The 244,920-nt window shown below is 53.4% G+C and overlaps 10 protein-coding genes across 17 annotated transcripts in view; 5 read left to right on the plus strand and 5 right to left on the minus strand.

Moving 5' to 3' along the window:
• Positions 1–33,925, plus strand: part of ASIC4 (acid sensing ion channel subunit family member 4) — a 60,597-nt gene extending 26,672 nt beyond the window's left edge. Inside the window, exons 1-10 of one of the 3 annotated variants that reach the window (XM_086751424.1) lie at positions 5,401–6,594; positions 29,082–29,226; positions 29,395–29,522; positions 29,614–29,773; positions 30,178–30,234; positions 30,333–30,486; positions 30,860–30,951; positions 31,081–31,160; positions 31,502–31,606; positions 31,882–33,925. In XM_086751424.1, the coding sequence (XP_086607550.1) occupies positions 6,019–6,594; positions 29,082–29,226; positions 29,395–29,522; positions 29,614–29,773; positions 30,178–30,234; positions 30,333–30,486; positions 30,860–30,951; positions 31,081–31,160; positions 31,502–31,606; positions 31,882–32,001 (1,617 nt within the window). In that variant the 5' untranslated portion in view covers positions 5,401–6,018 and the 3' untranslated portion in view covers positions 32,002–33,925. Of the gene's footprint in view, positions 1–5,400; positions 6,595–28,226; positions 28,824–29,081; positions 29,227–29,394; positions 29,523–29,613; positions 29,774–30,177; positions 30,235–30,332; positions 30,487–30,859; positions 30,952–31,080; positions 31,161–31,501; positions 31,607–31,881 lie in introns of those variants that run through there. The other 2 variants (XM_086751423.1, XM_086751422.1) reach the window with 2 other exon arrangements.
• Positions 33,926–38,826: 4,901 nt separating this feature from the next.
• On the minus strand, positions 38,827–43,726 carry CHPF (chondroitin polymerizing factor). The gene is made up of 4 exons (XM_086751448.1): positions 43,390–43,726; positions 41,884–42,448; positions 41,505–41,687; positions 38,827–41,021 (listed from the first exon to the last, which is right to left on the minus strand). The coding sequence occupies exons 1-4, from the start codon at positions 43,698–43,700 to the stop codon at positions 39,759–39,761; spliced, it is 2,322 nt and encodes a 773-aa protein (XP_086607574.1). The 5' UTR covers positions 43,701–43,726; the 3' UTR covers positions 38,827–39,758.
• Positions 43,727–46,364: 2,638 nt separating this feature from the next.
• On the plus strand, positions 46,365–51,566 carry TMEM198 (transmembrane protein 198). 6 transcript variants are annotated; one of them, XM_086750707.1, is made up of 5 exons: positions 46,365–46,442; positions 48,360–48,598; positions 48,701–49,276; positions 49,505–49,713; positions 50,160–51,566. In XM_086750707.1, exons 2-5 carry the CDS (start codon positions 48,409–48,411, stop codon positions 50,304–50,306), a joined length of 1,122 nt encoding a protein of 373 aa, XP_086606833.1. In that variant the 5' UTR covers positions 46,365–46,442; positions 48,360–48,408; the 3' UTR covers positions 50,307–51,566. The 6 variants fall into 6 exon arrangements, with proteins under 6 accessions (XP_086606833.1, XP_086606834.1, XP_086606829.1 ...); XM_086750708.1 differs by having other exon boundaries at positions 49,505–49,695; XM_086750703.1 differs by having other exon boundaries at positions 48,360–49,276.
• On the minus strand, positions 51,295–66,884 carry OBSL1 (obscurin like cytoskeletal adaptor 1). The gene is made up of 26 exons (XM_086750702.1): positions 65,840–66,884; positions 64,824–65,093; positions 64,365–64,625; positions 63,728–64,033; positions 63,332–63,613; positions 62,976–63,251; positions 62,567–62,839; positions 59,867–60,139; positions 59,207–59,482; positions 58,853–59,125; positions 58,241–58,516; positions 57,737–58,012; positions 57,372–57,647; positions 56,835–57,116; positions 55,924–56,199; positions 55,512–55,787; positions 55,153–55,419; positions 54,725–54,994; positions 54,376–54,642; positions 53,788–54,054; positions 53,332–53,444; positions 53,030–53,183; positions 52,764–52,925; positions 52,508–52,612; positions 52,112–52,378; positions 51,295–51,868 (listed from the first exon to the last, which is right to left on the minus strand). Exons 1-26 carry the CDS (start codon positions 66,882–66,884, stop codon positions 51,861–51,863), a joined length of 7,077 nt encoding a protein of 2,358 aa, XP_086606828.1. The 3' UTR covers positions 51,295–51,860.
• A 2,596-nt stretch (positions 66,885–69,480) lies between these two features.
• On the plus strand, positions 69,481–71,708 carry INHA (inhibin subunit alpha). Its single transcript, XM_086750711.1, has 2 exons — positions 69,481–69,847; positions 70,540–71,708. Exons 1-2 carry the CDS (start codon positions 69,481–69,483, stop codon positions 71,271–71,273), a joined length of 1,101 nt encoding a protein of 366 aa, XP_086606837.1. The 3' UTR covers positions 71,274–71,708.
• A 570-nt stretch (positions 71,709–72,278) lies between these two features.
• LOC104481026 (gap junction gamma-1 protein-like) lies at positions 72,279–76,870 on the minus strand. The gene is made up of 3 exons (XM_086750710.1): positions 76,726–76,870; positions 73,342–74,546; positions 72,279–73,213 (listed from the first exon to the last, which is right to left on the minus strand). The coding sequence occupies exons 2-3, from the start codon at positions 74,519–74,521 to the stop codon at positions 73,206–73,208; spliced, it is 1,188 nt and encodes a 395-aa protein (XP_086606836.1). The 5' UTR covers positions 74,522–74,546; positions 76,726–76,870; the 3' UTR covers positions 72,279–73,205.
• A 6,284-nt stretch (positions 76,871–83,154) lies between these two features.
• STK11IP (serine/threonine kinase 11 interacting protein) lies at positions 83,155–102,058 on the minus strand. The gene is made up of 24 exons (XM_086751169.1): positions 101,945–102,058; positions 101,645–101,847; positions 99,480–99,554; positions 99,081–99,176; positions 98,017–98,124; positions 97,749–97,820; positions 97,343–97,472; positions 97,054–97,157; positions 96,342–96,431; positions 95,286–95,327; positions 94,623–94,790; positions 94,242–94,323; positions 93,765–94,133; positions 93,393–93,583; positions 92,326–92,436; positions 91,331–91,526; positions 89,396–89,890; positions 87,787–87,902; positions 87,502–87,599; positions 87,132–87,310; positions 86,797–86,881; positions 86,225–86,307; positions 84,470–84,696; positions 83,155–84,145 (listed from the first exon to the last, which is right to left on the minus strand). The coding sequence occupies exons 1-24, from the start codon at positions 101,997–101,999 to the stop codon at positions 84,005–84,007; spliced, it is 3,516 nt and encodes a 1,171-aa protein (XP_086607295.1). The 5' UTR covers positions 102,000–102,058; the 3' UTR covers positions 83,155–84,004.
• A 392-nt stretch (positions 102,059–102,450) lies between these two features.
• SLC4A3 (solute carrier family 4 member 3) lies at positions 102,451–136,728 on the plus strand. Its single transcript, XM_086750449.1, has 23 exons — positions 102,451–102,488; positions 107,658–107,798; positions 109,006–109,162; positions 112,611–112,945; positions 113,400–113,542; positions 114,104–114,315; positions 120,236–120,387; positions 121,033–121,213; positions 121,746–121,881; positions 121,985–122,159; positions 122,566–122,662; positions 124,415–124,599; positions 126,916–127,129; positions 127,458–127,679; positions 128,002–128,150; positions 129,216–129,410; positions 129,858–130,064; positions 130,636–130,725; positions 132,318–132,484; positions 132,862–133,115; positions 133,439–133,608; positions 134,046–134,219; positions 134,976–136,728. Exons 2-23 carry the CDS (start codon positions 107,745–107,747, stop codon positions 135,051–135,053), a joined length of 3,747 nt encoding a protein of 1,248 aa, XP_086606575.1. The 5' UTR covers positions 102,451–102,488; positions 107,658–107,744; the 3' UTR covers positions 135,054–136,728.
• Positions 136,729–136,990: 262 nt separating this feature from the next.
• LOC147600197 (uncharacterized) lies at positions 136,991–138,749 on the minus strand. The gene is made up of 2 exons (XM_086750588.1): positions 137,634–138,749; positions 136,991–137,287 (listed from the first exon to the last, which is right to left on the minus strand). The coding sequence occupies exons 1-2, from the start codon at positions 138,747–138,749 to the stop codon at positions 136,991–136,993; spliced, it is 1,413 nt and encodes a 470-aa protein (XP_086606714.1).
• Positions 138,750–146,642: 7,893 nt separating this feature from the next.
• LOC104477136 (unconventional myosin-X) lies at positions 146,643–239,571 on the plus strand. Its single transcript, XM_086751165.1, has 41 exons — positions 146,643–146,732; positions 161,324–161,422; positions 166,856–167,014; positions 171,283–171,470; positions 171,716–171,850; positions 176,602–176,726; positions 177,896–177,909; positions 178,542–178,626; positions 180,352–180,455; positions 182,049–182,178; positions 183,050–183,168; positions 186,832–186,978; positions 187,693–187,793; positions 189,603–189,669; positions 190,129–190,221; positions 192,622–192,690; positions 193,533–193,615; positions 195,122–195,230; positions 195,932–196,012; positions 197,012–197,136; positions 197,940–198,054; positions 204,140–204,246; positions 208,560–208,865; positions 212,991–213,030; positions 214,507–215,295; positions 217,341–217,464; positions 217,961–218,204; positions 219,051–219,146; positions 220,804–220,897; positions 221,517–221,572; positions 223,243–223,385; positions 225,185–225,379; positions 226,599–226,756; positions 227,990–228,113; positions 230,035–230,332; positions 231,556–231,763; positions 232,547–232,683; positions 233,552–233,675; positions 235,229–235,678; positions 236,467–236,658; positions 237,244–239,571. The coding sequence occupies exons 1-41, from the start codon at positions 146,712–146,714 to the stop codon at positions 237,355–237,357; spliced, it is 6,168 nt and encodes a 2,055-aa protein (XP_086607291.1). The 5' UTR covers positions 146,643–146,711; the 3' UTR covers positions 237,358–239,571.
• The last annotated feature ends 5,349 nt before the right edge of the window (positions 239,572–244,920 follow it).

Below are 244,920 nucleotides of genomic sequence, written 5' to 3' on the forward strand. Positions count from 1 at the left end.
ACCAACGGGGTCAGAGCAGACCATGGATGGGGGAGGCCAGTCACTGCTGCTCCTCTTGCTTCCACCCTGGCAAAGCCTGGGAAATGTGAGTCCATGACATGTCAGATCTCGGAGACCAGGGGCGTGGGTGGGCAGCCCACAGCAGCCGCTGCCTGCTGCCTCTGCCCGGGCACAGGGGCAGGAGAGGGCTGGGATGGGGGCCACAGCTGAGTATCTCTGGGTGGAGGAAGTCAGGAGGGAGACCAGAAAGGTCCCAACTGCTCCCCAGGGTTAAACACCATGGAATTAGCCTGGGATCAGCACAGACCCTTTTCATGGAACAGGCTGGGATTTGACCTGTTATCCCATTGAGAGTTCGTGGGATGTAACCTGGCTCTGATGCAGGTAGACATTGTCTTCTCAACTGTGGAGGATGCTCCTATACCCAGATTCTACTGAAACCCCTACTCCTTAAATTCCTGCAAGTAGGACCCCAAAAACCATGTAAACCCAGCGCTGGTTTTCTGGTAACATCAAAAGGTGTCCAGGGCACCTTGTGTGAGCTCGTGCAGATAGCTAACGAAAGAGCCTTTGTAATTGAGGTTTTGCGCTTAATGAAGGAATAAATTGAATGGGAGTGTTGTCCTTAATTGGGGTGTCACTGTAATTAAGGTATTGCATTTAACTGGGGTAAAGCATTTAATAAGGTATTGTGTTTAATGGGGGTAGTTTACGTAAATGGGGTCAGTGCTTTAATGGGGTTCTGCATCGCCGATGCATCTGCCGGCCCTGGCAGACATGTCACCTGCGGCTGTGGGCTAAACCAGGGAGCCCAGCTCAGCCCAGCAACCACCTGCCCTGAGGATGAGGGCCACCAGCGAGGCTGGTCCGGGGTGTCAGAGGTGCCGTCCTTGCCACCCCAGCACCGCGTGGCTGGTAACGGCATTTACAGCTATGGCTGCGCTCCCTGGCCTGGCACGTGTGGCTCCCTCCCGCCATTCCCAGCCCCATCACTCCTTGTGGGTGCAGGGGGACTATGTGAAGGTTTCAGTGAGTGGGGTGCAGGCAGCATTACGGCTCCACGGCCAGCTCCATGGCAGGCGGTGATGCCCGGCATGCTCATCGCACCATCGCCAGCCCCACTCTCCCATAATTGGAGTGGACATCTTGTCATCCCACATCTCCCCACAGCTGAGGTGCTCATCGCCCTCGCTGTAGAGTCCGACCTGCCAGGCAGGCACTGGGGAAGGAGGCTGGGCTTGTTAAGCCAACATGTTTGCAAAGGTCTCAGAGGATCCAACTGGCGCGAGGCAGAGCCAAGCGCTGCGGCCAGCTGGGCTCTGCAGTCACGTTTCCTTCAATTAGATCAAAATTAATGATTGCCCCAGATCCACTTCCCTCTGGGCGCGGGGCCACGGCCAGCATCGGCTCCGGAGCGTGTGGAGCTGGCGGGGGAGACGCAGCAGCCGGCTCATGGGCTTGGGCTGGCGGCAGCAGCGCTCGGCAAGCAGGGTGCAGGTCCGGCCAGCTCGGACTAGCAGGGCATCGGGTGGGGGCTGCCTGCCAGGGGTCACCCCTCGGGCAGGTCCCCCTACCCACCCGGCGCTATAACCATCCTGTCACCTGTAGCCCTCATGCGCCGGGGCTGCCACTGCCACACGGCACCCTTCGGTACCCCAGGCTGATCCCCTGCGCCCGTGCTGAGGAGCTGCAGCCCTGCAGGGTGGGCAGGAGGGTGGGCTCAGCACAGCGGCACTGTGCCAGCGCCGAAGCGTGGCGGGAGGTCGGGTGCCAGTACAGCAAATGGTCAATCCATTGCTCAGTGCCAAGATAGGGAAATCTCAACCAAACCCTCCACCCAAATCGGCCTGAGAACAGAAACAGAGAGTGTCTGTGTCTGGCAGGGATGAATTATCACAAGGGTACCGGAGGGCCCCACAGCAGGATCAGTCCCATGAAGCACCCCTCCAGGCTGTGAGCCAGCTTCTTCTGCATGGAGGCTCCATGTAACCCCTGCTGACTTTTACGGTCTGTCAGGGCCCTGATGCTCTAGAAAGCCCCCTCCTTCTGTGCTCACAGCAGTGATTTTGTCGGCGGCTGCAGCCTCTCAGCCTCCTCTGCTCTCGCCCCAACCCCCAGTGCCTCCAGCCGCTCTCCAGCACTGCTCTCTGTTATTGCCATCCTCTCTACTCTTCCCAGTTAGTCTGGATTTTTCTTGACGTTTGGTCCTGGACCAGGCACAGGGCTCCCGCCGAGGCCTCGCCGCCAGCAAGTATTTCAGATGCCTTGCGAATGATGCTCCGTACGCAGCCCTGAGCAACATCCTCCTTTCCATCAAGCTCCGTGCAGTTGCAGGGCAGCCAGACATCCTGTATTCCATGGACAGATCCCATATCCCAAATGAACAAGGCTTCTCCTGTTTTTTCTTAGCTCCCAGCTGCTTTTCCAAGCAGCTGCCTGGCTGCTGGGCATCAGGAAGCGCAGCTTCTGCGCACACAGATAACTGCACCTGCACAGCATGTCCTGCCTGGAGGGGTCTGACCCTCTGCACACCTCATTTATCCTCCTGGGACTGTCCTGAGTGTCGGCGTTAAAGTGGGACAAGCTGCTGCTGCTGCCTGCTGCCCAGCCAGGGCTCTGCCCTGTCCTCCTGCCCGCTCGGCAGCCTTGCCCTCCAGCCGCTCGTCCTCCGCTCGCTGGGCACATTCGCTTCCCTCCCCAGCCCAGCTCTTGGCGCTTGTCCTTTTGAATTGGATCTGATTGTTTTCAGGCCATTTCTCCGATTTGTCAACATCATTTCGAATTCCAGTCCTGTCTTCCCCAGTGCTCACAGCCTCCCCCCGCCCCGTCATCCGAGCGTAGTGCGTGGGCCCCATGCCAAGCCCCCACTGCTCAGCATCCCTCCGGGCTGGGGGGCACAGGGGGTGAGCAGGGGGAACCCCGCTTTCCTGATCTGCTGGTGACCCCTCAGCTGGCTCTCCCGTCCTGTTGGCTCGCATGCGCAGTGGCTAGTGAAGTCGGCACTCTGGAGCCCAGGGCATCAGGCTTCTCCCGGCTGTTAGCATCAAACACAAGGACTGGATGTGGGAGCATCAGCAGGCGCACAGGCTCTGCAGCTGCTCGTGGCCGGGCGGAGGGGCAGACGAGCCCCACTGCATGCCACACAGTCCCTCCTCGTGGCCTCACATCCCCTGTGCATCGGCATGCCATGCTCAGCCACAGGTGGGAAGCTCCATCACAGAACCGTGAGCTGCAGACAGCGGCTCCCAGCTGGTGCTGTTCTCACTGCCTTGTCTGCTCCCAGGAGAAAGCAGTCCCCGAGCCCTGCTGCCTCCCCTCCCAGCCGTGCTGCTTCCCCGCTCCCTGCCCCTCCAGCCCAGCATCTCCCCCGCGTGCCCTCTTCCTGGGTGCTGGTGGCTGCAAAGCCACAACCCTGCCAACCCCGTGGCTTGCGGGAGGTCTGCCAGCCCCAGTTGGGGATGAGGCTTGAGCCCTGGGTACCACTCACTTGGGTACAGCTTGATCCCAGTCCTGGCCTGGCTGCACTTCAGCCCCATGCCCTGGGTCATCAGGATGAGTCCCCAGCACCCATCTGCACTTGACGGGTGGCCAGACAGGAGCAGGGCACAGCAGGGGAGGGAGGCAGGAGAGGACACATCTCTTTGGTGTGCACAGGAGGGGACCAGGCTGCGGGGAGGGTGCCAAGAGGTGTTCCTAGCCCAGGTGGCAAAAGATGCCCAGAGACATCATGTGGTCCCCAGGGTGTGGTGGCCAGGGCTTCACAGGGAGCCCAGAGGCGGTCTTGCTGCCGTGCCAGGACTGTCTGGCACAGAGGACACCAGGCTTCTGCCGATCTCACACTCGCACAGCTCTGTTTGCCCTGTACCTCAGGATCCACGCTTACAAGGTGGACTTGCCTGAAAGATCCTTTGTGGCCTCGCACATCTCACCACCGCGGCACTGCGAGACACAGGCAGCCACACTGTGCCAGGCTCTGCAGACCAAAGACAAAACACCGGCCGTTGCCTTGCCCTGCAGAACCTCCTTGCCACAGGATCAGGCCCTTGCTGCCCACAGTCTTTGCGGGGCCAAGCATCACTGCAGCCCGGTGTGCCCGCTCCCCTCCGTGCCTTTCCGAGCTCGGGATGTGAGGCTGGCACGTGCACACTGCATCCCCTGGGCAGGGTGACGCGGGCAGCTGGGGCTGTGCGTGCTCCCCGCCGGAGGCAGCCTATCATGCTGTATTGACCTGCATGGAGGCAGGAACATGTGTGCCATGCACAGATCGATGGGAAGATTGAAGATGCGTGTGCGCTTGCCGGACGACTGGGGAAAGCTTTGCCGTTGGCATCGGCAGCGCAGTGAAGGTCACGTTGACCTGCGGCGCAGTCCCCAGGGAGAGGCGAGGCCTCTTGTCAAGCTCATGGGCGGCTCTCTCGTCACTTGTCCTCCCGGGATCCATGTTTCCTGGCCAGGCACGCACCTCCCCAGCAGAGCCACCTTGGTGCTTGGTGCTGGGCTTGTTCCGGAGGCAGGGAGCTGCCCCACTGCTGTGCCACCGGGCAGGGTCACAGTGGGTTGCTTGACTTGTGGGTGAGGGGTCCAGCTCAGTCTTTCTAAAAGAGCTAACCCTCCACTGACAGCTGGGGAAACTGAGGCAGCGAGCCGAGGGGAGCCGTGGTTTGCTGGCAGAAGGTGCTGCGCACGGGGAGCAGCCAGATCCAGACGTGGCTTTGTGGCTGGTGCCACAGGGTGAACCGGTAACCTCACCTCTGGGTGATGAAGGCAGAGCCCGACAGCTGTGGGGAGGGTGGGGCAGGGGGGTGCACCCCTGCTTCCTCCCCCGCGACGGGAGCTGCATCCCGCGTGGGGCTGTGCACAGGGGCAGACACGAGTGTGACACCGAGGGAGCAGGGGCTCAGCAGGAAGGGAGACGGACACGACGGGTGGGTGGCGGTGCTGCCGCCCTCCTTGTTCCGGGGCACCGGCGGGGTGCGGGGGGGGTGCGCGGGGAGGTGCGCCCCCGCCGCCCCGTCTTCGGCCCCGCTCCAGCGGCGGCTTGCCGGTCGGGGCTCGGCTGGAGTGGGGCTGGTACCGGTAACCGGCGGGGCTCGGCGGCCGCCGACTCGGGGCACGGCGGGGCCGTGGCAGGGAGGCAGTTAACGGCCAGGGAGCCGCCGAGGCAGGAGGAGTCCGCAGGCGGGCGAGCAGGAGGGGACCGCCGGGCGAGCTGCCCGCAGGCTGCCCGCCCCCGCCCCCGCCGAGCCCGGCCCAGCCCAGCCCGGCCCAGCCCAGCTGCGCTCTGCCCCGGGGCGCACGGGCCGGCGGGGCACGGCGGGGCGAGGCGGCGAGCGCGGCGGCGGCGGCGGCGGCGGCGGCGGCGGCGGCGGGGGGGAGGCTCCGTGCCCCGCCCGCCTCGGCACGGCACGGCTCAGCACGGCTCGGCACGGCATCACTCGGCACGGCTCGGCATCACTCGGCACGGCTCCGGCAGCTCCCAAGCCATTCAAACAAGTGGCTCCGGCAGCACTTTGGAACCGGGGCTGGGAGAGGGCACAGCACGGCTCCCTGCCCCGGAGACGCCGGGCCCTTCATGCTGCCTCTTTTCTCCGGCGCTCGCTCTTTATTTGACGATGAAATAATGTTGACATGTCTTGAATTATTAAGTATTCCCTGGATTTTATTAGCACATGATGCCTAAATGCTGCCTGTATCTGCCGGGGTCTTAACCAGAGAGAAGCGAAGGAGAGAGGCAGCGCGACAGAGCGAGGGAGAGGAGAGAGAGGGGTTTTTGACAGCTGTATTTGTGCTGATAAGCGAAGGCACAAGGAGACGATCGACTTGTGAGACAAGAGGAAAGCGACGGCTCGGAGCTGCTGAGAGGGGCTGCGCTTCCCTCCCGATACGGCTCGGCCCTCCCGGCACCGTGCTGGGGCTTGGGGGGGACCTGAGCCCCCTCCCAGCGCCTGGCCGGGCTCTTGGCGAGTGCCCGTGCCGGGGGGCAGCTCGCTGGCTGGGCACGCCGGCCGCGCAGGGCAGATGCCGATTGAGATTGTGTGTAAAATCAAATTTGCCGAGGAGGATGAGAAGCAGAAGGAGAAAGAAGAAGGGGATAAGGAGAGCCTGATCGAGGAGCCCGCCCGACCCCGCTCCCGGGACCTGGCCGCCTTCGCCAGTGCCAGCACACTGCACGGCCTGGGACACATCTGCCGGTCAGGGCAACTGGGCGTGCGCCAGACCCTCTGGGCATTCGCCTTCCTGGCCTCGCTCGCTTTCTTCCTCTACCAGGCGGCCAAATCGGCACTGCTCTACCTGGAGCACCCCCACGTCATGGCCCTGGACGAGGAGGCCATCCGCGAGATGGTCTTCCCCGCCATCACCATCTGCAACATCAACCGCTACCGCCACTCAGCGCTCACTGACGCCGACATCTTCCACTTGGCCAACATGACCGGGCTGCCTCCCAAGGACCGGGATGGCCACAAAGCCACAGACCTGCTCTACCCCGACCCTGACATGGCTGACATCGTCAACCGCACTGGCCACCAGCTCGACGACATGCTCAAGAGCTGCAACTTCAGCGGCGAGAACTGCTCCTCCCGTGACTTCACTGTGGTGAGTGCACGCCTGGCTTGGCTTCCCCGGGGGCTCCCACCAGCACAGGGGGCACCCACCCTGCTGCACCTCACTGGAGCGGGGCTCCCTGGCTCGCTCCAGCTGCCGAAGTTTGCATCTCTCTCTGTTTGAGTTTCCCTCCAAGTTTCACACGGAGGGAGAGAGAGGATCCTCCGTGGGAGCTTTGGGTAGGGCTCTGCGCCGCAGGACGGGGCTGCCGGCAGGTCGGTGCCGGAGAGGCTGGCAGGCGGGAGCTGGGGCAGGAGGAGAGCAGGGCTCGACGATCCCCGGGGTGGGTGTGCAGCGGGCAGGGGGAAAGCTGCGGTGTACAGCCCCGCTCCAGCCTGCGCTTCCTCCGGGTTGAAGTGCTCTGTCGCAGGGGGCTTTGCACAGCAAGGGTGGCTGGGGAGGGGGACAGAGACCCCTTTGCGCATAGGGGAGCCCTCCTGTATTTGGGGAGGGGGCTGATGCTGGGATGTGTGTGAATCTGGAGGCTGCCAGCATTGCGCACATGTGTGTGTGAACACACACATGGGCCAAGTGGCTCTGCTCCGGAGGCACGGCTATGGCCGGGCGAGTGGAGGGCTACCCGGGGGCTACCCACTGGCTGCCCTGGGCTTGCTGGCAAGGCCTCCTCCCAGCAGCACCCTGCCTGCCCAGGCAACCAGCTCCTGGACAGGCACCACCAGCGTGCAGCCTTTGCTAATATTGAGCCTGGAATCACAAATCCCTGCTGTGGTTTGGGAAAATAAATGTGCTGAACGGGCAGAATACCTGATGGGACCCTTTTCAGACCGTAATGACTCTGGAAATGAGCCGCCTCTCTCCTACGGCTGCCAGGGGCTACTGCTCGGCTGGCTTGCTGCGCTCGCAGGAGCAGTGCTGCCAGCCGGAGCCTGCTCCACGCCGGGAGAGAGGGATGCAATGCCACGGGCTGTGTGGGACGCTGGGGAGGGGGAGAGGAGGCTCCGTGGGGCTGGAAATGGCTGATGCAGCATGTCCTGCTTCACTTCGCGCCCGTCGGTACGCCTGCTCGCTGCGCAGGGTGATGCTGTCCCAGGGAAAGCTGCCCGGTTTGGGGGGACTGCCCTGTGCGGGTGGGTGGTATGGGGCACTGCGGTAGAGTGGGAACGAGTGGGGAGCAGCAGGGGGGAAACCCCGCTCCTCTCGGGGTTTTGCTGGGCTCTGTGCCTGCTCTACTCCAGCTGCCCGAGTTTGCTGGGGAGAAGAGCAGGGAGGTCCGACCGGACAGTCCTGCACGTGGCTCGGCCACGCTGGCTCCAGCCCCGGGGTCCTCCAGCTTTGGCTTGTGAGGGGGGCAGCGAGCCTAGCCAGTGGCGGCACGGCACAGCAATGGGATTTGGCATGTGCTCGAGCCACGCTGAGAGGCTGGCAGGGCAGAGCTCAGGCGGACAGGGCTGGGTACAAGCTTCACACAGTGTGGACACGGTGCGTGGTGTGCGTCGTGCTGCATGGCAGCGGAGGGTGACCGCCAGGACGGTCACCAGGACCCGTTTCCTCAGAAGGTGGTCATGCAGGACCGGCTGGCCGGCTCACCTCAGCTGCTTACGGGTCAGCCCTGGGGATGCCTGGGCAGCTGGGCTCTGGTGTGCCGGTTCTGGAGCAGGCTTCAGGCATGAGGATGGTCAGCACTGGCTGACGCTGGCTCCTGTACCAAGGAAGGGGAGCCCAGGGCTCCCGCAGCCTGCACTGCCCTGTCCCCAGCTCAGCCCTCCAGCCCAGCCTTTGAGGCATTGAGCTGTCAGCAGGAAGGGGTGTCCCAGTCACCTCTTGCTTGGAGCAAAGGGGTGAACTTGGGGCAGCAGAGGCTGCAGGGCATGGGCATGGGGAGGGATGGGGGAAGATGTGACCTCTCTCTGCTGCCCACCATGTCCCAAAGCTTTGCCAGGCAGCAGTGGGACCTGTCGAGGCATCGCATCATTGGCGGCTGGAGCCTTCTACTCCTGTTCCCTGAGCCAAATCAGTCCCTCATGCCTCCTCCTGGGAACAACTAAACCACAGCACGAGCTGCTTGGCAGGCAGGGTGAGTCCCAGCTGTGATGTGTGGGCTCGGGCACTCCCGTGCCTCCCAGCTGTGGCTCTGATGCAGGGGCACCCGAACTGCCCTGCACCCGGCCGTCACGCGGCAGCGAGCTCCCGGCTTCATGGCTCCCAGCCCTGGGTCCCCATGTGTGCCTTTGTGTTTGGAAAGCTCTTGTACCCCCGCTGCAGGGGGCAGATACGTGAGTCACGGCGTGTCCTGGCAGTGATGGAGGGCTCCCAGACTGCAGCACAACCCAGTGGGGCAAATGGGCTGGGGTCCCAGGGCGAGCACCCCATAGCGAGCAGCCCCTGGAGCAGAGGTCACGTCCCAGGGGATGCGGGAGAAGGGAAGGAGCTTTTCCTGGAGAGCTGGAGTCCTTCCTTCTCTCTGGGCACGAGGTCAACTTCATCCCAGGGCTGGAAGTTTTACAACAGTGGTGGCCAAGCCGTGAGGCTGCTGCCGGACGGCTGCCTGCTCGGGAGCGGGAGCGGCGCCGAGGCTGGAGCGTGTCCCCTCGCGCTGCCGCTTGCAGCCTTTGCTTACACAATAAATAACCCATGCGGATCCTTTAAGTAAGAGCTGCGAGTGGTAAATGATCTTCCCCTATTTAACGTCACAAATCCACATTCTTTATGGGATAGCAAATTAAGAAACTGTGGGGGGAAAAAAAAAAATCCCCAGCGTAAGCATCTTCCGTGTAATAAAGCCCGGCTGGGCTGTAAATCTCCCCCGGCGGCGGGGACAGCCCTGAGCCGCAGCAAGGCTTCCCTGCAGCCCCGCTGACAAACGTACCCCTCGTGTCAGCTGCCTGAGGGCCGTGCGAGAGCCCCAGCGAAGCCTCTTCTGACCTCCCTGAGCCATGCCGTTCTCCACAGCCCCCTGATCCCCTCTCTGCCCCAGGGACGTGGGGCTGGGCTGCCCCTGCCCGCTGCGCGCTGCTCCCGACATGCTGCCCGGCCCCTTGGGGAGGGCGGTGGGTGCGGAGCCACGCCAGCTGGGTGAGCGCAGCTGTGGTGCTGAGGGTGCGAAGCGTGCGGCACCGGTGTGGGAAATCAATAGCGTTCTTTACGTGCCATTAAGCGGGAGGTTGTGAGCGTCCCTATGGGGCTGGGGCTCAGCTGCGGCAGGTGGCTCGCACCCGCCCTCACCCCTGTGCCTGGCACCCCAGGACGGCTACAGCCCGAGGCCAGTGCTGGCCAAATCATGGGGCGCTGTGGGAAGGGAGAGCCCTCACAGCGGTGCTTTGGGGACAAGGGGGACAGGCACCTGGGGTGGGCGAGGGTCTGGGGGCTGCGGGAGGAGGTGTGTGGAGGTGGTTCCCCTCGGTTGGCAGCAGCATCCTGCCTGCTCACCGGCTGCGGCTGCGGCTGGAGGCTCCGCTCGTGGCCGGGCGGGAGCCGGGTGCCTTTCTCAAAACTGTCTCTCCCCTGTCAAAAGCCTTTTGTTCCTGATCTGTGGCTGCCGAAGCCGGTTCTGCCAGGGCTGGAGGCTGGGGGGGGCGAGGAGGTTGCTGAGTGCTGGCAGCGCCTCTCGGAGCTGGCACCGGCCCCAGCTCTCCAGGCAGGGCCTCCCACCTGCCCGGGACGGTGTGGGGGGCCTCCCCAGCATCCCCGTGCAGACCCCGGGCGGGCGGCGGAAGCTGCTGTGCCAAGACTGGGGAGCATCCTCAGTGGCACCCTAGGTGCACCCTGAGCCATCCCAGCTGGGGCCGTGGGGCGGGTGGTGGGCAGCAGGCTGTTGCCCCTGCCTCCCCCAAGCAAGGCTCTGCCTCCATCCTCCCTGCAACCTGCACTGCTCCCGACGCGGGGACTCTCTCTGACCTTTCCGCCAGAACCGTGCTTAATGTCACATTTTTCAGCCTATTTTTACGCCGGGTAAAAGAGCTGGACTCATTGCTCCTCACCTGCCCTGCCCCGCCTGGTGCCTGCTCAGCGCCTGGTGTTCGCCCACCCCATTTTCCCTCTCCCCCAGTGCAGGGCTGGGCGTGCCCCGGGGTGTGGGGGGCTCTCTGGGGGTCCCTCAGCCACTTGCTGGACTCCAGGCACTGCAGGACCTGCCCTGGCCAGGGCACGGAGGGGCTCTGGGGCCAGGCAGTGCCGTACGGGTCTCAGTGCAGCATCATCCCCACCGGAGGGTGGCATGGCCGTGGCTGTGGTGGGTGTCCATGCCCAGGCTGGGGCTGGCAGTGTCAACGCCCAGGACAGCCTGGAGCATCCCTTGCTGATCCCATGCCCATGAGCTGCTCGGCCGAGCCTGGCCATGCCCATCTGGGTCACCATGCTCCGCTCACCAGATCCGCATCCTGCAGCCCCAGCTTAGTGCCTGAGCCACCTCCCCAGAGCCTTGCAGCCCGTCCAGAGCTCCCCGTCCTCCCAGCCCGGCCGCCGTGCTTGTGCATCCCCAGGTCTGTGTCCCTGATGGTGCAGACGCGCAGTGGGCTGGTTGCACTCCTGTATGGAGCATCGGCAGTGGCAGCTCCGGTGTTGTTACACATGAGCCGCCCGGGCACGGCTCGAGGCACTGCTTGTGCCAGAAAACAGGGGACTTTAATGCAATTCGTTGCCATTTAATTTTACACAATTCCTGCTGCTTAATCCACTGAGAAATGCTAATTTATACAATTCACGTCTAAAAATAAATGTCAGTCCAGCAGCTCCCAGCAGCGGGTAGCTGCTCCCACCAGCCCCCGCCAGAGCCTTGTGCAGAGACCCCACCCCGGAGCCCACCGTGCTCCCAGCCAGCTGGGCTGCTGCTCCTTGCCCCACGGTGCCTGGACCACAGCAGCACGTGGGTGGATATGGGAGTGATGAGGATTTGGGGTATGGAGGTGGGACAGCGAGGGACTGGCTGAACCTAGGGGTGTCACCGCGAAGGCCCTCAGCATGGTGGATCTCGGGGCAGTGTGGCAAGGGGACAGTGGGTGTCCCAGTGATCTGGCTGTCTTTTGGATGGCTCGGGAGGTGTGAGGGGCACGAGGCTCCCGAAGTGTCTTTGGGACCCCCACTACCCCATTTTCCCAGTAAAGATGATGCTCAGCCCTGTGTGCCGCTGCACCCCGGGCTGTGGCTGGGGGTGCATGGGGCGAGAGGGGGGCCCCGGTTCAAACGGCTGGTGTGGGGCCACGTGGGCTGTGCATCAGGGGTCCGGCTGCAGGTTAAGGCAGCCTCTGCCTGGCAGATGGGTGTTAGTTGATTGCCAAGCGCTGTTAATGAATGTGGGAGTGGAGGGAAGCGTACACCCCGCCTGCCTGGGGAGTGGGGGTGCATCATTAGGTCCCTAAGGAGGCTGCTCCGCAGGGGACAGGGAGGGGGTCGGGTCCTGCACGGAAGTGGACTCGTGACTGAGAAGAACCTGTGCTCAGCTCCCCAGACCCCTGGCTCTTGCCCCCAAGCATCTCCATACCCCACTGCCCTCCTCCCCAACCCTCGCCCGTCGCCTCCCCTCTCCCATCCCTTTGCTGGGCAGACCCCCATGCCACCCCCATCCAAGTGGGCTGGCATCAGCACCAGCAGCGACACTGGGGAGGGGGTGCTGTGGCAGCGGGGACCGTGGCTGTGGGTGCCGGCTCCCCGCAGGAGGAGGCCGGGGCAGGGGAGCAGGGGGGTGCGGAGGCGACGCGGCGGGGGAGCGGAGATGCTGGAGGAGCCGGCGGCTTTCCCACCGTCTCCCTGATTGAGATCGGATCACTGTGAGCATAAAAAAGCTCTCTTCATAATTATATTTAATGAATTGACTTTAAAAGCTCTTACGCTCTTATCTGGGTAATTTAATATCACACACTTAATAAGCCTGTCTCCGATACGGGGGGAGCCAGCGGCCAGGACGCCCGCGCCTACTGTGGCTCCCCAGGGATGTGGGACGTGCCACGACGCTGGTCCCACACACCAGGCTGGGCGGATCAGGGGACACTGCCGTCCCCCGGGGCCAGGGCACCCATAGGGATCTGTGGGGCAGTGCCCCCCCCGGCACTACTGGCTGCAGAATGGGGTGGGCACCTCGGACATCTGCAGGAGGGATAGGGCCAGGGCACCCATAGGGGCTTGGCCCCAAAAGCAGGTGCTTGCTGGTGCTGTGGGACCATAGGGTGGTGGGGATGCAGGGCTGTGGGGCTGGTGGGGTGCAGAGTGATTGGCTGGGGTGTTGGGGGCATTCATGGGGTGCAGTTGCGCTTGACTGGGTATGGGGGCTCTGGGCACGGGGCAGGGCTGGCTGGGGTGAAGGTGTCCTGTGCCAGCAGCATGGTTGGATACCACATGGCACCATGGCTGGCAGGGCATCGCTGCAACCCCGTCCTTGGTGCCAGTGTCACTCGTGGCAGGAGTCCCATGACCAGGCGGCACTGGGGCCAGCCATGGGGCAGAGCGCGCCGTGGATCCCAGTGGCACGATGCTGTCGGCTCCCTGTGTCCTTCCGGCTCCGGCCACCTGCACACCTGGGGCTGGGGTGACGGGGGAGTAAACAAAAGCTTGTCACCGTGGTCTTTGCTGCTCTGCCTCACCAGCTCCTGTGCTGCCAGCCAGCCAGGCACTGCTGCAGCCCCGTCAGAAGTCCCCGGCCTCGCCGTGACCCACTGGTGCGTGCATGCGGGTGCCTGCAGCAAGCTGGAGGGGCAGACTCTGCCATATGGAGCCGAGGGCTGCAGGGACCGCGGGAGCCTGTATGTGGGCTGAGGCTGGGATCTGCACCCCTCGGCCACTGGGGCAGCCCCCGGCATCCCCTGCACCAGGCGCTCGTTGGGCAGCAAGGTGGAAAGCCACCGGTCGGGCTCGTGTCCCTTGCACTTCAGAGCCAGAGTGGCTGGAAGCCGGCCAGTCCCCCCAGTCCGACACCGTGTCCCCAGTCACGCTGTGCCCTGTGCTCCCTGGTTCCCAAGTGACAGAGGACGGAGCAACACATCCCAGCACCCCTCCCTGTGCTGTCCCAGGACCCAAGGAGGGTGACGAGGGCAGGGTGTGCAGCGCTGGCCCGCATCCGGCCATCCCCCAGGCGCCGGAGTGCCTGGCAGTGCCGGCTGCTGCGCCAGTGCTCACTGCCAAAGCCGGGCGGGCTGGAGGGAGGCGCGAGCCAAGGCGGCAGGGTCGGGGGACGAGGACGCAGCTGCCACCTGGCCCTGCGAGCGTAGGGAGACAGCCCTAGGCGGAGCGGGGACCCCGGGCTTCTTTCATCCCCCTCTCCTTCCCGGGGTCTCCCTCCGCGGGGGAGCGGCTGGAGCAGGAGGTTTACGGAGCTGCACTAAGTGACGCAAATGGTTTGAAGCCCATAAAGAGAGACGGTTTTATGTAAGACGACTATATAAAGCTCTGCTGTTCTGCCATTGATGAGATATAGGCCTTTATTTATAGAAGGCAATGTTTGCGGTGCGAGCACTGAAAGCCAGCCAGGGACCCGCAGATAGGGCGTCGAGTCATTTCACATGCAGCTGCCGTCGACACTGTTCACACATTAAAGAAAAAAAATTAACAAGTTTGCAGCCAGTCAGGTGGAAAAAACAGTAATTGTCGAAAACCGTATTTCCCCCTTATTCCAATAACAAATAGCTGGAACGCTGCTGGGGAGGCTTGGGCTTGCTCTGGGAAAGATGGGCTGAGGCTCCGGCCGGGCTGGGGGATGGAGCGGGTGGTGGGAAGCAGGCAGGGGTGGGAGGGGGGCCCGGGCAGGGGGTGCTGGGGCTGCTGCAGGCATGCAGGCAGCTGGTGGGGGCCGGGGGGGGATGCCCAGGACCGAAATAGGAGGGCCTGCAGGCAGGGACAATGGCGCTGGCAGAGCGGCACAACCCTGCGTGTGCTGGGGGCTGGGGGGGGGCAAGCATCAGGAGCGTATGGCTGAGGGTGCTGGCTGCACGGGGGGCTGCGGATCAAGCCCCGCTGGGTTCCCCTGCCTCACACAGCATTGCCTCTCCCCGCCTGCCTGCAGAGGGGTGCTCTGAGGTTATTCCTTTGCCAGATGTGGCTGGGTTTTTACTGGAGAGCAAGCAGCGAGTCCCTGTGGTCAGAGCGCCCTGCCAAATTTTGTTTCATGCACGAAAGGAGGAAAAACTTCTCATGATTAATTGTGCAACAGGGGAGAAGGTGCATCTCTCCAACCTGCTCCTTGCCGGTGGCTGGCCTTTTCTCCCAGGTGCTGCACCAACATGCAGCCGGGGAGGAGCCGTCGAGCTCGTCCCCAGGCTGCGGGGCCAGGGTGCAAGGGCCAGAGGGTGCTGACACCTCTGCCACATCCTAACTCTACAAGGGCCATGAGGATCAGGAAAGCCAGCCAGGGCTTCGCAGTGAGGGAGAAGACTCAGGCTTGTGCTTAAGCAGCTTCCCTGCGGCTCCCTGCGCTCTTCCGCGGGTGGCCGTCCCCTGCTTACGTGGCAAAACCTTCCCTCCGTGCTGTGAGCCGTGCCCCGGTGTGCTGCTGCGCCAGCAGCGGTCACAGGCTGGGTGCCACCAGCCCCGGATTGCCTCTCTGGCAGCAAGCGGGAGGTGACGATGGCCCTGCCGCTGAGCCAGGGCACATGGCACTGCACTGCTGGTCTTGGGTGGGGGGGATCTGGGGCTCCCACATGTGCCTGCCCTGTCCGCGGGAGACATCGCCACCTGCATGGCTGGTCCTCCCCAGCCACCCTCGCATGAGTAGGGAGAGCCCTGCTGCAGAAGCATCCCCAGCTCATCATGCCCCTCTCCAGAAAGGCAGAGGCTGGGAGGGCCTGTGGGTGCTGTGTCCCAGCAGCACGGGGGTCTGGGACCCCTCTCTGTGTCGGGGAGCTCAGCCAGCCCCTGCCTGCGGTAGCTGGGCTGGCAGGGAGCAGGGGCTGGGGGGACCCCGTGGCCCACTGCCGGCCACCAGGCGCTGGGATGTGCGGGGTGGGAGGGGAGAGGAGGCACACACCTCATCAGAGCAGAGTCGCTGATTAATCACTAACTGCCAGCCCTCCAGCCGGCAGCTCATTAGCCCTTTAATTCCCAGTGGCCGGCACTACTGGAGGGCCACACGGCTCTGATTGAGCTGGCCACACTCATCTGGGCAGCTGCAATCAGGCCGTGGTCCCCAACTTGTCCTGGTCACCGGCACAATTAGTGGCCATGTCTGCCGTGGCCCCAGGGTGGGCTGGACAGCAGGTGCTGCAGCTGCTGCGGGTGACGCAGGTGCTGCGGGTGCTGCAGGTGATGCAGATGCTGTGGGTGATGCAGATGCTGTAGGTGCTGTGAGTGATGCAGGTGCTGTGGGTGCTGTGGGTGATGCAGGTGCTGTGGGGGCTGCAGCCAGGCACGGGTGAAGCACATCTGTGACAGTGGCTGCGGAGCGCCAGCGAGCATCCCCGAGGGGCAGGAGGCATGCTTGTGTCTCCTCCTGTATCTGGCTGTACCCTGGCTGTGCCTGGAGTATCGTGGTCCCTGCAGCATCACAGGGCCGGGAGCGGCTGTCAGCGGTGTCAGAGGCTGTGGCGAGGTGCTGCGCTCAGCTGCACTTGGATATTTTGCCGGTCTGTCGTCCCCGGGGGGCAGTGGCACCCCTCAAACCCCCGTGATGTCCCATCCCCTGCACCCACAGGACAGCAAAAGGAGGGCTGTGTGTGGTACCTATGTCCCTGCCCACACCCTGGTGTCCCTGCCACCACCCCAGATTCTTTCCTGCCCCAGCTTTTCTTCATCCTGGGCCGGGGCTTAGCCTGGGGGACCCCTCCAGAGGTGGGCTGGGATTGCTCACCTGGGCTAGGGAAGCAGGGCGAGGGCGAGAGGGAGCTGGGTGCCCCAGGAAAGCAGGCACTGGTGGGGGATGGTGCCTGTGGACCTCATACCCTATTTTGGGCATGCAGAGGTGAGCAGCGCTGTGCCTCTCGGCTGCGGGGGTGTGTTTGCAGCTCGGCTGCCCCCCTTTACCCTCCAAACCCTGCTGTGCCCTTCACTCCTGGGCTGCCATCCCCGCAATTTCTTCGCAGCCCAAGGAGGGAGGGAGGGACGGCGCAGCAGAGGGAAGCGTCTCCATCTGTCTTCAACACTCCAGTGACTGAGCAGGGCAGAGCGGGGGCCTTAAAGTGTCCCCACTGCAGGGGTCGGTGGGGCAAGGAGGGATGGGATGCAGGTGGGGGCAAGCCGGGGACCACGCTGGGGCTGTGACCCCTGTGGAGGAGGTAGGGCTGGCATGGCATCTGCTGCCACTGCCCCCGGGAAGGGCACAGAGCATCCCGCCTTCCCGGGCAGCATGGGACCGAGGGCACTATGCAAATCCAGCCAAGATTGATGCAAGTATTAATTATGTCCTGGCGGCTCAGCTCCCTCCCGGCCAGGCAGGGCACCGGGTGCCGCGGCTGCTCGCACAGGAGAGATGGGTTTGCACTGGTAATGTATCCCCTACATCTGGCCCCCTGTCCCCAGCCTGCTGCCTCCTCCCCGCAGGGCACTGTGCTGTGCCAGGCCAGCCCTGCTCTCCCAGCCCCCTGACACTGCCCAGCCCACAGGTCAAAGCCATCACCGAGCCGAGAGGCAAACGGTCCAAGGCAGGAGCAGCGCAAGAGCCGTCAAGCAGCCTGGCATGCCCAGCTCTGAGGTCCTGCTGATCAGAGAGTGTCTGCAATTACATGTGCTAATTACGGGCAGAGGTTCACAGCGGTTCCTACCCTGCTAGCACGATGCTGGTCGCACCAGGGCTCATTGCTCCTGCATGAGGACAGGAGTGGATAATCAGGGCTGCTCAGCTGGCTCTCCCTCCCCAGGCACAGCGTATCCCAGCCGAGTCCCCTGCCCAGCCCCATCCCATCCATCTCGTCCTGTCCTGTCCCATCCCATCCCATCTCATCCCATCCCATCCCATCCTGTCCCGTCCTGTCCCATCCCATCCCATCCCATCCCATCCCATCCCATCCCATCCCATCCCATCCCATCCCATCCCATCCTCTCCCGTCCCATCCTGTCCCATTCCATCCCGTCCCAATCCCATCCTGTACTGGACATGGGTCCAGCACGTGCGATGCCATCCTCAGAGCCCCTGTGCATGCGGCTGTGACAGCTGCTCTGTCCCCGAGCACCTGGCTGATCACGTCTATGTGGAGTTGCTTTTCAGAGGGAGTTTTTTCAGCTCTGACCCCCCCTGTGCTGCTGCTGCTCTGACATCCTGTTTCCTTATCGCCTGACATGACCTTAATTAACTCCCTGGGCTGATAACGCTCTGGGCTTCTCCTCCAGGAGCTGTATCTCGGCATCGTGTCCTGCCTCACCCGCTCAGGGACCGCTGCAGACGGCACGGGCAGCCCGGAGCAAGGGAGAGAGGATGGCAGCGTGGTGCGGGCAGGGCAGGGTGGTGATAGCCGGGGATAATGCCCATGGTAGGAGCATCCATCCTGGGAGGGCAGAAGTGCTGCACAGGGGTCCTGGCCAGGGCCAGGAGCCAGGGCAGGGGACTCGGGGTGGGGCTGCACCATCAGGGCCTCACTGCCTCGAGGGGCTGCCAGCCCGCCCTGGCCACCCCTCTGCCACCAGCCCAGATGGATTAAAATGCCGACACCAATAACTTTTGTAGCCACTTTATCTCCCGCACTCAGCAAATATTGGCGGAGGGGAGATGATTCAATAGCAAAGTTTGCAGATGGGAATCTCGGCGTGCGATCCCACCGGCTCCGTGCCACGCGGCAACCCAGCTGCCTCTGCAGCTTGCCAGGGCTGGGCCTGGCATGGGCGCAGCCCAGGGCCAGCGGGGCTGCTCCCAGCACATTCTCCCCACGGACTGGTTTCCAGCAAGGCACTGGTCTGAGCTTCACTGTGTGGCAGCTCATGTCTCATCCTCGGGCACAGGTAGCTCGGGCCGAGAGCAGGATCCCTGCTCGGTGGTCCTGTCACTCAAATGCCACCAGACCTGCAGGCAGCTCTGCCCTAGCACCGTCTGGGGCGATGCTGTGAGCCCTGCAAAAATCAAAGGGTGCAAAACGCTCTCAGCTGGTCTCCTTCCAGCTTGCAGCCACATGACCCTCTTCCCCACAGCTCCTAGTCCCCAAAACCTTAGTCCTGCCCGTCTCTGGTGCTCAGCTCCCGGCCCCAGACCCCCAGCCCAGGCGGCGGGTGGGATGGGGGGCCAGTTGTTCCTGGTGCAGTTTGTCCCCTCTGCTGACGCTGCCTGCGCATGCAGTGGGAATTGCATTTTCCTGAGGTGAGGTGGAGACTATGGGCATTATGGAAAGCGTGTACAGATACTGCTGTTCCCAGCACGTGATGTACGGGCTGCTGCAGGCAGCACGCGATCCTGGGAACACGGCTTTGGCTCCGAGCATGGTGAAGGGGAGGCTGGTCTGAAGGACAGAGGAGGTGGGAGCTGCTGGTGCTGCTCCCCAGTGTATGGGAGGCAAAGGGGGCACGAGGAGAGGGAAGGAGTCCCCCAGTTGCAGGGGCAGGTTGTCCCATCTCATCCCTACTAGGACATGTCCCTGCTCCCATAGCAAGCCCTGGGAGGAGCTGGGGGAGGACTGGAGAGTTCCTGCAGATGCTGAGGACCCGCACAAGGGCAGCGTGGCCCAAGCATCCAGGAGGGGCAGGCACCCCAGTAGTCCTGAAACCCCCCCAGCCCATGACCGCCTGCATGGCGAGCGGAGGACGGGGATACAGGGATACGGGGATATGGGCCACAGGGTTGTCTCTGCCCACCGGTGCCTGCACCTCCTCCCCTGCCCAGCAGCCCCAAGGAGGGAGCCTCTGCCAGCACCGGGGTGCGGGGGCTCTGTCGATCGGCCCCTCCGCCCAGGAGCACGCAGGCTGGGGAAAGCCAACCCCTATCATGTTTGTTCCATTGATTTAGCGCCACGGAGAGGGTTTAATCAGCCTTTAGCCTGCACGCTCCAGCATTAAGAACAAATCCATTAGCCACGAGATAACCACAAAGGGTTGCACTGAGGCTGGATGAGGTCCCAGCGCCTTCAAGATGCAAATTGGCAATCAAAGATCAAAGCCGCGCAGCTCCCTAATCTCTACTAAAAGGGCTCAGCTATTACCGAGCCCTTTCCTGCTGGGCTGTGATCACCCCACTTCACTCGGGTTCCAATGTGCTGGTGGGTTACACCATCACCCCAACTGGCCCCCGGGTCCCCAATAGCCCCCCGAGCTGGCCCTGGGGAGCAGGGTGCAGCCGGGGCTGTTTGGCTGCGTGTTTTTTCCTTCAGTTCTGATATGCGGGGGTCAAATTCGTGTTGGCAGAGAGAGCGGAGCCCCCAGCATTGTCAGGGGGTCAGCAGCTAGAGGGGAGGTGAAGGGGGAGAGGCAGGGGTCGGGATGGAGCAGGGCATCAGGGGAAGCTGTGCAGGGCTTATGCGGTGACTTTGGGGACGGGGGGGGATGCCGGCAGGTGGCTCCCCCTTCCGCTGCTCAGGGTTTTATCCTGGTTCAGGCCCTGCCTGGCCATACCAGGTGGCTCAGGGCAATCCCTGCCGGCCCCAGGGAAATCAGTGCTGGAGAGCGTGGCAGGGGGGCAAGGCATGGGTGAGGGATCAGGACAGAGCAGGGTGCCTTGGGACCAAATTCCCCTTTTTGGGGTATTCCCGCCCACCGCATGTCACCCTGCGGAGGGGGTGCATGAAGTCCCGACTCCCAGAGCCGCCTTGCCGGCTCCCATGCAGTGCTGGGGTTGGGAGGCTTCCCCCCCGCTCCCTGCCCGGGCCATCCTGCCTGTGCTGGCTCCACACGCGGCCGCCCCGGCAGCCCCGTGAGTCCCGCACCACACAGGACAGCTGTGAAGCCACCAAGCTGTGACAGGAGCTGCACTGCCAGCACTGTCAGCAAGTTTCGGGCAGTGCAGATGCGTGCTCTGCTCGACCGGATCTGGCTCGGGGAGAAGCATCCCCCCGCATCTCCCTGTGATGGGGAGAGGCTGAGTGAGGCGCTCTGGGATGGGCGAGCAGGCGACACATCGGCCCTGGCAGCAGGGAGCAGAGGGCTGTGCCCGGCCCTCCTCCCGTCCAGGGACCCGTTCTGCCGGCTGCCGCTCGGTGAGGGGCCGCTCGCCGCTCTCAGGGCATCCCCGGGCAGGCAGTGAAGCCCTGCAAGAGAAGCAGGCGGTGAGGCGCTGGCAGCACCTCAGCCAGGGTGACAGTAAATCTTACCAGTGTAAACCCATCCGTAGGCAGCAGGATAACCCCCGTGACAACCCGGCTAGCGCTGAGGCTTCATCTGCACCGTGTCAGTGCTGTGGATTTACAGATAAACGCCAAGGCTGGAGGGACCATGTCTGTGCCGGCACCTGCCAGCTCCGGGGAGGCGACCCCCTGCTCCTGCTCACCCCTGCTCTGTGGCTGCCAGAGCTGCCAGGGCCAGGCTGAGGGTGGCCCAATGGCATCGGTCATGGCGTTCGCAGTGGGACGAGCAGATGGAACAAAGCTGATCTGGCACCCGGCAGGGGAGCACCGGGATAGGTGAAGATCGAGGGAGGGGTACATGCAGGGCGAGGTGGCACTGCCCTGCCTGCCATCCTGGCCCTGCTGTGTCCTACATGCACCGTCCCACGGAGCCCTGCGTCCTCCATCCCATCCGTAGGGGCATGGGCATCGTTGAGGCTGGACCAGCAGAGCACGTGTGCCGGGGCAAAGACCGGGAAATGTGTGTGTGACATGGGCAGTGGTGTGTCCCCGAGGCTGTGTGACAGCGCCAGGCGTGAGATGTGGGTGGGTGCAGCCTGCGTGTACATCCCTGTGCGTGTGTACGCGTGTCCATCCCCATGCAGCCACCCCTGCTCCGGCTGAGCAGCCGTGGGGGGGAGGAGGAGGGGGTACTTGTGTGCCAGGCGTGGGGTGCTGGCGTGTGCCCGCCAAGCGCAGCGGTCCTGGCGGAGGCTGGCGAGCGAGGCGGGCTGGCTGGCAGCAGCCGCTGCCCCAGGCCTGCGCTCCGCGGCTCAGCTCCTGCATCTGCTGGCGGCGAAGCCCGCGCAGCCGTGGGAGCAGTAATGAGATGGAGCAGCAGAAGGACGGCGAGATAAGGCTGCCTGCGCTGCCCCGGCAGATTAAACGCTGGGATTAAGCAGGCGGTGCCAGCTCTGCTGCCTTTTTATCTCGCTGCTTCTCCCCTCTTATTCTCCCGCAGTCGATAGTGAACGGTCTCTGAGCTGTCAGCAAAAGAAATTGCTTGTTAACCCTTTGGGGACGGGCAGCGCAGCGCAGTTGCTTTCCAAGGGGAGCGATCCCCGGGGACGGGGCTGCAGCGGAGTCCCAGGACCTGCTGCCACCTCAACCAAAAGCCTCCAGCATCCAACAGGCACCATGCAGAGGCACTGGTGGGACACCCTGCAGCCCTGGGGTCCCTGTGAGTGACAGCGGCTGGAGAGCAGCAGCTGTCTGACCTCCACAAAGGAGCCCCAGGGACCGTGCGCACCCCACTTTCGGGTACCCTTGATGTTCCCCGCTTTCTCCAGCCTGCAGGATGGATGGGCTCAGTGCTACATCTCTGAGTAACCACCAGGTTGGGGATCCTTCCCTGGTCCTGGGGCCAAGCGGCACGGACTGGCTGTGCCTGCACAGCACCACACATGGTGCTGGGTCTCCTCCGGCTGCCGAGAGGAGCCTGCTACCCAAACCCACAATTGCTGGTCTCTGTATACGTGCGTGCTTTGTTGGGTTTGCAGCAGCGAGGCCGAGCTGCAGCCCATCCCAACGCTCATCCCTAGCGCGCTGTGCTGTGTGCCCAGGGGCAGCGTGCCCGGCGCAGGGGTGTCTGGGCATGGGAAGCCGACCGGAGAGCGCCGGAGGGTGCACAGGGTGATGGCAGGATTGCTGCTCAGCACAAACCCAGGCCAGGGAGCGTGTTAGCAGCTTGCTCTGGCATGGTTGGGGGGTGCAGCTTTGGTGCACCTTTCCCTTGGGGACCCTGAGCTCCTCCTGGCTCTGCCCCATAGCTTTCCCCATCTCCCTCCCAGAGGGAGCAGGAGGCAGAAACATGGGGCAGAAACCTCCTGGTTAGTCGTCCCGACCTGGGTGGGATGTTGCCCCACGGCCGCTGTGGGGTGGAGAGGGCAGAGTCATGCATCTGCGTGGGCCGAGGACCCCGCTGGAGGGGTGTGCAAGCCCTGGGCAGCTGGGGCTGGGGAGTCTGCTGGGGAGCTGGAGCAGATGCTGTGCCAGGCAGGCGAGCGGAGCCTGGATCGGGAGAGGAAACCAGGAGCGACTGGCACGTGCGGGCTGGCAGGCTGGAGGCTGCAAGGGGATGGGATTGCTGTTTATAAATACATCAAGGGAGTAAACACAAGGGAGGGAAGAGAGCTATTTGAGCTAAGGGACAATGCTGGCAAGAGAACAAATGGTACAAACTGGCCATGAATAAATTTATATTGGAAATGAGGAGCTGAGGGAGATTCTGGGATGAATTCCCCTCAGGAGCAGCGGGAGAGGAAAGCGCAACTGTGATGGCACTTGCTCTGCTACCAGAGGCAGCTGTGTGCTGCCATGCCTGTGCAGCGGGGCTGAAAGGTGACAACCTGGGGTCCCCAGCCCCTCAGCTCCGTGTCACAGCCACCCTGGCTCCATGTGGCTCTCTCCAACTCCTGCCTTGGCCAGTGCAGGACTCCTGTGGTGACGGCTTGCAGGGAGCGCTCCTTCCCTGGCACACGAGTTTGGGAGTGCTGTCACAGATGCTGCTCCTGAAAGCAGGGTGGTGCCAGTGTCCCACTGCTTTACTGATGTCACTGGCAGCGCTGGGGCAGACGCACTGGGAAGGTATCCTTGCCCACGTGGACAGTGAATCCCTCTGCCATGCATTGCATCCCGGTGCTCCTGACCCACCTGGTCTGGATCCTGCGCGCCCCCGGAGGGCACGGGGCTGCATGCTGGCCCCCGTGCAGCAGCCTGGCAGTGACCTGCTCGCCATGCCTTGTGCCAGGGCTCGAGTGCCTCCCACCACACTGCCTGGCTGGTGATGCAGCCCGTGGCATGGCTGAGTGCTTGGTATTCCAGCAGTGAGCCTACTTGGCATGAGAGGGCATTTGCCTGCCCCACATGCCCACATCTCCACTGCTGGCTCAGGCCTGGCCAAGGGGGCTCAGCTGGCATGGGCTGGCCTGTGGCACAGAAAGAGGCACATCTGTGGTGCCAGGAGGGGTCCCAGCCCCTCCCGAATGTGCTCACAGCATCCCCTGGCCCCCCTGCCACCCAGCTGCTCGCCCTCCTCCTGAGGAAGCAGGTCGGGGTGCTGTGGAGGATGCTTCAGAGCTTGGCCCTTCATAGGATGGGGGAAGCAAGGAGCCCAGCACAGCGCTGGTGTGCCGTGCTCAGGGACGAGGGTGCCCTGCTCTGCCGGGGCTGAGGCTGCAGAGCCCCATGGAGGCAGGAGCCCTGGCCCCTGCGAGCGGGTCTGCATCCCATAGGAGCCATCTCTGCAGCTCTGTGTGGGGCAGGGGGCTGCGTCATGGGGCTACCGGTCTGGGGGATGGTTGTGCTGCTGCCGGAGCTGGGGTTGAGCCAAACTGGCACTGTTCCCCAACCCCTCCTGGGACCAGGGAAGGGAAATGGTGCGACCGTGCGTGAGAGGGGACATTTGCAGAGCCGAAAACATCCCACTGGCTCAGAAAATTGCTGCAGAATCGGGCTTGAAATGAGTTGAAATTGCTGAATCCAAGCGGATCTCATATCCCGGGCAGTTGCAATGCTGGCGTCAGCGCTGCGGCTTCCCTCCCGGGGCACCCAGGCGGGGCCTGGCCGCACCATGCAGAGGGAACAGGCTGCTGGGGACGCAGTGAGGGGCTGCCATAGGAAGGCTGGGGGCATGGTGAGGGGCTCTGCCACAGCTGGGCTGCGGGATCAGGATGGCTGTGGCGGGGGCGGGAGCAGAGCGGCATGTGTGGGTGTACCATTGCCCCAGCTCTGCCAGTGTTGTCCCAATTTGGCCCCAGCTCCTGTGGTGCGTCTCCTGGCCAGGGGCATCCTTGTGCCTCCAGCTGCCTGCGCTCGCTCAGGAAGCAGCATTTCCAATTTTGGAGGCTGCTTTCCTTTATACCAGAGCCCTGTTCATGCTCACTTGCACTCGGCTGGGGTTCCTGGAGATCACCCTCAAGGTTACCCCTGCACTGGCATCCCCACCAAGCCCATGGTGAGCAGCACTCCTGTGTCTTCCCATCCCTGTCCCCATCATGCCCCGCAGATGACTGTTCTCAGGGGTGTATCTGTGCTGAGGTGCTCGCTCCCACACCATGGGGTGTACCCATGCCCAGGGCCTGCCTGCCAGCTGCTTGTCCCAGTGGGGACATGGGAGCAGGGCTGCTTGTCCCAGTGGGAATGTGGGAGCAGGGCTGTATGTCCCAGCAGGAATGTGGGAGGAGGGATGGGTACCCTGGGTGTGCAGGGGTAGGACTCGCCGATGCCGCGCATGCCGCAGCTCGTTTCCCTTGCATGCAGAGGTTTGGCTGGAAGCTTAGCACGGCCTCTTGTCTCCTTGGAGCAATCAGGATTTGTCGCTGCTTGCAATGTTTAATGTTGTCTTCCAGAGGCTAAATACCATGGGGAGCCGTGTAAGCCGCGGAAATACCTGCGTGAGCTGGGATCAACCAGAGGCTGGCATAATGGGCTGGCAGCAGTGGGGATGGGAGGCTGGGAGTGTGTGTGGCTTCCAGTGCTCGTGGGTGGGCTGGCATGAGTCGGGGGCAGGATCCTGGGGACCAGCACCTTGCATCCATGGGCCTCCCCACAGCGGGGGTGCAGGACTGTGAGCCCCAGGGAGGTGGAAGGGACTTGAGGGGCCCCAGAGCTGTGTGGGGTAGGGAGGAGGATGCCAGGGCCCCCAGCGATCCCTGGCTGGGATCTGCCTGCCGAGGCACAAGCCGCTATTTCTGCCAAGGTCAGCGTGTCTCCACGGCAGAGAGCAGGGAAATGAGGAATCGTGTCGAGAAATTACCTCCCTAATGGGGTCTCCCCTGCACGTGAGCGTGGCGCGGGGATGCCGGCATGCAGCAGCGGAGCAGGAAGACCAGCGCATGGTGTGGAAATCCTGCTGCCCTGGCCCTGAAGCTGTGGCACCCATGGGTACCCAGCGAGCGCAGCTGGGTGCCTGGGGGCCCATGCCCCAGGCACCATCCATGGCTGGACACGTGTGCTCCAGCCCTGCAAGGCACATTTCTGGGTCAGCTGTGGGGAGGAAATCATGTTCCTGGTGCAGGCAGGCTCTCCTCTGCCCTTCCTCCTCCTCCTCCTCATGCGCTCCCTGTTATCTAATTGGGTTTGTCATGCTGGAAAGGCAAAGCCCTTCAGGACTGTGCTGTGCTCTCGCCAGCACGATTTCACAGCTGGCCTCGGCACCTTGGCAGCCGACAAGTGAGTAACTCAGCTGGGCGCCACGAGCACCACTGCCCTCCCCACGTGCCCCTGCAGCCATGCCTGTCTGCCTGGGGCCGCAGGCGACAGAGGACAGGACCTTCTCCTCCAGTCCTGCCCAGCACTGGTGTCTGTCCCCACGTGCCCCAGCCTCTGCATCCCATCCCCATCCCTTGCCTCGCTCCAGGGTGATTGCGATGCTGCCCGGAGATGTCTGAACTGACATGAGATGGAAGCGTTCAAAGAAATGACATTTCCTTCAGCCTGGGAAGCTCATCCTCCGTTTAAAGAAAACTAATATAAAAGCTGCCCTGGTGTGCAAGGGGCTGATGGTATCAGGCTGGCAGCCTCCAGCTCTCTCAGCCACGATAAATCTCAGCAAGGAGATGAGCCAGCTCTAGCAGCCACGCCAGCATGGTGAAGGGACCCGAGCTGTGTCCCGGGGATGGTGCAGGGACACATGGGCTGGAGCTCAGCATGGGGTGGGAGGGGGTGATCCACTGGGCTGGTGCTGGGGGTGCAGGGAGCAGGGAGCCCGTGGCAGTTGTGGCGTGGAGGGGATGGTGCGGGCACAAGTGGGGCGTGGGGCCATGTGGGTGGCGAGGGCTGCACTGCAGCCTTGGCTTCGTGTCCCCAGGGGTCACAAGCTCTGCCCCGGGGTGGCACTGCAGCCCCCCAACAGCATTTGCTCCTCCAGCAAAACGAGCGGCAGCGTTGGCATCCCGTGGCAGGTGGGATGGAGACCGTCCCTCCCCAGGGCACGCCGTGGGGTTCCGGTAGGAGCCGAAGAGGGCAGATGGGGGGGCATTCCTGCCTAGGGATGGCGGGCCTGAGGTCGGGATGCTGGGGCGTCGGGGTGGGGGGGTCCGGGGGGGAGGCGGTGCCGGGGCCGGCAGCCCAAACGCGGGGCCCTGCTGCCCCCTGCCGGAGCCCGGCCTGCGGCTGCGGGACCCGGGGTACCGGGGTACCGGGAGTGCTGGGGCCAGGTCAGAGCCAGCAAAGGGCCCGAGCTGGCGCCCTGGGTGCCTTCGGGCCAGGACTGGCCCCGCTGGCGGTGGGGTGGGAGGCAGGTGCCCTGCAGCTGCCCCTGGGCACCGGGGATGCTGCCTGCTGCCTCCCTCGGCGTCCGTCCCGTTCCCCACCGCCAGAACCCGTTCCTGACCTGCCTGGCGTCCTCCTGTGCCTGTCACCAAACTGCCAGCTTGCATCCTGGCTGGGTCGCAGGATGGCGACAAAGTCACGTTGATGGGGCGAGCAGGAGCCCCTCACTTGGCAGTGTCCCGCCCCCTCCCCATTTCACCACTGCCTTCCTCCTGCCCCAGCTGTGATGGAGCAGCAGAGATGCTGCCCTTCGCTGGGGCCATGAGGGCCCCGGCTGGTCCCGGGGCTGCAGGACCCCCAGAGCCAGCCCATGCCTTGGCAGGGCTGGTGCCGAAAGTGGGTGGGTGCCCAAGAATGGCGGCAGCGGGAGATGAGAGGCTGCCACGGAGCGCGGCGCCGAGCTTTGAAGGCACCCTGACAGGCTGTCGGGGCCCTGCCAGCCACGCTGACAGCCTGGTGCAGAGACACCTCCTCCCCCCTGCTGCCACCGCACTCTGATCACAGCCTCACCGTCACTTCAAAGCGCCCGCCGGGCTCAGGTGGGCTCCCACGCAGCCTCCCACCCCATGGATCTACTCTTTCTGCCCCACAGCCCTGCTTTTCCCACCCCACAGGGCCCAGATCCACTGGGGTCCCCAGCTCCAGGACAGGGGATATGAGGGTACAGCACTGGGGACCTGGATACAGGCATGGTCCCGAGCAGCACTGGCAGGAGACAATGGCCCCCCAGGCCTCGCACCATCCCGCCTGTGTGGGGCAGGGCCCCCAGCCCCAGAGCTGGAGACCCTGGGGATCTAGACACAAATCCAGGAGGGGCTGCAGTGCCAGGGCAGGGGACACCGTGGCACAGCATCCCTATGCGCAGGGCTCACACAGCATGGCTGGGACAGGGCATAACCATCCAAACCTGAGTGCCCGCCATGCTGGGGCACTGGGTGCTGCCAGTTTATTCTGCCTAGGGTAACGCAACACCCCCCACCATCCCAGCCCGGCTCAGGGAGGAATTTTCCATTTCCGAATGGAGGTTAGGGGAAGGCGTGTGTTTGCAGCAGCCCCCTCCTCTCCCTCCCCTCGCCCGTCACCAGAGCAGCTCGGGAAGGCGCCTGCCACATTCGTCTCCGGGGAGGTGCGGAGCAAAAGCCTCCCAGGAGGGAGAGTTCCCGAGCGGACCACGGACCCCGGGCAGCCTCGGGGGCAGCCTGCACCCCGCTTCTCAGAGGAGCCACCCTGCCTGCAGTGATGCCGCTGCCCCTTGCCTGCTGCCGGGACGAGGAAGCCCTGGCACCAGCTCGGGATGGCGGCACTGCCCAGCTCGCCATCGGCATCCTGCGCGCCACCAGGATCCCCGGGCTGCACTACATGTGCACCCGCCCGCAGTCCCGCCTGCGCCGCCTGCTCTGGAGCCTGGCCTTCCTGGCCTCCGCTGGGCTGCTGGCCACCGGGGCCACCGACCGCCTGCACCACCTGCTCTCGCACCCCGTGCACACGCGGGCGCGCCTCGCCTGGGCCCCGCAGCTCCGCTTCCCAGCCATCACCCTCTGCAATCCCAACCGGGCGCGCTTCCTGCACCTCACCAAACCCGACCTCTACTCGGTAGGGCAGTGGCTAGGACTGGCCCGGGAGAACCGCTCACTGGTGCCTGAGATGCTGGCTGTGCTGGGAGAGGACCGGCGCACGTGGCTGACACGTCTGGCCAACTACTCACGCTTCTTGCCGCCCCGCCGCTCCGAGCGCACCATGCAGAGCTTCTTCCACCGCCTGGGCCACCAGATCGAGGACATGCTGGTGGAGTGCCGCTTTCAGGGAGAGCGCTGCGGCCCCCAGCACTTTGTCCCTGTGAGTCTGCTCCTGGTAGGGGTGGGACAGCTGGGCTGCCCCGTGGGTGCTGGCAGCAATGCTTCACCTCCTCTCAGCAAGAGCAGAGGGGTGGCAGCATGTTGGGAGGCTGAGATGACACCTGCCAAGGGCTGTGCAAGACATTTTCCAGCACTACTGTGGGACTGGAATGGGTCCCTGGACCTCATCCTGCTTGCAGAAAACCCTGCCAGACCCCTGCCTGCTCCCTCACCTCCCCTTTCTTTTCTTCCTCCCCAGGTCTACACACGCTATGGTAAGTGCTACACCTTCAACGGGGACCGGAGGAACCCACGGGTGACCCGCCAAGGTGGCATGGGCAACGGGCTGGAGATCATGCTGGACATCCAGCAGGAAGAGTACCTGCCCATCTGGAGAGAGACCAGTGAGTAGGGCAGGGCATGGGCAAGGGGTGCTGGGAGGGAGGGCTGCTGGGCAAGCAGGGCACCCCAGGGGGGCTGTGTGGCAAGTGGGGCACCGGAGCGGTGCTGGGCCCTGGGGTGCAGGTGCTGGGTGCATGCAGGCGCACAGCCCCTCTATCCTTCTCCTGCAGACGAGACATCATTTGAAGCTGGCATCCGGGTCCAGATCCACAGCCAGGACGAGCCGCCCTACATCCATCAGCTGGGCTTCGGCGTCTCGCCCGGCTTCCAGACCTTTGTGTCCTGCCAGGAGCAGCGGGTAAGGCAGGGTGCCCCGGAGCCCCCGGGAAGGCACCCACGGGCCCCCAGCCCGGTGCAGCCCTGCAGCCATGCCCCTCTCATCCCGGCAGCTCACCTACCTGCCGCAGCCGTGGGGGAACTGCCGGGCCAGCGTGCAGGGGGAGCAGACGCTGCCCGGCTACGACACCTACAGCATCGCTGCCTGCCGCCTGCAGTGCGAGAAGGAGGCCGTGGTGCAGAGCTGCCACTGCCGCATGGTCCACATGCCAGGTGAGGGGCGCACGTGATGGTGTGGGGCACCCTGCTGCCCCAGTGCTCTTGCTCAGGGCTGCCCTGGCCCCCTTCGGCCTGCACCCAAGGACCACCCCTTCCCTATCCCTCTGCACCCAAGGGTCCTCCCCCACCCCATCCCTCTGCACCCAGGGACCACCCCATCCTCTCTGCACGCTGGCTCAGCCCCTGTCCTACCCTCCTTCCACCCCAGGTCAGCCCCTTCCCTGCCTGCCTTGTACTCAGGGGCCACCCCCACCCCAGCCAACCTGTGGCCAAGGGCCACCCGTCCCCATCCCCTCCGCACCCAAGGGCCCGACTGCCTTTAGGGGAGCGAGTCAAGGCCAGGGGACAGAAGCGGGCCAGACTCCCACCCCCCCCCCCAACCAGTTGCTTCTCTGCAGGCAATGAGTCCATCTGCTCCCCCAATGTGTACATCGAGTGTGCTGACCACACGCTGGGTAGGTGCAGCGGCGGGAGGGTGGCTGGGGGCCATCCAGGACCCCCTGGGCAGGGGTCCGGGGGGTGTGTGGCCATGCCAACTGCTGCGTGCCCCCAGACGCAGCAGTGGAGGACAGCCAGGAGCGCTGCAGCTGCCCCACGCCGTGCAACCTGACACGCTACGGCAAGGAGATCTCCATGGTGCGCATCCCCAACAAGGGCTCAGCACGCTACCTCGCCCGCAAGTACAACAAGAATGAGACCTACATCCGGTGAGCTGCCAGCGCCGGGGTGGACAGGGGGCTGGGGACACTGGGGAACTGGGACACCCATATCCCACTCCTGGCAGAGTGCAGGGAGCAGGTCCTGGCACCTGTGGTCCCCGCAGCATCCTCTGCCCAGGGGTGGCTGCCATTAGAATATCTCCTCGACCCATCTGTGTCCTCCCAGCCCTCCTGCCAGCATCTCCCCACCCTATGGTCCCTCCCAGGCTGGGACATCCCCCTTCTGTATCCCCACCACACCAGCCTGAACAACTCAGCACCTGGGAGCCGGAGGGCTGGGGGACAGGGGAGATTTGGGGACAGTGGGGGTGAAAGGGTCAGTGACCAGCCCTCCTTGCTGAGCACTGTGGTGTCAACACAGGGAGAATTTTCTGGTGCTGGACATCTTCTTTGAGGCACTCAACTACGAGGCCATTGAGCAGAAGAAAGCCTACGACCTTGCTGGACTTCTTGGTGACTCCCCCCACCTTCTCATGGAACCCCAAAGCGTGGAGCTCTGGGTCCCAGCCCCGAGAGGGTATAGGGCTCCATGCGGGCTGCGCAGCATCACTTGGTGACCGTGTCCCCCTCCTCCTCTCCCAGGGGACATCGGGGGACAGATGGGCCTGTTCATCGGTGCCAGCATCCTCACCATCCTGGAGATCCTCGACTACGTCTACGAGGTGCGCTGAGCCCTCGGGGCTGCATCTTGGCGGTGGGAGTGAGGCTGTTGCATGCAGGCGAGGTGTGGAGTGGGTGTGCCATGCGTGGCCACCCCAGAGGGCTACCACAGCCCCCAAATTGGGGAACTGCCAGCAGGAGGATGTGGGAGGAAGTCCCCCAACATCCCTCGGTGAACTGAGGACAGGGAGGGTGGCAGGCAGAGGTGCTGTCCCCGCTGCAGACCCACGTCCCCCGGGCAGGCAGGGGAGCTGGCGGCAGGCAGATCTGTGCAGAACGAGGTGCCCATACACGGGATGCTCCCTGTGTGTGGGTCTGGGGCTGACCCCACCTCTGCACCCAGGTGATCCGGGACAGGGTGAGCCGGGTCCTGCGCCGCTCCAAACCACCCCTGAAGAAGCCCTCAGGCAGCATCGCCACGCTGGGACTGGAGGAGTTCAAGGACCAGGTACCCCCGTGGGGGTGGGCTGCCCGGGGGGCTGCCAGGACAGGGCTAGGGCAGCGTCTGCCCCCACCCCAGGGGGAAGGGACATTGTCCCAAGAGCGAGGGACAGCGCAGCTCTGCGTTTGGTCACCCCAGGCTGCAGAGGTGAGGCAGCCCCGGGGTGGCAGGGAGCTGGGTGCCCCTGGGGGGACTCCTGGGGACAGGCTGTGCTGGGTGGGGGAGCAGGGGGACAGGGTGTGTGGGGTCTGTGCCTACCCCACTGACTGCCATCCCCACAGAGCCCCTGCGAGACACTGGGCCGGCATGTGGAGGGCGCCTACAACGCGGGCATCCTGCCCAACCACCACCACCGCCACCACTACCCTCACCAGAGCGTCTTCGAGGACTTCGCCTGCTAGGCCAGCTAGGAACTGGGCGGGGGCAGCCCCACGCCACCCCCGCCCCACAGCCGGGACCGGCCACGCCGCTTACACCCGGCGATGTCGCCGGAGCTGCCTTGGCACCAGCACCAGAGCGGCCCCCCAGCCCTTTCACCTGTCCCCTCCGCTTGCCCCCAGCACGTGGGCTTGGCCCCATCTGAAGCACACGGCGTGGAGGGGCACAGGCACGTCAGGGGGATTTGGGGGAGCAGCAGGGTACCGGGCAGTGGGGCCCTGGCAATGCAGAGCATGCAGGGGATAAGCTGGGGTTCCTGTGAGCCCCTCCGAGCCCTCCCCTGCTGACCCCTCTTGCAGGGGGGTGTCACTGCCCTGCACAGCCCACCCAAGAGGCAGAGGTGCCTGGAGCGGATTCCTCCCGCTGGGGATGGCCCCCCCATACCTTCCTGCTGCGGGGCAGGGCAGCGTTGCAGGGTGCCCCTCTGAGCCGCACGGCCCCCCCGGCCAGCCCAGGGACACCCCACCTGCATGGCACCACCCTGACCCCTGGCACCACCACCACTGTGACACCCCCCCGAGACATCTCCCCCCCCTTCCACAACTTCATGCAGCCTGCCAGAGCTGCAGCCCCCCGACCTCCATTGCTGTTCCCAGCCAGACCCCTGCACTGTGACCCCCCCCTCCCAAATCCAGTGTTGGCCCCCAGTAGCCCCCAGTCATTGCGGCACTGCAAACCTACTGCCTCCTCCCTTTCCTGCCCCCAAAGTCACTGTGTACCCCGGCCTCCCCATCCTCTCCTTGCCCAGGCACTGCCCACAGCGGCTCGTCCCCTGGTGCAGCCACCCGGCACAGCCCAGGCGTCGTGGCGGGGCCCTGCCCTCGCTCCCCTGCCCGTCGCCGCTCTTTCGCACCATGCACGTACCCCTTGCCACGCTCCCACCCCCAGGTGCCGAGCACCCACTGTGCCTCCCCAAGACTGTACATGGCTAGGAGTGTGCTCCATGCCCAGCACCGCCTGGACAGCCACAGCCCGACCCAACGGCCAGAGCCTCGGGCATGGCCGGCACCCACAGCCCTCCTGCCTGCCCCAAGATGGCAGGATCCACAGCAGGACCCACGGTGCACCCACCCCCTGTCCTGTCAGACATCGCCTCCTCCCCCTCCACTGTAGCAGACACCAGCGCAGGGCAATCCGCCCCAAAATATCTCAGGAGGGTGGGGTGGGCTGGCAAAGCCCCCCTCGACACAACACATGCAGCAGAGAGGGGGACTCCAGGGGAGGAATTTGGGATCTCTAGGGGAGGCCTCTGGCCCTGCTGGTTTGGCCCCAATCCCTGGTGCCCACAGATGGAGCATGGCCATGCCCCGTGGTGGCCAAAGCCATAGATGCCGGAGGAGCTATCGTCCTCGCAGCCCCCAAGGCCCCGCGCACAGGAGACGCAGGGCAGGGACCGGAGCAACAGCCTGGTGATGTGCCCTGGCTCTGGGTACGTGCGGCCCAGTGGCACCCCAAAGTATGTGCCCACGTTGAAATGTGTTCCACCTGGCTGCGGGGTGTCCCGCATCAATCTGCATGGGGGGACACAGCAAGTGTCCCTGCCCCGGCATGGCAGGCACAGCCCCTCCAGAGCAGCCTGTGTCAGCTCCCCAGTGGGGTCTCCCCCACACCCACCTGCAAGCGGGAGTGTCCTCAGAGGGGTACCAGACATTAGCCCGGGGACATGCTGTGGCCATGCCAGCCAGCCCTACACCAAGGTCTCCTGCGGTGGGTGGGATGGTGCAGGATGCGACCCCTCCCTGTCAGCGGGAGCAGCAAGCCCTGAGTGGGATGGGCACGGGGGTCACGGCAGGAGGGCTGGTGCGAACGCCCTTGTGCTGCTGAACATGAGATCTGCGTCACTGTTTTATAAATGTACAAATGCTCCCTAATAAAGAGGCACAAGTAGGTCTGGAGCCACCTCTGCAGGGTTGGGGGCGGGCAGAGGTGGGGGGAGCCCATCCCACCCCTGGGGGAGGTGGTGGTGAGACCTGGGGAGTACTTTGGAGTCTGGCACCCATATGCTGGCCACCACGAGCGCCAGCACGCTGGGTTGCCCGCAGGCGAGCATCTCTGCATAGCTGCCCGCAGAAAGCCATGCCCACTGCCCAGCTCTCTGAGCCTCGACTTGCAGCGGAGGAGCAGTGGTTGCCAGCTGGGCATCAGCAGTGGGAACTGCCAGAGCCGTACCCCGGCCCCCAAATCGCCCTGAGGCAGAGTGGGCACCCCACCAGCACCCCACCAGGCTGCACCAGCCCCAGGCAGGCAGTGCGGTGGGGAGGATGGATCCTGCCCCCCCAGGGGCTGATGCAGGGTGGGGGGCAGATGGGAGGGCAGAAACATGGGCTGAGGATGCTTTGGAGGGTGCTCCACAGATGCCCCATGCCAGAGCAGCATCCCACACCCCTGCCAACACCCAGGACCCCATGCAGGACCCGCTTGCCTGTGTGGTGCCCCCCATGGTACCCACCACCCCTCCACTCCCATGCCTGGTACCAGTGCCAGGCACAGCCCCTACCAGTTAAAGGCCGATGCTTACGCTGGCACTGCCCTCACCCGGCATCACCAGCACCATGCCAGACTGCTCTGCAAGGGCAGCACTGGGGTTGGGTCCTAAAGGAAAAAGCAGGGACATAGCTACATCCTCCACATCTTCTCATCACCTGGTAAGAGGATTAGGTCCCTTTGAGGTCCTTTGGGACAAGGCTGTCGCTGCCAGGGGGTCCTGACCCATCTGCTCCCATCCTGGAGGATGCCCTGCCACACAGCCGCCTTCCTCCACACCAAGGCCGTGAAGACGTGTCAGAGTGGCCAAGTGAGGTGGAGAGCGGGATCATGCGGTGAGCCCAGCGTGTGCTGCTGGAGATGCTGGAGGACATGCTGAGGAAGGACTGGATGCTGACACAAAACCTGAAGGCTGTAGTGGTGCTGGCTGGGGAGGGCAAGGGCTGGCTGCAGCACTTCATCATGCTCACCGAGACGCAGCTCTGGCACCTCATCTCCTAGCTCTGGCAAGTGGCTGGCAGGAAAATCCCCTCAAAGCCTGATCTTATGCCTACGAGAAAATAAATGTCATTTTGGAGGAGCAGGAGTGAAGCGTGGCCGAAGGAAAGCCTGAGCCTTGTGCGTGGCCCATCCCGGCTCTCTGAGGCTGCTGGCAAAGCGGCCTCAGCACAGGTCCCAGGAGCCCTGCAGTGGTCACCTCACAAAGATTTGATTTAAAGTTGTTTTTATCTGTTGCTCTCAGTGACTGTCTTCTTTAATTTGGCAGCTCCCCAGTAGCATCTGGGGATGACACCTGTAGGGTCTCCCACCACCTCCAAATAAGACGGGCAGGTGAGGTGACCCCAGCATCCCCCCGTGCCTGTGCCGTGCCTGATGTCCCGGTGCAGATGCCACTGGGCTGAGGGGGAATAGCAGGATAACCCAGATTTAGCACCCCATGGCCAGCCTCAAACCTCAGTGCTGTGGCCCCCGGGTGCCCCCTCCCACCGCTGCACTTGTCCAAGGGCCACCATGGACCCGGTCCTCCCCAGGGATGGGGCCACTGCCACCTGGGGCTCGCTGGGCTGCAAAGCAGCATCAGCCCAGCTCAGCGCTGCTTGAATCACCTGTAATGAGCCCCATGAAATAGCTGGGACATAATTAGAAGGAGATCCACTGCAGTGAAACAGGCCCTTAATTTTAATGAGTGCAGCCCTCTGGACAAACGCCAGGCACCCAAACGCAGCAGGACTGGCTGCACTGGCGTCGGCTCCTGTCACTGTGGAGGTGACAACCCTGGCAGACTCAGCTCCCACAGGATGCGATGCTGGCCCCAGAGAGGGGGTACGGGATGGAGCAGCCGGCGAGGATCCATTCTGCCCACGGGAAGCGCATCTTCTCAGGTGCTTCCTACCATGCCTCCGCTGCTAGGCACCACAATTAAAGCTGTTTTGGTGGAAAAGCTGTGTTTAAAGGAAAACAAACCATCTGGTTTGGGAGCAGAGGGGCTGGAAGTGAGCCCCAGAGCGCAATGGGACACATGGCCTCACTGCTGTCACCTCCTCCCCATTGCCTCCTGCCCGGAGGTGCTGGTGGTGGCAGGCAACGCCTGGAGAAAGAAGTGACACTCAGCATCTCCTACTGACCTGCACGTGCCAAGCTCACTGCCTTGCTCCTGGCCATCAGCGGGGCCAGGAAGGGGACACGTGGCCACCAGTTTCCTGCCGCAGTACGGCTTTCCAGTGCTCGGCCCCGACAGCAGGCACACAGGCTGGAAAAAACAAGGAGGCAATTAAAATCAAAATCCAACCCAGGTGTCTGTCTCTCCCCCTGGTCTCAGAGCTTTGGGCCCCTGCAGTCTGCCCGTGCTGGGGCTGTGTGTCCCCAGAGGGAACATCCCCAGGGACAGCTGGGTGCGCTGACATCCCCTTGCAGGGAAAACCCCACGGAGAGGCACACGCCAGCAGCAGCCCTCCCTGCGCTTGCAGCTAACGGCTGCTTCCCTCTTCATCAGAAGTCTCTGATTTCCCCGAGTAAAGCCCCTGGCCAAAGCCCTCCGCTCCCTGCACCCACTGGAGGGGCTGGGCAGCACGTCGGTCAGGCTGTGACCCGGGGCATCGGGTGCAGGCAAAGACCAGCATCTCCCTGCCTGCTCCTCCTTGAGCAGCGCAGCTTCTCCCGCCTTCGCTTGCAGCCAGGAGGAAACATTTATGCCAGGCTCAGGTCCCGCTCTGCAGCTGGTGGAACCGCTCCGGCGGGATGGGCAGTGAGGCATCACTGGCCCCTTCCCAAGGAAAGCAGAGACACGAAAGGGCACAGCGCTTCCCCTCACCCTCCAGCCCTCTCCTGGCACAGCCTCGCTTCCCACATCCTCCCAAAGGTCAGCTACCGAGCCAGCCAACACTGACGGGGCTGGAGCAACGCTGCCGAGGGGTCTGGTGCAGCCAGAAGCGAGCCCAGCCGGGCCGGAGAAGCAGGTTTTGCCTTCCCCGCTCGCCGGCTCACTGCTGCGTTTGCAGAGAGGCACCTGCGTGACTGCACTGGGGGAACAAACCCGGGCGGGGGGCAGATGACCCGAGTGGCAGTTTGGGTTTTCCTCGGTGTGGGTGCCTCTCCTTGCCATGGCACAGGATGCAGAGGGGAGGCAGATGCCCACCCAGCCACGGTTCACCCAGCCAGTTCCTCTCATTTTTCAGAGTGCTTTGCTCTGAACCAGCCCTTCATGCCCTCTTCCAAAAATCTCCCCAAGAGGAATTTGCGTTGCTCTTCTCGAAGGCTGTGGTGAGCCAGTGCCGCTTTTAGAAAATTCTCTCGAGGGAAGCAGAAGTCTACAGGCAGCAGACACATGTTTTCTCCTGCCCCACTGGGAAAATTGCCCTTTCATCGCTCTGCCTCTGCAAACCGCATCCGTGCAAAAATCCGCATGTCATATGGAAGTACCGGTCAAACCTGAACGGGGATTGCAGAAAGTCCCCATCTGCTCAGCCGCTCACACCAGCACCTGGGGCCGCTCCTCCCTGCCTCTTTCAAGGCTGTCGTTGTCCCCAGCCCTGCGCAGGCAGGAGTGGGGTTTCAGCATGTTTCTGTGCTGAAAATACCTTGGCAAACACCAAAGCGGCTTCAAACCCTGCCAGCTCCCTTTTAAAAGGGAGCAATAACCGTGCTGGGAGCGCCCTGGGAGCTGTCATTCCCTCACAGATACGCTGTCGCGGGGGGAGCTTCCCGGGTGTTGACAGAGCAGAGCGTTAGGTATGCAAACAGCTCTACCTCTGTCTGGTTGAACATCAACGAAGAGACAAGAGCAACTCCATCTAGAGCATCTTATCTCAGTTAAATGACAATTCAGGATTTCTTTTTGCAGCCAACTTGATCTGAAACTGGTTTCCTTTATTACCATTTGGATACTCCTCCAACGCCTCATCACATCCGACTCCTTAGGTCTCCTTTGCAGAAGAGAAAAGTATCTGTGACACACCTGCATCCGCCTCGCTCCCCCTGTCCCAGATTCACATTTAAAGGGAATTAAGGATGCGCTTGGGGAAGATCAAAAACAGAAATACTCAAAGCAAGCTAACGGTTATCATCTGAAATATAATAAAATCATATTTAAACATATACGCTCCTACATTGTGGATGTGGAGACTGGACCAGGAGCATGTGCGTGAGGTATCTTTGGGAAAGGCATGCCACACAGCCCAGGGGCTTTCCATGAGTTTTGCTGAGCGCTAACAGCCTGGTTAACTAACAGTGAGTCGCCTCAGTTAATTTTCTTGGGGATGTCTCTTTGATACGGGTGTTTTGTGAACAAGTAAAATGTGATGACCAAAGGACCGGCAGGAAGAGCAGGCAGAGCCATAAAAATCATGCCTGGAGCAGGCAGCGCGGGCAGGGGACGCTGCAGGTGGTGAGAGTCCAGGGCAGGACCATGGTGCTCTGCCCAACTCAACAAGGAAGTGGAAACCACAAGAACTGAGAAGCTCTGAGATGTAAAACAGCCTGAGCAAGGGTGAAACCAACCCGGGGGGTAATGATTCACCAGTAGTCCGGCAGTAATTATTCAACACAGTGCTCGGATACGGTTGCTGGCCCGGGAGCTTCCTTTGGAGCTGATCCCAGGTGCTGGAGGGCAGAACTCACCCCACTTGGGTGCCTGACCTCTGCTCCGACACGGGCCGGGGGTTCCCCGTTATGTACAGCCCACAAAGGCTGTTACAAGCAGCATCCCTGCTGCAGTCGGGTTTTGTACAAGCATCCAGCACCTACCCACATGCAGACCACCGGGGAAGAATCAGCAAGAGTCACCAGTTCATCTCTGTTTTATTTAGCGTAAACATACCCCCCCACCACTATTAAATACAAACCAGGAGCAGAGAGTGGCTCCTCAGTCGCTTTCTCCTTAGGAGACGCACAGCCAAACCCTCTGCCATGCCCACCAAGCTGGGCACCACGGCCTCCGCCCCCGAGCGCAGCCCCGGGGCAGGGAGGGCTCCCACCTCTGTCAGGAGGCTCTCGTCTGAGGGCTGCGACCTCCGACGTCCTATCGATACTGCGAAGGCCAAAGCGGCCTGGGTCACGGTTCCCATGGGGAGCAGTTCACAGTACGTGAATACAGCAGGATCCACTCCAGCACCCCCTGTGCCCACTGGCCCCAGGGGCCAGGACCCCTCACCTCAACTCGCCAGGAGTGCTCCAGCTTGTTGCCAAGTGGCAAAACCCCCAAATCTTATTTGCTCTTATTGCTCTTTTGGGGTGGGACGTGCCCCATCCCATTGTCACTGCATGACTGGGCCAATGCACCAAAGGAGCAAGGGGCACAGCCCTGTCCTGGGGATCGTGAGAGATTGCCCCTAGCCCCATGGCAGTCACAGCCCTGCAGCAGGAGGACCTTGGGCTCTGTCCCTTGGTTGAGGGGAGACAGCAAGGGACAGGGCAGCCCATCACCTCCCCACGGGGCAGCAGGGCCAGGATGGAGAAGATGGGGCCCATGGCCAGCAGGGTGAGGAGCCGGGCATCCTGGCTCGCAGCTCAGCAACTCCGATCTCCCCTCACCCCGGGGTCTGCACAGCCGCAGCCGCTCCGGAAGGACCTGGGCACCCTGGGCTGGCAGACCCCGGCCCAGGAAGCCCCAGAGGAGCGAGTCACGAGCTCGGTCGCTGGTGATCCCTGCAGCTGCTGGGAGGAGGAAGACTGATTTGGGCACAGCAGAAGAGGTGAGATAAGCAGGCAGGGCAGGGCCTATCCCTCTGTGTCCCAGGCTTCAGGTGCTGTTCCCCTGCTCCTGCTCAAAAAGCACCATGGCCAGCTGGGAGCGAGAGCCTATGCCCTCTAGGCTGCTCTGCACGCAGCGGTGGTAGATCTCCTCACTGAGCCGGGGGTTGCAGGCCTGGTGCCGGTAGTGCTGCAGCAGGGCGGGCTCCACAGCCCGGAAGACGTGGAGGTTGGAGTACTTGATGAACATGTCATAGATGTCCAGGGTCTCCAGAATATCCTCGTTCTCCTGCACGTCGCCTGCCATGCGGGTGCGTGCTGCCATGTAGTCAGCGTTGTAGAAGCAGGCTTCCTGGAAGACGTCACGGTCGAAGCGCCCTGCGTCCCGCAGCAGGTCCAGTGTGGCGGGCGGCACCTGGTTGTGGTAAGCAATGGCGGGGTTGTAGCCCTGGAAGTGGATGGGGAAGAAGACCTGCCAGTTGTTGATGGTGTTCATCCGGCAGCGGTTCAGGAAGTCGACGGTGACCTCTGTTCCCACACCAGCCACAAAGAAAAGCGTGTCTACAGGATGCTTCTTGGAGATGATGTCCATGACCTTGATTTGGGAGGGTGCGTCTGTCTTGACACTGATCCATGGGATCTTCACCTCTGCATACTTGCGCTCATACTCAGTGATCTGGGCCTTCACAGGGGCAAAGATGTCATTCTGGGTGACCTGCTGGGCCTCAAAGGGGTCATAGATGAAGAGGAAGGTGAGCACCGCATTCTCACTGCTCTCAAAGGCGGTTGCCGCATAAGCCTCCAAAAAGCGGGCAGCGTGGTCCCGGTCGTGGGCCGTCAGTGGCAGGATGACGTTGATGCGGCTGGCCTCTGTCACATAGGGCATGGGAATGATCTCCACCTCGCTGAGGGGCCGCACCAGGTGCACACGCTTTGTAACAGAGCGGCTGTGCCCCTTCTGAGTGACCACCTCCACCTGGAGGTCCAGCGTGTACTCCATGCCGCGCGTGGGGTCGAAGCGCCGGTACCCATTCACCAGCTGCTGCTTGCGGACATGAAGCACTGGCTGGTACTTGCGGTTCAGCTCCTCCACGGCCGTAGCCACCACGTCAGCCACATCTGCCAGGTCCACGCCACGCAGCTCACACTTAGGGGAGCCATCCACACAGGCATAAACCTGCTCCTCTGTGAAGTAGTCCCAGCGCAGCACCTCGAAGCGGGTTTTGGGCTGGAAGGGGGGTGGGATGCCAATGGGCCACGTGGCGCCGTGGTCCCCGTCAGCGGACAGGCTGCTGGCGTTCTGGATCTCCAGCTGCAAAAGGAAAGACGGAGGAGTGAGAGCCAACGCGGGCAGTTCTGGCTGCAGGCAAGCTGACTGCCATTACTCAGACCAACAACTCCTGGTCCAAAGAGCAGCATCAGAACAACTCTGCCTTCAGCCCAACTCCTGTTCAGCACCTCAGGTTTCCTCTAAACAGCACCCCAAATACAACATACCACCCTCTATCAGCAGGATCTGCACCCTCTCCCACTGTGCCTTTGCCAGCAGACCTCAGCACCCTGCTGGCTCCAACCCCCTGAGCCACCACCACAGCTGCAGGATCCATTAGAGTCCAAAACTGCTCTCCAGCCAGCACCACTGCCCCTGCAGCCACACAGGCTCTGCTGATCCCGTCCCACAGCAGGTTCAGGTGAGAAACCCTCGTATTAGAATGGAGAGAGGATACAGAGTGACCAGAAGGCCCACACGGATGACAGATTGAGCCCAGACCCTCCCAGCCAAGCCAGGTCTCACCTGGAGCTGCTGGATCTCCTGGTAGGTTCTCTCAAGCTCCACCTGCGCAAAGTACTTGTGCAGCCGGTACATCTGGAGGGGATCCAGCACAGGGTGGACAGTAAAGGCGCTCTGGAAACGGAGGTCAGTCTCCCTCTCGGGGTCCACATTCTTCCCCAGCTCAAAATAGTGGTAACGCAGGCCCTGCGCCAGTCAGGAGAGATGGGTCACAGCCAGCCCCAACCTGCGCTCCCACCCCACCGGCTGCAGACACAGCAAACTCCAAGGACAATAGGGTGCAAGGGCTGGTCCCCTCAGGACCTGGGAGTCTCCAGGGAGGCAAGCAAACGCAACAGGCTGGGATCTGGCTCTTAGAAGCCGTCTCTGCTGCAGGACCTACCTCGTGCTCCTCCGCACAGTTGACGGCTGTGTAGTCGATGATGCAGCGGCCCAGCCACTCATCGGGCCGGGCACTGAGGATGTCGTTGCGGCAGCTCTCCAGGTGCTGCTGCAGGAGCAGGAGAAGGCTGCGGGACAGCAGGTAGCCAAACCCCCCATAGCAGTAGCGTCCCTCAGTGTCCCCACCAATGAATTCCTCTGGACGGCCCAGGTAGAGATGGGTGTCGATGCTGAGGTGGGCAACCAGGCGGTTGATGCGGTTTGCCTCTGTGTAGGTATCATCCTGCACTAGGAAAAACCAGTCAAAGTCATTCACGTAGTGGTCCAGCAGGTACCTGATGGTCTGGTACATGTTCCAAATGGGTCGCTCGTCACTGTGCGTCACCACCGTCATGCCGTGGGGCACCTTGCGGCCTCGTGTGCCCGTGAAGTACACCAGGCGCTCCAGGCGATGGGCCAGCGTGCGGTTGACAGCCACCCCCAGCGTGTTCAGCGTGTTCTTGGAGGTCAGCACACCCACAAAGAGCCGCTGCCGCATCCCCAGCTCAGTGCTGATGTACCGGGTCCTGCAGGAGGGAAGAGCATGTCTGGCCCCCGGGCACTGCACCCCACCTCAGTCTGCACCCTCCCCGCCCGCTCCAATAGCGCCAACCTCGGTTCCTCTGCAGGAACTGCTCCCAGGCTTCAGCCACACGCACAAGACCATGACCTACCAGGCACCCCACCACACTGCCAGCCCCAGCCAGGACAGCTGCGCTGGGAAGCACCTCGAGCAGGCAGGCAGGAGAGCCCGTGCTGCCCTCCCTGGGGAAGCCAGGCCACACTGGGGTGACTGAGGCCGGCATACGGCCGACCGTGTCCCCCTCCCTGCCATGGCCCCCAGCTGCACCACTCGCAGTGACACCCAGGTTCAATCCTCCCAGCCCGGCAGCAGCGGCAGGAAACGACCCCCCCTCCCCCGGCCCCCAGCCGCCGCCTGGCACACACTGGCCCCATTCAGCCCCCTCCGTCCGCCCACCGCCTCGCTGGGACAAGGAGGCCCTTTCACTGCCTGTTCCCCCCTCCCCTCATCCCGGGGCCGCAGGGATGGGCCACAGCCGGCCTCGGAGCAGGCCGGAGGGCTGTGCCACCGGGGGAGGGCCCCTGCTAGGGCAGGGTGCCCACAGCACCTGCTGCAGCACCCGGCAGCGTGGCCATGAGGCACTTTTGGGTGCGCCCGAGGCGGGCAGGGGGGTAAGGAGAAGAGGGGGGGCAGAGGGGAGCAGCAGGGAAAAGCGCTTGCAGTGAGAAAAATTAAAATCCCTTCACAGCCCTGGTGGCTGCGGGGCGGGGGGGGGGAAAGCACGACATTGGGCCACCTGCAGAGCCCCCCGGCACCAGCCCGTGAGCAGGGAGCCCCCCAGCACCGGCCTGGGGGTCAGACGCCCACACCCAGGGCTCGGCCGCAGCTTCTCCCATCTGCGGCCCGGTCAGCACCGGCAGCCCGGCTCCTCCCGCCCCCCCGCACCTGACGGCCTTCTTGGCGGCCCTGCCGGGGCTGGGCGGGCGGTAGGGAACGACGCGGGGCTCCCAGCTGTCGGCGCCCAGCCCGGCGGGGACGGCGTTGGGCCTTCGCGCCGCGTTGCCGTTGGTGTTGCCGGGGCCGGCGGGCGGCGCGGGGCCGCCGACGGTGCGCGGGCGGGCGGCGGGGCGCGGCGGCGGCCCGCAAGGCTCCTCCACCCAGGTGACGCTGAGCAGGCTGAGGGTGAAACCCAGCGAGACGCCGATGGCCACCGGCCCGGCGGGCCGCAGCACCGACAGCACCAGCGACAGCCGCATGGCCGGGACGGAACCGGGGCCGCCTCCGGCTGCCGCTGGCGGCGCCGCCGTCCGACGTGTCACCCCCTGGCCCCGCCCCTCCGCGCGTCACCGCCGGCGGCCCACCCCGGCCAATGGACTGCGCTCTCTCCGTCGCGTCACGGCGAGGAGTGGGGGGAAACAGGGGGAGGCGTGGGGGCGGGGCTCGGTTGCTAGGAGACCGCGCAGGCGCCCGCCGCCCCTCCCCGGCGGGGCAGGGCCGTGGGGCCGGGCGGGGAGGCCGGGCTTACCGCGCCGCTCCCCTGCGAGGCCCGAGGGGGCAGCGCTGGGGGGCTGCCCCATACCGGCCGCCCCCCGGCGCTGTGGGGCGGCAGGGCGGCGGCCCTGGCTGCCCACTCAGAGAGCGCCTTCCCCCGGGCCGCGGCGGGGCTGGCGCCGGGACATGGCGCCTGAGCTGGCTTAAGGGCGGATTTCCCCGGGCGGGCGGCGCGGGGCCGGGGCACAGCCGGCCCCTTTGTTCCCGGGGCTGAGGGGACCCCGCGTGGTCTGGGGAGCGCCCTGTTCCCCCTCTCACGTGGCAGCCCCGGGGTCCCCCAGAGAGGGTGGGCAGCTCCTCCTGGGCGTCCCCGGGAGGTGACCGGTGGCCACTGGTGGGCGAGTGTGAGGCCAGAGGCAGAAAACACGGCCCACGGGCTGCGGAAGGCGCCCGGGGAGCAGGCGTGCATGAGGGCAAGTGGCGGGCGGAAATTTCGGATGCACAGCAGCAAACCGTCCCCGGGCAGGGCAGCAGGAGATCGCAGCGGCAGGGACCAGTGGAACTGGAACCAAACAGCAGGGGCCGGACCACCCTCCCGCTACAAGCTGTCCGTGGCACAGAGCCACCGTCCCGCCAGCCGCCCGAGAGAGCCCCTGCGCAGGCAGAGCTGGAGGAACCGGCTCGGGGTAGAGTTTGCCGCGTACATGGAGCCTCCCGCATGGGATTGATCCAATCCAGAAGCTGCGAGGCCAGCAGCCCAACATGGCCACTTGGTGCCAGGTGTTACTGAACGAAGAGGAGGAGGAGGACCCGGCCTTTCCACCCATTGCCAGCCCGTGGCTCTGCTTCCGGCAGCCTTGCAGCTGTCGGGGCTCTCAAGTGCCCCTGGAGTTACTCTGGCTGGTGGGGAGCCCAGCCCACCCTCCACACAAAACACATCCTGCGTGCCCCGGGGAGCACTGGCAGCCGCAGAGCACAGCAAGACACCAAGGGCGGGCGGGAGCCTGCTCAACTCCGGGGACTCTTTCATTTTCTGGGACAAAGCAGCCTGTTTTCATCAGGAAGCGGTTGGCAGGATGCCACCCCCCAGAGATACGGGACCATCATCCAAGCTCGGCTCGTTTTCATAAGGCATTTTTCTCCTGAATAAGCCAAGACAAGCAACAGGCAAAGGCGGTCACATGGACGGCAGTTTAATGAAGAACATATAAAAACTGGAAACAGAGGGAAGGCGATGGGGTGAGGAGGTGCCAGAAGGGAAAAGATGCAGAAGTAAGAAATGAGCAGAGATTTTCCATGGACAACGGCCAAAAAGCAGGCGTGATCATAAACAACCAAATTCGCCTGTTTTCTGTACGCAGAGAAATGCATTAGAAATGGATGTATTCGATTTCCTTTACAGGCTGGAATATTTAATATTGGTCACCTTATACAAACTGAGATGATTTTACAGGAGTGCTAAGAGAGGTTTCATTCTGAAATGACTCTGTTGGTCTGAGCTTGTATTTAGATAGAGGTGCAGTGGGAGCAAGTACTGAAGTTTTCAGAAATAAGACTCTCAGCTCAGGAAAACTGCACGGAGATGAAGCTGTGGGCAGAGCAAACATCTCCCCAGGGCTCTCTGGGGTGGTAGCCAAGCCCAAGGCCCCTGTGCCCAGCCTCAGGAGATCCCGCGAGGGAAGCAGCCGGTGGGTACTGCGCCGTTCCTCCGGCAGCCCCTTCGCAGCCCCCCACCAGCTGCAGCTCCCGCCTTTTGTTTCCCCAGCGCTGGCGTGGAGCTGGGAAGGGGCTGCCAGGGGAGCGGCGGCTGCTGCCAAGAGACTGTTCCCTGCCAGGATTTCCCGGGGGGTCTCTGGCGCCACAGCCAGGAGGTGCCAGCCCCGGGGAGCTCCGCAGAGCGCCGTTTCCTACCACCTACCTGCCACGCCCGCGTCTCCCGGCCACTTGTGGGGTGACGGGTGGGCAGTCCCTGTAGGTGTCCCCTCCAAATGCGGCACTGCAGGCCCCGTGGCCCTGGCACAAGCCCCTTGTGAGGTCCGTGGCCCTCTGCACGCTCTGTCTGGCGCGCACCCGACACGAGGCTCTCCCACGGTTTTTGTACCCGCGCCCCTGTGCCCCCCTCCTGCTCCCTTCCCTTCGCGCTGCGCCCAGGGGCCTGCAGCCCTCCCCAGCCCGGTGCACGCTGCGCCACGCCGCACGTGCCGCCGTGGTCCGGCTCCCGGGGGCGCGCCTCAGGGCACGTGCCAGCGCACGCCCCGGCGCACACCCCACCAGGTGCAGGCTCCGCCCCCTCGGTGAAGCCCCGCCCAATCTGCCGGCGAGGCTCCGCCCCCCCTCTGCAGGCCCCGCCCCCCTCGGGCTGCGCGGTGACGCAGCGCGGTGACGTCAGGCGGAGCTGTCCGCTCAGCACCGCGCGGCGGGCCGCCCCGCCAGCATGCGCCGGGGCCGGGGCCGGGAGCGTCGGGCGCCGCGGGGCCGCCGCCGCCGCTGCGGGGCCGGGAGCGCAGGTGGGACTTTGCGGGGCGGGGCCGCAGGGCGTGGGGGCAGCACGTGGGGATTCAGCAGGCGGAGGTGGGGGGGGAAGGCGGGCCGAGGCCCCTCGGGAGAAGGGCTCGGGCACCGGGCTGCCGGCGCCTCCCCCAGCCGGCGGGGAGCGGAGCGCAGCGCTCGGAATGGGCGTGCGAGGCCCCGGCGGGGCGCCCCCGGGACCCCCGCCCCGAACAAAGAGAGGGGCGGAGCGGCCCCGCGCCCCGGCGGCCCTTGCGGCCGTTGCTTAGCAACGCCGCGCCCGCCCCGCCGGCCCGGGGCCCCTCATCCCGGCGGGGGGCAGCGGGGCCGGCGCGGGGGGGGGGGAGTTGTGGCGGGGCCGGGCCGGGCCCCGAGCGCTGCCCCCCGCAGGGGTGCGGGGCAGGCGGCGGCGGCTGCGGGGAGGGCGGCAGCAGGTGGGTGAAGTCCCGGCGCCAATGAGCAGGCGCGGGGCTCCCCTAGCAACAGTACCCGCGCCAATGGGCGCCGGGAGCGGCCCGCAGCCCGGCCTGCGGACACCGGTTTGCCCGGGCGACCCTGCCCCGCTGCCCTGGCCCCGGCCTGCCCTGGGTTGAGGGGCAGAGAGCGGCCCCTCACCGCCCCCCCAGCCGTGCCGTGCCCACCCCATCCCCCTGGCTGGCAGAGGCCCGCTTTCCCCCGACCCGGCATCCCCTGTCCCCACCGGGGCAGCCGGGGCCGGCCCGTCGCTCCCAGGCGCCGTGGTTAAAGTCTAATCCCGCCTGGCATCCCCGCTGGGGGCTCAGGCAGGGCGGGCAGGGGCCCAGCGCTTGCCTGCCCGCTCCCTGCCCGCCTGCTTCCCCGGGATTAGGCACCGTGCTCACGGGGATTTGCCCTGGCTGGTGTTTTTCCCCCAGCCCGAGGGAGGGAGGAGGCCCGTGGCAGGGGACGAGGCGCTGGGCAATGGAGAGGCGTGCCTGCAGCCTCTGCCCGCTTCCCTGCCCTTTCCTGCTGCTCTGGTTTTGTCAGCCGTCCTGAGCCGGCTGCTTTAATATGGCACTCCGAAGGACCGGCACTGGCATGGGGACAACCGGTGACAATAAACCCATCCTAAACCAACCGAGCCCGGAGAGGCGTCGGAGGAGCAAAGGGATGCTGGAACTGGCTCCAGGTGGGAGCAGGCAGACGGACACTGTAATTAGGTTTAAGCTGGAGCTGGATCAGTCTTTGCGGGGGATTATGACCCCTCTGTCTGCGTAGGCGCTGCGGGGGGCCCAGCGACCGCCTGCTTGGCGTCCGAGTGCAGCCGCAGCCTTATGGGTGAGCCCTCTGGTAAGGGCAGCGCCAGACAGGGCTGGTCCCCCTCCGGTCCCCTGGGTTGGCCTGGGAGGACTGGACCCAACACTGGGGCCTGCTTTATTTTCACAAGGACACTAGGAGCTGGAGCAGGGATGAAAAATAGCCAGAAATATGATTAGAGGATTGGAGAAAATGCCTTGGAGTACAAGCTTTAAGAGCTCAATCTGTTTAGCCTATAAAAATAGAAGACTGAGGGGTGACTTAATTACCAAGCATAATTACTTCACAGGCAGAAAATATCAGGTAGTGGAAGTCTCCCTTTAATGGAGCAGGGAAAGGGCGCTGGAGAGCCAGGGGCAGGAAATCGAAACAAATTACAAAGCGCCACGTCCTGGCAGCAAGGGTCCCTGGGAGCGTGGACGGGTTCCCCGGGGACAGTGCATCCCTGCAGCCGCCCCCTGGGTGCCAGTCTGTGCCCCTACAGCCTGCATGGATCAGGCTGTTCCCCCATTCTCTTCCTTCCCACCTGGGTAGCGAGGGGCCGGAGTGGTTTTTTTGGGCAGCTGGGTGCTGAGTGCGTGGGCACCGCCACTGGGCACGTGCCGCCCGTACCTCCACCCCCCTTCTCTCTCTCTCACCAGCTGGGGCGCAGCTTTGCTGGCGAGCCATGGGGCAGGAGCGGAGATTTTGATGCCTTTTCCGGGAGTCCTCAGAGCCATGACTGCAACTGTGCAGACGTTGCGGTTCAAGCTGCTGCCGCACGAGCCGGGCCAGGAGTGGGGGCACAGCTGCCAGCAGGAAATCGAGCGTCGCTACCAGGTGGTGCCCTCGGTGGTGTGTGCCATGTGCTGCCTCTTCGGCATCATCTACTGCTTCTTCGGTGAGCCAGGCCAGCCGGCGGCTGGTGGGGCAAGCGGGGAGAAGGGCAGCCAGGTGGGGTATGCTGGCCAACCACCCACTGACTGCGGTGGTCTCTCCGCAGGCTACCGCTGCTTCAAGGCCGTCATGTTCCTGACGGGGCTGATGTTTGGCTCCATCATCATCTTCATGCTGTGCTACAAGGAGCGGGTGCTGGACACACAGCTGAGCGTGGAGGCCTCAGTGGGCATTGGGCTGGGCATCGGGGTCCTGTGCGGGTTGGTCACCATGCTGGTGCGCAGCGTCGGCCTCTTCATGGTGGGGCTGCTTCTAGGGCTGCTGCTGGCGGTGGCCACGCTGGTGGTGATGGAGCAGTTCTACCACCCACCGACGGTGTGGATCCCCATCGCGCTGCTCCTGGGTGTGGGAATGCTCTTCGCTGTCCTCACCCTGCAGTGGCAGCGGTTCTTCACCACCCTCTCCACCGCCGTTTTCGGCAGCGCCATCATGACCGTCACCGTTGACTACTTCATCGAGCTCTTCCTCCTGGTGCAGTACATTTACGAGCGCATCAAGGTGGCCCCTGCTCGCCCCGTATGCTGGTACAGCTGGGTCATCCTGGGCGTCTGGCCACTCCTCACCACACTGGGTGTCCTGGTCCAGTGGAAGGTCACGGCTGAGGGCTACTCCCACACTGAAGGTGCGTGGGGGCTGGAGGAGATAGACATGGCCTGGGGTGGGTGCAGGAGCTGGGGCACTGGGTTGGGGGTTCCCAGCGCCTGGTTTGCATGAGTGGATAAGAGATTTGGGACACTGCAGGGATGTGGTACAGCAAGCGGAGGCCTGAGTATGCAAAGCCAGGGCAGGTTTGGGTGTGGGGAGGATTTTGGGGCGCTCCCCGGTGCTCACAGGCCCCTCTATCCCGCAGTGATCATCAGCCGGCAGCAGCGCCGTGTGCAGCTGATGCGCATCAAGCAGCGGGAGGACCGAAAGGAGAAGAAGAAGAAGCGGAGACCCCATCACCCACCGCCTCACCAGCACAAAGCCCACCCACCTGAGCCCGCCTACCGCCGCAAGCCCAACCCCGTGCGCCGCTTCGATGGGGACGTGCTCTCCCCCGTGAGTCCCGCGCCCAGGGTAGAGATCCACCCCGGCCTCCGTGGCCCTTCCTTCTCTGTGCGGGTGGGCTGGGGAGGGGAGAGGGGAGAGGTGCCCAGGTGCAGCCGGCATCCGAGCTCCTTGAGGGACGAGGCTGGGGCATCCTGGGGACCAGACAGCTCAGGAGGGGCTGAACTGGGACTTGCCCACCGCAGAGCACTTTGGCCTTTGCGAGTGATGTAAACCAGTGGCTGCAAGTGCTGCAGCTGCGATAAAAACAGGCCATGGGTGAGGTGTGAAGCCTGTGTCTGGAGAAGGGATGGGGCTGTGCACCCTGCTGTGGCCAGTCCCCAGAGGGCTCGAGTACTGGGGTGGGTGAGACTGCACAGGGCAGGTTCTGGGGGGGTGCTGCAGAGCTTAGGGTGGGGTGGAGTGGGCCAGGAGCAGAGCCCTGCTCACTTTCTGTCCCCCATCCTCTCAAGCAGAGCTACATCCAGAGTTTCCGAGAGCGGCAGACGGGACCGTCCCTGAACAGCCTCATCGCCAGCTCCCACGCTGTGGTGGACCTGGACTATGACTGCAGCTCCACCGTGCCCCTCACCACGGGCTCCGGCCCCGCCGTGCGGGTATAAGGCAACCCAGTGACCTCGAGCAACACCAGCACCCCAGCCTGCTCCAACAGACCCCCTGGGACAGGCGGGGCTGTGCCCTCGGCCCTGGGCGGCTACACGCACCTCGGGGCTGTGGACAGAGACCCTTTCCGAGGATGCGTGGGACTTGACTGGGGGAGCCCCGGCTGCCCGCGGCGTCCAGAGGTGCTGGGGGACCCCTCCGGCAAGGACTCAGCCCAAGGACTGGGGACACCAACACCTATGGACGTGTGGTGTGAGTGGCTCTTGCTGGGGCAAGGGGTGTGTCCCTCGGTCCCCTGGTGCTGTGTGTTTCCCCACAGCTTGGGCACGCTCATCCTGCATCCAGACATCTCCCTCCCCGTGTTTGAGCCTCCCCTTCCCCAAGAGCAGCTCCCTGCGTCTGCCCCCACCCCGTTGCACCCCACAGCAACTCCCCAAGTGCCTGGGCCCCACATCCCTTCCTCAAAGAGCAGGTCCTTCAGCCCTTGCCCCCACCCCTCGCCAGGGACTCCCCTGAGCATGTGCTCCTCGTCTCACCCTGGCCCTGAGAGCAGCTCCCAGACAGCGCTTCCCAAAACCTGCCTCCTCAGAAGGTCCCCCTGCCCTAGACACCCTCCCTGCCCCCCAGAGTGGCTCGCCTCCCCCCCTCTTCCCCGAGCTGGACCAGGGTGGTCCTGGGGCAGAGGCTGCCAGGGCCAGGCAGTTGCTAGGAGGACGCTGTCCTGGAGTGATGCTGTGTGCACACCCCCCCGCCAAAATGTTTTGACGGGAGACAGGACACTGCATCCAGCCTTCAGGCAGAGGCTGGGCTGCCTCAGGGACGCGGGAACCCCCGTGGCGTCAGAGGCCGTCGCTGTTTTGCTGGCGACTGGATTTTATAGTGGCCGGGGGAACCCTGGGGTTGGGCCAAGCCTCCAGCCGGCGCAGGACAGGAGCCCCGGAGCACCACTGCGAGCAGAGGCTCCCACCTTGTATATAATTCTCTTGCTGTGATTTGTATTAATTTATTACGGAGTGAGCCAGGACTTCCCCACGGCCAGGCAGGCAGGATGGTGGCAAGACTGGACCAGGGTGCCCCCCTGCTTTGGGAGCCCCCCCACCAGCCCAGTCCAGCCGGCCCTGCTGCCCCGGGAACTGCATGTGTCTGCCAGGTGCCCCCATCCCTGCAGCGCCGCGCCACCGTCCCCACCTTTTCGGTCTCTTTTGTAAATGTGCCAAACGCTGCTGAGGCCGTGGCCACACAGTAAAGAGCCTTTTGGAGCCTGGCGTGCAGGGCCAGGGGCTGTGCTGGGGACCAGGGTTGAGGGGGAGCCCCATGAGCCGGGGCTGCTGGGGGCGGGGGGGGGAGCAGAACGGTGCCGCTACTCCTTCTCCTAATGGGACGCTGGCTCACTGGGGTGGCAGAAGCCATATCAGAAAAAAAAAAAAAAGCTGTTTAATGCAGCCCTGAGGCTGGAGGAGGCTGGGGATGGTGTCCGTGTGTCCGTGCATCCTGGGGGAAGCATGACCCCATCTCCCAGCAGCGGCGTCTGTGTCTGTGTGCAGCCCCAGCTCCTAGCTCCCTGCGGGGACAATGGGAGTCAGGGAGAGGTGCAGCATTTCTGGAGCTGGCCAGGCCCCCAGAACGGGTGTCCCAGCCAAGGCGGGCACAGATCCCTGGTCCTGTGTCCAGCCTGCTCCCCCCACCCCAGTGCTCAGACCCTTGCAAGCAGTGAGGCGTGGGGACAGGGCCCTCAGTGTCCCTCCACTGCAAGGCAAGGGGGCAACACCAGCCCCCAGTGATGCCCCCTCGTTTGCCTCCTCACCCTCCACGAGGAGCCGGGCGGTGGAGCGGTCGTCGAAGGCGTCACAGGTGTACGAGTCCTCGTCCTCAGGGCCCACGCGGTGGATGATGAGTGTGCGGTAGCAGTCCAGGTTGCAGATCTCGTACTTGTCACCAGCAAAGATCTCGGTGTCCCCTCGGAGCCAGCGCACCCGGCCCCGCGCGTGGGACACGGTGCACTCCAGTGTCGCCTTGTGCCACGCCAGCACTGTCTTGTCCCGCAGGGGCTTCACGATCCGGATGGGCAGCGCTGGCAGGCGAGGGGGAGCCGTTGGCATCGTGGGGCGAGCAGGCTCCCATGGGGACCCCATGAGACGGCCCTGCTGTGCCCCAGCCCTGATGCTGGAGCAAAACCAGCCCTCGCACCCCGCGCCAGTACCTTCCACCTGCAGGCTGGCCTCCGACACCACCGTCCCGGCTGCGAAGCGGATGAGTCCTGCGTCCTCGGGGCGCACGCCGCAGAGCAGCAGGAAATGCCGGGTCCCTGGGGAAGGAGAGGCTGGCTCAAGGGGATAGCGATGGGCACCCATGGCAGGCGAGAGGCACAGATTCCCCCTTTGTCCACACAAACTCCCCTTGCTTGAATTCGCCCCCTCCCAGACTCAAACTGGGCGTGGGGCCGCCTGCACCCCCACCTTCTTGCCGTATCTTCACCGTGCTGGAGACCTTGATTTTCTCCCCGTTCCAGAACCACTCGCCCTTCACATCGCCGTGTGATGCCTCACAGGTGAAGATGGCGTTGTCACCCTCTCGCACCTGGGTGTCCTGTAGGTCCTGCATGATGCGGATCTGGCGCTCTGCGGGTAAGGGACAGGGTGCCAGTGCGACCAAGGGTGGGGGGGTGCAGTTGGTGCAGGATTTGGGGTTCCACATGCCCCTGGGATCGGGGGGGTGGCCGTACCCTGGACGTGCAGTGTGGCAGAGGCCCTGCAGTCGCCCGCGTCGCAGGTGTAGACGCCAGCATCGGTCAGCTCGCAGCGGCTCAGCTGCAGGACACGGCACCGACCAGCCGAGTATATGCGGCATTTGGGCCCCGGCCGCAGCTCCTGCCCGTCCTGCCCAGGGAGCGTGCGTTCAGAGGGGCAAGCAAGCAGCACCCCACTGCTCCACACTTCCCTTCCCTGCCAGCAGCCCTGGCAGGGAGGGCAGCGGCCAGGGGACAAAGCAGGGAGTAGGACACGGCTGGGCATTGCTGGACCTCACCTTGAACCACTTCACCTCCGCGCTGGGGCGAGACAGCTCACACTCAAAGCTGGCGACCCCCGTCTCTGGGACCCCCAGGTCCCGTGGGACCCTCACCATGGTGACCGGAGGCTCTGAGGAAAGAGGACACAGGGCAGGAAGGTTTGGTAGGGGAAAGACATAGGCTTGGGGCTGCGGGGATGGGGAGTTGTGCCTGGGGCATCTCAGCATGGGGCAATGGTGGCACTTCCTAGGGCACCACCATGGACAAGCACTCATTGCTGGTGGTCCAGCTGGCTCTGGCCCAGGGGTCCCCACCGCTGAGCTCACTTCTTCTCCGTGGGGACAGGGGCGCATCTGCCAGTGTGTGCCTGGAGTGGCCCAGCTCAGCCCTGGCACCTTCCCTGGGACCGAACGGCTGCAGAATGGGCAGCGCTGGTGCTGCATGCCCCACCGAGCCTGCCCCGGTGACCGTACCCCGCACAAGCAGGCGGGCGCTGCAGCGCACAGTGTCAGCAGTGAAGGTGACGGTGCCCGAGTCCTCCAGCGCCAGCCTCTCCAGCGTCAGGCTGTGCCTGCAGCCCATGGCGCTGATCTGGCATGTTCCACTGGGCTTCACCCGAATGCCATCCCGCGTCCAGACCCCAGGCACGCCAGGGTGAGACAGCTCCAGGTGGAAGGTGGCTGTCTCCTTCTCAAAGGTCTCCATGTCTGCCAGTGGCGTCCGGATCGACACCTTCCGGGCTGCAAGGGACCCATGTCCATGAGCGGGTGCCTGCTCCCCCTCAGAGCCCCCGGCTCCCCAGTCTGTTCTTGCTGGAGTGATCCCCTAAATCCAGCCATTTTTACCAGGCTCCCACCCATCGACTGCCCCTTCCAGCCAAGTACCAGCTCTGCCCACACTCCCTTCTCCAGCCTGCAGTGTAGTTGCAGCTGGTGGATGCCCTCCCCGTCCCTGTCCCCATCCCCATCCCCATCCCCATCCCCATCCCCATCCCCATCCCCATCCCCATCCCCATCCCCATCCCCATCCCTCCCTGTCCCTGTCCCCAGCATAGTACTCACGCTCCACGCAGAGCTTGGCCTGCGTGCGGTCGTGCAGCGTCTCGCAGCGGTAGGTGCCGCGGTCGGCAGGGCCGAGGCAGCGGATGGTGAGAGTGCGCCGGCACCCCGACTCCTGCAGCTGGTACTTGCTGCCCGGCTGGAGGAGGATGCCCTGCTTCAGCCACTGCACCTCGGCGGCCTCGTGGCTCACCTCCACTTCCAGGCACGCGTCCTCCTCCTCCTCCACCACCATGTCCCGCAGCTTCCGCACAAACAGCACCTGCGCCTCTGCGCAGCCCGTGCACCGGGTCAGCATCCAGCCCCGGAGCTGTGCCCCATGCTGCGCCCCAGCCAGCTCCGTCCCCCTCACCTTGCACACTCAGCCGGGCCGTGCTCACCAGCCCCTCAGCGTTGGCCGTCACAGTGCTCGCGTCACCCAGCTGGCACTGCTGGAGGGTGAGGCTGTGGCACAGCCCACTCCTCGTCACCAGCAGCCGCTCGTCGGGGACCACGGGCTGGCCATTCAGCTGCCAGGTCACGGCCACATCCTCAGGGGACACCAAGCACTTGAAGGTGGCATCCTCCCCCTCCAGCACCGTCAGGCTCTGCAGCTCCGTGATGATCTCTACCACCCTGGGGACTGGAGCCAGGGCGTCGAGGGACGGCACTGAGGACCCCCCCATCCTACAGAGCCATGGAGCATCCCCACACCTCCCTACTACTGCCATGCCCAGCTTCCTCCCAGCCCCCGTGGCACAGGGTCCCTGCGCTGGTGGCCAAGCCTTGGGCACAGCTCACCCTGCACTGTCAGCATCGCCAGCGTCCGGTCATCGTTGGACTCGCAGCAGTACTCGCCGGCATCCTTGGGCTCCACGCGGCTCAGCACCAGTGAGCGCTCTCGTCCCTCCGCCATCATCTGCCAGCGGGGGCTGGGTGCCAGCGCCCGCCCATCCTTCCGCCACACCACGTCGCCTCGTGCCTTGCAGAGCTCGCACCACAACACCACCCGCTCGCCCTGCCGTGCATGCACGTCCGACAGCCCACGCAGGAATTTCACCTGCAGCTCTGCGCAGCCGAATCCCCCATGTCAGCACCCACCGTTGATGCAGGGGGAGGTCCCTGGGCACCCCCACTGCCCCACCGCCACCACCACCCACCTCGAACGCTCACATCAAACTGCATCTGGTCGTGGGGGGAGAGGCAGGTGTAGATGCCAGCGTCTTCCTTGGCCATGTTGTGGAGGACAAGGCTGTGCACACGGCCGTCCTGTCGCAGCTCGCAGCGCTCACTGGCCACCGCCACCTGCCCTGGGCCCTGCCAGGTGATGTCCGCTCGCTCCGTGGAGACGACTGCGGAGAGCACGGCGCTGCCGCCCTCCAGCACCAGCAGCTTCTCCCGCTCCTCCCGTTTGTTCACGAACAGCACAGGTGCCTCTGTGCCAGGGGAGCGCCGGGCTTAGCGGTGCCCCTGCCAGCTGCACCAGCATGGCATGGGGCACAAAGCATCCTGGTGTGGGGCAGGGGGTTGCTCCTGCCCCCCGGCACAGGTGAGGGACACCTCCAGGCTCACCTTTCACGTGCAGCATGAAGAGCATCTCGTCGTCACCGGCATCGCAGAGAAAGATGCCGCTATCTCCCAGCTCAGCTTGCTTGATGGTGAGGCTGCGTGTGGGGCCCTCACTGCACACCAGCAGCCGCCCACCCGAGTGCAGTGTCTGTCCGTCCTTCTGCCACTGCGCCGCTGCTGTCTCGGGGGACAGCCGGGCCACCAGTGTCACGCTGTCCCCCTCCAGCACCTCCAGTGGGCTCTGCGCCTCCTCCTTGTTGACAATGCGCACGGGCCGGGCTGGAGGGCACAGGGGATGAGGCAGGTCTGAGGGGTGTCCCCGCAGCACGGGGCAGCCGCTGTGAGCAGAGAGGTGGCAGTGCCCAGAGCGAGTCACCCTGGGAGCTGTGGGGCAGGCATGCAGGCTGTTGGGGTCTGGCAGCTCAGGGTCCCCTCGGGGAAGGGGCCTCAGGCAAGGACAGCAGCAGAGCCCATCGCTTCTGCATCCCTCCCTGCACAGGCAGATCAGCTGCCGGGTTAGGGCCATTAATTTTGGTGTCCCCCCATCCCAAGTGCCTTGCTGGGGAGCTGGGACTCCTGCCTGCCCAGCTCTCCATCCCCAGCTGATAAGGGTCCGGGCTGAGCTCAGCTCTTGGCAGCCGAAGCAGGAGGAGCGGCGCCTGTGAGCCGGCCAAGGCTAAATTTAACCAGCCCCTGGCTGGGGTAGGCGGGAGGGACGCGTCTCGCCACGACCCTGACATGTCCCTTCCTGGCCGACAGCTCCTGCGGGGTTGGGGACAGGGTTCCCGCCCTCCCCTGCCATGCTGCTCTGATAGTCCCTGCCATCAGCGGGGTCACAGCAGCGTCCCCTCCCCTCACCCAGGGGATCCCACCGTGGTGGGGGTCCCCGGGGCAGTGGACTCCTGCCAGCTCACCCAACACCTCCACATTTGTCACTGCGCGGTCACTGGCGGCGTCGCAGACGTAGCACCCCGAGTCACCAGGCTGTGCCCCGTGGATGGTGAGCTGCCGCAGCACCCCGCGGGCCTCGACCTGCACCCGCTCGCCCGGCTGCACCTCCTGGCCATCCCGGAGCCAGCACACAGCAGCGTCAGGTCGGGAGAGCTCACAAGCCAGCACCAAGTCCTCCCCGGCCACCAGACAGTGATGCTCCGTGGCGCCTGTGTTGCCCACAATGGTCACTGGTGGCTCTGGAGCTGGAGAGACAGGCTGTCACCGCTGGAGCAGCAGCCTGTGCCGGGTGCTGCAATGGCCGGATCCCGTTTGGATCTTCTCTGGCTGCAGCTGGGCAGCGCAGGGCTTTCCACAGAGTCCCTGCATTGGTATAGCCTGCTCCGTGTGTCGACCCCAACCAGCCTCCCCATTCTCAGCCCCACACCAGCCTGGCAGTAGCCAGGGACCCACCTGGGTCTTTGCCCCACTGGCCATCCTCCCTGGGACCTCCCACTCACCTTCCACAGTGACGCAGAAGATGATGCTGTCATCACCAGTGTCACAGAGATACTCTCCCGCATCCCTGCCCGTGGCACCCAGGATGACGAGTGAGCGGCGCACCCCATCCTCTTCCAGCCGCACACGCCCTGTGTCCTGCAACTTCTCCCCATCCTTGTACCACTTCACCTCCCCATGGGCGTGTGAGAGGTGCACCTCCAGCACCAGGTCCTCCATGGCCTGGCAGTGCCGGCGGGTCGGCAGGACGTCCCTCTCCAGGATCCTGACCTGCGGGTCTGCAGCACCCAACACCAACACAGCTGGGGTCTCCATGGTCCGTGCACCCAGCACCCCCCACCAGGCTCTCCCTCCACCTCTTGCTCACCCAACACTTGGACAGTGAAGGTCACTGCGTCATTGGTGGCGTCGCAGATGTATTTTCCAGAGTGCTCAGCTCGGGCCGCGGGGATGAGCAGGCGGCGGTGGGCACCCTCCTCCTCCAGTACCAGGCTGCCCCCAGCCTCCAGCCTGACACCTTCCTTGGCCCAGCACACGGGAGCATCTGCGCGGGACAGCTCGCAGCCCAGCATCACCGTCTCCCCCAGGGACACCGTCACCACGGGGGGAGGTCTGAGAGGCTGCAGAATCCTCACCGGCAGCTCTGCGAGGACGGCATGGCTGTGATAGAGCAGCGTGGGGACAACGCGGCCACAGGGATGCCTCTGCTGCCAGCCCCAGGCGAGCACCCACCCTGAGTGGCCCAGTGCCTGACGGGTGGGCACCCACTGGCTCTGTCACTACGTAGGAGCAGGTACCCCTCACCCAGGCTGGGAAAGACCCTCAGGCTGGAGCCCCATCAGTGCCTCCCTGCTCCCAGGTCCCCGCTGACCTGACACCTTGACATCAAAGGAGACGGCCTCGTCCTTGCTCTCGCAGATGTACTCGCCCGTGTCCTCTGCGCTGCTCCTGGGGATGAGGAGGCAGCGCCAGGCCCCCTCTGCCAGCAGCAGCAGGTTGTCGGTCTCGTCCACCTCCAGCCCATCCTTGAACCAGCGCACAGGAGCGTCCGGCACAGAGAGCTCACACCGCAGCTCTACGCACCCCGGTGCCTGCACCGGCAGCTCCAGCGAGCGCTGCAGAGGGTGCAGGATCCTCACTGGTGGCTCTGCCGGGGATGTGGAGGAAGGGTGTGAGACCTGCTCTCTGCACCATTCCCGGCTCTGCTGTCCCTACTTACTGTCACCTGCATCTCTGTCCCCATGGCACTGCACAGATGCTACAGGCTCTCACCCCAGGGCAAAGGGGCAGGGGCTGCTGGAGGGCAGCAGTAGTGGGCATACGATGCTGGCCCAGCACAGCTGGAATGGGGCGCCCAGCAGCCCCTGGGTGATGCTGCCACATCCCCTCCTCTGCTCAGGGGCAGGGAGCAGTGCTGGAGACCCCATGGCACAGAGCTGGGGCAGCGCTGCTCTTCCCAGGACATCCCTGCTGTGCCACCAACCTGCCACCAAGACGTCGTAGGAGACAGACACATCCCCAGCATCACAGACGAACTCCCCCGTGTCCTGCGGCCGGGCACAGGGAAGCACCAGCCGGTGCCGCAGCCCCTCCTGCTCCAGCACCAGGCTCTCGCCAGCCTCCACCTCCTCCCCGTCCTTGTACCAGCGCACTGGGGCTGCTGGGCGGGACAGCTGGCACCACAGCTCCACGCGCTGCCCGGTGACATAGGCATGGGGGGCCTTCATGTTGGAGCTGACGATCCTCACCGGTGCCTCTGCCAGGAGACATGTCAGGGGGCTCAGCCGTGGTGGTGGGTGAGCCCCGCAGGATGATGGGCACCCCCCAGGCAGCTCACCGCTCACGGTCACCCTGAAGCTGACAGCATCGTCCCCGGCATCACAGGTGTACGTCCCTGAGTCGGATGGTGCAGCTGTCGGGATGTGCAGCCACCGCGAGCATCCCTCTGAGTGGATGACCAGGACCTCAGTGGGGACCACAGCCTCACCATCCTTCAGCCAGCAGACGGGGGCATCCGGGGGGGACACCTGGCACTCCAGCAGCACGGGCAGCCCCGCTGCCACCTCCTGGAGCTGCTGTGCCTCAGGCACCGGGACGATGCAGACCTGTGGGGCTGAGAGGACCAAGACCCTGTGTCACTTGGCCTCCATCCTACCCGCCCTGGGGCCAGCGGCCAGCATTGCCCCAGCCCTGCAGGGCTGGCGGCCAAAAGCCAAGGGAGCATCAGGGCTGGGGTATGAGGTGGCATAACCCATGGCCAGGCAGCCTGGCTGTGCCCGGGGGTGCAGATGGGCAGCACAGCACAGGGCTCTGGGAGGAGATGGAGCAGCCAACCTGCCCCTGCGCCATCCCCATCCAGCCCAGGGTCATGGGCAAGGAGCCGCTCATGAAGAGGTGAGGGGCCAAGATGTGGCATTCGCCAGTGGGATGGCAGCATGAGCAGGGAGCCGGGGCAGAAGGACAAGGGGAGAGGGCTGTAGCTGTGTGTCATACGGACCTGCCACAGTGATGGTGTAGAAGACAGAGTCCCCGCCAACGTCGCAGACGAACTCCCCCGTGTCCTGTGGCCGGGCGCAGGGCAGCACCAGCCGGTGCCGCAGCCCCTCCTGCTCCAGCACCAGGCTCTCGCCAGCCTCCACCTCCTCCCCGTCCTTGTACCAGCGCACTGGGGCTGCTGGGCGGGACAGCTGGCACCACAGCTCCACGCGCTGCCCAGCCATGTAGGTGTGAGGGGCCTCCTCATTCGAGTCGACGATCCTCACGGGTGCCTCTGCCAGGGAGAGACACGGGGCTCAGCCAGGATGTAGAGACCAAGGAGGGTGATGATGGCAGCCAGAGCCCTGTGTGGAGCGATGGCTTCACGCGCTGGCTGGATTTAATGCTGGAAGGGGCCACCTCATCCGCATCCTGCATAGCGCAAAGTGGCTGGGCTGCCCTGCCCGGGGCTCCCGCTGCTCCTCACCCATCGCACCCAGCAGGAGCACCCAGCTTCCAGCCCGGCTGTAAACCACTGCTGTGCCTCCACTCCCACAGCACCTGCCCTGCTCCGCCCTGGGATGGAGCTGAGGGGTGCGGAGGAGGGATGCGGGTAGGCAAGCACCTCATTAGCAAGCTGCAGCACTGCGGATTGCCATGTGTGGTGCCAGCACTGGCCCCTGTGGCTGTCATACTGGGGGGTGCCCGCCCGCCGCCTGTCTCCCTGTTTTGGAGACCGCCTGGTCCCGGCTGGTGTTTCTGTCTTGGCTCAGCCTTGGCATTTGCTTGCAGTGCGGCACAGGCGCGTGGCTCACTTGCGGCCAACATCCCCGTCCCTCTGGCTCACTGGGACCTGGGCCACCATGCCAGATCACAGTGCTCTCTGAACACCACCATTAATGGCTTACACATGAAATGTGTGCCACTGAATCGGACCGCTAAAGCCAGAGGGGCTCCCAGTGCAGGCACGAGGTGAACAGCCCTCCTCTCTCCTGGAAGAAGGTCAGGATGCGGCCCCCACCTGCAGCAGCCAACTCCACCTACTTGGCTAAGTGTGTTGCAGCGGGCGGTAGCTGGTCTGGACCGTGCCGTGGTGCTCAGCCAGCCTGTGACTCAGGTGGGCACAGGGCACAGCCAACACCAGCAACCAGCCCTTCTCACAGCCCGCAGCTGCCCCGTGCTGGGCGGCCGGGCTGCAAACTTCCCAGACAGTTTCCAGCTGTGATGCCCAGGCTCAGCAGTGCAGCCCCACAGCGCACAAGAGTGGCGCAGCGCCAGTTTGCAGCATTCAACCTGCCCCACGCTGAGCCTGCCTCCGCCCGGCTCCCTGATCAAACGCTCGGCCGCTGCCTCTCTCCCCGGGCCTGCTAGAAGCAATCACATCACTGAACTGCGGCCGGAGACATTGAGCGGCACTGAAGGGAGGAGGGGGCGATGTGCCAGCCGCCGGTGGGCAACACTGCTGGGCCCCAGCCCCGCCGCCGGAGCCCCAGCACTCAGCAGCTGCCGGAAAACCCAGAGGCGTGCGAGGGCGGCCAGGCTTGAGGCAGATGGGCTGCGTGCCGCGGCAGCCCCCGGGGGATAGCTGGGATGCCTCGGGGAAACCCAAGCGTGCCGTGGCAGTACTGCTTGCAGCAGCCAGCACGGCACTCATGCCGGAAGGGTGCCAGCCTGAGCCTCCCGGCACCCTCGCTGAGCCCCGACAATGACACCGATGGCTGAGTCCTGGCTGAACTGAGCCAGGCTCTCTAAGACCCTTCCGAGTTATGCAAAGCTGCTCAGCCAAAAGGCTGAGCTTCGACAGATGGTGTTTCCCCCTCCCACCCTAGGGAAGCCGAGCTCTCTGTGCACCACACCCCCGCAGGGCGGACAATGCCTTCTGCCTCTGCCCAGAGCACGTGCTGCCGGTCCTTCCCACTGGCGATATTGCCTTTATCACACTAAAAAACCCTCCTTTCTTCATCACCCTCCCATCAGTCATCACTTCACTGACTTTTCCAGCGACTCTTATCACTTATCCCATCTTCACTCGTACGTCCTCTGCCATCCACTTCCGCCCTTTGCCACGTATTAACACTGTGAAGAGGTTTTCCCACTGCGGTCACAGAGCCTTTTAAAGGGGCTTTAGCTCTGCCCCTGGTCACCTCTCTGTGGTTGCAGGATTGCGGGTTTCGGGGCCAGCAAGGGGAAGTCTTTCACTCACTTTCAGCTTTCATTATCCTCTGCCAGCCAGTGACGCCAGCAGCCACTCCGTGGCCGGGGCAGCCGCCGCAGGATGCCGTCCCCACCTTTCAGCCAGCAAACACCACCCAATCATTGGCATCTGGGCAGCCTCTAATTTTCAGGTCAGCAATTAACACCGCCTGTCAGAGCGATGTCTGACCAGGAGTCACCCCATGCCAGGTGCCCACTTTTTAGCACCCCGGAGGAGGGCTTTGTTACTGGCCCCGGGCAAGGTCTGGCAAACACCCCAGCGTGGGAGTGCTGGGCGCTAGCCCTTGAGCACCTGCATGTTTTGACCGGTCAGAGCAAGCTGTCCCCTTTGGCAGTCAGTCTTAGCAGTTTTACACACAAAAGCTGCTGCAAAACCCCCTGGCCCAACCGACCTGCTGGTGAGGACCTGGCAAGAGCATCTCTGATGAGCATCCACAGAGCAGCAAGTGACATGGGCAGCAACAGCAGCACCCTGCAGCCCCCTGCACGGTGCCTGCATCACACCCACCTGCCACGGTGATGGTGTAGAAGATGGAGTCCCTGCCAACGTCGCAGACGAACTCCCCCGTGTCCTGCGGCCGGGCGCAGGGCAGCACCAGCCGGTGCCGCAGCCCCTCCTGCTCCAGCACCAGGCTCTCGCCAGCCTCCACCTCCTCCCCGTCCTTGTACCAGCGCACTGGAGCTGCTGGGCGGGACAGCTGGCACCACAGCTCCACGCGCTGCCCAGCTACGTAGGCGTGGGGAGCCTCCTCGTTGGAGCCGATGATCCTCACTGGTGCCTCTGCGGGGAATAACGTGGGGCTCAGCACAGGCACCCAGCTGACAGCAGCTTTCAGCCCCATCTTTGGGGCAAGAAGAGGGGCAAGAGCACTGTCAGGAGGTGGGATCCAGGCTCCCACACATGGACCCCAGCTCACCAGTCACGGTCACCACAAAGCTCACAGCATCGTCCCCAGCATCACAGGTGTACACGCCGGTGTCCAAGGGACCCGCGGAGCGGAGAAGTAACCTCCGCACGCTGCCCTCCACCTGCACTGCAATAACGTCGTCCAAGGGCACAGCCTCGCCATCCTTCAGCCAGCGGACGGGAGCAGCTGGGGGGGACACCCGGCACTCCAGCAGCACCGGCAGCCCTGCCGGCACCTCCCGAACCTGCTCAGCCTCGGGCACTGGGGCGATGCAGACCTGCGGGGCTGAGACATCGTGGAGGGATGAGAAGCATCCTCCAGCATGAGAGCCCCAACTGCTCTTCTCCTGGCATGATGCCACTCACCCTGCACATGCAGAGTAGCTGAGTCCTGCACACTGCCAGACACGAAGGTGACCTGGGCCCCGCTGTCGGCCAGCTGCACTCCCCGGATCAGCAGTAAGTGCTCCGTCCCGCGGCGCTGCACACAGTACCGGCTGCTCGCAGCCTCCTCTTCCTCGCCCAGCCTGGCACCGTTGAGGAACCAGGCACCGTGCACCGCGGCCGATAGCTCCAGGGAGAACCGCGCGTCCTCACCGTCCCACACCCGCACATCCTGCAGACCCCTCTCCAGACGAGCTGCTGGGGCTGGAATGTGGCTGGACTCAGCCCCAGCAGCACCGGCTGGCAGCACCACAGCATCCCAGCTGGCTCCTGGGGACAGCCGGATCCTGGGGGGGGGTCCTCACTCGGCACACTCACCGAGATGTACGGAGCCGGGGAATTCCACAGGGCTGCTCCTGCCGTGCTCGTTGGCAGCACAGACACGGAAGCAGTAGTCGGCCTCGCAGGGCACGCTGTCGCCCAGCACCCGCACATGACCAGGCAGGTCTGTGGCCAGGCACTGCACCCACTCGCCCCCCGCCACCTCCCGCCGCTCCAGCAGGTAGCGGCTGGGAGGGCGGTGGTGGGCGTCAGGTGCGGGGCACCATGTCAGCAGGGCTGCATTGTTCTCCACCGCGCTCATCTCAACCGCCACCGGCGCGCTCGGGGGGTCACGCTTCACACCTGCGAGTCACAGCCCATGTTGCCTACTTGGGTACAGCAGTGGGGCTCCCGGTGCTGAGGCTGAGTGGGGCTACACAGCCTGTTTCTCTGGGGACCCTCTCTCTGATGGAGAGGATGGCCTTGCTCCCCTGTAGCACGGTGCTGGTTACAGGAGTTTGCAAGTGCCAGCGAGGCTGGGGCTCTGGAGCCCGGCTAAAGGTCCTCTTCCCCAAAAAGCCATCGCAGCACCACATCCCCAGGGTAGTGGGTGCCCACCCCGTCTCTCCCCCATGTCACCTGCTGTGAATGGACAGGATGGAGGATGCGAGGCGCCTCCAAGCCCAGAGCTTACACTTCACCCGGAGCTGGGAGGATGTCTGCGACTCCCCAACAGCGAAGGAGATGATGCCGGCGTCCTGGCGGGTGACGTGCACCAGCACCAGGAGGTGCGTCCTGCCAAAGCTCTTCAGCACGGTGCAGGGTGACTCCCGCAGCTGCAGCCCATCCCGGCTCCAGCAGATCCCCTCCAATGCCTCCCGTGTCTCCACGCAGAAAACGGCATTCTCCCCCTCCATCACATCCAGCTTCCGAGGCAGCCGCTTCGTGATCACCCCTATGGGAATAGATGCCTGAGGGCTGGGGATGGGTGCTGGGGAGTGGGCTGGGCTCCCCAGGGTGGGACAAAGGAAGAGGAGGGGCAGCAACAGGCACCACAGCCAAATGGTGGGCAGGGAGATGCAGTGAGCAGTGGGGAGCCTGGCAAGGAGGGGGAGAAAAAGGCAAAGCCATGCTGCTGGAGACCTGCCCCCACCTCGGACGGAGACCTCGGCAATACTGCGCCCCTTGTCCTTCATTTGGCAGAGATAGATGCCGTCGTCATCGGTGCGGGCGTCGCGGATTGTCAGGCGCCGCATCACGCCTCGCTCCTCCATCATGTACTTGTGGCTGGGCTGCAGCTCCCTGTCCTCCAGGTACCAGGCAGTGGGGATGGTCTCCAGCGGCACCTGGCACTCCAGCACAGCGTCCTCCCGCTCCACCACCTCCACGTCTGCCAGCTGCACCTGGAACCGCAGCTGGTGCTCTGCCACGGGGAGAGACAGGTGCTGAGGGCGTGTGTGGCACGGCACCCATCAGCAGCCCTTCATTCAGGCTGTTCCCAGCTTGCAGAGCGCCGAGCCCTTGGCCCTCCTCTTCAGCCCATGCAGGATGGTGCTGCCCCAGGAAGCACATCCCCCAGTGCAAGGGGGACCAGGGCTTGGGACACCCAGTGATGCCCCTAGCATCTCAGCAGGGAGTTTTGGGGGACAGAGGACCATGCACGACAGCACACTGCAGCAGGCATCTCAGCAATGAGGAGGTGAGGGAGCAGCGGGGTACAGGCAGGGGATACACCAGGTGTTGGGTCACCCTGGTCACGGGCTGTCCCCAGCTGGCAGGGTGGCCCTGGGGGTCGGGGCTTCCACCAGCGCGGACACTTGGAACTGTGCCCTACAGGGCTGTCCGCCAAAACCACTCAGCACTTCCAGAAGAATTTGTCACTAGGGCACTGTCCCCATCCCCACTCATGGCTGGACGCCCACAGCCCTCCAGAGACACCACCCCTCTGCTTGTGAGGAGAGAGGGGCACAGCGGGGATACAGCTCCTCAGGGGAGCCCAGCATCCCCAGCTTCCAGCCCACAGCTCCATCCGGAGCAGCGTGGGGTAAGCCCTGGCTGCGCAGGGCGGGAGGGAGCCCAGGGGTGCTGGGCTCACACACAGTCTCATCCCTGCCAGACAAGAAGCCCTGGATCCCCTTGGTGCCTGGCCACCCCTGGCCACACTCCTACCTTTCACCTGAAGCTGCACCGCACTGAGGGTCTGGCCGGCGGTGTTGGACGCGGTGCAGACGTACAGCCCCTGGTCTTGGGGCTTGCAGTACAGCACCTTGAGGATGAAGTAGCCCTCCCGGTCCTCATAGATGAGGTGCCTGCGGCCAGGGGCGAGGGGTTCGCCGTCCTTCTGCCAGATGATCTCCGGCTTGGGCTTGCCGGTAACGTAGCAGCGAAACTTGGCGTGCTTCCCCACGCTCACGGCGAACGCCTTGGCCCCTGGCACCCCAGCTGGCACCGTGCCATGGGACACCCGAGTCTCCGCTCCCACGCACCGTCCCGCCACATGCTGCTGTCGCTGCTGCCGCTGCCTCTCCGCCAGTGGCTTGGGACCATCAGCAGCAGAGCCGTTGGGGAGCCTGTTCGATGGTGCGCGGGGTTCGACTAGGAGCACGGCTGCGGCGAGGGCCTCCCGGGAGCCGCTGCGTGCCCGGCACACGTACACCCCGCCGTCCGGGGGCCGGGTGCCGAACAGCTTCAGGAAGTGCCAGTCCTCCGGCTCCTTCCCCACGGCGAAGTGGCTGCTCTCAAAGAGGTCAGAGAGCTTGCGCCCATCCTTCTCCCACTCCAGCACTGGGCAGGGCTGCCCAGACACCCTGCAGGTGAACATCACGTCCTCCCCTCGGCACACCCGCGTGGATGAAGGGGTGACAAGGAAGGTGGGTGCCTTGCCGCCTGAGCATCCATCCTCCTCCCGGCCTTCCGCCACCTCCACCTTGAGCGTGGCGGCAGCGTAGGTCTCGCCAACACTGTTCTTGGCCTTGCAGACATAGAGCCCGCTGTCCTGGGGCGTGGCACGGGACACCAGCAGGCTGTACAGATCTCCCTTGGCCTCCACGCGGAAGCGGTCTGAGGGCTCGATTGGGGTCTTGTCCTTCTCCCAGAGGATGCTTGGCCGGGGATCGCCTGTGATCTGGCAGCTCAGGACCGCATCGGCACCGCTTTGCACTGTGAATGCGCGTGGGTAGCCCAGGAATCTGGGGGCTCCCCCAAATCCCTCCATCACTCCCTTCCTGGGGTCACGGCAGGCAGCCATCTGAGACAGTGGTGGGGATCATCAGCCTAGGGGGATTCACAGACCGACCAGGGTGGGGGCTCAGACTTCTGCAAGGGACCAGCACAGAGCACCCAACCGGAGCCCGTGCTGCAAGAGCATCATCCTCACTCTGAGCACCCCAGCCCCGTTGGGTATGCTCCTGTCTCTGACCGAATCACCCATTTCCCAGCCCCACAGCAGCAGAAGAGTTGATGAAAGGGGCTCTGCATCCTGAGAGGCTGGGGCGCCCACAGCCCAGGCTGCCTGCCCCGGGGTCGCGGAGGTGACCCCAGCTCTGGGGGCAGGGGGACCTCTGTCTAGACGGGGAGTGCAGACAGCTGCTCGCTGGGCGCTGGGGACTGGGACAGCAGCGGCAGGCCAGCCCCAGCCCCAGCCCACCCCTTCCCCACCCGCGGGGCATTCCTGCAGTATCGGGTGGTGGCAGAGCCGCATTCCTGCAGCATCTGGGCTGGCTCAGCAGGCAGGTGCTGATACGGGGCTGTCGGGGCTGGAGGCACTTGGTCGGATCTGGGCGCTTCCTCCCTCTTGGGACCCCCTGTGCCCGGCAGTCACTCCCATGTGCCCCATTCTGGGACAAAGCGGGGCTCCCTTGGGAGCAGGTCCCCCTCCAGAGCATGGTTCCAGGGTCAGGATCCCCCACTCCAGCCTTTCGACACTCAAAGCCCTGGCTGGAAATAATAAGTCCCAGAGGACAGAGGGAAGGCTGGGGAGAGGGGTCCCGCTTTTGGAGGGCGGTGCCTCCATTTCGAGCGCTGTCCAACCCTCACGGGCAGGAGCAGGGCAGGGTGCTCCGTGCCTCCCCGCACCATGGCCGGGGCTGGGGCGGAGGCGTCTCTGCCTCCTTTGGGCGGGGGGAAGAGGAACCAAAATACCCCCTGAATGAGCCAGAGGGGACAGAGGGAGAGGGCGGGTCCCCAGGGAGCGGCACGGAGTAGGGCCAGCTTCTCCTCCCAGACCTCTGTCCCTGGGACCGTGCACCCATCCAGAGCCACCTCACTGGCCACACGCTCCCCAGACCCACGGGCCACCCCACAGCAGCTCCTGCAGCCACACACAGCCCCGATGGCTCAGCCGCCCCGCTGCCCCCTTCAAGCACCCCCTTCCCCAATCACCCTGCCTCATACAGCCCCACAGCTCGGTCCCCTGCCCCACATACGCACCTCGCTTTTGCCGCCTCTCCGCCGTGCCTCCCAGTGCGGGCACCAGCTCCTGCCGCTTCCCCCAGCTCCGCTCCTGGGTGTCAGTGCGCAGGGACCAAATGTTACAAATGCCTGCAGCTGCTGTCCCCAAAAATACCCTCTGATGACACGCTGGGTCGATAAGGCCGAGTCTGCTCCATTCAGCGCCTCGCCAGGGCAGGGCTGGCCTATGTATAGCAGCCCGGCGGGAGCCACCCGGCCCGGAGCGGGCAGGCAGCGCTGCACGTCCAGAGATCTGGGGTGCCACAAACCCGGCCGTGCCCCAGCGCCGGGGCAGCCTGTGGCGGAGGGCAATGTATGGCACGAGGTGTGCGGCATGGGCTGTGTGGCCTGGGACACCAGGCTGCAGCAGGATGGGACATGCCACGCAGGACGCGCCGCGCAGGGTGGGACGTGCCGCACTGGGTGCTGTGTGAGGTGCCAGGCTGCAGGGATGAGATGTGCCGTACTGGCCATGCAGTGCGGGGCACTGGGCTGCAGGAGCATCCCCCCAGGTTGGGGGACGCCTGCCACTGTCCTCCACAGGCAGGGGCAAGATGAAGGGCAGGGTCCCCTCACAGCTTGCCCCACTCCTGCCCCAGGAGCCAGCCTTCTGCCAGCCAGCCCAAACAGCACCACAGCATCCTTCTCCCAGTGCAGCTGCAGGGACTCTGGACTCCAGCTGGCCTGGTTCTGCCTCACCTCTTCCTCCTCCTCCTCCTCCTCCCCTGAAGCTGGTCCAGCATTCCCCAGCCCCAGGCAGCACAGGGACCTCTTGTCATCCCTCCTGATTCAACTCCCCAGGACCTCACCAGGCTCTAGCCTGCCCTGGAGATGCCACAGCCCACTCTCTCCCCAGCCTGCCCTCCCCAGCACCCCCTCCTCATGTCCCAGTGGCCCTGTGACCCTGGTGTGTCCCAGTCATCCCAGGCAGGAGTGTGCCCAGCCTGCTACCCTTGACATGCCCCCTCACACTGGGGCCTTGCAGGGCTCAGGACCCCGTCAGGTCCCTGCCCAGTTGTCCCTGCTGTGCACAGCCACTGCTACCTCCCATTGTTCCCCCCAGCAGCCCCAAATCTGCAGCTCTTCCAGCATGGGGGGCACCCAGCACCAGCATCTGCAAAGCTCGCCAAGGATGCCCCCTCCATCCCAAGGAGCACCCTGCCTGCAGCCGGCCTCCCCAGCCCCATGCACCCACCGCCCTGGCAGCATCTACCCCACTGCACCCCCCTGCCCAGGCGCCATCCCCCCCCGGACCACACTGTCCTTGCAGTCCTCGCATTCCAGACGTCTCAGCGCTTTCGCTGCCCGGAGATAATATTCACAGCAAGCAGACGTTTTGCGTCAGTGTCAGATAGGTCTCAATGCCACCCTGCCCCAGGGGGAGCGCGGCGGGCAGACGGGCCGGGCAGGCAGGCAGGAGCCTGCGGCAGAGGCTCCCGAGCCACCGGCCCATCTCGCAGCCCATGGTCATGCTGCTCCTCTTGCACCTGCTGCCTGCCATGCTGCCCACCGCCGCCCTGGCCGGCTGCACTGGGGCTGGTGCCGATCGGCAGCTCGTCCTGGCCAAGGTGCGGGCTAGAGTGCTGGAGCATCTGAGCCCCCCGCTTCTCCAGGAAGAGCCCCAGAAGGAAGCAAGGAGGGTGCACCGAAGAGATGTCCTTGAAAACAATGAAGTTGAGCCCAAGGAGGTGGAGGACACCTCCCAGGTGATCCTCTTCCCTTCCACAGGTGAGAACGCCCTGGTGGGATGGAGAGGGCGGAGGGGTGAAGGAAGGTGGGGGCTTGGGCAGTGGGGATGGGGTGGGATGAAGGGGCTGCTGTGGGGGTCTGCAGGAGGAGAGAGAGGGAGGGTGTCCAGGCTGGGGTGCGGGTGTGGGTAAGGTGCGGCGGAAAGCTGGGAGGGGGAAAGGGATGGCAGGCGGGCACAGGCAGAGCAGCCAGGACACAGGCAGGGAGAGGAGCAGGCGGCGCAGGAGGGTGCGAAGTGCTGGGGCACTGCTGGGCTGGGTGGGGTGCGGAGAGATGGGGGAGGCTGAGGATGAGGCAGGGTGGGATAGGGTGGGATGCTAGGGAATAGGACAGGATGCTGGGAAATGGGATGGGTGCGAGACAGGATAGGATACTAAGGGATGCTGTGGGACAGGGCAGGATGAACAGCTATGGGGCAGGACGCTGGGGGACGGGGGCAGCAGTAACGGACCAGCCTAGCGCACAGCAGGGCTCAGCTGCGGGGCACAGCGCAGTGCCTGCTGCACAGCACTAGATATTGGCTCCCCCGCACCCTGCCGCAGTGCACGCCAGTGGCCAGGGGCCCTGCCAGCACCCTGGGGACCCTCTGCAACATCCCACCTCCTGCCCGACGTTGAGGACCCTCCTTGGGTTTGCGCAAGCACCCTGAGCGTCTTTCTCCCACCCCACAGATGTTCCCTGCGAGCCCACACAGCCAGACAAGCTGCTGGAGGAAGAAGGGATTTTCACCTACCTCTTCCAGCCCTCGGCGCACACCCTGCGGCGCACAGTGACCTCTGCCCAGCTCTGGTTTTACACTGGCCTCTCGGCTGCCCCGAACCAGTCGGCCCCCGACGTGCTGACCCTGTCGCCGCAGGGCCGCGTGCCGGTGGCAGCCACAGCGGTGCGGACGCCCGAGCACTGGACGGTGTTTCACTTCGCTCCAGCGCTGCTGGACCAGCTCTCGCAGCCGCTCTTTGTGCTCCTGGTGCGCTGCCCCAGCTGCCCCTGCCTGGCCGAGGGGGACAAGATGCCCTTCTTAGTGGCCACCACCCGAGCCAAGGGCGCTGAGAGGGCTCGCCGCTCTGCCATGCCCTGGTCCCCCGCTGCCCTCAGTCTGCTGCAGCGCCCGTCTGAGGACCTGGCTGCCCACACCAACTGCCGCCGGGCTTCCCTCAACATCTCCTTCGAGGAGCTGGGCTGGGACAAGTGGATCGTGCATCCCAGCAGCTTCGTTTTCCACTACTGCCACGGGAGCTGTGCCGAGGGCCACGGGCTGAGCCACCGCCTGGGAGTGCAGCTCTGCTGCGCCGCCCTGCCCGGCACCATGCGCTCCCTGCGCGTCCGCACCACCTCCGATGGTGGGTACTCCTTCAAGTACGAGACGGTGCCCAACATCCTGGCCCAAGACTGCACCTGCGTCTAGGGCATCCCCCAGCCCAGCCCCGGACCGTGATCCTGCCGAGGAGGAGTAGCTTGCCCGGGGGACCAGCCCGGTGCTGCAGGGACCAGAGGGACCTGGTGGGGAGGTTTGGGCTGTGCCACCCTCCCCAGCACAAGCTGGAGTTTTGGGCTGCCCTGGGAGCAAGCATGCTGCCAAATCTGCCCCGCTGCTGTCCGCAGCCTACAGTAAGCCAGGGCAGGGACCCCCTCCCCAAACCAGGCTGCTCTCTGCAATCAGCTCAGCCCCCATTTCTCCTCACCAGCTCCCCCCCAGCAATTTCCCTTCCCACTCCAAATAGACTGGGCTCCTCCTGGATGTGCCCATGCCACGACCTCACGCGGCCATAGGGCTGGCGGCATGCGTGGCGCTGGAAGCGAGCCCTCTCCTGGCGGCACAGCCTGTGGGAAAGTTTAACGAGATGAGTGAAATAAACCTGTTCCCTTTTCCAAAACAGCCTGGAAACACCAGCTTCCATCAGAGGCTGCCACGGAGGCAGCATGCAGCTGTGCAGGGGAGTGTGAGCTCCCCGGGGAGGTTTTTGGCTGGAGGAGGCAGGGGATGGGTAAGCGTCACAAGAGGGGTCCGGGTCGGGGTCTGGCTCCGACTCAAGGTCTCGGAGAGTGGATTGGAGTGTGCTGGCCAAAAATGGGGCACAGCGTGGCTGGGTTTAATCCGGCCATGGGGCAGGGGAGTGTTGGGCAGGCCAGCATCCCTTCTGCTCCCGGCGGCAGCGGGATGCGGAAGCACTGGAAGCCCCTCGCAGGGCCCCTCGCCGGCGGCGGGACCAGGCAGGAATGCGGCCAGAGCGATCCCATTCCACCAGGCCGACGAAGGACAATGGAGGCTGCCCTGGCCGCAGCCGCCTCCGCAGCAGGAACGACTGAGTCACCCCAGGGCCGAGCGGGGACGTCCCAGTGCAGGGGGGGGCACTGCCTGCGTAGGATTCCCTTCCCACCCCCTTCCTCCCAAAAGACCGGACGCAGCAACTCAGTACAAAACGTCTCCAGGCTTTACTAATATAGATATTAAAAAAAAAAAAAGAAGAAAAAACAGAGTGACAATCATTTCTGAGTAAAAAACAATGCTACAAAAATCCCTGTGTGACCCAGGCTGAGATGATGAGAAATGCCCCGCTGGCTCCCAGCCCAGCCCAGCTCAGGGCACTGCGTCCCCCCACCACAGGACTCGAGTTCGCCCCCGCGCAGGGGGGTCCCGGCCCCACGGCCAAAGCAGGAGGGGACGGGCTGTGGTCCAAGGGCGGCCGGCAGCCAGGCGGAGGCGGCGGGAAGGACAACCCCTGCCCTCTGCACAGACATTTCCGAGCAGGCCAGCCCCACGGCTCGCATCCCTGTGCCGGGACACGGCGCAGCACGGCTCCCCCCGGCCACGCCGGCGCTTCCCAGCAGCGGCACTGCCAGGACCCCTTCCGTCCCCTCTGCTTCAACCCCCATGCCAGCCCAGTGCCCCGTCCTGTGCTTCGGCCCGGCCAGCCGGACCCCCCAGGCTCGGCTCCCCTAAACTCCCATGCCGCAGGGGCAATACGCGGGGCAGTGGTGGGTGGCAGCAGGCATGAGGAGGTGTGAGGAGAAGATGCTGTGGGAAATGGGTGCCGGAGGAGGAAAAGGGGGTGAAACAGGAGACAGGGGGGGCACAGGCCCAGAGCAGAGATGGGGAGCAGAGTATAAATATGCCAGGGTGCACACACTGACGAGTTTATAAAAATGTACAAAATAAGATATTCCCTTTTTGAAAACTAAGTAGGAATGTCCCCCAAGGCCCCCGTCCCCACCGCTGCCCACCAGGACAGGGCTGTCTGGCCAGGCAGATGTCACCCTCTGCCCCGTGCTCCTGGTCGGCTGCCCGTCCCGTGGCGGCGGCCGCTCCGGCAGACACCGTTGTCATCCCTGGTGGCACTCACAGCCCTGCGGGGAGCAAGAGGCAGGTCAGCACCCACCCCGGGGGCAATGGCACCCCCTCCCCAGGTCCTCCTGGGGGCAGCCCCCCATACCCCCACCCCAGGCGGCTGGATCCATCCCCTTCCCCAGCTCACCCGTGGTCCTCTCGCAGGCAGTGGTCCCCTTCTCATGGGCAAGGTTGAGGCGGTTCTGCTCGGCGGCGATGCCGTTGGCCTCGGGGCTGCTGCTGCGGGCAGGGCTGGGGGGTCGTGGGGGGGGCTGGAGGTGGAAGGCCACCTCCAGGTGCTCCTGGGCCAGGCGCAGGTGCTCGCGCAGCCGGTCCAGCTCGTGCATGGGTAGAGCCCCGGCCAGGGCGAAGCGCCCCGCTGCTGCCTGGGCCAGGCTCTCTCGGTAGTCCAGCCTGCCATCGGGCAGCGGGGCTTGCGGAGGCTCCTTCTTCAGAGAGTGGTAGGTGGGGGGTGCACCAGGAGCTTTCTTGGGGTACTGTGGCGCAGGGCTGCCGCCAGCCGGGAGCGGGGGGCCATCGGGCCGGCTCAGGGCATCGCGGATGCGCCCCACGCCAAGGTGCAGGAGCTCGCAGAGGTTGAGGAAGAGGCAGAGCCCGCTGACAGCATACATGACGAGGAGGAAGATGGTCTTCTCGGTGGGGCGAGAGACAAAGCAGTCGACGGTGTGCGGGCAGGGGCTGCGGCTGCAGACGTAGGAGGGGCTCACCTCGAAGCGGTACAGGAGGTACTGCCCGAAGAGGAAAGCCATCTCCAGCAGCGAGCGGCACAGCAAGTGCAGGACATAGGCGCGCATCAGCCCATCCTGCTTGATGCGGCGCCGGCCATCATGCTTCTCTCCACCCTCTGGGGTCTTCTCCTTCTCTACCTCGATCTCCTCAAAGATCATGGGGTCTTCTTCGTTATCATCCTCCGCCTCCTCATAGTCCCGCCCGGCTCCCCGGCGCACCACTGGCATGCGTGCCCGCCGTGCTGCCGGTGCTCGGCGCCGTGAGGACTCAGGCATGCGGGCGATGCGGTGCATGGCGAAGCCCAGGTACAGCACCGATGGTGTGGCCACCATGATGATCTGGAAGATCCAGAAGCGGACGTGGGAGAGCGGGGCGAAGGCATCGTAGCAGACATTCTCACAGCCCGGCTGCTGCGTGTTGCAGACGAACTTGCTCTGCTCATCGTAGTAGATGGACTCGCCCCCCACAGCCGTCAGCACGATGCGGAAGACGATGAGGACGGTCAGCCAGATCTTGCCCACAAAGGTTGAGTGGTTGTTGATCTCCTCCAGGAGCCGCGTCAGGAAACTCCAGCTCATTCTGGCCAGGCAGGTGGCTCAGACCCTGCGAGGAAGGGGCAGGCAAACAGGCACTGAGCAAATCCGCGTGCACCTCACCAGGCCCCCTCAAACCACCAGCCGCCACCCCAGCTCTGCCCCTCTTGTTCTCCCAGCACCGACGTCCCTTCCTGTACCCACAGGTCCACAAACACAGCCCTGCACAGGCAGCTGTCTCCCCAAAACCATGTCCTCTGCCCAGCGCCGCTTCCCCGTGCTCCCATCTGCATCCTGCTCCCGCCCTGTCACCAGCCAGGTGGGCAGAGGGGACCTGGGGAAAGGACACATCTAGAGGAAGAGATAGCACAGCCACAGCCAGGGTAAACACGGCGCACGGGGCAGCGCCAGCTGGGTAGGGTGAGGGGACAGAACCACCCGTCTGCCACCTGGTCCTGGGCAGGTCCCCACCAGTGCCGCACCCAGCGCCAGCACCCACACCCTCCTGCGGGGGGTCCATGGGCCCCTGGAGGAAGGCAACATGCAGGTACCCGCAGCCCCTCTGGCCTGCTGCAGCTGCCAGCCCCAAGCCCCGGCCGAGGGGGGCTCCCCCAGCAGCATCTCCCACCACATGCCCACAAGCCAGGTCCTCGGTGCCCCGCAGTGCTCTCCCTCAAGGGCCGGTGGAGACAGAGCATCACTCTGCCCCACCAAACCTCCACGCTGTGCCCACCCTCCTGCAGGACCCCCACCCCATGCTCAGAGCACCCCACAACCTGACTGGTGGGGAGACGGAGCAGGAAGAAGGAGAGCAGTGGTGAGGGGCAGCGTGCGGTGGCCAAGGAATTGCTCAAAGTCCCAGTGAAGCAGCTGACACCAGAGGTCAGAGAGGAAATTACGAGGACCGTGCTGCAGCTTCCAGCCAAAGGAGAAGACACGAGAGGAGAAATCCCACCACCGCCCCCGGTTTCGTCAGCTTGCGCAGGAGCTGATGCAAGAGCGGCAAGTGGCAGGGCTGCCCAAGGCGAGCAGAGGGGACATCCCCACAGAGCCCCCAGCCTCCCTCTCGCCTCGCCTGTCCTCCGGCCAGCCCTGTCCCATCACCTCCAGCCAGGGCTCATCCCTGTGGACGATGGTTTCCACTGCGCTCCCGCCACTATTGTCCAAAACAAGAGGATCTTTTTGGCTTAGCTCAGCCTGCCTTCCAAGCAACCTCGCCTAAACAGAAAAGCCCCTCCAGCTCAAGCACCCATGTGTGGGACTTGCTCCCGCTGACGGCCTGGTGCTCGCTGAGCTGTGGGAGGTGGTGCGGGCTGGCACCAGGAACCCAAACCCAGCCCATTGGGGTCACCATCCTCCTGTGTTCAAGTACCCTGCAAGATCTGGCTGCTGCCCCGGCTCCCCAGTGCAAGGTCCCCTGCCCCCAGGACCCCAGGGGAAGGAGAAAGATGCTTTGTGCCTGGCAGCAGCACAGCGCCCTGGCCCCAGGGAAAGGGGCTGGGGACAAGACGAGGGGACCGGGCAGAAGGGCAGCCTCAGGAGCTGGCAAGACCCGGTAAAACGAAAGCACACGCACACGTGGGCACTGCCGTGGTGGCCAAGGAGAGGTGACACGGGGACGGTCCACTGTGTGGGTCAGGAGCTGCAGTGGGCATGGCTGGGGCAGCACAGAGCTCCCCCACCCAGGGCAGCCCCCACCCAACAGCAGGTAGCCAGAGCCCAGCTCTCTGCGCAGGGGGCCAAGCCACTCGCCAGCGCTGGGCCATGCCCTAGGTCAGGATCAGCACCACGTGCCTTGGCCGGCTCCTACCCCTACCCCCCCAGCCCTACCGATCCCAGTCCCCCCTGCCTGGGGCCCCCGGTCCCCTCCACCCCAGCCTGCCCTGGGACCCTGACCCAGGGACCCCCCAGGGACCCTGACCCACATCAGATCCCAGCACCTGCCAGCCACCCTGGAACCCGCCGGCCCCTGCCCGCCCGGGGACCCCTGGCCCACTGCCCCCAGCCAGCCCACCCTGGACCCCTCTGACCTCTGCCAGCCCGGGGACCCAGCCCCCCAACACCAGCCTTCCTGGGGTCCCCAGCCCCACTGACTCCCTCCAGTCCTGCTGATCCCAGCCTGCCCGAGACCCCCAGCCCCCCGATCCTCGCTGCCTGCGGCCCCCAGCCTCCCCGTCCGCCCCCCCCCGCCCCTCCCGGGTACCGACGCCTGCCCCACCTGCCCGCCCCAGCCCCCCAGCCCCACTCACGGCGCTCCGGGACGAGCAGCTGCCGCCGGCAGCGGCGGACAAACCGCCGCCTCCCGCCGAACAAAGGGGCCCGGGGCCGCCCCGCCCCGCGCCCGCCCGCCGGTGCGCACCGACCGCCCCGCACCGACCGATGGGGGTTGCCGCCCCGCTCCGCGCCCACCGGGTGATTCAGCCGCCGGGCGGTGCCCCGCCGCCCCCGGCCCCGGCCCGGGGAGGCTGCCCAGGGCTGCGGGCAGGGGCCGGACCCGGCCGAAACGCGCCCGGAGGCTGCTCCCATCCGGCCCCCAGTGGGCCGGCCCTCGCCCCCCAGGAGCTTGTTGGCTCCGGGGGTGCCGCCCCCACCGAGGTGCGAAGCCGGGGCTTCCTGCTCGCTGCAGGGAAAACGCTGCGAAACCCTGGTGCAGCAGCAGCCTCGGTGGCCCCGGCTGAGCCCGGGTGCTCAGGGATAAGCCTGGCCGCAGGGGGAGAGCAGAGGGCCCGTGCTCTGGCCATGAGAGTCACCTGCGCGATAACATCCTCTCTAACACCCAGTCCTTCCTCTCTCAGTGAAAAGAGAGGGTGGAAGGAAGGAGGGACCGGGTGACACCGCAGGACAGGTGATCGCAGACACGTTGGGAACGTGGAGCAAAACACACCTGTGGGGTGGGAACATGTTTCAAATCTTTGGAAGCCTGTGCTGCTTCCCATGGCCCAGGCCGGGACCAGGGCTGAGGGCGGATGTGCCCTTAGTGGGTCACCACTGCTCTTCCCAGGCAGGAGCACCACTCTCCCAAGGCCAGAGCGGTGGCGGGGTGGCTTAGAGTCACCGCCTTGGAGCCATGGGCTATCCCCCCATCACCTTAGCCACTCACTTTCTGCACTGCTAAAATTGGCTCTGGTTTTCATCAGGGCCGAGTTATTGTGCCAAGCCAACCGTGCCCGTGACATCCTGGGCAGAGCACCCTGTCCTTGCACCCTTGCATGAGGATGGGGCTGCCTTGTGCAACCGAAATAGCCAGGAGGAAGCTGGTGTCTGCGTAAGCTCGTGAAATGCTGCTTCTCCCCACTGAGACACGTGCTCCTGCCTGCAATAAGGTTTCCAGGAGTGGTCACTGTTGGGTACAGCACCCCCACCCACCTCCCACGGGACAGGCTGCAGGAACACTGAGGTCAGGCGGCTGAGGCGTGGAGCAGGGTGGAAACGTGGCCAGAGCATCCGGTGTGGGTTTTTGCTTATTCTGGGCCCACTGAGTAACGGCAGCCCGGACGCTTCCCCTGATGCTTCCTTAACTCAGCAAGAGTCACCATGGTGCTGCCCCAGCGCCTGCATGGCCCAGGTACAGGCTCCATGCTCCCGTGAAGGAGGGCAACTAGAGCACCCCAGAGCGGCATGTGTGCACTAGAGGAAGGGGGAAAGGGCCCCACTTTGGGCTCTTTTGCTCAGTCTTTCTTTCACCCCCTGCTCCCAGATGGGTCCTCCCCAGGCGACAGAGAGGGAGAGCTACAGAAGAGGGAAGAGGATTTGGTCTGGCTGTGAAGAAACATTTTCCACCACGCATGCAACTGCAGAATGAACATTTCTGGAAGGGGAAATGCATGTTGCAGATCCAGCAACAGATGCTCTAGGAGCAACCTCTGGGCACAGTCAGTCTCCATCCCAGGCCAGGAGCCACAGGCAGAGGCAGGTGCGGGGAGACGGCAAGCTGAACACAGGAACTCAGGCTTTTGGAAGGATGCAGGGAAGCATTCAGGGCCAGAGAGGGAGCCTAGGGCTGCAGCCTGGTGACACCCACGTCGTGGCACGAAGAGGTGGGAGCAGAGCAGGGAGCTGCCAGCACGAGGTCTGCATCCCAGTGGGCTGGGGAGGGCAAGTAGCACACAGCCTGTGTTGAACCTCCTGCTCTTGCCAGATGGTTAAACCGGTGTGGGGTTTTCTTTCCCTGCAGTCACCACTAGTTTTCAAGTGCTCCCAGGTCTCCAGCCTGGCTTCACCCCCAGGCAGCTGAGCAGTTTGCCAGCGTAAGGGACCTAAGTGACCCTTTGACTTGGGTGCTCAGCACATTAAGATGAACCCCCCTTAGCAGCCTCACGTTAAACTGGGGAGCGTGAGCCACTGAGGGCCTGCAAGCCAAGGCCATTGCACCCAGAATGAAGCTGCTTGTTGGGCCGGGGCCAGGTAAAGCCGCTGCCGCAGCAGCGTTTTTGTGCTCAGCCCACGCCTGGGCTGCGGAGCAGAGCTTTCCTTGGGAGGCCAGGCCGAGAGGCCTGTGTCAGACATGCTCCATGGACAGGCGGTACTGTGCTTGCCAGCATCTGGCCATCAGCGTCAGAGCCCTCCTGTTTCCCCCGCAACGGCTCCCGGCATGTCCCCGGGCTCTAACCCTCATCTTCAGCTTGCAACACCCAAGCGCCTGCAGAGGCATTGCCCTTTCAGCCTGGGGCAGAGGGCAAACCCACAACAGCCGGGAAAGGAAGGCAGTGGGTGAAGGGTGTTGCCCACCCTCATCCCTCTCCACATCAGCTGAGGCTGACAGAGCCCAGGCCCACTGCAGGCAGGAAGGATGTGCAAGACCAGCACCATCACCAACCACAAAAAACAGGACCAGCCCCAAACCACCAGGACTGTAGGACAGAGCCCAGAGCTGGAGTGACTGTGCTGAATATGGCAAGGTGGCTACACGGCACGGCAAAAGCAAGGGGAGCTGGTAATCAAGAAGACAGGCACTGGGGGTAAGTGTAAGCTCAGGGATGAAGAGAACACCCACTTCTGGGGCAAGAGCTCTCACAAGCAGCCCCTGCTCGCTGCTCAGTCACAGCGCCATGATGGAGGTCTCCACCACCGGACCTTGCTGTGGCTGCCGGACACAGGGTGCCAGGGAGGGCGTGGGGCCCTGTCTGGCTCTTGATAGCAGCCTCAGTTCCTGCTCTAATCAACAGGGCAGGATGGGCTGGGCCCTGGTACGACTGTCTCTGCTTCCGGGGACGGTGGCAGCATGGCAGATGGTGGGGCTGGACACCCCAGGTGTGTTTACTGCAGGGCGATGTGGACCCTGCTCTCGGCTGGAGTTCAGCAGCAGGGTGAGAAAGGGGCAAGCCAGCTCCACCCTCCCCGAGCAGGGCAGCAGGCAGGCAGGGCTGCAGGTGGGCAGCGCGAGTCCTCAGCCGCAAACACGCTCTTCCCAGATTAAATGACTTGTCTGGCACTGGGACAGGGAGCAGACGGCTCCATTAGGGACTGTTTGTCTTGATACAGGATAGTTCCACAACAGGCTTAGTAACCGCCTGATAACAGGCAGAGGCACGCTTTGTCGCAGGAGTGCAAAGGGCAATGACCATCCCTATAACATAGATCGGGGGAAGGCTGTGATGGCTTCAAAATAAAGCCCCTATCCCCTTCCCCCCTGCTTGATTATGAAGCACAGCACGGGCTACATGGCACAGCCCCTGCTCCCCTCCCTCCTGCTAGGGTCGCCTTCCCAGTTCCTGGGTGATGATTTCTGCCAGTACTGAGTGGCACTCAAGCCCAGCCTGTGCTCGCTGCTCTTCCCCTGACAGCCAAGCTGGATGACAGCCCAAAAGGAAGGGGGTTTGCAGGGTAAGGAGCGTTGGCACCCCCAGGAGGGATGAAGCTGGCCAGGCAGGTCCATGAGCCACAGGGAACGTGTGCCCTTTGCTGCTACATCTCCAGCTCCCCGGAGATGAGGCCAGCAGGGATATTCTGCAAAAAGTAAATGACCAGTCCCTCCAGCCACCCTGTTTGATTAGAAACAAGGCTTCGTTAGTTAGACATAGTGCAAGGGGGCTGATAGCTAACCCACAGGCTATGTATGCTCAAGGCTGTACTGCTTCAGAGGGCAGAGACACAGAGTAGAAAGCACTGAAATGGCCAAACCCGTGACCGAGGCATCATCTTCGTCAATGCGTTGAACAGCAAAGTAAGGCAGGGTGGGTATGTGCCTGTGGAAAAGCAGTGGTAGCTTCAGGCTCGTGGCAATGGCCAGCCTGCAGTCTGAGCCCACAGCTGCCTGGAGCCTGTCTCCAGAATCCTGTGGTCCCTCCAGCTACACGCACCTTGAGAAGAGACTGCTCCCGGCAGATACAGACAGGGAAATGCTGCAATTCAGACCACCCACAACTGAGCACTGGAGCCAAGTGCATCCAGAAAAGGAGAGGGGAAAGAAGGGGAAAAATCAAGAGTGTCTAAGAGCACAGCTGGGGGACTGCACATTCAAGATTATGCCAGGCAGAAGAGACTAGGGCTGGTTCAACAGATGTCACACTTTTGCACAAACCCTGGCTCTCCTACGTAACCCCTGTTCCTGCACAGCTGTCAGTTGGGGGTGCCTCCAGTGCTGGAGCAGAGCAGCACGTCAGGGAAACCCTTGCACACACCCAGGTGATGCAGTGCGACCAGTTAATCCTAGTGTGAGGAGCCCCCCAGCAAAGTGTTCATGATTACGAATTAACCACAAAGGGGTTAATCTGGTAACAACCATGACAAAACCCTAAGGGAAAACAAAGCAAGTGTTTCATGAAGAAGCAGGAGACAGGTTGTGGGATTGCGTGTGAGCTTCCCTGTCAGTGGCCAGAGGAATGCAGAAGAGCAGGGAGCTGTTAACAGGACCGAGAGTAGTGCTATGCTGAGGGCACAGACCCACAGAGACAAGGCAAGGAGCAGAAGCAAAGGAATAGTCACTTCTGCAGTAAAAACCAGGAAGAGCATGAGAAGAGCTATGGCCAGGCACAGAGCTGAAACCTTTGGTTCTGGCAGTCCACACTTTTAAGGCCCCTGAACACATGCCCAGACACAGGCAGGGCAGAGCAGAGGTGCAGCTTGGCTAAGATGGAAAAAGCAAGCTCCAGGGATGGGCTTTCTCAGGGGATCAGCTTACACAGAAGAGACATCAGTGAGCTGGTCCAGTAACTCCAATTTTGACTCTTACCCGTTGTGAAAAACCCAGCTATAGAAGATGAAGACAGAACTTACACAAGCTCCTTAAATGGCAAGATGAGGACAGAAAACCCTTACTGGTCTTTACTGGCTCAGCTCTTGCAGACTCCTTCCCCCGGACAGTGTTAGGTGCTGGCAGCGCTTCCACTGAGCTCGCTCCGCTTGCTGTCTGAGATTGCTCCAAATGAACAGAGAGCAGCAGCCATATGCCCATTTAGGAAGAGGGGAGAAAGTGGAATGTGTTGTGACATCTGCCTCAAGACAGTATAGATCTTGTCAATCAAGTCTATAGAAGGCTAGATAAAAATAACGGCCACTGCGGGCCTTCAGCAACTCAGCTACTTCTGGAAGTGACAGAAGAAAGCCTAATCATATAGCAATTCCAAGAAAGAGTCTAACAGAGCGCTGCGAGGTGGCCTTCAGACCACTACAAATATGGAAACAGAACTTCCCCCTCTCCTAAGGCTATGAGGATGGCATAGCTGGGTTCAAGCAGGCAGGGAAACTTTATCTCATCTGCCCAGGTGAGACTAGAACAGTGGAAAGCTGTGAGATCCAGTCACTGCTGTGTTCTAGATGACAGAAACTGAAGCCACAGACACAAACTTTGGGTATGTGGCAAGTTTGGATGTCATAGAGGCTGTTGCAAAGACCTGTCATGCTCAGTATCCAAAGAAAATAGGCAACAAGTCACTGAATAACAAATACATGTTTTTAAAGAAATCAAGATCACCTTGACATAAAATAGAGGTTTTGTCACTAAGGATTCAGCCATAGGAAAACTTGCCCTAAAACTGTGTGTTAACACTCATGGTAAGAGAGAGACATTGCTCTGGGAAAAGCAGACATCAGTAAAGATCCCTGTTTGGGGTATCAGATCCCACCTGGCAGCACCTTAATGTAATAGGTCTGCTTCTGCTCACCCCCATAGGGAGCTTCAGCTGCACTGGAACACCACACACAGCATCTTCACTTGCTCTTCGCTGGGAAGGGTGCAGAGTCAGCGTGACACAGCAAGCCCAGGCCAGGCAACAACATTTTTTCAGCTGCATTTAACTGTTCAGGACAGTTTGAGACAAAGTAAAGCCTGGTACAGGGAAGAACCTGGGGCAAGTACTCTTACCTCCACAGCCACAGCCGCAACAGCTTCTGTGAGAGGCATGCCTCTGAGGGCCTGTACAGCCAGTAAGCAACTTGCTGGGGCTGGAAGCCCACAGGATGCTCATCTGAGGCCAATTGTCACAGGAGAACACCACAAACAGCACCTGCTGTAAGTCTAATCCTGTTTGGGCCTTGTTCCTTGGTGGCTGCTTGGGAGCCAGGCAGGTGGAGAAGACTAGTCCAGCAGCCCATCAGCACCCACCCTGAACAGGATGGGGAGAATGGCCCAAACCCTGTGAGGCACTGGGGAACTCTTGAGGCTGCTGCAAAGCTAGTGTGCAAGATCTTACAAAGACATTACAACAGTGCAAGAGGATGAAACAAGGAAAACATGACAATTCAATAAATATAAGCCTTTATTACAGTAGAAAATAATAAAACTCATGTTAAAATAGACTCTTGCTTTTGGACTGCTCAGAAAAGCCTAAGCCTCGCTTTTACCTGCCAGTGCCCACCAGGGTCCTGACCCCTAAGCAGTGAGCAACACATTTCTGTGCCAAGAGCCTCACAGCTCCTCCCTCCCCAGTGACAGTGAAAGACTACAGCAGGCTGAGCCGCGCCCCACCAGGCAGGCAGGTAAGGGCTCTCTGTGGGATTATTAGTACAGCGTGCCTCATCCCCTTGTGCAATCGGGCTCCTGTTTTAAGCAGGCAGCTTTGGGGAAGCCAGGGACAAGAGGAAGGATGAGGAGGAAAAAACAGAGGAAAAAAAAAAAATCAGCAGCAGATAATAGCAGCTGTTCTGAGACAGCTAGGAAGGCAGCAAATACACCTGCTAGGAAGACCACAGCACCCAGCTGCTGCTGGTCTGCTGTTTGCCTAGTACCACTGCATGTCCCCCACTGAACACGCTCTGGCCTGGCTCCCCTCTTCCTTCAGTGGTGCTCCATATGACCCTGAAGGAGACTAGCAGACACTGCCAAGTTAAAACTCTGTAGCTTATGCAGTATTACAAGGAACACCCTCCACCTCCTCCTTCCATGGCCAGCCCAGTGCAAGTGAGTGACTGTGCAGTCTGGACCATGATGTGCTCCCCTCCTCCCCACCAAAAAGGGCCAGCGACAAGAGTAGGGTAGAAAGTAGAGGCCACAGGACAGCAAGGTCAGATGGGAGTGGGAGGCACTTCTGCACCATTGCCAGCACAGCAGCACTCTTGACTCCAAGTCCCGTCTGCCTACAGCCAGCAAGCTCACTCCAGTCCCTCGTACACAGCCTTCCGTAGGTCGATCGAGAACATCTCCTCCCAGGGCCCACGGATCCACTCCACCAGCTCTGCCAGGAGCTTAGGGCACTCTGTGCGGATGTGCCAAGTGCTCTCCACCTTCAGCACCTGGGAGGGAGGAAAGAGAGGGAGGGGATGAGCAGGGCCTAGCCTCGAAGGCACTGATCACCTCTGAGCTGCTATTCCCCAGCGCAGAAACCAGTTCCACCCAGTTCCTAAGTTACATCCTCCTCCCTCTATGCTGCCAGCTATGGAAGTGTCCCCGCACGACTTTTGTACAGCGGCAATTTGCTGCGCTCCCCTGCATCTGTGGTGCAAGACCCTGGGTTAGGATGGGAGATGACAGCCCCAGGACGCTCTTGACAGGAACAGGATTCTGAGCACAATCCAGCCCCCAGCATCTTGTGTGCCCTATGACCACCTCCTGGTTACCTCATCGTAAAGCATCAGCTTGATGTCACAAGGACAGAGGCGATAGGTTATGACATTGCTAATACTGCTGATCGGCTGCTTCTCCTTCAACTGGATGTTGCTCCTAGGAGGCATTTCTGCCTCATGGTCTGCATCCAAGGAGGGTTGCACCTGCCACTGGTGATTCTCCTCTAGCAGAAACAGCATGCTTCGGGTGCTCAGCAGGGTCACAGGGAAAGCAGATGCCCCTAAAAGGATACAAGGGAACAGGAGAGGCTTTGCTGAGAGCCTGAGTCACCACAGAACCAGCTTTGCTCTCCATTCCTCCCCTAGGGAAATCCTTTCCAGCAACAGTAACTGGGTGAATAGCCTTACCCAGCTTCCTGACTGAAGAGGGGGAGCAGGGTAGCAAAATGTGGCTGGGCTTGACCAGCTTTATCAAAGCTCATTGCAAGAGCATGCATATGAAAGACCACCACCCAGCTAGCCTTGTCCAGCCTATATCTTCATGTGAGGCGGGGAAAGACACTTGGAGTCCTTTAACCTCTTAAACAACACTTTACTACTCCTTAGTTAAAAGTAAGCAGCTCCAGCTAAAAGGCCACCTTTTTTGGCCTGAATTTGTCTGGCTGCAGATATCTGATGGTTGGAACACAGAGCACACACTTAAAGTTTAATACCAAGCTGTGATGCGTCATGAGTATGGCAGAAAGCAAAGTAGTTTTGATAAACTGTGGGGAGTATAAATATCATGCAGCTGATTTCAGTGGATGCAAATGAAAAGCACTAGAACTTGGGAACAAGTCAGATGCACAGAAATAGGGAACCACTAGCAGAATTGGCTGAGGTCACAGGGGACCACAAGCTACTACAGCAACATGTTGCTTTTCTTGTCACATCTCACTTCTGGGAATTAGTGGAAATATCAGAAATGGGACGTTGAATTAGTCCTGTCTACTTGGCAGTGAGGCCTCAGCTGGAACTGTGTCCAGTTTTGGGCACCATACTCTAAAAAAGGAGAAAAACTGTACAGTAAAAACAACGCACTTTAAGTTCTCCCTCCCACAGGCTATTTGTTCAGCTTGAGGAGACCAATAAACATACTTTCCACAGAGTCCTCCTCATTCTCCTTCTCTCATACCTCCACAATAGCCAGTGGTGAACAGGGGTGCGAGAGCAGTAACAAAGTCAGAACATGATTAACAGCCAGGTTGTTTTTAAAAGTGTCCCAAGCTAAGATAACACTGGAATTGTTCACTGAAGACTCAAATCCCAGGTTTAGCACATTTGGCCCTCAGCAAGCCACAAGTCCTGGAACACAACTTGATGGCTGCTCCTTTCCTACCGTCTCAGGTTCCGGACACCTGCTTCTGTTTTCCTAAACTGAGCAGCCTTTCAGCTCCTCACACAAACCAGCTGTGTGTATGACCCCTCAGCTTTCTCTCAGCCTAGGGCAACGATCCAGCCCTTAGAAAATCTCCAGCTTCTCAGAAACCATTACAAGTTGTCGCCAAACCTGGTGTGCAAGACCAACTGCTCCCTAGAGCCTGGACTTCCATGCAGAAAAGGGCTGGGAGACTCACTGGATATACACAAAGAAGCATGCTGCTATCCTACACATCTCAACAATAAAAGAGCCCCTCAACCATACCCCCACCCCACCTCGCTGCTGGACCAATGGCTCAGCTCTTTTCCCACAGACTGTACCCTAAAACCAGAAGCATGTAAGCAGACAGCACAAGATGTGAGACACCTGGCCACCGAGATCTTCTGTACCTTGGATCAGGTAGGCCAGCAGGTAGAAGAAACAAGTGTCATCTGCAGCGGCAAAATCTGTGGTCTTGGAGTCCAGCAGATGCCTGCAGGAGACACAACAGCGGGTCGATCAGGGAAGCACCCTGTTTCCAGTCTAGGTTTGCTGTGAACTCAGAGAGCTGTTCACTGTCCTCTTTGGGAAGGACCCATCTCTCCCAGATGTTGCAAAATTCCTCTCTCTTCTGTTACTCTGCCCCCAGCCTTGCCAGCTAGGAACCAAATGCTTCTTGCAAGGGAGGAGGCTGCCCTATGCCTCCCCGTTCTCCTCCCTCCATTATACTCTGCTCAGGCTCCTCTAGGAGAGCTGGAGTTACCCTGCCTGGCTCAGTCCATGACACACCTTTGCCTGCTCATCCCCTGTGCAGAAGGCACCTGAGCCAGCTGCCTTAAGCCCATAACACAGGACTGGCTGTCACTCCAGCAGTGCCTCCTCCTGTGCTGCCTTGTTTTGAGTACTATGTTTCCCAGGCACTGCTGAACAATCAGACATCCTCTTCTATCCAAAACCTCAGCCTCACAGATGTCGTTCTTACCATAGCCAATGTTGTGGATTCATTTCCACAGTGGGGATTTCCTTCACCTTACTCCTGTGCTTAGCAGGTAGCTCATGCATGAGATCTAAAGAGAGGGAGAAGGTAGATGTCTTTTATTGTGAGCCCAAGGGCAGTACATAACAGCTCAGGACAGTCCTCTGGTCTACAGAGAGGCACTGGAAGTTACGATGCCCGTGGGGTTCTCCCTCAACTCTTCTCTGAGCTGGCAAGTGAATTTCCAACATATATCCAACTACAGCTCTCCTGGAAGCTCTCCAAGAGCAAAACTTCCAAATCCTCTCCCCTCCCCATCCCTGCTACAGCTCTACTCTTACATGTCAGAGTCTGCAGGAACTGGTCACAGCAGCTTTGGTTCCGGATCAGCAGATTGTAGGAGGCTTTCGGGTTCTCAAACTCCATTCGCAAGCTCTGGTGGCAGAGTCCCACTTCCAGATGGGAAATATCAGATAGGCAGTGGGAGTCGCTCTTCTTCAGCCAGTCTGCAGGTTGTCCCCTAATCACAGAGCACAGCCCTCAGCTGCAGCAGGCTGCCCCATCTCCTCCCGCACATCACACTGCAGCAGGGGGGTTTGCCAGAAGAGCCTTTGCATGTCACCACGCCTCCAGGGTAAGGCTAGCACAGGCTGGCACTACCCAGCACTCACAGCCTTGCTGCAGGGTCTCACTAACCACCATTCTTCTCACCTGATAGCCCCAGTGACTTCCAGCACATAAATCTTGAGATCAGAGGCAACCAGGATTGAGAGGAACTCTCCTTGACGGCCAAACTTCACCATGACCACCTAGAGCACAGAGAGAGTGGGTCATAGCACTGGCCTGCCCCTTGCCAGCCCACCCATGGAAAGGACCAACTCAAACACACTTCAGCTCCCTTCACACCCCACAGTCTCTGGGATGCCACCCTAGAGCAGAACTTGCAGGGTAGGAAGGACAGCCAAGGAGTGTAGGAGTGGTGGTGTGGGAGCTCACCTTGAGGAAGCACTGGAACTCCTCAGCATTCTCCTCAAAAACCTCCATATCCAGGTACAGCTTCAGGCGATGATCCACAGAACGGAAGTCCCTCGTGTGCAGGATGCCGTTTACAGCTGAGGAGAGCAAAGGGTGGGATCAGCACTCTGCTGAGTGACTGGATGCCGCCCAAGCACGCAGACTGGCAGCAGTATCACCCCCTCTGCACGCTTGCTTCCATTAAGTCTCTCCTTAAGACCACGGGCCAAAGCCAGGGCTTTCCAGGCCACAGGTCTCAATCTAGAGACATGAGGAGACTACATCACTCCAACACTTGCTTCTTCAGATACACAAAGCCTAGGTTTAACCCATCTTCAACCTGTGCTCAGCTGTTTAGTCACAAGAGGACATTGCTTTGCTGCCAGATTTGGAAGGAGGGCAATTCTTTATCACAAAGCCAAAGACATTTCTCATTTCATCTGGTGTCAGCTCAGGTCAGCTTTCTAAATTCTGACTTCAGCTGTGGTAAGGCTAAAGAGGACTGAATAAAACACCAATAAAACTGCTTAAGAACATAATTAGGTTTATCATGCAATTGTATAACCAAATAGTTTATACAATAGCCACGATACTGCCCGAGAGTATACACTTCCCTGTGGAACCTGTTCCCCACCAGAAACACTACACTAATCAACTTCTCCTCAGCAGGAGCTTTTTCATGGGCTGAGTTTTAAATGAGACCTTGTGATTTGACCCAGAATAAGAGACTGCTTTATTTCTCAAACTCCAAGTGTACAAGACTGAACATGGTAATCCTAAACACTGGTCCTATACCAACTCCTCTTCAGAGGTACAGCAGTCTTGAAAGGCTGGGGGATATCTCTATAGATCAGGAAACTGATGGGTTTGTAGATCAGGACTAGACTGCGGTTATAGTGGAGTCACTTTGTGGGTTGGACCAGATAACCTCCAAAGCTCCTTTCCAACTTCAGTTATTCTGTAAATCACAAACTGATCCCCAAGAAAAGGCAGTTTGCTACATGAGAAATCCAAGACTTTTTACAAAAAGCATTTGTGGGCCTCCTAGTAACTGCTATCTTGCATGACATCCCTTCCACAGACAGAACACAGTCTCTTCTTTTGGACAGGCTTTGTCATCTGAAGCTCATAATGACCACCAAGGAAAGCACAAGCAACTGCAGATCCACTAACCAGAGCCTCCTACAAACACACCAGCCTCACACTGCACTTAAGCCAGAGAATAAAGACAGAAATTCTGCATACTATTCTCCAAAGGTAATGCTCCAGCTGGCAGCTTGCTGGTGCCACAGGAACATAGCGTGTCTGTAACGGAACAGTGCAGCTCCCAGAATGAGACCCTGTTACTCAAAGTCTGAGCAATACTAGGGATTAGGAGCTGACTCAGTTTTTCCCTGCCTTCAGGCATAGGGATTGAACAGGGAAGGGAATTAAAAACTCTGCTCACAAGAACCACGGTCACTGCTGCTCATACCTGACGACCCCCCTTCCCCATTAAACAGGAGGCAGCGCACCCTGCAAAGCACCAGTGATTAAGCCCAACACCAAGCTGCGCACACCCCTAGACCCTGCATGGCTCCTACGTACTCACAGGGATTGAGATTCCATGTTTCCTCTGACTCAGAGTTCAAAGAGGGCTGGGAAGAAGTGGGCCCACGAGAAGCACTGTAACGGTAGCTCCCCATCAAACTGCCCCCATTGGTGTCTGTGTGGCTGAGGGACAAATACTGACTCTTCATGCCCAGCTCCTTCTTCCCACAGCCCCCATCTGAACTACGGGAGCTGGAACGGAGAGTGCCGTCATGCTCGCCATTCAGCTCTGGGGTCCTGTTGCTGTTGCTGGTATCCATCTCCGAGCTGTCCTCCCCACCAATGTAGAACTTCCCACTCTCGCCAGCCAGGGCAGGTGCTTCTTCTGGGCCCTCCTGCTGGCTGCTTCCCTCCAGGATGGAGTCTGACAGGTCCTCACTTGTGCTATCGGGGCCGAGTGGCAAAGGAGTGCTGGAGCACACCTCTGAAGGCAGGATGACCACATGGTCACTGGAACAACTGGGACAGGCTATGGGCTCACCAGCTGCTGCAGCATCTGTAGAAGATTTAGTGAGGGATAAAGAGAAACTAAAACAGCTCTCCCACAAGATTTTTTTTTTCCTCCCCTCTGCAAACCACAAACCATCCCTTTCAAAGTAGACAATATTTATAGTAGCCCTTGAGCAGCTTGTTGAGCAGCTCTGTTCAGAATCATATGCTACACACCTCCCCTCACAAATCAATGAGAAGTTCTGGATCAGTGCCAACATCCACCTGAAATAGCTCTGCTCTGATTTAGGGTGACCACTGTGTGCTGTAGTGGCCACCAAAACTCATGAGCTGACGTACTTTCCCCCACTTTGTGTCCACAAACACTCACATAGCCTTTGAAGCCCAAGCTCATGACCAGTCAATTCAACCCTCCTTAGCCACCTCCATCCCCAGGTTGGTTTATTCTCCTGCCAGCCAAACCACAAGCATGCCGTGTGCCTTCTCCAGCTGTCCTCATGCCTCCTGACCCCAATACCTGATGCTTCACCCACACCACAGCAGACTCCCAGCTGGATCTTGGGACTCCCACTACCCTGGCAGGGGGCAGAAAGTGTCCTGGGGTGGAAAAAAGTGCTGCAGCCAGGACAGCATCTCTGCCCTCACTGCAGTACATCGATCCCAGAAATCTTTGTCAAACGAGCAGCATCTTCCGAGCTAAGGCTGGTCACTCCCTACTTCAAATATAAACTGAGCTTTGAAAAACTCAGCAATCAGAAGATGCCTATTCAGCACTGGCCATATCTCAGCCAAAATACCACATCTAGTTTCAGACACCTAAAGAAAAATGTGGACAAATGGGAAAATGTACAAAGGAGACCAGCAAGAATAACAGCATTGTATGAGGTATGACTGACAAGCAAATTATCTAGGGAGCTGAGCTTATTTAGTCTAGAGGACAGAAGACTAGGGACTAGTCACGTGGGGAGAACAATGGCCCTCATGTACAAAGAAAGGAATAAATCATTCCCCATAAGCAAAGTGAGAGTGGGCTTAAGATCACAGCCAGGGAGACTTGAATTAGGGTTCTGGTTGTTTTTCTGGTGTCTAACAGCCAAAGTTTTACCTGAAATACTGGAGAAGATTGCCTAGAAGCCCCTGTTAGCAAAAGCCCTTTAGAACAAATAAGTCTCTGTGGCAGAACTGACTACAGTTTCCAACAGGATGAGAGACTACATGACCTTTAATGCCTCTCCCAGACTTCAGATTTCTGTGGACCATCTGCAGTTTCTAGCACCCCTATGTTCTCCCAGACCCCACACCACCAACAACAGGGGTGCTGTTTACTTAACAGTGGGCCAAGTGAGAGTACATCCCACAAGTTTTAATTCCAGTACAGCCAAGGTATCATCCTCTCCTATACATTCCATCCTCTGCACCACAGCTGCCATTCTGGCAGTCTGCTTGGGCATTAGCAAGCATCCTTTTTCTGGGTACTACATCCTACCTGGATTTGAGACAACTAGGTTCTCCAGGATTTTGGCATCTCCAGCCTCTGAAGCATAGGGATCTTGATGCAAGGGAGCCAAGGACTGCAAAAACTCCTGCTTGCATTTCAGGCACTGGAGCTTTGTGGATCCCTTTTCCTGGTCCTGATTTCGCCGATTCTCCTCAACAGCTGGGGACAACACTTCAAGGACACACTAGAAGTAGCAGCACAGGGAAAAGAGTGCTAGCAGACAGCTATAACCGTCCTAATAAAAGCAAGCCCCTGACATCAGCAAGTCTCCTCACATGCCTCATTACAGCACTTCAGAGTGCAAGGGGTACAGAGCTACTTCCCAGCTAACGCAGTACCACAGACAGTCTGTGCAAGACTTGCCAAGGGCGCAGAGGTTCACTGCAGAAGACCAAGAGAATCTGGTTTTGCAGATCTGTGCCTTGTGTCTACATAATGACAGGCTCTCCTTGGAACTCCAGTCTCAAGGGTCCCATTTATTTGTGCCTTTTCTGTAACAACTTGTTTAAATGTACTTAAACAACAGTACCTGAAGAAAAACACTCAGATTTGAGACCAGAGTCACTGCAGCAGCTGTGCAGACCAGAGCTGCCATAGCACTGACACTCTCACTGACCAGAGGGTTAAGTACAGGCTAGTGCATAGCTCAGAATCCAGGAAACATTATGTTGCACATGCACAACAAGTAAGGATCACTAGAGTACTAACTTTTCTCCCTAAGAGAGAGAAAACTGCAAGGCTTTCTCCTTGAAAGCATCCTTTATGCTCCAGGACCTCCACTGCCCACAGCCATGCTCACAGGGCCCTCAACAGGTCATCTGTGCAGCAGGATAAATCCTGAGCTTACAAACCAGACATGGGCTGCCACAGAGCAGCAGACGCGCATGTGCTCTAACAACAGGGGCCCTGTGCTGGCTGGAAGAATTCAGTTTCTTCCAGTAACACTGTCCCTCTCCACAGGCTCCAGCTCTAGCCTCCCCTACCTGTAGACACTGCTCCGGGCAGTCATCAAGCACCACGTATTTGCGCTTCTGCCGGTCCTTGCGAATGTAGCTGAAGTGCAATTTGAGGACAGGGAAAACTCGCTCCAGGTCCTGCAGGAGACAGAAACCACCAGTTCTAGAAAGAGGACACAGCATGCAGCATACAGACTACATTTGTTTGCAACTGGCTGAAACATGGCCGTACAAGCATTTAATGTAGTAAGCCCTGAGTAGCCCTCCATGGCTGATAGCATTTGGGAGCCTGGTAAAATGGGCACAAATAATTAATTAAATAAATAGAGCTCTGAGGACTTAAAAATAAGTGCTGAGGACAACAGCAAGTTTCAAGGCCCAGAACAAAGCATTTCAAACAAAATATCTTTTCACAAAGGTACTTCAGAGGAACATCAAACTACAAACATTCAAGAGGTACAAGAGCAGGAAGAAAAAAAAAAAGCTTTTGAGGAAAATAGTATTAGAGAAACCTGTGAACATGTCCACGCACAATACTAATGTTAAAATCCTACCATGAGGAAACAGATTTCCAAACTCCCTTTCTAAAAAACCACAAAAGTGAAACAGGGCTGATAGTGTTAAAGCACGCACCTAGAGTGGATGGAAAACCGCCCACTGAACTACCAGGAGCTCTCTAAACATCACCCTAGGCTCTGTGCTGCACTGTCTAAGAAAAAGTACAATCCACAAACAGTCCTCCAAGGCAAGGGAGATACCCCAGCGAGGAACGGATAGGAAGGAGGTTTCCATTTCACTTAGGCTCCTCTTGAGAAATCTCTCACTCCTGTGAACTGGAACAAGTCCAGCCATTATCTTTTTAACTTCAGCTTTGCAAGAGAATTGGTGCTGGCTCTTGATGCATTTTCACAGGTACTCTAAGCAATACAGACACTGTTAGATATGTATGCATTGTGGGGAAGAGATGCTCGATCAATCAGGCTTTGCAGGAGCTAGGAAAACACCTGCAGGGTACTCTGACAGAGGCCCAAATCCAGAATGCTGGCCCACACAGGGAGTAATATGTCAAAGGGTCACACAGAGGCATAACTCACCATCCTCTTCCAGTTCATCTCTGAGGTCTCCACCTTCTGCAGGCATTTCAGCTCCAGCTTGTGGAGGACTCTGGCAGCCTTCAGTTCCACCTCAATTACATGCTTAGCTGTGACTCGCAGGAAGATCCAGTCTGGCTCTGGGTCCCCTTCACCTTCTATTTGGCTCACCAGCACTGGTTGGCAAAGGTCCACTGGCAAACAAGATGTAGGACAAGTCAGTACACACAGCAGGCCTTCAGGCCTGCTTGGCCCAAGTCCTTAGAAGTCCCACAATACTGGGCATCATGATAAAGCTTCAGGGATATCACATTTGTTCCATCTATTCTGTCGTCACCAAAGCTCTCAAACACAGCAGTGAAAAGACCTGTTTACCTTCTGGCTTCTCCTCCTCTTCTTCCTCCCCCAACATTAGCTCATCTGCCTCCTCTTCTCCTCTTTGTTCTCCTTCCACAGGCTCATCCAGCTGTACTTCGGGCTCTTCCTCCTTCTCAGTATCATCCAAAGGAGCTGCGGATTCTTTCTGGGATACTTGAGGTTTTCCTTGCTCTGCGTCAGAGCTCTCACTCTGCAAGTCCATCGCAGTAGGTCTTCCTGCGATCTCACCTGCAGAACGGCTACGGCAGATGACGGGTACTTGGTCATGCTCCTCCAGATGTCTCTTATACTGCAGCCAGTCAACACCAAAGCGATCTCTGAAGCTGTCCAAGCGCTTTATCTCCTTCTGATGCTGTAGGACCAGGCCTGCAGAGAAAAAACTTGGAAAGCATTAAAATAATCACCACGCCAGAGCACTCCTCTGACTATGAGCAGTTCAGTTGCTGTGTTACAGATGAAGAAACCAAGTCTCACCAGCAGAGAGAGGTAAAGCCTGGGGCTCATGTTCTGTGTCACTGGGCTCCGAAATGCTTGCTCTGCGCACTTTGACTTTTCCCTGGAACAAACAGGGTAAGAATAGTTGGGACGCACAAGAGAAAACAAAACAGCATCTGATGAGGGGCTCTGCCAAGATGAAGGGTTCATAGCTGTTACAGCGCAGAACCACAACATGAAACATTTGTCACAGTATATCAAGACTGACTTTAAGCCCGGCCCCTTCCTAACATGCAGTAGAGGCTCAGTACTACACAGTCAGTACAAGACCACATCCCACAGCACAAGGCTTTCACATCGAGAGAGCTCCTTCACCCAACCTGCCAGCTGCACAGTTAGGAAGCTGTCTCAGTCCCAGACCTTGGTTTTCTTCCGAGGGAGCCTGACAGCCACATTCTCTGCTGGGGACTGACTGTCGCTGAAGTCTGCAGCACAGGAACTGTCCAGAGCACTGCGGTCCAGCACAGTCTTCTCTGAGGTAGAAGTGTGGATGGACTGTGACACACTTTGCACAAGTCTTGGAAGGTGCTAAAGTCACAAGAAGAGAAAGCTGCCTGCTAAGTGCAAAGGGGAGACAAGGTAACCAAGCCACAACTCAGGCTAACAACTTCCCTGTCCCTCACCATCTCAGAGTGGTGACAACAGATCCTGCCTTGTCGACTGGATTGTTTATCACGAACACTCCAATTTAACTCAATCTCTGCATTTCTTAAAAACAGCAGATGGGAAACGGACAACTGTTTGTTTTGCTGACATGTAATTCAAGTGTCAAGTACCAGAGAGTACCTGAAAAGGAAACAGGCAAGGCTCCGAGCTCTGCAAGGCTACATAGGACAGAATAAGTTACACCGCTCTGGCCAGTCCCAACAATTACTAGGGATCAGCACAGACTGAGCCAAAACAAACTGCGTCAAAGAGTCAAGGCAGCCTCTACAGTTTTAATGGGACACATGATGATGCAAAAACCTGTCAGAGTTCCCACTCCCAAAGCCAGTAAGATCAGTTTACAGCAACTGTACTTACCATTAGGTCCAAGGAAGAGAGTGGCTGCCCATCCAAGAGGAACTGTAATTAGAGACCCATTTGCAGTCAGATTCCACTTGGCTGGCACACACTCAGGACAACATCTGCTGCCTCCTATTCCCCTTCAGGCCACCCAAGGGTTGGGATCCCTGGCACAAACTGCCAAGACTACCAGAAACAACCCTCTTCCTGCCTATCCATCACTCCTTTAGTTGTAGCTACTTGACCTAATAGCATATAAGGCCAGAAGGACCATTGTGGTTTTCCTGTTTACAGACTTTACGACTCCCAGAAACGTATCCAAGACAGTCTGTGGAATAAATAAAACAGATTACCTCAAAGCTTGTACCCTACTTCTAGCCTGAGTCTACCTAGTTTCCAGTAGCTTGAGCTCAGTGAAAGCTAGTTCCAAGATGCAGTTTGAAGATGATCAATCCAGCCATTTGCCACTAATGTGAAGGGCAGCCCAGCTCTGGAACACCTCTGACCCTTAGCAAGCAAGTTTACTTTGCTAAATTGCCAGAATGCTGCCTTGCTGGGTTCTTTATTTAAAATCTGATCACCAAGAACTGACCTAAGCACCAGAGTGCAAAGAAAACAGTGATGACAACTAGCTGAGAGCAGAGCGATGGGCAGAAAGAAAGAAGCGGCCACAGTAGCCAAAAGGAGTATGTAGTTTGGCAAGGTGGGCCAAGATGGTGAGTTCCTTCTTTGCAAAGTCCAGCTACATAGTCACTATCTAGGAGGAACAGACTAAAGCTTTGGGACCATCGGTGAGCAAAACTGATGAAGCTGACAGTGAAGAAGTATTAAGATCTGAGGTCTGGCAAACCTGAGATCAGTATTCAACTCTGTCTGCCCTGGCCAGCACACCACATAAAAATTTAAGGATAAACTACTCTACCTGAAAAAAAAAAAAACCCACAAAACAATCACCACTGTTACACCACTGGAATGAATTTTCAGGTTTATTAAATTCTTTCCCTCATTTGCCCCTGGGTATAAGAACATCCTACACCTTCAACAGCAGGGACAGAAGGCACATAACATACTCACATTGGAGGAGGCTGCCCTGGGAGACAGATGTACAACAGTTGCAGACCGATGGTTGTGATGAAACCATAATGGGTTTCCCTCTAAATGCAGCTGGGTGGGGGAAACAGAGAAATTGTTATTAGAGGTAATATTCTATACCCTGACCTAATCTGCCTGCAGCTCCAGGCTTTCTCTCTGCCTCAGGAAATATCCTTGTAGTGGAATGCTGATCAATCCAGGAGAGGATTAAGCTTTTACAACGCTTCCTCAAATTTGTTCAGCAAATAGAGAATGAAATTAAAGTACTTCCTACTCATGTCTCAAAACCATCAGGAGCTTTTTCAGTACTGACTCTGAGAACTGTTGAGAGAACAGTCCTTTGCAGGCTATCTTCCTTCACAGGCACTACAATGCCTGCAGTTATCCTCCTTCAGACTTCTCTGAAGGCACAAATCCACAACAGGATTAGGGGGGATCTTTACTGAACTTGACAGTGTCAAAAACGAGGTGAGGATGAGCATATGGAAAAAGGTTAGCTTGAGCAGGGGTTGCAGAAAATGAAGACTGAAATACAGGTGTGTCTCCAAGGCTCCCCAATCACCTGTCCTCATTAAAATTAAATGCTCAAGAGTTGAACTGATCTTTCAAACTCTCTTCTTACCATACAGTCTCCACCTTGCACCTCCTGACCATGACATCTCTCATCTACCAAACCACCAGGCTTCGTGCTTACTTTTTTTACATAGTGCAGAGTAGACAACGGTGCCAACTGGGCATGTTCCAGCAGCAGGTTATAGGCCACATCTAGGTGCTGCAGATTCACCAGCTGTTCAACCCCTGCAAACAAAGTAAGAAAGCCATCAGCATGCTAGAAGATATAATTTAGGAACTTCCCACCTACCCGTCTCCCTGCAAATCGAACCCTGGTAAAAACAGCTGTGCCCAAAATTTCAAGTTCTGTTCCTCCTCGAGGAAGAGAGAAAGGCCTCAGACTCAGAAATGCTCCTCCCTTGCGGGCTCACCATTAATGCTGTCAAGCTCATTGTTGCGTAGAATCAGAGTCACCAGCTTGGATCGGCTGAAGATGCCAAGGTTTGGCACCTTGGACAGGAAGTTATAAGCCAGATTGAGGTACTCTAGTTCGGAGAGGGTCTGTTCAGAGAGAAGAGCAGCACTGGATCAATTGAGACCTTAGTTCAAAGCCTGACCTCGAACTCAAGACAAGGCACTAGCCCCTATCATTTTCTTCACATACATGACAACAGCTTCAAGGCTGCAAGCACTGGCTCTAAATCACATGCCTGCTAGGTCATGTCTTCAGTTTCTTTTGTTATACATCATTGACCATGTGCTTGCTAGCTGATTACAGCACTTTAGCAGTGTCCTCTCCATACGAGGAAACCCTGGTGCTCAGCCCAGGATACTCACCGTTAAATAGTGCTCACAGTCCTGGATCTTGTTATGACTCAAATCCAAGACTCTCAGAGCATTCAGTAATTGCTGAAGGACAAAGAGATACTAGATCAGATCCTACAAACAACATGGAAACCCTGTCCTGCTGGGAGAGGCCAGCAAAATTAATACTGCTCACTCCCTCCCACGCAAACCTAGCAGCATGAGTAAAGGAGTGCCCAGTTCTTGGCTGTGATCATCTCCTCTCTTCCCCTCAGTCATGCAGGAAGGATGCCCCACTCACCAGTGAGTCATCCAAGGCAGTGATCGAGTTATAGCTGAAGTTCACAGTGTGCAGTTCCAACCACGGGAGCGCACAGCTCAGATCGCCACCACATGCTGAAATGATTTCCTAGGAAGAAGCGAGGAGCCATTCCTTGGTGAGTACTAGCTGTTACAGCAAAAGCAGATGAACACAGGAGAACAGCTAGTCTACAACAAGGCTGGCATATTGTGCCTTACAGATCCTGCCTTGCCTAGCGTGGCAATGACTTTTACATCACTCACTTAAGTATTTGGAGATGGTGAGAATTCCATGGCTAGATATTTAGAAAGAAGGGGAGAGGCTTTTGCTTCCTACACTGAAGTGGCAATAGTTAATCTAACATGCTACAGTTCATAGGCTCTGAACACCAACCACAAAGATTCATGCTAACGAAACCTTTTTCAGACCTCCATCAAAGCACAGACACAGAAGTAAGATACACACGCCCTGGCCAAACAACTTGTGCTCTGGCAGACAAAAGAAACTCTATGCACTCCCTACCAGCAGCCCCTGTTCCCCAGCAGGCAGCTGCTTCTGTGCCACAGACAAAAGCCCAGAGCCCCATGGCTAGCACAGCCCACACTTCTCAGTTCTCCACAGCTGGAGCTTGCCTTCATGTCTCAGAAACCTGCTGGGCACCAGTGCAGATAAGACACTGGGGCACAGCATTCCCTCTGACAATAAACTCTAATTTAAGACTGCTGAGGTACAATGAAATAAACCTTGATCAGCTGCAGGCCTTTGAATGTGAAAACAGCCAAAGACACAGAATGGTCTGACCTAGCTGATACAAATATTGGCTGCAGACAGAAATTCTCAAGCAGCTAAAAAGGAGACTACAGAGCACACATGTATCCAACCAGGGAATACTTCAACATTGAGTCAGGAGTAGGGCCCAGAACGGGGAAAGGAGAAAAAGCCATATGCAACATGGATCAGTAAGATGGTTAACATTGTTCCCACATCTTCCCTGCGTGAAGGGTTGCAGGATCAAGACAGCCTTTCTCCTGCCATTTCCCCATGAGCTGTGTAGAGACACTCACCTCCAGTGTACTGATACATTTGCAACAGGTTAGAGATTCCAGCTGAGAATAGACAAATCGCAGTCCCCGGAGGCAGTGTGGAGGGACAGACCTCAGCTGATAAGAAAGTAAGGATAACATACATCAAAATACTACAGTGTAAGAGCAGCTGCCATCCCAGGCCCATCTCTGCAAGCCATGTCTTGTTTCCCTGCTAGAGCCTCCATCCCTAACATTCCAGACTTTGCTCATATCCAAGCTTCACCCCAAGCAAGCATTGCAAGAGATTAGACTTAGCCATCTAGGAAAGCCACCAAAGCCTACTCAGTTTTCAGGAGTGGAGGCATTCTGCAACCACAAAACTAAGTCAAGAAAAGCCAAACAGCAAGACTCAAAGCCAGTTTTGCCTTCTATACTTACTTCCAGATGCCGCAGGGACTTGAAAGGAAAGATCTTCACAGCAGATTGCACAACACAGTTTGGAACATGAACGAGCTAGAGAAACCAGAAAAGAAGTCTCATGTCAAGCCCGATTTGTGCTGCAATACCGCCCTCGCGATGTACCGACTGCAGTACCTTGAACAGGCCCGCCCCCAACCCGAACTCCAGCTTGGGTGTTCACTCACAGGCTCTCCCCCCATGCTGGTATTGGCACTGTCTCCTGGCCTCATAGTTCAGTGGAGGTGAAAGAAAAAAAGCTAGCTAGCACAAGAACACTGTCTGCAAGACCACAGAGCTCCTTTTCTTCTCCCTTGCCCATGTGGCTTCGTTACTTTCAGAAACACAGGTCTGACAGCTGGATTCCTCATCAGCCACCACTAACAAATCTACTAAATAAAGACAAATCTAACTGCTACAGCTATGTTTATCAAGCAACTGAACTGAACTAGCACACTGGTGGGAGGCGTGCATGTGCATTTCACTAGAACAGGCCAAATAAGGCAAATCACAAGCAGATACAATGGAAAACACAGTTGGTCTCCACGACACTGATAGCATTAGACTGAGGTACCTGCTAACCTGCTCTTTGCACTCTGCAGTGCAGCCACAGGCTCTTTCACCACAGGACAGTTCGGCCATGTTCACGTACCGCAAAGGATAAGGTACCAATTTCTTATGCTTTCTATGGCCACTGCACAAGTAGTATTTCAGACAAAGTGAGTAATGAAGTAGTTAACGCTCCCACTGCAGACACCAAAGTACAACAGGAGACACCATCTCTGCAAGCTACATCCACCTTCACACAGAAGTCACTCATCAGGTGCAGAACAGACATCCCAAGGCCTCATCAGCACTGCCGCTGCCACAGCGGCAGCCCTGGTGGCGATGAATCACTGCCCTGCTGCCTGCCAGCACTAATGCAGCATGTCGAACAGGACCATTCGCAGGGGAAGCTTGCACTCGGAAGCTTTGACAATGAGTTTTAGCAAAGCTTATTTCAGATGGCATCCTTGCTCTACGTCCTGACCATCTCCCCTCCCTCCACTGTCTTAAGAATATGATTGGGCTGACATAAATTATCGGTTTCTCCAAGCAAATCAACTACCGCACCACAAGGGGTAGCTTTCTCTTCTTTAAGGGCTTGTTACAGAAAGAGCTCATTTTTTGGTTAACACAAGCACTCACCACAACTTGCATCCTAACTGCAGCGTCTCTCCCCGCCTCGTCCCTGCCAGGGATCTGTGTTTCTCCACAAGCCTCACTCCAACCTCCACCCTCAGCACACCGCTACGAAACCCTCCCAACCACATTCAGACAATGTCTCCAACCTGTCTCATATGGAAAACACTTTTAAGAACATCGCAGGCCGTAGTGCTCGGCTACAACCCCTCCGGAGCGTTGCTGTGGGACCTAAGAACAGCTGCTAATTCCTCTTCCTCTTTCAGGCCCATTTCACCTCTGCTACCCTCCCAGTAGTGCCTCAGTGCCAAGTATAATCACGTGCAGCCTCGTAACACATGCCACCTTTCAAGAAGCCCTCTGAAGAACCTCTATCTCTGTACTTCTATCTTTATTACAGCCTCCTTAAAATTAATGAGGACACATTATTAGCAATGTCCCACGCCGTGAAACAGATCAACCAGAACCACTGCCCAGGCAGGAGCATGTAAAACTCAGAAAGAAGCAGCGCAAGGTCTCAGAGCAGTAAGCGTATACGATGTCTACCCGCTCTGTTCAAACACCCTGGCTCCGCTGCCTCCTGCAGATCAGTCACCACCCAGGGAGCACTCAGCTGCCAGACACTGCCCAAATTGCTCAAGCATTTCAAGAAATAATCATTTTCCCAGGAATGTCAACACCTTAGCAAGGTCAGAACGTAATTAACCCCTGCTGCCCTTGTTTTTAACCCTGAAAAACTTTCCGCTGAGTTGCATGGCTGATCCTAGATGAAGTAACTACACGCTTGACTACGATGCCACGCAGCAGCCCTGCGAGAGCTGTTTGAGCTGTGCAGCATGCACATCGGAGGGGGTCAATGGGCGCTGAGGGAGGCCACTCTGGAGCAGGCGGCTGTGCTGCCACCCCACTGGCCGGCCCTGTGGTGCCCCCGGCCCCTCACACCCCTGGCCACAGCAAGCACAGACCTTCAGGGAGTGAGTCTTCTGCAGGACGTCGAAGAGGAACTGCGCCTGGAGAATGGCGGCAGTCTCGGCGGGGTGCGAGGGCAGGGCCACGAAGCCCCGGTTCTGGTTGCGGGAGCCCAGGTGCTGCTCGAAAACCTGCGTCAGGTGCTGCAGGGTGGGGGTGAGCAGCGTCAGCGTGCTGGAGCCGTCCAGGACGAGGTCCCCTGCGCAGAAGGGAAAGGGAAGGACGGGACGGGCCGTGAGCGCTGCTGCTGCCGCCCCCCACACCGGGCCTTCACCCCAGCCCGGCCCCCCACTCACCCGCGTCCTGCAGCAGCCGCGCCAGGCCGTGCACCAGCGTCTCCGCCGCCGCCATCTGCAGGGGGGGGAGGCCGAGGCGGCGGAGGCCGAGGTGACCGCGGCCCAGCCCGGCCCGGCGCGGCTCGTCCCTCGCCGCCGCCGCCGGCCCCTCGCACTTCCGCGTTACCACAGAGACGCGCCCTTCCGCCGCACCAGCGAGGCGGCCGCCGCGCCTAGAGCGCCGCCGCTTACATCCGGTTGCCATGGAGCCCGCCCCAGCGTCCCCCTCCCGCCCGGCGGGGCCCGCGCCCCCCGGCCCCCGCCCCACCGCCGCCGCTGCCGCCGCCGCCCCGCGCCGCCGGGGGGGCGCCCCGCGCCGCCGCCCCGCAGCCACGCCGGTAAGCGGGGGGGAGGGGGCCCGGGAGGGGCGCAGGGCCGGCGGGAGGCCGGGGCCGCAGCGCCGCCCGCCGCCGCCGGCGCGGCGCGGCACGTGTCGGGCGGAGCGCGGTGGCGGGGCCGGGGCGCGGCGCGGCGGCGCGCGGCTGTCCTTCTCCGGCGGTGCGAGGTACGGGCTTTTGGGGGGGGCGGGTCCCTGCTCTTGGCCCTCCGCTGCCCCGGCTGCAGCAGCCCACGGGCCCCGCGGACACGCGTGGCGGGCACCAATGTCCCGCAGAGCACGGTGCGTGGCGCGGTGCAGGGCGGTGCGTGGTGCATGGCATGGCACGGTGCAGAGCGGTGCATGGCATGGCATGGCATGGCATGGCACGGCACGATGCAGAGCGGTGCGTGGTGCATGGCATGGCACGGTGCAGAGCGGTGCATGGCATGGCACGGCACGGCACGATGCAGAGCGGTGCGTGGCACGGGCACGGTGCGTGGCACAGCACGCAGCACAGTCGCGGGCACGGCGCAGCGCCCGGTGCTGGATGCTGCACGACGCGGTGTGCAGCGTGGCGTGGTCCCGCGCGCCGCACCGCACCGTACGGGTTTCACGGAACGACAAGGCACGGTACGTGGTGCAGTGCATCCCCACGTCCCTTCCCTCCCCGGGCTGTCCGTGTGTCTGTCAGAGCCATCTGTCTGTACGTCCAGTGGAAGGGTGTCTTCTTGTCGCTGTCTGGTGCTGGAGCTTCGTCCTGGAGTGGGTTTTGTTCCCGTGTGTGTCTGCGTGTGAGCTCCGTCCCGTCCGGTACCTCTGTGGCGGGAGAGTCAGGGAAGGGAGCAGGTGCTTCAGGAGTGAATGGCTGTGGTGGTTTATCCAGGTTAGTTCAGCAGGGTGTAGGATTCATTGGAATATTTAAGCCTTATAAATACTTCTGTGTTCTTAATTTCAGCATAGCTACGTGGCAGGGAAATCCACAGGTTAAACCCTTCGTGCCTGAAAACTTTGTGTGTTTACTGTCTTATGCGTCGCCTTTTTGTTCTGGTGTGTGTGTCCTTGTTCCTCCTTCGTGGCGGGGGACCAGAAGGGGCTGCACAGCCCACTCCCGTTTCATTCGGCTTGGAGGCTGTGACTGTCACAGCAGCATCCGAATGTTTCGGTGCATGCAGCAGCACCCCTCCTGCTCCTCTCCTGTACGGACAGGCTCATCAGTATGTCTTCCCAGGAAAATCTTCCCAGGCCTCTAATCCTTCTCCTTTTTGAGCTCTTCCTCTCTGCGTCTACCAGCCAGAGTCTCTTCTCCTCTATCCCCAACCAGCTTTGCCTCTGTGGCTTTATCCCTATCTTAACGTCCACTCCTTGTCTAGACGCTCCAGAGCTAAATTATTCTCGGCCAGGGGATTAGGGGAGAGCTGAGGAGATAGATATGGGGCCTCTGTGCAGCCCCTTGTCTGCTGTAGCCCTCCCAGCTCATCTTTGCTGCAAAGGAGCAGCGTGATCGGCTCGCTTCTGCCCCTCGAAGATACGCCAGAGGCATTTTTCTCAGCAAAATGGGAAAGCTCCTGCGCTGGCACTGTGAAGCAGCCTTTGGGGGTTGGGGGAAGCCCTGCTCAAGTCCTTATAGCAACATGTGGGAGATGCTGTGGCTGCCTGTGTCACGGGGGCATGCCTGCTCACTTTCCTTCAGCGTTCATTTTGCCTAGACCGTTGGTACGAGGTACAGTGATTTAGGTGAGCCTGTTCTGTTTACTGATGCGCTTGCGGAGAGAGCAGGGAGGTGTGAGTGAGCACGGGTCTGCAGGCTGTGGGTTTTTCTGGCCTCCCTTCGAATCTGGCCTGCTGGCATGACGCTTCTATTACTGAAAATTACTTCTAGCGGGAATGCTGAATCACGTACTCCCGACAACCAGGAGATACAGTAGGATGAAGGTATCATTCATTCAGTTTTCTTTACTGTTGTTTTTTTTTTTTTTTCTTTCCCCTTTCATGTTCTTCTTCTGGCAGCCCAGGCAGTGATGCCAGCAGGCTGGGTGCTTCAGCATGATGCTCATTAGCAGAATTCTTTCTGATATTCGTTTTAAATTTCTCTTTTAAATTTGAACCCATTTCTAAGCCTCTTTGTGCAGGGCCACCTGAAAAAAAAATATATTTAGTCATTTTTTAAACCCTTGAGATCTTTCCAGACTGCTGGCTTGTCCCCTCCCCATCTTAGTCATCCCATATTGCGCTAGACAAATTTAGCTCCTAACCTTTCCTTATAAATCAATCCCTCTGGCCTACTGGCAATTTTTTTGTTGCTCTTCTCTGAACTCTGTCTGTTGTGGGTAATAGAAAAGCCAGGCCAGATCCGAGTAGGCGTCCATCCAGCCATTCTCCGAGAGGTTGCACCAGGTTGCACAGAGTAAGGGGCAGGTGGCCTCTAGTGGCCAGCCATCAATTAATGCACCGAAAGGGAGCACCAGTGCTGCCAGGCCATGGGCTCTCCCTTCTCCAGAAGGTAGGAAAGTGGGTTAGGATCAGAAAACGCATCTCCCATCCTCGCTCCTCTCTCACTCCCACAAAGTGGCAGACCCCTCTGGCAGCCCAGACCTCAAGCCTGCTGGCTCCACGCGCCCACGCATCCGCATAGCGTCCTGCTTTCACAGAGTGATGAGCAGGGGATTGATGGAAACCCCTGTGAGCACCTCGTAATCCCTCCGAAATTTCAAAGCAAGTCCCAAGGGCTCCCTTGCTTTACTCTAGTACAACTGTCTTGTCTTGCTTTTAGCTGTTCAGCAGCGTCATTAGAGTGACACATTTTCAGCGGGTGAAGAAGGACCAACTGCTGGATTTTCCCTCCCTTTTAACTTTGTTTAGGCAGTCAGGCTGTAGTTTTGGACTCAGTGTAACATCTTGCAAAGCTGGAGCTGGCAGAGTTTGTTGCACCCAACAGTTTTCCCGGCCGTGGGTTTCCCCCTGCCCGGAGCACAGATGCCCCTGCCAGGCTCTGCCTAGCTCCAGACAAACCTGGGCTTGGCCTGAAACAAAGCACATTGTTTCCCAACACTGCTGACAGTTTGCAGTTTCCTTTGGAGGCCTCACAAGGCAGATTAATGGCACAGAGGTGGAGCTGAGCATTAGCTTTTTGTTGTTGTTGTTGTTAAATTACCTTTACTATTTTGCTAGTTTTTAGGGATTCTGCCACTACAGGAGCTGCCATCCAAAGCCCTGTCATCATTCTGCTCCCTGAAGTCCTAGTGTTTACCACATGTTTTTGCCCACAGTCTGTAGCTGTGGATGTTACGTTCCTTACAAATACCCAGTCCTCTCTTTAACAGTCGTCATGCCGTGGCTCTGCACGACTGCAGAGTCAGGTTCCCCCGCCAGCTCTTCCCACTGGAATAAAGCGTTCCCTGCCTTCGGTTTCAAATGTGCTGCTGTTTGCTTTCATAGAATGATACCCTATTCTTGAGTTAAATGCGAAAGGAGATAAAAGCCGTGTATTACCCTTTTGTCTATCATGTCTCCTACTAAAAAGCAGCTTGGTCTGTGCTTACAGATGATTTCCAGACCTTTCGCCTTTTTTTCTGCTCTCTCTCTCAGTGCCCCTTTGCTCTGTCTTTCTTGGAAGGCAGGGTATGGAGTTGAAGATTACAGCTTAAGATCTACAGAGTGGATTGGGTATTTTCATTCTTTTCTGTCCTGTTCCTGATGGCCTGGACTCTGCATTTGCTTTTCAGATGTCTGTCTTGGCAGGATATTTCTCTCAAGCCGTTCAGGTCTCATCGAGGGATTCAGTTACTTAAGAGTCAATGAGAGGTGTTTGAGGGGTTTCTTCCATTAAGTTTTGCCTTGTTACTGATAATTAGGAGGGTGGACCAAGGGAGCATGCTTCATCAGTGGTCAGATTAGCTCCTCAAAAATTTCCCTTACAGATTATCCTGGGAATTTTGGTTTGAATAAGCTAAATGTGTGCCTTCAGGTAGGCAGAATAAGCAGAGACTCTAGCAGCACCGTCCGGATGTCTTAAAAAATAGAAGGAGGGATGATGAAGTGGCCTTACTGGTGTCACGTTTAGACCATCTGTTTTGGTGTTCTAGTAACCTATCTCAGTGGCCCATACTAAGTACTAAGTACTTCAGATGAGAAAGCTCTCAGTAGATCACCAGGATATCACCTATAATACTTATTCCAAAGCTTTCATAGCTAGAGAATAGCTTGTTCTGAAAGATGAGTTTAACTTCTCTTATTGTCATAAATATGACAACTTTTTACCCAGAGAGATGGCCAAGCTATCCTCTGACTTTGCAGTTTTTTCCTCCTCAGTGACATCACTGAAAAAAAATGTTTTCTTTTGCCAGTTTTGAAATCATTTGTATTCTACCCTTGTAGTTTTAACAAATGTTCCTTTACTTATGCTATGAGACGAGAACACTTGGCTTATTCCTGTGTCCAAAGCACTGTGCATGTGCTTACATCTTCTCTCCTTCTCCGTAAGAGTTCAGATGAGTTTTTGGAGGTCGGTGTTTTCCCACTGCCAGTCTCTGTGCCATTTCCAACTCTTCCTTGGGTGCAGCCCATGCTGAGCTCAGCCTGCACTGTTGCTGTAGATGACATGACCACAGCTGTTTCTGTGTTAGTCTCCATCCCACTCCTTGTCAACCCTGGCACCCTGCAGCTTTGTGTTGAGCAGAGAGCTCCCTCAGGCTGCCCACGAGTCTTCTGTGTCCCTCAGCCACGCCAGCACAGACAGGGCCCATATCTGCAGTCTGAAGGTTGGCCTCTTCCCTTGTAACATTTATTGCTTTGTGTTTGGTGTTTGAATGCTGAACTGTTTGTCCTTGTGCCGTCTTTCTGGCCTGTACAGGTCTCTCTGAGATTCTTCCTGGCCGTTTTGGGATCTGCTCCATTAAAGCTAGGTGGCACAGGACCGCTACACTGCCTGCTCCCGGCATGCTCTCCCAGCACCCAATCTCTCCAATTTTATCCTTCCCCAGCCGTCAGTCATGCCCCGGCTTTGCACAGATGTGCTGGTGGAGAGGTGGCTGAGCAGGAAGCCTTTCTTCTGCAAAGCCCATGCAGGAGCCATGCGTAGCCACTGTCTCTGTCAGCCCCTGCACCTTCTGAGCAGCAGGTCATTTGGAGGACAGAGTCCCACCTGCCCTTGAACTGTTGGAGATGGTGCACAAAGCAGTGTGGGCTGGGCCATTCTCACCCCCTCGCTGCAGCGTGCTGGGGGACATCCCCGTCCTAGTGATGCTGGAGAGGTTCCCTGAGGCCAGTGAGGACCTCTCTGGGTTAGGAGCCAGGGGGGTTGAGGGCAGTGGCTAGCAGTCTCCCATGAAATTCCCTTGTCGTGCCCTCTCTCCACAGGTTATGCCACTCTCCAGGTTTGCTGGGTGCCTGACGGTGAAAGAGAAGGGTTGATATTTTGCCCAGGCCCTTAGGTCCTGAACCAAAATGGCAGCTGGAGAGTCCCCTCCCATAGGAGATGTCTTCATCGACCTGCAGCAGGTGAGGTGGGAATCCAGAAGTAGCGGGGCTGTCTCTTCCCCGGGGACCGCACTCGTGCCAGGCCGTATGCGGGACCCATGTCCTGGCAGCCTGCTGCAGTAGGAGACACAGCCTCCAAGGATGAGTCTGCATGAAGGGTGCCCCAAGGCTGCCCATGAGCCCGCATTCACTCTCCGTGCAGACAGCAAACTGTGGTCCAGAAATGGCCAGGGGTTGCTCTGTGGGGTCCTTGTGCCTTCACATGCTGTTGGGTGGGGTAGGCAAGCGGCAGGAGGAGCTGGGCAGCTTGCAATTAGACTCTCCCCACTTAGGCTGGGCTTGGGACACCCATGCTAAGGTGAGAGGAGAAGCAGTCTCACCCACAGATACAAAGCCGCTCCCAGGGCACAGCTGGGAACAGCTGGGGGATGCGAGGAGAGGCACAACTCGGCTAAAGCCGCCTTGCTCCTTCTTTCCGCCCAGCACAGGCAGATTTGTCACAGTTGGGCCTCCTGTTTCCATGGAAACACGGGAGTCCACAACAGCTCTGCACTGGCATTTCAGCTGTATTGATGAAGAATTTTACCAGCTGCAGCTCCTTGGGAGGCAGAAAGGACAGGAGTCACCTGGTGATGCTCTTCTTGGAGAGTCTCCCACCAGCAAAAGGCAGAGAAGTGCCGGTAGCCCAAAACAGGAGGAAAACAGGCAGAAAAGCCTGAAGAAGGCTTGCCAAAGAGGAACAGGGTCCCCTAGGAGTGTGGCGGGGAAGTGGGAAGGCTCAGGATGGTCACTGATCCAAGGGCAGCTCACCGGAGCAGAGATGCAGTTTCCCAGGAGGGAGTACGGAGGAGGTCTGGGAAAGGGAGGGATGGCAGACTGGGCAAAAGGAAGGCCAGAAGGCAGCAGTTAGATATGAGGAGAGAGAATTCCGGCTAAACAAAAGTGACACATCTCCTCTAGTAGGAAAGACAGGCACTGACATAGCCCCTTGATACCTGCCACTCAAGGGAGGTGTGGAGGACCGCTAAGAGATCTCTTCAGAGCGTGGCTTGGAGGCTTGCTGATCTGTTCTGGCTCTTGGTTTTGAGCGGAGCTGTGTTTCTCAGTGAGAAACTATGCCCCAGCCCTGTCGTGTGGAGCCTGCTGCTCCTCAACAAGCACCATTTGCAGGGCGGGTGGATCCAGAGGGTCTGCAGTGTTTGATTCTTGTCTGGCGATTTCTGTGCAGGGCAGAGATCGCGCAGAGACAGTCTCTCCTGGTGCCGAGGACGATGAGGACTTGGATAAAACTTTGTCAATCGAGAGATTTGGGGACCTAATAAGCAAATCAGCATCAAGCAATCTGGAGAAGCAAAGACGCAGCTACAGTGAGAGAGATTTTGAATGTACGTAGGTTTGAACCATTGTACCCATTTCCACCCTTGTCCCCAACCCTCACTCAGCCCCACGTGCTCTGTCCTTGTGCCAGGACCCTGCAGATTGTGTTAGCCTGCCATTCACTTCCTCCCTTCAGAGTGTACCCAAGGTACTATGTACACCCAGTTTAGCACCAGTGCCTATGACCTCTTCCCAGTCTGTTCCTTATTTTCCCCATCCTCGGTGGTGTAGCTACTGCTCAGCCCATGTAACAGCGTGACTCAGCCTGGGGTGTTTGCTCACCTCCTCACCCAGTGTTGAGGACCTCTGCAGCCACTTCTCCCCCATTGAAATTTCCAGTTTGACATTATTTTTCTTCCATATGGCTGCAAAGAAACATCCAAATATGGCCAGAAGCCAGGCTGTCCTCCCCAGTCTAAAAGCAGATGGCTCCAGTCAGACATGCCTGTGTATTTCTAAATAGCAACCATGAAACCATCAGGCTTATCTGCTCATAGAAAAGATTGCAAAATAAAAATGGGGTGTGAATTTAAAGTGCTGTAGCTATCTCACCTGAATTCCTCCGATCTGCGTATTTATTCCTCTAACTGCCCCTCCGTGATGAGGGCAGCCAGTCTGCCCAGACTCACTTTGTAAAGTGAGAGTGTGCCCCCAAGAGTGGCCATAAACTATTGCCTGGTGTAGATGGGTCACATTAGCTTGTAGTAACAGCAGTGAAGGGCAGGAAGAAGAGTCCCCCAGCCAGTAGCCTGCTTATGTGTTGGCAAGTAGCAACGGTTGGGAAAGTTTCCCACTCTTTGGCTCTCCACAGTCAGATACTCCTTATTTTCCAGCTTAGCTTTGACGGGGTACAATCTCAGGAACATTATATTCCAAGTACATCACCAGGCTGTTTTCTGCTTGGCCACTCATTTCCAATAGCTGTTGTAAAAGTTTGCTGGTAATAGTCTATTACTGTAGTGCACCCCAGCTGCTACTTTCTGCTTGTGTCGTTTCTCTGCAGAGGCTCCATCCAAATAATACTGTCCACTTGAGTACTCGCACACATGGCTGCAAGGTGCTAGTAGCTTTGCTGTGGGTCAAATACCTGTCCTATGCTGGTAGGACTTAGCTGCTCAGAAGCCCTGCCTGTGTGCAGAAGTGTGTGGGTTGGCTTGGAGGACACGGACAATCTGCTTGAGCATGCATGGCAGAAGCTTCTTTGAAAGTTTGACTAGAGATTGCACTGTTTGGGGTTGGTTTTCTTCTTAATAGGAGAGTCCTCCTTTCTTTTTCAGAATGAAGCTTGTTTTCCTTTGATGTATCCCTGTTATCTAGGACTACGTCAACCCTTGTTGACAACCCTGGTTATCAGAAGTTTTATACAGTTGATACTCATAAAGCTGGAAGCTCTGCTTAGGTCATTAGACTTTGAAAGATAACATACCAGCCCGTGGAGGTGAATGCTCTCTGGGTTTAGAAATATTTCCTTCCCTATTCAAAGCCAGGAATTCCTAATATGTAGGCTCTTCCTTCTGGGTTCCCTATCCAAATTACTTTTTCGTATTTCTGGTGTCAAGTTCACTGAGAAGTGTAATCACACATCTAGGACACTGGTTTGGCAGTTACTTTCCATACAGGCAGGCAGAGCAAGGAAGGGAGCAGGGAAGGAGGGCAGCGGCTGAGCTGCAGGAGGACAGGGAGGAAGAAGAGGGAGGCGTGAAGCCCGTTGGATTTGGGAGAGGTATGCTTTTCCCACCTGCGGGCCGCCTCTGCAGACACGTGATCAGTTGGCACGAGGAGTGCTGGGTGCAGGGGTGAAGAATGGTGCTCCCCTCTTCTGTGCCAGGTCAGCCACTTACCATCGCTGCCTTTCCCTGCAGCCAAGGCTTTGGTTTCCTTCTGATCCCAAATGCAAACGTTTCTATCTTGGGCTGATGTGAACAAGCCAGAAGGGAAAGATGGGCTGTGTCCTCCCCAGCAGCTTTGTGGTGTAGAAGGAGCAACGTGGGTACAGCTGGGGCCTGTGTTGCTTCTTCTGACGTTAGAAATTCCTGCCTGCTCTATCTGTGGCATGCAGAGCAGTGCTACGGGAGCACAGCAGCCGGGCAGGAGGGCCTTTCTGCCAAAACTTGTGAGTGAGATAGGGTCCAGCTAGTTAAGTCAAAGAACTAGAGTATGCTTTGGAGGAAAAAGCTTATAAAGAGCCCAAACTCTCTCCAATTTGCAGATGTCTGACCATTCCCAGTCTCCTCTAATCTTGCCACAGGCCTCTCCTGCTGAACCAGGGGGATGTGTGAAACATCCCTGCTGTTCCCAAGGGGGGAAACAAGGGAGAAAAGACTTGAGAAACCAAAGGAAAGGAAACATGACAGCAGAACAATGAACCTGCCTGGCTCTCCCAGGGAGAAGGTTACAGCTTCCATTGAAAACGTCCTTTGAAGGTAGTTTTCACTATAAACAGATTTTGCTGCCATGTCACAGGAAAGCTGGGAAGGAACCAAATCAAAACAGACTGGAAACAATTCCTCAGGAAGAGCTGCTGAGCAAAGCCCCCTTGCAAAGTGGCTGGTGCCCCCGTTATTTCAGCTGCTCCGGGTGCAGCCCCGGGATCTGTGCATCCTGCAGACTGTCTATGGGAGGCCTTATGCCTGCAGATCGACCTGGCAGAAATGGCTTTCCTCTCTCACAGGGAGATGCTGAGCTTACCCCTTTCCCTGCATGGTGCATTATCGTTGTTTTGGAGTGAAGGCTCAGAAATGCCATTAATTTCTTCTCACTCTACAATTCCCACGACACCTAGGTCAAGCCTGTATGAATTTCTCTTTGTAGATTAGTTTAAAGAGAAGTCCTCCTGCCCTGTTTTTTACCCTGGTTTTTAAAAGACAGCCTCCTAATTGAACCTGCATTTCAGAGGCTGGTAGGCACAAGCCCTCACACTACCTGGGATGTGGACTTAGGTTGCATCTGCACTAAAAGGCTTGGTCTGTGGTTCCTGTGGGTGTGCAGGAGGGACTTTATGTCAAAGCCAGGGGGGATAAATAAGACACATCTATTTAAGTCAAAGAACACTATGCAGGAAATAAATGTTTGTAATGGGCCCAAATCATGCTTGCTTGAGAATGCGAGAAACGTTTCCCAGTGTTTAGGAAGGGGATGGTGCCTCTGGCAGGTCACTGCAGCTCTGCGTAGCCGTGCGAATGGCTTTTGGCAGCACTGGGAGAGGAGTCCTGCCTTTCCCAGGGCAGTGGAGCTGTCTTGGGGCAGTTTGGCACCGCATGGGGTCTGCCTCCCCAGCCACCCCAGGCTGGACGCAGCCTGCCGCATCACTGAAAGAGCTTTGCTATGTCCCTGCGGGCTGGTGGCTCTCCTTACCCTTCCTGGCCCTTGATCTCCAGACCATGCTGTTTCCTGGAGGGGCGCCTGGCAGGTTCCTCCCAGCCTCTTCCTGCCCTTGACTCTCTTTTTCTCTCTCAGTCCACCGCCAAACCTCGCACCACATCCATCATCCCCTTTCCACTCACCTCCCTTCTGCCCTCAAGTTCCAAAAGAGGCCCCCCCGTGCCAGCAGGAGGAAAAAAAGGAGGAGGAAAAAGAAGAAAACTTCAGTACCCCCCTCAGAGGTGACCCCCACCATCCAGGAAGAGGACGAGGAGGGGGAAGAAGAGGAGGAAGAAGAGGAAGAAGAAGAAGAGGAAGAAGGAGAGTCTGAGGCAGAGGAGGCCCAGGAGAAAGAGATCTCTGCAGAGTCTGAGGGTGAAGCTCGTGGGAAGGACACATCCCCTAAGCTGGAGCCCCCAAGCAAACCAAAGGCAAGGCTGGGGCATCCCTACCTGGAGGGGTCTCGGAGACTCGGGGGAGGTGGAGGGAGGGTTGATATCGGGAGGGTGCCAGCATGTGTGGTTATGGGAGTGTGCCACGCAGGGAGAAGAGGTTGTATCTGCAATATTGTGGGAAAAAGTGATTTTGTCCCTGCCTAGCAGAGATGGGCACTGGGGCACAGTAACAGATAAGCCATTGCTTGGAGTGGAGTGTGCATGAGCATTTTGGGGGTGTAAGAGCCATGAGGGAAGATCAATGTAGCTGTTCTTAAGGTGTATAGGATATGGAGGGGCTCAGTACGACCAGTCCCAGGGTACGGGGCACATGAGGGAAGTCAGTGTGGCCCTTTCTAGGCTGTGGGGATCCGGGGAGGATCTGCATGTCCGGGACTGGGGTGAAGGCTGCCTGCCCCAGCTCTTGCTGTCAGGACTGTCGTCTCTGCAGTTCACCATCGGCAGCGATGAGGAGGAGTCTGGCAGCGCCCTGTCCCCCGCGCAGTTCCACGTGGAGGAGGAATGTGGCATCCCATCCCCAGCGCCACGCTTTGCGGACCTGCTGCAGGACAAGGGCTCTGCCTCCCTCCGCAGGTAGGCGAGCATGTGCCGAGCCACTTGCCACTCTCTGTGGCTCAGCGTCTCTGCACAGAGCCTGTCTCTGGGTGTAGCGGCTGTGCCCAGCCTGAATTCGCTTGCTGAGCCAGAGGGGATGTGGGGCCCAGAGGGAGACGGGCTGTGAGCAACACAGCTGCTCCCTGGTGGGACAGTCACTCTCTGGGACTCCTGTGACCTCCTTGGGTATGTGAGATCCCCTGAGTGCAGGTTTGGGGGCACTGGGGCACGCACGTGGAGTACCCTTCCTCCCAGCTAACTTGTGCTGTCGTGCTGACCTGCAGGCTTGTCCGAGTCAGGGGGCCATGAGGCCACTGACTCAGAGGTGGGTCCCCAACATGGGCCACAAGCTGATCCCACTCTGTGGTGGAGGAGAGGAGGAGCAGAAGGGGCAGTCTTTAGGTGTTGGGACACCTGGCTCTGCTCCTTCTCGGGGACTTGTTGGTCAGGGCTGGGCTGAGGGACCTCAGCCCCTGGGAGGGGCCAGTGCCCATCCTCATTCAGCCTGTTTGCTGCCATCAGTCTCTTTGGTTCCTACAGCCTCCCTGGGCCTCGGGAACGCCTGTCTCGCGGGTGGGAGAAGCGCAAGCCCTGGGGCCAGGTGCCAAGCGGACAACGGGTTACCTATGACTTGAAGGAGCGGATGTGCATCGGCAGCATGACCACGCTGGAGAGCGCAGCGTACCAACGTGTCCCCACAGACGAGGCTGAGGCTCAGATGCTGGCATCTGCTGACTTGGATGGCATGAAAAGTGAGGCTTTGCAACACTACTTACCTCTCTAGTGCATGTATCCCTTGCTTCTCCCTGCTTTGCCCTCTTCCCTGGCAGCTCCAGGCATGGTCTTCAGCCTGCCACAGGACCTGGTCCTCACCTCCCTGTCCCCCAGCCCCTGCTGTTCCAGCCCTGGCTCCTCTCCATGAGCTTTGCAATGTCCACAGTGCTGGTCCTTGTGTTTCCAGCACCTCTGCTCACACCCACCCCACAGATGCTTGCTCCTCCATCCGCCCCACTGCCCTCTCCAATTCAGGTCTCCCTACATTTCCCTGAGACCCAGCTCTCTCCTCTCCTGACACACTTTCCCAGCCATCAGCGGTCTCTGTGACACGCCAGCTCTGGCATTGCAGAAAACCTGAGGTGAGGAGCCTCCCCTCTCCTCTGCTCTCCTCCCGGAGAGGCAGCTGCCCCCTCCAGAGCGCCTCGGAGGGAGACTGCCCCTGTGCGCGGTGTGAGGGCAGACAGAAGAGACGTCATGGAAATGCACGCTCCGGGCCTCAGGACATGGAGAATTCAATAGGTTGCTCTGCAGGCTGGAGAGGGAGGGAGACACCAGAAGGGAGTGAGGGAGAGAAGCAGTGCTGCACGCACTGCCTGGCTGTCCCCGGGCCACGGGCACCACGTCCCTGGGCAGCCAGCACCAGACCCCGTGGCAGAGCGAAGATCCTGCACCTGCGGAGCTGGTGGGGCAGCCCCCCACGGAAGCATCCCCGGGTGGAGCCAGCCCTGCCAAGACCACGTCAGTCCCCAGGGGCTGCTGCAGCTGGCACCGTCATGCCCCGTAAAGAGGGAAGCGAGGCACCGGGGCTGGCCCCAGGGCTGCGGTGAAGGCCCGCCGGGACAGCTTGCTTTCCGCATCAGCCTGGCTAGCCCAGCCCCTCCTCTAAAGATGAGTGGCTCATGGCGCCTGACCCCTGACCTTCGCAAGGACAAAATGACAGCCCTTCGAGAGAGACAGGAGGCAGCGAAGGAATCGGAAGGGGGCAGCAGCCCAGAGGTAGCGATAAGCACCTGCATTCGCAACTCACTCGGCTATGAGGACTTTGATGAATTTGCCTTCAATTTTGAAGACTATGATTTATGGGAGGCCATCAGAAACCATCTGGGCTACCCAGGCGAGGAGCCCACCTGTAAGTACCGGAGCAGTGACCCCACGGTTGCAGCTGTAGATCAGAGCCCCCAGCTAACGTGCGTATTCCCCACTCGGTGTTTGCTGTCCGTGCCCCCTCCGTGTCAGGTTGGTCTCCTGTTTTAGAGGAGGTATGGTCCACCCCACTGTGTGCCTGGGGATGCTTGAGGAGCTGTCTGGTGTCTGTGTGTCTGTCTCAGGTCTTTGTACAGATCTGTGTTGTAGTGCTGAGGTGCTTGCTTGTGTATGTCCTGCTTGAGCCGCTCCAGAGGCAGCTGCATCTTGCTGTTTGTGCTTATCAGGATGTGGCCCGTGCCGTGGCCAGAGGAAAAGCAGCTACTCTGAGGTGTGTATAAGGACAGAGACATTTCCCCTTCCATCTGTGGCACAAGGTGACAGTGTGCTGCTGCTCTCTCTTTGCTGGAATTCGAGCTGGGCTGCGGATCTGAAGCAGTGGTGGGTATCGGGTTCTCGGCTCTGCACCAGAGCATAATGCCTGGAGGGAAAAATAGCCTAGTCCCTGTGTCTGCAGGCTTGAGTGTGGCTGTGAAACTAGCTAATGGCAGGCTGGCTGGGGTGCCTGGAAGGGGGAAAAGAGGAAGGAAGCAAGAGTGGGAGAAGCAGGGAGGGAGAGAATAGGAATCCCGAGAGCGGAGAATGTCTTTCTGTTCTCTGCATCTGTTTCCGTACCCGCACATCCCTTGTGGAGAGCTGGATCTCTGAGCCATCCCGGGGACTGCGTGGAAACCGCAGACTCGTGCCCACCTCGCACAGGCAGTCCTTCCTCAGCAGATGGTGGTAACTCACACTTAAAAGGTGGCTTTGTCTGTCACCTTGGGAGTGACACTGTTCATATCCGTAGCTCTGTGGTGGCTGCCCAAATGTCCTTGTCCAGATCATGTCTTAATTTTTCAAGGGATTTTAGAAGTGCACACAGGAGGGTGGCGTGGCTCCAGAACTCTCCCACTTACCGGCTTTGCATGGAGGAGTGGGGAGGCAGAGTGCTTGCAACAGGGACTCGGGGCGCCTTGGTTCAGTTTCTGACTCTGCCACAGCCTTTCTGTGTGATCTCAGGCAAAACACTTAACGAACCTGCCTCTCCGTCTCAGCCGGCCCGTCCTTACAAGCCTTTGGGGAAGAAATGTCTGCCTGTGTGCTTCTGCAGGGACCAGCAAGTGGGGATTTGTTTCTGTCTGGGTCTGCTACTTGTTACTGTAAATTGTTAGACAGTGTAATAGCAACAGAGTTCAAAATAGAAACCTGGAGCAAATTGGCTCCATCAGCTGTCCTGAGCTGAGCAAACGTACATTAAAAGTGTGAGAAATTGCCCATGTTCACCCAGGAAAGGGTGGCTATTCTTGGGAAGGTAGAAGGGGCAGATCACTTCTGCAAGGTGTGATATGCATCACTTATAAAGCAGGGAAATTTGGCTTGCCAGCAGTTAACACAGTCATTGATTGCTACAGCTAATACTGCAGGTGCTTGAAATAGGATGTGCTGTACAGTTAACTATAATTATTTCTGCACAATGAATCCACGCTGTGGATTAATCCTGCAGAGAGATATGGCAGAGACACCAGAGTCGTTCAGCCAGTGCCACTTGCCCAGCTATTTCCTCCATGGCAGTACCTCTTCCAGGACCAGCTCAGATCCAGGAAGAAATTAATAGTTTTTGAGCAGAGTAGAGTCCTTGTTGGACCTGCACTGGTCTCCTTGCACTCCTTGTAGTGTTCAGAGCATGAGGAGTGCTGCGCAGGGAAACTTGGGTGGCAGCAGGGAGGAGCTGGGGTCCAGCTGTCCCTGTTGCATTGAACTCGGCATCAGCCAGGAGAGACTTGGGCTCCGTGCAGGGCAGGGCAGAAGCTTTTTCTGGAAGCCAGCACAGGGTGTGACTTACTGTATATTAGTTAGCGTTTTGTTTAGTCTAATTTTAAATATTCTGAGATATGGGGTTTCCATCTCTTTTTTTTTCTGGCTGTAAATTAACCATTGGGGTACCTAGGAAGCATGCACTGTTCCTGTGATAGTGGGCTAGTATGTTGCTCTCTAGTACTGATACAAATACTCTGACACCTCTTTCTGGGCTTCCTGCTTGTGGATAGAGGGTAATGAAAGGAGGAAAGCAAGAGGTAACACAGAAATTGAAGGCAACTGCCCACTGAGTTGGACTGATTAGCACAGGCACTCTGAGGGAAGACTTTAACCAGTGCAAAGTCGTATTTGTTATCTTCAGATTTAAGCTGGTGGAAAAGGAATTTGGTTTTCCCAAGAAATCTGACTGATGGAAGCCAACATGGCAAGAAGATCTTCTGGAGGAGACTGTAGGAGATGCTATGTGGGAGGATGACATACCAGTTTGTTGTAGTGGAGCCACCATAGGAATCATGCTCTGTCCTCAGACATTGTCACTATCTCATGCTCTGCTCCTAGGGAACGCTGGAGAGAAGGTACAGCGAGAGATGTCCTTGGCTGCTTCATCTCACCCTCGGGAGTTTGGCTTCAATCAAGGAGGGCAGAGCTATACCCTGGGCACATCACCCTTTGGTCTTGGTGCAGGATCCCATCCTGAGTAAGGACGCTGGGCTTCAAGGTGCTCACTTTGAGCTTGACTTTCATTTGGGGGAAGCACCAATCTTACGGGACACAGAAAGGGTCTCTGTAGAGCAGCATGGAGCACCTCATCTGGGCTCTGCGTAAGCCTCCCAAAGCCAGTGGCCTCTTCCAAAATTAAGCCCATGTGTTGACTCTGCTCCTATGACTTGCCTTCCCCAGCTGCCATCTCAGTGGCTACAAGCACTTTGCCAAGTGAAAGCAGCAAGTGGATCGCTCTTTTCTTCTGTAGTGCTCTGGAGGTGTCCCTTCACTGGCTCACTCTGAGCCTGCAGCACTCCAGCTCTTATCCCTGCCAGCAAGTGTGGAAGTCACTGGAGATGCTGGCAGGAAACATGGCTCCTTTTGTTTTGTCTGTCCTCCAGTCATTTGGTGGCTGAGGCTGAACATCTGTGTGTGCTCTCTAGGGCTGTTGCTGAAGAGCGCTGCGTGGCAGGTTGGCATTGCCATGGAGGAGGCTTGCCATGCTCTGGGTGGGCGCTCTGTCTTGCTGGGCAGAGCATCCTCAGGCCCTGTTCTTCTAGGGACACAGTGAGGATCAGTCCCAGGATGCATGGGAGAACCAGAAGCTACAGAGTTTGGAGCAAAGATGCCAGATACCAAGATCATCTGCTTAGTGACCTGTTTGTTTATGCACAAGTCCACACCAAGTGCAATGTAGTGGCTGCCGTGCAGGCAGGAATTGAGAAATTCATGCAAAACTCTGAGGAAGCTCCACACCTGCATGGCTCCCAGAAAGGTTCACACCAGTGGGCAGTTATTGGCTCCTGTCAACATTGCAGTGCAGTAAATGGAGCAGGGAGGAGTCCAGCCGTCCACGGGACGTGCATCAGCAGGGCAGCCAATGGGGAAAAATGCCCTGAGGCTCAGTATTGATTCATTTTGTATGGAATTTAGCGACCCAGATTTCCAAGGAGGAAGGCTGTGGTATGCCTGGCCTGATGCTAGGCTGTGTCTTTCCATACCAGAGATGCACAGATATTTTCCTGCAACATCAAAGAGACCACTTGGCCTTCAAGCCTAGTGCTTTTCGCTACTTCTCATGCCCTGAGAACTGCAAGTCTTGAAGCCAAGTGCAGAATGGTACACGGAGCCTGAATATTCATCCCAGCCAATGGAGAGCTGCCCTTCATCCCTCAGGGAGAAGACCTTGGCTTTGCCTTACAAGCAGGGCCAGCAAGCCTCCATGCACCGAAGCTGAGCAAAACCCCTGCCTCTGTGATCTACCTGAGGGAGCCTGCCCATCCTGGAGTTGGGCTCTGCAGCGTTCCCCATCCCCTTGGGCTGTCTGTGCTGAGGAAGATACACTTGCTGTCTCTGAGTGGTGTCCAGGGAAACTACTCTCCGTGGCAGGCTGTTGCCCAGGTGCTGCTTCTCTGGCACTGCAAAAGGGGCTGGCATGGTTGTGGCCAGGTTTTGGTGGGCACTGGCTAGGTAGGTCTGGCTAGGTAGGTGATAGGTCTGTAATGCAGCCTCAACAGCCTCTCTGGAGGCTTCTGGAGGCTGTGATTTGGCCAGTCAAACTCCGTAACACAGACCTTTTGGAGGGCATTACAGTGGCACGGCGGATCACCTAGAAACAGTGATAGCTGGAGCTAACAGCCCACTCTCCATGCCAGCCCCAGTCTGCACCGTTGTCCTACATAAAGCAGTCATGGATATTTCCACATGTCTCCCAGATCAGCAGCTAAATGTCCTTGCCATTCATCGCCCTTAGTGCTTGCTGAGCACCAGGCCTTCCTCCAGTGGGAGAAACGAGCCCCGGCCAGGTGCCTGCCTGCGCTGCCTGGGTGCAGAGCTGTGCAGACAACGCTTCAGGTTGCTTCTTGTTGAGGGAGTGTGGGGAGGGTTCATGCATCACTTATTTGGGCACTGTGAATAAAAGCTTTTGCAATGATGCTCCAGTGTATGCACAGCCTGGGAGGAAGCCTTCTTCTTGAAGGAATTGGCTCACAGATGTCTGGAAGAGCTGAAAGTAGACAGATGAGGCAGGAAGGATCTTCAGAGGTCTGGGGGATGATGGTGAGTGCTCCAGCTGCCAGGGCTTTGCTAGTGTAAGCTAATGAGAGAGAAGTGAGCTTGGATGTTTTTCCCTGCCAGACAGCATGTTATCACTAGACAAACTGGTGGTCTTTTTTCCTTTTCCCGTGTCTTCAGGCCACCGTTTTGAAGATAATCCTGGTGTGAGGAGGCATCTGATGAAAAAACCATCTCGGAGCCAGATCACCAGGACAAGCAAAAAATTAACATCAACTCCATCTGTCAAGAAAAAGAAGAAGAAGAAGAAGTTGGATAGGAAGCCCCATGAGGTATCCATGTGCTGTCCTCCCACACTTGTTCGGAAGCCATAAATCAGGACTAGAAACAGGCACTTTATAAAGTGATAAATGTGGTTTTGATATAATTAATTATTTACATAACCTTGGGGGTGACATTTCAAGCTCTTATCTTTTACCAGGAGGGCTGTAAATACTTTTTTTTTTTTCAATAAAAGCAGAGATTTCTCTGAAATAACAAATTGAATCGCTGAAATCAACCTTAGGAAACGTGTTAAAAAGTCACAGAAATGGTAGTACTGTTGTGGCAGTTGGCAGCACAGTAACATCACCATCTCTGGTAAGTATGGGAAATTATGGGGGAAACCAAGAAGCAGGCAGAGGACAAAATTGTCACAGTTTGGTGAAGGGGATGCAGCACTGCATCATCCTCTCTCCTCTGCCCACGCGATCTGACTTGGAGCCTTCTGGTGCTTCATGTGCTGATGGAAGCTCCTGCCACGCTGCCAGTGATACTTGTCCTGGTGCTTCTGTTCACTGAACCTCTGGTTAGCTAAGGCAGGCTTGCTCAGGCAGTGCTTTAGACCAAGCAGTGAACAAACCTGAGGCTTTCTGCGATTGCTGATAGAGCTGTATGCATTGGGGTAAGTCTCATGTCCTCGCTGTGATTCGTGCTAGGTGTTTGTGGAGCTGAATGAGCTGGTGGTGGATAAGAACCAGGAGATGCACTGGAGGGAGACAGCCCGCTGGATCAAGTTTGAGGAGGATGTGGAGGAGGATACAGCGAGGTGGGGGAAACCCCACGTGGCTTCACTGTCCTTCCGCAGTCTGTTGGAGCTCAGGAAGACGATTGCCCATGGTAAGTCAGGAACCACAGGCCAGGCTTTGTGTCTTGCTCTGGGACAGGTTTTGCTGGATAGCTTCTGGCACTGTTTGGCCCCTCACTGGAGCCACTCCAACAGCATTTGTGTCTGGGCTTCATGTAGGGAGCAGCTCGTTTGCCAGGGTTTGCATTAGCTCAAGAGTGCCTGTGTTGGTTCTTTGCTCTGCTCTGCTGCTCTCAGGCACGTAGCAGCTGCAACACCTGGCTATGCCTGGGCCAGCAGGTCTTGGGCCCATCTTTGGTGTGAAAGGCAGGTTTGGTCAGAGTGGGGGCCCAAAACAAGAGGGAGATACCAGAGCTACCAGTGCATCTTGGAGCTTTTGAGTTCTCTTGGGACAAGAGTTTACATGGAGGACATGGGACACCTGAGCTTGGGGCATTTCTCAGCTGAGAGAATCTGTACCCCAGCCAAAGCCGGTGTCCCGGTCAGACAGCTGTGTCCCCGGCATGTGTGTGTGGCGAGGAGCGCTGCACACTAGGAGCAGGGCTCTTCCCTTTCCACTGGTAGGTGCCGTCCTCCTTGACCTGGAGCAGACCACACTGCCTGGCATCGCTCATCTCATGGTGGAGACCATGATCATCTCTGACCAGATCAGAGCAGAAGACCGAGCCAATGTGCTGCGTGCCCTGCTGCTGAAGCATAGGTGGGTGGCATGTGGCTGAGGGCTGCCAGGGCTCAGGGATTATCTAAGAGCCCCAGGTGGCAAGGGAGGCGAGTCCCTTCATGGCCACTACTCTCCCCCTCAGCCATCCCAATGATGAGAAAGAGGGCTTCTTCCCAAGGAACCACTCCAGCTCCAGCATGAACTCCATCGTGGGGAACCACCACCACAACCACACCACCGACACCTGCGTGCCCCTCATGGGGGAAGAGCGCATCGAGATGGCCGACCCCAAAGCCAATGAGACCGAGTGCAAGGAGGTGAGGCTGACATGGGGGGTTACTGCTTCTTTATCCACACCCTGGGGCCAGCTGTTGGCCAGCGGCAGCCCTTGGTCCCCACCTCTGGGCCCTTTCATGGGGGACCTTGTACTTGCAAGGGCTGAGCTCCACTGGACTGCTGGAAATTAGGTCATTGCATTATGATTTTGGGACCTAATTTTAGCCTCACACTGTATGCAAATGACAGTTTGTGCATGCAATGGCAGCAACAGCCCTGGCACTTGCCGGGTGGCCTTTCGCTGTGAGGGCACCTTGCTTGTGAATCAGGGTGTTGAGCACAGCCAAGGCACACCTGGCTGCAGATCTGGCAGTGGGGTGCAAGGTTGTGTAGGGAGACCAAGACATGAGGACTCCGCCCTTACTTTTTTGTGTTCTTCCCTGGCAGAAGAATCCACATCTCCATAACTCTGAGGGCCACCGTAAATACCTGAAGTTGATGGAGAAAATTCCTGAAGATGCAGAGGCCACAGTGGTCCTTGTGGGTAAGAGGCAGCGTGTAGAGTCCCCTGGCGCCAAAGGAGACCAGTTCAGGTCCTGTTCTGGCTCCAGTTATCTGTGTTCTACCTCCTGAGGGATATTTGGACATCTTGTACATGTTCCCAAAGCTCAAATGGGAGGGAGCCTTGTACGTCTCTGCTTTGGTGACAGCACACATTTTGTTTGTCTGTGATAAATGTAAGGGGTACCAGGGTAGTTCCTTTCCTAAATTAAGAGGTTGATAGACACTGCTGCTGGGAGCTGGGGCCCAGCTTAGAAGAGAAAGTCCCACAAGGCTCACCAGAACATCCCATTTTGCCTCTCAGAAGTGGGTAAGTGGTGCCCAAGGGACTGATGGCCAGGCACTGACTGCTAAAAGGCCTTGTGCTGTCCTCTGACCATCGCTGCCCTCCCTCTGGCCTCTTCACACTTCACCAGTGGCTGGGCCCTGCCCTGGCCAGTGTTGGTTGCTGTGTGTGCCAGGGAGCTTTGAGTTTCTGGAAGCAGGGCCTGGCAGGTGGCAAGGTCTCAGGTATCAGCCGTAGCGCTGCTAGGAGATATTTCTCTGTACAAGAGGGCTGTGGGCGGGCAGGCTTAAGCATCAGTGGGCTTGATGCCTTCAGACCACAAGAGCAGTCGTTCTCAGCACTTTGCTGGCGTTAACATCTCAGCAAACACAGCTACACTACAAGCAGAGTAAATGTTATTGCCTATCCAGTAGATGAAAAGCTCAGGCACAGAGGCTTGGCAGCTCAACCAAGCTGATGCTTAACCACAATGAGGCCAAATCAGCTTCATAAACACACTGAATACTCAGAGAACACTGGTCATTTCTGATGTAAGGCTGTGTCTTGGGCTTCGCTTGGCCACTCAGATGGCCCCAATTTACCAGTCTAGCACAGAACACAGCTCTTTGCTGGACACAGATGGCAGAAAGGTCAGTAATAATGCCAGAGAAATACAAGTATTCCATAAACATTTGTGTTCGGTATGGGAAGGAAGCAGCTGGTATGCTGGAGGATGCAGGAGTACTTCCCAATCTGTTAGGAACCAAGGAGGCTGCCAAGCATTGATGAGATGCGGACATTGTAAAACCGTGTGGTTTGCACCTATGAGTCTTTAGAGAACTGGCTCATTTTCATCTGAAATAAAAAAAGTCTAGGAATACAGGGAACATACAAGAAAAACAGAAGAAAGCTCATAGCATCAGTGCTCAAGAAGGGAAGGACAGTGCTCCAGTACCTATAGGTTGTTTAACCTGACATCCTTCCCAGCCAAAATAATGGCAGTGCTAATATGGGATTCAATTAATAAGGAGCTAAAGCATGAGAATGTAATTATTGCCAAGCAGTGAGGTTTGTGGGAAATAGGTCATGTCAAGCAAACCTGATTTCATTCTTTGATGAGATTAAAAGTTTGTTTGATGAAGGTAATATGTAAGAGACTTCCTTCCATAAGGCAGTGGCTTAGTGGAAAGCAACCATCTGATTTAAAATTAGTCCTTGATAGTGTAAGTAGAGCCCATCCATAGACTAAGAACGGGCTAACTGGGAAGCTAAAGAAAGTAGCACTGCTTGAGAGTGGTCAGTGAACGGGGCACTTGAAGCAGTCCTCAGTCTGAAGCTCGATGCGGTGTCAGTGGTCTGGAGACAAGTACAGGACTGCAGGAGCCTCCCAGAGCACTGTTTCCACTGTTGAAGGCAGCCCAGCACAGTCACCTCAATGATTAACTCTGCTCAAACATTGCCTCCTGGTAGGTTGTGTGCAGTTCCTGGAGCAGCCAACTATGGCCTTTGTCCGACTAAATGAGGCCATCTTCCTGGAATCTGTCTTGGAGGTCCCGATTCCTGTCAGATTCATCTTTGTGCTGCTGGGACCAAGCCAGGCCAACATGGACTACCATGAAATTGGCCGCTCAATCTCCACCCTCATGTCTGACAAGGTGAGGAGCTGACGGGCGGTGATGCTGGCACAGGTGAGGCAGCTTCCATAGCTCCTCAGAAGTCAGCCGTGGGACAAGAGGGCTGAGAGGTGCTGTGCTAAGGTCCAGTGAGGCAGGCAGGCGTGAGCACCTGGGACTTTCAAGAGCAGCCTGGTTGAACCAAGGTAGGATTCTTCAGCATGGAGGGAAGAGTAGGACAGACACTTGGCTGGGACAGAGTGCTAGACTGGGTGAAGAAGAGGGCTGTATGTAAAAGCAGGAGCAAAGGACTGCCTAAGGTTAGAGGATTTGTGTTCAGTTCATGTTTCACAAACAGAGGAGGGGAGGCTGAGTGGTGCCTGTGACCATGATGCCTGGCCCAGGCCACACTGACGAGAAGACCCAGCAATGCCTGGGGACAGTTTGTCAAGACTTTGAATAAAGCTTTCTAGCTGAGTCCCATGGATGGGGCATCCATGAAGAGGAGCACATCAGTGCAGGAGGAGAAATAATGAGGCAGAAAGGTTTTTCTGCCAAGTGTGTGCACTGTTAGAAGTCCACATCTGGCTAGATGGCAGGAAAGTGAAATTCATTATCCTGGTAAGGAGTTAAAGGCAGAGAAAAAACAATCTGAGCATCTACTGCATGTCTCCAGGACAGGAGAACCAGAGGTTCACAGAGTCCTCCTGGCTGGTGCCATGTAACTATAATGAAGTAACAAACCTGCCTGTCCTGCCATCAGTGCGCAATTCTCCCTCAACTGAGGACTAAAAGCTCCACTCAGAGCAGGTGGGTTGTGGGCCACAGGGGCTCCCAGCTGAAAGAGCCCTTCCCAGGAGTGGCAGAGGGCTCAGCTGACACCGTGTTTTGAGCCAGCAGAGGTGAAGTGCCATATTCCAGCTTCAGCGCTGCGTTTGTGGGCTCATCTCCCTCATCTGAGCCTCTGTTCCCCTTGCTGGAAGAAGGGAGCCGGCTGCCGGAGCCGGAGCTGGCCGTAGCAAGGTTACACAGTGGCTGGCGCCGTGAAGAGAGTACAGTATCATTTACAGTTTGAACCTGTGGCTCCAGGGAGTCTGTGTGCCGCAGGAACCTTAGCTGTTCCCTACTTGCTTTACAGGCTGTTCACTTATAGAATCATAGAATGGTTTGGTTTGGAAGGGACCTTTAAAGGGCATCTAATCCAAGCCCCCTGCAAGGAGCAGGGACATCTCCAACCAGATGAGGTTGCTCAGAGCCCCATCCAACCTGGCCTTGAATGTTTCCAGGGATGGGGCATCCCCTTTCTGGGGCAACCTTTCTGGGCAACCTGTTGTCCGTGTTCCTCCAGCCCTTTCTCTGCAGGCACATTCCAGAGGCCATGCAGCACTTCTGCCCATTTGCCAGCACCTCCCCTACTATCTGCAGTAGTACTGCCTCCTCATGGTCTCCTTAGAGTCCTTCCTTGTCATCTTGCCCTTGCTGTCAGAAGTATCTCTCCTTTTCTGCCTGGTTTCCCTTGCATGACTTCCGTCATTCTGTAGACTCTTGTTTTCCTTCCCTCTCTCACGTTTTACGTTTTTATGTCCAAGTGTCTCAAGAGTCTTATAGTCCCTGCTCACATGTCTCACACCCTGGTTCTTGTGCTTTATCTGCAGTGCTTTAGGGCTCCACCAGCTTCTCCATCAAACCCAACCCAAGACCAGACTAGGAGGACATCAGTCTGTTAAGGAGTCCTAATTTTGAGCTGCAGGGACAGGAAAAGTCTTTAATCTCTGTGGTGCCTGGCTTCTGGTGCATCTCTGAGCTGAGCTTTGAATGAGAGTCCTGCAAGACCAAGCAATGGTTTGCAGAGCTTGTAGGGCCAAGGATCTTGGCCTGATGCAACCACAGTGATCTGGTGTGAACAGTGGCATGGGCTGGCCAAGTGTGGCATCCAGCCTAGACAGAGAGGCACCAGGCTAGCTGGGAAGCACAGATCTGATTTTTTTTTTTGTGAAGTGGTCCCATGAGGGGCACTCTGTGGTCTGGTAGAGCATGCAGCTGGCAGAGATGCTGCAGGAGCATGATCTTGGACAAGAGCAGTGGGGCTTGGAGGAGAAAACCAGAAGCAAGGTGGTCACTGGAAAGGATGGACAGGGTAGGGATGACAGACATGAATTAGTAGGAACATTGGATACTTGAATAGGAGGGATTCAGGAGTGTGGGTCACAGAGTGGCAGTAGTGAGACAAGTAGTGGGGTTGAGGGAGTGGGATGTTACTGTATGGTCACAGCAAGCATTGTGTTTCAAGGCTGTAGAAAGCTAGGTGCAGTCTTGGTCTGAGCCTTCTTCCTCTCTCTTTTTCCATGTCCCTCTCAGCACTTCCATGAGGCTGCATACATGGCAGATGACCGTCAAGACCTCCTGAATGCAATCAACGAGTTCTTGGACTGTAGCATTGTCATCCCACCATCGGAGGTGGAGGGGAAAGACTTGCTCAAATCCATTGCCACCTTCCAGAAGTTGCTGCTGAGGAAGAGGAAGGAGAGGGAGCAGAAGTCCATGAAGGAGGGGGCTGTCCAAGAAGCCAAAGGTCTCTCCACTCACATTTGGGCGAAAGAGTTTGTGCTTAGTGCCCTCTATGCTTCAGTGGTCCCTCCCCTCACAGAGCCTGGCAGAGGGGTGAGCAGGGCCTGGCTCCTGCAATGGGAATCGGGGAGAGGGGCAAGAGGGAGGTGGGACAGTGGCTGTGAGCAGCTCTGGCAGCTGGGGACAGCTGGAGGCAGTGGGATGTGCAGTCGTGGGGGGCACACCAGGTTAGCGCTGCTGGAGGAAGATCTCTGCGGTGTACGGGGCAGAAGGACAGCCCAAGGGCAGACCTTCATTCCCCTGCTCATGTCCTGCCCTCCATGCACCTCCAGAGCTGTGTGAAGTGAAAGCTGAGGAAGAAGAGGAGGAAGCTGAGGACGACCCTTTGAAGCGGACCGGGATATTTTTTGGAGGTCTGGTTCGGGACATAAAGCGCAGGTACCCCAAATACCTCAGTGACATCAGAGACGCCTTGCACAGCCAGTGTCTCGCGGCCGTTCTCTTCATCTACTTTGCTGCTCTCTCTCCTGCCATCACCTTCGGGGGACTCCTAGGTAATGGGCCTGCTTTCTGGTCTGCTCTTTGCACGCTGGGACACTGGCTGTTTCTGTGTGATGCTGTGCTGGGGTGGGATTCGGTGCTGCTTGCTCGCGGAGAACGGCAGCGCTGCGCCTCGGCTGCTGCCTTGTCCCCTCCCTGCCACTCAGCCTCTCCAGCCTCAGCTCCCCAGGCTCCCTCTGTGCTCCCTGCCCAATACAGGGGACCTCTGACTGGCGGGACAGGAACCTGCCTGCTCCATCTGGAGCTGTGTCTGCAGCCTGCCTGCGGTGACGGTACCTGTGTCTGGTCTCACTCACATGTTGTTCTCTTTCTCAGGAGAGAAAACTGAGGGTCTCATGGGTGTCTCCGAGCTGATAATCTCCACCTCGGTTTTAGGGATCCTCTTCTCCCTGCTCGGAGCCCAGCCGCTCCTGGTCATTGGCTTCTCAGGGCCTTTACTGGTGTTTGAAGAAGCGTTTTACAAGGTACATGTGAGGCAGTGTCCGTGCTCGGCACCTCCTCGCTCTGCCCTTGTGCTGGACAGGACAACTGGCAGTTCTCAGCTCTCCAAAGGATCTTTGGTGGTGTGGACTCTTTCGGTCCTGCTGAGCTGCCCTCAGCTCAGCTGGGGCTGGCCCTGGCTCTGCTGACCCTTTGCAGGTCACATCACAGGGACTTCTGCCTCCTGTTGCTGTATCTCATGGGCTGACTCGCTTGAGGTGTGACAGTGGTAACCACTGCTCATTGTGAGGGGAGCATCATCCCCCAGCCCTGTCCTGCAGCCCATCAACAGGCACTTGTAGCTGTATCCTAAAATACTGGCCCATAATACTTTCTTGTTCCTGGGGCTTCCTTTGAAGAACTGTGACCTGCTCTACTGTGACTGCTTTTCTCACTGACTGCTTCTGCTTTTCCCAGTCATTGTGTACGAAGGTGTACCTCTGCCCTGTGTGAGGGCATCGCCTGTCGTGGTACTGAGGAAGGCTGCAAAGGGAGGGATGTAATTTGTGCTGGAAGTAGTTGGTGTTGCTGTGTCTGGATGAGCAGAGGCAGCAGAGATGTTCTGTGGTGACATCCTGGAGCCTTTTCTCCACACGCATCCGACTGTGTGTGTATGCAGGGCGCTGTCTGGGATCATGCCCCAGCTAACGTAGCCTGTATGCAGCCAGACATAGCAGGCTGCTCAGGCTCTCCTTTGCGGGGAACAGCCTTGTGCTGTGGAGTGCGTGAAGCAGTGGACAGCTGTGTTTGAGTAATGGCACCTCCATATCGGTAGGATGGGGAACGTCATGCATGGGATGGCTTCAGCCGAGAGCAAAGGAGGTACTGTTACAAAAACTGGAGCTGTAAAGACCTGCTTGATGTGAGCTGGCTGGTGTTAATGCAAAGCCTGCAACTTTACCTGTCACTCCAGCCCTGAATGCACTCTTTGCTGGATGCTCAAGCAGAGGGAGATGCTTTTCTCCAGGAGAGTCTTTGATCTTAATGGGGAGCAGATGTGGAAGGAAGCCTGAGGAGCCATGAGTAACTCCTTCCCCTTTCTTTTTCAGTTCTGCCAGACACAAGGCATTGAGTATCTGACAGGCAGAGTGTGGATTGGTTTGTGGCTCATTGTCTTCATCTTCATTATTGTGGCAGCTGAGGGAAGCTTCTTGGTGCGCTACATCTCACCCTTCACCCAGGAGATCTTTGCTTTCCTCATCTCCCTCATCTTTATCTACGAGACCTTCTACAAACTGTACAAGGTGAACCTTCCCCAGGGAGACAGGCTGCCACATCTCTCAGTCCCCCAGGAACCTGCTGCTTTAGCATCCAGAAGGCAGGGGAACAGGGTCAGCTCAGCCACAGCTTTCCTAGGTGTTCTGCAGAGCAGTTCTTTGCTGGCCTCTCATGCCTCAGCCCAGCTGGCCCCTGTGCTACCACAGAGGCTGGCAAGATGAGCCCTAATGTCTGTCTCCCCTTGTCTTCCTGCAGGAGGCATTAAAGAGGGGCCACTTTTATCTCCTCAGCCCTCTCCAGCTGGGTAGGTTGCGAGGCGAGGTGATGGATGCTGGGATTGTCCACACCCACCATCTACTGCCCTCACCTCTCCAAGGAGCAGGACACCTCCGCGTCCCCCTGCCCCCAGTAGTGACAGTGCCCCCTGCCCCTCCTTGCGGTGACAGTGCCCGCTGCTTCTCTCACCTGCCCAGGTGTTTGCAGAACATCCTCTCCTGAAGTTCTACCCACCGAACGTGCAGAGCGGCCTGAATGCCAGCATGCTCTCCGCGGATGCGATGTCACTGGGTATCAGGATGCAGCCCAACACCGCTCTCCTCTCCCTCATCCTCATGCTAGGCACCTTCTTCATTGCCTTCTTTATGCGCAAGTTCAAGAACAGCCGTTTCTTAGGAGGAAAGGTGAGAAGTTTGTGGCTCCCAGATGTTAAGGACAAGGGACGTGCCAAGCAAATAATGCATCTTGCTACAGTCCTTTGTTCTTCAGAGCATTTGGACCGTCCCCCAAAGAAACACCAGCAGTCCCTTAAATACCATGCAGAAGGGATGGTAGCCTGACCTAGGCTGCAGACCAGAGCTGGCTGTTGATGGTATCTGCACTGTCCTGCTCCAGTAAGCTTTGACAAAAAGTCCCCTGGGCCTTGGGGAAGCTCCTTTGGCTGGATACAAATCTGTTAAACTAGAATATAGGAGGAAGAGCTTACAACTTGTTGCCTTTGGACATCTGGGTACGTGCAGGGCATCTGGAGCACCATCCAAATAGGCCAGTTGGAGCAGTTAGCCAGTCACTTAAGAGTGGCTGGAGGCCTGTGTGGCCAGGGCTGGGTTTCCTTGTCCTGCTCATCAGCACCGCTCAGGTTTGCGGTGGTGCCTGGCCCCATCTGGGGCTTCACTTTCTCACAGGCTCCCTGTAGCAGGGTGGGTGTGCAGAGCTAGCCCGTTCCCTTTGCCAGCGAGAGTGTTTGTTCCACAGGCTCGTCGGATCATCGGAGACTTCGGGATCCCCATCTCCATCCTGGTCATGGTGCTGGTGGATTACACCATCACTGACACATACACGCAGGTACGTGCCAGCGCTGCCCTCAGAGCCCCTCCTGCAGCCCGGCAGTGATCCCTGCCGTGCCATGGCCTGCTCTTATGCAACGAGGGATTTGTGTTTCCTGTCTCTTTAGTCATAACAGCACAAAGCAAACAGAGATGCTCCCCTCATCCTCCCTCCCACGCTGAAGGGAGTCTCCAAGGGTCTTGCTGAGATTGAGACCAGAGCTACAGGGACTGGAGTGCCCCTGGTATTCCTCTGTTACTCCAGCTGTTAGTAGAGGAGGCTTTAGGGGACCAGAGAGATTCAGTGCAGTTAATTCCTTGTGTTTGTAACTCTTAAAACTTGCAGTCAGTTGGCAAGGCATAAATTGGTTAGGCACACTGAAGGGAGTGACATAGAGAGTGGTTTCAGAGGGGTATTTGTCATGGATTTAATACTTCACATATTTATACTCTCCGTGACTATAGGCTACTAAATATTTTGATCACTTTATCTCAAACACGAGGATTTCTTTCCCAGTTTATTCACAAGTTTAAATGTTACCAAACAAACTCATCTCACAAGTTTCCTTCCCTGCCCCCCTTTTTAGTAGATGTGTAGTTATATCTTTTTGGTTTGGTATTTCTTTCAACTAACAGCGGGGAGAGGGTGAGAGGTAGTTCCTGTTCAGCATGCAAGCTTCTGTCGACAGCCCAAGGCTTAATGGAATCCACATGCATTTTTATTCATTTAAATTTCAATGAAAAATCTGGTTCTATCAGACATTAGTAAAATCATGGACTTTGTTACATCTTTTTCATACCCTTCTACACTTCTACAATTGATATCAAAAGCATTATCATTTCAGTATTAACTCAGCATATGTACAAAGCTTTCCGAGAAAACGGTACTTAGTTACGCAGCTTAGCTCAAGTACAAGCATTCCAGGAATATTATTCATACTTACGCTGATTAACATAAATGCAAATCATAAACTCTCCCTGCAATGCTCACGCAGGCAGATAGCAAGAACTGCTGTAGAGCAGCAAAGAGCCGAGAGTTCAAATGCTAGTGAACGCAGGGTCAGGACAACGTACAGCTAGGAGTCTGTGGTCTCTGAGCAGAGCACAAACATGGTATTTCCTCGGAACACGTGAGTGAGGTTATTTCCAGAGCACGTGGCCAGTTCTGGGGTCCACACTGCAAAAACAGTACTGGAAAAATGTCTCAGAAGAGGCTTGGAAAGTCTGGAGAGCCACCTCAGAGAAGGGGAGGCAGTTAAGGACACTTGATTTATCCAAGCAGAGGTCAAGGAGAATTTTAAGCATGGTCTGCGAGCTCTGACGTGGTGGTGGGATTCTTGAGGGAAAGATACTTCTTTGGTCTCTTGGACAAAAACCAAGGGAATTCAAATAGCTGAAAGGAAATGAGACAGAGTCATGTTAGGGGACACAGGATTTTTTTGCACTGAAGGGGATTATTCATGAGAAACTCCCACTTGGGTCAGGGTGGCTGTCCCATCATCTGAGGCATTCAGAGCAGGGAAACCAGGAGGATCAAGGCTAGTCCTGTGTGAGGCTGGGGACATGTGTGTATTGATGAGTAACTGTTGGGTTTTGCGGCTACACCACCAGAAGCTGAATGTCCCCTCTGGCCTGTCGGTCACATCTCCTCACAAACGTGGCTGGTTCATTCACCCCATGGGCAGCAGTGGGACCTTTCCGATGTGGATGATGTTTGCTTCTGCCATCCCTGCCCTCTTGGTCTTCATTCTTATCTTCATGGAGACACAGATCACTACGTGAGTACCACCAGCACCAAACATCACTAACCCCTGGGCAGGCAAGGCTGAGATGGGTGCTGGTGTCATTGGTGTGGAGATGCACCTGGCATCCCAGTGAGACAGCAAGTGCGGGATCCTGGCCATTTTGGGCTGTACCTTCTTGGGTTCTCCTATCGTCTCATGGCTCCCCTCCTGGCATACAGTGTGGTGGAGACCTACCTCAGCCAAGCACAGGAGGACACCTCTAACCTCAGGTTGACAGCCACCATCCCTCTCCTCAGCCATCTCCTTGTTGTCCCCCATGTGTGCTCTCTCCAGGAAGTGGGCATTGTCCCCAGCCACAGTGCTGTCCCTGGGCTGGGCCTGGCACAGACCTAGGCTCTTTTTCCTTCCAGGCTGATTGTGAGCAAGAAGGAGAGGAAGTTGCTGAAAGGCTCTGGCTTCCACCTGGACCTGCTGCTCATTGGCACTATGGGGGGGCTTTGTGCGCTCTTCGGGCTGCCCTGGCTGACTGCAGCGACAGTGCGCTCTGTCACCCATGTCAACGCCCTAACGGTCATGAGCAAGGCCATCGCACCAGGAGAGAAGCCCAAGATCGAGGAGGTGAAGGAGCAGCGTGTGACTGGAGTGCTTATTGCTGCCCTCGTTGGTGAGCCTCTGCTCGGGTGAAGGAGTGAGTGGGGAGGTCAGGGCCAACCACTTGAATCTCCTGGCAGCGTCCCTGCCCCATGGGCCGGCTCTGCCCACTCACTGCAGGACTGCCCCCATGTACACTCAACTCTCCTCTGGCAGCCTTCGGTACCCTGCCACGGTCACTCCACCTCTGCAACCCTTTCAGCTAGAGCCCTCTTGAGCTTCTTTCCCCTTGTACCCTGGGCCAGACAGAGAGGAGGCGGGAGAGGGACAGAGGCTGAGGTGCCTTGCGGAGGCGCTGGCGTGGGACACACCGTGCCCTGAGCTCTGTCTGTGCAGGTCTGTCCATTGTGATGGGGAACATGCTGCGGCAGATCCCACTGGCTGTGCTCTTCGGCATCTTCCTCTATATGGGTGTTACGTCGCTCACGGGCATCCAGCTCTACGAGCGGCTGCTCCTCATCTTCATGCCGTCCAAGCACCACCCTGACCACATCTATGTTGTCAAGGTGAGTGAAGGCAGGTTGTGGGGAGCGAGGTAATGAGGAGCAGAGGAAGAAGAGGCAGATGAGGGGAGGATGGTGCTTTACTAGTGTGATGCTTGGCTTGGTGCCCCACCTTGGCTGCAAATTTGTGCCGAGAACTAAGTGCAAGAGGTGATACAATGCTAGGACAGTGTGCTGATACGCTGCACACAGGAGTGTATTGCCAGGATGTTGTATGGACAGACTGTTTATAGGCATGATGGATTGCTTGAGTGGGTGTTGGGACACTGCACTGCCAGGTGGGTATGCTACTGGGTTGCACAGAGGCTGATGTGTTACGGAGTTCTGCCTGGCTGTAGAGTACAGGCAGGTGCGGTGCGCAGAAGGGTTATGTTTCACCAGGTGGGTCTTCATTAACCTGTGTGGAAGGATGTGTCCTTAGACTGGATTCACCTCCCTAGGTGAAGACCTGGAGAATGAATCTCTTCACTTGCATCCAACTGGCCTGCATCGTGCTGCTCTGGGTGGTGAAATCTACAGTGGCATCCCTGGCTTTCCCCTTTGTCCTGATCATGACAGTGCCATTGCGACGCTTCGTGCTGCCCCGCTTCTTCCACGACAGGGAGCTCAAAGCGGTAAGCAGATAACTGTCCTCATAGTCTAGCTTGCAATGCTGGAGTGAGGTTGAGATTTGGCAGACTGAAAGGCTGGGAGGTCCGGAGCTGACAAAGCCTTGGCTTTCCCTGCTGTTGTCTGTGGCTCTTTGTTCAACATCCGTAGGTGGGTGGATGGCTTCCTTAGGGCTTGTAGCCCTGGGAGGGCAGTGTGCGACAGATGGGCACCCTAGGGAAAGGAGACAAAGGATCCTACCACACAGAGGCCCCGAATAAGGGTTTCCTCTTCCACCCTCCTCCTCATTTGTGGCTCACTCATCAAAAGACACCCAGTTTCCCTACTGGGACAGCAGCAAGGACAGCCCAGCAGAACACCAGAGCCTATGGCTGCTTGGCACAGGAGCACCTAACCACAGTGCCAGGGTGCTGGCAGCTCCTCTGCTGCTGCCAAGATCCTGAGTTCCTGTTGGGAAAGTAGCCTGGAGCAGCACCCAGAAGTGGGTGCTGCCAGCAGGGGAGGAGGGAGGAGCTGCTGTGCTGGACCAAAGCCTCGGTGATGGGGCACTGTCAAGAACACTTAGAAGAAAGAGCATCAGGCTGGGTACGCGTGGACAGGCATGAGGGGCAAAAAAAGGAACCTGTTGGGAGGGGAAGGAGCAAGAGCTTTGCTCTTTCCGGCACAGCCCAGCTCGCTGTGCACTGGTCCCTCTGTGCCAGGCTTGACCCCGCGCTGGGGACGGCTGTGGCCTTCAGAGCCTGATCTCTGCCTCTCCCCAGCTGGATTCAGAAGATGCAGAGCCAAACTTCGATGAGGATGGCCGGGATGAGTATAACGAGCTGCACATGCCTGTATGAACTGGGAGGCCCTCCGTGCTCACGGGACAGGCTGCTCGCGGCTGCTTATCCTCCCAAGGACTAACTGGAGACTTGCCGTGAGTCAGCAATCTCTTGCCTGGACCAACGAATGGCTGTTCCATAGCCCCGCAGGAGGCAGCCCTGGCTCCTGCTGCCCCATCGCTGTGAGTCTGTCTCCTCTTGGACCTGGTGGGCTGAGAGATGCCTCTCACGTCCCAAAGCTGTGTGGGTCCCAAGTGCCCATGGGTCAGGGGTCTGCCCACTCCCTGCTGGAGGCAGCTTGTGCCTGGTCTCCAGGTGGTGAAGGGGAGCCATGCCAGCTGGTACCACTGTGTCCCCTTTCACTACCGTGAAGCTTGGGTGTCTCAGCACTACATGCCACCAAGCAGTCACAGGGATGGGCTGGATGCTGCCTGCGGATGGCCCAGCGGGCTTCTCCCAGGCCAGTAGCCCCCTTGCTCGGCTGGCGGATGCCTTGCTCCTGCTCCCTCTGCCCCCTTCCAGGAGTGCTGATGCTGGGCCTGTGCCACAGCCCTTGGCCCACAGGGCTGCTGCAGCCTGGCAGACCAGCTCTCTGGCCCGGTCCTCCTGACTATCATCTGCCCAGTCACCCTCCCACAGGACTGGTTTCTGCTCTTGCACAGCATGAGAGAGGCTGTTTGCTTCCTCCCAACTTTCCCAACCCTCTTCCCAAAGGAAAAATGCACAGGGAGGAGAGGCTGGGTACAAGCAGGTATCCTGAAGCCTCAGGTGCTTGCCCTCTTGCAGGGACTAAGAGGAGTCCTATGCCTTTCTGCAGCTCCACAAAGGTTGCAGGGGTAAAAACTCATCACAGGGCTGCGTCTCAGTTCCTGATCCCCACATTCCTGTCCCTGGGAATGAACCATATTTAAGAAGCTATACAAGAGATGTAGTGCTGGAGCACAAAACACTCCTTTGGGTCTCCTCCCTTTCGCTGTGCAGTGATCCACTGGGTCTGGCTCCCTGCAGCCCTACAAGGAGGTCACTGAAACCGCCAGCCCCAATTCTGCTGTCATTCTGGGATGACTTTTCACGTCCAGGGCTGCCTTTCAAGTGGGAAGGAGCAGCATTCAGCCTGCCCAGTACTCAGCACCCTTCACCTCTGGGCTGCTCCAAACATCTTCCTACCTGGGAGGGCTGTCCCATCTGGTCTCCCCAGGCTGACGGCCCCCATTCAGAGCTGTCTTAGAAACGCTGACAGTGCCCTTGCTGCCCGCGGCAGCTCTGAGGGTAGTGCCAGAGGAGATGGGCACCCCAGCCTCTCCCTGATGGTTGGAGCTGGAGCGGCCTTGCGGAGGAGGCTGGGATGCTCACTCCACCATTGGATTTGGGACAAGCCGCTGCCCTGGTTCCCACTGATCAGCTTGGCTCCTGTGAGAGATGGTGGGTGCTTCATTACCGGGAGAGTCCAATACCTTCCCCAGGAGGCTGCAGAAATATCCCACCAGCGAGAGAAACCTCCCCCCGCGGCAGGTTCCTGCCCCACGGCCTGGCCCTGCCGCAGGGCCTGGGGCAGAGAGATGGGTGTCTCTGTGTGTCTGTGGCCATGTGTGTCCTGTCCTCCCCGTGTAGTGTAGGAGGCCTGTTGTCGCTGTGCATTGTGACTCCTCTGACTGTAGTGGAAACAGCTACACCAATAAACTCTTCACAGGAACCGCGTCTGGCACTCCGCTTTTGTTTGTTAATCGACAATTAATTAAATTGATTTAAATTCCCCAACACAAAACTGTGTCTTGCCCACAAGAGGAGCCAGAGAGGGAGCAAGCCCCAGCTGGAGTGGGGACTGTCACCTTGTTACCCACTGCCCATCTCCTTACCCAGCCCGTTGCCACACGCTGAATGGCAGGACCATGGACTGAGCATGGAGGAAACATCTAAAACACACGTACCCTCCACACTTTCTTCCCAGGTCAGAGCTAAGCCACGTCCCTGTGAGCTGCTAGCTGCCCGCAGCCCACGTGGTGATGGGTTGGGTATCCTCCAGTTGTGCTCTCCTCGGTACTGCTGCTGGGAGTAGGCGGTGGTCCCACCTGCCATGGTCGGGGTCGCTGGCTGCTCCTGGGGCTGGCCACTGCCATGGGACCTGTGGTAGAGGGCTGAGCCCGCCTGGGCGCAGGGGTGGTTGCTGTCCTGCTTCTGAGATGGACCCGCCGTGGGCTGGGCAACGCGTGGCCTCGCAGCATCCTCTCCAGGTCCTGGCAGCGCTGCTGAACCTGTGGGAGAGGAGGCAGCGTGGGTGCCCAGCTCCTGAGCGTCCAGGTGGGCTGGATGGAGCATCCACGAGTGTTTCCCACAGGCTGCTCTGCCACATTAGGAAACACTCCCTCTCCCATTCCCCACTCCATGGCCATCCTTCCTCACACCTGAATGCCCAGGGCTGCCCAATGGGCCATCGGTTTGTACTGGAGAGGTTATGGCTCTACCCAGTCCCACAAGATCCATGTTTCCACCTGGATCTCCAGCCCTTTCCATGCAGCTCCCCTGCTTGCAGCAGTGCCCCTGCTCTCACCCTGGGACACAGGGCAGGGAGAACAAGCAGAGCCAGCATGTGCCTCTTACCACATCGATCCTCCGGATGAGGATGGGCCTGACCTCCAGCTCCAGCAGCCAGTCGGCCTCCAGGATGCTGTGGTGGTACTCCTCCAGCTCCAGGCTCTCCTGCAGCTCCTCAGCCAGGGCAGCTGGGTGCTGGCGACCTCCTGTACCCATACCTGGGCTCTGCTGGGGCCGGGCCAGCTCCGTCCTCTCACCCCACTGCTGCAGGCGTAGAGCATGAATGCGCTGGGTGACGTGACGGACCTGAGCGCGCAGGGTGGCCGCCCAGTCCCTGCGGTGTAGCAGGGCCAGCAGCTCCTCCTGGCTCTCCTGCAGCCGAGCTTGCAGCACCTCGGTGCTGCTGCCTGCACCGGAGGGCCGTGGTGGGACCAAGAGGTCAGGCAAGCCCAGTGGAGAGCTGGGCTGCTGGGGGGCCCTGCCACGCAGCGGGGGCTGCACAGTGCTGGGAGCCAGCCCTGCTCTGGCCTGCAGTGGTGGCTGCTGTGGCAGTGATGGTGACGGTGATGGCAATGGTGGCAGGCAGAGGCTGTACCTGCTGCGGTGGAGATGGACCCACTGCTGGGCGAGCTCCGCAGCGGCCAGGCTCTGGTGAAAAACATCGGGGACCAGCCGCAAGACCTTCATAAAGGGCCCCACACCAGTGAAGCCACGCAGGTCATGCAGGCTGCAAGGGCTGAAGATTCGCTCGCTGAGGGTCCCCCCCTGCAGCAGCAGCCCCCAGTTACGCCGGTGGACGAAGAGCTGTGCGGCCAAGTGTGGGATGGATGCTGGGGGGGACCACTGAGTGGGGCGGGCAGCTGGCTCCTCGTGCATGTACAAGTTCTCACAGAGTGGGGCCACCACCCTGGCATCAAACCTCTCCTTCAGCGCACTCAGGTGCTGCAGGTAAGAGGCCAACCAGTCCACGTAGCTGGCCACGTCGGGGCTGGCTGAGCCGGGCTGGTGCTGGGCGAGCCTCTGCAGGTGCTGCCAGCTCTCCACCCTCCCTGAGGGGCTCTGCGGCAGCACCCGCAGCAGCACATGGTACAGGCTGCGCAGGTTGAAGCCTCGCTGGCACTGCTGCACGTACCCCACGAAGGCGCTGATCTCCCCTTCGAGGGTCGAGTAGAGGGCCTCCATGGGTGGCCGCAGTGACGGAGAGGAGGCAGCAGGGGTCACGGGTCACCCACACAGTCCTGGGCTCTGGATGTGCTGGGAAATGTGGTACACTGGTATGCAATGGTGCAGGCAGGATGGCTGCGGGGGCTCTGGTTTGGGTCACCTGTGGGCTTGTCCAACAGACAGTGCTACCAAAGGCCAGTGTGCCGCTTCGGAGGATGGGGCATCTGGCCAGCTGGGATGAGTTGGTCCCGGTTGCTCTGCTGGAGAGGAGATGGTGAGTGGGTGGGGAGGAGGGCAACAGAGATGGGCTGGGGTGGGAGCAGCGAGGGAGCTGCAAGGGGTGAGCTCAGAGACCCCACTTCTACAGAACCAGGGAGCACGCCGGATGGCAACATGCTGACAGTGCAGGGAGCAGAGCAGAGAGGCTGCCTGCAGCCCCAGGGGATGCAGGATGAGGGGAGAACAGCCTGAGTGCCTGCAGCTGCCCAGCTGCCCTGCGGGATGCTCTAGGATGGGGCAAGTGTCCCCCTGCTCCCTAGAAGGGGACTCAGTCGTGCCAAACCAGATCTGAAATCAAACCGGCAGCTTCTCCCACCTCTTTCCTGTTTGAGAAGAGGTTTGTCTTCACAAGAGTAAGCAGCCACCCTTGCCTGTCTGGAAAACTAAAAATAGGAGGTCTGTTCCCAAAACCATCAAGTGTATTATTTTAAACCATTGTGTGTTTAGGCAAACTATTTGGGTTTCTGTTTCTGCCACACTCAAGCTATCTTCTCCAGCTATTTTTACTCTCTGCAGCCAGGAGGGGCTGGCACATCTCTGTTGTGAGATACCACTGGCACCCATTCACACGCCTGTGTGGCTGGGAAGTTAAGGAAATTGCTGGCTACGACCACCCCCACGACAAAACCAGGAACCAATGCCACTGGCAAAGTTTCCCCTTTCCCCAGTCTATCTGGAAATCCTTGCCCGGACGATGCTGTCTGCTATCTAGGAACACAAACTTCATAAAAGTAAATTTAAAAAGCCTTTTACCCCTTCCTGGTGAGGAAGGGGTTGCAAGCGCAGCAGCTAAGGGGGCAGGTAAAAATAGCAGAAGGGGCAACATGACACCTCCCTTGCACTGAGGGCTAGAGGGGATGAGAGCGGCTTCGGTTGCGTTATTTGTCCCCAGGCGACTGCAAGTGGGTTTGTTTCAGTGTGAGTTGCACCAGTTTGAGGGGAGCAGAGCTGATGCCGAGGGGGAAGATGCCTGCGCACGAAGCCCCAGAGACCAGCTAAAGATCAGTTGCAGCTCACGGGTGCTGGGGTCTGGCTAGCTGTTGCAGATGCTGTGGACCACCAGCGAGTATTGCTGAGCACTGGTGACCCAGCATGTCCCTCCCACTGCACCAGTCCCTGCTCTCTGCCCCCGTCTGCCCTCCATCCACCTCCCCTCTGCATGGAAAGAAGGGACTCACCGGCCCCAGGAAAGGCATCAGGGAGAGGAAAAGGGGCTGAGCTGGGCCCTGCTGCCTGCCAGGGGAGGAACCTGTCCTCCTCGGGCACGAACACAAACCTTCCTCCCCATGGGAACAGCACGTTTGGACGTGTCCCTTGCGCTGGCGCCAGTCCTTCCCAGAGCTGGTTGTCAACCCCATGGGCATTGCCAAGGAGCTATAGGGCAGAGATGCAGCTTCCTCCAGCCCCTCTCCCTCGCACGGGTCTTTGCCAAGGACACTTCTCTTGCAGGGATGCCTGAATCCTGGGCACAGGGCACAGCCTCGGGGAGCACATTTCTTCAATACAAGTGAGTACAACTATGCACAGCCCTGAATTTGTCCCAAAGGTTTGTCTGACCTTGGCAAGAGGGAGGCTCCTTAGCCTCGGGCAGTTCGCTGGCCTGCTGCCCTGTGCCGCTGCCCTCTCCTCCCTGTCTATCATCCTTCCAGGGCTCTTCAGGCTCCTGGCTCTCTGAGGTGCCTGTGCCGGCTCTGCTCCCCAAAGGGACTCTTAGGAAAAGTAAGTGGTCTCTCAAGCGAGTGAGAATGAGGAATGGGAGCAAACACTCTGTTAGAAACCTCTGACAGGGACAGTTCCCTGGAAGCAGAGGTCTGACCCCAACAGTTCCCCTTCCACCCCCACCTGGTTGCCCGTGGGAGTGGGAGCCTTGACCACGATGTCTCATTCTGCTCAGCGAGCTGGCTAGGGCTGTGCACAGCCCTCCTGCCCAGTGCTGGGACGCTGTGGAGAGGGTGCTGGGAGTTCCTCACTGGGGACAGCACTGGCACACTGCTCCTGTGCCTGTACGAGGTTCTCCTGTCCAGGTACACGCTTTTGGCTGGGGTGCACCTACCCATGAGCTGCTGTGCCTCACTGTGCAGAAGTGGCTCATGTGAGTTCCCCTGCAGAGAGGGGCAATGCTGCTCTAAGGCTGGGACGGGGAAGGCTCAGCCTGAGCTCCGCAATGTGGCTGCCAAAGCTTTTCCCTGCAGGGAGCAGCAGGGAGGTGGGCTGGCGCCCATGGGTGCCCTACCTCCTTCAGAGGGGGCTAAACGGGAGCTGGAGGAGCAAGGCGAAGCGCAGAGCACCAGGGCTGCACAGCATCCCCCATCACTCCGGCCACATTGCTCTGTGACCTCCTGGGCCACAGGCTACCAGATGTGACCTTGCCACTGAGCAGGACAAACTTCTAAGGGAAGACAGAACTCCGCTCTGTAGGCTTCTGCGGGAGCCCAGCTGCACAACTGCCTTCATCTGTCAGCCCTGTGTCCCTGAAGGGTGTCCCCCTCCTCCAGCAACCCAGGGCGCAGTGGCGTCATCTAACGAGAGAGGCTGCGGAGCAGCCGGCTCCTGCTGGATGAGAGAGAGCTCCGGCTCTCATCCCCAGCAAGGATAGACGGCCAGATGCTGGGGCCAGTTCCTGGTGCTCTGAATCGGGGCTGCACTCACTTCTCAGCCCTGAAACGGACCTCGAAATCGGGCGCTCTGGCAGGCAGGAGGTGTTAGCACAGCCTCGCCTGCTCCATGGGTCTGCTAAACCAGTAGCTCAGCATTGCAGGTTGCTTCCTGGGGACTTAAAAGGGACATGTACACCAAAACAGGGCAGGGATTGGCGTAGGTTTGGCTGCAGGTGCACAGTGAGGAGAAGAGCTTTCTCCTTTAGCGCAGAAATGATTTTGCAGGAGGAAGCTGCATGGCCGATATCAGGAAGAGGAAACGGACTGAGCTCTGGCTACCAGCGCCCGCCAGCAGACCTTGGCCATGGCCAGGGTGGTGATACAGCACCATTTAACCTGCTCGCGTGCTCGCCTGGGTTTAGCACGCAGCCTGAGACAGAGAGCTACCTGTGCCGGGTAAAACAGCCCACTCCAGGAAGCGACTGCACCACAGCTGGCTGACACACTTTTGACAGCGCGGAGCCAGCAGTAACGGCATCTGTGAGCAAAGCCCTGCTTACGCACTCAGTTAAGCAGAATCCATAAGGCTGCCTGCAGCAGAGCCGTCTGTGACCTCCACAGCACCACGCCATTAATAGCAAGGCTTGGTCTGGGTCAAACAAAAGCAGGGCAGGCTTAATAGGAGAGGAAATTAGGTGGATGCGCTTGGCTGGCCTCATTGCAGCATGTTCCTGCTGTAATTACAGCCTTGTGCAGCTCGGCTCTCTTCTTCAGTGATCTCACCACCAGGACTGCATTTCTCATCACCGAGGTGTAAAAGCCGCACGTGGATATGTTTTGGCCCCAAGCAAACCTGCAGCAGCACAAAGGGAGCCATGGCAGGGAACCTCAGCTCGTCACTGCTGGGAGCTGGACCTGTGGCCTGGGATGTGGCCAGGAAGGGACGGAAGGGTCAGGCTGGGGGAATAGGACCAGGACCTCTATCTGCAGAGAAAGCTGGGGATACATGATTATGGGTTTGGTCCATCCAGCATGGCCAAGGGCAGATGGGGCTGGTAGGAAGTCACAACTCGTGCTGGCCCAGCTCAGGAGGATGCTTCAGGGGGCCAAGGAGTGGCATGAGGTGACAGTGTGTTTAGGCTGAAAATCAAGAAGACATCCTGTTCTCCTGACCTAAGGAGCAAGGGCAGCCCTGGAGGGCATTCCTGCGCCTGAGTGGGATATGAAGCTGTTCCCGCTGTGGTCAGACCAAGCAGGGGTGCAGCCACCCTTGGCCCGGGCTCTGTAGTGTGCAAAGGCAGCACACAGTGCTGCGGTGAAACAAGCTCGCTGCTGATGGTGCCTGAAGTGAGACAGGAGCCAGAGGAGTGCCCAGGCCAGATAAACACCCCTCACCCCACATTGTCCCTCCTTGCAAGGAGGGCTCGCTCTCACGCTCCCACTCTCCAAGGGAGCAGGTGCCACAGTGCCTGGTGTGACCCCGTGAAAGCCTCTCCAGGAATCACATTCCTGTGGAGTGGGACACATCTGGCACAAACATGATCCTGTCCCCAAGGAACCCCAGGCTAATTCCTGCCACAGAGCCCCAGAGCAGCCCCAGGCAGGGAGAGCTTTGCAGCGGCTTTCATCGCTGCCATCCTCACCTCACAGGGACAGGGCTGGATGTGGGCTGTGGGGCGGGAGGGCACGACTGCAGCTTCTTCCTGCGTTGGGGTGGCCTGAGCCCTGGCTAGACCCTGCCTGGACCTGAGCTGCGGCCGGGCTCCCCGCAGGCTGGGAATGGGAGAAGGGAGGAACTGCCCTTTTTTTAAAGCTGATTTCAAGCAATTCTGAAACTGGAGTGGGGAGGGAGCCAAGGCTGGGGGACAGCGTGTGCCTTGCTCTGTGTCCCCATCCTCTCACAGATGTGTGGCAGGAGAGCACCTCAGTGTCTGGTGCACAGCCAGTGTCAGGCCACTCCTGCAAAAGGACATACTTGATTTTTGGCTGCTGTTTCTCAGTAGTTTTTCCCCTTTTTAAGAACACTCTCCTGGCTGCCCTGTGCTTTGGGCAAGGGGGGATGTGGTGGCCCTGGCAAAACAGCAGGGCCTGCCTGTGGGGCTATGATGGTGGCGACGCATGGCAGAGCGTGGGTGCCCTTCTGCATCTGTGCCTCCCTGCGCCCCCGGCTGGGTCCAAGGTACCCTGCCTCTGCTGCCAGCTCTCCCAAATGAGATCATCCCAGGGATGAGGGCGGGGATCTGTTCCCCACCCTACAAGGATGGATTCCATGAGCCACTGGGGAGGTGGCACCCGCGGCTGAGGTGTCACAGCTCGTTCCCTCGCAGGCGATGGGAGAGCACGGCTGGCAGATGTTCACTGCCTGCGGCTGGGGCACGCTGGCCTGCCCACCTCCCAGCCGTGTGCCAGACCCGTGGCAGAGGAGGAAATCAGGATATTGTCTGGCATCCAGGAGGAATTCCTGCCTCGGCTTGTTCCTGCCAGTCCCCCGCCGACCTTCCCTCGGTGTGGAAAGCCCAGCAGGAAGCTGACTCACTGTCTGCTGCCGCCACGGCTGGGTGCGGGGCCCTGCTGCCTGCAGCTCTGGAGGGCTGCTCCTTTCACGGATGCAGGAATAGCTCATCGCCCAGGCCCCTGGCACACTAGGTCTCTGCCGACAAACAGAGGAGAACAGCTGTGCCACCTTGGTTTCTGTGCCATCTGCAGCTGGGCTGGCGGGAGGGCTGGGAGCTTGCTGGGTTGCAGGCATCGCTGCCAAGCACGCAGGCAGCATTGCTGTGCCAAGCTTGGGGACAAGAGGCAGCCCCAAGGTGGGGAGAGGGGTGATGGGCTGGAGAGGAGTCCCGCACTCATCCTGGGCAGTGGGGTCCATGCCGGCTCTTGTTGACTGCTTTGTGTTCATTGCATTGCTGATGTGGCAGCCTGCCCCGGAGCTGCCGGGGTGGCAGAGGCCAGGCGCCAGATCCATGGCGGTGGCAGCACTCAGGTAGACAGTGATGGTGAGTTAGCACTTGCCTGCTTATCACAGCTCTGCAAAGAAGCCACCCCTTCCCAGTGAGCAGCACCTAAAGAGATTTATGAGACAGTTCAGAAACAAATATCAGGCATAAGTTTCTTATCAAGATTCTTGCCATTTTCCTACCAGGCAGATGGAACACAGGGCTTACAGCATCACTCGCTGCTGCAGTGTTTGGGGAATCCTGGATTTACTGCCTGGATAGTATGGAAAGGTCCTTTGTTCTGAGAACCGGGTCAAGCCACCTTCTTCTTCCCTCCTAGAAGGTGTCACTCGACAGTAGCGTTAATTCTAAAACCCTTGTCTTTTGAAAGGTTCATTCCTTACCTTACCCTGGGCTTTCCAAGCCCTGTTAGCCCCCTGGCTCAAAGCCGCCAGATCGGTCAGGCTGGAACAGCCACTGCTCCTTTACAGCCCAGCAACACATGCGCTGCACCGCTGGCACTGTGCTGAGAACTGCAGCAGTTATGGACTTGCACATTTTTTCCTCAGTGTGTGTGAAAATTTTCTCCGTGATGCATGTCTGCGAGCTGATGAATGGGAAAGGGAATCCACAAGAACCCTGGCCTGGGAAACAAGGGTAAGGCCTCAATTTACGAAGAGTGCATTTGGGTTGCTTGGTGTGTTTGCTGGGAACAGGTTTGCTGCTAGCTTGCAACTTCACTTCATTGTCAGAGCTCCCTGACATGCAGCTGTGAGGGTCATGCCTTGACGAGCAGCCCAGCCCTGAATGACAGGAACCATGGTAAAAGTTTCCTCATGGGAGAAGTCTGGGAGGGGACATCTGGTGCTGGTGATGCCTGCTGGCAGAGAGCCTTGGCAGGGAGGTGGAAGAGGTAAAGGAGAGATGTGCTCCTCAACTTTCCCATGGCTGTGAGGAGCTCCACAGTCCCTCTGCTGACCACCCAGAAGGGAGAAGCTGGACAGCCAAAATGGTCTGCAGAAGCAGCAGTAGCGGAGGACGAACTGTCCTCCTGCAGGGAGAGGGCTGGCTGTGGCAGAAACAGCCCAATGACAAACTCGTGGCTGTGGAGAGGACTGTCAAGGACACATTGCTGTTGAGTTGATCTAATCCCCTTCACTAACAGGGCAATTGGCCTTGTGGATAGAAATATTAGATGGGAGATAAGGACTGTAGTTAGGCTGCTGGTGGTCTTGCATGATGATTTCATAAGACAGGGAAGCACATAATCCAGCACAAGCACAAGAGAGGTTGGATAGTCATACCTCTCATTGACTTGATATCAAAATGGAAGCACACATGACAGTGACACGTATTGGGAAACCTTACCAAAAGGTCCAGATGGTGAAGGTGGAAAAGGCTGCGGGGGGTGATTGTCATAGGCTGGACAGGTATCTGTTGCAGTGGCCTATGTGCTGTGGCAGAGGCTGGACACCTCCCTTAGAACCCCGTGTCTTTTAAGTAGTTCAGAAAGCACATTATTCACCAAAGAAATCCCAGACCCAAAAACTTCCCCCGCTTTGTTTGATCTCCTTCTTTCTTTCAGAATAAAGAAATGATTTCTTACTACTGCAAGAAACACCTCCCACAGTGTAGGTACTCGTGGAGCGGGATCGGGCCACACTTTTTTTGACAAACTCCACCCAGCCTGTCGCTCTATGCCAGCTGTTTCAGATTCGAGAGGTACAATTTGAGGTGCTGTCAGGATTCCTGTTGCGGGTCTCTCTCACGGCATCGCGCTACGCTGACCTGCCGAAGGGACCCCGGACCCACAACATTCGCTGCTCCAGAAGTCGGGTCCAAGTCGCCCTTCCCAGCCCCTCGCTTGGCCGCTGTGGCTGCACACAGGAGCCTCCCGCACCCCAAACCCCTCTCAGTATCCCCCTCTCGAGACGCTTCCCCCTCGCCACCCCTCGGCTCCCGAACGCTCCAGCCCAGCCAACATTTACAGCCCCGCTACAGCCCCGCTCCCCGCACCCCGGAGCGGGGGGCGGAGCGCGGGGCGGAGCGGGGCGGCCCGGCCGCTCCCCCGCTGCCCGCGGCCGGCGAGGCGGAGCCAGGGCGGCGCGGGGCCGGCGAGCGGTGGCTGCCCGGCCGGCAGCGCTCCGTGCGGGGCGGGATCGCCGATGGACGCCTCTCTCTGCCAGGTGGGCAGCGGCGGGGACGGGGCGGGAGGCTGCCCACCCGCTCACCCCGGGGGCTGGAGGGAGGCGGCGGCCAGGATCAGGGTCCCGGGGAGGGAAGAGGATGCGGGTGGGGTGCCCAGGCTCGGGGCCGCGGGGCGCTGCCCCGCGGCGGGTGCGGCCGGGGCGGGGGGGGGGGGGGCGATGCTGCCATCCCCGCTGCCCGCCTCGCCTGGGCAGTCCCAGCCGCACTTTTTCTGGAGCGCTGAGGTGCGGTGGTTTTGTTCCCGAGCGGTCCCCAGGCCCCGCGCGGCACCGGGCAGCCTTTGCCCCGGCAGCCGGAGCCGAGGGATGCGCGGTTCCCGCAACTGGGGCTGAGGGCTGCTGGCTGGAGGAGGGGGTTTGTCGCATGATAGTCATGGCTGCCCAGGGACGGCTCGCAGGCCGCTCTAATCCCGAAGGGTCCGAAGCCTGGGCACCGCACCCGCTCCTGCCCATGTGTGCGAGTCACGGCTCGGCCTGGCTCGCCGCACCGGTATCGGGCAGCAACGGGAGGGAGCCTCCGCCTCGGTCCTCTGCCTCCTGGCTGCCTCTGGCCGGTCACCTTCACGCTGGCGGGCGGCACGGGCCCCTCCGGAGCCGGGCTCGTACCTGTTAGACATGGGCTCTTGTCCCACGCCTGCCTCCGGTGTCCCCTTTTTTTTTTTTTGGGGGGGGGGGGGGGGCGCTGCCCGGAGTGGGGAAAGGGATGTGCGGCCTTAATGCACGTAGTCCGGTGCCGTGCACACCCCAGACCTTCCGAAATTCTCTGGGGCAGCCCTTGCTGGCCCCGTGGGGGATGGTGGGTGCCCATGGCACTGGCAGTGGGCACTGCAGGCTCTGTGGGGCAATGGGGCCATCCTAAGGTCTGTGGCTGAGCTCTGAAAGCCTCATATTTGGGGCCAGGGCTATCAGACATCCCCCACACCTCCAACCTCTGGATGCTTTCCAGGCCATTAAACCCAGTATCTGGCCTTTGCCCGTGTCCTGGGTGGCAGCCCCCTGGAGCAGCCTGTAGTGGGTGGGCTGGAGCAGCTGATGGGCTCAGGCCTGCCCCTTCCCTGACCAAACACTCTCTTTATCAGAACAGATGTTTTCCCAGATCTGGCCCTGGCGAGGAAGGAGTGGCTGCCCCTGGGGCTGCCCTGCGGCGTGCACAGCACATCGCCCGGGATCCTTTCAGCCATTAACTGATTAACCTGCTGCTCCTGGAAGCCTGGGCCGCCTGTATCTAATCAGATGGAGGCCAGGGTTTCCCAAAGGGCCATTTCACCACAGCCTTTATGCCCACCCCTCTGTCACAAGGAACCTCTTGGCCTCTTGCAACAGGAGTAGCTGCCAAGGAGCCTGAAGTGCCTGATGGAAAAGGGAGGATGGAGAGGGGATGCCCAGAGGTGCTTGTCTCGGCAAGCAGCACCCAGCGGGGAACTGCCTGCTTTGTCCAGCTCCACTTGTCCAGGCGTGATTCTGCCGTCTTCTGGAGAAACAGGGATTTCCAGGGGAGGGCTGAGGGGCAGCCCTGAAGCCAGGGACTCTCTAGGAGTCTAACGTCTCTTGTAAATCACAGGTTTCAACCCTGGTGAACCAAGGTGGCCAAGGCTGGAGAACCAGAACCAGCGTGCCTGGGAAAGCATCAAGCTTTGCTTTGCAGGAAAGGCAGTGGGGGCGGGAGGGGGGGAACGCGGCTTCCTTGGAGCGGGAATGTTTGGTATTTGCTGCACCCCAGCCACTCTTCCTCCTTCTCCATGGGGGGTTCTTGGTGGGAGGGCAATGCGTGAGCAGAAGGGAGTTGCTCCACCTCTTTCTGCTGCAGCAGAAGCCAAGCTTGTCCCAGGGGATGCATGTCATCTCTTACAATGAATAGCTCAAACCTCAGCGTGTTGTTGGTCTTGCCTTAGCAGGCTCCCATGCTGTGCTTGCAGCACTTAGATACCACGCTCAGCGATGTTGTCAGTGTCTGGGGTTACATGGGGATGCCATGGATCTTCCCAGCTTCCCTGGTTCCTCCCTCAGCATGCTGGAGTTCCTATTATTTGAAGTTTATCTACAGTAAGTGGCTTAGTGATGGATGCAACCTACTTATCATCCTGGCTCTGCCCAGAGGGGAACAGTTTTGGCCAGTTGTGTGTCTACTTGACCCTGCTGAAGGGCTTCCCATGTGCCGTGCCCTCCTCTGGCTGCTGATCTCTGGTATGGCGAGCAGGCGAGGTGCATGCTGCCACCGCTCTTCCCCCATGACATCCCAAGCGGGCCAGGTTAGAAAGCCTTCTCCTCGGTGAGTGGTGCAGCACAAGGATGTGCGCCTCTGCCCTCTGAGGTCTGGTGTGCGACATGGCTCAGGGACATGACGGATGACGCCTTTGCTCCAGCTGGGTATGAGCAGAGGAGCAGAGACGGTGTGTGCGCTCCGCCGTCTCCTTTCTTGGCCGCTGCAGCGAGTCCTGTGCCCAGACAGGGAGGAGGGGCCCTGGAGGCCAGGGCTCTGGCATGGTGACGGATGATGGTTTCCCTGCGCGTCTGGAGTGTGGGCAGGATGTGGGGTGACACAGAGGATGTGACTCGCTCTCGAATTCCCCCCGAGGAGCAGGAATGTCGTGGCGAGGGTTAAAGGAGACACTTCTCCCATCCCATCCCTCTCTGCTCTCCAGTTGGAGTGACCAGCCGGCACAGCCCCACGGTCAGCCTGCACTGAGTAGCAGCATCCGGTGGAGTCACAGATGCCATTCTCCTTCTGCTCATATGCCACTGGCCTAGAAATGCTGCCATTTTAAGTGTTAAACAGTTTTTCTCATTGCTCTTTTGGTGAAATGCAATGCTTTTCATCTGTGTTGTAAAATAACTCCCCCAAAGTCCTTAAGCTTTCTGACATAGGAAGAGAAAGTCAGGGAGGATCCTGTGCTTGTGTCCTGCATGGCTGTAGTGGTCTGAGCTGTCCTCCTTACAGCTTGGCCTGGTCTTTACTTACTGTCCCTCATCCTCCCCTGGCTACAGCCCATCTCTTCTCTGTGGCCTGGGACATCTGCCACGGAGGTGTGGAGAAGAGCCACGTCCCCCAGGGACACACGCAGATCAGTGGAGAGTCTCAGGGTCAAGTCCGTGGAGGAGCACAAGGGCTACCTGAGTTGCCACTGTGCACGCATCTGAGCTGCTTTCTTGGCCCCGGACTGAGGTGGGAGCAAGCAGCTCTGCCAGGTCTCTTTTGCTCTGGCAGCTTTGCCCTGGCTGCTGTGCAGGTGTGCTGACTGCTTGGTGCAACTGGGAAGTGTCCAACCACTCCGCAAAGCCATCATCAGCTAGTTTGCAGAGTGTGGCCCTTTGCAGCCACATGGTACTCAGCTGCACGTGGTGTCCTCCAGGCATCTGATGGGTCCTTGGTCCTGGTGTAAACTCATGTGTGTAAGCTTTCACAGGCAGGGTACGTGGGTAAGGAGGAGAGCTGGAGGGACTTGTCTGTGAATGCATCTTTGCAGTGTGGAGCCTGCCTCCTGCAGCAGGTACAGGACTGGTCTGATTTTTGGTTGCGCATGTGATTCTCAGCAGCTTTGAGCTCTTGGTTGAAGCTGGCTGGCTGCATCATTGAGAGATCAGCATCCCCAGGAAGACCAGCTTGTACTGGGTGGGGAGGGCTTGTACATGGCATCCTGGACTGGATTTCTCAACAGCTTGGTTTGCCCTCCCCACGCTCCCTGTCGTTAGGAGAAGGTGGAGTTCCTGTGAGAGCAGAGTGTGGCCAGATGTCCTGGAGAATCTTTCCAGAGACTCCTGTCTGAGATGAGGCACATGGTTCAGCTGACTTGGATGACGCTGACCATGAGTGATGTGCTGTCTTTCCAGATAACAGTGAGCTGAGTGCCCCTGTGTTAACAACCATGAGCTTAGGAAAATGTCGTCTTGGAAAGAAATGGTAGATAGAGCATCGTCTTCGTCAGCAGTGGGGCTGCTCTGTGAAGGACTATTCCCACCAAGCCTCTCTCCTCCCCTGAGGACCATGTGCTTCACCAGCTTTCCCTGACGACCTCTTCTTAGTTTACCGAGAATATTGTGACCTCTTAGAAAAGAGGATCTGGAGAGACTGGGAAGAGACAGAGAAATGCTGTGTATTACACCCATGCTTTGTATGTGCTCTCTGCATCAATACCAAACAGAGCAAGCCCTCTCTTTTTATGTAGTCCTTGTAGTTCAGCTAAAGGGAAGTACCACTGTCCTTTATGGTATCCATGGGGCTGGGGTAGCATGGATATTCCTACATGCAGAATCCTCCATCCCAGCTACATCTCCCTGAAAGCATCCAGAGTGATAAAGAGGCAGATGCAGGGTGAGAGGGCCGTGCTGCCCTGTTCTGGAGCAGCAATTGCAGGGAAGAAGGCTCTAGTGCCAAAGGTGACATGAAGAAGTGTCTGGTGGAAGAGAGTGAGCTCTGTTCTTAGGGCATTTGTCTGGAGCCAGGCTGCGTGAGCTGTGACCTTGTCAGATCCTATCAGTGGCACAAGGGTGGGCTAGGGCAGGCCCTGGCTGGGAGCCCCCATGGGAAGGGAAGCCGGGTCTTCCTGGGCCAGCCTGCAGCTGCCCCATCGCTGCCTCCGGAAACACCTTGTACCACTCTGGTTTCACTTCTTGCCTCACTTTTTTTTTTCACGTAATAATCACAATTTCTTATTTCCCATTTTGCTCTAAGGAGAATGTGCGAACTATTTAAATGCGATCATTAAGACCGAAACTTCTGCGAGTCTGGGTTCCCTGGTTATCCTCCAGTTACCCCAAGCTCTGCAGTTCTGTCTCCTTATTTCCATCTGAGATTGCACATGGTTCAGCATTGCTGTGGAGCCGCGTCCCAGGAAAAACACCTACGGAGGGGCTGTCTGCTATGCACTGTTTGGCACAGCGTCTGGGCACTCTTGGGTCCTGTATAAATGCAATAATTATAGTAATAACTGAACCGGTGGCAGGGCCTCTCATAGATACAGTGATCAGCATATTTGATGAGAAGGTGGAAATTTGGGTTAGGACCAGGGCTATGTGTTAGTTCTGTTTATTCTTGCTACCTGCGTCCTGAGCCAATGGTGAAGATTTGGCTGAATCACACTTTCTGGAAAGGCTTCTTATTTCTGGAGGATCCCCCACTTTTTGCAGTTCCTCCAAGTGGTTACACAACCTTGTTTTAAAATAAATCCTGCTTCATTTCTAAAGTGTCTGGCAGCTCCATCCATTTTTGGGTCCTACTTTTCTTCTTTGTGAGGGTTGTTTCGTCCCAGATAGCTTCTCTGTCTGGAAGACATTATTCCCTGGCACCGGGTTGCCGGCAGAGGTGAGGCAGCAGGTAGCAGAGCTGTGGTTTCAGGACTGCTGGCAACAGCGTCCTCTCAGCAGGGATGGGTTAGTTGAGCATGCAGAGACCGAGGTGAGGTTCGCAGCCCATGCTGGGCCACACGCTGCTGTGATTCCCCTATCAGCGTCTGGGCGAGATAGGGCAGCCCTAGCTCTGGCAAATCTACATAATGACATTAACATTTTCACCAGTGCTTTTGCATTACAAGGGATCTTTCTGAATAGCAAAAATGAGGGAATTTTTAAGATTTTCTCTGGAAGGCTTCTTTCTCACACCTCGAAGCATAAGTAAGCAGTAAACTTCCTCACTGCTCTTTATACATCCCAGACATGCATCAGCTCTTGTTGCAACCAAATGTCCTGGGAGTTTCTGTTCAGCAATTCACAAGCCTCTTTGGGTCTGTGACTTTCCAGAAGACATTCCTCCGTTTGAAGTGCTCCTTGCATTCCTCCTCCCCTGAAGCTGACCTTTCAGTTTGGCTGTATTTTAATCCCATTTTGTTCAAACAAGCCGACTGTGGAATCCACACTGCTCTGATGGTCTCATCCTTGCGGGTACTTACTGATCTACCAGATGTTGGCATCTGCTAGTACTGTCAGCACTACTTTTGATTTTAGGTCCTTGATGAGAATATAAAATTGTATTGAGGTCTCTGCAGAATTTTGTTAGAAAATCCCTCAGTTAGTCATGATTTTCCCCATTCATAACAACTGTTTTGAGATCCCTTTGCGGCTGTTTGCTCCTCAAGGGATGACTTTTATCAGAATACTCTGTTCTGTATGATCAATGCCATGAGCATCTATTACTGTCCTATTTATCTCTTAGGCTTGGATGCAAAGAACAAAACAGTCTTTTTGACTAGACTTCTTCCCACATGTTGATGTGCACTGGACAATGATTAAAGCTAGAGTATCTTTAAGTTGGAAAAGCTGGAGGCAATAGCTGTACTTTCTCTGGGGTTGTGAGACTAAGCAACCCGTGGTTACTTGGGATAATCCTGCTGTCGCCCTTGTTTAGGCTCTGACCCTTCCACTCTCTTGGAATTTCCTCAGCATTTCCAGGCTTATCAAAAATGAATATCAGCTGGTGAGAAACTTTATTGGACAGATCTCTGGGAACTCTTGGACCTGTTGATTTTTGGAATGTTTTACATCCTTTCCATTTGCTAATATATGGGAAAGTACTTCAGCATCTTGGTGTGATGCAAGCGGGGTACTTTCCAGGGGTGTTCATTAAAAACTTCTGCATGTCTTTGTTGTTATTCACAATGCTGCAATCTCCATCTAGTAGTCAGATGCTGCTACTAGAACACATGTCCCCAATAATTTTAGAAGAGAAAACAGTGAACATGGACTCTACTGTCTTTACTGTTCCCCAGCTTCTTACTTGTGTGGGCTGTTTCCCCCTTTTTCGCCATGTTCAGATTGGCTGACAGCACATCCCAGCTCAGAGGCACGCTGCTTGCTTTCTGTGTGGTGTTTGAGGGAAGGACGCTGAGGACAATCAAACACCAGGAAAATGTCTCACGTGAAGAGTTTAAAAACCCTGAGAATACCTTATTAGTGAAATGACAAATAGGGGGAGACATGGCAAAAGAGCAGAAAATAATGGATGAGACAGAGAAGGTGGATTGGATTCCTCTGTTCCTCCACCTCTGGCTGCGAGGAAAAGGGATTTTCTGCTTCACAGCGACGAGACTGATTGATTAAAAAGTGTACGTTCCCAGATAATGTGTGAGTGTGTGGTAAAACTCCACATGGCAGGGAATTATTGAAGTCAAGGATGTGGCAAGATGTAAAAAGGTATTGGACGTAATCCCAAATTATGCATAATAGACATTGCAGAAGAAATACTGTTTCAGGGCTCTCTTCTGAGATTTTTACAAAATGCATTGCATTGTGGCTGCTCGGAGGCAGGATGCTGGAGCTGACATCTCTGTGATAGACTGCTGTATCCTGGTGGCTTCTCGAGGCTCTGTGGACCTTGAATGCCACTCAGCTATCCATCAGCCCAGCTTCAGCCTTGAAGCCGTTGGCTGAATTTGAGAGAGGGAGGGAGCTGCAACAAAGCTGCCTCACTGTATATTTGGTGGCAAGAGGGAGAAGAGACCCAAAGGAATGTCCAGGTTGAGGGCAGGGCAGGGATAGCTCTTCACTTGCTCAGTTTGGGGCCACTGTCTGGTCCGTGGAAGCTTTGCTAGGGCCAGGCTAGGCTTTTGCACATGCCTTGTTGCCTCCTTCCTCTTAGGGCTATGGAGAAGATGTGGGAAAGGCAGCATTGCTGTGATGTGTCAGGGATGTCAGAGAGAGGAAATACACATCTGTAGATAACCACGTGAGTGCTGTGCCCTAGGGAATGACTTCCTTTAATTCCAGTTTTAGGTGGGGAAGAGCTAATAGAGAAGCTATGGAAGCGGTGCTGGCTTTTATGAACCCAACTTTAGTATGCATTTTTGAGGCTGGTGAGAAGTTCCCAGGTGGTTGCAAGCTCTGTAGGGCTGCTGCCTCACCTGAGAAGGGCAGTGACCCCACTGCCCATGGTGGTACTGCAGGGTAGGGGGCAGATCATCTCATACTGGGCCTGGAGAGCACTTGCAGTGAAGCCTGGAAGGATGCACACCTGCCCCCTCCTTCTCTCAGTGCACCTTGTACTGGTGGAAAAGGGCAGCCTTGATGCACGTGGATGCAGTTGGGGGTTCACTCCTTCCACTTTCACGGTGAGGAGCTGGTGTAGTTGCTGTGGCAGGTAGTTGCTCCTTTGAGAAGATCAAGATTTACCTTCAAGGACCAGGCATTTCCTGGGGGATATCTGAAGTTGGGAGACGTGCAGGAGAGTGGGGAGAAGAGAAGCGTGCAGCAGCCAAACTGGAGGAGGAAAGAGGAACAGAGCAGATGGGAGGGGGAGGCAAAAGAGGGGTGGGAAGCAGTGCACATACATCAGTGACCAGAAGTGACAAACCACTCTTAGATTAGATGATTTAAAATGCATAAACCTTTTCCTGTTACTGCTATTCTGCAGAGCTGCTGGCAGACTGAGGGCTTTGCTCCTTAATTAGTGGGGAATAGGGCTGCTAATTGGCAGAATGGGTCTGAGTCATGGGCTCAGCCTGGGCTGCAGCTCGGGAGCAGCAGGACCCATGGCTGCAGGGTTGAGCTGTGCTGGCTTGCGGAGGCTCAGTGGGCTGCTGTGTGGGTCCTTCCCCAGTGAAATCCTGTCCCTTTTTGCTCTGCACCATGTCATCCTTGTGCCTTGCAAGAAGTAGACTTTAGTTTCTGTTATCCCTGCTGCTATTGCAGGCATTGTCCCTCTTCCCAGCTGCTCCATCTTGGTTGCTGCCAGCTCAGCTGTTCTTGCTCCTCTCTCCTTACCTGTGGCCTCCTGGGCTGCCCCCTCCCTCCCAGCAGCTGGTCCAGGTTTTGCTGATCAGATATAACCCAGGGACTGGCTGTATGACTTCATTTCAGGCTGATATCAGAAAAACAGCAAGGTTGCATTCCTTCCCATAAGGGTCTAGGGTGTCAGAGACTTCCCCTCCCCACCAATTTTTGTATCCATTAGCAAAGTCTCTTTGTATCTGCCCTATCACTTATTCATGATCATGTAGGTCAATCTGTTGAAAAGTGCATTTATTGAAACCCGATCCTGGCTTTGTCTGGATTGCAAGGGCCTTTCCAGGCCAATCTCTGCTGCGAGGTTTACAACCACAAAGCCCATTGAGCCTGGGAAGAGAGCTGGCTTGGTGAGATGCTGCTTCCAAGCCTAGGAGCGTACAGATCCATTGCCAGCAAAAACGCAAGACTTGGACACCTAATACCCATTGAACAGCTTCAGTATGCCAGGTACATGTATACACAATACTTACGGCTGAAACACGTGTAGCACAATGGCAATTTTTGACTTGGGTTTACAGTGCAGGGGGGTTAATTTTTGAGACATCTCTGCCCCTTGCAGAATAGCTGCAGCGGTGATTTGGGATATTTGCTCAAACCAAGGCACTGCAAGAGCCTCCCGTAGTATTGTGTTTGCAGGTAGGTCTGGAGACTGAGAGTGCTGTGTTCATTCACAAAGAAAGCATTGCCAAAACCCTCAAATAGTGGGAACAGCGTGCGCAGTTGTGTGCATCTTTAAGGTGTCTTCCAGCCAAAAGCACTTTTCCTCTCTGAATAACTCCTGGAAAATGGATGCACCCATCATGGTTGTAGCCCCTGTGAAGCATGTTACTCCTGGGAGTTGTGCGGGTTTGTGTACAAGGAGGAATGGGGCATGTGAGAACTGTGGGAGAGAGACAGTGCTCCTACATGTCTCCTGAAATCCTGTGCAGCCAAGGCAGCTCATTCTCGCTTGCATATAAGAAACAGCAGTTTCCAGAAGAGAGAGGAGGTCCTGGGGGAAAATGAAGATTCAAGGGTAGTCCAGGCTACAGAAATAAGAGGAGAGCAGGATGTGATGACTTGTTTCTGAAGCGTGGTATAATTGCAGAGCAGTGGCTTGCTCGTGCTGGTCCCTGAATGTGTCTCCTGCTGGGCTGGGAGGCTGTGGAGGGGCAAAGGCACCTCCAGGTACAGAGTCCTGTGTCTTGTCCTCTGGAGTGTACTTTGCCTTCAGTAGCTGGGTAGCTGATGAGGATGGTGGACCCACTGATAGCTGCGCACTCTGCTTCAATGCACGGGTGCTTTGCTTCTCTTTCCCTGCCACACAGTGTGCTGCATCTGCTGAGATGTACATACAGGTGAATGCAAGAGAACTCCTGCTATCAGTCACTCTGGAAAAGGCATGGAAGGCCACAGATTTCTGGGGCTTCAATTTATTTCAATTGACATCATGGTGTGAGTGAGGCAGTACTGATGAAACAGTACTCTTGGTATGCAAGCAACTTTATTTTTGAAATTATAGTCCCATTTTATGGGATCAGTGTTCAGGATTGTGCTTTGCTAGGCGCTCTGTGGTGAGGCCAGTTCGTGGATGGGTTGTCACTGGGCCGTAGGAATGAGGATGTTGGTTTCTGAGAGTTCGTTTAACATCTGAGTGACCTACCCTTGATACAGGAACTGCGGTACATTCCTACTTTATTCTTTAATTCAGTACTTGCTGTTGCTGCTCTACTTAAAAACAAAACAAACCCCCTAATAAACTTCTAGTTAATGAAGAATTGGGAGGGGATGAGCTATTCTTACTACGTAAGGGGCTCAAGTTAACTGTATTATCAGTATTTAACCAGCTTTATTTGATGGAAAGCGGTTACACAAAATCATTGCTCTGCTGTTCCTTAGGTGTCTTTTAAGGTGTTCTCTTCAAATCAGTGATTGCTTGTTGCTTCATTTCATTAAACTCTTCTCATCATCTGTGGTGCCTGCAGGAGCTGGCGGGTGGCCGCTCTGCAGTGCTGGGCCCTGCTCTGCTTTGCTGCCCTTGCTTCTCCCATGGAAGTTCAGCCTTGCTGCCTGGCAGTTCTGGGAAGTTTTCTGCTCAATTTAATCCTTTCAACTGATCAATGAAATGTGTGGTACTGGGGGAGAGGGGAGTGATGTGAGGGCAGTCTCTCTGGTGTCACCATCTGTTTCTGTATTTAGTCAAGGTTCCCTGGGGAATTTCATGTTTAGAAAAAAGGGCTGATGGAAGGAGATGCACTAAAACAAACTTGGCCTTTCAGGAAATGGGGGCTATGCTGGGCAGAAGTTACAATAATTATTTGCTCTGTGGTTCCTATTCTGGCTGTCTCAGCATGATGTTCCTTTTGGAAATAACACAAATGGGTGCAGTTGCTCTACAACATCAAAGTAAACTGAAGTAAGTCATTCTGGGCAACTGAAATTCCACAGTGGCTGGGAGATTCATCATGTTGCCTTCTGCTCTGTAGCAGCACACAGAAGGATCTCCCATAAGTCTGTAGGAAATGGTACGATATTGTACAAAAGAACTAAGTCTCTTTTTGGGAGTAGTTGTTACTACTTTTGCACATGGAATTCTACTGGGAAAGGGGTCTCGGTCAGTCTGGACTTTCTGATAGTTTCTACGTGTTGAAGATATCAGAGGGATCTGATTGTCTATCTCCCCTCTTTTTCCCTCTACGTGGTACCTAATAACAGTGTTCATGCCTGTGGAGTGTCTCTTGCGTGTCAGATTATCAGCTGCCTCTGTCTCCAAACTAATTTCTGAGCTCAGGGAGTGGACACTGTGTGTAACCCAGACCCCCCTGGTCTGCAGGGACAGACCACGTAGGGTTCTGTGAGCATGGCATGCTCCTAATATAGGGCGGTGTGTGTGGGGGGTGTGTGTGTGCCCGAGTGCCACGGCATTGGGGTGGGAGGTGTGCGTGGCAGGGTGCACGCCTGGCTCCTGATGGAACTGCACTTGTCTGCAGGCTCTCATCTATGTGCTCCTGGGTTACTGGTGTCTGAAGGCATCAAAATGCACTGTTGGGAATAAGTGTTTACAGTACCAGTATTAGAAAAGGTTTTCTTTCATCCCACTGTTGGGAACTCCAGGTAGAACTTTGCTGTTTTGTGACTCTTTGCTCTTGGTAGTAGTAGTAGCCTTTGGTGAAAATGGCATAAAGATCTTTTGCTGACACATGTTGCTGTTCATATGTTTGTGCAGAATCAACAGAATGTGATTTGGGAAAGGGATGATTTCTCAACAGCAATGTCTTGCTCAAATGCCTCAGCACACTTTGTCTTAAGCATCAAGAGTTTCAGAAAATGTAAGAAGATGTCACGAAAAGCTCTAATACAGTTCCGCAAAAACTGTATTCAATGCGTTGCATACCAGCTCTCTGGAACCTTGAAGCCTGAATCTGCAACATAAGAAAACATTTTTCTGTTACTATTGTTCACTGGCCATGAGGGTCATCTTCGCACACCATCCTTGAGTTTAGGTACTGACCATGTGCACTGGTGCTTTTCAGTCACTTGGTCAGGGGAAATGAATCTGCCTGCTGTGGAAACTCTAGAGCAGAACACAGTAGCAAAAGTAGAATTACATAGGCTTTTTAAAGTGTCATTAAAACCAGTTCCTTTATTAGGAGGACTGGAGGTTGGCCAGTTTAACATCTTAATTAATGACATAGTGGGATTGAGTGCACTCTCAGCAAGTTCGCAGATTACACTAAGCTGAGGGGTGGGGTCGACATGCTGGAGGAAAGGGATACCATCCAGAGGGACTTGGACAAGCTTGAGAGGTCGGCCCCTGTGAACCTTATGAGATTCAATAAGACCAAGCGCAAGGTCCTGCACAGGGATCGGGGCAACCCCTGGTGTCAATACATGCTGGGGGATGAAGGGATTGAGTGCAGCCTTGCCAAGAAAGACTTGGGCATACTCGTGGATGAAAAGCTCAACATTAGCCAGCAATGTGTGCTCGCAGCCCAGAAGGCCAGTCATATCCTGGGCTGCATCAAAAGAAGCATGGCCAGCAGGTTGAGGGAGGTGATTCTGCCCCTCTATTCAGCTCTTGGGAGAACCCACCTGGAGTACTGCATCCAGCTCTGGAGCCCCCAGCATAAGAAGGACATGGACCTGTTGGACCGAGTCCAGATGAGGGCCATGAAGTTGATAAGAGGGCTGGAGCACCTCTCCTATGAGGACAGGCTGAGAGAGCTGGGGCTGTTCAGCCTGGAGAAGAGGAGGTTCTAGGGAGACCTTATAGCAGCCTTCCAGTAACTAAGGGGGCTTACAGGAAAGATGGGGACAAACTTTTTAACAGAGCTTGTTGTGATAGGACAAGGGGTAATGGTTTTAAACTAAAAGAGGGTAGATTTAGACTAGACATAAGGAAAAAAAATACAATGAGGGTGGTGAAGCACTGGCACAGGTTGCCCAGAGAGGTGGTGGATGCCCCATCCCTGGAAACATTCAAGGCCAGGTTGGATGGGGCTCTGAGCGACCTGATCTGGTTGGAGATGTTCCTGCTCCTTGCAGGGGGGTTGGACTAGATGGCCTTTAAAGGTCCCTTCCAACCCAAACTGTTCTATGATTAGACATATCTTCTACAGTAAAGAAAATCCAGGGTACTAAAGTGTTTAAAGTGACTAAAGTAGTTTTTTAAAAAACCCACCTAAACTAAAACAAATCATTAAAAATAGAATTAGTGTTCCACGTTCTAGATAATGTAATATAGAAATACTATTGTATCTCTTCAAACATAATAAGCCTGTAAGCAAAGAGCTAATGCTGCTGACGGGTTTAAGAGGATAGGAAGGGCTTTTATAATCAATAACTTAGGGGCAGAAAACAAATTGGGAAGAAAGTGGGTCTATGAATCGATGAAAAGCAGGATGGCCTTAACGTTACTCAACAGTTCAGCACTTTGGCTTTTTCTCAATACTTACCTAAGCAGAGTTTGTGTGATTTCTATGGAAAGATATGGAACAGATTAGTTTGCAATAACTGAAATGCAGTGTGACGTTATGCCTAATTCTGCGTAATTGTGGGTCATGCTCTCCCTGATTTGCCTTCGTGTTCCTGCTCTTTCCCTTGTACCGGGTCCCGCAGGCAAGCAGGGCAGAAGAGGCCGGTCCAGCAAACTGATTTCCCCTGCACTTTTTTGGTAGGTGAGCTATGAGATCTGCTTGCCCTGCAAATCCCTGCATGTGTTTTACCAGAAGTCTGCCTTTGTGCTCTTGAGTGACACTGAGCAATTTAAAATCTTGTAGTGTGTGTGAAACTATATATACATCAGGGCCCTCATATGTATATGTGTATATATCAGTGTGTATGTACATCAGAGAAACACTGAAATTATGTCAAGGAAACTCTTGCAAGAGAGGCAAACAGAGCTCTGTGAAGTCTACTTAGCTGTTGATGATGATTTCTGGAAGCTTTTTGACTTAGTGATGTGTGGGTGTATGAAGCTGTAAACATGCTTTATTTACATTTTCTATTATTATTATAGCATGACTTTTAACGAGCAGCTATTCTAAGTTCGAAAATATTTAGACAGTTAAACCCACTGTTCTGCGTGTTTGTATGTTTCCATGACTCCTTCTAATAAAAATTGGTATTTCCTTATGTTGGTTTCTGCATGAAGCTGATAAAAACTGCTTTTTCTTCCTCTCACATTAAGTTTAAAAAAGCAAAAGCAGTTTATCTGAAAATGTAAGTAGGACTTGCTTAAAAATTTTAACCAGCTGTAGCTTGGAAGTAGCCTCTGAACACCGCAGCTTCCCCCCGGCTTTCCTTGGGTGTTTGCAGCCCATGTGTGGATCTCGCAGGGTCCAGTTCCTTCTAACGGGAGGTCTTCTGTTTTTTTGCAGGGTGCCAGGGTATGGCTGCGGGAGCAGGACCAGCTGCAGCCATGCACTGTTGGCCCAAGCTCCGATGGAAACGTGCTCTTCACCTCAGATTATGGTGTGGTAAGTGAAGTTTGCATGAGGCTGTAGCCTATGCCAAGTTGGAAGATGGACTTCTTGATCTTGCATGACCTTCATGCTGAAAGGAAATACATCAACTGAAATGCTGCAATTCTGCCTGAAAAGTGGCCCAGCTCTGTTACAAACTATGCCAAAGGTCCAACAAGGTTAAAAAGAGAAGATTGTTCTTCTGTTCATTTGTCTGCCCACCTCACTTTGTTTTTTCTTGTCTTATCTTTGAAGGAGTTGCATTAACAGCCTAGCAAAACCATTATATTAGCAAAATCCTCCTAGGAAGGAGGCAGCTCCACCGACTAAGCAGCCCTTTCTGCCAGGATGTGCTTCTTCAAGCCATGCTGCTGCAAGGGTTCTTGTGCTCGCCACCGTCTGCTTCAGCAGCTTTTGCCATCAGCCCTCTGGGCCAGGGGCATGTGGAAGTGAGCTCCCCAGGTCAGTCGGCGGTGGAAGTGCAGCAGCTACGTGTAGGATGGTTCAACAAGGTAGCTGAGCTCCTTGCGGTTACCTGGCATGCCTGTGCGGTGCTTCTGCAGTAATATTGGTAGGAAGGGACCTCTGGGGATCATCCAAGTCCTCTGTGAGTCAGTTCGGCTCCCTAACCCTGGGGAAAATATTTGCTGCCTTTGGTGAGGGTTCTTAGTGAGTCAAGCTGGTGCCTGGGCTGGGAGGAGGATGGGGTGATGGGCAGGACTGTGCCCTCCAGCAGTGAGCAATTAGTGAGCTCAGCTGCTTAGGTGAACTGTGCTCTGCAGGCAGCTTCTTCCTTACAGAAAATTGGACAGGTTTTTTTTTCAGCCTCTTATCTGGCAAACAACAGAGGGGCAGGGGTAGAGGGGATTTAGGACTCCAGCTTGTGGAGAGTCAGTGGTAGGACTGTCATATTTTTCAGTCTTGCTTTGAAAAGGCTGGATTACAAATCATCATTCCTTTTTAAAGAGCCCAATTTGTTTCTCAGAGGCAGAAACTCACCTAGCAGACACGTAGGTTTTCCATCTGGTTACTCTAGTCTCTCAAATCCTTTCTCGAGGAGTTGCCTTCTTTTGGGAGTGCTGGATAGTGATGAACTCATTTTAAGAGAGGCAGCAGCCTGCATTGGGTCAGCCAGTGATGAGTACTTCTGTGACTCTCACAGACTTGCTCCTGTCTCTCCTGATATGCTGTTGTGGCATTCGAAAATCCTCCAAACCCACCTGGCACCTCTGAAAGGACACCAGAAGTCCCACCACAGAGCCAGCTGAGTGGGTGCACCCACCACCAGCTTGTGTCCGTGCTAGAAAGCGTGCACAGATAATGCTGGGTGGAGTCATAGGTCTTAAAAAGCTGGATTTGGGTTTTTTCCTCTATGAAAGAAGAAACCACTAGGCTGAAGGAGCATGTACTACATGACTTATGCAGAAAAAGGACGTGGTGATCATTAAAGAGCTTTTTTTTTTTGTTCAGTGCCCCCCACAATAGCTGTCCTTCCCTCACCTTCATTGCTTGATAACTGTGGGAGGGATTGGCTGTATTACTCCAGGTGAAAACACAGATGAAAACATCTGCACTTTACTTTGGGATGGATGGGCCAGTTGATCCCTAAATCTGGTATCCTCATGTTTCCCACGGCCCAGCATCCTTGCAGCTCTGAGGTAAGAAGTCATGCTTCAGGGCTTTTGCCATTTGTTTTCACTTGCTTAAAAACGCCTCAAGCAACAAGTCCATCAGAAATGTGACTTCCTGGGAGGAAAGGAGGAGCCAACATTTGTGAAACACAAGAATGCTTTATGGATAAACGTAACTTGGATGCTGGGTGGGAGCTCTGCTCGTGTGTGCAGGGTTGCACTAATGTATGGATTTGAGGTTGAGGAGGAATCATTTCTCCCCTGCTCAGCCTGGCTTGCTTGGCAGTCCTCACCTTGGCTTGTCTGCCAGCCAGGTTTTGCTTTATTCCTGACCATTGCAGGGGCTTGGACAGAGTCCTGGTCACTTTGTTCTGACCATGGGCTAAATGTGAGACGAAATCAGTTTATCACTGGGGAGAAAGTAGAAATCTTTGGCTGTATTGTGAGGTGCCTGTGTGGTTTTTGATGGTTTGTTTGTAATTAGACTGAAAGCTGATGTTTCTTCTTCCTAAATAATAAAGATCTGCTTATTAACACCTATAACTTTCTGTTTAAGTATCAACTTGTTGGAAAAGGGATATTCCAGAGGCAACTCTGCTGAGAGATCCGTTTGTCTGTATTCTCACTTGCTTCAGGCAAAATCAGCCATCGTATTCAGCTCAGTAGTGCAAAGCTGCTGAAGCCAGCTTGGCTTACCTTACCAGGAACAGGATGATGAGGAGGATATTCCTCCAAACTGCTCTCCTGGCAGATTGCCGGAGGGGTCCAGAAGTGAGCAATGGAGTAACAAGAGCCTCTTTATTGGGGTGGCTGTAGGTGGGAAAGGGCCTGGCTGGCCTGGGTCAGTGCAGAACCTTGCAAGCTCTAGGGGTGGAGAGTCATTGTGTCTGGATCATGTTTGTGTCTTGTACCTCAGAGCTCCTCAGGGAAAGCTCTTTGACACAATCTTGGGAACAAAAAACCACCATGTGTTTTTCTCCAGGACCTTGGATGATCCCTGCAGCCTGTTGGGATACAGAGACTGGAAACTTGTCTCTACTCTGGAAGGCAGAGAACAAATTAAAAGCTAACTCTCCTAGTGCCAGGGAAGGCATGAAACCTCTCTCACATGCCACAAGTGCCTTCCAGGGGCACAGAGACCTCCCCTCCCAAATCATAGCCTCTGCCTGAGGAATGGCAAGCTGCTGGGGGTGCAGAGATGGGCAAGGGTATTTGGTGAACCTCGCCAGCTGTGGGGACAGACAGGTGACATCTTGGCCTCGCCAGGGTGTCAATGTGGCATCAGTCCACTCCTTCAGGGAGTATATTTCGCCTATGCAGCATTTCTGTCCAGAGGGTACCAGAGCCAGTGCTCCTCTCCTCCACCTTTGCTTCAGTCCTGCCAGAACACCTGCTTAACCCTTTGAGGATCTTGGACCAGATTTTTTTTCAGGGAGGGGTGACTGAATAACCTGAATCAGGCAGCTCAAGATAGGTGTAACTGGTGATGATCTAATCCCTACTAATCATTCACTCATGTATTTAGGGACCCCCGTTGCTCTTCAGGGTCCCATTTTCTCCTGTGTTGTCTGCAAGAGCAAGTCAACAAGCTCTGACCCATCACATGACAGTTATTTTTCATGCATAGCAGCCTCTTGGCACAGGTGCTGCCAACTGCCTGGCATCTTTTGGGATGCTTGTCCACTCAGCTTTTTCCCTAGGCGTTTTCTTGATGCTTCCCTTCTGGCCCAAATGGCCACAAGCGCTGACAATGCAGTGGTAAGTGAGTAAGCACCAGGCAGATGTAAGGAAAGATCACGTCATACCACTTTGGACTTGTCCCCTTCCAAAATTTGTCCAAGTCAGCAGAGAAAAGAGCGCCTGTATGGTTTGCTGCCTCATGGTTTGAAAGCGCTGTAGTGGTTTTGCTTCCGACAGAGTCCGGTTCATGTTGTGCATTGCAGCTTGAACTCTTCCTCTGAATTTAGGTGTCCTGTTCTCTCTTCCTGCTCCCCTAGTTCTTTTGTGGAAGTGTCTAAGGCCTCTGCTCTGAAGAAAACAGAGAGATGTATTTTTTGGGCCATGCTTGCCAAGTGGGAGTCCTGCTGCTGGCAGAGTCGTACCTCTCTGACAGCCAGGTGCAGAAGCATGGAGAAGACCAGGGAGGCCTGGAGAGAATCTGCATTCTGGAGTGGGCTTCATTCTAAGCTGTTCATGAACAATGAACTAAGTATCTTTGAAAGCCTCCCAGCTGGCAAGAAGATCAGGCTGTGGGGCAGTCTCCTGGTGGAAGAGACCAAGTCCTTGCCCATTACTTGCGACTGGGCAGGCCTGGGGTGAACACATCTGGGGAAATGAGCCTGCTTCTCCTCCCCAGCTCTTTCCAAGAGCAGAGCTGTTGTGTTGATGGTGCAGGCGTCACAGAGGTCTTCTAAAGGGATCCCGTGCCAGGCTATTCCTTCCCCGTGGTGACGAGGGTGCAGGCTCAGAGCCCAGAAGGGGTGCTCGCTGGGCACCTGCAACGCGCTGCCGCAGTCGGCTCCGGGCGAGGGGCTCACGAAGGTGGCTCGCTGGAGGGGGCAGGGCGACCTCATTCTGTCTTCAGCCTGCGGCTGCGTGGCTGGCCTCTCCCTAGCAGTTACGGCAGGCTGAGGACTCCGGGAAAGCAGGCGGGAGAAACCAGTTAGATCAATGCTATAGATCGTGGTTCGTTCCCTATGGGGTCTGTCAGTTTCTTGCTGGCACCTGGGAGGGGTGGAAATGAGGTAGGGACCAGAGCCCCAGAAGAGAAGAAAAAGCCCAAGTTCCTCTGGAAGGAGGGCCAGTTTGCTTCTCTAGGCTGCCTGTATGAAGTCTCCCATCTGTCTGTCTTGGGTCTTACCATCTAGTGCAGCTTGGGATGCTGGGTGGGAGATGGCACATGGCTGAATCCGGGAGTGGGAAGCAACCGAAATAACTTTACTGAAATGCCAGCATCGTGCTTGAGGAGGAGGAAAGGAGGGCTGGGATGTGGCTAGGGTGGAGGAAAATAGTCACATAATCTCAGCTGTGTTGAAAGGGGGTGAAGAAGATGACCTGATAGCTGAGGAGGAGGAAGCTTTAGCAGGAAGAAGGATGCAGCAATTGAGGCAAGAAGAGCGCAACTGCATAGAGAGAGAAGTGGGTAGTTCCCAGAGCAGCGATAGAGGTTAATAGCTGTAACTGTACAAATACTCTGAAAGCTGCATCATATACATACATGCCACGTGCACACAGGATGTCACTACTTTACTCAGCTTCTCATCTGCTTTGCTTTCCTTTGCTTTTGGCATGGCAACCTCTCCCAGACACTCTGGCTGCTCCTATGGAGAGTGCAGGGCCAAACCTGGAATGTGGATAAGCTTTACCTCAACCTCCCCACAATCTGAGATATGGTCCCACTGACGTTCTTGTGAAAGACTGTTTGTGGTCTCTTGGGAGCAGCTGCCACCCTTCTTCACAGTCATGAGCGCAGTGTAATACCTGTTCAGCCTAATGCAGGTGCCGTGCTCCTGCTAAGGGGATTTTGGTAAAACTGAAGTAACCTTGCATTGATCTGTTCCTGTCAGTAGTGAAGGTGAGAGATTGACTCTGTAGCAAAAGAAGGGAGTGTGCTGTATGGTTTCTGGCCAGACAGCTCAAATAGGTAGGAACAGGAAGAGAAGAATGGCTATGAAAATAGGGAGCAGATCTGTGCCTTATTAATTTCCTTTTCCAGTGCTGAAGTATAAAGCTATGGAAAGGGGCATATTTCTGGTAGGAAACCAGACCACATGCCCAGGTGTCATGAGCTTATTTCTCCTTCTCCCCATTTTTCCAGGTATTCCAGTACCCCAAGACCTCCCTTTCCAGAGAAAAGGTGTTGCCAATGCACCAGACTAGCATTGATGGTGTAGAAGACATGTCCATGCTGGGAGATCTGCATGAAGCTGCCATCCTGCTGAACCTGCACCAGCGCTACCAACAGGGTAACATTTATGTAAGTACTCAAACATCCCTTTTGGCTGATGATTTTTGTTTAGCTTGGGGGCTGCCACTTTGCATGTGAAATACTGATTTTTGGCATTGTTTCCTGAGCATTGTTTTCACGTGGATAGAAACTGAGGTTTTTTCTGCCTTACCAGCTCCATCAGCCCTGTGAGATCCTACCCCTACCAAGGGGGGCTCTTTGCATCTATAAAAGAACTTCCAAAACATGAGCGTTCATCTCTAGGCTTTGTGGTAATTGTGCACCTCTGTATCCTCCATGAACATCCGTATTTTACAAGCTGGCATTCACGTTCCCCAGGTCCCCCATTATTGCTGCTCAGAGGTTTATAAGGCCAAGCAGACTGGAAAGTGCAGTGTATACAGGTTGTTGTTGAGTATCACTCCTGATCCACTGCTCGACAAAAGTAGAAAAGCAAACCTGTTGCCTAATTCTTCTGCTTTTAAATGCAGTTGTGCCTTTTTGAGTTGCTCTGCTCTCCTTGAACAGATGAATACTCAAAGCATCTCCTGATTTCCCTCTTGGGCTCTCAGGAAGGAGGCAAGGATCAGACAAGGGACTTGTGGGGGGAAAGCACACCTGGGAGAAGGCATGTCTGGAGTGCTGGGATGGCAGTGTGCTCTGCTGAGATGTGGAGAGGACAAAGAGGATGTATTACAAAGACTGCCTTACCTTGCTTTACTCTTACCTTGCTTGTCCATGCTATATGCACCCAGAGTTTTTCAGATTATGACAGAAAAAAATGTAAATCTCTGTGTTGCGTAGCAACTGTTACCAAGGCAACCAAACCATATGCACCTGTATTCCAGGAAATGATCAATAAAGTGACCCCGTTTCTGAGCCATCTCCTGCGCTGGGATGCAGAGGAGACTGCAAATTCTCTTTTTTATTGCTGTTGATCCCCTTGCCTGTTGTCTGTCAACACAGCCTTGTGACCCTGTGGCAGTACCCATGTGCATGCACTCTTTTGATGGCCCTTGTCCTTGCTGTTCTTCCTGACCTGTCTTTGACACGTGCTATGTGCCTGTGCAGCTCTTTGCCCATTTGGGTATATTCCTCCTATTTCCTCTTCCTCACACTTGGAAATGTGAGGCAGGATCCTCTCCCTTTTCAGTCTGTGCCTTGCACCAGAAATGCCACAATACCAGCACTGTGACAGTGCCACAGCAGCCATATCTCCTTAAGCCTTTCCTCTAGCTCTGACATGTCATTCCTTCTCCTGTTCAGAATTAGTTCTGTGCCTTCTCCATCCGTGTGTAAAGGTGCTAAAGTTTAAATAGGACGTCATTTTTTTGCCTGTGCATAGTGCATGAATGTCAGCTGTACACATCAAATCTGATTTTTTTTTGAGATTTATGAAGGGACCTGACTTCTGTAACATGCTCAGCGCTGGGAAGAACGCCTTAGTGCAGGATTATAAGCCCCTTCTTAGATGGGACTGTGTCTGGGTGCATATATTTGTGAAATGCCTGACCTGGAAGACACCAAAGTGTACAAGTGCTGATTTACATTTCTGCAGTGCAGACATCAATATTGCAGTTACCTTATCATTAACTATTAGTTTTTGCCATAGCCTGGCTGCATATAGTTTTCATGATACAGAAATTGAGAATGTCAGCTGTAGTGCCACCTAATGACTTCCAGTGATGTCCGAATATCATGAACGTTACAGGGCTTGACTTAGTTTAATATCATTCTCAGTGGTCTCCACAGATAGAACATAGTAGGCTAAGCTTGCAGGTGAAGCTGTACTGAGAGGAGTGATGCCTATCAGTTAGGGCCAAAAATATTTGGAAGAAAATCAGAGAGATCAGAAACAGGTGAAAAATACAATCATTTCTGGAAAACAAATTCACCTGAAGGAATGGGTAACTTGTAATACTGGCAACTAGTATTAAAAATAAATAAATAATAATAATTAATGAGAGACTGGAAAACTAAGAATGTGAAGTGGACAACTGCTGTGAAAAAGGGCAGTGCAGTTCTGAACTGTATGCCTGGAGGCATCCTACCATGAGCTCCTAAAGGAGCTCCTAAAGGAGCTCATGGAGTGTAGGTGGCAGTATATCTAGACTAGTGTGGTACTCATAATTAATGTGCTACAGGAATATTGACAATCTTAACAGTTCCTTTTGTTTTCAAAGAAATACTATTCAAGCTCTGCTAAACTGTTTAAGGAAATTATGTGAGCACAGCAACAGCCTGCAGCTTTTAGGAGTGCATCTTCCCCCTTTGTTCCTGCAGTTCCTGTATCTCTTAATAAAAGTAGGCCAAACATAATGCGAGTGATGTATAAATGAGCCAGGGGCTGTACTGCCACATTTTGTGCTGTCCCTAGCTCTGCCACGCCTAACCACCCAAGTAGGATCTATTGTCTTGAGAAGTAGACATGCCACGCGTGGCTTGTCCTGCTGTACCAGATTCTCTGGGGACAATCACTCCTTGCTAATAGAGTGACTGGTATGTACACGGTTGATGCACAAGTGCTACTGCTGTTAAAAACTGTGAATAGAAATAATCTATAAGGGACCGCAGATGGTGAGGAGACTGCAACTGGGAGATATAAAAGTTTCCTAGAAACAAACACCTTTGAAAGAGATGCTTGTAGTGGAAGAAGTTCTGGAAGGGACTCTGGTGGGAGCTCTGTTCCTTGGGAGAGCTGAAACTAGAGTGAGAAATGCAAAATAAAACATCTGAGAGGAAAAAATGCTGTGAAGGTCTGGGAGAAGTGTTAGAATGGACGTCTCTGTCTTGCAGTCTCTGGACAATGTCTATTGCTCAACTGGTTGTACAGTGCTTTTTTCCCCGATCTATGTTTTCTCTCCCAATGCTTTCCCATTTCCTCCCACCTGTCTTGCCAAAGATCATCTGCTTGCTTATTGCTTTCATCAACAATGAATTATATTTTTGCCCACAAAAGTCCGTGCCAGAGGGTCGTCAGGACTTGTTCCGTGCTAGCCTGCTCATACTGATAATGCAAGGGGTTTTTTTCCCCTGATGATCTGTGACTGCTGCTTTAATAAAGATCTTAAATATTTTGGTGCCTACAGCATCTTAGTCTGACTTCTGGCTTCAAAGCTTGGCATGCAGTATGGCCCCAGATTTCATTTGGCAGGGAGAAAGCATGCATCTTTCTTGTCACCAAGTGTTTCATTTATAGCTTCTTTAACGGATGCATGCAAATCCTTGTATATGTATGTGGTGACTCGTAGTTCGTGGTTTGGAAATGATACTAGATGTTGTCCCTGGCCACAAAGCTTGGCACATACTGCAGTGCTCTCTTTCCTCTGTCACCGCTGCTGAGAAAGGGTATTCCTGGAATAGAGCAGCCCAAGATGTCCTTGTGAAAGAGTCTACCACTCGGGTAGCGGCAGGCTTTAAGCTGGATGTTGACCATATTACAAAGCCATTGTTAGGAGAGAGGTGGCACCATTGCTCTGAACTGCAGCTCTGAGAATAACTGGATTTGAGCTGGTTGGCTGAACCGAAAAAGTCATGCCCCAAAAAACAAAATGAATTTCCTTCTGACTTCACAAAAGAATACATTTGAAATTCAACATTAGGCTTTGGGTATTTTATTTTAGATAATACTAACTCTTTTCTTGAACTGTGAGATTTTCAAAATAAATATTTTTTCAAAATAAAATGTTTAGAAAATGTAGAAACATTTTGACTTGAAATCCTGAGCTTCATCTTCAGCTGTCGATTTTGATTTGGCTTACCAAATGATTTAAGTGGCTTCAAAGAGCATTTTGGAGCAGAAGAAAAATGATATGCTTTAGTGGCTCTTTGCACACATGGGGGTATGTGTGTCTCTGTGTCCCACCTCTTTGTTCAGAAGGTGCTTAAACCCTGCCCAGCCTCTTCCGCTTAAGGCTATGGATAGGGGCATGAAAGGTGGCTCCTGACACTCCTTCAGTCCTGGCTCTGCTTTTCAGCTTCAAGCACAGTGCGAGGTAGCTGGGTATGAGGACAGCTTCATGTTTTTAAATTGTTTAAGCTTAATTTAGCAAAGACAACAGACTAAGAACATTTTATTGTAAAGCAGCGAAATACAAACTGCCCCATCCATACCCAGGCACGGAGCCCCTGCCCTGGGGTTTGACATTCTTTGCCAAATTGGGGAGCTCTCTGCTGAAGCCCAACATCCTTATTTAGGCTTTTTCCCTTCACCATGAGTTATTTCAAGATCCGTGTTTGTCATGAATTTTTTTTTCAGGAGCTTTTTTTCCTTGCTGTGTTTTGTTTTCTCCCCCTAGACAAACATTGGTTCCATCTTGGCATCAGTAAATCCCTACAAACCCATCCCTGGTCTGTACAGTGTGGATGCCATAGACCTGTACAGACAGCACCGCCTGGGCGAGCTGCCTCCCCATATCTTCGCCACCGCTAACGAGTGCTACTGCTGCTTGTGGAAGCGTCATGACAGCCAGTGTGTTCTGATAAGGTTAGAAATGGGAGAACCGGCTACTCCCTGACTGCATTACACGCCTTGCTCCTGCTGCTCCGTTTGCAATGACATCTGCCTGAATATCCACACCATCCTACCCTACCCTTTGCCTGACCCCTGCTTGCTGCATTGGAGATGCCGTGTGTTTATTCCTGGAAATCACTTCTCTGCTCTGGGTGGGATGGTCGTTAGCTCGGTCAGTCTTGGATTTGTGAATGGAACGTGTACCTTTTCTTTAACAGTGGAGAAAGCGGAGCTGGAAAGACTGAGAGCACCAAGTTGCTGCTGAAATTTCTGTCAGCCATGAGCCAGACCTCCCTTGGGGCCCCTCCCTCTGAGAAGAGCACTCACGTGGAAGAAGCCATCCTGGAAAGCAGGTACGGTCACCTCCACAGGTGCTGTGTGTCCTGTCCCACAGAGGCCGGGCAGGCCTGTGGACACCAGCGTGCTGGGGCAGGCTGCCTTTGGCAGGGACACTGCCTTCTGCTCAGTGTCTGCATCTGGGCTGCGGATGGAGCCGAACCAGGGCAGTGAGGCTCATGCAGCTGAACAGTGTCATGTCAGGGAAATGTGGAGGTCGTGATCCCGCCGGAACACCTCATGCTGGCTGCGATCCCAGCTGCTTGTGGATTAATTTGGCTTCTTTCCAATAGCAACATGGGGTGTGTATGGCAGCCAGAGAATTAATGTTCTGTCCAAGGCTGAGATTTCTCCTTCCTTGGGTAATTCATCTTCCATACCCATCCAGCTGCACCCTTGGGCTCAGCTGCACATCACTGCACTGTCCTTTCCAGCTCTCAAGCCCACATCTCTCATGGCGATGGCTGGAGGGGACGTGGGTAATGTCCCTCCCTGCCGCAGAGATGGCTGTCCCAGATTGTCCCTGTCACCCACAGCTATCGGCCGCACTCTGGCTCCTGGTCTACTCCTGTAGCCCTCGATCTCCCCCAGCCTCCATTCGTTTCCGGCTGCTGGTACATCCTGCCCTCAGAGGCCCTGTGGGCCACCTTGCAGCTCTCTTGCTGTCCAGGCACGTGATGTTTAAGGAGAAATGTCCATGGGAGCTGTAAGGGACACAAGTGAGGAGGTTAGTTGGAGGCTGCAGCAAGGCCTGTGTGGGAGGAGGCCCTGGGCTAGTCAGAGCTGGTGTTGGCAGGAGCTGGCACTGGGGAATAGCCACCACCCACCAAAACCTTGCCAAGGCATCAGGGCAGGGAAGTGCATGGCACCCAGATCAAAAGTGTTTGGGAAAGAAACCAGCAGCCATGAAGGGATGAAGACACACTCTATGGGGGATCCTTCATGCCAAAGGAGATCCTAACACCTCTGAGGGACCGTGACGCATGCCACGGCAGGGGTACCTCTGAGGGACCATAGCCCACACCAGGACAGGAACACCTCTGAGGAGCCATGGCCCATGGGTAACCCATGCTGGAATGGGGATACCAAAGGAAAAAAGTGTCAGGAAAACCTGAAGAAGCAAAGTGCAGCTGAAGAAAACCAGTAAGAGGCAAAGAGCAGCAGAGAAAATGAGGAGGCAAAGAGCGACAGAAATAAACTGTTATGTGTGGGACTCCAGCCTCCTGCGCTGCCTTGCAGAGGGAGTTGCAAGGGACTGGTGGTAACTTGAGGTAAAAATGGAAGCTGAAGCTAAGAAGGGGGAGCAATAGTTGGCATCAGGTAAGCCATGGGAAGAAGGGGCAAAGATGTTTACTTAAGTGTTTGTTTTCTTAACACCTGAATCCACGATCAGAAGTTTAAATGAAACGAAAATTTCCCAGCGCAAGACTGCCTGGAGGACCTTGCTGGGGGTCTCCCAGTTCGGTACTGCCAAGGGGGAGGCTGCAAGTTGGTCCCAGTTTGAGCGTGTGATAGTTGCAGAAACCTCCAGAGGAGTAAATCAGATATCTGCAACAGGATCTACTTATGTAATAAGCTGGAATCCTTTGAACCATCTGTATAAAAATGACTCTCATGCAAGTAACATGTTTCAGGGCCCAAAGAGTAGAGAGAAGGAATCTTTCCTGGAAGATGGTGAGGCAAAAAATTTACTTGTAACTGTGGTGAAAATAGCCTATGCAGACCTGCAGAGTCTAATGTGGCAGCTGCAAGAGCATTCCAGTTTTTAGGATCCTTATAAGCAGAGCAGCATTGAACAGCAGGGTTGCTGCCTTTGGACCTGGTACTTCAGAGACCATTGTTGGACGATGTATCCTTTGTAGGTGCGCAGATTTTACCAGGGATGTTGGCAAATTGGAAAAAGCTCTTAAGTGCAATGCAGTCATGACTCAAGATCTGCAAAATCTGCTTTAAGGCAAGTGGCTTAGAAGGCTCAATCCTGCTTAGTGGTTAAGTGGTAACTTGACTGTGATCCAGAAAGCTTATGATGGTAGGTCGGTGATTCCTCAGTCTGCAAGATCCCACAGCTGTGAGGCAGAGTAAGAGCTCACGAGCCGTTTTGCCGTGAGCCTTTTAGAGGTGTACCCTCTAGTGCTATGTGATCTATTGCAATGCGAGGGCAAAAGAATTTCATTTGTCACCTTTTCTTTGAAGAAGAGAAGCTGAAGGCCTGGCCCAGAGCCAGAAGCTGCTGCCACTCCTAACGAGTCTACCTCATATGTTTGCAGTTCAGCTTCACTTGCTCTGCCAGTGGCCCTCCTTGGGTTAGCTTATGGTGGACTTTTGTCCTTGCACCCTAGCACATACCCAGGAACAATGCTGGATTCTTTCTCCATTTCAGACAGCATTATAAACAAAGCATTACGTCAGCTTTCTATCACTTGTGTGTTGTAACATTTCATGCTCGGTGTATTTCTCAGAAATAAGGCTCTGAAAACTCCCTTGGCACTGTTGATTTGGTCTGTATTTCTTCTTGAAAATATTCATCAGTCCATTAAAAATCCTGCTAACTTTCCTCTCAGCTTTCTTTCTTGCTTGCTTGACTCTGAAGCTCCCATCTTCTCCATGTTGGGTGCCACTGCTGACAGCATAGCCACCTTTCCTGTTATTCATCCCTCTAATCTTTGCATCTTCTTTCTTGTCTTCAGCTATACGTCTGAATCCTGAAGCTGCATATGTTGCAACATCTCTAAAATCTAGGCTTCACTTTCTGCTCCCCAGCTGAAACTGGTTCCCATTGTTTTGAGCCCTGCAACACACCTTGGCCCAATCCGGCTGAGCAGCCAGCATCACCATCCTGATGTGCCGCTCTGCCTCGCACAGTTCACCGCTGCGTCAAGTTCCACGCAGTGATGTGCCTGCTGCCATGGGCAGTTTGCTTGGCGTGGCCACCTGCCCTCATTCCTGGCTGGATGGGCTCACCCACCCCTCTGCCTTGCAGCTGCCACCAGCCTCAAACACCCATGTGCCTGTTTCCTCCCCCGTCCCTGAAAGGCTTCCGTGCTCATGTGCACAAGCCAATTGCCAAACTGAACTCTAAAGATACTTCCTTGTGCTTTGCTCATCTAATTTAACATGATTTAGAGCCATAAAGATTGGCTGGCTCGTTACTGCACTCTCCCTGCAACTGTGGTCGTCATATAACATAACTCTGTCCTCCCTTTTTCTGGCTGTCGCCATTGATTTTTGTGGATTCATGGCATTGGTGTGCTCAATGGGATATTCCCATGCAGTGTCCTTATTTACATACTTGTTCCAGAGGCGTGGGTCTTGGAGTTCAGTTTCTCCAGGGCAAGGAACTTACCTCCTGGTCTGTGCACACTGACTTCTGTGACCGGGTTTCCTATGGTTGTAATGCATTACAATGGAGAAATTTCATTTCTAAGCTTTTGTTTGCTTAAAGTGATTTTTTTCAAGAGATAAATTAGGAAAATACTGCCTGAAGTTTCCTGAAGGTTGTTGGGCCTTTCCCACAACCACAGCTCTCATTTAGCTCACACTTGCAAGGCCTGAAGCTTTCAGCAAACTCCAGCAGTATCTGTAGTTGTGATTATTTGTCGTGTTGTAGTTATTAACTTGTGGATAATCCTGTATCTGCCCCTGTCTCAAATGGAACCGCACAGTAGATTGATGGAGATGTTTAAAAAGCCAGTATTTCTCAGGGTAGTAACTGCAATAACTTTTGCTAAAAACTGTGTATGTTTTAGAATTAAACGTGACTGCATACAGGCTGTTCTTGTAGCATCTCTGTGTCTCCTTGCTTGTCAGGCCTTCAGATTATTTTAGAATTGGCTAAATCACAAAAGTTAATATTTTAATCCTGGATTCAGCATGTCAGTTTGAATGGTTTAGGCTTTTTCCTTGTATTGTTCTGTGGAGCAAGAACCAAGCTGCATTTTAACTCACTATTTTCCATTCTATGTTGTATGAACCTCCTGGTCAGGAGACAAAATTCTTCAGTTCATCACCCATCTGAAGTTTGGTGATAGATTTTTTTTTTTTTTTTTTTTTTTTGCTACCTTTTTTTTTTTCTGACGTGGATGATGTGGCTCTCTTAGAATGAAGTCCTCAAATATACAATTTGTGTATATTCCCTCTGCTTGGAAACCATGTGGCTTGTATCAACCTAACCAAGATTTAAGTAACAACAAGGGTTTGTGTGTTCCAGTATCAAATGTTAGTACCAAACAAATCAGTTTAGTACTATGTTTGTCTGTTAGTTTGAAGATGTTTACCTGTAATTTTAGGAGATGGCTTATTCTGTCTGCTCTTTCAAAGGCAGAAGCAGAAACAAAGCAGCATGTGGTTTAGAGCTACAGAGTGTTTGCCCTGTATGTCTGATGCTTCTGAAAATCTTGGAAAAAAAACCAAGCCCATTTCGTGGGATGCGGCTGTGTTAAGCGAACAACCTGGCTGGGTCTTGCCATCTTTCATTTCCTGAAGCCACACTGGTAGGGAATGCCCTCGACAGCATGAACACCAGCTGCCCTGATTGGAGACTGATTTCATTAACTCCAATCTCAAAGGTTTAAAATTTATCTAGCAGGATGTTAAATTGCCCTTGCCATCCTTCCTTGCCCTTGAGCTCTTCCTGCTTGTCCAGTCTGGTGCTGTAACAAATGAATCTCACATGGCAGAGCACGCTGTACAAATGGCAAAAGGCTGGGCACACGCTTTGTTGTAATGGTACCAAATCACCAATCATATCTTCATTGCCTTGTTTCTGCAGCCCCATTCTGGAGGCCTTTGGAAATGCCAAGACAGTTTATAACAACAATTCCAGCCGCTTTGGCAAGTTCATCCAGCTGCACTTCTCTCAACATGGACACATCCAGGGAGGCCGAGTGACTGATTGTATCCTTTTCTTCAGTGGACCAGAAATGGATGGAGTGAGTGGAGACGAGGAGGAGCTCAGAGTGGATCAGGAAATGCCTCGTCACAATTTCTCAAAGCCAGTTTATACCTGTGGGCAAATTTGCAACTTAAAGTGGGAAGAAGTGTTTGTTTTGTGGCTCTGCAGGACCTAACTCTGGAAACCTTTTGTCTAGGTAGGGACATAGTTTGACTTCTCACTTTGGCAATCACAACACTTGATACTTAAATCCTTAGAATTTGCTGCCTAGGAAGATCCCTCATGTTGACTGCATCCTGTTTTTCCCAGATGATTCCTTTATGTTAGCTCTGCCAATGAATTCATAATTTAGAAAAGTGAGACCCAGCTAAGAATCAATATATTCTGCACAATATTTGGATGCAGAGGAAAACAAGAATTTAGAGGGATAACTATGACTCCCTGTTTTGGGCTGCCCATCTCTAGTGGACCTTGGAACCCTAATCAAGGATAGGGAAGACTGGATATAGTTGAATTATATTGTGCTATGGGCACTTTCTTCCCTGTATGCCCATGTACCCCTCCCTCTCCCAACGGCTTTGACGCATCTTTTGTCTATGTGAGGCAGCTAAAGCTGCCCTGGCTACATGTTGTGATGTTGATGTTCAAAGCTGCTGATGACTGCAAACCACACCAATTTCCACGGTAGTAGCAACCAGATGAATTTACTACTGTTGTAAATAACAGGCTTGGATTGTTTAGTCTTTGCTCTTTGTGCTGTTGGTAGATTAAAGATAGTGGTCTCTTGCAGAAGCAGTGAGAACTGATGCAAGACTTGCTGTGTGCAATACACACCTTCAGATTAGAGTGGCCTCTCTAATCTTCCTAGGTGTCCCTAATGTGGCTTATCCTTTGTTACGTTACCTCACCATTGTGCAGGTCCTATGTTCTATCTGACCCTGCCCTTTTAAATATCTCTTTGGCACATAATACCTGCATGGACAAGGAGTGGAGAGGAGGATCTGAGATGACGTTTGGGACTGCTCTTTGTCCACTTTCCAAACCATCAGTTATTTAATGGTTTGTGGCTTGTTACAGGGTTCATCCCAATGTGTCTAGAAGATTCTTTGCCAGTCATCATGAGATCTGTGCATATGTTATTTGAATGTTTTCTCCTTAACATGCTGTTCAGATTTACTGGAAAAGGTATGTATCACCTCTACTGACTGCTGGGTGGGCCCTCTCCTCACAGTATGGTGATGCAGTGCCGTCTCTGCTCCCGGATGATGCTGCCTCCATCACAGCACATAGACATTAGCAGTTCAGGTGTTATAACTGTAACTGTCCCAGCCGAGGAGGAGAATGGCAGAGGAACAATATTTGTTCTCAGAACCTATTCTCCTGTCTTTTTTATAAATGCTGTGCACTACAGAAAGACTCAAAAAATCCCCCTGTTTACCAGGAGAAAGGGAGAGGGAACAAGTACCTGGAAACTCAGTTCCATGGAGAGGAATATGGTGGTACAACTCCAAATGCAGACATCTCTGCTCTGAGGTAGTTTGCACTCAGGAACTCGCTGAGCAGCAGGATCAGAACTGACAAGGTTCAGTGTGTGCACTCTCTACGTGAGTTCAGAGAAGTCTATACATGCTCAGTTGCACAGCCAAACAAGACAAGATCTCGATGTAGAGCATATATAGACAGCACCATCACTAAACTGGAAGAAGCCCCTCTGATCATTGACCCTCGAGACTTACCTGTACCCTGGTCCTCTCTTTGCTTTTACAACAACCGGTGCAATCTTTTTCTACTGGCTACTCCTGTATTCTTTGTTTCAGAACAGAGTGGTACACCAGAACCCTGGAGAGAGGAATTACCACATATTTTATGCTCTGCTAGCTGGTGTGAGTGGGGAGCAGAAAGGTAATTTCATTTTCTGGGATATGGCTCTGTCCTCTTTCGATTCCAGCATGTGAAGCACATGTAATTCTGTTAAAGCATGGATATTTCAGGTACTTGATATATAACTTTTTCTTGAAGGCCATATGGTGATTTCATGGGAAACGCAGAAAGGGGAGTAGAGAGAAAGAGGCTGAGGATGACAGAGGTGCTATCAGAGAAAAGATACTTCAGTCACTCTGAGCTGGAGGAAAAAGTCTGAGCAAAATGATGAGAGGGTATAGAGAGATGAGATAGTGAAACCCGCTGGAGGCAAAGAAAAGGTAAAGAGTTTTGATTGAGATGCTGATGGGAGCAGTTCGAGGAGCTCGAAGGTTGAACTGAAAGACATACTTTTACAACAAACCTTCAGTATAGGTAACAGGAGAGATAAGAATAAGACAACCAGCAATGTAGTGGTAGGACTAGAGTCAAAACATGTCTAGTATCTGAACAAAGGGTTTATAGCTCTGTACACGGGGAGGGGAGAGGTGGGTCTGGAAGGTGGCATGCAGAGAAAGCAGCAGCTGCAGGCTGTGGAAGAATCCTCTTTGTAGTGCAGCACTCCCTTAATAACATTTGCATGTACCTGCCCCAGGCGCTGCTGAGCACTGACAGTCTGCTGAGGAGGTCGCATAGATGGGCAGGAACATGTTACAGTTGCACTCTGGTTTTGAGGGGCTAGGGAAATTCTTTATGCCTCTGTTCTGTGTGTGCTTCAGTAATCAGATGAAATAATTGGGCCTGACACTTAGTGGAAGGGAGTAGGGCTTTGGTTCTAGGGAGTTCATGCAGGAATGGCCACATGGGTCGATTCAGAGATCCAGCTAAAGCAAAGGGAAATAGTGGGGACCATGGTTATCAGGTCAGGTACCGACCTGATCAGGGGCAGGTACTTAGGGAAAGCATACAAAACAAGTTATTTTCTTCAGCAATTCTCTGCTATTCTTCCCCATCTCCTTTTCCAAGCTGGTGTCCTAGGCTGCTTCACTTCCCTGATCTGTAATGTGCTTTTGTCTCCTGATCGTCCTTGTCTCCTTTCTCTGTAGATCTTTTAGTTCTCAATCTTTTTTTTTTTGAAATGGGAGATCAAACATACAAATAGTATTTTAAACCATTCTCTGATATGATTCTATGATTTAAGATCTGGTTATGCAAAAGATAATGTGCAGAGACTTGATTCTGTTTTTATGTTTCGTTCTGTCTTCTAAATCTGAAGGAACTGAACTGTGTTCATTTTTTGGTTGTTAACTCAGCACTGAGTTGATGTCTTCAGAAATCTTACTGTGACACTTTGAACTCTGTCTTAAGTGGTGATTCCTAATTTAGGGAAGTATATAGTTAAGATTATTTTTCCGTACACTTCAGAAGACTGAATTTCATCTTCTGGGGTTTTTTTTGCTGAGTCATCTCAGTATTGAAATATTCTGTGACTCTGCAGCTTGGGATTTGACTGTCCTCAATCATTTTGCATACCATCTGCAAGCTTTGTTACCATACACCCCCCTCTTCCCCTTTCCCAGTGCATTTACTACCTGGATGTGGCTTTTGAGGGATATGGAAGCTGTTCAGATAAACTCTCCCTATAGTAAACATACACACTGTTTAGGGGGCCAAGATCACAGAATGAAAAGGCTGATTGCTAAATAAATTGTGATTGCTAAATAAATTGTTGTCTTTCTCCTTCCTGCCCCTTTTCTTGTGTTGCAGAGAGCCTCTGCCTCTCTGAGCCAGAGACTTATCGCTACTTAAACCAGTCTGGCTGTGTGACTGATGAGAACCTGAATGATGTTGAGATGTTCAGTAAGGTCATGGTGAGTCCTGTCCTAACTCCTACTGAAAGCCTTGGGCGCAATCTCATGGGCTAAACATGCTGCAGGGTCTAGATCTCACAGGCAGAATTTATTTGCCCTAAGCCAAAATTTGGTGTTCAACAAGTCTGAAACTCAGCTTTACCTTTTTTTAATGGTAAAAACAAGACTAAGAGAGTGGGTTTAGTCTACAGAAATGGGGGAATTTGGGAAACAGTTGAGGATGAATAATAATTTACAATGATGGAAACTTTGGGGAGCATGAACCTCACCCCCCACCACATAAAGGTTCCTCGGAGCCCTCTAGATGACCTCACATTGACTATTAGAAGGGGAACAGTTTGGTCTGAAGGTAGTCTTCTCCAGAAATTTTCTAGTAAAACTGTACCACTTGTGTAAATGGTATATTCTGAAATACCACACAGGTTTCAATAGACATCTGTAACTTTACCAGAGGTTATGGGTTTAGCGGGATGAATATGCAATTCATGTTTTGTTTGATAAGTGGTTGTCAGCCTGAGGGCTCTAATAATGTACTTGAAACCAGATAGGAAAGGTGAGAGGTGTCAGCTTAGGATTTCAGTAGCTCCTGCTTAGGTGTGATTTAAGGAAAGGAAATGTCCCCTGTACAGCAGAGGTTTCGATGGCAACACAGCATTTATACTTCAGCTGAGGAGAGACCTGGAGGAAAGAAGAGAACTAGAACCCTGGAGTGCCCCACTGACAGGGCTAATGCGTGAAAGCTAGGTCCTAGCTCTCAAGGTCAATTTATACCCCAAGACCCGGGCTCAGATGCACTGAGACATAGGGAGTGTGCCATACTTCTCGTTATCTGGTAACCTGTTTCTAGCCTTCTAGCAGTTAATGCTGAAAGCCTGGTTTTAAATGTTGCTGCATAAATATACTATTCTAAGCTGGAGTAAATTAAGGGGGTTACATGGATCAGAGCAAATTAAGTATATTATATGGAAGGAGGTTGATTTAGACTAGATATAAGGAAAAAATTTTACGGTGATATTAGTGAAACACTGGAACAGGTTGCCCAGAGAGGTGGTAAATGCCCCATCCCTGGAAACATTCAAGGCCAGGTTGGATGGGGCTCTGAGCAACCTGATCTGGTTGGAGATGTCCCTGCTCCTTGCAGGGGGGTTGGACTAAGATGGCCTTTAAAGGTCCCTTCCAACCCAAACTGTTCTATGATCTGTCATTCAGGGAAGACAATAAGGTAGAATGTGGAAGCAGTCCAGTGACATCTGTAACCTGTACTGCCAGTGTTCAGGGAAGGATTTCCACACACAGGCACAGACAAATGTGTTCTTCCTGTGACAGATGGGCAACAGCAGCAGCAAAGTCCAACTTGAGGATGGGGCAAATGCCCACCTGCCTTTGATGGGGATAGGGTAAATGAAGGAGAGAATGGGAGGCAGTGAAGATCATTGACAGATATATAGCTGAGAGAGGGGTGTGCCACCCCCAGTTTCACTTTGATTCCTGATGACTGAGTTTTACATCTCACATGGGCTCGGCATGAGCGTGAGGGTTGCACTGTACTGTGGCTGTATGTGCAGCCAACGTTAGCTGTATGGTTTTGCATAGACTGCCATGAAGGTGGTGGACTTCAGCACTGAAGAAATCAGAGACATCTTCAAACTTCTTTCTGGCACACTTCATCTGGGAAACGTTGAATTCATGACAGCTGGTGGGGCCCAGATTACAACAAAAGCAGGTAAGTGGGACCCTAGCAACTCGGTAGACTATGCAAAGCACCATAAGACCCCAACAAAGCTCACTCCATTGTCCTTTCTCCCTCTTCTATGCTGGTCTGCAGTGCCTCTGCCAGCAGATTTCCTGCAGTTTAACCCTGCAAAAGTATTGCCACAGGATGCATGGCTCCAGAGCACCAGTATGGTTTAGATTGGTTGTGGCCAGATCTAGGAGATCCATTTGTTCTCCTGGATGTTCTCAGACTGAGTCCACAGTCTCACAATTTCTCTTTTGCATTGAAAGAGCAGGAAGAAATAGGAACGGAGCAGTCTGAGATAAGAGTAGTCTGTTACAGACTTTCCCACATTTTCCTTTGAAGCATCTGCTAGTGTGCGCTCTGTTAAGTTATCCAGTCTGAGCTGCTCTGGTAAAGTGAATCTCTAAACAGACAGAAACAATAAATACATATTACAAGTGCTTCAAATCTTAAGTTAATTGCCTATCTTCTTGACATCCAAATTTAGCAGTCTCACGCTCAGACTGCACTATTGTGCCTTTAGGAAAACATATCTTCTCATTCAATAAATATTTTGCTGGTGCTGAGCTTTACACAGTGCTTTGCTGTTCCTGTTGTCAGCAGAAAGATTGACTAATGTGAGTGTCTGACTGTGGCCTGTAACAAGTACTGCCTCTGCCTCAGATAGGATACGTAAGCTTACAGCTTTGGGTAAGCCAAAGAGAATGAAGCGGAGGGGAGTGAGTTTTGTGTCGGGGCTTAGTCACTTGCCTTGTACGACTCCCTGGGATTTCCTCACTGAGCTGCAGAATATGGATCCTCCATGAGTGATGGGGATCTGTGCAGGAGAAAAAAGTGTGTCCTCCTTTGTTATTAGTGCTGAATATTGCCAGTGACCTCCTGGGATTAGACGCGTTCCAGCTTTCCGAAGTACTGACACAGAGGTCCATGATTCTGCGTGGGGAAGAGATCAGCTCCCCTCTGACTGTGGAGCAGGTAAGTGTCCTAGTGTATGCTACTGCTTCTGCCATGTCTGCATTTCCAGGCCCTCTTGTATCATCCATTCAAGTTTAGGGTTTCATCCTACACCCTCTAGGTTCTCAGTTCTGTCCTCAAGTATTTTGCCTGTATTGGCAGTTCAAGTCCCAGTGTTGACTCTGCTTTATAGGCTTTACAGGGGAGATCACTTGCAAGCAGCAATGCACAGTACTGGTTTTAAGTCACCTTGACTCAGCAGGAATTGGTCATGCTCATGTCATGCAGAAGGTACATCAGATGCTTTGTGGTAATTGTGTGTTTGCATGCTTTTGCCTTGCAGAACTCCCAGGTTACGCTGCATTTACTGGAAGATAAAAGCTTGCTCACATTTACCACAAAACATCTGGCAGATGGTAGGCTGTTACCCCACAGCAGTTTCTTTGCGTATCCATACAACAGCAAAGGAGGACCACATAAACTGATATGTAGTTCTCATCATCTGAACATGTACCGTGTGCTGGAGCCAGTCCTGCTTATCTGTTACATTTCTTTGGTTCATTACAGTGTTGTGTCTACTAACTTTAACTTGTGGTGTTGCTAATCACTTGAGGGCACTCGTGGTGTTTTAGGTCCATGCACGTAGGAAATATTCTGTCATTAATAAAATGCAAGACTGGGAAACAAAGAAGAATATTACTAGGATGGAATAAGCATCATGTTATAGCAAATGAACATCTGTAGTGGAAATCTTGTGCTGACACGGACTGCAGAGGGTTATCGATCCAACCCCTACGTTGGCAGAGAAACCAGAGTTACTAAGCTCTCTCTGACGGATGCCTGTCAAACTTTCCTTCAGATTTCCCATGGAAGGAATTTCACAGCCTCTTTAAGTATCCTGCTGAAAAGATTTTCCTCATATTTAGATTACCTTTGACATCCCAACTGTCCACCTTTATAAGCTTCCGCTTCAGTGAAGTTTTTCATATGGTGTTCTCTTTTCTAAACTAAACAATCCAGTTCCTTCAATGTTTCCTTGTAAGTAATTTTCTAACTCTTTTCTTCTTCTGTCTCTGTTTTCCCACATCTTTCAGGAAGTAGAGTGCCTAAAGCTGGAGACTGTATTCAAGCTGAAGTCTCAGCAGTACTCATTTCAGCTGTCACTTCTTTTCTTGCTGCAAACACACCTGCTAATATATCACAAACTAAGCTTTGCCTTTAAGAACTGTTATCTTTTTTTTTTTTTTCCCCACAGTCTGTGACCTTTTTTTGCGATTAAACCGCGTGGCAATTATTTTTCAGCCTATAATTTGTGGTGTGTATCCTCGGTATCCAGTACCACAGTGCCTCTTCTCAGCTGTCTGTCCTAAATAAGTGACATCTTTCTATATCAGTGCACAAGGATGGATAACAAATAGTGCCAGAGACACTGTGCAGTCCAGAGCAACAGTGTGCAGTTGTAGGATTTACAGGAGTCTCCCTGAACAGAGCTTTCTCTGATGGTATAACTATTCCTGACATTTGTGCATGTTGGACCTCACACTTACTGCTTGCAGCCCAGTGAAGTACTAAGACTGCAAGAAAATTGTTATAGCAAGTGGATGCTGCTACTTAGCTGTCTTCATGAGGTCAGCCTGTTGCTCTGGCCTGTAAAGAACATTCCTGCTTAAGCCCTCAAGTACTGTGCCCACCTATTCCCACTTGTTGCTGCGGGAATGCACTGATAGAGCTGCCAGGGATTTCTCGTTGTGTAACGAGCTTGTTACGTATCTGAGCTTTGACATTTTAGTGGGCTGAACGGATGAACTGGCCTGAAGGCGGGCAAAGCTGGGAGGATGAAAGGAGCCTTTGAGAATCTCATTTGAGCCATATTGTGAGGAGAGCGGCTTTGCTTACAGCTGGATGGGGAGGTCCCGTTCTTGGAAAATGAGTCCAACTTACTGTGTAGCCAGAGACACTGTCCCTTCCAACTCTAACTATTCTATGATTCTATGACATGGCCTTGAGGGCATTCTTAGTCCCAACTAATAAGACAGACCATCTGATGGAGAGAAGAAATACCCAGAAAAGATGTGTGTGCCCATGCTTTGAAATGCTCTCTTGTGTGGAGAAGGGAGGTTGCTATGTGTTCTCAGCCTTGGGCTGCTGGAGAGGAGATACCCAGGAAGAGAGGAGAAAAATGGTGGGATTGGGTGAAAAGGAGGATCTTGCAGGCTGGGCCTCAGGAGCTTGCTGAGATGAGAGGGGCTGTTGGCCTGTGCCATTAACAAAGCAGAATGGGAAAAGCTGTGTTATTCAGGCTTGTAAAACTGAAGAGGATGAGGGTGCATTTAGATCTGTCATTGCTGGCCAGGCCTACTGAAGGAATTACCCTGGTGTCACAGGCAAGACAGAGTAAACAACCTGTAATTGATCTAGAAATTGTGGTTTATTTATGAAATGACAAGATTATAGCTTTTACCCTACTTCATTAATCCTACTTGCTCACTCACCCCTCATTATTACTTCACTAGATGTCAATGTCTTTTCCCAGCAGGGAGATTGCTGCTTGTCCAGGAGAGTCGGGCAGAAAGTTGTGTTGGTTCATGTTGTGTAGCTCCTTGCAGTTATGAGTCTCAGGAACTACCAGCCAAGGTCCTTGGGCATACCATGACATTTGTCTCCACATGTCTCTGATCTCCAAGATCTCTCTCCACTTCCAGCATCTTTCTTCCAGTTAAGATCTTTGCTGTATTCTTACCTGACCCCTTTTTCTACACTCTAGGATCACGTCTTCTTTTTGGGAACCCTTATTTTTGGCCTGCCAGAACTGTTCGTCCTGGTTTCCCAGTCTTAATTTGTGGTTCTATCTCATGTTTTTTTTTATTAATTGGAGGATTGGGGCATGCTACTTTCATTTACTCCAAGTGTTATCAAAACTTACAACCAGCCCGTTCCTGTTACAGCTATCAAGTAGCAGGCTTTTGCTTGAGATTTCAAAAGTTCAGTTTCACTTACATATACCAAATTATGTACTGCCTGTTAGTGATCAGAATTTAAGTTATTTTTTTCCACCTGTGACACTTGGTTATGATCGCTGCATAGGATGTTGGGTCAGCTGCAGAAAGCTCTCTCAACCCATGCTTTTCTGGGTCATGTATCTTGGCTGTTGGCTGGCCTACTCTGTCTTCCAGTAAGATAATGCTGTTTGCAGGGAAGTTTTGGAAAGGAGGTTTTTGAGGCTAATTTGGTGACAGAATACTCTATTAAATCCTGCCCTACCAGATTTTGAAAAACTGAGTGGACATCCGTTTGACAGCAGTCCTAGGTGTACTGAACCAAGATACTTTGCCTGTCACTGCAAATGTTAGCTCAGGTCATGCAAATGACTGCTATGGGTTTAGTCATGAGGTATTTTGTGGCCTTCCCTGCCCCAGCACTTGTTCCAAAAGATATCAAGGATTTTGGTACTTCCTTCAGCCTCTCAAGTTCAGTTACCCAAAGGTCAGACATGGTACGTCTGTGTGTGGCTGGGCTACTTGCAAACTTGAATGTTAATTGTATAGACACTCCACCACACACAACCAGTACAGATGCTGAGACATCTAAAGAAGGGTGGAGGAATCTGAAGTCCCATAAAGATTTGTGGTGCCTCTTATTCCTTCTCTTCTTTCTGTGACTCATTTTTTCTCTCTGCGTTTACAGGCAGCTGACTCCAGGGATTCCCTCTCTATGGCACTGTATTCCCAGTGTTTTTCATGGCTCATTAGCAAGATTAATACGAAGATCAAAGGCAAGGAAAACTTTAAGTCTGTGGGCATCCTGGATATCTTTGGCTTCGAGAACTTTCAGGTCAGGATTTTGTCTTTTGCGGGGTGGGTTGGTTTTGGAGATGTCAGTGCATATAGCAAGGAATGTTGGTAGGTTTGCATCCTGTTTGGGTTAGCATCGGGCATTCTGGGATTTCTACCATGCCCCTTCCCTCTAGGAGCAGCACGATATATTTAGCTGCCCGTTTCTGACACCTGCATTCAGGTAGGTTGATGTTCAAGGTCTGGTTTGTGACACAGACTCTAAGCAGATATGCTGTGATAGGTAATATTGAATTTTTGACTTGTATACAACTTAAATGTCCAACTTCTACAACAAACGTTGTTTGTTTACATCTGTTTTGCCTTGTGTTGAGAATCCTGTGTGTAATGCTTCTGATTGCAACTAATGAGGGATGTATGTTGAGCAGCCATATAGTGACTGCTCAGATATTTCACAGAAGAGAAAGCTCAGTAAGAAATACACTTAGGGAATTGTATTTCTTTTTTCCTAAGAAGAGAACTGTGATTGTCTTTACTACCATTTAGGCCTACTAAATTAACCTTGCATGAGCTACAAAAGCTGTCCTCCTACTGGACCTCCCCATACTGCCCTCCTCATGTCCATCTGACACCCCTTCCCTCTATGCTCTCTGGCTTTATTCCAGGCCTGGCACCTTCCCCATCGCTGTTATAGATTCTTTTAGAGCCCAGGGAAAAGAACGTTAAGTTTTATAATCTTTCTTTCTTCTTACAGGTGAATCGTTTTGAGCAGTTTAACATTAACTATGCAAATGAGAAACTCCAGGAATATTTCAACAAACACATCTTCTCCTTGGAGCAGCTGGAATACAACAGGTGACAAATGGACGGAGTGGGGCCCCTCTTGCTTTTTTGGGTGGTAGAATGGAGGACAGCATTCCTCCTTTGGGCTGTCCAGTCCCAGCCACTAAGGCAGGATAGGCAGCTGGGCCTTAGTGCAACCCTGACCATGGATGTGTCTCTGTAAGCACTGTCCATGTGCTTTGCCAGCTTTGTCACTTTTCTCCAAGCAAAAACTTTCTCCCTTGTAGTATTTTAATAGTCCAGATTCCCTTCTATCTCTCATCTGAATGGGAATATCTTGGGCTTAAACCCATTAGAACACATGGTCACTGGTGTGATTACTGACTTCAGTAATGATTCACTTAAGGTAGTGGTGGTGTTATGCAGGTGGAATCTTGGTGTGCAAAAAAGGTAAAGTCCCTAAAGATACATGGATAGGTACCCAACATTCTTTCTGTCCTAGAGATTCCTACACTGTAAAAAGGGCTCTTTTCCTCAGCAAGGAGACAGAAATCAGGCTGTTTCCTGAGCTTAAAGAGCATGTGGCCTTCTGCACAGCTGTTTCTCTTCTGTGGGCTTCATATTGGATTGTATTTTGTGAAGCACCTGGGATGTTCTAGAGTATTTCTGCTTCTAGAGAAAGCTGCTAGACAAATACTTCAATTCTTGCTCTGAAACAGAAGCCTTCATGTTTGTGAAAGAAGCAATTGAATAGGGTCAGTGAGGGCAAATGAGAGCAGCCTTGTAAAGGGAGGCAGTTGAATAGGCAATTCATGAAATTCTAAAGATTACAAAACTGCAAGGCTCTTTATGCACTCACTTCTGAGGCCAATTACACCATTGCAGGAAGCTTGTGTTAAGAATGGTATCATCATGACAAAAGATTTTTTCCTGATGATTACATAGGAGTTTAAGTTCTGCGGCTGAACTTTGAAAAGAGCAAGAGAATTTTATTATTGACTACTCATCAAGTTATTCTAGGGTGATGTGATTAAAGGGGTTGTAGACAGCAGCTTCACTATCTTCAAAACATTAGCCTTCACCTGAAAGGTGTCTGTATCAGGATGTCAGTAAGTAGCTTCACACATAGCCTGTAGTCTTCATTCGATTCCTGAGCAAGAGTTACTCCCAGGCTTCTTTGAATTCTGTAAACAGAAACGGCCTATATTATGGGAGTGTAAGAAGGTGGTAAGGGGGAAAACACTATCAGCACAGATTTACAGAATTTCATGGATGATTTTCAAAGCATGCTTATTGCACTGCTGTACTTACCTTAGCTCCCATTCTGAAAGATGCAGGGCCACCCTGTAGGTCCCCTGCTTGTCAGGCCAAAGCTTGTCTGTGCCATCCTCTTCAAAACTTTCCCTGAAAAGTTGCTCCTGTCTCTTCTTCTGGTGGAGCTATGAATTGTGGTTCAGTCTTTTGGCAGATGTGCTCCAGACCTGCTTTCCAGATTGGTGGGTCAGCAGCTGATTCTTGAAGCTGTGTAGCAAACTGTCTATCATCACCACCACTTGGGCTGATGCTCATCACTCCTGAAAGAGCAACTGAGAGCAACTACAATTTCTTAGTGCTTGATGTGGAATTTGCCAAATTACTACGAGATAAGCATCAGTCTAATCACTGGGATGGATAAGAAAGGCTATCTCCTACTTCCATCTCCTGTTAGCAGTGCATTCATTGTGTGTCTTATTCTTTTTCCTCAGACATGGCAAAGCCTGATTCCTGCACATCTCTTGAGTCCTGGGACAGCTGCCATGCTCATCTACTTCTGTTCTTCTGCACCTCAGGGCATTGGATCTTGTATTTCACATCTTTATTCTGTTTGTTCTTGATTGTCAGGGAAGGGATAAACTGGGAAGCCATTGACTGGATGGATAATGCAGAGTGCCTGGACCTTATCGAGAAGGTAAGCAGTTACCTGTGACAGTTTCCAGGGATCACAGCAGGGGTTGCTGATTGTCTTGAGACCTTCCCTTGTGGTTTCCTGCTTTTAAAAACAGGTAATTGCCTAGATCCTCTTCCCATTGTGACCTGACAAAAGTATGAGCTGTTCTAGCCATAGTCCCAGCTCAAGAAAGCAGATCTCTGCTCATTGTTGAGAGTAAGCTTAGGGAGGGTGTCACAGTGTTAGACAGGGAGCAGTGTTTAAGTAAAACCTTAATGTGATTTTTTTATAAATAATCTCCACTTATGTTCTGCTTGCTGAATGTGTTAACTGGCCAGAATTCTGCCTTCAGCTCGAGCTTTGCTGGGTGTAAGTCAGGAGTTATTGCTCAATGTGCTGTCCAATCTCCAGTTCTTGGCTCGGTGCTGTGTACTTAGAGCTTTTACTGACTGTAAAAGCCTGTCTCTTGTTTGGCTGTAGAAACTGGGTCTACTGGCTTTGGTGAACGAAGAGAGTCGATTCCCCAAAGGCACAGACAACACCCTTCTGGAAAAACTTCACAGCCAGCATATGGTAAGTAAGAAAATAACCCGGCAGGCAAATGATCAGTATGTTAGCCCCATCAGCATTTCAAAACTGAAAGTGAAGGTTTTGTTGATGTAAAATACGTGCTTTGTGCAGGAAATTTAAAATGCCTGAGGCCCAAACCTGCGAGTGTTTAATAAGGCTGCACTGAACAAAAGTAGTATGTGGAGAAACCTGCAAAAGATCTCTTGCACACAGAGAGAGGGAGTGTGCATTCCACAGGCTGCGGGTAGAGGAGATTTGAGTTTGTAGCACCGGTTGGAGGTCAGGTTCCTCTGGTCTGCAACGGGACACAAGGCAGCACCCCAGGCATGGGATGCGGCTGCACAGGGTGCATGGGTTTCTCCTGCCAGCTAGCTCCCAGCAGTCTGCTCCAGAGCATGTCAAATCTCTATCTCCCGGGGCTGGGGATGGCTTTTGCCTCATGACTTTTAATGAAAGCTCTCTCATTGTTACTAATTAATTAAATTCTTTCCTCCTCTTTCTTGTAATCTGGACACAGGAGTAGAACGACTTTTTCATGCGGGTCAGAAAGTTATCCTGGGGGCACAGAAAACACAGTGAGATCACTGTAGCAATCTCTTATCCTGTCTCTGGTACAGCCAACATTCTGTTCTTCTTAATAGTAAACAGACTTAAAACAAAGCACATTAAACCTCATAGCAGGGACTTATGGAATAATTTACTATTTTAGTAAGAATATTGTCAGCTAAAATGTTTCCTAGTCCTCTGATTCAGGCTTCATCCAAGCCTGAAAACATACAAATTTGTATCCTTTATCTGACAATTTTTTTTTAATTGGCATTGATGCAGATATTCTTATTTTTCATGTTTGCATCTAATTCTGCTAGCAATACCCATGACTACAAATTGGATACAATAGCAATGACTTCTGATTGTCTACTTATGCATAGTTTTGTGGAAATATTTCCTTTGTTTAGGCTTAAAGTGATGCCTTCAATTTAGTCCACTGTATCCAGCTTTTCCTGTATTATGGGTCAAGGTATATGAGAATGCCCAATTTACCTTTTTTATTGATGTTGATATTTTGTTAACTTTTAATATAGAACTTAAGAATATTTTAATGCATCACTTCTTTTGACTTTTCTTTCTGAAATGTCCCAACCTCTTCAGCTTGTCTCCAAATGGAGAAATTTCAATGCTCCTCTTTCTTTCTGCTGTTTGTCTCTGAATTCCTCTACATCTTTTCTCTATTCTTTTCTGAGATAAATAATCAGACCAGAGTGCAGTTCCCTTGGTAAGAAGGTACCTGTGGTTTATTGTACAGCAGCATGAGACTGTCAGTATTATATTGCATTCCTTTATGCCCCACAACATTTTGGTTGCTATTTCTGGTGATTTCTGTGCATTGAGTAGCTTTTCCATTAAGCTGTTCATAGTGTCACCTCTGTCTGCTTTGAGGGTATAGCAGTTAACGTGGAACCCTAGGGAGCTTATAAGAGATGGAAGAGGCTGAGGAGCTGGAGTGCAGGGAGGAATGCTGAAGTAGATAGTGCTCTAGGGTTTGCATTTTTGAAGGCAAAAGTGGTTTTTCTATCAGATAAGGTGTCTAGTGCTGGCTGGAAGAGCACTGGAAGGCATCTAGCCAGCATTGCTGGAAAGCCTGAAGGATGTTATAAGAGAACAAGCCCTCTTGTCTATGTTTTCTGTGGACTGCAGTAGGCTTAAGGAGGAAAAGCATAGAGATGGGATTTAAGAGAATATGACCTCTGATACAACTGGGGAGAGGAGCAATATGGGAGACGGAAGAAGGAACCAGAAGTGTTGTAGGAATGGATGAAATATAAGGGCTTGGTAGAGAGGGAGAGGAGTTCTTACATAGTTTATGGTTTTCATAGAACAAAGAAAGGAGAGGAAAACTGAGAGTAGAACAGCAAATAAGAGAAAGGAAAGATGAATATTTTAAAAGGGGAAGAGAGATGCAAAGAAAGATGAAATATAGAGGAAGACAAGAGATTGGTATGATATTTCCTTTGACAAAGAAAAGTTGTGTAGGTGTTCTGCAAAGCTGCCATCTTCCCTGCATCCTGATCCCATGTCCTGCACCACATGGTTTGTGTGGAGCCCAGTCTCCTCACGTGTCAGACATGCAAGAATTAACATTTCATCTGTGGCATGCCGATCCAGCCTTGATTCTGCAAGCCCTTGCTCATATGAGGAATGCCTTGAAGGGCTGGATTTTTCCATCTTATTGGAATAACATATTTTTGTAACGTAGCTGCAGATAACTGCAGCAGATGTGGTCAGGCTCTGCAATAGCTAAGGTCCTTGCCCATGCCAGCATTGTCATAGTCATGGCAGAGTTCCTGACTAAGCCTATTTATTCTTACATCGGCATTATAAGAAGAGTTTTTTCTTTCATTTCAGAGCAACCACTACTATGTGAAGCCTCGGGTAACAGACCATCAATTTGGCATACGACATTATGCTGGCGAGGTAGGTGTTTATATATCTCCGAGATGCTTGCACTTGGGCTTGAGGTCCTGGATTTTAGATTCTAAAAATCAAGAATATCTGAGCTGTGTGTTTCTGCACAGTTAGTGCCCCATACCAGAGCACAGGGAGTGTGATGGGCTTAAAATAGCATGTCATTCTCCAGGACTATGTTCTCCAGCTTGGATGTCTGTTTCTCAGGTAACTTTCGGTTGGGGTATAAACTCTGCTTACTGCTGTACTTCATGTTGTCTTTTCTTGGACATGCACAAACAAACAAAACCCAAAGTAAAAGTCACAAGGAAAATTTGACTTTTGGGAAGGAGGAGAAAAGGCTAAATACCTATGGCAAAAAGGAGAAGGCTTCCAAGTCTTCCAGGGTAAATGCTGCTTATTGTTGTGGAGCGATATGGAGTAGAGGGAGGTGTGTCAAGGGAGGGCACCTGCACACTAAAGAAGGGCTGACCCCCTCCTGGAATGGTAACTGCTGAGCACTAGTGGCTGGGACGTTAGGGCACTGGCTGGCATTTCCTGGAGTGAATGGAGTACCTCACACCTTGCAGAGGATTTCCCCACATGTACATCCCAGGCAAATCTCTGCAGCTCTTTCACTTGCCTCCTGTTTTGAAGGTTTTTTTTGATTTTTTAAAATTGATGGCTAAAAGCCAATTTCTTGATGGTAACTGCAGAGCTCTGGAGCTCTTTGACCCCAGAAGTTTGGATCTTGGCACATGCCTGCAGCATTACTGTGTAGCTCTGCTGGAAGTCTTGTACGTTGGCATGTTAGTGTAGAAGTGCTAAATGATTTGTACTGCACTGTTGTAGTGGCTCTGTCTGTGTTGCAGGTGCTATATGATGTGAGAGGCTTTCTGGAGAAGAACAGAGACACCTTTCGAGATGACATTTTAAACATGCTGAAAGACAGCAGGTATGCCCCCCTTACGCTTGTGAGGAGGCCACATCTATTGGGCTGGACTAAGCCACATTCATGTAATAACCAGACCAAGGAAAGCAATTGCATTTGTCTGAGCATCAGGCATCATTCTTTATCGTTTTTCTCTTTTGTGCTTAAGTGACCTGGCAAAAGAAAGGAGAGCTGGAGAAGTCAGATGAGGCACAGATTTAATCAGTACTCTTGTTGTCCCAGTTTTGAAAAGAGCTATAAAAGCATGACAGAAACCCCTCCAGGCAGTGCTGGTCTTCTCCCTCCTCTCTTCCCACTTTCCTCTTCTTCCTCTTACCTCCCTGTCCCAAAAAGGGCAAATTTGCCCCAAATGAGTCAAGGCTCTTTGCCATGCTGTCAAATGCCAGCTTTTGTACAGAGGCTGCTTGTTTTCCAGCCTGCTTGTTAGTGGAGAGCTTCTGTCCTTATCCTGAGCCGGACTGAGCCCTCACTGTGGGACTGGGCATGGCCCCTAATATTATATCCCAGTGCTGCAGCATGACCCTAGAGAAATGAGCTGCCTTTGGCCTTAAGCAAGGTCTGGAAGACAGAGGTGGGACCTAGTAGAAGGAGAGAGGAATTTTATAACCTGGCAGACCCTAGAAGTTTTTGAGTAGCAACTCTACCACATGCTTCTTACCACAGTCCATATATTGCCTTTGGGCTCCAGCCTGATGTGACTGTTTCAGAAATGCATCTTTTCTGAAGCCTGCTGCAGAGTTTGCACCGTGAGCAGCATTGAAACAACCTAAGGGAGGTGAGAGTATGAGCTGCTCGCAGTGGCATCTGGGGAATATTTTACACAAGGCTTGAAACCAGAATTGTGGTCATCATTGTCCAGCATAATAGAAGGACTCAGGGTTTTTCAGCAAGCCAGACAAGGAAATTCTGCTAGAAGCAGTCATAACAATAAACTGGCACAGGAAGTGCTGGAGAACTTTGTGCCACTTTGTAAGAAACAGCACCACTGTTGAAGGAGTGGTGGAAGATTCCCCAGAGCTGACCTACACTGAGGGTAACTCTAGAAGTCCTCTGGCCACAGAAGAGCTGTGGTTGCAATTGCGTGAGCATGTCATGGGTGCTAGCCATGACAGCTAGGTTGCGAGGGGCATGACAGCACACTGTCTAGCTGGAATACCTTCAAGGTAGTTTTGCCTGCAGGCATATAGCTCAAGGGAGGTGTCCTAGCAAGTGCAGAATGGAGATCTTCCTTTGCATAATATCCTGCTTGACAGTGCGAGGTAGGGTTTCTGGCTTTGCAGCCAAGGGTGGCATAGAGGGCAGCCCACGGGGTCTAGGCAGCCACAGGGAAAGTGTTCATTTCCTCACTGAAGTGCCCAGCTGAACTGCCTCCTGCAGACACTCTGCGGCACAGCAGGAAGAAAAATGAGGTGTTTCACACTGGGACAGGGCAGTAGCTGAGAATGAGAGCCATCTTCTCACAAGTGGTGCATGTCTTGCGTCTTCTTTAATTCTTTTCTTCTCCCTTAGGCTGGACTTCATCTACGACCTTTTTGAAAGAGTCTGCAGTCGTTGCAGTGAAGAGACAGTGAAGATGGGCACCCAGAGGCGCAGACCAACTGTCAGTTCCCAGTTCAGGGTAGGATGTTTTCCAAGAGAGCAGGAGGCTTCTGAGGAGGAGCAGATGGGTAAAGGAAGGCCTGCAGCCAAGAGGAGTCATTCATCCTTGTTTTGTGTCCAGCACTGAAAATGTGCAGGAGTGTTGTAGTGCTAAAAAAAAAGACAGTGCCACTGCCCAAAGGATTTCTGTCTGGTGTAAAATGTGAGATGCTAAGACTGAGCAGGGTGGCAGAGGAAAAGAATACTTTATTAAGTGTATTAAGTTCTTGAGGTTCTTTGATCTTTCATGTTGGTTTGATGTTTCAGCTAAGTGTATGTATCCTTTTAGGCCACATATTTTGCAGATATAGCGGCAATTCAAATAAAACCTTATTGGGGGGACCTTGCAAGTATGAATTTCACCCCCTTAGATTGTCTGCAAACCTGTTAGTTTCACAGTTTTAGTTTCCTATATTTAACGTTTGAGAGACTTGTAAAAATAACTCACATCAGCGATATAGTTCTGAGAATAAGGATGGCCACATAAACAGTGTTAGAATAAATTAACTTTATGGGTATGTTTTGGACAGGAAGGCATCTCCTGGGTTGTTGACATTTTTGTAGGCAGAGTCAAAGGACATTAGGAATGGAAGAGCTGCATAAAGACCCTATTGCATCAAATGTAACCCATTTCCCTCCTGTAGTGACTGATCCTTTGGGTTTTGTCTTGCTGCTTTTTAGGATTCTCTCCATTCCCTGATGGCTACACTTAGCACTTCCAACCCATTCTTCATCCGCTGCATCAAACCAAACACAGAAAAGGCAAGTCTGTCTTCCAGCAAAATGTATGCATGTGACATGGGCCTCCCTGAACACTCACCTGCACAAATGCCTGACAGGTGCCTCTTCAGGGTCCAAACTGAGGATAAGATCAGTTCCCCCTCACCTTCCTTTTTTTCTTCTAGTTGTTTTATAGTTGAGGAAAAATACAGTCTCCTCCTGGTAATCAGATGAAAAGACTACATGCTAAGTACTATACAATATAGCCATTCCCACCTCTGTCTGTGGTTATGAGGCCTGGAAGATGAACCAGGCTTGTGCAGAGCCCAGAGCTGTGGTAGAAGAAGCAATTGCTCCTGTTTGTGGTGCCTGTAGACAATTTGTTCTGGAATGCAGAGCTTGCGTGGTAGGAAGCGGCTCCTGCAGCTCCCTGGCTCTGAGGCAGAGGAGGTGGGTGCTTCGTGAACAAGTCACAGTGCTTAGAGACAGACTGGTTCTTCCTTGTATTGTGGACTGTGATGGGAGGATATGCTGCTAACTGGATTGGGAGGGAGCTCTGAACTGATCATTTTCTTTGCGTGTTTTGAAACTGTGTATGAGATGGCAGAGGAAAGCCTACTGGGGGTTTTATGCAAGAAAAGTATTCTGCAGTTTCTCTCCAGTTTAATTGATAGAACTGAGTCAGCGTTCTGCATTTTGTATATGTTAATGCACTGTATCATTGCTGTACTGCCATGATCTGACCATGACAGCACTCTGCAAACTGTTTTTTTCCAGGATCGGCCCAACTCCCTTTTGTCTCTTTTTCTGCACCATGCAGTGTTGTGAGGTTGCTTTCCCCTCGACCCAAACTTCCCCCTTTTCACCTGGCATGCCCAAATATGCAGGGTTGACTTTTTACAGAGAAACAGATATACAGCCTGTGACTGAGTGTGCTCAGAGAAACACTCGCTGTTCAAGTCAGCAAAGTAGTAGTACCAAGATCAACACTTATTCTCTCTGTCTCTTCTTATTTGTTTTTGAATCTGGATCATTATGTAGGCGCCGAACCTCTTCAATCCAGATGTGGTGCTAAATCAGCTCCGGTACTCAGGGATGCTGGAGACAGTCAAAGTTCGGAGAGCAGGTTTCCCTATACGGCGCCTTTTCCAGGACTTTCTCAGCAGGTAATTGCTGTCATTGTCCTACATGCTGTAACAGTCCCGTATGATTCTATATGTTTGTTCCCTCTGTAACTGCTGTTACTGATATGGATAATTTGTGGAATGTTTTTCTAACCATGCCCTTGTTGCCTGTATCATAGTCTGATTTGAAAGTCCTTTTGGAGACTTGCCTTCAGGGTAAAAGAAAGTCAGAATGGAAGAAGAGCAGACAGTCCATTTTTTCTTTTTTCTTTTTTTTTTGTGGATTTGCCACAGATTTGCTTGTGTGATGCTGTGAAACCCAGCTGTTCATAATATGTAAAAAGAAAATATCATACTTAAAACCTTTCATCTGTCAGGCTGAAGCAAATTTTAATGGACAGTGTAGTTGATTATTAATATTGTAAAGAGTGATTATTTCTTTTAATTAGCTGTATCAAAATGATTTCTTGAAGTTTAAGGCTAGAAGGGACCATTAAACATTGCTTCCTTTGTCTCTTGGAGCATTAAATGCCACCCCTATACTGAACAAAATAACTTGTGTCTGATGAAAGCACATGTTTCAGAAAGACAGTTGTTCTTTACTGAAAAATACTGTTGAGTTTGTATTTTATTACTGGGATTGCAACAATAATTGCCAGTGTGGTAGGAACAGATAAAGGTTGAGGGATGGAAATTTCCAAATTGGAAGGCAAATACAAAGAAGGGAGGTCCCAGAGGAAGAAGGACTAATGGGAGGAGGATAATTAGAGTTAAAATATTGGAGCGGCGGTGGGGAGGTGGGTTACTGTCATACATAACCTCATGAGATTTTGTTTGGTTCTTAGGTACAAGATGCTTGTGAAGGGGCTAAGTTTCTCAGACAACAGCAAAGCTGTATGTGCAAGCTTTCTTCAGACCTATGACAGCAGCAAGAAAGAATGGCAGCTGGGTAAAACCAAGGTACTTCATCAGTGTCAGGCAGGGTATGGCTTTGTTCCAGCTGCAAGGGGATGCGATTGCTTCTGGTGAGATTCCAGCCAGTAGAAAGCGCAAAGTAGCGATGACCCTTTAAATACATTGGGCTGTGCCGCTGACTTGTAGCATCTCAAATATTTCCCATACTACGTACCTAGAGATATAGAAGGCTTTTTGATTCTATCTAAACTCCTTCTCATTGACTGAGCCAGATTGATTTGTTGTGTCTGATCCAATGTATGAATCCAAGGAGAACAAGCATGGGTGTCACTGTGTGCAGTTGCAATCTGTGCCATTAACTCTTGCCTCTTGTGCCAGATATTTCACTCTGCTTGGCTAACTAAAATTCTTGCATGAGGCAATGAGCTGCTGCTTGGTATGTATCTAAACTGTGAAGAGATAGCTAGATCACCAGATGTGTGACAGCTTTCTACTGTGGAATCTCAGCTGATGGTTTGTGCAGTTAGCCCAGATGCTAGCATACATTTTCTAGGAAAAGGTATCCAAAAGCTTCTCCCTGCTTGCATAATTCAGATTTTGCTTCTGTTTTGGTGAATGTTTAACACTTCTCTCTTGCCTGGTATAGTCTGGATTTTTTGGGGTTTGTTTTGTTTTTATTTTTCTCCAGACATCCAGCTGAAAATGTACCATTATCTTTCTTTTAATGGGGAGGGAGCTGGGTGTTTCACTCTGAATTTTTTCGAGCTTTGAGACAGCTTCACACAGAAATAGATGTGAGCATTGTGAAGTATATTGCTATAGAAATCTGGAAGTGGGAAACTGTCTCTATCACAACTTTCTACATATGCCAATATTAGGAAAAAATTTTTTACAATGCGAGTTGTAGAACACTGGAACAGGTTGCCCAGAGAGGTGGTGGATGCCCCAGCCCTGGAAACATTCAAGGCCAGGCTGGATGAGGCTCTGAGCAACCTGATCTGGTTGGAGATGTCCCTGCTTCTTGCAGGGGGGTTGGAATAGATGACCTTTGAAGGTCCCTTTCAACTCTAACCATTCTATGATTCTATAATAAATTCTTCAAAGAATATTCCAAGACGGATGGTGTCCAGTGCAGATAGTGTTTCTAAGTAGTGGGTATGCAGTGCATATCCAGAGCAGATAGTAGTCCATCAAAGCAATTTTTCTTGCATTTTTTGCCCTTAAGCCTTCAAAAAAGTAGTGCAGACTATTTTCAGAGTCACAATGGAACTGGAAGTGATTCTAGTGAGTATTCACATTTAATTTGTCCAGGAGATCAGATAATGATATTTGTTGCTTTGAGCAATAATTTCTTAATGAGTAGATAGACTATAATGTTTCTTAGTGAGATCTCTCTCTCCCCTTCTTAGAGGAGTGGTGGTAGCCCAGTTGGTAGTCTGTGCTATGAACTGTGTGACAACCATGGAAACCACTGGCCATTGCTGTGGGAAGGAGCTGTGTTAACCTGAAGTTTCCAAGGCCTTCCTTCACATGCCTCCACTGATGTTCAAGAAAGAAGGTTTTATCCCTTAGCCGTATTTCTGCTCTATGATTAAAGTGTTCCTTATTTATGTCTTGGGAACCTGGTGTCTCCTCACTGACCCCTCCACCCAGAACCATTTCAGTCATTCTTGTCCCTAGATAACCTACACTGCTTGGGTGACTCCAGTCTCACAGCATTTTAGTGTTAAAGCCTGTGTGGAGTGTGTGTGCGTTGCAGAGCTGCCTGTGCCTGGGAAGCTTTAGAAAGGGGTGGTAAACATGGAGTTTGAACTTTCTTCCTAGCATGACAAGAGATGGAAGATTGCTGGGCTACAGCAAGGGCAGCAGGGAAATGCATGTGAGGACCAAACTCACATGCACATACTCACCTTTTGGAGTATAAAACGTTATAAGCTACATAGCTGGAGTCCAGGGACTAGAACAGATTGCTGACAAGCAGGAAATCGAGGCTACTTTGAGCCCCTGGCAGCAATAGGATCTCTTTTCAGTCCCCGTTGTGCATCCTGAAGGAATCAGTCCATCTGTCTGTTTTCAGTCACTCCTTGACCTGCACAAACAAATTCTTTTGGAAAAACAATATAGGTGGTAAATTGTGGCAAGCAAAATGTATTTGTATTTTGCCAAAACACTGGATGTACTCTAAAGTAATTTTAAAAACAGTTCTGTCCTATAAACTAAAACTTGTCTGAAGAGCTGTATGCGGCATGTTGGTAAACAGCAGTCTCTCTGCTAGGGCAGTGGTTGCTGTTGGGTCTGAATATTGTGGGAAGAAAGAAATTATTAAGAATGGCAGTCTTTGTATCTCTATTTCTTTATGGCTGAGAAGGACAATTTAAAGGAGTTGGGAAGCAGTTGGGACATCTTGTTTGGTTGTAGAAGTTATTTTATGTTTGGAATGGTTTGAATTAGAGCTGTGTGTCCTGGTGGAGGGGAGCAGTTCTATTTATTCTAAGGAATCCATCACTCCAAGGCTGTCCTGGCCTGTTCTGTCCTTGCTGCCATGCTGAATGGCTGGCCAGCCCCTGGCTGCTCCAAGGTGCTGTGACCATTGCCCTGCCATTTCATTCTTCAGATGAGTTGCTTGATATTCTTTCCTATGCTCAGATGGTAGCAAAGCCATTTTATTGCTCCCTCTTGCAACTTTGCTTTGTGAAGGTTCTTCCAGAAGCCTGCCCTTAGGAAAGCAGATGCCAAGGTGAGGCTGTGCAGAGCAGCACTGCTTCCTGGTCGTTCCTTCCCTGCTGCCCGTACTCAGCTGTTGAGTCTCGGGTTTGGATTACAGAGCGCTTTGTGTTCATGTTTTAGCTGGTGCTAGGTAACACAGGCCCGGAATACTTGGGTATTCCAGAGCCCTAATTTTCCCAGAGGCTTTCAGGCAAGGGTGAAGTGAAGCTACCAGCTAAGGGGCACAGAGTGTGGTCATTGTCCTGGTGAGGAGGTCCCCTGTGTGTCCTTGCTGCCACTTTTGCTGCTACAGGTGCACCTCTGGGTACCCAGGCAGCAATTCCCAGAACTAGTGGCTTACAGAGGAAGGAGAAGCTACTGAAAAAGGTGTGACAGGCCAATGGGGATGTAACCTAGGAAGAAGTATAAGGGGTGGGTGAAGAGCAGGGCTTATAGAAGGGGGAATACTTCCTGCAAAATGAATGGAAGGATAATTATATCCCTAGCAATTGTTTGCAGGAGGAAGGAAAAGACTCTGTGAATTAGTGCAGGGGATTGTGAAGCTTGGGAAAGGAAATGGGGGAGGAAGGGCAGGATGATCTTTGTGTTTTTCATTAAGAATAGAGCAGCTGCTGTGCTGGCAATTGTCAAATTAATGTTTATAAGAGGTATTAATGTATATAAGGCAGGTTTTATCCAGTGGCATGGCTGAGGTGAGGGGTTGGACGCAAATAAGCAATGTGATGACGGAAGAGCTTGTGTTAAGGTGCTCTTGTCTTCACTGGGGATGTTCTGGGATGGAGCAGCAGCTTCTGTGCCCCTTTCCTGAGAACACCTGGACCTTCTGCCATACTTGTCCATACCCACAACACAGATTTCCTATGGCTATTTAACACGATAATCCTTGTGGTTTGAAAGCATTCGTTCCGCTTAAACCTGCTGTTTTCCAGGACCTGTTTGAAGGAGGAGGTTTCTGTATACTAATTGGCATCTAGGTCACAGCGACCCACTTCCCGCTTTCCCACTGTTGTCCCCAAGAATCATATGATCCCACTTACGTACACATGGGTGCACACACAGTTGCATTTGTGTCTGCTGATCTACACGTAACCTAAACATGTTCACTGTTGCACTGATGGTGCATGCAGGCATTGAGGTTGTGTGAGGAGCACTGTGGTGCTGCACTGTGCTTTAAAACTTGGCCAGTGTCTAACAGGAGCAGATAAGATAGAAGTAACCTTGTATGTTTTGTTTAATCATTCTTTCCTTGGATGAAAGTGATCTCATGTTTTCAGAAAGTGACGATGAATTATGACAAAGAAACAACCACCTTCCAACTTGTTTCCACAAGGCATCAAAAATATTTCTGGATTTGAATACATTTTACTCTTCCTTGTCATCTACAGGAGTCTAAAAAAAATCCACAAAATGCAATAGCTTATAACAAGATATTGTTATGTTATTTGAGATTAACCCCTCACTCTGAAGCATATGTAGAAAACACTATAAGGTTACGGTTGGGTCTTGTTAAATTCTGCATATGCTGAATTTAGTTTTTTCCCCCTCCTCACTGGCACAGCAGTTGGTGCTTGCTAGGGCAATACTGATGGACTGAGTATTTTTGCAATTTGATGAAGATAATGGACTGAGACAGTGTTTTGCTGATTGCATTCTTGAAATGGGTGACTGCTGCTTGGTTCTGCAGTGTAATGTAAAGAGCAATCCCTGCCTCAAAGAAGTCTTTAAAAGATTGTTGAGTTGACAGAGGGAGTGGATGTGCAACTTGCAGGGAAGGATGCCAGCTTCATGGTTGGCAGTACCTTGATAATGAACCTTCTTTTAAGGCTACCCACAATTACTCAGTCATTACAAACCAGCTCATTTCTTAAGGCCATCTTAATGAAAATGCTCCCCAGGAGAAATTCTAGTCCAGGGAAGCCACTGGCAATGGGTACGAACTCAGGGAGAGGCTTCAGTACATGGTGGTCATTGCAGAGAGAAAAAAAAAAAAAAAGAGCCTAAATAAGTGATCAGGCCAAAAGCAGGGATGGAAGGGAAAGTATAGAGAGACGTAAGGGGAGGTAAGTGGGGAGGGACAGAGTTTGTGCAGAACACTGGACTGTTCAAATCTCTGAACATCCCTCTGGCCTCTCAGCAGAGCCACATGGATCAATAAATTTGTAAGGAGTTTTTACTGATTAACGTTGTTCTGCAGATTGATGAGTGTCAGCTCACAGCCTGTGTTCACGGCAGTGCTTTAACAAGCAGGGCAGCGCTTTCCTAGCGTGGTCTGTTCTGCTGCTGGCCCTGGCAGTGATTTAGCCGATGTCAGGCAGCGGGTCACACGAGCACGGCCATATGGCAGTTGCTGCTGTGACTGCAGCTTGTACAGACATGCCTTAGCCAACTTACTGTAGGCTGGGTACTGCTAGCAGTGCACCCACAGGGCTGTGGAGCTCCAGGCAGGCTGCAGTCCATCTCAAAAAGTAAAGCATTCATATCAGAAATTTGTGCTGAACCCTGCGCTAACTAGCTGATTTAAAGTAGCTCAGATATGTCAGCACAATTCCTGTAAACATGCCCTTATCTTGCTTATATCTCAGTCCTTTTGTCTCCAAGATAGCGCTGTCATCTCTCACACAAACATTTAGCACTGTTTGAGATACAGATGATGGAAGATGCTTGAGAATTAAAATACTGGATGCTGAAGTGCAGCCAGTAATACTTGGAGACCTCTCCCTCCGGGGCTCAGGTCCCCCTAACGCATGCTGCGCTGCTGAGCCTCTTCAGCAGGGAAGCGTCTCCGCCTCAGAGTCTGTGGAGGCTGGTGGAGAATTCGGCTCCGGTGGACTGAGGGTACGCTCAGCCTCGCACCTCCACGGGGCTTTTAGCTTTCCGGCTGTCTTCCATGGTGAGGATTGCTGTTAAGATTGCTTTCTGGAGTCTGGAAATCTAAATGTTCTCCTCCCTTTCCTTGAAATGCGGAGGAGTTTCTTTGCAAAATATTGAATCACCCGAGTAGGTACCAGTGCCTGCTGCGGGGAGGGACTGGGCTGCGCACGGAAAGCTGTCAGCCGGGAAAGAGTTAATGCCAGGCGCGAGCACAGGCTCTCCTCCTCCTCCTCCCTCCTCTTTCCCTCCTTCCTCCCTCTCTCTCTTTTAAGTCTTGACCACAGAGGGAGGGAGGCGGGGGTTGGGCGCGCAGTTTGGCTGCTGTCGCCGCACAAAGTTTTTCCTGGTGCTGCGAGCGCGGTGGCCCCGGGGCGAGGCGCCCAGGCTGGCGCGGGAGCGCGGGCGGCCCGGCCCGGACCGCACAGGGAGCGCGCTCAGCGCCGGTCACCCGGGGATGAAACCTCCCGGCTCTCCCGGGGACTGACTTCTTTCCTCTCTTTGTGTTTATTGAAACTCCTCCCCGTGGCGTCAGGTTTTCCTGAAGGAAGCTCTTGAGCAGAAGCTGGAGAAGGATCGGGAAGAGGAGTTGAGGAAAGCAGCTGTAGTCATCCGGGCCCACGTCTTGGGCTACATGGCAAGGTCAGTGCTGGGGGCTGCCCCACCATCCCTGTGCTCGCCCGCCTGGCTTGCCCCGACCCCCTGCTTTGCTCTCCAGTGCCCTGGCATCCCTCCCCTTTTCCCCGCCTGTGTTCCAAGGGAGAGTTGCTGTGTCTGCCCTCCCTGCTGGCATCAGTTCTGCTGAAACCTTTTGCACCTTTGCTGCCTCTTCAGTTCTGTGCACGCTTGCACCCACCTCAGCACCGCTCAGCAGGCTCTGTGCCCATTGCCTGCCTCTGGTGACACCTTGCCTTCAGGGCTCTCCTGGCTGGGCCCAGCCTACCCTTTGGGTCCCCCCCTTTGCCTTATGCCTGTCACCTCTGCTTTCTGCTCCCCCCTGCAAATCGCTTCTTCCTCACTTGCAGCTCTGCCTTTGCTCGCCCTCTTTCCTCGCCCTGCCTGTTTGCCTCGTGATCTCCCTCTCCTTTTAATTAACTCTTCAGAATTGGTTTTTGGCCAGCTTTGCACCAGTAATCTCCTCTTGCCGCTCCCTTTTGCACCTGACCAGAGGAGGGTTGGGAGAACCAACTGCAGACAAACCACCCCTCCTCTGCCCCTCGCACGCAGTGTGACAGCTGACTCCTTAATGGCTGTGGCATGCACACTTAATCCCAGTAAGATGCTCTTTCCTGGCTGGTCTCTGCTCCAGACACCTGTCAATCAGGGGTGTGAGGAGGTGAAATCACTGGCCAGCAGAGCTGTTTCAGCAGGCACTCTTCTTAGAGCTCCACTTACACCAGGTAGCTCGTTTTGCATTGGGAAAAGTGTGCAAGGGTTGTACCCTGCCTTGCCAATGTGGAATATCAGCAAAATACACATTTGGTCTCGGGGGCTTTTATTCATTTATTATTTCCCTCTAGGAAGACAAATGAGCTAGCTCTATTGTTTGTACATGAGATTGCAAGTTCTTTGTGTCAGGGCCTCTGCTCTATTTTACTTTGTGCATTTGGAGAGAGGGGTAGGGATTAGCACAGGAAAATTGATTTTTCTGGGAAACATCACTGCAGGCAAACTGGATTACTGCTTTTCTGGGTTCCTGGGAAGGTAGCTGCTGCCCTGCATGGCTGTGATGAGAGCCAGTGTTGCAGTAGCATTCCTCTTGGCTAGAAATCCTGTGGTCCTCCAGTCTCCACTGGTCTGAATTCATTGCCCCACGTGTTGCTCTTCTGAGTCTCATCTTTAAGAACAAGCTGTGCTTCTGCAGCCAGAGTGGAAATGTTCAGACGCAGCTGGAGGTAACTGGGCTTTGCAGGGGAGGAGAGCAGGGAGTGAGGAAAGAGCTAGGGAAGGGAGACTGGAAAACTTTTCTGTGAAGAGTTTCCAGTTGCACTGCACCTGTGTTGGAGAAGGTCCAGCAAGAGGGAGTTCATCTGTGCAAGTGCTGAGTGGTCTGCACAGAGTTGGGCAGAGGTCAGGAGTACCAGTGTGTGCTGCCTTGGCTTGATACCATTTCTGTTAGTTTTGCAAGGATAAGTGTATTTGAATTTGTTTGGTCTCATGCAAAGTAGGTTGATGAAGAAGGGTACCTATGCCACAGGAAGGATTTTACTGTTTTTTCCCCCTTTATGAACTTGTTCTGTGAGCCTGGAGAACCAGTCCTAAGGGTGAGAACATTTTCTTTGCTCTCACTCCCTGCAGCCTAATGTCTCTAACTGATCACTAAGATGTGAGACAAGAAAATCAAGATCATTCAAATCATCCCATTTTTCATAGCTAATATGTGGAACTCTGAGAGGCAGGTAACAGCTTCACCAGTTAAAATACACATAACCATTCCCAGGCTTGCGGGATCTGTGAACAAATTTGGCTGTGTCCCTGGATTCTGCAGGACCTTACTGCTCAGGGGCAGAAGACAGTAGGAAATTACTCCATAGCTCTGTATTCTCTAGTCCTTGGAGGCATAACTGCTAACTACAGTTCATCGACAGAGTAATTAACTAAATTCCAAATGCAACATTGGAGCCTTGCAGCCACCCCGCCTTCTCTTGTGATATGTGGCCAGGATGTCTCCCAAGCCCTGGGCATGGACTGCAGGTTGAATTTCTTTTGGGCAGTGCAGGAGGGTGAGCAGAAGCTGAACAAGGGAAATGAAATTCGCAGCCTGTGTGCAGCAGTTCCAGCTGAAGGTCATCTGCGAGCTTGGCTGCGGTCGTGAGGAATGAGGGGGCACTCCAGCCTGGCAGATTAGCAGGCAGAGCTGGCCTGGAGCTGGGCAGGGCTTGGCACATGTTGCAGCTGAGAAAGTTTCTGGCAGATGCGTTTTGTAAAAGTCAGAGTGCCCTTCTTGATGCACTCATGTCTGCCTTGGCAGAGGGTGCGTGTGCAGCTGTTCACACCCCGTGTGCAGGGCACAGGGAGGACAGAGAGAGCAGGGGTGAGGGGACTGCAGCCCAGGAGCAATTAATCTGAAACCTCCCACTGCTTATCACCTCTTCCCTTTCCTCTTCTTTTCTCTGTGCTTCCTCCCTTTGACTTAATACTTGTGGAAAAGAGTGTGACCTCTGCACAGTACTGCTATTAGCATCCCTCTCCCGGTTGTCTTGACTAGGCTGACGTATCTGATGTGCAGGGAGGTGGCAAGTTGTCAGCATGGGTCTCTGTTGCCATTTGAAGGGGAGTTGATTACCAGGAAGGGGATTTTGAGGTGTGTCTTTTCCTCAAGGGGTTGCAGAAGGTCTGTGGGAAGGATATGTGAGAATACCGTGCTATTTCCAGCGTGCTTTCTAGGACTTTAAGACCTCACAGAATTACTGTAGCCTGCTGGGCTAAGATCCCATGTAACAGCCCCATAGAATTTCCCTCTGCAGATTCTGATTTGGAGCAAATAAGGTTGTGATTTGAATAGTACCAATGATTATTTCCCTACAGCAAGATATTAAGGTGTCTGAATATATTCAGTAGCTTTAAAAAATAATCCACCTGTTTCCAGCCTGAATAGACTTCAACTTCAGGTCAATTAAATTTTGTTTATGTCCCCTGTTGGATAAATAGAAATGCCACCCAAAAATATGGGTACTTTGACTGGGATCAAGCCTTTCCTTAGCCTTCTCTTAAGGTCATGGAGCAAGTGTCTCTTTCTGTAAGCCAGGATTTCTGGTTGCAATCCTGCTTCCTCAGAAATTGCTTGAGGTCTAACATTGTTCTTGAAATGGAGGTGCTAACACTGAGCACAGGATAAAAGTAGCAGTGCAGTCCCCTCCTATGCGGTATTTCTGCTTGCAGGCATAAGCATCCCAGTAGTATTTTTTTCTATAGCATTGTAATGGGAGTTTACCTTCACCTGATGATCCCTGAGGCCCCGAAATCCTTTTTTGACTTGCTGCTTCCTAACTTAGTCCCACATCACGTGTGTTTGGCCTTTGATTTTATGAATACAGGACCTTATGTTTGGCTCTTTTGGATTGTTTAATGTTTGCTTGAATCCAGCTTACAAATTGATCCAGATTACTGTGTAATAGTAACTCTTTTGTTATTTGCCCAGTTTGTGTATCATGTACAAACTTCTACCGGTGATTTTTTTTTTTCAAGTCCTTGATAAAAATAGTCTGTAATGCAGAGGCAAGAACTGACTTTTCTAGAACTTCACCAGACTCCAGAGTTACTGAATTACGATTCTTTTCTTTGGGGGCCCTACCATGCTTTTTGCTTTTAAAGTACTGCAAAATTGATTTTGATATAATTATTGTTTAAGCAAAATGTTGTGCAATGTAAGTATATGTTTATGGGAGCCTGTTACAATGTTACATTCAGCAATCAATGTTGTGGTATCATTGTGTTTTCCCCTAAACAATACGAGATTAATGTGGCCAGATCTATTTTTGCCCCATTTTTCCTTTTCCTGATGTAATTTCCTTTTGGCCCCTTAAAAGATGGGACAATATGGGACTTTGTTCTCATAAAGTAAGGCCGTTTGTATGTTTTTGTTATAATAAATCCATACTGAGTGGTTATGCTAATTGCACAGTGAATGTGTGTGTGTGCAACACCAGGAGACTTTGAGCCAGTGGACCTTCTGTTTCCATCTGCCAAATATCTGTCCTTCATCCTCTGAGCTTCTTCACAAAAGTAGGTGCCCACGCAAACAAACTGGTGGTAGGTATAGGAATAAGAACAGTAAGGAGAATATGATTTACAGATAGTGCCAGTAGAGGAACAGCAATTATGTCATTCCTGAGCAATATTTGTCCAAATTAATTTTTCTGTGGGTGTGGTAAGATTGGTCAATGTGCCAGGGCATGAGAAACACAAAGCACATATTACTTCATGGCGCATTAAGTGTCTGGTTCTGTTTTCAGGAAGAAGTATCAAAAGGTGCTAGCCAGTATTGTTATAATCCAAAAGAACTACCGAGCGTACTTCTGGAAGAAGAGCTTGCTGCGACTGAAGGCCTCTGCGGTCACCCTGCAGAAGCACTGGCGTGGCCGCCTGGCTCGCAGCCTCTACCAGCACCTGCTGCAGCAGGAACTCAGGCGGAAGCAGGAAGCGGAGGAGAGAAGGAGGCGAGAAGAGGAAGAACAGATCAGAAGAGAGGAAGAGGAAAGACAATGGCAAGAAGAGGAGGAGCGTAGGAGGAAACAGGAAGAGGAAGAGGTGAAGGAAAGGTACAAGATGGTATCTTGCTCTCATCATTCCCTACCACTAAAGCTGCTGAGGTGTAAAAGTGGGCCTGGGGCACTGGCACCATGGTAACACTGGAACAGCGATTGCATGAGACAGTGTCTCAGTGCCGGCCGTAGAGTTGGGGTGGACTGTGGGCAGCTTAGAATAGAAAAGCAACATGGAAAATGAGTGTCCCGCTTCCTTTAGGAAAGCTAATTCTGATTTATTTTACCTCTGGTGGTTTTCTGCTTTAGATGTACATGAAAGGAGACAGTTTCACTGATTGGGCAGAGGTGCGTAATTTTCTCGTTCCCTTTGCAGTGGTAAAAGAAGTTTTATGCAGTCTTAAAAAATCTGGAGGGATTAGCAGTGTGAGAAGGTATCAGTATCATGGGTCTTAGTGTGTCCGGTAAGCTGGGTCAGAGAGCAAGATGGACGGCACACCTGTGCTGCCACTGCAGTTCTTACACTCGTGAGAATACAATACATGTGCTCTCTCCCTGTTCCTGCTGCTGTCTCTCCCTCATCAGGGATATGGATGTGTCAAGAGATCGAGAGGGGAAAGGAAAAGCTAATATGGCAAAAAGAGGCAATCTGTGAGCAGTGACAGTACACCTATTGAGAATCCTGCACCTCATGCATCATTTACTGTTCACTCCATGGTTACCCAAATCCTATCCAAACTCGATGTCTCTCTTGATAATCTTGTTTTAAGAAGCATAAAACTTCTACTACAAGATTATTATGTAAGTTTGAACAAATAATCCTGTGACATTTTAAGTTTTTCATAAGTAGTTGGTTACATTTCTTATAGGCTTTTGTTACATGTCCTGAAGTTGGATCTTGTCAGACTAAGATGTGTGACAAGCATCAGAAAATTCTAAGGTTAGAAGCATGTCACAAGGAAAAGAGATTGCCTGTGGTTTTGCTAGAGACAGTAGGGTGATGTATCTGTTGGGACAAAAGACATGGAGTCAGTCACACCAGTGATGAACAGTTTGGTCAAGTAATTTGTTGAACAACACTGAAGGCTCCATTTTATCAATGTGTCAATTTTCAACAACAGCCTCATCAGCAACACAAAGCTGTGCAAGTTCAGAACGTCAATAACCGGTTTGCAGATATCAAGTGCTCCAAACGCTCTCTCGGGTTTAAAGTCCTCATTGTGCTAAGTAAAGCTTGTCCCTACCTAGTTTTAGATAAAAGCACATACTTAGCTTATTCGTTCTAGTGTACTTCTGCCCCTGCCCTTCAGCTCCTAGGCCATGAAAGATGTGTTGAACCCAGCTTCATTGTAAAGAAGTGTCAGTGTTTCAAGGAATCAGGTGAACTGTTCATTTTGCTTTCATTTTCTACTTGATGTCAAATGACTTCGTTCAGAGTGAGTAGCCAAAAAGGTACTAGCAGGCCAACTTGGCTAAATCCTGAACTTCCGTTTGACCTCAGAAGATGAGGTGGAAGTCCAGAGAAATTGCAAATTGGCTGATCTGCTGAGAAGAGGCAAAGAAAACCCAACACACATGCAGAGACAATGTTAGAAGGACCAAGATGCAACTTGAGCTATAGCAAACTAAAAGTTGGCATGCACTTATTGTGCGTACACTATTAGTAAAAAGGAGACATAGAGCGACTTGGTCTACTGCCCAATAGAAAGAAAAAATTATGATGTTGAGAAAGCTGAGGTATTTGATGCTATTTTTATTTGTCTTCCCTAAAAGACTTAACTGTTGGAGACTAAATACAATTAGCACAGATGTGCAAGAATTCAGAAGCTAGCAGGGGAATAAAAGGTTGGAGAATGCTCGGATAAATCAGGTTACAAAGAAGTCATCCAGACTTGGTGAAGTTAATGTTTGGGTACTTTGAGAACCAACTGAAGCAGTCTGAATCAGTAGCTATTCTCTTTCTCCTCCATTGCGGATAGCAGTGGAACTTCCATAAAACTGGAAAATTCCAAATATAATGACCTCCTTTTAAAATGGGGAAAAAGAAGAATGAGGGAATTGTGGACCGGTCAGCCTAACCTCAATTTCGGGAAGATACTGAAACAAATAATCAGACAGTTGTAAATGCCTGATAAAGCAGTTAAGTGCCAACTTGGATTTCTGAAGAACAAACAGCATTTAGGTTAACTGTTTCCTTCTGTGATAGCTTATGACATGCCTTGTGAATAGGGAAAAGCCACAGAGGGTAGGAAACTTGACTTTGGGTAGGCAAAGGGTGGGTAAGGGCTTTGACATGTTATGACAATACTCTAAGACACTATAAGGAATGTGGTTTAGAAAAAAAAGTACATGAAGCAAGACTAGGATTTGTGTTTTTACTGCATTGTATTATTTCATTTTAATTAGTAAACAATAGTAGTTTTTTGTTAAGTAGGAGAGAACTCTTGAATGGGATTCTTCCATGGTCTGTGCTGGATATGGTACTAGTGCAATGTTTTCATAAGTTGGATGAGGAAAAATGAATATCCTTATTAAATTTGCAGATAAAACCATCTGGTGAGGGACTGTAAATATATAGCTAGACAGGATTACAATTCAAATAATTTTGGCAAATTAAAGAAATGGTCTGGAAAACATAGGATAACTTTCGATACGGACATACACCGATCTACAGTTAGGAATAATCAAATGCACAGAGAGAGGAGAAGGAATGCCTGCTTCAACAGCAGGAAGAAGGTCTGGAGGCTAAGTTGGGTATTAGTCACCAGTGTCATGCTGTGTGAGAGGAGAAAGCAAATGCTGTCTGTAAACAGGATTGTTTCTGTAAGATGTGGGGATGATTCTTCTGTTCCGCTTGGCACTGGTAAGGCTTCAGTTGGAGTACTGTCCCTAGTTTTGGATATCATATTTCAGGAAGAGTGTGGATCAGCTGAAGATGGATGGAAAGCAGCAAGAAATATCAGAGGTCTAAAAAATGTGAGGAACAGTTGGAGGAGTGTGTAGATTGCAGGTGGTATTCCCAATTTGTTTCAGAATGGCTCTGCTTCTTGAACCCTCTTATCGTTTAAGACAGTTGTTTAACTCATGACTACTGTTAGAGGTCTTTCAGTAGAGTTGGAACCATCTGGATCTCACTTAATATCAGCTTTCATTTATAAACATTTCTTGGATTTTTTTTTTTTGAGAGAGAGAGTGCAAGAGTGAGAGCTTTAAGGACTTTGTGACTTGCAGCTGCAATTTAGAATTTGGCTGGGGAAAGCTGCAGGTCCTGGGAAATAAATATTGTTGCCCTCCTGTTCTGCTTGGGGTTGAGTTATAGATTTGAAAGTTACCACTGCCTGTCTGAATTTAGCTGCACAGTTGTTGCTACAGGCAGACTCTTCCATCCAGCTGTATCATACCCCTGCTCCCTATGCATGACCCTGGCATTTGTCTGTCTACTGGTTCGGGTGCTTGTAGCATACTTATTGTGGAGAAACTGGTCGTTGTGACAGCTTTACTTTGGAGTACGTCGTCTTTGATTTGGGTGGAGATGCAGCACGGTTGGATAGTTTTTTCCTCTGCTCGTGCTTATTAACAAACTCTGACCTTTACAGCCTTTACTAGGTTTTGCATGCCACTGAGAAGTTATGCAAGCTGGATCACCCAGGTCTTCAGAATAGAAAGCCCTCAGCTTAGTCATTTAACAAAGTACAAAAATTTGGTACCTTTTGGGGGGCTTTAATACAGTAAAAGTAAAACACCAAATCAATGCTGATTTAATAATTCTGTTCTGTTTAAAAAAAAAGTTTCCTGATATCTGTCAATTGTGCACGTACAGCCTCATTTATTATCCACAGATGTATGGTACTTCAGAAGATTTTGTTTACATTTATCGTAAGTCTAACTGATCTGTCTTTCTGTCACTGTTTCCAATATCCTTCCTAGTGTGTTCCAAGTAATCCAATTTCCTAATTGATCTGAAAGTTAAGTACGTGGGGAGAATCTGTTGTATCCACAGAGGTCATGCCAACCACAGAGAATTGGATTTTTACTAAATTACAAAAGCTTTTAAATCAATCTTAGAACAGGTACCTTATTTTAACCTTATCCATGGAGGGATGATGTGTCCATGCAATTCTGAAAGCCTCATGTAGGAGAACTGGATCTTTCTCTGACTGTCACGTCTTGTTTTTTTAACAGAGAAAAGGAGCAACTGAATGTGCTACTCCAGGTGGCTCAGGTAAGTTTTCATGTACCTTCTCTGGAGCATCTGTGAAGGGTCCTTCATTGCCCACGCTTCCCCTGGAGCTAATATTGTTATTGTGGCAACACTATTTAAAATCTGGGCTTTGTTCTCTCAGAACGTGCGGGTGTTTGGCTTTGGCAGAGGTGCATAGAGTTAATGAGGAAGGGTTTTTTTTCAAGGCTCATGTACCAGCTTGCATCATTCCTATTTGAAAATTTGTATATTGAACATACAGCATCCTTTTTTTTTATCTCTACTGCTTGAGCTCGTGACATGACCTTGTGATGTGCTACACTGTGACACAGTCTGTTTTGCTGGATTGTTGCCTGTAGCAGCCAAAATCGGAGTGCAGGCGGCTGCTACCATGGCTAAAATAAACCCCTTGTAACTGATCTAATTGTTGGTACTTGGTATATCAAAGAGCAGACCACCTACCCTGAGGTGTGTGAAAACAGCTGTGTATCTTCTAATTTCTTTTCCCAAATCACTTGTTCCCCAGATTCAGGCCAGTTCTGTTCAGGAGAGATGACAGATGAGTACAGAAATGCATTTGTCCACAAGTAAGAATAAAGTAGAGAAGGAGAAAGAGCATAACTGTAAAGAAAACAAAGATTGTGGCTTAAATGGGCCAACTAATTCCCTGCAATGTCATACTCCCATCAGGAAGTACATTAAATCCATTTGGAATTTATTTTTACTTGTTCTTGTATATGTTTTCAACATCCTCCATGGAGGAGAGGGTGGCTTTATCTTACAGTTGAAGTCTGTGAAAGTTACTAGTATCTTCCATCTTTTAGTTATTGTGTACTTACTAGAAATTTCCTGTTACTTCAGTGTGGAGAATAGAGGAAGACAGAGTATTCAGCAGCCATCATCCATCCAGTGATGGATGCCAAGAAATTCCAAGTGGAGTTTTGATGGGGTGGGGCTGGAATGGGTACAGTCTTGCTTCGTTGCAAATGGCCCTTCCAGACCTAGATTCTGATGGTCAGACCCCCAACTCGGGAAGCAACAAAATCCCCAAATCTTTTAATGAATTTCTGGGAAATCTCCAACTGTTAAGCACACTTTGTGTACATGTATTTGTGTATAGTTGCTTTCTCCTAGATGTGTCTATGTATGTGAGATAATTTAAAAAGACAGAACAGACTTTCAGAATGCTTTTATCCAAATTATAGGGTTGTAACATAAGCAGCAGATAGAGAGGCTTTTCTAAAAATTCACTGATTGCAGTGAGCTTCTTTGTATGATTCAGAAAGGAGGTAGGCTGCTGAACAAAAGGAGGTACCTGAAGATCCAGTAGTTCTACCTTTAGTTTTTACACCATGGATGATTGCAGGATGTTTAGAGTCATCTTTTAGCAGATAGGAAGTACAAGGCAAGCACAGGAAATAAGAAGAGTGAAAGGTCCAGGCAAGGAACTCATACAGGTTGAAGAAACTGCTTTAACGCTGTTACATTTTCTTTAAGGTGGAAGCAGTAAAGACTGAGGAAGTAGATATTCCCCTGCAAGAAGAAGAGAGACGTCAGATGGAGGAAATCTTAAGACTGGAGAAGGAGATTGAGAAGTTGCAGCAACAGAAGGAGGATCACATGTCTATCATCTGTGAAAACACCAGGAATGAAATCAATCGTCAGCGAGAAGAAGAAATCCAGAGGCTGGAAAAGGAGGCATCTAGGGTTGCCCAGGAGTTCTTGGAGCTACTGGATTTTGGCAATCTGGATGAAAGTGTGCAGAACTTAGAGCGCTCACTTTCTAGTGAGGGGACGCTCAACATTGACTGCAGCCTGGTTGCACCACTGGCTGAAGAAGAAGTGGATGAGGGTTTTCATGCTGATGATGAAGGACAGCCAACTTCCAGTTTGGTGGTGTTGAATCAGCATGGCAAAAGAAACAGTGATAACTACTCAGAGGAAATTGCAGACACAAATGTTTCACTTCTCCAAAGGGAAGTGGGAGATGTCCCTGCTCCAGGACAACCTGTGGAAAGAACCACTGGCCTCAAGGAGCAGAGTGCCCTATCTGACCCAGCAGAAAGCATTTACAGCTCTGTTTCAGATACACAGAGGAGTAACAGCGGAGAGGTGGGAGAGCCAATTTACTCTTCCGCCCCAGATGTGGAGTCTGACTACGATCACGAGGAGTTTGATGGCTGTGGAGATGCAGGTAGCGCCTCAGCTGAGCCCCTGAACGGTGAGGAAGGTCTGAGACACTCCCATGGTACCAGCCTGGACTCCAACCGTGGCAGTCTGGACTCGGTAAGAATCCCTCCTTTGACCTTTCTAGACATTAGTGTGACTTTGCTGGTATTTATAGCATCCTTGCCTTCTTACTGCGCACTTGCTCGCTCTGGGTGTTGTTACAAATATATAACTCTCTCCTACATCAGCGATCAGCTTGCAAAAAAGGCAAGAGTCATAGATAGGCTGAAGGTCAGAGGGCTTGTGACTATCCAGTCTCTTCTGGTACTCAAGGTAGCACATATGTACCAAGGCTATTTTAGAAAGACTTTAGGACCCTTTAGGAAGACTGAAAGCAGCCAACTAGTATCTTGTAGGCATATGTTCTGCCTTAGAGAGGTAGAACACAAGAGGAAATGGGAAAGGCTGGGGTTTGATTTGTTTCCATCACTAAAACTTATCTTGTTCTAGTCCTTTTACTGTTCAGAGTAAAGGGTTTATTTTCAGCAGCTGTGTACAAGTTAAGCTATTCTAAGGCGAGAAGAAATTACTGTGCTGATCCAGGCTGGGTCCTGGTGCACACAACCAAGACCACTGAAGCTTTTTGTTCCTACCACAGGGACAACGACAGGGTAGTAGAGCTCTGGAGCACTTGAAGCATCTCAGCTTAGATCCCACAGTAGGCTCTGGACTTCCTGAGTGCCCTCAGGCTGGTCGCTTAATAATGCGACGATAAATCCCCTTACAGAACAGGATGTCAGATAAGCCCACGCAAGATTGTGAGGAGTTCAGGTGTGAAGCCAATGACAGCCATAAAAATACTTAAGATAAATGATGTCCCTGAGAACAGAGGCTTGAACTACAAAATATCTTTTAGAAAACGATTGATTTTTTTTTTCTTAAGGAATTTGATTTACTTCGTCTGCTGTTCATTTCCAATGGCAGATTGTGACCCTTCTTAAAAAGTTGCATGGTTTTTCCTGTTTGCATTTCCCTAATGTCAGCTGCTAGCCATCAGATTTTTTGATGATGTGATCTGCTTGAGTAAAGGTACCTTCCTGTGGGCAGGTACTCACAGGTCACTGAGAGGAAATCTTCAAGTCATGAATCATTCTGTCACAGCCTAGGCCAGTTTCTACCATTCTTCTTAAAATGTAAATAGAAGTGGAGGCTTTTACTGGGCTCCTCAGTGAGTAAGACTCATAAAAAATCCAGTTGATACTATGTCATGGCGTGAGCCACGGGAAGAGATAACTGCAGCTGGGTCAAGATCCTATCAGTAGCTGCTGATCCAAGAGTACCTGCTTTTTGAAACTTAATGGCAAGAAAGGGGAGAATGAGTGGAACAGTAATGAGACCAAAGAGGAGCACAGAGGGGTCACAGAGAGGACAGAAGGGAAAAATGGAAAGAAGTAATGTGCATTTGAGGAAGGAAAGTCTAAGGAGCTGCCTCCCTTAGTATTAAATTAATAAAGCAAATCAAAGGAAGTTGTATTTAAGGTAAAGGAAATTATATGGTAATTTGTGATTTCATGTGTGAAGTACTTTCTTATGGCTGAGGGCCGTTATGTAGTTGGAGAAGAGGGATGAAAAATACAGTACTATTATTTCAGTAATTTAGGTCTTTGTTTTTAGGATTCAGTTATCCTGGAAAATGTTTTTTTTCCCCCAAATCAACCTAAAGCAAGGCATTTCCCTGCTGGGGTTAGATCAGTGCTACATCTTGTCCAGCATCCTGGCCTCTCTGCCAGAAAAAATCAGAAAACTTCTCCAAAATGAAAAATTCCCTCTTAAGCCCATTAAATTAGATTTTGGACTGTGGACTCTGCCTTGAAACAGGAAGGTTTGTTACTGCAGGTAACTGGAGTTTTGTAGCCATGTCCACTGCCAAATGTCACTCTCCTTTCTGGTATGAAAATTCCATGCTCTGGAGACTCTTGCTTTAGGCATTAATGGGTAAGCTGTCAAGCCTCTGGTTTTGCTGTATTGCTTTTTTTTTGTAAAGGGAGTATGTGTAGTTTTGCACCTTCTGATCATGTGACTTCTCTAGCCTTGTTACTTGACTCGAGTCCTCCTGCCACCAGGAGAACCCAGGTAGCCTGTATTTCTTCTTTTCCTTTTAGTTTCTGGACAGTGAAGAAGAAGTGGATGTTTACATTGATACAGATGAAGAGTTTTGTAATGGACGAGTCACTATCTTCAACGGCTCAGGACCCCCCTATTTTCATAGCTATCTCTACATGAAGGGTAAGCAACTTTAGCCAAAACCATGGAGGGATGGAACCCAGGAAACATGCTTTCCTCTTCTGTTTCTCCAGAATTGTCATCCTCATCTGCTCTTGGTTCTCTGTTTATCTTTTTCTTTTCTTCTTTTATTTAAAACAAGCAAATAAAACAAAGAGCTAGGAGGTGGATGTCAGGGAATTAGACTGAGTTAGCTTTGCCATTGAGAGGTAATTGTGCCCACTTGGTATGGGCTTAAATGAGTCATTCTGAGCTACAATACTGAAGACAATACGAAAATATTTGAGCAGCAGATATATTTCTGTCTATTGTGTTTGTTTCACTAGTTTGTTCCGGTTTTTCTATGTCCAAACGTAAGCATAACCTTGTTTCTCTCCCTCAGTTCTCTTGTTTCATGTAGGAACTGAAGTGGCAACTAAGTGCCCATGCAGCAGGATCAGAATGGAAGCATGGCCCTTGTCGTATGTCTGATGAAAACTTGCTCCTTTTTGCTTTGCAGGAGGTCTCATGAACCCGTGGAGGCGGCGCTGGTGTGTTCTGAAGAATGAGGCCTTCATGTGGTTCCGCACCAAGCAAGAGGCACTGAAGTCAGGCTGGCTCTATAAGAAAGGTGGAGGCATGTCAACGCTTTCACGTCGCAACTGGAAACGCCGTTGGTTTGTGCTTCGAGAATCCAAGCTGATGTACTTTGAGAATGATAGTGAGGAAAAGCTGAAGGGGACAATTGATATCAGAAGGGCAAAGTGAGTGAAGAAATAAATTCTTTTGATCACTGGTATTCACGCTTTAAATCAATAGTGAAGTGTCCAGTGCTGCAGTTTATCGGCCTATGTATCTCCCATAGGGCTAGGAGAATCAGAAACATAAGGGAAGGAAAAGACAATTAGAGCTTCTAGTTTTACTCTGGAGGGAGCCTGGAATTACTTGATAGTTCGTCTTCCAGTCTTGTATTTCATAATCTGTCAGAAGCTCTTTCCAAGCTGTGGACAATGTCAGACCAGGAGGAGCTAATTAAGTACATACCCCATGCGTTCTCCCCTGTCCTGACTCCATCTGTTTCCTGGCTTCTCCAGGCATTTCACAGAGGTGATATGAAGCTCACAGCAGGGCTTGAATTTGGCACCGTGCACTATGCCTTTTCCTGAGCCCTGAGTTGCTCTTTTTGCTGCCATAGCCAATTCCTCAGCTCCTGCTGTAAGCAGGGAGAGACTAGTTGCCTCTTAGCACCGTGAGGGCCTGTAAAGTGCCAAAAAGAGTGGCACACCCCGCTTTGTAAACAGCCCACTGTATCAGTCTCCCTGTTATCTCTTCTTCTGTGAGGTCTGCTGGTATCTTGAAGAAAATCCATTTAACGCCTTAAGATTTGCTTTTGTAGTGCATTAACTGTACAAATATTTTTAAGGGGACCCTGAAGTCTTAATGTTTATTAGAGGAATTTTATATTTCTGTCAGAGTTACAAGCCATTAGAACCAGACCAGTGATTTCCCTTCTGTATGGTGAACAGTACAATGTGAAAAAAATTGTCCAAATGGAATTTATATCTGTGAAAGGTTTTCAGTATTGGCTCTTCTGATTTGCTGTGTTCCAGGGAGATTGTAGACATCCATGAAAAGGAGAATGCCTTGGACATTGTGACAGAAGACAGAGTTTATCACATTGTTGCAGAGTCACCAGAAGATGCCAGGTATAAAAGGGAGTTTTGTCAGGTTTGTTCGTTCAATGCAGATCCAACCCAGCTACTCATGGGAGAGCCTGGGAAACATAATCACTTCCTTTTTGCTGGAGAAAAGAGGGGATTCGTTCCAGAGTATCATTTTGTGCTTACTGGGAGGAACCACACCTACTTGAGGGACTCCCTGTCGCAGCTACCGAGATGGTGGTTCAGCCTGTCGGTTAGTCCCAGGACTGCCACCTTCTTGTGTGGCTGTGAGCATGCTGAATTCAAGGGTTACTTCAGAAGCCACATAAAACCTTAATATAAACTGGAATGTCTAATAGCTGATTTATTTATTAAATGGAATCCTGAATCAAACAAAAAGTCTATTCATGTTGTCTGTAAATGATTGCGAGAGCAGCTGGGTTTTATCCAGGAGACAGAGAAAAGGCTGCAGCTTATCAGAGTCTGTAGTGTCATCTGATAAAATCTTCCCAGCACAAAGCAAATAAATGACTCATGTCCTTCCTTCTTGGCGTCCTGGCCAGGCAGTGGGAATCAGTTGTTTAAGGGCAGGTTGGACAACCTGTTCTGGCTATGCAAAGCCAAATGAAGGGGTTACTGTCCCTAGCTGCTCAGGTCTTCCCACTTCTCCCACTCTTACCAAGGCTCCTGCTCTCTCAGCCCAGCCAGTGTAACTGTTTCTCTGATCTACTTTAATCAGATTCTGTGAAGTTATTTAGGGTCTGTGTTTATTTCATTACGGTATAGGAAGAGGAAGGGAGAAAGTGGTTGAACACAAATAAATCAACAGAAATAGACCAAAGCACAGCCACATGAACAAGAAACAGGCAAATTCAAGGGGCAGTAGCAGAAGAAACAGTAACTTCCTAACCCAGAACTTCCACAACTGGAATAGATCTGCCCTAAGATAACATTGCAGAATTGCTAGGGCAAGTGTAAATCAAATGTGACCTCTGTCAATGCCGTGTCAGTCTCTGTTCCGAGGGAGAAGAAAGCACCAACACTTGTACTAGCAAAGGGCAAATTGGCAGATGTTGTAGAGTATCCAGTTTGAAAATGCTCCATGCAGTCTAGGTACTTGCTTATCTCACTGGAAGCTGCAGATAAGAATCTGCTTGTTCTGCAACATAGATTAGCCTCCAGATATGTCTGTAACAAGAAGCCCTTTCACAGACAAATAACTTCACTCCAAATTAACTTATTTTAAAAAAGCAGATTAATTGACAGCCGTATGACTTTCAAGTTTATGAGCAGATCAGAGAGAGACTAGTTCAGAAGGCTCCCAGGCGTCTCTAGGACTCTAGTCCGGGAAGATTCCCAAGTGACCCTGTCTTTACAACTGTATGCTCTTCTCGGTGTGCTCACTTGTGCTCCCTCGTAAGGCCACTGCTTGCAGTTCCTTGAATAGCAAGTAAAAAAATGGATTTTGCCAGACCAGCTGTCAGTGGGTTGGAGAACACGCACAGAATTTTCATGGATAAATAAGGAAGAAGGAAGACATTAGAGTCTGGTATGATCAACTCAAGAGATATTTTGTAGCATAGTCCTCAGGAAATTGTGAATGAAGAAATTTTCCCACACGCAGCTTTCCAGGTTCCTTGATCATATTGTAGAGCTAGCTTCACTACCCAAATCTTAACTTTGAGTCTGTTTCAATTAACAGCGGTTGGTTTAATGTCCTGAGCCGAGTACACAGCGCGACAGCGCAGCAGCTGAGGGACATGCAAGATGAACAGGCCAACCCGAAGAACGCAGTGGTAAGTTACTGTGCAACCAGTCTGTGGGCATGTTTAGAGCCCTCTGTGTTTAACTATTTTGTGCATGTTCTTCCAGCACTTGCAGTGCTGTAGTTCATGAGCAGTAAAAGCAAGTTGGATGATTATTATAAAGAAACAGCAAAGCTGGTAGAAAAGAGGGTAAGGAGTGGGGAACATAGTGGTTGTGGTTGGCTCAGCTTGATCACCGGTGGCTCTTTGGTTTGGAGGGGAGAGGGAGGCTGCCTCATGCAAATAAAGTGTCTTTGGATGGGATTATGGGACTAATCTGGGTCACGGTTATTCCAGACAGAAGATATGCAGTTGGGAAGAACAGGATATTTGTGTTTTGCTGGTACTGAGTTGTGGAGGCAGAGGTTATTTTAGAACTTCATCGTGATCTCTGGAAATTTGTAGCTCTTTTTTTCTCTAGTCCTGTGGAGCACTTGCACATCATCTCATGCTATTTAGGGTGCAAAGATGACTCGCTTGTGCTTTTATTTCTACTCAAGCTATTGGAATTCAGAAGAATGTTTTCAGTGCCAATATAATTCATGAAGGAGAATGTCTGTAATTGAAGATGCAAGCAATTCCTGTTATCTGTGTCTCTCTCACTGTGCAGGGAACCCTGGATGTTGGGCTTATTGACTCAGTCTGTGCCTCAGACAATCCTGATAGGTAGGTACCTCAATCTCACCGCCTCTTAGACTGGAAACTCTCTGGTATATTTTTGTGGGTAGGTCCAGGTTTTGTTTGGGGTTTGCAGTTGTTTAAACTCATAAAGAATTTATCTTCAAACAAATAAACTCAAATTAAGTCTTCAGGTTGCTTCAAGCTGTGTCACTTCACAGGCATGAAGTTCACACGTGTATTTTCTTTGAGTGAAAGTTTAGATACTTCTTTCCATCTTGAAAGTGGAAACAGCATACTCTCAATGTCAAGAAATTATGGTCTTAACTATTACTAACACTGAACAAAAGTGTCCAGCAAAAGCAGCACTTCCAGTTTTTCAACAGCGTAATTTGGAGTTAATCTTGTAAATTTAGGGGGAAAAAACATTGTGGAAGAATAATGGATGAATTTTAAAATCTGCACTCTTCTTGAAATCTTTACAGTGCAACAGAGCACAGACCTTTAGTTCACAGATGAGTTAGTTTCAGAGAAGAGATTATGAGACATTTCATATTACTTTATGTTAACATTTAATTATTCCCTGCAGTGTTAACAGGTTCAGCCAGGGCAAAGCTGAAGCACTGCAGTGCTGAAGTAAAACGTTAGCTATTAAGTTATTTACCTCTGTGGTCAGTTTTTTTTTTTTCTCACACAGGTTGACTAAACTTTGGGGTTACTAGTTTAGAAAATGCATATCTCAGTAGCGAACTAAGATTTCATTGATCAAAATATTTGAGTCAGTTCTCAGCCTGGACTTCTCATAGTTAATATGTGTACCAGTAAAAGCTAGGCACAAATAGTAAGCTGAAGAGTCAAAATTTGTTCATGTGTCTGCCGAGATACACTCTTCTAGTGTATCAATGTTTGAATCAACATTAATCAACTTCTGAGGAGAATGCTTATTTTTACAACCAAGGTTTATATGCAGCTTATTTTTATATTCCATATGTTTATACAGTGGCTTGATTTGCACATTTTACTTTTTGCTTCATAGTTGCATCCTACTTTTCAATTTCTCTATTTTCTCATACAAATCCCTGTTTGCTTTCAAAGCTAAGTCTATCCTTTTGGTCATATTTTTATTTTTCCATTTTCCTATAAAGCATAATTTCTGTGCAGTATTGTGAATATTCTTTTGGTAGGACACATTTGTCTGTTGCAAGAGAAGGATAAAGTCATCTAGGAGCAACATACCAGGTTTTCCTCTGTTTTTTTCCTCTGTTTTATCAGGATCAGCTCATCCTTTTTAAAACCAATCTCAAACCCATTCTAGCTGACCCTCCATCACTGGTTTTAAAAAGTACAAGGCGAATGGCTGAACTAGCTCAGCCCAGTGGTACTGGCACCAGCTCAGCCCAGTCGGAGGGTAGAACAAAGTCCTTTGCTTATGAACCCAGGACAGTTTACAACTAGTCACTAGGTAATTAATGTTTTCTAGTCCTTGGAAATAGCTTTTGAAAGATGTTTAATTCCATTTGTCTGGTCGCTGCATTCATCAGTTTGCAGACCAGCTGCACAGGAGATGCTCTTAAGGGTTTCTACACTTGTCTGTAGCATGCATTCAGAGAATCTTTCTGCATTGTTCATGGGAAGGTAGAGGCTATGGCTTTGGGCGTGCTGTGAGTTGAGATATTTGTATGGTTACAACCAATTTTAATGCTTTTATTTTCTGGCAGACCGAATTCTTTTGTGATCATCACAGCAAATCGAGTGATTCACTGCAACAGCGACACCCCAGAGGAGATGCATCACTGGATCTCCCTGCTGCAGAAACCAAAAGGCGAATCTAAGGTCGATGGCCAGGAATTCCTTGTGAGAGGTAAAAGGAAATGCATGCAATCAAGACATGTGAAACTCATCTTCCGTTTATGATCTGATGGGGAGATTTGACTGCAGCTAATCCAATCTAGGGTTTAGCTGCTTCCCAAAACCAATCGTTCTCTGCCCCTCTCCACCTTCCTGCCCACTACTTGGCACGTGTTGTGTTGTGCTAGCACTGGCTCTTACCTGATTCCCTGTCAGGTGGATTAAGAATGCTAAAGCTAGAAAAAAATAAGTACTTCTTTATATGTTTGTTTTTCTGATGTTAGTTATGTAGCCTATTTCAACATGTCCAGCAAATGCTGTCAGGGAATAGGAGGGAACATGGCTGCTGTTTAGGAGCAGCTGGCTTAGACTGACTATAACATGACACTGCAGCTTTTGTTTTCAGACAGTTCTGTTCCTTCTGACACCTGTCATGTAGAGAGGGAGGGAGAGAGATCTTTGTGGGATTGCTGCTGTCCTCAGCTAAACAAACTAACCTGATTAGGGTAGACTTAGTGAGGTGAGAATAATTCTCTGAGGCTGCGCAAAAGATTTAATTCCTGTCTGTAGTTAGAGCATAGGTGGAGATGAAAGAGCTGATGCATGAGGAGTGATCACACACATATTATAAAATATTCCCGCATTTGTTTCAAATATTTTAAAATTTCCTTAGTACTTTCAGCTCCTCACGTGGTCTTAAATGTATGAAGACACTCGTGATCCAATCTGTGGAAAGCAAGAGCGTGAGCAAATTGCCTTACATCTTCCAGAAAGTATCTATGAGGGAATGAAAGTCTGAAAGTGGTCATGGCAAGGCAGGAGGACAGGAAGAAACAGTCACCAAAAAGTGACACAAGCCTTCCGTCCTAGTCTTAAACATTTCAAGGAGATTGGATGATATAAAGCAGATTATCAGACAATAGTTTGAGTACCTTAAATTCAAAATACTTAATTGAAAGGAAACAATTCCTTTTATCTCATATTGTTCCTTACTTACCAGAAAAACCCAAATGCTCCTTTGCAAAGTCAATGTATGCTTTGCACTTCACAGTAAGATATCTGTGTGCCAGTGATGTAGCCACAAAGCATATATTCAGGAAGGTCTGACTCTTTTCTCTCTATGGAACCTCTGGGCTTAGTTCCACATTCTTTGAACTTTTTGCCATGTGGGTGGACATTGCTTTCTACAGCTCTGAATAGAAAATTGTCTTTTTGATGGCTTTAGCAATGCAGACTGTCATTTTTTCTTTTATAGTATTGAATTTTCTTTTCTTTTTCTTTTTTTTTTTTAAATTCCTTTTGTGAGGAATCTAAAATGAGAGAGAAATTACTTTTCCTGACCATGGGAAGAAGAGATGTGTGTAATGTTTACAGATCTTTCTACTCAAATACATGTATCACCAAACCTCTTCCTCTGAGACTTGGATAGGCGTTTGGCATCTCTTTGGAAGAATGAATTATAAATTATTTATTCAGATGCTTGTGAGGGAAGTATCCTCACATGGTGACCTCATGGTGACAGCAAACCCTCATAGAGGGTGTCCTCATGGTGATAGCAAACTAAACCATGGATCATTGATTAAAAAAATACATAGAGCTGAAGGATGGAACAGCTCTGTGGAAAATTTTGGGCTAATTTCTTACAGTGACTGTGCAGAATACTGCTATAGCCAGTAAAACAGAGCTGGTAGATCCCAGCATGAGCCTTTTGCAGAGAGGTGGAGTTCCGGTCCCAGAGTTAGAGAGCCACCAGGCAAGAGACAGGATTGCTGTGGTGGTGAAAACATTGACATGTTGGTATTCCTGTGCTAGGCTGGCTTCATAAAGAGGTTCAGAGCAGCAACAAGATGTCCTCTCTGAAGATGAAGAAACGCTGGTTTGTTCTGACAAACACTGCCCTCGATTACTACAAGTCATCTGAGCGCACAGCTGCCAAACTTGGGACACTTGTGCTCAATAGCCTCTGCTCCATAGTGCAGCCTGATGAGAGGGTCTTCAAAGACACAGGTAAGAGGAAGGAAGCGGTAATAAGCAGAGTTTCCATGCACGGAGTTGCCTGTAGAGGGGATGGTGCAGGAATGTAATAGTGTGTCATGTTGAGAAGGTAGTCTTGATGTTATCTGAGGCTCTGTGTCTGGCTGCAAATATCTTTCCCCGCAGAAGCTGAGAAAGACTTGCAAAGGACCAGAGAGTAGTGTGCAAGTGACAGTAAGTTCCTTAGACCTGATGGAGATACAGAGTACTGATGTTTTTTCACTGAGTAGTGTCACTGTTTGTCTAAGGGTTTCTCAGATAAAGGGAAAGGTGTATGACTTTCTGTAGTTGACACTGTAATTATCAGTACATCTCCGTAAATAACTGCCACTTTCTAGCCTGACCTACACTTGTCTCTGGGGTCAATGTTATTCTCTTAAATAACAGCAGTGGCATACACTGTAAGTCTTTTTTGTAGCATCACTCAGGTTGTAGAGACAAAAGATGACAACAGCTTACATTTGCTTTCTGGGCATGGAGATCTGGCATGTTCCTCCATTGCTTGCCTTATGACTTGGAGGGCAGAACTCGGGTTATGAGGAAAAGGGTGGATCTCCCTGACAAAGAAGGTAAATCTTAGAACAAGACTTAAGACTGGACATTTGGGTAGTGGAGTTACTTGGCATATTTTTAGAAAGGGCTAGAAGTATTTAGTAAAGCAAATTTATTTAGTAGAGGACATTTATTCTGCTCACTCACAAGAAATCATCCATGTTTTTGATCTCAACAGATGTGTAGGGCTGCCTTTAGCAGAGTGAATTGTCATCACCCTGACCTGTTCTCTCAGTTTATGTCAAACACATTATTTTTAGCTGTTATAAAAACTGATTTGGCAATCTGACTGGGTGCGGTGTGTCGAGTGATCATTTTCTGAGTGATTGATAGCACAGTGTAGCCCAAACCCTGTTGGTGAAAGTGAGCTGCCGGGTTGGCAGGGAAGCGTTCATGTTACGCTGCAAGATACTTGTATCTTGGAAAGCTGGCTTTGTACCAAAACCTGGATTGGGACCTTCCTGCTGATAAATATGTTTTGGGAATGGGGGATGTTAATGTCTGCCTAGTCAGTTTTAACCAGACACACCATACGTTGCTATCAAAGCAGCAAGGGTTTTCCTCAGGCACATGTTACTGACAAAAAGAGAAGATAACATGGAAGCAAATTTGACCTTCCAGCTTCTTTGTTTCTCCACAGGCTATTGGAACATCATTGTCCATGGGCGAAAGCACTCCTACAGACTGTACACAAAGCTGTTGAATGAAGCTATGCGCTGGGCCTCCGCCATTCAAGGTGTCATTGACAGCAAAGTTCCCATAGAAACACCTACACAGCAACTCATTCGTGACATCAGGGTAAGTGGCATCGTGATAATTCCCAGGTGAGTAGGGAACAGCCAGATCACCACTAGCCTTACCCAGTCAGTTCTGAGAACGTGGCAAGAAGCGGAGTTGCTGTCTTAGAGAGGGAAAAAAAGGAGAAAGAAACCTAAATGACTGTGCAACTAAATAATGAATTCTTATGTGAATTTTATTTTGGATTAGCATGTTAGCTGATCTGCATAAGTCTAGGCTACAACTGTGTGCAATTATAAATTGCATGCAGGATTACACCATCAAGCATTTGAAAATCTGTGTTTTATCCTTTCCTCTCCTAAGCTTCCTACAGACACAAATATAAAAATTTCCATTCGTACCAACCGTGTGACTTTGCTGTAACCTGAAGTCCTCTTCATACCTTAGGCTTCTGGGGTTAAATAGCAGAGTAAATGGTAGAAAGAAAATGTCCTTCAAAATAGCAGAAATTGTGTCACTGTAGCAGGAGTAATTTTTGAAAAGGCTTATTTCCAGAAACTGTGGTAAATTAAAGGTAGAGTCATACACCAAAGCATATTTCAGAAGAAGTGTATGCATAAACATATATATTGTGATGAGCTATAAACTAGATGCAATTAGATAGTAACTATTCAGAAAGAGCAAGCTGGGAGTGATTGTGGAGGGTATTGGAAAACTTCAGTTCTGGGTTCAAGGACAAAAGGAACGTTAAGTATTTTTAGGGAAGGAATATAGGACAAAATGTGGAAGAGTGCGAGGCCAGTGTGTATGATAGTGACAGGCCAGATTTTGAACACCGTGTGCATTTTAGTTGTCCATTCTGTAAACACATGCAGTACAAGCAGACAAATTCAGGGAGGTCAGGCTCATTAATACACACTAAACATGGTGCATCTGCGGTCAGAAAGTCCATCAAACATTTACTGTTGAAAGTTTGAAGCATATGCCAGGGAGGAATCCTGTCATACTCTCCTGTTACATGCCTGCATTAGGTATCAGCCGCAAGCCACGTTTGAAGTCAAGATCTTGTCCTTGGTGACCTTTGGTATGACCCACTTAGCATGGCTATTCTTGGTTTAATTTTCAGAAATAATGCACAGAGTAATTTTTATATGTGAATTATACTTTGGTCACCTAGTCTCTCTATGGACCTCCAGAAACTTTGATAAGGGGGTTGAGCTTGAACCTAAATGTGTAAGGACATCCTGCGAAAAACTATCCCCATTTGAGAAGAATTTTTATATTTTTTTTTAGGAAAACAGCGCGAATTTTGAAGTAGTGGAACAGACATACAGGAGGAACCCAATCTTGCGATATACCCAGCACCCTTTGCATTCCCCGTTGCTCCCACTACCATATGGAGATGTTAGTGTCAACTGTAAGTATTTTACCCACCTGACAGAATCTGCTCACATTTGGAGGATCGGTGTGGAGCTCAAGCACCACAAAAGTAGTCTGTAAGCTCTCTCTATGCAGGTGAAGTCCATGTAGGGCAGTGTAGCCCACAGGGTTCAGAGAAAGGGAGCAGTCGCTTTATCTACCCAGAATGTATTCTGTGTCCTCTACCTCATATCTTAGGAACATGGAATCTTAAAGTAAATGGGGGCAGACAGTTCAGCATCCCTCTGGGGGATGTGCAGCTTGTCCTCCTTAAGCTGCAGCTGGGTTGCAAATGGCTCCAGTGCAAATCTTACAACAGGATTACATCATGCAACTGGCAGTGGGATAGTACTCACACAGAAGCTGCTGTAAAACCAGACTAAATGAATCTTTTTTTCAAATGCTTCAGGAACATGAAAAGAGCTAGACTTTGATAGGCCACCAAAAAGTGGTGATTTGCTGATGACTCCAGACTGTTTGGCATACTAAAACTGAAAGCTCCTGCTGAAGACCTATAAAAGAATCTCTAATGAGGAGTGACTGGGCTATAAAATCTTTTCAGAAATTAATTTCAATCTGGATATGCAAAGTGATGTATATGGGAAAAGCAGTCTGCCACATAGGCAGTGATGGGTCTGAGTGATCCAGTTCTGCTTAGGAAAGTGAACACAGATTTATTTAGCTTTATGAAAGTGTCAACTCTTGTGCTGAGCACAGAAACAAAACAGCTAATGAAAGGTTTTGAAAGCTTAAAAAAAGAAAAACAAAGCCTTTGTGCAGCTGTATTGATGTATCATGCACCTGCATCTTCAATTCAGCATGCAGTTTAGCCTTCCACATCTTCGTAAAGATATAGTAGAAGTAAAAACTTACCCAAAGTTCATCGAAGGCATAGAAAGACTTGCCTGCAATTAAGAGACTAAATAGAGCAGGAGTCTTCAGCCTCAAAAATAACTTTTTAGGGCTATAAGACTGTCATGGAGAAAGTGAAAGGGGTGTAGCTGCTCACTGTCTGTCATGGTACAAGGATCAAATTAAGCAGCAGATTAAAAAAAACAGAAAAATTCTGAAATACAGAAAAATTACAGAGCAAGTACTTACCCTGTGGGATTTATTGCTACAGGGCTGTGTATTTGTATTATACAATTAATACATGGCCACTGGGGAAGCAATGGCTGTATAGGAGATTCAGAAGGACCTGCAGCCCCAGAGATGTGCGAAGGAGAATGCAAGCCTACAGCAGTATGGTAGTATCACACGCCTCTGAGCAATACGAACCAGACATTTAAGTGCTTAAAAAACGTAACCGATGTTGGTGTGGGCGTTTTAAATCTTAGCAACAGGTAAAAGCTGCGGCTGCAGTACAGCAATTTGGCAAAATTCTGTGTTGGCTCAGGGGTCAGCTAATACAGGCAGAACACAGAATTTTGGAAGTATGTAAGCCAGGCTTTGGTGTCTGCATTCGGGCACCTAAGCTTTGACAGCATGAGTGCTTTATAGCTGCTTTCGGGTGAGGAAACAGTTTGCACAGAAATGGCTTTCTGCCACCCCTTCACCTGTCTCTGCAGATGAGGTGCCAAAAGCTGTCTCTTGGCACCGCATCTGCACACATTGAGGCCTGAACTAGATCTCAAAGCTAGTTTCCCTTAAAAACATCACTCTGCTTTTCTGCACAGTATGTCCAAAAACAGATTTGCAGTGGTGACAAGTTAGATGTTAGCAAATACTAATTAAAACTGCATTTGCACACTTAAAGGGGAAGCATTAATGAATTTTGAATATAAATTTAAGTTCAGGAGATGAACAGCTCAGGTTGCTGTTCTTCTGTGACAGGCTAGTACAGTTGCGTGTAGTGTTGCTGGGCCAGTAGAAAATAAGGGAGATGCTCACCTCTTGTGACCTTTGTGATCATTCCCCAGTGCAACAGGAGAAGGGTTACAGCAGCTTGCAGGATGAAGCAGTGAAGATCTTTAACTCTCTTCAGGAAATTGAGACGGTGTCTGACCCCATACCCATTATCCAAGGCATTCTGCAGACCTGCCATGACTTAAAGCCGCTTCGTGATGAAGTGTACTGTCAGCTCATCAAACAAACTAATCACATGCCGCATCCCAACAGTACCGGGAACCTGCACCACTGGCAGCTCATGTCGTGCATGAGCTGCACTTTTCTGCCCAGTAGAGGAATCCTGCGCTACCTCAAGTTCCACCTTAGACGGTACACATCCTTTGTGTTTGCAGCCTTTCTCTCTGCTTCTCTTCCACTGCCTGTTGTAGTTGTGTCTCACCCTTCTCCTGTGCAAACAGCCTCCTGCCTGTGGTGTCACAGCCTCCTGCCTTTGTGCACAATTCTTGCTACCAGTTGTTCTGTTGTGTTCAAACTCCCCCCTTACCACCAACCTGTTGTGTCAAAAGGATGTGGAAAGTAAGGCTACCCAAACAGAATACTGTGCGACTGTGTTCAAGTGGATTTAGAGCTGACGATCTGCTGCTTACTAATGCCCATATAAACATTCTCAGCCTGCAGGAGAGATGGGGACCATACTTTTATATACACTGAAATATGTACTACCTTGCAGCTGCCTCAGGCAGAATGTGTACTGTGGAGTAGTACATATACTGTAAATCCAATTTATAATTTTTCAGTATTTGTTTGCTTAATGAAGCATATAATGCTTACAATTTGTATTTCTAATCTGCTTTAACCTCCAGTTTTCATTAACTAAATAATTTATATTTCTTCCCAATTGATCTTCAGTACCTAATGCAGCTTTCTGAAGCAGTTTGCATTGGGGCTGAGCTGCAGCCCTGTAACGTCACTCCATTTATTAACCATAAGAAAGATCAATAAAATCTATTTCATTCCTTCCAGGCTAGGAAAGAATGAGGTGAAATTTGTGCCAATACACCGAATAGCTACATCCAGGGCCTGGTTCTAAGAGATGCTGAGGAATACTCCACGTTGCCATTTCATGTTTTTATCACTGGAGTTGCAGATAAAATGTTATACTTGGAACTGCTGGCCCTCGAGGGAAGAGACTTGTATACAAGAATCTACTTTCTGTCTTCTTGATTCTGAAAAATACTTAATACTAATTAAGAATAAATGAAAAAAAGTTTACATTTGATTTCATAGTTTTTAATCTCAATTTTGTAAATTGAGATAGTCAATCCTACCATCTTCAGCTGGTACTAAACTCCTGAAAGTCTGAACTGCTTATTTCATACGTTGTTGAGAAATGCCACTGAAGTGACTTCAGAATGACCAGTAAAAACAGGTTGTATGGTTTTGAAATAAGCAGGATCATCCTTCCTGGGGTTGCACTTGATATCACTATCTCTACTGAGCTCTTTGCATGCAGTAGTCCAAGTTATATGGCAATGTGCGTCCTTTCTGGTTCACTGTGTGATGGGAATTTTTTTGCTTCTCTTTACAATTAGGGTAAAAGACCTCTTTCCAGGCTCAGAAATAGACAGGTATGCGCAATTCATAAGTGATTCACTGAAGAAAACAAAGACGAGGGAGTTTGTGCCTTCCCAGGAGGAAATACAGGCTCTTCTCACCCGTGAAGAAATGACCACAACGGTGTACTGCCATGGCGGTGGCTCCTGTAAAATAACCATCAATTCCCACACAAGCGCTGGGGAGGTAATGCAGTAGTAGCATTAACCAGGTGTAAGCACACCTCTGTGTCTGGATACTGGGTCTGTTTAAAGGACTCCTTTTTCCCATTTGTTTCCAATTCTTTTTTTTTTTTTTTTTTTTTAAAGTACAATTTTTTTTTTTATATCCCCAAAGTCTGTAGGGAAAGTTCAGCTCGTTCTGCAGGTTCAGAATTATGCGAGGCCTATGCCTGCATTGCAGAATATCACTTAACAATTGTGTTGCAAAATCTAAACACTTTTGGTGTTCTGCCCGTTGAAAAGGTAATAATCCTGAAGACTTGCTAATCACAGTTTTCTGGACAAGTTGTAATTCAGTTCATCATTTAATCCTTCTAGAGGGGATATTCTACCAGAAACTTAATCATTAGCAGGTCAGAAGCAAGATTCAAGGTTATAGTAGGCATGTCTGTGAAAACATTAGTGCTAAACAGAGGTAAAAAATGGTAGTAAAGGGTGGATTTGTTAATAGAGGAACCATATCAAGAATGAATATCATCATGACATCTAAATCCATCATTTGCCTGTATCTTCTGCAGAGTTCTAATTCCCCCATCTCCAGAATGGTAGTGGAGATTGAAAAGGTTCAGAGAAGAACAGAGAGGATGATCAAATTTAAGTAATGACTTCCCTGCAGGGAATGATCTGTTAGGGTTAGGGAAACTTGATCGAGGTCTATGAAATGATGAGTGTCCTGAGGAAGTACTGATTCTTTGGTGTGAAAGCGTGTGTAATGCCTGCTGTGATCTGTCTCTCTCTGATTTTGCAGGTGGTTGAAAAGCTGATCCGAGGTTTAGCAATGGAGGACAGCCGTAATATGTTTGCGCTCTTTGAACATAATCAGCAGGTGGACCGTGCTGTTGAGAGTCGGGTGATTGTGGCTGATATCTTGGCCAAGTTTGAGAGGTAGAAGAATGTTTCGTAAAATCTTTAACTCCTAATTGAGTTTAACTCCTAACACTGAGTTAAGTAATAGTACAGTCGGATAATTTCGTCCAAACCAGCCACAGCGATTCAATTGTTCACTCTAGTTTGAACTTCCTTTTGGTAACATTCAAGTGCTTTTTCTCAGTGTGTGGAAAACCATGTTCACATCTATTTTGGTAATAAAGAAGCAATCTTTGTCAGGCTCATCAGGACAAAAATTATCAAATTTTGCCTTTATCAAAGAGTAATGGTTTACTGGCAGAGCTCCGGGAAGATTTACTTGAGTATGATAATGATCTTGTCAATTTACATAATAATATCTATACCAGAAGAGAGAGCAAAGATTTGGGCATAGAAATGCAGCTCTAATTTCTTACTGTGATTTTGTGGCCAGATGTACAAAGAAAGCAATAAATTCTGAAAGAAGCTGGCAATGCCATTGTCTATTTTATGTATCTATTCTAAAGCCAAAAACAAAATTGTTCCAAATGATGGCAAGGCTGATGATTTTCACAGTCACAAGATTACATGGAAATACTATCTTGAAAAAGTGGAATAGTTTGTGTCCTGCTCCCAAATCTTGCATTTATCTAGAAACACTGATCTAATTTTTTCATCAAGTATATCTAATAAGATCTTTGGGTCCTTCTGAATCAATATTTCGTATGACTCAGAGGAAAAAATGGAAGTTACAGAAAAGTCTGCTGCACTGAGATTGTCCTGTGTGCTCCCTGTTTCAGAAATCCAGGGGTACCTTCGTATTGTGTGTTGCACTGTGGACATCCCAGCACTGTAGTGCTTCTGATTACTGTTTTTTCCCCCTCTCATTCTCTCTCCTATCTTACAGACTTGCTGGCTCTGAAGAAGAGGAGGAGGAAGGACAGTGGCAGCTGTACTTTAAGCTTTATTGCTTCTTGGATGTTGAGAATGTTCCCAAAGATGGGGTGGAGTTTGCCTTCATGTTTGAGCAGGTAGGCTTGCTCTGGAAGAATGATTTGGTTTCCAGGGTGGCAGAAGCACACGAGAGTATACAGAAAATGGGCTTACCTTTGCATTAGAAGTGAGAATGCTAGTTTGAACAGAAGAATTTAGTGTGTTGGCCTGCAATCTACTGAGCAGATACACTGCGACGTTCTGTAGGGAACAGGAGTAGTAAAACGAAAGCAAGAAAAATGAACAAAGGCTTCAAAAAACTGGAAGACCAATGATAACAAAATGCTTTTAAAATTTATCTTTAATTTTTAAAGATAATGAAATTTGGATAATTATTCAAGAAGAATCTTTAAAAGTAGCTGCTTGCAGAATATAGGTGTAAAGAAAACTGGAAAATCTGCTATCTACATATCAGCTTACAAGGACAGCACATCCTTAGGGTGTTAGAGGAATTGACTTTAAAAACCCTATCTTTTGGCCAATTTGTTTCAATTAAGATTGGCATCAAAAGACTAGTACAGAAAAAAGGAAAAGAGAATGTAGTTGACAATATTTATCTGCGGAGTAATCTTTTTTTAAGTCATGATACTCCATAGCATATACTCTGGTTAGGCCAGAGATCGCACTGGTATGAAATAACCTTGCAATTTGGGATGCAAAACTAAACTGACTGGAGTACCTGGCTGTGTGATTCATCCCCTTTTTCTTACTTCTAATGAACACTTTGATCTTTTCTCAGAAAATTATAGCTGTTGAAAATTAATTAATATGTGTTTAAAAGGGTCAGCGTAATGAAGACTGAAACTTGCTGACAGTGCAGTGGATGGCATGTACATCACACAGGCAATGGTTCCCTGCGAGCGCTTTCCTGAAATGAAAACTAAGTATTGTTAACTACAGAACATCTAGGAAACAGTCAGGAACAAGACATCACAGTACTCTGTGGAAACTCAATTGTGCCAAACTCCCAGTTGACGAGGCTTTTACTGGCAGAGAGTGGTGGAAGAGAAGTAGCAGTAAGAGAGTAGATGTTATCCAGGCATTTGATGGGTGTAGCAAAAAACCACCATAAATATATTTCACAGAAAAACAGGCAAAGGGAAACAGGAAGATTGGCTGAGACATAGAAGAGGAGGAGGAGGTGGGAGGTGCTGGTATGCAATGAGATGGAGGTTAAGAGTCTTGAGTTTATTACATCTAACTCTCTGGTGTTGAATATAATCTGCTGTAGCTGGTACAGCACAAAACCAAATTGTGCTTATGAATTCTTATGAATTCCATCTCTCCCATCTGTTGCAGACCTAAAAAGTCCTAATTGTATAATTTTAAGACTTTCAGTACAGGGTAGAGGCCCCTCAGAGATCTCTGTCCTGTTCAGGCTTACAGAAGAGGTGTTCCTGCCACATTGACCAGTTGCAGACTTGACTTCTTCATTATAATGTCTGCTCTGACCTTCTGAATTATGTCTTTCCTGCTGGGATTGGCTTTGATGCTGGCATGGGCAGATGCCATAGGAATCTGTACATGGACCTAGTTGTGAATAAAGTCTGCTTTTGCTTTCTAATGAGTGTGGGGGACTTTTTGTTTGTAGGCTCATGAAAGCCTCATAGATGGTCATTTTCCTGCACCAGAGGACACTCTGCAGCGCCTAGCAGCTCTACGCCTGCAGTATCTTCATGGAGATTATTCTAAAATAAGTTGGACCCTTGATGGAATCTACCCAGTTAACAGACTAAAATCCAAAATACTGCACTCAACAAAGAGCAGCGGCACTACCAGTCATACCTTGGAGAGGAGACGGACCAGCTTCCTTGAAGGGACGTTGAAACGTAGCTTCAAGACAGGCTCTGTAAAGAAGCAGAAGGTAGAAGAGGAGCAGATGATGGAGATGTGGGTAAAGGAAGAGCTTTCTGCTGCTCGGGCAAGCATAGCACAGAAATGGACCAAGCTGCAGGGACTCTCTCAGCATCAGGCCATGGTGAAATACATGTCCATTGTAAAGGAGTGGCCGGGTTATGGGTCAACCCTCTTTGATGTTGAGGTGAGTGATGTATAAACTCATGTAACTACTGCCAAGGAGAGGCATCAGTCTGGAGAACAGATACAGCTCTCAGCAGAAAGGAATTTCAGGAAATGGCTGCCTTTTGCCTGACTAAGCAAGGGTAAGCCTGCAGCACCACATACCCAAAGAGGTGTGACGCAGAGAGCACAGAGCAAGCAAGCTGCTGTGTCCTGGTAAATAAAGGGAGACAACTAATTCCCACTTCATTAGAAGAGCAATAGAATTTGGGAAACTTTCCTGAGTTTAAGAAGATGACAGCTAGTGAAAGCAGAAGTAAAATTTAGCTCTATTGTCCTTACTGGCAAAAAGTGCAATACTGTTCTGCAGCAGTACAACAGAACCTACTCAGACTGGGTCACTTAGACCACTGCGCTTAGCCTGCTAGAGTAGGAATCCAGAGTTCCAGTTCTATCAGTTTTATTGCTGCCTAGGTGGATTACCATGGAAAGTTGCTTGCCCTCACTATATTCTGTAAAATAATGAGGGGAATACTGACTTCCTAAATCACTTAGAAATCCAACGAGAAGTGTTAGGTATTACAGTTATTTATTACTCAACTAGTATTTGGCTCAGCCACGTCACTTCTAAATTTTTGTTACAGGACTGCCTACAAGATTCCTTCTGCAGGCATCGGGTTTTTTTTTTTCTATTGAGGTGGAGAGTTGAAATATCTTGCAGGAGCCAGAAATGGAGGGCTTTTCCTTGAATCAAAGAGGATTTGATACTCCACTGTGTTTATGCCAAATTTTATATTTCTCTTTCTGCAGTGCAAGGAGGGTGGATTTCCAAATGATCTTTGGCTTGGAGTCAGCACAGAGAATGTGTCTGTCTACAAACGAGGAGATCCTAAGCCACTAGAAACTTTCCAGTATGAGCATATTGTGTTCTTCGGAGCACCACAGCCTAACACCTTCAAAATTACAGTGGATGAGAGAGAAATGTTCTTTGAAACATCCCAGGTATATGAAAGCACAAGACTTGTTGTATATGCAGTTTTATTGGCAGTTCAAAGCTCTAATTTCCATGGACTAGACAAATTTTATGCAAGAACTCTTGCTGAATGGACTGGGCAGCCAAGGAAAAAGATGAAGGGAGCTTACAACTAAAGTGGCACGGTACCTTTTCTTGAATACAGGAATAAACAACAACAAAAAAATACGATGCTGGTTAGAGAGTGAAGGAGATTGAATGGTCTTCCAATGCACTGGGAATTTCAAATTTTGAGTGCTCATGAGCATGCTCAGCTTTTTCATTCCCTTCCCGTATAAGAATGGGGAGTTCACAACCTCAAAAAAAAAAATTCCAGTTTGGTAGCATTAAAATTGCTTTTCTTTGAGCTACAAGCCTTTTAAGTGTCACTACCACAGAGCACAAACTTGTTGAGCATTTCTTTCCTTAGTGTCATGTTCGCATTTAGTATTACATGCAAAATTTAGAGTGCCCTGACTTCGGACAAGGGGAATCTTTTTCTGCAAAATTTGTGATATGCTTCAACAGTTAGGTTTTTAATGTGCTTATCCTCTGTTATTGTGTTGTTTTTCTAGGTGGGTGAGATAATAAAGATCATGAAAGCATACATCAACATGATTGTGAAGAAACGCTGCAGCGTCAAATCGGCCACCAGCGTGGACAGTCGTGCTAGCATCTGGACTAGGTGATATGAATGAACTGCCACAAGAGAGAGGCAATTGTTTAATAATTGGTATTTGCAACTTGCCAGCACAAGTGTAGCAAAGATGTTTTTTCAAGAACTCCACTTCACTGACTACTGTATTTAAAAACTGAAGTGACATCTACAGTACCATAGGATTTGCACCTCTGCCCAAAGACATTAGACAGCAACAACTGTTGCTAAATATTAATGACCCAAAACTTGTTTTCCCCTTGCTCGTTTGATGAACAATGTCCCTTAAAGAAGCAAAAGTCAGAAGCATCCTCCTCCTCCTGCCTGTCTTCTCTGCTGCTTTCACCATTACCTGTCATACTGTCAGAAAAATTCACAAGAACCATTTCTGCACTACGGAGGGCAGACTTAAGCTTCCTTATGAATTTCCAACATACATCTGGGATCATGGGATCGCAGCATGGTCTTCTAAAAGAATATTTGGTTTTTATTTATTTGGCAAGCAATTCTAAAATATAAGTCACTGTGGGTTTTTCTTCAGGATACACTAATGTACTGATCTGGTCTTAAAAGAAAATGCCTTTGTATAATTGAAGCCAAGTGGTCCAACCCTCCATGAGAGAGCATTAAAAACCAAACAAATAAGAACACCTGAGGTGATTCTTTACCTTCTGATAGAAGTTCACAGGTACATGACTGTAAAAAGCGGCACTTTAAGTTAAAATTCTAAATACTCCAACATAGGAGAAAGTCTTAGGGACTAGCACCACTGAAACAGATCACCAGGTGCCATTCTGGGTACATTTCAAGCAGCATCTGTTGCCTAGAAATTAATGACTGCCTTTCCCTCTGCAGCCCAGGAGGTGAGATTGAGTTAGTCGCATTTAGAGAAGAGCTGTTCTTCACAAACTCCAGGTTTTAGATGGAGGTCAGGAGTTTTTAACTGCCTACATTAAGTTCCTTTTTTCTCTTTATGGGATTTCAGAATGACTGGGTTCCCTGAACTTTGGTTTTAAGTGAACTGTTTCCTACTGAGTGAATATGTGCCTAGAGAAATAGTTATAGGCAAAAATTTCACTTCCTCTGTACTACTGTAAGCAGCTGCCAAACCCTTCATCCTCTTCCAAATTGTAATTGGAACTGCTCCCATCACTGGAACCCCAGATCCCCTTCCAGTGTCTCTATGTCCCTAGTCATCAGCAAAACTTGAAAACAATGCTGTTTTGCCAAAACAACTGGTTCTTGGAGGGTTTTATAGCTACATGCGATTTGAAGAAGCAGATTTTTGTTTTTCTTCTCAGTGGAAGATTACAGTTATCTTCAGTCTCTTGATTTCAGAAACTTGATTTCATTGTTTAAAACAATATTCAGTATCAGTCACACAATAAATTGGTTGCATTAGCAATCAAGAAACCTGATGGCTAGCCATTTTCTATGACCCTTGTCTAGTCTTGGGATGCAAGGATGCAAAGGCCCATTCGCTTTCTTAATGAAACTGAAGAGCTGGAGGTAATGGGGGCCTCACTGCGTGTTTGTTTAAAAATCAGATGGCTCCATTTCTGAAGAAGTGGCAGCTAAGGCCTGTGAGCTATGAAATAGAAATTTCATAGGGAAGAAAACTAGGAGTCAGTATGAAACAGATTCTGTTCCAATTCATTATCAAATTGTGCCACGTCACTAATGCTGTGTCACAGAAGGCTGTAGGTTTGAGGCTGACAGTACAAGAAAAACACTACGTAATTTGTGCTTCTCTCTCATTTCCCCTTCAATGCAGCATGTGCAAACACTGTGGTCACTTGCACACAGCCAGCGTGAGAGGATAGCCACTACTGCATATCGTACGTTCAACTGGAGTTTTGCCTTAAATAGCTTTACTGAAGGATCCTACCACTGTCCCGTTTTTGTCACAAAGAATAAAACATGAGCAGGTCACAAGTGAGAGAGAACAGGAATGCAGAGGCAACCTGAGACGTAACACTTTGTATCAGTCCATACACTGATTAGATCTCTTTATGTATCGGAAGTCTTGATTATCCCTGTCCTAACTCTGCCCTAGCTCTGTGTTCTGGCTCTTGGGTTGCTGCAGGCAGCTTGAACCCACTTGGGAATGTAACTCCCATTACTATTTGTTGTAATTTTGCTTATTTCTATTACAGAATTCCTCAGCTGTCTTTTTTTAATTTGTAACTGGCTTTACAAGATGAAAGTTTAATAAATTATTGGATTGCACAGGCTGTATTCACTCACAGACATTGTGTGCTTGTGTTAAGATGGTTACTCAGAGATCTAACACTCAGAACTTGTAAGGGAAAAGTAGGCATCAACAGAATGAGGAGACAACAGCCCTTCCTCTCAGAAGCAAATTTTGCCTTTGTGTTGAATTATAGAAAATAATTTGCTGCTACAATGGGGAAGGTTTGTTTCCAGCTTCTGGTCTTCATGCTGGGGCTGGGCTGCACCATTGGTCAGTGGGAGATGTCCCGTGCAAGTTCAAGGGACTGGTTCTGAGATGATTACTGTGGTGAAAGCAGAGCAAGGAGTGAATCTTATCCGAGGGCTCAGTCTGCAGATTCAGCCCCATCCCTTCTCTTCAGTACCTCCAAAGTCACTAATAACAGAAAATCACTTCTGGCTCAAATAAGCTGCCAACTGCACTTCTCTTTCACGTGTGTGACCTGGGCACGTATCACCAAAGTGGTAAATCTGGACTGGGGGCAGCTGAGCTGTCAGCACAGGCTATCTAGCAGACAAAAGTTCCCTCAACTCATGCACAGGTATGAAAGCCAAGCAGTGATGCCCAGCCCCATCAATGTGCTCGAACATATCCCTTGGTCAAAAGCTCTGAGAGCCTTGGGACCCTGGAGATAGGTCTATGCAATTGTCTCTCCAACTGTTCACAGAAATTTAGTTTCTTCACCCTTATCAGCTTGCATATTTTTTTCCAGGTATTTATTTGAGGCTGGAAATGCCTCTGCTTACTTCTGCAGTTTCTTTTCTTTCCTCAGTTGTTATGTTCCTTTCTGTGTACTTCTGAAACCACACCATCTCTGCATCTTTCTGCTTAGGAAGCCTGAAGTCATACGTGGGTGACTTGTTCAAGTGGAGGAGGGTGTCAAAAACCAAACACAGGCTGCTTGGCCTACACATGTCTCCTGAATAGCCCTCGTACTATAAAACACCTATCAGTCACATCAGAATCTGGCATGGCATCTCCCCCACTGGCTGTCTGCTGGGCTGCAACTAACTGAAGCTGATTTTTTTTTTTTTTTTCCCTTGGTGGCCAACGCAGAGGCCAACCCCTGTTGCCACAGATTAAAGCAGGAGCTAGCTAGCCAGTCTCGCTTGTTTGCAGCTGTTGAATTTCAAACTCTGCTTGCTTCATGTAAGACTTCACTGTCATGACACTAAACATGTGCTGCTGCAGTTCCAGCACGACTATGACAACATGCACGCCGTCACTTATGACTGGTTGCAGTGAGTCACCACCCAAGGCAATGGCCGATGAACAGCCTTCTCCCACCCCGCCATTCTAATTCTGTTTTATCTCCCTGTCAGTGTGATGTGCAATTCCTGCTGGACTCCACCTCACTATTTGGCAAATAGTTAATTCAAAAGTCCTGTGTTCTTATGTTTCTTTGTATAAAAACCATTTCATGCCAATGGTTGCTAGAGTTAGGCTTTGACCGGGGTACAAGTTCTAATCAGCACCTGCACCATAAACGTAAAATAGTTTATACACAAAATCACAGCCCCTGATAGGTTATATCACAAGCACACGTAGCTAATTACTAAACCAGTTTGACCGTAAACTTCAACTCTTTATATCTTCTTCTTGTAAAACACACAGCCTTTCTTATGCAGGCTGTCTGTATTCTATGCCTTGACCTCAAATTGAGATGCTCCCCTTGGGCATTTAAGCAAATCCCTTACACATTAATTCCAGCCCCCACCATGAAATATAAGTAAGTAAGTTCCTAAATCCATGGATTGCAAACTTACTAAGCTTTTGTCCACATTTTATACCAGAGATTCCTAATGCTACAGCCGGCTATGCGCTTTGGCCACATGCCACTGTCAACACAGAGGTGAGTGCTGAGAATGCGACTGCAAGTAAAATTCACTTCATCTCTACCTGCCTGTTTGTTAAGTGCTGCTCTTCAAGGAGGGCTGCACGCCGGACAGCCTTTAAACCGCAGCAGGCAGGATGCCATCGCACGGTGTCTCCGCACCAGTGTCCAGGCCTGGATGTGATGGAGAGCAAACACATCAAGTTGGGTGATGCCTGATTCTCGCCAGGTGCACACTGCCGCATGCCGCCCCATAGCCCAGCCAGCTGCAGAGTACAGCTGGCTGGTAGGGAGCCCAGCTCCATCTCCTGCTAACACTGCACCCGGGGACAGGGCTGTGGCCTCCCACAGCCCCCAGGCGCAGCCCCCAAAATGCTGTGATGGCTCAGGATTACCAACACAAATGTATCCTTCCTGTAAAAAAACACCTGTAAATCCTGAATGACTCATATAACAAAATAGTGACATCCTGTCAGTATAAATTCAGCTGGTTCTGTAGTGGGTTAGGCACTGGGCACAGTTTCTGCAAGTCCATAATGAAGCACACATGTTCATAGGAGCAACTTACCTGTCCTGCTTCTTTCTGCTGTTGCAGTGTGAGGCTCTGTGAGGGCAACTCAGCTGTTCCCGGTTGGGCCTTGTCAGGGTGTGCCCATGGGCACAGCAGTATTTAAACCAGGAGCCTTCCCCTTCCACCCCTCCGGGCATGGCTGCATCTTGGCTTGTCATCCTCTGTGAGCAAAGCACTGTGGAAGAAGGCCTGCAATTAAGTGCTCAGAAGCAGAGCTGGCCCTGCAAGGTGAGACCGTGAGGTACAAAGGTGCTGAGTCTGTGTGGTAGGAGAAACCCTGGTTGCAGAAGGAGGGGAGGCTTGGAGGGAGCCCCCGGGGCTGCAATAGGGGTGTGCTGGCTGGTGCCCATGGCAAACTCCTTGTTGCGTTGGAAGTGCTTGGGCCAGTGTTGAGCGAGCTGCTCTCTCCCTGGCTGCTGTAGGTTTAGTGCTGGCAGAGGAAGGGAACAGACCCACCTCTGTTGAGGCTGCGGTGTCCTGGTGATACAGGGTGTTCTGGCTGTCTGTGCTGCCTGTCCTGGCCCTTTTTCCCAGCACCCTCTGCCAGTGTGGTGAGGCTGTTGGCCCATCCCATGCCTTTATGGCTCACAGCTGTGTTCAGCTGGCTGCTCCTCTTTAGGAAGTGGTGGCTTCTGGTCTCCTTTCCCAGCAGCTTACGCTGGTGTAAGGCTGCCTGGTTGGCTCTCGTGTCTGTGGTGGCGTGTTCATTATTTGGTGGCTTGTTCATCAGTGCTGCAAAGTTGGTATGAGACAGAATAGGTACAAAGCAGAAAACTGGCCACAGGAGAAAACAAAAGATGGAAGTTTCAGGAATCCAGCCCTTTTCCTCGAAGTAGCAATGCAAGCCCTGGGTAAACATGCCCTTGTATTATCCACATACGTGTGTAATTCTCATACTCCCCTGACGCAAAATGCTCTTTAAATATTCAGATCGTGTTTATGAAACACATTTCAATGAAACAGAAAGCAGTTTGGTTGCTAATGGGGATGACATTCAATCATCCATATTTGTGAAATCATCTCAACCAACTCCTTTGTAAGTTTAATTTGAATATGCATACAAGGCTTGCTAGTTTTTACTGATTAGAAGCGCCACGTTTTTGTATAATTATCTGTTCTGTATCATCTGTTGAAGGGGAACTGTGACATATGACATTTGAAAAGAGAAGTTTAGTAGAAAGCAGGAATAGAATGCTTCCTATCCATGAGCATCCTGAGATGCAGTGTGCAGAAAAGTATCTTTATTCTCATTTGTTCTAACAAATAATGTCCACATAAGGGGCCAGTGTAATGAAGAAAGCACATTTTGCAACAGTTATTTTGTATCACTGAAATTCTGCTTTCTTAAAAGCCACCTTTGATTAAGTTATTCTATTTATGCTGAAAAGGAGCAAAGCTAGCAAACAACTGTTCTGTGTATAATTATAGTCCATTCTGCATTGCCAAATAAAAATCCAGAAGGACTTACAGTCTGGGTGGCATTACTGTGTAATCACAATAAAAACCTCATCTGGTATCCTCCCCTACCCCCTGAAATCTGTTAAAAATCTTTGTTGCTACTGGCAGGTATTACAAGAGAGCGCACAGGAGTTTTCAATGTGAAAATACCGTAAAGGAATAAAACCAAGATAGATAACAGCATTTTATACTGGCATTTATGCTATGCACCATTTGCAAGTTTATTTGCTGTCAACAGAAAATTACCTTTTCTAGTGCTTTGTCAGCTCTCATCTTAAAACTCTTCAGAACTGAATGGGAAAGGTCCATTAGAGTGACAATTGAATTCTTCTCTCTCGTAGCTAATCTCCTGTTTTTCCTAAGCTTAGTTCTTTAATACTGATCACAGTTCTCACTTTAAAACAGTGCAAGGTCTGTTTAATTTGGTGAATAAGAACTTTATGAACTTCCTAACAACAAAATGACTTCAAATGACTTTTATGAACTTGGGTTGCATTTCCCACTGTGCTCCATACACACAGTAACTGTGGATGCATAAGGGGTATAAATTGCAATTCTGACTTCCAGCAACAAAAACTGAATGTTTGGTCTTTGTTTATTTGCAACCATACAAAAAATAATCACTGACAGGCCAAGAAATTTACTTCCTCCTTTCAAAAATGTTTAGATGTATAACATACGTCCAGAGCAATGAGCAGACGGTACATTTGATTTAAAGAAATAGAAAAAATGAACAAATGCATCTGGCCCACACAGTGCTCATGCACAAGCACTTGTGTTTATCAACCACAAATCAATGTTTGATTTCCATGTCAATTAAGTTATTGATACAGAAATAGTGTTAAAATAACAATGCTGGCTGGTCTAGTGGCAGATGTGGATTAACCTTTCCATGACACAGCCTTCAGACTGGGCAAAATTCAGGAAGAGGAACTAAAACCCGTACTGCTCCACTCACTCCAGGAGGAGCTCATTCCCACAGCAGTGAGCTCAGCCCTAACAGGAGGGAGGCAAAGGGGCCAGTGTTGTCTCACACGTTAAGCTGTACGTGTGCGAAAACCCTTGTGCATTTACCTGAAGTTGGACAGTTTTTGTCTAGAGGTACCGCAGTCCAGCAGACAGTCTGTGCTCTGAGATGAAGGATTTTTAGGATGTCTTACCAAAGTCATTGCTCCGGGACCTGGGAAAAGCACTTCACTTCTGTGCTTCTATTTCCCTGCTGCTCATCTTCAGTTTGTAGATTAATGTTTTTGAAGCAGATGACATCGTTCATAATCTTGCACAATACAACGTTTCTCCCAGCAAGCACAGCAAGCCATTACTGTAGCTAAAAATAGCACTGCCCTTTGACCAGCGGTTGCAGATTTTGGAGGTCTGAAATTCAGAGTTCAGATGATAGTTAAAATGAATACATCCCATGCTTTAATTGAAAATGTTACATGGCTGAAAGTAATTTAACCTTGCCCATATTTTATGAGGAGTTGTCCTGGCAGCCCTTATA

This window comes from Chlamydotis macqueenii, chromosome 6 (genome assembly GCF_036417535.1).
Source record: "Chlamydotis macqueenii isolate bChlMac1 chromosome 6, bChlMac1.mat, whole genome shotgun sequence".
Lineage (NCBI taxonomy): Eukaryota > Metazoa > Chordata > Aves > Otidiformes > Otididae > Chlamydotis > Chlamydotis macqueenii.

Coding starts and splice junctions, on each gene's coding strand:
- CHPF (XM_086751448.1), bottom strand. CDS start 43,700: ATGCGGCTGTCGCTGGTGCTGTCGGTGCTGCGGCCCGCCGGGCCGGTG. Junction 42,449..43,389: donor GCCGCCAAGAAGGCCGTCAG/GTGCGGGGGGGC, acceptor TCCCTCCTGCAG/GACCCGGTACATCAGCACTG. Junction 41,688..41,883: donor ACTGTGCGGAGGAGCACGAG/GTAGGTCCTGCA, acceptor TGACTGGCGCAG/GGCCTGCGTTACCACTATTT.
- TMEM198 (XM_086750703.1), top strand. CDS start 48,409: ATGCCTTTTCCGGGAGTCCTCAGAGCCATGACTGCAACTGTGCAGACG. Junction 49,277..49,504: donor GGGCTACTCCCACACTGAAG/GTGCGTGGGGGC, acceptor TCTATCCCGCAG/TGATCATCAGCCGGCAGCAG. Junction 49,714..50,159: donor CCGTGAGTCCCGCGCCCAGG/GTAGAGATCCAC, acceptor CCTCTCAAGCAG/AGCTACATCCAGAGTTTCCG.
- OBSL1 (XM_086750702.1), bottom strand. CDS start 66,884: ATGGAGGGATTTGGGGGAGCCCCCAGATTCCTGGGCTACCCACGCGCA. Junction 64,626..64,823: donor TGCCGAGGTCTCCGTCCGAG/GTGGGGGCAGGT, acceptor CTATTCCCATAG/GGGTGATCACGAAGCGGCTG. Junction 57,117..57,371: donor CTTCTGCGTCACTGTGGAAG/GTGAGTGGGAGG, acceptor CTGTCTCTCCAG/CTCCAGAGCCACCAGTGACC.
- INHA (XM_086750711.1), top strand. CDS start 69,481: ATGCCACCCTGCCCCAGGGGGAGCGCGGCGGGCAGACGGGCCGGGCAG. Junction 69,848..70,539: donor GATCCTCTTCCCTTCCACAG/GTGAGAACGCCC, acceptor CCCACCCCACAG/ATGTTCCCTGCGAGCCCACA.
- LOC104481026 (XM_086750710.1), bottom strand. CDS start 74,521: ATGAGCTGGAGTTTCCTGACGCGGCTCCTGGAGGAGATCAACAACCAC.
- STK11IP (XM_086751169.1), bottom strand. CDS start 101,999: ATGGCGGCGGCGGAGACGCTGGTGCACGGCCTGGCGCGGCTGCTGCAG. Junction 87,600..87,786: donor AGTTCCAGTGCTTCCTCAAG/GTGAGCTCCCAC, acceptor TCTGTGCTCTAG/GTGGTCATGGTGAAGTTTGG. Junction 84,697..86,224: donor GCTGGCCTACCTGATCCAAG/GTACAGAAGATC, acceptor GTATCCTTTTAG/GGGCATCTGCTTTCCCTGTG.
- SLC4A3 (XM_086750449.1), top strand. CDS start 107,745: ATGGCAGCTGGAGAGTCCCCTCCCATAGGAGATGTCTTCATCGACCTG. Junction 120,388..121,032: donor TGGATAGGAAGCCCCATGAG/GTATCCATGTGC, acceptor GATTCGTGCTAG/GTGTTTGTGGAGCTGAATGA. Junction 133,609..134,045: donor ACCACATCTATGTTGTCAAG/GTGAGTGAAGGC, acceptor TCACCTCCCTAG/GTGAAGACCTGGAGAATGAA.
- LOC147600197 (XM_086750588.1), bottom strand. CDS start 138,749: ATGGAGGCCCTCTACTCGACCCTCGAAGGGGAGATCAGCGCCTTCGTG. Junction 137,288..137,633: donor TCATCCGGAGGATCGATGTG/GTAAGAGGCACA, acceptor CCTCTCCCACAG/GTTCAGCAGCGCTGCCAGGA.
- LOC104477136 (XM_086751165.1), top strand. CDS start 146,712: ATGGACGCCTCTCTCTGCCAG. Junction 180,456..182,048: donor AGATGTTCAGTAAGGTCATG/GTGAGTCCTGTC, acceptor GGTTTTGCATAG/ACTGCCATGAAGGTGGTGGA. Junction 208,866..212,990: donor GAGGAAGAGGTGAAGGAAAG/GTACAAGATGGT, acceptor TTTTTTTAACAG/AGAAAAGGAGCAACTGAATG.